Source organism: Ascaphus truei, chromosome 3 (assembly GCF_040206685.1).
Source record: "Ascaphus truei isolate aAscTru1 chromosome 3, aAscTru1.hap1, whole genome shotgun sequence".
NCBI lineage: Eukaryota > Metazoa > Chordata > Amphibia > Anura > Ascaphidae > Ascaphus > Ascaphus truei.
In genome coordinates this window covers 243,247,740-243,536,097 of record NC_134485.1, presented here as the reverse complement: position 1 = coordinate 243,536,097, position 288,358 = coordinate 243,247,740, and the positions used below count along the sequence as shown (strand labels likewise).

The 288,358-nt window shown below is 42.7% G+C and overlaps 4 protein-coding genes across 9 annotated transcripts in view; 1 reads left to right on the top strand and 3 right to left on the bottom strand.

Moving 5' to 3' along the window:
* Positions 1–28,044: 28,044 nt before the first annotated feature.
* On the bottom strand, positions 28,045–42,066 carry TXNDC9 (thioredoxin domain containing 9). Of its 3 annotated transcripts, none has more exons than XM_075590481.1 (5): positions 42,005–42,066; positions 37,953–38,147; positions 37,195–37,313; positions 30,526–30,780; positions 28,045–29,111 (listed from the first exon to the last, which is right to left on the bottom strand). In XM_075590481.1, exons 2-5 carry the CDS (start codon positions 38,127–38,129, stop codon positions 28,994–28,996), a joined length of 669 nt encoding a protein of 222 aa, XP_075446596.1. In that variant the 5' UTR covers positions 38,130–38,147; positions 42,005–42,066; the 3' UTR covers positions 28,045–28,993. The 3 variants fall into 3 exon arrangements, with proteins under 3 accessions (XP_075446596.1, XP_075446595.1, XP_075446597.1); XM_075590480.1 differs by having other exon boundaries at positions 41,909–42,065; XM_075590482.1 differs by lacking the exon at positions 42,005–42,066 and adding an exon at positions 41,746–41,767.
* A 795-nt stretch (positions 42,067–42,861) lies between these two features.
* EIF5B (eukaryotic translation initiation factor 5B) lies at positions 42,862–78,739 on the top strand. 2 transcript variants are annotated; one of them, XM_075590478.1, is made up of 25 exons: positions 42,862–43,050; positions 59,132–59,248; positions 59,326–59,407; positions 59,935–60,592; positions 61,513–61,721; positions 62,375–62,525; positions 63,224–63,319; positions 63,488–63,577; positions 64,581–64,616; positions 65,397–65,456; positions 66,099–66,379; positions 67,329–67,436; positions 68,573–68,683; positions 68,810–68,877; positions 69,108–69,249; positions 69,463–69,594; positions 71,681–71,863; positions 71,982–72,143; positions 72,478–72,609; positions 72,714–72,845; positions 73,295–73,371; positions 73,480–73,644; positions 76,338–76,476; positions 76,888–77,049; positions 77,953–78,739. In XM_075590478.1, exons 1-25 carry the CDS (start codon positions 43,016–43,018, stop codon positions 78,058–78,060), a joined length of 3,636 nt encoding a protein of 1,211 aa, XP_075446593.1. In that variant the 5' UTR covers positions 42,862–43,015; the 3' UTR covers positions 78,061–78,739. The 2 variants fall into 2 exon arrangements, with proteins under 2 accessions (XP_075446593.1, XP_075446594.1); XM_075590479.1 differs by lacking the exon at positions 64,581–64,616 and having other exon boundaries at positions 42,863–43,050.
* An 11,316-nt stretch (positions 78,740–90,055) lies between these two features.
* Positions 90,056–220,524, bottom strand: REV1 (REV1 DNA directed polymerase). The gene is made up of 23 exons (XM_075590477.1): positions 219,850–220,524; positions 180,611–180,677; positions 174,961–175,093; positions 156,626–156,794; positions 155,634–155,786; positions 153,277–153,971; positions 151,355–151,462; positions 144,255–144,371; positions 142,014–142,137; positions 141,445–141,573; positions 129,789–129,943; positions 114,206–114,325; positions 111,460–111,680; positions 109,330–109,502; positions 108,837–108,939; positions 106,704–106,866; positions 105,562–105,764; positions 104,540–104,761; positions 103,582–103,696; positions 100,191–100,408; positions 97,016–97,163; positions 96,233–96,335; positions 90,056–90,466 (listed from the first exon to the last, which is right to left on the bottom strand). The coding sequence occupies exons 2-23, from the start codon at positions 180,665–180,667 to the stop codon at positions 90,355–90,357; spliced, it is 3,741 nt and encodes a 1,246-aa protein (XP_075446592.1). The 5' UTR covers positions 180,668–180,677; positions 219,850–220,524; the 3' UTR covers positions 90,056–90,354.
* Positions 220,525–248,939: 28,415 nt separating this feature from the next.
* The window catches only part of AFF3 (ALF transcription elongation factor 3), a 508,712-nt gene continuing 469,293 nt past the window's right edge, over positions 248,940–288,358 (bottom strand). Inside the window, exons 9-18 of one of the 3 annotated variants that reach the window (XM_075590473.1) lie at positions 286,819–286,940; positions 284,530–284,635; positions 282,982–283,109; positions 277,326–277,389; positions 260,890–261,026; positions 259,426–259,497; positions 256,778–256,871; positions 255,798–255,847; positions 254,147–254,370; positions 248,940–253,112 (exon numbers count right to left, since the gene is read on the bottom strand). In XM_075590473.1, the coding sequence (XP_075446588.1) occupies positions 252,991–253,112; positions 254,147–254,370; positions 255,798–255,847; positions 256,778–256,871; positions 259,426–259,497; positions 260,890–261,026; positions 277,326–277,389; positions 282,982–283,109; positions 284,530–284,635; positions 286,819–286,940 (1,119 nt within the window). In that variant the 3' untranslated portion in view covers positions 248,940–252,990. The remainder of the gene's footprint in view (positions 253,113–254,146; positions 254,371–255,797; positions 255,848–256,777; positions 256,872–259,425; positions 259,498–260,889; positions 261,027–277,325; positions 277,390–282,981; positions 283,110–284,529; positions 284,636–286,818; positions 286,941–288,358) is intronic. The other 2 variants (XM_075590476.1, XM_075590475.1) reach the window with 2 other exon arrangements.

Here is a 288,358-nt window from a genome sequence, read left to right as displayed (position 1 = left end):
TACTGAACTCAGGCAGAAAACCAAATTCTGTTGCTGAAGCGGGGAGGTTGCACCCTGCAAGAAAATGGTGTAAAGCAAATAGACTTTTTTACCTAGCAACTGCACAACTTGTATACCTGAGAAAAGAAAATGCATGCATAGTACTGCTGATATTGAAAAAAATTATCCAAGAAAGAAAAGTCTACAGAGATGCCTGTGAGAGCTACGACCTCTACAAGCAAAATATGCCCATCTGTAGGACTACCACAATTGGGGGTTCTAGCAAATACAGTGGCAACAGCTGCAATAGCGCCTCCTGAGGTCAGGAAGAAAATTACACCTGATAGCCTAAAAATGGAGGACAAAATGCAGCGTTCCTGTAATGAACCCTACCCCACGGAAGAGTGGCCCTTCCAGTCCAATAAAGAGGAAGACATCTCTTACGGGGAACCCGAACCGAGTCACACCCACAAAACACCCCAAGAATGGTGGGGGTGCCTGAACTCGGCACGAACAGAAAAGACCGCTCCCTTTGATGACGAATATGATCAACAGGAGACAGAGCGGGAGCAGCAGATCACCCAATATTTCTGTCAGCTAAAGCAACTGCAAGAAAAGCCTGGCGTATATAATGAAGCTGCTAAAATTTCAAATGAAGATGGAGACCCCAATATCCCTGAAGGGACGGTGCCATCCAAATCAAAAAGGCGGAAAAAGAAAAAGAAAAGCAGTTCTTCACTTACCGTGGAAGGAACAGACACGTCCGCAGATCCTGTGGAGGGAAAGGGGGACCGAGTTGCCCTGCAGCCTAGAGAAAATGGAGAATTCGTCCCACGTTTAACCGAATATCCAGAGGGCACAAGGCAGAAGTCGTGTACCCCAAAGAAGTGTCTGTCCGGTGCCAACAGTGAGGAACCTTCAACTAGTCATCCCAGGGAAGCGGAGCCGGAACCAGTGAGTGACGATCCCTTGACCAGCCCTGGAGACGCCCTGAAAATTGTCAGGCATGACTGTGATATGCTCTGTGAAGAATTAGGAAGAGAGAGAAAAAATAATGCTGAGCTACAGAAGACTGTGCTCGCAATTTACTCTGCGGCCAAGACCGAATTGGAGGATCTCAAGACTGAGCTAGATACTGCAAAGGCCACTATCTCTGCCATGGATGAAAAGCAGAGCCAATCTGATAAAATGGTGGCTACGCTAAAGCGGAAGTATGAGGAGGCACTGAAGCAGATGACAGTCTTCCAGCAAGAGGTTCACACTCTTTGTATAGAGCTTGATGCCTCACATCATGAGACCAACAGCTGCGGCACAGACCTGGAAGTTTCCAGAAAGGAACTACACTGTCTCACTGAGGAGCTGGACATTGCTAAAGAAACTATTGGTAATCTTGGTACAGTTCTCAAAGTCTCTCAGAAGGAGCTTCAGACCCTCAACCTAGAGAAGGAAGTCTCACGCCAGGAGATTGTCATTCTCAAAGCAGATGTGCGTAAATGGAAGGAGGACTGCAAAGAAGCCCTGAAGAATACAGAGACTGAAAAAGGAGAAAGTTCAAGATTAAAAAGAGAAAACTTAAAACTGAAAGAAGAAAATTTTCAGTTGACAGAAGAAGTCAAGGAAAAGTTTCACGCAGAGCACCGATTGCAGAACCAACTGCAAGGTCTGCGTACACACCTCCAGTATGCTGAGGAGAAGCAGAAAACGCTACAGGAAGAAAAACTGCAGGCTGCTAAAGAGGTACAAGCGCTGCAGGAATGTCTGAATACCCAGTACGTCCCCACAGAGCAGTATGAGGAGCTAAAGGCCACGCTGCATGTCTTCAGAGCATCGTTGGAAGCGGAGCTTCGATACCAGGTGACTCTGTATGAGAGGGAGCGTGAGAAGGCTCAGAAACTGGAGCAAGAGCTGGAAAGACAGAGAGACTGTTCCATTCCCTTGAGTCAGTACACCAAGGAGAAAACAGACGCAGCGGCAACCTTGACGACAAAAATTACAGAGCTCCAGAATATGAAGGAGACTCTGATACAGATTCCTCCAATACGGAAAAAGGTATTGGCTCTGCCCAAGCACCAGTATCCCACAGTAACTAATGCCCGTAAGGACCAGGGTACAGTGAGAGTTGGGGACTCCACGCAACTTCAAAACAAAATTACAAAGTTTGAGCCACCAAAGAAAGCACTAGCCAAACCTACAGCTGCCCAACAGGCAACAAACAGAGGTAGGAGTGCAGAATCAAAGCCAGAAGAATCCTTAGCTGAAGAAGCTGAACTGGCGACTCCGTGGTGTGGAGAAGCTGCAGAAAGACCACTTCAAGAGCAGAAAACTCTAAGGGCTAGCCCTAACTGCTCTACAACTGTTGCCATACACTTTGTCTACAAAAAGAGGAGTGCCCGACGCAACAGAAATCTCAAGACCGCGCACACGATAAAAAGACTTTACGTGGAAAAAGTCCTCCTCGAGCGACTGAGGAGTGCTGATCTCAAGCATCTTTGGGAGGAGACAAAAATAAACTGGAGCAAGGGCTGCAATCCCAGCGGGACAGAGGGTTCTCTTCCTCCATCCACTCTCATTCAAGTCACAGAGATATCTAGAATGAGAGTGGAAGGATTGACTTTGGCCGTGGTAAGCCCGAGCTTCCCACAAACAGGGGAGGTATGTAACAGGGGACTTATCCCTGTTCAGTAATGTTCCTTTAATCTAGCAGTATGGTAGTTAATTACTAAACACCACCTGCCTGATTAGATTGTTTACAAAAAGCCTGCCTTTGAGACAGGAAGTGACTGACTTCTTAGCTCTGACTGAGAACTGACCTTTGGAGACACCACAATGTCTCGAGCTCTGCCAGCCACACAGCAGAGCTGATTGCAAGACACCCAATAAGACTTCTAAACCTGGATGCTGATATTTTTCTGTGCATGCACGGGTGCGGTTCCAGGAGAGCAGAGAAGCTTACTCTACAGCTGATAAACAAATAAGACTTTCATTATTAAGAGACTGCTTATATCTGTTTATTTTCATGCTATGTGTTTGGGATGGGAGAAATGCTTAACTAATGGAGATGTGAACTAATTGCAAGGATTTCACTATAAATACTCCCAAGTGAATGGAAGCTTTGTTCCCCCCTGTGTTTGGATAATTTCCTGATGAAAAGGAAAAGGCACAATAAAGCCTATTATAATTTCACATTATAACGACTCCAATTGTGTACCTCTGTGAACGTCCGTCTACAGGCACCTTTTTCTATATATTGTGGCAACGTCCAGTAATTAAAGAACTGTGGTCTGAGGGCTTCAAGCTCCTCAACAACACACTAGGTAAATTTCTGATACCCATTCAATGGGAGGCACATCTACATAAAAAGGCCATAAGACTAGTGGCAGGCAGAGGAAATTGATCAACTATATTTTTTCAGCAACAATGTGCGGCATCACAAAGGCATGGAAAGGCCCGTCCTCCAATTTCCATGTAGTTATTACAAAGTGTGGTATATAATGAGTCTTGAGAAACTTACAGCTTGGCTCAATGACCCTTCTCATACATTTATGAGAACTTGGGATCTTTGGGTAATGAAATGGGAACACTCGTCTTTTGACAGGTCCACCATGGCATTGTAATGTGTGATGAAGCTACGACAGCAACAACCTAGCTGACAGTGTTTGTGTTCGTTGGTCTCAAGACATACAATATATAATCAAAAAAGTGCCCACATTTACCTGTGGGTAGAAAAGAGAAAGTAAAAAGGAGAGGAGGGAGAGGGGAGAAAACAAGAAAAAGAGAAAAAAAATAGTTTCTTTTATACAATACAGATGTAGTAGGCATTATTGCACCTGCTGGTGTGGGCCAGCGGGTGCAATAGTGTGTCAGCCCCGCCCCCTTTTCACACGTGTCTAATGAATATACAATGGCGGCTGCTACCACTGGCATGTTGTGTGTGTTTCGCACTCACATGCCAGTGAGAGCAATAATAGCTGCTACATCTGTACAAAACTGAACACACCTGAGATACCTGGGATATATGTTAATATGATATGCAGAGTTTCGTTAAATTAGTATATATCCCAGGTATCTCAGGTGTGTTCAGTTTTGGAGAGGTATATAACTCACTTGGGACTCTAGCAAAAATAGGCGTCCTCTCTCTTTTTTTTTAATCAGGTTATTTAAAGATAACGTTAGGTAGTGCTAAATTAACCCTATGCTAATGATATATACAACGGACGTTGTTTTTGCATATAATTAGCTTTGTGGACATGTGTTAAAATCTCAGAAAATAACCTCCGTTACTAATTTACGTAACTTTATGTTATTTGCCCTGATTTAATAGGCTATGTGGCATTGCACCTTTAAGCACCCAGACCCGGAAATAAGATAGAAGAACTTACATACCAGGCACACCCCTCATTAACGTACACAATGGGTCCAGAGCATGTATGTAAAGCGAAAATGTACTTAAAGAGAAGCACTCCCTTTTCCCACTTATGGATGTATGTACTGTACTGCAATCGTCATATACGTGCATAACTGATGTAAATAACGCATTTGTAACAGGCTCTATAGTCTCCCCGCTTGTGCACAGCTTCGGTACATGTAGGGTGCCGGTATTGCTGTTCAGGACGTGATGACAGGCGCATGCGTGAGCTGCTGTTTGCCTATTGGGCGGTATGTCCTTACTCGCGAGTGTACTTAAAGTGAGTGTCCTCAAACCGGGGTATGCCTGTACCACCCCAAACACTCCTTTATACAACACATGGAGAAATACCTGTGAACAAAACACACCTGAAATACCTGGGATATACTGTATGGTAGTTTCCATAATTTGCATAAAGTTTATCCAAATTAGCATATTTCGAAGGTATCTCAGGTGTATTCCTTTTTGTGCACAGGTATTTCTACACATATTGTACACTATATATATTGTATTCTACACATATCTAGCTTGAGGCTAGAGGAGGTATATAAGTCCCTTGGCACTTTCCAAGAAAGGATCTTTCTCGCTCTCTTTGTAGATATGCATTGTTAGGGGGAAACTCCTCTTTTGCATCTTAGGCTGCGCTTATAGTGCCGCCGACAGCGACGCGACATCGCCGTCGTGTGCAGCAAAACAAATGCATTGTCGTCTGCGCTTATACTGCACGCGACGGCGACAAAGCGACGGAGCGACAGTGCTACCAGAAATCAGGTAGTCACTGATATTTGATTTTGTTCGGCGACGGTCTCCCCTTGCGGCCAATCGGAAGCTTCTCCGTGCCTCTGCCCTCCCCTTTTATGTCGTCATCTGGCGATGTCGTGTAAACTTCAAATACAACTCGTCGCAATGGTGACGGGTGACATCATCGGTCGCGTCACCGGTGACGGCTGTATAAGCGCAGCCGTATTAGCACTAAGATTCGTTATGCTTCCAGTTTTGACAGTACAGTTTATGTGTTAAATTCATAATGTAAGGACCTACAGGGTATTGACACATCAGATAAGACTAGTGTCACATTCGCTTGGTTTCACTGTGGGGTCTATTTACTAAGGTTTTCCGGCTGCAGAAGTAGCGCAAAAAAAACAGAGCCATATTAATCAAAGAAAAGGAATCCCATTAAAAGCAATGGGAGCGTATGGTCAGATAAATCTGGAGCAATTCTTTTGCACAGACTTGGACCCCCTTATTGCAGCTTGGAGACTTTAGTAAATAAATGTGTGTTACAGTAAAATAATAACAACAAATATGCATGTTCATTACCAAGGCCTAATCTGTCACATCTCATTAAGTTTTCCTGTTTGAGCTTGCCGTGTTAGGCCTCGGGCATGGTCAGCGCGTAACTGAGGCGCGCTTGTACTTACCTGTGAGCCCCTACAGCCGCAATGAGAGCGGCTTTAGTAGGGGCTCGCCTACGCTTCCGCAAGCGCGCGGAAGCGTAGGTCTTAGCAGAATTGAACATTTCAGCGCTCGCCGGAGCTCAGGGCCGGTCACGTGAGCAGTTCGCCCAATGAGGGCGAACCAGCTCCGTGACGTCACTGGCCCGCCCGCCGACACGCCCCCGGACGGCGAGCTGTCTAAGACCAGAGAAAGCACCCGCTTTCCCTCAGCCTCAGCGCGCCTCAGCACGCCAGCAGGAACCCTGGCCGAGGCCTTAGTTTCATAGGCAACGTTGTGATTACTGCATATGTATTCCCTATATTTATTCAGTCTAACCTCTATTTTCTTTTCTAAAGTATACAGTACCTTCATTGTACTAGACAACAATACTATCAGCTTCAAGAAATAAAATACATATTTGGATTCATTTCAATCGAGAAGCCAAAATAAAAATGATGAAGTATATCTTTCCTTTGAAATTTCTTGTCATAATGGATTAAGTGAAATAACATAGATATTAAAACTTACAGGTCCTGTCAATAATGTAATCATCATTTTAATCTGTAAGTTAACAAAAAGTTGAAATGATAAGAAACACAATCATTCTGCTACAAATAACCTCAAACATTTGCCAGGTTTTCATTTATACATAAAGAAAGATTTGTTGCTAAAACGATTTAATATATGTTGTATTTGCTGGCCTAAGTGTCCCAGGTTTGTCAAAGACTTGAAATATTACTTCCTAGCATTGTCTATCTCTGGTTTTAGTTATGTCAGACCTCAAACAATATAGATATCATGTGTAAGTGTTTGCCAAAGAAGCTAAAAAAAAATGGTGTTTTTCCTCTGTCACTTGAATCATGCATATCTACACTGTACATTTCAGATGTAAATTGCGCATTCATCTTTTAAAAATGCCAGAGTCTAAAATACAAGATGCAAAAGGCAATGTAACACGGTACCTTTTCTGTTCAAGTAGTTTTGCAGGAAAACCTGTGTACAGAGCTTGAGCCCAGCACTGAGCAGGTTAATTCAGAGGAGACTGTCCCAATTAACCTGCTCAGTTGGCTTGTTAGCTCCTTTAAAAAGCCTGCAGCATTCCCTGCAGGGAGAATCTCTGGCACTAAAGAGTCTGTGCTGCAAGAGAGATCCCAGGGGAAGAGAGACACTGTTCCAGGCAGCATTGGCGTTCCCTGGAACCTGCAATAAGGATCCCCCTAGACACCACCACAGACCCTGGACTGACGTGGAGAGCACCCTGCTTACTGGTACCTCTCTTTGGGACTGTATCAAAGGTTGGTAAGATACCTAGTCTTCCATACCTCAGATAGGGACTGTTGAATGTTAGTCAGTTCCCTACATGCGGTTAGGTCTGTTTATTGTTTTCTGTGCTAATTTGTTTGCTGATATGAAGCTTTTCTGTTTAAAGCTGCTGGCTGATAAAACCTATGTTTATTTTCCCCTATAAAGGACTCCTGTGTTTTACGTTACAGGGACACAGTGCACTATTATAAAATAAACACCTGCTGTTGAACCTGAAACTCCTGAACTTGACCATAAGAGGATTCTGGGAAATAAGAGAGACTGTTTGGTTGAGACTTGTCCACTGTGAATCAGCAAGGAATGGTTTAATGTTCGAAGGATACAAGAGGCAGGATGGGGAAGACCCAGATACAGCTGCAAACATTATCTGTGCAAACAACCTTGCCAGAGACTGACCTGAAACTCTAAACTCTGGACAAATATTATCCCACACACATACTAGGTCCAGGAACATGAGAAAAATTATACTTGAGAAGCAAAGAAGAAAGGTTGCAGGACTATCAAAGAAGATAAGAAGGTACGGAGGGAGTTGAGCATGCTCAAGAATGTGAGAATGGGGAACGAGTATTGCACCCTGAATGCAATTTTCTTTGTCTTTACCAGGGAAGAATACTCTTGATTGTTTTGTTCTACGCACAAAAGATAAAACTGACTTTTTGTTCATATTGATGCTGTGTTCATAATAAATCATTTCTACTCTGCGAACACACCTCTGTGTCATCCTCACCTTTTTGCATTGGTGACCCCGATGTGATTTTGGAAAGGAGGCAACTTCCAAGAACACCTGAGGCACCCGAGGCGTGAAGGAGCGAGACTTTGAGGTTAGAGGTTAGAATGATCCCCTACATCATGGGATCATGGATTGCTGATGAAGCTGATTGTTCCACAGCAGACGGAACTACACGATTATCATGGGAGCCAGACACCCCAGTGAACAGATGTGTAAAACCTGTTGGTGAGGATTCAATAGGGTAAAAGCAATATAGGATTTGGGTGTATGACTGGTCCTACATGGTATTTACATTCTTGGGAAATGATCACTCCCATGTATCAAATATAACATAGAACATTTTGATAAATATGTTCAAAAGTACAGTACAGGTCAATTCCCAGTGGATTTTGCATTCCCTGTGATTGATTCATTTTTATTCTTGCAAGACCAATGTAAAGAGTATAATACAAATAAAAAGGATGATAAGGTAAAATTAAGAATGTCAATGTTTTCTATTATATGTTTATAGACGAAGAAGCTAGTCAAAAGTGGGCCGAACAACAACCAGTCCTCCAAAAAGAACATGCGAAAGAAAGATTAGAATAAAATGTGCTCACAAAAAGTAATTGCATAGCTGAAGAGGAAAGTCAAATATTGGCTAAAGAGGACCTAGCTGTACAAAAGAAGATTGCTGAAGAAAAATGTAAGTAAATGTCCTTACAGAGAATTAACACAATCATATGGAACAAACACAGAATTCTAACTCTAAGTGAAGAGATGCAGTGTGAACAAATTGAGACATTGCATGTGGAAAAACAGGAGCTGCTGCAAGCTTTGGACACTTGGCAGGCTGCATGATTTAAGGGAGCAGCAAATGGTTTCTACCTTACTTATTTTATTTATTTATTTATAAAATGTTTTACCAGGAAGTATGCAAAAATTGAAGGTACAGGGCACTGCGGATTTTCAAAGAATTTATAATCTAATAACACAACGTTTCAACCAACAAAAGTGGTCTTTCTCACTTGAGAAAGACCACTTTTGTTGGTTGAAACGTTGTGCTATTAGATAATAAATTCTTTGAAAATCCGCAGTGCCCTGTACCTTCAATTTTTGCTTACTTTGGAGTTTTTTCATTGACAGAGACTCCCCTGTACCAGGAGCACCGGTAACAGCAAGTATCTGTCATTTAGCTTGTGGTGTGCAGCATTATAGTATATATTGTATTTTACCAGGAAGTAATACATTGAGAGTTGCCTCTCGTTGTATTCTATTGTATGTCTTGAGCATAGAGTTATGATGACAAATACATGGTTACAAATACATAGTTACATTAAGTGAACAGGGTATACAGAATATACAAGACGTTCCATGCACAGTTAAAGATAATATATGTTATAGGCGTATGTAAAAGTTACAGAACAGATTAAAATGTGGGACAGCTTTAGTTTTGAAAGAACTTAGACTGGTGGTGGTTGTGAGTGTCTCTGGCAGATTGTTCCAGTTGTGGGGTACACGGTAAGAAAAGGAGGAGCAGCCGGATACTTTGTTGAACCTTGGGACCATGAACAGTCTTTTGGAGCCAGATCTCAGGTAATAAGTGCTGCATGTGGTAGCTTGTTCAGATAGATGGGTAGCTTGCCCAGAAAGTATTTGAAGGTAAGACAGGAAAGGTGAACTTTGCGCCTACGCTCAAGTGACGACCAATCTAGTTCTTTGAGCATTTCGCAGTGATGTGCGTTGTAGTTGCATTGGAGGACAAAGCAGCATATTGAATTGTAGAGGGTATCAAGTTTGCTAAGGTGGGTTTCGGGTGCCGAGCCGTATACTATGTCTCCATAATCGATAACTGGCATAAGCATCTGCTGTGCGATACGCTTTCTGACCTGCAGATTTAGGGAGGATTTGTTCCTATAAAGTACACCTAGCTTAGCATAGCTTTTGGATGTCAGGGTTTCAATATGCATCCCGAATGTTAAATGGGAGTCAAACCATATGCCCAGGTATTTAAATCTGGTAACAGGGAATATAGGATGGTATTAGAGTTGGGGAAAAAGTGATGTTTAGAGGGTGCAAAACAGGACTGGACTGTCGGTGTATTGAACACAAAAATTTGAATGGCATATACAGGAACAGAGGAAGAGAGCCACCCTAACACGTTTCACGCTGCCAAGTAGCGCTTTGTCAAAGAGTATGGGCTTCTGACACACAGCAGCGGTTTAAATACCCAGATTACTCCTTAACCGGGCATGTCGCAATCCGTAGAGAATATAGAAAACCTGTTGCAATTCCAATGAAAGGAGCAATACTAGCCCAATGGCAGTTAAAGCTCATGGAACAGGTGTGATCTGCGCAGCTGAACATATAATGTTAAAAGATAACCCAATGACACCTTATCTATATATATAAAAATGAAAATTGTTTGATTGTTAGTAGATGTGGGGATTCTCATTGGTCCGTCGATCCGCCCGCCCATGGCCCGCCTCCATCACCCTTCTCATTGGCCAAGAGGTACGCTGACATCACGGACACACCTACTCCACTGTGACACACCCAGACACACACACACATATTGCCACAGACTCTCACCCCTGCAGACTCACCATACCCCCTGAGACTGTCACCTCTCTGGGATCACCCCTGCGGAGTCACCCACCGACCTTGGTAAGTCTAACCCACTTTCCAACCCCCTCACCCACAGCTCACCTCCCCGCAAACTCCCCCCCACCATCACTCACCCTCACCCACAGCTCACCTCCCCGCTACCTTCCCCCTCGGCGCGCCTGCCCCCCTCCCGGCGCCCTTAACCCTGCTTGGCTGCGTGCTGGGGGGGAGCACGGCGCGGCGTGGCTGACTGTCCCCTGGGGCTGCTGGTGGGGGACACACGGGGAGCCTCCAGCCTTCCCCCGCGTGCCTCCAGCCTTCCCACAAGCGACAGCAATGCAGTAGCTGCCGCCAGCTCCCCCACCCACCACCCCCCCTCACCCGCAGCTTACCTTCCCCCTTGGCACGCCTTCCCCCCTCAACACAACCCCCCCTCACCCTCCGCTGCTCCGCCATCAACTCCCGCCACGCGCAGCGGGACATGCCAGCGGGAGGGGGGGGGAGCAGGGCAGTGGTGGCCGCGTCTGACATGCCCTTCCCTCCAGTCACCTTGCCCACGGAGCTCCCTTGGTTGCCCGCGCGGGGTGGGAGATGGGCGCGGGGGGCGGGAGCAGCCTGTTCGGATCAGCGGCCGTTCCACTCTCCCTCCCCCCCTCCTCCTGTCCACTGTGTGTGCGTGTATATGGGAGAGAGAGACTGTATGGGAGAGAGAGACTGTGTGTGTGTGTGTGTGTGAGTGTGAGTATGTGTGACACTGAAGGGGGGGTCAGGAGCTGCTCATGGAGGGTGGACCGGAGCTGCACAGGGGGGGGGACAGAGAAAGAAAGGGGGATCATGAAATAGGGGGGAGCGAATAAACAGACAGAGGGAGGGGAGAGAGACTGTGTGTATGTAACACTGTGTGTGACACTGTGAACCAATGAAATGGCCGGAAACCTGCGCTGCCGCCACCCTGCAAAATATAACTTTTACCGGTGGCGACGGCGATGGGTGACATCACCCGTCATGTCGCCATCAACAGCACTAGAGGCACGGCCTTACAATCTGTAGGTAGATCATTGATGAAGACTGAGAAGAGTACAGTGGCGGCCGATCTGAGTCTAAATCGGCTAGATCCGCGGCTCTCAGATTATCCCGGTTAGGTGCGTTTATTTGTCGTTTTCGCCCGGAGTAAACTGCGTTATTTTCGCACTCGTGATATTAGCATTTTATTCTCACTGTCTGCAATACTGCAATGCCGTGTAAAAACTCAGGGGGCGTTTGCGAGCTGTTGTCTTGGAAGTCTAATACCTTTGCAGTTCAACCTACGTCAGTACACAGTCTGTGTGTGCGCACGCAGTAATTGTAAATTTGCATATTTAAAGTATACATGCATTTGCAGTGCTGTGCTGCTGTACAGTATGTCTCATTGAAAATTGTTGAAACGTATAGGCGTGTACTGTACTGTAACAGTGTCACATTTTGGCATATACAGCGCTCTCCCCTCGCTCAGGATAATTAACTGCACTGCAGGGTATTTCAACTTCTTATCTTCTCTACAATGCAGTACATCTCTCCCACACCATTCCTTTGAACGTCTGTCTGGTTCCAATCACATTCCTGCTTGACAGCAGGAATTTACTGCACATGCGCCTGTAACATCACCCACCACTGCTTGCTTGCCTGAGCGAGTGACCAAAAAAATTTTTTAATTTTTTTTCTCCACAAGCCTGCAAAAACCATCTTACTGTATTACGATATTCAATCTGTGCTGTAGCTTTTGACAATCAACCATGTGCGTTTGACTGCACATGGTTGATTTGTGTGCTTTTTACATACTGTATTTGGGGGTGTATTATTATGATGAACTGCCTTTTGAAATTAAAGTATGTCTTTAGCTTTGAACTTCATGCAGCTGTACCCTGTAGCCCCCTCCCCCACGAACGCTAGCTCAAGGATTTGAAATTCCACAGAGTCGTTAATTTACTGAATCTTGCCATTGTGTTCTGAATCCGTCCATAGCCGAGCTACAAAGCCTCACTGCGCCTGCGTGTAATTCTCTTTGAGATGGGAATTTTGAGGCTTTGTTTACGGCAACGCTTTGGAAAATCCCTTCTCGAATTTGATTTGCACAGCCTCACCTCTCTATGCGCCTGTGTGTAATCCTCTTTCGGATGGGAGCTAGTTTATTCCTGCTCATGCGCCTGTAACTTCACCCACCACTGCTTGCTTGAGTGCCCCCCCCAAAAAAATGTAATTATGATTTTTTAACTGTTGTTTTATCCAAATAACTATTGCAAAAACAATCTTGATATTACGATATTAAATCTTTGCGTTTGCCTGCACTTGGTTGATTTGTGTGCTTTTTATGTACTGTATTTGGGGGGTGTAGGGATCAAATTACAGTATTATTATGAACTGCCTTTTGAAATTACTGTACTCTACAGTATGTTATTTCTTTGAACTGCTGCACAACTAATCCTTCATCCCTCCCACACGCACACACAAACTCTTATCGACAGACAACTCCACAGAGTCATTAATTTTGTGAAGTTAGTCATTGTGTTTTTAATCCATCCCTAGCCGAGCGTCAATCACCTCACTGCGCCTGCATGTACTCTAATCCTTTTAGAGATGGGAGCTTGCTGCTTACTGCGCATGAGTCACCCAACCTCCTCTCTCCACAGAGTCATTAATTTTCTGAATATTGACCATTGTGTTCTTAATCCGTCCATAGCCGAGCTACAAAGCCTCAGTGCGCCTGCGTGTAATCCTCTTTGAGATGGGAGCTAGCTGATTACTGCACATGACTCACCCCACCCCCCCCCCCAACCCTTTGAGGCTTTGTTTACGGTAACGCTTTGGAAAATCCCTTCTCGATTTTGAAATGTAAATCTGATTTGCACAGCACTGTGAGAATTGAGAGTTAAAAAAACCATTAACTGATTCATTTTGTTTTGTCATTCATTCTTATTCATTGGTGTACTGTAGGGATGGGGGGGGGGTTATGGTTGTTGTCAATGATTATGATTAGCAGGAATGTGAATAAATATTTATTTTATTTTATCAGGAACCAAAAAATACAAATATAAAAATAATCATGAATAATACATAATGCAGTCTTTATTAAGTTCTTCTGACAGATTGAAATTGGATAAACATTTAGAAAATATTTGTAAAACATGGGGAAACATGAATAATGCACATTTATAAGAATATTATTTAATAATATATACTGTAATGTATAATATATATATTGTGACAAACGGCTTACTCCGGGGCTCCGCCGTCAGTCCGGGACTGTTAGAACACGGTCTTTTAGGGTAGGTTAAATGACGAGGCATCACGTGCTGTTCCTTTAAACAGGCTATGCCTGGTTTATTCAGTCCCAGGCACTGAGACTGCCACGGTGCATACAATAGAAACACAGCAAAACAAAAAGCTGCTCACCTGAGTGATAACTTAACTTAAATATTCCCTGACTCAGGGTTGAAGTGGCTTTTCCACTTCCACCAACAAAATAAGTAGCTTCGCAGTATTAGACACAAAGAACAGAATGTTTTAACCTGTTTGGGGGGAGAGGCTTTTCCCCTCTCTACTTCCAGCAGCCTTCCTGTCTCCAGGCTCTTGGGAAGAGGGGAGAGGAAACAGGAAATAGGTCTTAAGTACCTGATTTCTAATTAGCATGACAGGTGACAGAAATCAGGTAGCAGACAAACTGTGGGATGGAGTGCATGTATTATGAGGCTGCACTGTTCAGCCTAAACAGGACAGAAACTGTTCAGTATCCTGGGAGCCCTATATATGGAATTTATTACCATCCCCTGGTTTCTGTCACATATCCTCCCCCCCAGCTCAGGCCAAGAGGGATGAGCGACCATGGATATTAGGGAGTGCATCCTTGACAACCCGTCGGCATTGCCATGTTTGTGCCCTGACCTGTGTTCCACAGAAAATTTAAAGTGTTGTAGGCTTAGGAACCACCTGGTCACTCTAGCATTCTTCTCTCTGTTTTGACACATCCCGGTAAGGGGTGCATGATCTGTGACCAACCGGAATTTTCTCCCCAACAGATAGTATTTGAGCGTCTCTACAGTCCACTTTATTGCGAGACACTCTTTCTCGACTATGGAGTAAGTTTTCTCCTGGGGATTTAGTTTCCTATTTAAATAAAGGATGGGGTGCTCCTCACCTTGAGACTCCTGGGAGAGTACATCCCACAGCCCTACATCAGATGCATCGGTTTGGACTACGAACTATTTTGCTATGTTTTTAGCAGAGGTGCTACGTAGGGGAACTGCCTCCGGATATCGGGTGGCATAATCTAATATTACCAATATATGCTGATGTCCCCTTGCAGACTTTATTAGGGGTCCTACTAGATCCATAGCAATCCGGTCAAATGGTATATCTATTATGGGAAGGGGTACCAATGGGCTGCGGTACGCGTTGAACGGGGCGGTAATCTGACATTCTGGGCATGAGGAGCAATAATTTGTAATTTCTGCCACAACCCCAGGCCAATAGAAGCTTCGGAGAACCTTTTCTTTTGTCTTTTCCACCCCTAGGTGTCCCCCCAATGGGTGACTATGTGCGAGGTGTAATACTACATTACGGAATGTCCGTGGTACCAACAATTGTTTCGTTGTAATTGATTTCCTTTTATCAACCCGATATACTAGGTCATTCTCTACCTCGAAGTAGGGGTAGGCAAATGACCTGTCCAGTTGGCCAGGAGTACTATTCTGGTCCCGTATATTCCCCCTTGCTACCGCTAATGTGGGGTCTTCCCACTGCGCCTTCTTAAAACTCCCAGGACTGACCTCTAGGTCAGCGAGGGTCTTATCCTGTTCTGGGGTGGTAAGTGCCTGTTCAACATCATGATTTGGGGTATTCCCTACCAAGGTAGCCATGGGGAAGGGAATTTTACAGCACTCCTCCTTTTTCCCCTTCTTATTTGGGCACTCGTCAACCTCTATTTCTGAAAAAGGGAAAGGATTTGTTTCTTCTGTTACTTCGTTATGGTCCGCTATCGAACTCTGGGCGCTATTCTGAGAGGAGGACCACATTTTTAGAAAATGGGGAAAGTCGGTCCCTATTAACACATCATGGGCCAGTTTGGGTACTATATCCACTTTGAAATCTAAAGAACCAAACTCTGTTTCAAAAAAAACATCAACAGTGGAATATCCGTGATTATCCCCATGTATACAACAAATTGCCACTCTTTGTGAACTGTTTACCTGTTTCTTCTTAATGGGCAACAGGTATTCGGACACTAGTGTGACCATGCTCCCAGAGTCAAGAAGTGCCCGAACCCTCTTACCATTAACCTTTAGAAATGCCCACAGATGGTTATTCAAGGGGTCCTCTGGGCTAGAGCCCATACATTGGGACTACAGCGAATAAGGTTCAACGCTGTTGCATTGCATGGGTTCAGCATTTAGTGGGCAGACCTTCGCGGTGTGGCCCCTCTCATAATAATTTACACATTTAGGTACATAGTCTGTGTCCCACTTAGAGCCTTTTTTCGGCTCCCCATGTTGGCTTTGTGTAGAAAAACCTCTTGTGGCGCTGAGGGTAAGTGGCTGGAACAAGAGTCTTGTGCTGAGATTTCTTCTTTAGGAATAGCTCAGAGAGGGAAACAAGAGAAATACAAAAACCACAATAGTGTATTACCCTTTAGACAATATAAGACATATTGATTGAAAAATGGAGCATTTAATGGTTAAAACAATTGTGACTACAATTGAAGTAAAACATGAACTGTAAAATAAACAGTGGATGATCTCCTGTTGGTTAAAGGAAATAGGGGCTTCCCAGCGCTTGTGCCAAATGAAGCCTTGCTGCTCCACCAAAGGTAAAACTGAAATCCTACTCACCGTCCTGGAGTAGGACATGTGCAGTGGTACGGGGTCTTTTGCCAGGGGTGGCCGTCTGCTGTGGGGTGCTGGACGTCTGCTTGATGCGTGCGGGGAGGTTTCCAGGAGTACTCGTGGTATAAACCCAGCCGAGTGAATTTCGAGCGTCTCCTCCGCTGACGTCACCGCCGGGTTGGCTCCGCTACGGTGTCCCTGGATGACCACAATACCTTCCTACGCGTTTCGAAACACTCGGTCACGTGTTTCTTCGTCAGGGAATGATTGCTACACGGGTTGAGCTTCATTTTATACCCCCAATGTTCTAATTGGCTGATGGGAACTCCCAGAATGGCGGACCAAAATGTAATGAGTCCTTAAACACTTGCCTTGATCACATCATTAGTACAAGGGAATGCAAAGACACTAAATAATAGCTGCAAGGGTAAATGCCCTGCAAGGGTGATATACAGCATAATTGACAATAGAATGACAGATACAAATGACTCACATGAATAACATTTGGTATTTGTGCTGGTGCTCACTGAGACCCAATTTGATTACTGGGACCCAATTGAGACCCAATTTAATTAATTAAATTAGTTTAACCCTAAAAAGGATAATAGTTAATTGGTGTGTGGATGTTAACCAGGGGGTCAGTGTGAATACAGCACATTAACCAGGGCTACACATGTGTGTAATACAATACAATCTATGAATGTTATAATGCAGGTATTTTAACAGTTGCAAATACAATAATACCAACAATTTATCTGCACTGTAAAATCTACAACAAAATGGATCAAATAAACACATTTCTATCTAAAATAGTTGCTATTCAGACAATTATATGGTTATACAGACAATTATACAGTTTGATCTAATAATTATAATTCTTTATTTGTTTCATAGTGGCCAGGAAAATGACGTATTTGATGTAGTTAACATCAGATATTGTCATTTATAAAACAGTACGTATGTATTGGACCAATTAAATGAAATGAATAAAGTCCTATTTGGAGAATGGTCAGGATAGAGAGACATATCTCACATGGACAGGAACAAATTCTTAGAATCAAGTGGAAAACGTGAAAAGATGAGTGTAATAAACTATTATTATGAGCGTTAATGTGCTTGTTATAATTAATAGTGCATCTATTTAATTCTCAGTTAATCCAATAAATAAGTGAATACAAAAAGAATTTTTTTTTTTTAAATATTATAAGTGTGATAACAAATGAATTGATTTGGTGTACTAACTTAGTTTGTTATTAATAGTGATATTCTTAGTGATTACGTGATCTTATGTGATGCTGGCTAGGCGCATCCACACTGGTTGGGGTGTCGGCGGACAAAAACTGGCAACCTTACCATATACTGTGGAAATGGTAATGTGGATATTTGTAATATATACATATGCGTGTATATATATGCATTACTATGGAATTATTTGAGAAATGATGTCAAGTCGAATTCCACATTTAGACCATGAGGGCTGAGAGTTTTCAATTCAATATATTCAAAATATCCACTAGGATTCTCTCCTAGAAATGATGTTAATTTTGTCTCCCCCTCTTTGGCTAAATGTGGGACATTCTATGGCATGACATTTTAGTCCCATTGGATTTTGTGCATGTTTAAGTTTGAAGTGGAGAGACACATTGTGGGCCTCAAAGCATCTCCTAATGTTATATATGTGTTCTCCTAGTCTTCTCTGCAGTGTTCTGCCCGTGCGGCCCACATATTGTAAGCCACACGGGCATTCTAGCAAATAAATGGCGAATTGACTATGACAATTTATAAGTGTTCTGATTGGGTATTCTTTAAGTGTAATATTGGAAACAAATTTTTGAATTTTAATGCTATATTGGCATGCTATGCATTTGGCACAAGGGAAATAACCTTTAATGGTATCTCTTATGTGTGGGACATCTCTGCTGAAAGGACAACTTGGGGATAATTTTGTTTTTAAATTATTTGCTTTTCTGAAATAAATTTCCGGCTTGTCTTTCAAAAAACCTTTCAAAATGTCATCTTGCCGTAAAAGGCCCCAGTGTTTCTCGAATATTTTGACTAACTGTGGTGCAAGTGAACTATATTTTGTAATAAAGGCCACTGTATTGACTGTTGTGGTTTTCTTGTCTTTTGGTTTATATTGTAACAAGTCTGACCTTGTCATAGCTGTAACAGTCTTTATGGCATTGTCCAACTGATGTTTGTTATACTCACGGTCAATGCATTTTTGTCTTAATTCTTGTGCTTGGGAATCGAAGACAGAGGGGTCAGTACAATTGCGTTTGATCTTGACCAGTTGTCCTTTGGGGATGTTTCTAATCTAATTTGGATTATGGTGACTACTGGCCAGTAAATAGTTATTCGCCTGTACCGGTTTGTAGTAGGTTTTGGTTTTTAAGATGTTATCTTCTGTGTATAACTGCAAATCTAGAAACTCGATACAGTTAGTGCTTTCTTTAAATTTAAAGACCAGGTTTCTGTCGTTGTTATTAAGATACACTTTAAATGATTCCAGTTCACAGACAGGACCCCCGCAAACAAAAATAACGTCGTCTATGTAGCGCCACCATAGGATGAGGTTCGCCCCCAGCTCTTCATTGGACCAGATGGTGTCGTCCTCCCACTTACCCATATATAGGTTCGCGTAACTGGGGGCGAACTTCGTACCCATGGCGGTGCCACATGTCTGAAGATAAAATTGATCTTTAAATGAAAAATAATTATGTCTGAGGATGTAATTTATTGACTCCATCAAGAATTTGACCAGTGGAATGGACATGGATTTGTCACTTTCTAATGCTGTTTTTACTGCTTCACATCCATTGGAGTGTGAAATTACGGTGTAAAGCGATGTTACATCGGCTGTGACAATGATGTAATTTGATTGCCAGGGAAGATCCCCCAAAATTTGCAGGATGTGTGTGGTGTCCCTTAAATGTGAGCGCAGATTAATTACATGTTTTTGCAAGTGATGGTCAATATACTCTGACAATGCAGAAGTGATTGATCCAATACCCGAAATTATCGGGCGACCAGGTGGTCTATTGATGTCCTTGTGGATTTTTGGTATCATATAAAAGATAGGGATTCTTGGATGTGAATTAAACAAGAATTCATATTCCCTATCGTTTATAACACCATCATTTACAGCTCCCTCCAATAGAGATTTTAATGTGTCCTGATATTTGGATGTTGGATTGTAATTTAAAGGAAGGTAAGTCTCTGTGTCCTCAAGTATGCGCCCAGACTCCTCAATGTAGTAGGCCGCATCCATGACAACAATGCCTCCCCCCTTGTCCGCCGATTTGATAACTATCTGTTTGTTGTTCTCCAGTTGTGTTATCGCCAGCCTTTCATCAAAACTAAGATTCTCTTTCTTCCTTCCCTCCATTGAAATATGTCTCTCTATATCCGCTGTGACCATCTCCGCGAATGATTCAACTAGATTACCCCTTGCGAATTTCGGGTAAAATGTTGAAGCTGATTTAAACTGGGTGAAATTGTCAGTTGCCCCATCCGTGGTCCCAGTAGTAGATGTTTTATTTTTATTTTTAGCAAAATGTCTTATATTGTCTAAAGGGTAATACACTATTGTGGTTTTTGTATTTCTCTTGTTTCCCTCTCTGAGCTATTCCTAAAGAAGAAATCTCAGCACAAGACTCTTGTTCCAGCCACTTACCCTCAGCGCCACAAGAGGGTTTTCTACACAAATCTTCCAAATCTGGTCGGAAGATCCCAGATTAACCCTCTACGGCAGCTCCAGGACTACCTACCCCCTAGGACTATATCCCAGGTTTTGTTCCTCCTGTTTTTTTTTTAACTATTATTGCACTAGCGCTTTTACACACTTATTTTACATCCCCATGTTGGCTGTTGCCCTTAGTGTGCGAGCCACTGTTACTGGTGCTGTGTGAAGGCGGTCATCGCTCTTCAGCCCCCCTTAACCCTGGTACCCTTTTACCGTCTCTGGAAGAGTCCTGGAACCTTGGGTAGTGGGGATGCTCCATGACTATGGGTTGCAAGTGCTCTTCTGCTGCATTGTACCTTTCTACGAGGGCCACGAGCTCGTCTGCATTATGGGGGTCACTCTGACTGACCCAACGGCGTAGGGCAGAGGGAAGTTTCCTCAAGAACTGGTTCATGACCAACCGTTCCACGATGTGGCTTGCTGAGTTGATTTCGGGTTGTAGCCACTTCCGAGCAAGGTGGATGAGGTCATACATCTGGCTTCGGGTGGCTTTATCCGACGTGAAGGACCATGCGTGGAATCTTTGGCACAAACAGCCGTGGTTACGCCGAGGCGGGCGAGGATCTCGATCTTCAATTTTGCATAGACGTTAGCTTCGGCTAGCTCTAGATCAAAGTAAGCCTTCTGGGATTCGCCGCTTAGGAAGGGTGTGATTAGACTGGCCCACTCAGCTTCTGGCCATCCCTCTCTCTGTGCTGTGCGTTCAAACGTGAGAAGATAGGTTTCCACATCATCCGAGGGCCCCATCTTCTGAAGGAAGTGGCTTGCCCTGGTCATTTTCGGGACTGGGGCTGCCTCTGCCCATGGAAGGTTACTGATAGTCCCCCTCAGGATCTCGAGTTCCTGCTGTAAGCCCTGGGCGAACCGTTGTTGCTCCTCTCTCAGCAAGCGGTTTGTCTCTTGCTGGTTTGCATTTGCGATTTGCAGAGCTGCAGTCGCCTCTTGCTGGGCTATTAACAGCCAGTGCTGGGTTGCATTCACCTCTTGCTGGGCTGCATTCATCTATTTCTGGTTTGCATTAGTCTGTTGCTGGTTTGCATTAGTCTCTTGCTGGGCTATTAACAGCTGGTGCTGGTTTGCATTAGTCTCTTGCTGGTTTGCATTAGTCTTTTGCTGGGCTATGAACAGCTGTTGCTGGGTTTCATTCGCGTCTTTCTGGACAGCGACATTGCGTACCAGCGCACTCACCACGTCTTCCATCTTGTTTAGAGAGGAGGGAAAAAAAACTTTTTTTTTTAAAGTTCGTTAACCCGCAGACCTTTTAGTGTTCTGCCCGCATTCTCCACCATATGTGACAAACGGCTTACTTCGGGGCTCCGCCGTAGAACACGGTCTTTTAGGGTAGGTTAAATGACGAGGCGTCACGTGCTGTTCCTTTAAACAGGCTATCCCTGGTTTATTCAGTCCCAGTCATGTCCAGTCTAATCTGTTTGTACAGTCAAATGTACAGCATATAAACAGCAGTAATGATGTACACAAAACCTCTCCTCTCTCAATGAACTACTGTACACAGAATGAAGCACCGACGTCGACATCACGGCGCCGTGACGTTGACGCTGCTCAGCGCTGATTGGATGTTTTCAGCCGACAGCGCTCTGAAAAACAGTTTGGCTGTCGGCTGAAAAATCCAGCGCCTCAGCATGCCTGCGGACGCTCGCGTGAGCCCCCTCTAAAGACATCCTCATGGAGGATGCAGGGGCTCAGCGCGGAGTGTCCGCACGGCTCAGCACGGACGTGCCTTCTATGGACTCAGCCTAAGAAGCAAATACTCAACAAAAGCCGCCACAGTGAAGGATATAAAGCTAGTGAGTATGTCTTAATGCGGTTTGTTCAATGCATATACTGTACAGTACTTAGCTTAGCTTCCTAGAGTTATGTATGGGTGTGGAATCTGACTGTGGTGACAGCAGCGTGCCTGCATTCCCGACGTACGCTTCGATTAGACCGTAGAAAGCTTTGTCAAAGGTATACCGCATTAAGTCATTGCCCTCTGACCCTGCATGTTTATATCACCTGCTGGTGGTATACACAGTGAAAGCGTTACTTTTTCACTTTGGCAGGAATCACTTCACTCAACCTAGTGATCTGGACAGCACTGGTTTAGCAGTCTCCGAAACACAGACAAATACGAGCTCGGGAAGCTAGGAGTCAGACAACAGTGCTGATTCCACACTTCAAAGTTTTATTCAGTTGTGCCCCGACATTTATACAGAAAACCAAGGGCATGTTAATACATAACATATCATGTTTAACAATGTGAGAAAGAACAAGTTTCTGTAGAGGTTATGAATCTGTGTCTTTGGACAAAGCATTAGTAAATCATTACTTCTTGCTTGTGTTTGGCCGGCAGTTTCTACTTCTACATTACAAAGAGAAATACAGGGAATGTTTATCAAGAGCATGCAGCTGTATTGTTTGGGACATTTTACAGCTCTTGCTATTGTATAAAAGACAAACTGAAAACAACAGAAGTAAATAAAGATTACAACTAGCATAGTGAGTTAATTCTCTCAGTACTGGAACAGCTAGTATAAGAAAGATAAAGTTGGCAGATTATATTAACCCTTTCAATCCCTGAGACTTGTAGAGCTGACATATAATTTTAACCCCTTCACACAGCGAATACTATGTTGCTGATCTCAATTGGGAGCCAATTTATTTGTAGTGTTCACAACAGTATATTTTGCCCCTTGCTACAGGACCCTTAATCCGCCATCCATTTAGGCTTACTCATCTGGGTTCTACACTCAGTACGCATAGCTGCCTAGGTTCAGTAACCATTGTTCACAGCCAGGCGCTGCATTCAGCCTGATCCTGACATAGCGGTTACAGGGGGAACCCAACACAGTATTCCAGATATCATGCTGGCGATTGCTTGACTTAAAAGTTTGGTGGATATGCTACATGACTTTATGTTCATTTGTGTCCCATTTATTTTAGTTTTGGCCCACGGACTCAATAAATTTGGATTTTAATGTTCACAATGCTACAGTTCCCCCCTTGTCAGGGACGTTCTCTATTCTAGTTAGTTGTAATATGGGTACTTAAGCCTTTAATTTTTAATTACATCTTTACATTGCTGGTAGCGAGTGCATGTTACAGGGGGCTTTGTTCCTTGTCCACTCTTTCCCTTTGAAGAGTTTAGGGCTTTGATATTATGGTCCATATAGCCTTCCCCTAGTGCACTATTCAGCCTGCCCTATACTATGAGGCTGAGCAGGTTCTCTCTATTTTGTTCTCTAAAAAGACGAAGAGCCCGGGCATGCGGTGATGCTTCAAACTGCATGTATGTTGTTAACAAATATATAAAATACATAGTCATTATTAAACCATTTCACATGGCAAATGTATTCTCGCACGTACATACCAAGCACCACCAAAATCTGCAGTGGGATATGTATTAAAATGACACATTTGCTCCTGGATGTTATGAAACTTTGCTGGCATCAAATATATGAAAGTTGTTGTCCACGCTTCTTGTATCTGAACCAGATTTATTAAGTACAATTGAAAGCCACCTTAGATCTGGAGGATTTAATTGATGTAAATAAAAAAAAACTACTTAATGCCCAATGCCACACTGTGATATGTAACCCATTTAAAGCAGCATTTTATTCAAAATCCAGGGTTTAAATAAAATAAAATCAGTTGTGTAGTGTTTGTATAATACTGCATTTTTAAAATTCTCTCTTTATGCCTTCTTAATATTTAATGAAGTTTCCTTGGGTTGATGTAGCAACTATTTAGGAAGATAAACTACTTCCTCTTTTGAAATACACAGCCATAATGCGTGCCCTGGGAAGCAGGGTCTTTGCCGATCGATCGGCAGCTTCGATCAATTGCATTTCTGTAAAAGGTAAAGAACTGCTGTGTTTATTATACTAAAAAATGGGCAAGATGATATGCTGCTTTAGTAATTAAACACATTTGTTAATAATTGCTAGCATGCAGCAACAAATACAATAGAAACATAAGAACATCTCATGGATAAAAGCAAATACAATGGACTTAAAAACATGCAGTACTTGGGATTTTGGTTACATCTCCCGCGGCCGGAGATATTAAACTTATGGCAGAGAAACGCATTGCAGGCACTTTTGGCCTTTACATATTTGGCACTAAGCTATACATTCTGTTTTTATCATCGGCCCTTTTGCTGCTTGAGTACCATGAACACTGTCCACTTCATTGAATGGAATGTTTTCTGACAATACTGCTCTAAATTTCGATTTTAAAGCATTATAAAAACCAATATCAGTGGCACACTGATGGTCTCTTACATTTATAGCTCTTTGACCAACATATTACTTGAACTAACCTATATATCGTGAGCACTATATTAACCATGACAGTACAACATGTTTCAATCGCTTGGCAAATCTGCCCCAATATCAATAAGTGGAGAAAAGTGGATTTATTTGAATGCCAACGCATAAAAAAACGCTGAGCATATTGTTTCATTTTAGTAAACAGATAATTGGGCACGATATAATTTACCGATTGTAATTGTAATTAACACATTATAATTGTAATTTACCGACTGGAATCCCCCCCCCAGACATCCTAAGTTTTAACTTATAGGCATCCCAAAAGCACAGTTTCTGAGGCTGAAACGTATATGTTCCAATATGGACAATTTTTTATATCAATCAAAAGAACTAGCCTCAAGATTTTGCCAAAAGGGATACAGGGAGACAGACCTACAGAGGGCCTTTGAACATGCATTTCATACCCCACGAAATTATCTTTTGAAAAATAAAAATAAAACTAGAGATGGTAATCAGAAGGCACCATTATGTTTTATTACACAGCACAGTCGACAGGCCAATGTAATTCGCACTATTGTTTCCAAACACTGGAATATTCTAAGCCTCGATACTAAACTAAAATCATCTATTGAAGATTTACCTAAATTTGTATTTAGAAACTTATCGAATTGTGTGTCACCAAGTTTATTTGTTACACCTCCAGCGAAAACCAAAGGTTTTGTACCACCTTTAGGCTTCTACAAATGCGGATTTTGCAAAATGTGTACCTATGCAAAACCGATAAAGACTATATATTCAAAGAAAAATAAGGACAAAATAAAATTGAAGCGTTTCATTACATGTAATACCCACTATGTCATTTATATGTTAACTTGTGGGTGTGGGAAGAACTATATCGGGAGAATTATACATCCATTAAAAATACGTATAATGGAACATATTAGATCCATTAAAAATAAAGATCTAAGATTCCCAGTCGCGACACATTTTGCTGAATGCTCAATGGGCAAATTAAACCTATTCACTTTTAGTGGAATTGAATATGTTCCTCCTCCAGTCAGTCTTCTGGATTTTTATAATGGATAGTCTAACACCCAAGGACATTAAAGCTGCAGTTCAGTCTTTTTATTTTTTTTTATTTTTTTACTTCAATAGTTTCATGTGGGCAATCTCTAATTACCTAAAGAACTGCATAGCTGCTGGTCAATTCGTTCTCCGGCTATTGATCAGCAAAGTTTGGCGACATCTTTAAATATGGGCAATGTAAATTGTTGCTATAGGAACAAGCATGCTTGTTAAAATAGAATACAAGAAAATTGGTCTTTCAAAGTTGTTTTTTTTAAAACAGAAAATGCTAAAAGTATTTTTTTTTACTACAGAACTGATTTATTAAAAAAAACACACATGCAGGATATTGCCTGAACTGCAGCTTTAATGTTGACTGGGAGATCAAACACTTTCTCTAGTACTCCCTGAAATAAGTTCTTCACTCCCCCCCCCCCAGTGATACAATTTTAGTACTGGTGGTTGTTGTTGCAATAGTCCTGACTAGAAATGTTGCTACACATGCCCCTGAATTAACAATTTTGAACACCATCTTGGACACTAATTCTTTGTTATTGGGTCTGTGGGTTACCCCGACCAGATAAACTTGGTTTTACCAATTTGAGCTATCTTTAGTCTCCCTAGAGTCGGAGTTCCCCATCATTAACTTAAGAATATTGTCACAAAAAAATTATTACAAAAAACTATTACATTACAATAGCTTTGTGATTCCTTGAGATGTCTAGTTATTGTTAAATAACATACTAATATAAACTATTAACATCTTTAAAAATATCATCATGTTCATCTTGTCCATATGATTGATCACTAACCTGATACCATGGATTGGCAAATAATTAATGATATTTTGTAAACTATAGCTATGAATTTCTTTGCCTGCATTATAGATTGGTAACATTGTTTTGCAGATTAATTATTAAGGAATTGAATACATTGTTTAGACTTATTGATTGGTTGTTTACATATGTCCATCTATTACCAGCTTTTGAAACTGCAATAATCATTGTCATAGCTCATTTGAGATGTACAATATATATACACTATATACTAATTACAATTTTCATCTCATACTATTCAAGCAAATAAGTTGTATCTCTTTGTACTTATTAATTTTTTCACATATTCTCTCTGACTTTACTTGATTTTATTATATTATTTTTGGATGTATCTTTCTTTCATACATCTACATTTTAATTACATAGAACTTCTTGGTTGAGGAGGAGTAAAAAATAGTAATCTTATGATTGATCCTTCCCCCCAATTAGTATGTATGTATATACTTTTGTATATTTTTCTTTATATTTTTTCTGTTTTTTGGCTTCACTTCATTTGTGTTATCATTGCGCATGTGTTTAGTAGTGTTGAACTGATCTATTCTGGGCGGGTATCTATCCACCAGCCGTGTAGGCTGCTCCAAATTCATTGCGGAGGGCGGTGTGATGTCACGTCCGGATCAGTTCATTACTTAAGGTACTGTATGTCGAGTAACGATACTCTTTGACAAAGCCCCACAGGGGTGAAACGCGTTAAGAGTTCACAGGGGGTCTATCCCCTCTTTCATTCATTTTGCTCATGGTTAAATAAAGGCATATTTTTTGATTGCACTGTCCAGCCTCCCATTTTGCTAGCAGTGCCCGCTGATTTTCTCCCTTCACTGAGATGTTTCGTGTCCCCTCCCAGTGTGTTGTGCTTCAGAACCAAAAAGTGGGACACGATTTTAGCATAACCACAATCACCAGAGATGTGGTTTAGAAGACATTAGTATTAGGTAACCAATAACATTTATGAGAATATTATTGAAAGAAAATAAAGTGTATTTTGAAGGCCTGATATTAGGCTGCGGTTAGTGTGCGCGACAGAGCTCAAGTAGGCGAGCACGCCTCTCGCTTGAGCATTCTGTCCTCTGTTGACGTGCACGACAGAGGGGTGGCCGTGACGTCACCAGACTGGTTTGCCGTTATTGGCTCAAACTGTTCACGTGATGCGTCTGCCGCGTGAAAATGGCTTGATCTCCTCTAAATCCTGCCGCACGCAGCATGGCCGGACTGGGGCACTTATATGAATTTGTTTGTGCTGCGCGTGGTCACATGCACTATGTCCGCAGCCCTACACACCAAAAATGGCATTGGGAGAGATATACAGGTATCAGATCAAGCCATCCAAGTATAACTATATTTTTTAATTAAAATAGTACACGGAAAGAACAGAGGCAGTGGAATTACTGTTAATATTCCTTATATCATGCTCACAATGTGTACAACATTTACATGATTACCCTGTTCAAGAACAGACACTTAAAACGACTACTTGGTTCTGTCTGAAAATAATTTGACAATAGATTTCTTACAGTATGTTCAACTCTTGAGCAAGTCAGAATGTACTTTATTCCTTTTTATCCCTTTGAGAGCCGAGGGGCCATGGCACCCTTTGTTAATCACATTACTGCGCCATCACTGACGACATCCCACTTCATTAAATCGCTTCCCTAGACAAACGAGCGTGCATTTTATGACGGCTACTACGTTTCGGGGCCCTAGGAGAACCAGACCCCATGATGTAGTAGCTACGTCTCAGGGCACCCAAAGGATTAAATGTCATAGGGGTGCATAATCCTGGTCAATACCAAAGCAAACAGAAAAACACGAAACATGTTTTGATGCTAGAATTTCATTTTATTTCAAGACTGATCAAAACAAAAAAAAAACAACAAAACAAACAATATTGTAATATGAAAATGGATATTGCTAAAAAAAAAAAAAGTATCAGTGATTTCAATAAGGCCCCGTGGTTTATAACAGCTTTGCTGCCAGAGGGGGCTGCACCACATTGCCAAGCGTTGTAGGCGCCTATGGCAGGGACCGGGGTTGATGCAGAATGAAACCATCGAGAACAAGCCCATTCATTACACTTTTTTTTTCTAATGCAGACAAGATGTACACGACAGCTTTTACACTGTACCTTTTTAAAAACATCTTGATGTATTTTTACAAACTATTAAGCAATGCAACAAAATGTAAAAAAAAAAGGGAGGTGCCTTCAACAGGCTGCAAACCCATTCAACAGGGGTAGATTTAACATTTGTGTAAGTGTTGCCAAAAAACACCATTTTAGGAATACACGAGAAAAAGAAAAAAAACCCACATCTGATGGAAAACCATTTAGAAAAATTACTGATTCTAAAAATATACCAATTCTACAGAGCACATGTATGATGCTTCTAATTTGATTTGACTTCAATCTGTTTGTCATACAGAGACATTTACGAGACAATATGTTGGTGAATATAAAACTTTTTAGAAAAGTCTTGCATGTAAAGTAGGATTCTAGACAAAGCGCGTTTATTGCTTGATTGTAGCCAAGTGTTTTTTTTCAGGCAATAAACCAAACCTTGGACTGCTTATCTTTGTATAAAATGGGCAAAGGCTTTTGTACAGCAGGGCACAAGAAAGTTTATTAATCTCCAAAGGGGATTGTGTACAATCTGAACAAAGCTCTCAGCCAGCCCATTTTAGAACAGGACAAAACAGGCTTTGTAAGGGAAAAAGTATCAAGTGTTCTCAAGCATAAATAAGAAGAGAGTATTTACAGATCGACAAACTTCTAATCGTCGTCAGAATCTGAATCATACTTCTTTCCCCGGATAGTTTTCTTATCCAGTTTTGTGAAATTAGCCCCATATTTCTTCTGGCTCTCGTAAGGTGGCTCCATTACATTTCCACTACAGAAACAGAGAGAGAAAGTGTTAATCCAACATCACAACCATTCACATATTTACTTAAACTGTTGAGAAGATTGAAAGGAAAAGACTAATCTAATAGGAATGCCAAATGTAATGATTTGCTCCTTTTAAAACCAATGCATTTCCCCCTAGGTGGGAAGCATGGAGTCACCGGAGCTGAACCATGTTAATTTCAGCTCCGGGACCCCCGGCGCCCTGAGATACATACTGTACCTACAAGGTGATGCCGGTAGAAGCCCCATCTGAGGGCACAATATAGTGGCTCAAATCTCCCACTGCATATTGGCCAGCATGGAGTAGGACCTTTAATATGGAGATACCAGCATCGCCTACAGGAGGTATGCACCTCGGGAAGCAGGGGTTCTCTGGAGCGGAAATTAACACAGTTCAGCTCCGGAGACCCCCTGCTTCTATAAAACAAAGCTTTTGGATGTCATGTTGCAGACAATAAGGTCCTCAGGATTAAGACAGATTACTTGATGTGAGCACAACAGGTTGCACAAACTGGTGGCTTGTGGCTGGATGCAGCCCCTCACCCGTTGTAAGAGGGTTTGATCGGTCCCTTAACCCGGTTGAGTTAAACTATGCAGAAGAGCGAATCAGCTGAAGCAATGGCCCATCTATTTTGATGGGACGCCACCTACTCCTTGCACAGAACCCGAACTCCTTGCACAGAAACCACAATCTTTCCAAAGCAAGGGGAAGATTGATTCACAATATATTAAAGGAGCAACTCCCGCTTAAAAAAAATAATTGTTTAGTATTTTTTTGTTTTTAAAACAGGATTGAAGCAGGGGGTCTACGTAGTTTAACTATGTCAATTTCAGCTCGAGGGACACACTGCTTCCAGAGATACTTACCTACGAAGGGGGTGCGGGTATCTGCAGTTTTCTGCAGCTTAAAGCTCCCACGACACACGGCCAATAGGAAGCTACATCCGGTTACATCACGGCTCCCTAATAGCTTGCAGGCGCTTTGAAAAGTCGCCATAATCTGAACCCTGGATGCGAGCCGGAGTAGCCAACAGCACACCCTACAGAGGTAAGTATCTATGGAAGCAGAGGGTCCCTGGAGATTAAATTAATGGCGTTCAGCTCCGCAGACCCCTGCTTCAAACCTGCAGATAAATCGTGCTGTTTTTGAAATTGCCCTCAAAGTGTACACCAGCAAAGACAAATGTGCCAGTAAAATCATGCTTTATCTGTATGTAAAAATAAAAAACTTTTAATAGGGGAATAACGCTCATTAAAAAAAGGTCAATAGGAAGATGAAAGCGTAATGAGGGGCTGGGGAGGGGGGAAAAAAAGGGATCCACGACATTAATGGAGCCATCATTTTTACATTTTTAATTGAAGATGTATTGAACACAGGAAAATGTATAATGTAATGTTACCTGTAGGTAATAATATCACCACAACCAAGTCTCCACTCCAATGTCTCTGTGGTGAAGTCATCGTTATTGCCCAGATCAGTAAAACCAACCACGTAATCTTTTGTCTTTCCGTCTTTCACCAATGCCAGAGTGGGGATTGCTTTTATGCGCAGTCTCTCGCATAAGAAAGGAGCTTTCTCGACATTTAATTTCAGGAACTTGGTCTCAATGTGCTTCTTGGACAGCACTGCCAAGTGCTTGTCCAGTATCTTACATCTGGTCAAAGATAAAACACAATGTGAGAAATAAATCCATCTCTATCAAGTCTGAGGGTGAAAACAAAACACTGGATGGCTCTCAAACACTTATCTCGTGAAGTAGTAAATAAATGTGATTGTGAATACAAAGTACAGTAAATATACTATAAAGGGTGAAAAAAACACAGTGAAATATAGGCAAAACAAATCTTGCTACTACCCTTAAGATACTATAAAGGAGATGAAACCGCTCATCCGTATTGAGAATCAAATATATAAACACAGTTTAGACAGGTGCTTAAAGGGGACAGAGAAATATTTATTAACAGTGATGATCCCAAGAGGATCAGATAGGTTGGCCTTTATTTTAGCACTCAATGGTCGGGAAGAGATAAAGTGGATAACAGTGATCCTTCCGAATAGTTTCTGTTGTAGGGCTGTTTAGCCTTTAGAGAACCGATAGACCAAAAAATAAAAAAGTTTTAATAGTTCAATTACTCATTAAAACACACAAAATTAATTCATACACTTAAAAAAAACCCTTGTAGAAGTGGCAAGGTGCAGTAAGTATAGCCAATAGAAAATGTCTATATATATATTAGACTATGCTGTCTAAGAACATCCATTATCAGTTTCAAGCATAGTGTTGAACTGGCACAGTAAAAACGCAATCCTAACTGGAGATGTATATATACTATGAGCTGATAAAATATCAGATTGCAATAGTTCAGGCTTGTAGCTGCTAAGTATCGATACTGGTGATCCCTGCAACAGTAGTGATACTATCTAGGTCAAATAGTTTGGATATTAATGCCACAAATAACAACCTTGATATCTGGGTATCTACCAGTACTAGTAGTGTAACGCCCCCAGGAGCGGGCAGAATCAATATCCCAAAATAGAAACAAAGCACAAAACGGCTTGATCACAGCGGATCAAAAACAAACTCTATTCACTTTGTGTGTAAGTTTGTAGCTGCTATGAAAGATAGTACGTGTCAGTATAGGTGATCCCTGCAACAATAGTAACACTATCTAGTCAAGTAGTCTGGATATTGGTGCCGCAAATAGCAACCTTAGTATCCGGGTATATACCCATGTGAATAGTGTAACGCCCCCAGGAGCGAGCAGGGAATTAATGTCCCAAGATACAAGCAGAACAAAGCAGTTTGATCGCGGCGGATCAAAATCCACGTTGAGACTTCATGATGAATACAAGCCTGTCTCTCTCGTGTTAGGATTACTGGATGTCGCCACTTCTAATGACGTCAGTTCATGACGATCGTTTCACGTGTAACCACTCTCCTTCAGGGGGGGAGGAGTCAACTCCTTGGTCTAATCGGTAGATATTTATATGGTTAGTGATAAGAAGGTCCCGCCTCTACTGACGTATGTGGGCGGGAACTATGTCCGTGATCCCACGGATGCATAGTAAAGGATGTCTCCTGTATGTAATACGAGGCATGATTACAGTTGCTGAAACGCCTATATAGATGGTCATGTATGTATCCCTATACCAGCGAAAGTAATGATAGAGATATGTCTTTTTTCTTTCTATTAAAGTCATTAAAATGATCTCATTGTGTACAATTCTTGACATCAATGCACATCACAACATTTTATGGTCCTATATCAGGCATGCACCAAGGAAAGTATACCCCCTGGAGGTATGGCTCTAAGATAATACAGTATTAAGAAATGGAAAGATAATATATATATATAGTGTATAGTGATATTGTAGGAGTGAGTGAAATAATAAAATCTGCCCGAAAAGGTCAATGCAGATTAGAGTAGTTCAACTTTTATAATCATCTGTGATTGTTAATAGGGTTAAATAATAATAGTGCAGTGTACTAGGGCAGGGGTGAGCAAACTTTTTATGCTGAGCCCCCCTTTTCATCCATGACATTTCTCGGGCCCCCCCTGCCTGATGTAATCAAAATCACATGACATCAGCGCACGTGAGCTGGTTCAGCCAATGAGGGCGAACCAGCTTTGTGACGCCTCCACCACGCGTCTACAAAAAAAGTATTTATAACACAAATACATCACTTAAAAATAAATATTATGATATTTGTCTAATAGTGTCCCCATTTATGCTGTATTATTAATCTCTCTCTTCCCGCCACATCAGGACCTCTCTGCCCTCTTCCACAGTGTCACACTCCTCTCCCAGTCTCTCCCTGTATTTCTCACTCCCCCTCCCTCCCCCCAGTGTCTCCACCTCCCTCCCCAGTGTCTCCACCTCCCTCCCCAGTGTCTCCACCTCCCTCCCCCCAGTGTCTCCACCTCCCTCCCCCCAGTGTCTCCACCTCTCTCCCCCCAGTGTCTCTCTCCCTCCCCCCAGTGTCTCTCTCCCTCCCCCCAGTGTCTCTCTCCCTCCCCCCAGTGTCTCTCTCCCTCCCCCCAGTGTCTCTCTCCCTCCCCCCAGTGTCTCTCTCCCTCCCCCCAGTGTCTCTCTCCCTCCCCCCAGTGTCTCTCTCCCTCCCCCCAGTGTCTCTCTCCCTCCCCCCAGTGTCTCTCTCCCTCCCCCCAGTGTCTCTCTCCCTCCCCCCAGTGTCTCTCTCCCTCCCCCCAGTGTCTCTCTCCCTCCCCCCAGTGTCTCTCTCCCTCCCCCCAGTGTCTCTCTCCCTCCCCCCAGTGTCTCTCTTCCTCCCCCCAGTGTCTCTCTCCCTCCCCCCAGTGTCTCTCTCCCTCCCCCAGTGTCTCTCTCCCTCCCTCCAGCCATTGTCTCTCCCTCCCCCCAGTGTCTCTCTCACACTCTCCCTCCAGCCATTGTGTGTCTGTCTCCCTCCCTTGTCTCTCCCCTTCCCTCCAGTGTCTCTCTCATCCCCTCCAGTGTCTCTCTCATCCCCTCCAGTGTCTCTCTCATCCCCTCCAGTGTCTCTCTCATCCCCTCCAGTGTCTCTCTCATCCCCTCCAGTGTCTCTCTCATCCCCTCCAGTCTCTCTCATCCCCTCCAGTGTCTCTCTCATCCCCTCCAGTGTCTCTCTCATCCCCTCCAGTGTCTCTCTCATCCCCTCCAGTGTCTCTCTCATCCCCTCCAGTGTCTCTCTCATCCCTGTCTCTCTTTCACCCCCTCTCCCCATGTCTCTTTCACCCCCTCTCCCCATGTAGCTCTTTCAACCCCCCTCCCCATGTAGTTCTTTCACCCCCCCTCCCCATGTAGCTCTTTCAGCCCCCCTCCCCATGTAGCTCTTTCAGCCCCCCTCCCCATGTAGCTCTTTCACCCCCCCTCCCCATGTAGCTCTTTCACCCCGCCTCCCCATGTAGCTCTTTCACCCCCCCTCCCCATGTAGCTCTTTCACCCCCCCTCCCCATGTAGCTCTTTCACCCCCCCTCCCCATGTAGCTCTTTCACCCCCCCTCCCCATGTAGCTCTTTCACCCCCCCTCCCCATGTTGCTCTTTCACCCCCCCTCCCCATGTAGCTCTTTCACCCCCCCTCCCCATGTAGCTCTTTCACCCCCCCTCCCCATGTAGCTCTTTCACCCCCCCTCCCCATGTAGCTCTTTCACCCCCCCTCCCCATGTAGCTCTTTCACCCCCCTCCCCATGTAGCTCTTTCACCCCCCCTCCCCATGTAGCTTTTTCACCCCCCCTCCCCATGTAGCTTTTTCATCCCCCCTCCCTATGTAGCTCTTTCACCCCCTTCCCCATGTAGCTCTTTCACCCCCTCTCCCCATGTAGCTCTTTCACCCCCCCTCCCCATGTAGCTCTTTCACCCCCCTCCCCATGTAGCTCTTTCACCCCCTCTCCCCATGTAGCTCTTTCACCCCCTCTCCCCATGTAGCTTTTTCACCCCCCCTCCCCATGTAGCTCTTTCACCCCCTCTCCCCATGTAGCTTTTTCACCCCCCCTCCCCATGTAGCTCTTTCACCCCTCCCCATGTAGCTCTTTCACCCCCCTCCCCATGTAGCTCTTTCACCCCCCCTCCCCATGTAGCTCTTTCACCCCCCCCTCCCCATATAGCTCTTTCACCCCCCCTCCCCATGTCACACTCTCATTCTCACACCCCCCTCCCCATCTCACACCCCCTCCCCATCTCACACCCCCTCCCCATCTCACACCCCCCTCCCCATCTCACACCCCCTCCCCATCTCACACCCCCCTCCCCATCTCACACCCCCTCATGTCACACTCACCCCCCACACTCTCACCCCCTCTCCATCTCACTCACCCCCTCCCCATCTCTCACCCCCTCATGTCACACTCACCGTCCCTCCCCATCTCACTCACCCCCCCACAATCTCAGTCTCACCCCCCACATGTCACACTCACCCTCACCCCTCCTCATGTCCCACTCACTCACACACACTCACTCCCTCCCCATGTCCCAGTCTCACACTCCCTCCCCATGTCCCAGTCTCACACTCCCTCCCCATGTCCCAGTCTCACACTCCCTCCCCATGTCCCAGTCTCACACTCCCTACCCATGTCCCAGTCTCACACTCCCTACCCATGTCCCAGTCTCACACACCCTCCCCATGTTCCAGTCTCACACACCCTCCCCATGTCCCAGTCTCACACACCCTCCCCATGTCCCAGTCTCACACACCCTCCCCATGTCCCAGTCTCACACACCCTCCCCATGTCCCAGTCTCACACACCCTCCCCATGTCCCAGTCTCACACACCCTCCCCATGTCCCAGTCTCACACACCCTCCCCATGTCCCAGTCTCACACACCCTCCCCATGTCCCAGTCTCACACACCCTCCCCATGTCCCAGTCTCACACACCCTCCCCATGTCCCAGTCTCACACACCCTCCCCATGTCCCAGTCTCACACACCCTCCCCATGTCCCAGTCTCACACACCCTCCCCATGTCCCAGTCTCACACACCCTCCCCATGTCCCAGTCTCACACACCCTCCCCATGTCCCAGTCTCACACACCCTCCCCATGTCCCAGTCTCACACACCCTCCCCATGTCCCAGTCTCACACACCCTCCCCATGTCTCAGTCTCACACACACTCACCACGCTGATGCAGGAAGCAATAATGCTGTGTAGCACAGCGCAGCACAGCGCCACCTAATGGGCAAAAGTGACATTGCAGCTACAGACGGCTTTTTTTCTCTGCTCCTGGCAAAATCGCCGCCCTGCCTGCGCCCCACCTAAACAATCTTGCGCCCCCCAGTTTGCGCACCGCTGTACTAGGCTATACTTACTGCACCTTGCCACTTCTACAAGGTTTTTTTTTTTAAGTGCATGAATGAATTTTGTGTGTTTTTAATGAGTAATTGAACTATTAAAACTTTTTTATTTTTTGGTCTATCGGTTCTCTAAAGGCTAAACAGCCCTACAACAGAAACTATTCGGAAGGATCACTGTTATCCACTTTATCTCTTCCCGACTTGAGTGCTAAAATAAAGGGGAACCTATCTGATCCTCTTGGGATCATCACTGTTAATAAATACTACCCTTAAGAAGCTTGTTTCCCAAGCTTAGCAGACAATTTTCTCAAACAGTAGGGGAGCCAGATGGGTGCCATGAAATAAAGAAAAATCACATAGTGCAATATGGCAATAAAATGTGATAACAATTTAGGTGATCTGTAAGTAATCTACTCACAAGTGGAGCAGAATAGTAAGCAAAATCCCACAAGTGGTATGTTCTTCCAGGGGTAATGCACAGGAAATTTAACACTATCAGTGTGCTGTCTATCGTCCCCTTTTACCCTTAGATTTGGTAGACTTGTTTAACACGCCTGCTACAAGTGATTGACTCACCAGTTACAAGTTATTTTTTTTCTTTTTACCTTCTCCATGGGACTGACCCTTTAACTTGCACCTCTACATCTAAATGCACATTTGCTTGTGCAAAGAAAATTGAAGTACATGGCAATAGTGTTAGTCAAAGTAATTGTAAGTGCTGGGCTCCCTATTTCAAGCTTAAAGCCAAAAGCAAGAGAGGCCATGGTCAAGCAATTTACAGCAATTACATACATGGTTACATTCGTTGGAATAAAAATAGTGATATCCACCCATTACATATCCCAATATTCATCAAAAACCAAGTAATCATGTAAAATAAAGCCTCTAGCAATTACCCACTTTCAAAAAGTTCGATTAAACCCTTCCGTGACCACCCTGAACCCATCACAGGAGAATGGTCCAGCTTGCATAGTAGATACATTTTCCCCATGAAGGTTCTTTTCAAGCTAACCTGCTGAAATCAACAATTGGGTGCAAGTAATAATGCAGCTTATGTTAAACCCATTAGCAAAGCTTTCTATTTCCATTATGCTGCGTGGACCAAAATGTTAAAGAGGTCCAAGTGTACAATAAGTTCTGGTCATTTTTATCGACAGAAAAAGAAGGAAACAATTAGGTCTAAACAAGCTTAATAATGTTTTTTATGCATTCATGAAACGTGGGCAAATTTTTGCTTAACTGAATCTAAAAACAAATTCAGCAGTTGTATCCATAGAATACCTGAAAGTAGAATCTTTGTAGAAATGACAGACAACGTTTTTACTCTCCTTCACTTCCTGGAAAAAATCTCTCTCGCTGGGTATTTCTCGATATTCACCGTGCCCTTTGGATAACCATTCCTGGGTTTAAACAAAAACAAGGAGATTAAATCCTCTCTCACATGTGTATATCGATTAGATTTATGCATCACAATCAAGTGGTTAATGGGCTACACTTGTGGGGATTTAAAGAACCAAAGTAACTTTATAAAAGGTAGTTCTGTGATTAAAAAAACAAGTCTACTGAAACAGTCTCAATGTTATCCTGGCTTAGAGGGCATAACCTCGCTTTAAAGCGCCTTTTAAATACAACGGATAAAAAAAAATAATATATATATATATATTTAAGAGGGCTTTTCTTTGAACTGACATTCCTAACAATGGAGACATTACAACAGGGCTCTTCAACTTGTTGCCCATGGGCCATGTCTGTCCCCCAAAAGGACCATAAAGTGGCCCTTGGATTGTCTGCCCGTTTATTTCATTGAAGTTGCTCAGGTTGCTAGAGCATTTTATTTTTTAAACCCTCGCTATAAAGCTAAGGTAATTAAAATGTAAGTTACATATGTTATAAACGCTAACAAAATGTTGACGTACGGCTGTTATTAAGTCTTTTTAGGTATATAGTAAATTATACTGTGGTACACATCTGGCCCTTCTACTCTCTAACCCAACCCGCTGGAAAGAATTACAGGGCAGTGAGTAACCAGCAAACATTACTTGTTTCTGCTGCTGTGCCTTCTTCAGCGCTTCAAGTCTCCTTTCCTTTAGACGATCCATATCATCCTCATCCATCTTGTCCAGCTTCTCCATCTCTGCATCCAGCTGTTCCTCCATTATTTTGGCTGTCTGTATTAATTGATTCTCCATGGCTTTCGAAAGCATGTCAGCTGCCATTTCTCAAAGTGCACAGACCTGAGAAGAGATAGTCCCCGTAAATACAAATATCACGTCCAACAGGTCTGCAACCCTACTTTTGATCATTATCTCCTAATGCTTCCATTGCAGCTAGGGATGCTGGAAAATGAGCACAGTGTAACCTTTTGCTTCACATCCATTTTAACATGGAGCCCTATAAGCTTAAACCTGCCGTATTACGGTTAACAAGATACAATATTTGTAGAACTAGATCTTAATGTCACTTCAAGTGCTCTTATCCATTATGTATTATACTCTTTGGCACTAAAACACATCAGGATTGTAGGTTTTACAGTAAATTAGACTAAAGGTTTAATCGCTTCAGAGACCGGCTGCCAACAATGCTTTCACGGACATTGAGGTCAATCACTTCGGCATTGATAATGTTAATTAGCAATGTATGACAGAACATCTGCCACAAGAAGAAACAAACATCTTCATTCTGATAATCTGTACTGGTTTTAATATGTAAATTATTAACTGCTCAGACTATTTGCAAAGTTTACATGAATATTTATTTGGGACTGCAAAGAGAAGGCTCCATTACTGCATTAACCCATAATAAACATATAGTTGCCAAGAACATTACATCTGGAAATATACAAATTTCATCCAATATTTGTAGATTAGAACAGGGTTGGCATACAATCCCGAACATTGAACAGTCACAGAGAGCAGGGCTGAATAATAAGGCAAGGACTCACTACACCCCCACCACTTGACTTGATCGGCAGGAAAGGCCAGGCTTATAGTGCTGGCGACAGCAACGTCACCCGCGAAAGTTATAATTAGGGTTTCCGCGACTGTCGCCTGTGACTTCACGAAAATGGGCGGACCACGGTCTGATTGGTTTAGAGGCAGTCACATGTGGCAACTGTCTCTAAAAAAATCAAATGGACATGCTTTAAATTTTTGTGCCGCGATGTTGCGCCGTCGTGCTTACTATAAGCGCTTGCGACGGAGTCAATGTATTTGATTTGGAGTGATGTCGCGTCGCAATGCACTATAAGCTGAGCCTAACACATCTCCCAAACCCTTCATCAGCATTTACTGAACATCCCCCAAAGACCCATCATACGAATTTCCAAGTGTTATTTTCAGGGTGTATGTGCGCCATTTTCCCAGCACCATGTATTTGTTTGGACGCGGTTTCCTCTGCTAGACCTGCATGATCATATCCCATAACAAGTAACCAGTGCACTCCCTCTCGCCTGCAGGGCCCTCGAGCGCACACTCCCCCCCCCCCGCAGGGACCTCCAGCGCACACTCCTCTCTCCCCCCCGCAGGGCCCTCCAGCGCACGCTCCTCCCTCCCCCCCCCGCAGGGCCCTCCAGCGCACACTCCTCTCCCCCTCAGGGCCCTCCAGCGCACGCTCCTCCCTCCCCCCCCCGCAGGGCCCTCCAGCGCACGCTCCTCCCTCCCCCCCCCGCAGGGCCCTCCAGTACACTCTCCTCTCCCCCCCCGCTGGGCCCTCCAGCGCACTCCTCCCCCCCTCCCCCCGCAGGGCCCTCCAACACACTCCTCCCCCCCCCCCGCAGGGCCCTCCAGCGCACACTCCTCTCCCCCTCCCCCGCAGGGCCCTCCAGCGCACACTCCTCTCCCCCCCCCGTAGGGGCCCTCCAGCGCACTCCTCTCTCCCCCCCCCCCCCCCCGCAGGGCCCTCCAGCGCACTCTCCTCTCCCCCCCCCCGCGCAGGGCCCTCCAGCGCACACTCCTCTCCCCCCCGCAGGGCCCTCCAGCGCACACTCCTCTCCCCCCCGCAGGGCCCTCCAGCGCACACTCCTCTCCCCCCCGCAGGGCCCTCCAGCGCACTCTCCTCTCCCCCCCCCGCAGGGCCCTCCAGCGCACTCTCCTCTCCCCCCCCCCCCCCGCAGGGCCCTCCAGCGCACTCTCCTCTCCCCCCCCCCTCCCCGCAGGGCCCTCCAGCGCACTCTACTCTCCCCCCCCCTCCCCGCAGGGCCCTCCAGCGCACTCTACTCTCCCCACCCCGCAGGGCCCTCCAGCACACTCTCCTCTCCCCACCCCGCAGGGCCCTCCAGCACACTCCTCTCCCCCCCCCCTGCAGGGCCCTGCAGCGCACTCCTCTCCCCCCGCAGGGCCCTCCAGCGCACTCCTCTCCCCCCCCCCCCCGCAGGGCCCTCCAGCGCACTCCTCTCCCCCCCCCCCCGCAGGGCCCTCCAGCGCACACTCCCCTCCCCCGCAGGGCCCTCCAGCGCACACTCCTCTCCCCCTCCCCCGCAGGGCCCTCCAGCGCACACTCCTCTCCCCCTCCCCGCAGGGCCCTCCAGCGCACACTCCTCTCCCCCCCCCCGCAGGGCCCTCCAGCGCACACTCCTCTCCCCCTCCCCCACAGGGCCCTCCAGCGCACTCTCCCCTCCCCCCCCACCCCGCAGGGCCCTCCAGCGCACACTCCTCTCCCCCCCCCCGCAGGGCCCTCCAGCGCACTCTCCTCTCCCCCCCCCCCCGCAGGGCCCTCCAGCGCATTCTCCTCTCTCCCCCCCCCCGCAGGGCCCTCCAGCGCACTCTCCTCTCCCCCCCCCCGCAGGGCCCTCCAGCGCACTCTCCTCTCCCCCCCCCCCGCAGGGCCCTCCAGCGCACTCTCCCCCCCCCCCGCAGGGCCCTCCAGCGCACACTCCTCTCCCCCCCCCCGCAGGGCCCTCCAGCGCACTCTCCCCTCCCCCCCCACCCCGCAGGGCCCTCCAGCGCACACTCCTCTCCCCCCCCCGCCCTCCAGCGCACTCTCCTCTCCCCCCCCCGCAGGGCCCTCCAGCGCACTCCTCTCCCCCCCCCCCCGCAGGGCCCTCCAGCGCACTCTCCTCTCCCCCCCCCCGCAGGGCCCTCCAGCGCACTCTCCCCCCCCCCACCCCGCAGGGCCCTCCAGCGCACTCTCCTCTCTCCCCCCCCCCGCAGGGCCCTCCAGCGCACTCTCCTCTCTCCCCCCCCCCGCAGGGCCCTCCAGCGCACTCTCCTCTCTCCCCCCCCCCCGCAAGGCCCTCCAGCGCACTCTCCTCTCTCCCCCCCCCCCTCAGGGCCCTCCAGCGCACTCTCCTCTCTCCCCCCCCCCCCGCAGGGCCCTCCAGCGCACTCTCCTCTCTCCCCCCCCCCCCCGCAGGGCCCTCCAGCGCACTCTCCTCTCTCCCCCCCCCCCCGCAGGGCCCTCCAGCGCACTCTCCTCTCTCCCCCCCCCCCGCAGGGCCCTCCAGCGCACTCTCCTCTCTCCCCCCCCGCAGGGCCCTCCAGCGCACTCTCCTCTCTCCCCCCCCCCGCAGGGCCCTCCAGCGCACTCTCCCCTCCCCCCCCGCCCCGCAGGGCCCTCCAGCGCATACTCCTCTCCCCCCCCCCCCGCAGGGCCCTCCAGCGCACTCTCCCCCCCCCCCCCCGCAAGGCCCTCCAGCGCACTCTCCTCTCTCCCCCCCGCAGGGCCCTCCAGCGCACTCTCCTCTCCCCCCCCCGCCGCCCCGCAGCACACACTCCTCTCCCCCCCCCCCCCCGCAGGGCCCTCCAGCACACACTCCTCTCCACCCCCCCCCCCCCCCCCCCGCAGGGCCCTCCAGCGCACACTCCTCTCCCCCCCCCCCCCGCAGGGCCCCACTACCGCAGCAGTAGAAGGGCCGGAGAGGGGCGTGGCATTCCAGGGCACCCGGACAGCGTTCCACTGTGTCCCGGGCGGCGCGCGCCACTACATAGCAACCAGACGTCCGGCAGCTAACCGCGGCAACCCAAGCACGCGCACTGTCGGTAACCAGCATCTTTGCTACCTCTTTCCTATCAACAAAGCTTTTTTCCACCGCTTGTTATTAAGCAGCAAACGTCCACACCACCGGCAGCAACTGTCAGGCAGGCAGCAAACGGACCACAGGTTCTCTTTGACAATACGCAGCAGGCTCTGATGAAACGTCACATCCGCAGGGTTCAGTCACGTGACCACGCCTATGATCGCGAGGGTATGCTTGAAGCGCTGCGCACCCATCTTTAAAACTGGCATAGCAATTGCTGCACATGATATGGTTGGTGACCTACTCCTCTGGTGTCTGCTACACATTTATCCCTAAAGAAATATCCGTATTCTTTATGGAAGCTGTTCGAAGACACATTTTTCAGTATCGCTGCAAGAGCGATTATTTGTACCCTCGTGGAGAGACCGGCAAAAGGGTTTAAAAAGTAATACTAAAGAGATCAGCCCACCACGTACTCCCCATTCGCGAGGTTTGGGGCCATAACATTACGTTTTAAGGAAATAATACAGATCTTGCTGTCACTGGGGGATTAATGTGTACATGATTCCTGCTGCTAAAAAATGAATGAGAGACTCGAAATCATTGAGACTCTGTGGCAGTGTGAAGGAAAGAATATGAATAATGTCCCAGCACGTGTCCTTAAGTTCGCTGAACCACACTGGCTGAGACACGCATGGGGCGTGTTCCACTTGCCCTCTTACTAAACACTTGCTGCCGGCCATCTTGGTACACCTCCCTCCACCATATGTTCTTGCATTTTCAAAACCACATCGCCTTTCCGTTCATAAAATGTAATTTCAAACTCCTTTATTCCATAGAGCCGTTATAAACCCGCCGCTCGCTCGAGCTATGAGCTCCTTTTTATGTCGCAGATGTGAACCCCGCTCCTTCCCACAAAGTCCTGCGTGCGTCAACTCGGCGGCCTTCATTGGCCCTGTCAACGAGCTGCTCATTACCTAATGACGCAGCGGGCGTAAGGTCACGCGCTTGCGCGGAAGCGGCGGATGTCAGAGAAGGCAGCTCTTTTTCACCATATGTACAGTAGCGAGGTGCGCGAGCCGGGGGTTTGTATACCCGGGAGATAGGCAGCGCGAGTCGCCCACAGAGAGCGCAGGACACACAGCGGTCATGGGGAAGAAGCAGAAGAACAAGTCCGAGGACAGGTAAATAACCTGCAACACAGAGACAGCTTACAGACAGGCATCTTATGTACAGGAGAAAGAGGCCCGGAGACAGACCTCATATAATGTACAGAGGGGAGAGAGGCCTGGAGAGAGGCATCATGTGATGTACAGAGGGGAGAGAGGCCTGGAGGGAGGCATCATATGATGTACAGAGGGGAGAGAGGCCTGGAGGGAGGCATCATATGATGTACAGAGGGGAGAGAGGCCTGGAGAGAGGCATCATATGATGTACAGAGGGGAGAGAGGCCTGGAGAGAGGCGTTATGTGATGTACAGAGGGGAGAGAGGCCTGGAGAGAGGCATCATGTGATGTACAGAGGGGAGAGAGGCCTGGAGGGAGGCATCATATGATGTACAGAGGGGAGAGAGGCCTGGAGAGAGGCATCATATGATGTACAGAGGGGAGAGAGGCCTGGAGAGAGGCGTTATGTGATGTACAGAGGGGAGAGAGGCATCATGTGATGTACAGAGGGGAGAGAGGCCTGGAGAGAGACATCATGTGATGTACAGAGGGGAGAGAGGCCTGGAGGGAGGCATCATATGATGTACAGAGTGGAGAGAGGCCTGGAGGGAGGCATCATATGATGTACTTTGGGATGAGAGGCATCATATGATGTACTTTGGGATGAGAGGCCTGGAGGGAGGCATCATATGATGTACAGAGTGGAGAGAGGCCTGGAGGGAGGCATCATATGATGTACTTTGGGATGAGAGGCATCATATGATGTACTTTGGGGTGAGAGGCCTGGAGGGAGGCATCATGATGTGGTCTGTGGTGAGAGGCCTGGAGGGAGGCATCATATGATGTGCTCAGGGGTGAGAGGCCTGGAGGGAGGCATCATAAGATGTGCTTTGGGGTGAGAGGCCTGGAGGGAGGCATCATACGATGTGCTTTGGGGTGAGAGGCCTGGAGGGAGACATCATATGATGTGTTTTGGGGTGAGAGGCCTGGAGGGAGGCATCGTATGATGTACTTTGGGGTGAGAGGCCTGGAGGGAGGCATCGTATGATGTACTTTGTGGTGAGAGGCCTGGAGGGAGGCATCGTATGATGTACTTTGGGGTGAGAGGCCTGGAGGGAGGCATCATGTGATGTACAGGGGGGAGAGAGGCCTGGATACCGACTAACTCGCTTTGTGTATATAATCCTATTCAACAATCTCACACAGAGAAACATATGTCCTAAAGAGTGGAAAAGCTAATATGCAGAAGAGGATATGAATTTAGAGAGACTCTTATCCATATAATTGGAGAGCATGCAAATAGGGAGATATACCTTAATGTATGTGTGTGTCTATCCATCCATCCATCCAAGGTGACTGGAGGGAACACGACTTTCCATACATACGCCACTAAGTGGGTATTATTTGTACTCTCATATTGCTGATTGTAGCACTATTGCGCGGAAACTCCCAATCAAGCCATTGCTGCTATCAATGTTCACCCTTGTAAGTATGCGATTTTTAAGTAGGATATATATAAATGTGGACATCTTATTATGCATTGGACGTATGCATCCATCCGTTTCTTAAAGTCATTTTGTCCACGAACAATAACCTCATTCATTGAGATGGACTTAAAGTGAGACTATTATATATAGGGAAGGATGCAGAGCAACAATTATATATGTGTTCCTATTTGTATAATTCTGGCTATGTATGCAGTTCCTTATATACATGGCTTATCATAGATATGAAACTATCATGAAACTGGTGGAAAAGTGCATAAAAATGAAGAAAATGTTGTGACCTCGGAGCTTTACCTTTAAAGAGTTTACAATGTAAGTGGTATTGTACAAAGGCAAAGAGATGTAATTGCACATATAAAAAGTGCTGATCACATCTGCAACAAGGGCATTGACTTTGACATTATTTTTCACATATTTCTGCAGCAGTGTTTCCCAAACCTCACCTAAGGGTCCTGAACAAACCAGAATTTGAATGCAACCAACCAATAGCCTATTCTGATGCAAATTAGGGTTGCTCACCTACCTACAAATGCATTGGTTATGCCTAAAACCTGATGTTGTCGGATGGTCAGTTCAAGGACCCCTGTACCAGAGGTTTGTTAAAACGACAAGGTGATGCATTTTGTTTAATGCATTTTGATCAAAGCTTGGGGTAAATTACCTCTCCCTCAATTGCATCCCTCATAATCTACTGTACATTTAAAGCAGAAATGAAGGCTGTTAAAACTTGTAGAGGCAGCTTACACCCTTCTCAGAGGTTGCCCATTATTGGTTTGTCATGTTTATGACTAGCGCTATCAGATGCTGCTGAACCTATTGTGTTCTAATTTCTTCAACTCCAAGAACAGCACAAGGAAGAAGATAGGTGATGGTTGCTCCCAGGGAAGCAGCAGCCAAACTGATTAGTTCTGAAAGTTATAGCCCTTCCACTGCTCGTTGTGCTCATTAACCTTGACAGTGTCCTAATGACGCAGCTGGTACGACATGGGCCCTGGCATGCCAGAGGCCCTTCTGACCATGGGTATTTGCTCGTTTTTTGGGGGTTGATCTGTTCTATGGAGCAGCCAGCCCAATCACAATGGAAGTGAATCTCCCCCCACCATTTCCAGCATGTGGGGCTTGGTCGATCGGGTGATCATTCCTGGTGCAATCATTCTGCACTTAAGTGCTGGACGTCTGGTGGCACTCTAAGAGTTAATACTTTGTTATAAATTATATTCTAAATCATAGATGTTATTAATTACAAAATAAATTAAGAGTTGTAATTATTTAGATTGAGATTTAAAGCCACAATCCCATCTCGTTACCTGAACGAGGTCCCTGGAGCTCATAGGGGCTCTCCTGATGACCTGATTGCCCCTTGGTTCTTGAGAGATTTGTATTTTTTGTACCGGTTTTTAACACACACACACCACACACCACACACCACACACACACTCTCTCTATAATAGCTGTCTAGAAAAGTCAGACATCATCTAATGACATGATGGACACCTGAGTGAGACCTGACTCCTGTGGCTATGTTGCTCGCCCAGTGGACTCTTGCACCACACCTAGGGATTAAAGCTTTAATATTGTATAGCCCTGCTGTACAATGTATGTGTGTATTTTAAATAATATTTAATAGTAAGAATTTAATAGTGCTTTTTCAGCTTTTAACCATATTTGTTAGTCTGTTAACGGATAAATATGACTCTGACTGATGGTTTCTTACAATGGGAATCTAGTTCCACGGAGAGCATCGCCATTAACATGAACGCACCCATAGGAATTTGCCTGGTTACACTGGCTAAGGGAGAACTTAATTTCTCTTTAAAATGACATTTCACCTGAGCTTGGGGTCTCCAGATTACAAACTGTAACAAAAAAATACATTAAAAAAAAATAGAGCCGATATTGCTTTGCTATTTTAAAAGGACAAAAAGTTATTTCACATTGCTACAGTATAAAATTGTGAACATGGCTTCCAGCAACAGCTGTATTTGCTTATACAGGATTGTGGTGCAGACGCGAACCCTGCACTGAGGTCCGGGGAGGCGTGGCCGTGACATTACGTGACCGTGACATTACGTGACCGGTTTGCCCTCATTGGCTGAACCGTTCATGTGATCCGGCCATTGCAAGACAAACACAAGATTGTTTGTCTTCTTGAATCGCGGTCGCGCACACTATGGGCGGTCTCATAGAGAAGAGGTCTGTTGTTTGCGCATATAATCGCGGCCTTACACGGTTTGTCGTGATATGGCTGCAGGACCAGCATTTAGAGATCAGTTGTGGCCCACTGTCAAGAACAGTGTCTACACCAGGCCGGGCTGTTCTGTATTCTGCGTGTCAGACTCGTAGGGAGTTCTCATTCAGCTTTGGTCCTGCTAAAGGATGACTTTGAATATGAACTGCAGCTGGTGATCTGGTTGCTTTAGAATAAAACATGGTGGTTTTAATTGCTGTTGATAGTGTCTCTTATCTAGAGCTGAAAATAAAGGCAACCTTTATCTCCCTGTTGCTGGGCCTCTTCTGCATGGGGTGTGGTGTGCGTTTTTTTTTTTAATGAATTTTTTTGCTGAGTCCATATATTGTTGACAGCTGAATTTGCTCAGCTAGTCTTTTCCTTCCATGCTTAAGCTGTTGTGCACGCACACATTATTGCATCACCAGTTCCTAGTGCATCGTGCACTTTTGCCCCAACTGAAGCTCTAGAAAGGCAGTAGATACACTATTAACGCTTTTTCTGAAAGAGAACATGTAATGAATCGCAGCACAATGCCCCAAGGCCTACCTGACAGCAAAGGGTTAACACAGCCTGAGAAATACTGTGGCCTCAACGGTTTTTAATTTTTTTAAAAAATATTATACAAGGTACTCATAATTATTGCTTTCTTGTAATTTTTAGTTTAATTAGCTGTCCTACTAACTATGGAGATGCATGCCTACACAGAAGATGAATAAGCTCATACACGTTCAAAGCTCGCCCAGTGATTTCCTAATGAGTAGGAAAACGTGTTTAAAAATATATTAAATTCCTCTTCTGCACACTGCGGGGCCTATACAGTAAAGTCCGATAGAAAAAATCGCCAGGGTTTTTAAATCGCCATTTTTGACAGCGTTGCTATCGCGGTATGCAGAAAGCCCCGAATACCAGTGATGGCAACATTTCAACAAATTGCGAGTAGCCAGCACAGAGATGATCTGCCCTCCGAAAAGGGCTCACCCGTGGAGTTGATTCTGCTGCAGAGAGAGAGACGCCTCTCTCTGCGCAAATCTCGCCAGAAATAAAAATATTTTAATTTACATTTTATTACTAGTGTAGATGAACAGGGGGTCTCCGGAGCAGAGCCGCATTAATTTCAGGTCACGTGACGCGGGACATTTACATGCATAGGAGATACCGGCACCCTATAAAGGGGCCTGTATTTCGGAAAGCAGGGTGTCCCCGAACCTCAAATCTGCTCCGGAGACTCCCTGCTACAATACACTACTAATAAAATTAAAATATGTAATAACCACCAATACACAACCCACCCCCTGTGCCCCCACATAAAACCATTATTTATTTTTTTACACACGGGATTAATACCACAGGCCGGCGGGGGACCCCACGGGTGTCCGTAGTCCCTTGGGTGGTCCCAGCTAGGCTCCGTGGGCCTCCAGGTGGTGTCCGTGGGCCCCAACGGGGTCCATGGGTTGTCCTTGCAGGCATCTGTGGTCCCCGGGTCGTCCCCACGGGTGTCTGGGGGCCCTTGAGTTGTTCCCACGGGTGTCCGGTGGGCCCTCGGGTCGTCCCTGCGGGGGTCCCCGTGTGGTCCCTGCAGGTGTCCGGGGGTCCTCGCGTGGTCCCCGTGGGTCCCCATTTGCCTGCGGTACCATTCCTGTATTTAAAAACACAAAAACCTGGCCTACATTTCAATAAATACACCTCCCCTTACTGCTCCCCCCCCCCCACCCCATACACATATAGTACAGTAATGTGCAAAATAACTATTATCCAGGTATGGATAATAGATTTGCCCATTATAAAACACACCATTAGCCAGCCAGCATGAATACAGTAAATAACAACCGTTCTACTTGCCCCTGCCAACATGAGGGGCGTCCTCATCAGCATTCTGCAGGGCCATGTCCTCCGATGCCAGCAACAATACATAAAAAAATACAATCTAATGGCCCCTAGCCCCTTAATCACCGTAGCGGTTAACAACCGCTATAGTAATAAAGGGGTTTACCCACCCTCCCCCACTACCCACCCGGGAGGCCTAACAACCCACCCTGGACCCATTATACCCACCCTATACCCATTGAGTGAGTGGTATAGTAGTACATCATACCCATATAATATGGGCATGATAAGCTACTATAGCAGTCAGTGGTCACACTAATACAAAAGCATGAATGTCAAAAATACACAATAATAAAACAGATACAACAAGCAACTAAACGCCCATCAATAAAAATTAACCACTACCTGTCCTGGATCTTCACGGTGGATGGCGTTTGATTGTGTTTCGTGATGTCACGATACGAGAACTTGCTGATTCCCCAGGATTTGGAGGGCCAACGCTTCTAAAGATAAGATAAATATTGAGTGTTTGTACTTTTTATTTTTACATGTTTTTTTTGATTGGATTTTTCTTTTTTTATGTTTTTCATTGCCCATTGACTGCTAATGTATTAATCTGTGCCTGTTTATGGTATAGATGAATACAGTGGGAGCCAATGCATTTTTTGGCAAATGCATTTCTTCTATGGACTGTTATTTTCTATTTCTGTTTATTGTTTAGATTAAATTGATTTGAATTGTGATGGCTTGTTTTTTTATGTTTACAGATTGGTTAGCGATTGTATTTAATGATGTATTTTGGTAGTTACTGGTTTTAATTAATGTGTTGCCAAGTGGTTTGTATGAATTGATTGTTTTGTTGGTTACTGCATTTAGGTATTAAATGTATTATTTGGCTAGTGGTATGATTTATGTAATTGATTACATAGGGATTTTAATTATTTTATTGAACGCCTAGTGGTTTTATTTCTTTAATTGATTGGCTAGTTTTATTTGGTTAATTGCTTGGTTGGCTAGTTGTTGTAATTTTTGTTTATGGGTGTTTAGGTGCTTGTTGTATTTGTTTTATTATTGTGTATTTTTGACATTCTTGCTTTTGTATTTGTGTGACCATTGACTGCTATAGTAGCGTATCATGCCCATATTATATGGGTATGATGTACTACTATGCCACTCGGTGGGTATAGTGGGTCCGGGGTGGGTGGTTAGGCCTCCCGGGTGGGTTGTGGGGCAGGGTGGGTTAACCCCTTAATTACTCTAGCGGTTATTAACTTCTAAGGTCATTAAGGGTTTAGGGGCCATTATATTGTATTTTTTTTATATCTTGTTGCTGGCATCGGAGGACATGGCCCTGCAGTATGCTGACGACGACGCCCTTCATGTTGGCAGGGTTAAGTAGAACGTTTTTTATTTAATTTATTTATGCTGGCTGGCTAATGTTGTGTTTAATAATGGGCAAATAATCTATTATCCATATCTGGATAATAGTTATTTTGCACATTACTGTACTGTATGTGTTTGGTGTGGGGGGGAGGTGTATTTATTGAAATGTAGGCCATGTTTTATTTTTTTAAATACAGGAATGGTACCGCAGGCCAGCGGGGACCACCCGTGGGAACCCCCTGGGGTGCCCTGTGGGGCCTGCGGACACCCGTGGGGACCACCCGGGGACCCCCGCTGGCCTGTTGTATTAATCCTGTGTGTAAAAAAATTAATGGTTTTATGTGAGGGCACAGGGCGTGTGTTGTCTATTGTTGTTTATTAAATATTGTAATGGTTTTTGGTGGCCTATGAGGTGGGTAGTAGGGCTGTTGTGTGTATTTTTGTTTATTGTGGATAGCGGTGGTGGGTGAAGGGGGTATTAGGCCTACCGGGTGGGTAGTGAGAGGGGTTAGCCCCTTCATTACCTTAACGGTATTAACCGCTAAGGTAATGAAGGGGTTCAGTCCACCCGCAGGACCTAAACACCCACCAAGGGCCAAATGCCACATTCACCCACCCCTGCTACCCACAATAAGCCTGGCACTGTTAGTTAACCCCTTGATTGCCTTCACGGTTAGCTGCTAAGGTAATGAAGTTGTCTGTAAATACATTTTTCATGCATCTGATTCATGCTGGGGCTCTCCGGTGCTGATATTAATGGGTATCAGCTCGGGAGCCTCCCGACATCAATCTGATCCAGGAAAAATGCCTTCTCGGCAGCTTCTCGCCACCTTCTTGCGAAGTTTTTGTGGCGGGACGGTTTGGAGTGAATCTACCTTCTAGAGCGGCGATCAGCCTCGATAAGCTGATCGGGTCTACTAGACTTGAGCGAGTTTGAGAAGCTGGCGATAAACGGCTTATCGCCGCGCATTTGGCAGTGTCTTTTTTTTTTTTCGTCAAAAAAACCCAGCGATTTTTTTTTTTTGCTCTTATCGGGGCTTATTGAATCGCTGTAGGCTTTTTTGGCGACAAGTGGCTTATCGCTGCTTATAGTATGAGGCCCTGAGTTGGAAAAGATGCAGGTACTGTTCTGTCCACAGTCTATATAGTGATCGCCTCGACTTTAACGTCTCATTCCAGTGCTAGATTAAGTCCCTTAAGGCTCTGCTGTGACCTGCCCCTTCCGATAGCTGGGTACAATCTTAACAAGGAAAAGAAGCATTTCTGGTTTTCAATGAAGGTGTTGTGTAGGTTTCAAATGGATTCTTGGGCAAAGCCTGTTGCCAGGCACAATGAAACAAGAAAAGGGGGTTAGGGGTGGGGAGGAATTAAAGGGGAAATAGAAGCAGGTGTGCTTATTTTTTAGTCTACTACTCCTCCCTGTTTCAGAAATGTATTTATTTTCCTTTCTGTGCCTCTATCGCAGCCAATAACAGCCGTAATATAACTCCTTCTTCTGGCTGGGGTAGGATACCACAGTTCCGACGCTGATAAAGGTGTTGCCTGTTCCATGGTCGGTTATTTTTGTCCTAACTAAGGATGTACATTATATCTCCTTCCCACATGTTTTTTTAACATTTTTTATTTCTAATGGCATTGTGGATTAGGTTTACCTGCTTTTCTCCCGAACTCGCCACTCTTAAGGTGCCTGCCAGGGACCCATTCATGGTGATCCTTAGCTGTGCAGAAGGATTAAGAGCCAGGCACAGGGCTGCTCCTATGGTGGTCTGGGATGCAAGTTTCCTATCCCGCAGCCTCCACCACGTGGTCCTTGCGTTCCAGAGAGGCTCTGTCCACTCAGTGGCCACTGATGCTACTTGATGGTCTGACCTTCCCAGCAGCTACATTGACCTCTGCTTCAGGGGCCTTGAAATATGAGCAGCTGCAGCTGGACTCTCTGGTTGCAAAGCCCAAGAAAGCAGCTGCAAAATGCAAATAATGTGCTACCTGCGATGCCAAGTTACTGGCCTCTCATCCCAAGAGGCTGTATACTGCTTGTATTGGAAAAATTACAGAAGACGCTCCTTCCCTTTTTTAAAATAACTGTATTGATTGACAGAAATCCTCTCTCATACAATCTTCTGCGAAATTAGGATCCCAGATTAATCTCAAACATTCCAGATCTCATGTGTCAGTAGACTAGGAAGACGAGTCTCTTTGGCTTTCCGGATCAGCCAGTCTTTTCTGAGCTGGATGGGAATCCTGCTCTAAAAATCTTGTGGTCCAGGAAGAGCTTTGAGCATTTATAGTTGGTTTCGTTGAAAGATGTCGGAGTCTTGGATCAAGCATTTCTGGGCCCCAGAAAGAAGGGCTTCCTGGTTCAAGACGCCCTTCAATGCACTATTGGCTTTGAAATTGGTGGAAAGATGTGGCAATGCAACAAGACGCTTTACGAAGATTCTCCATTCCATGAAGTCTGCAAAACATGGTCATCATCCTAAGATGGACCCGGTGATTGTGTGGATGTCGAAAGACGACCATCCCATTGGAAGATGGCTCTTCTAAAGAACCGATGGAGCAATGTATTGAGGTCTTGTTGCAAAAGCAATTCGCAGCTCTGGGAACAACTTTGAAACCAGCGACTGCCATGACCAGTATATCTAGAACAGTAAGAATCTGAAGACAGAATTGAAACAGACTTCCAGGCGCCATTGATTTTCTGTGTGGAGCATCCATGGACGTCATCCGATTACAGCGAGAACCTTTGTGTATGCAGTGGCTGCCATGAGGGCACTGTGATTGAAGCTTTGGACGGCAGACACATGTTCCAAGCTGTTGGTATCTCTGCCTTATAACAGTTCTTATCTTTTTGGGGAAGCTTTAGATAACATTCTTACCAGGCTCTCTAGGACCAAGTGTCAATTCCTGCCACAACTAAAAAAGGTCTAGAACATCCTTTGAGACCGCTAAGATGTAGTTTCCAGGAGGCCAAAGCCTACAGACCAAACCGGCCTTTAAACAGAAGTTGGGAGATACAGTCCCTGACATTTTCCAGGGCCCGACTCAGATCAAGCTTCAGTTTCTTGACTGTTGGATCCATACAAGAGGAGTCCTGGGTTCTCCATATCACAGAGGTTATGCCCCAAATTCTTGTCAAGTCCAGGCAGCCTCTTCAGTGGGTCTTGTCCACCAAGAGACCTGCACAAAGTGGTTGAATTAAGGCAGGCTATTAAAAATCTGTGCCATTTCAACTGATACCGCAAGGTCAACACGAACAGGGCTATTATTAAGTATTGTTTTTTTGGTTCCCACAGGGGGTAAGAAAATCTTCCCGCACTGGTTCAGTCTCTCGTAATCTTTATCCACATTTATTATTAATCAGGCAAAAAATAGACAAGGAAACTAACAGCACAACGTTTCAGGGTTCTTCCCTTCGTCTGATGCATACAATACTAAGTGACTTTAAACCTTATATACACTACCTCTGCTCAGACAAACACCCACCCTCCCTTTTGCTCTAATCTCTATTCAAACTCCCTGGGCTGACATGATCAGCAGTTTCTTCCCTTGTAACCAGATCTGCAGTTATTTAGTCTTTAGCTTATCTAAGCAGACATTTGCACTTCTCAGATCTCATTTAGGCGTATATTTTCTATTCTATGGCATCAATTATCTTTATATCTGGGTAAACAGACTGGTTACAACAGAGAGCTTTGGCATCACAGTTCTGCATATTTATGTATTGTATCAGATATGACTAATAGGTAGATTACAATATAGGTCCATATAAGCAGTGGTCGACAAATCACCAAAAAATCTACTCGCCGAACCAAAAAATCTACTCGCCGAACCAAAAAATCTACTCGCCACCTAGTACCAAACGTGTGCTGCTTGGGCCAATAGGTGCTCGCCACAATGTTAAATCCACTCGCCCGGGGCTTGCAAATGTATAGGTTTGTCGAACACTGCATATAAGCAACTATGTTTCTAATGCTTAAGTCGTGTGGTATGTATGTGTGGTATGTATGTATGTATATATGTGTGTGTTTATATAAAGCTACGGAGTCCTCGGCTTTATAGGAACTCCCTACATGTCTCATTAATTATAAACATTTCATTTTAGCAATATCGGGGGTACAGAGCACAAGATTATTTGTCGTTCGGTTTGGCGACGGCACCTAGAACATTCACCAAAGTGATTGTAGTAATCACAGCGAAACTTTGGCAAACTGGGATATTTGTCATGCCTGATCTAGACCAGGGGAGCGCAAACTTTTTGTGCTGCGCCCCCCTGTCACTCTGCCCCCGGCTCTTGCGCCCCCCTGCCTACTTTCATTCGCGTCAGATGACGCTGCGTGGGCGTGTGACGTCAGGTCACATGGTGCCGCGGCGTCTATTGACGCCGTGTTGCCATGGCGACGCAACACAGACGGCTGAATCCCGGTAAGTAAACAGTTGCAGGGGCCTCACGCGATCCCCCGGCATTTAATTTAAATGCCTGGGGGAAGAGCGCGGGGCCTCTGCAACTGCCCGCACCCCCCCAGCACAATCTCCCGCCCCCCACTTTGCGCACCGCTGATCTAGACTATTGGCTAATAAAGGCTCTCTCAGAACACCTAGCACAACTTGATTCCTGCTCAAATTATTCAATTTCTTTTGGGTCCTGTTCAATACGCAACAGAGTATATAGAATAAGGGGAATGAACCCCATGATGTCCGGTGCTCTACAGAGTATATAGCTGGCTAAGTATGGGTTAATGTATTGTAGGCAACCTCAAACGCATATTTTATTGGAGGTGCTTATGTTTTATAAAGAAGTATAACCCATACAATTGACCTTCCAGAAGGGAGATTTGATATACGTCCTATACGGGACGAAACGCGTCAGAGGATAGGAGTCTCTGTGATGTCCAGCACCATGTCTGAATAAAGCTGATTTTAATTTTCATCCTTGGCTGAGTTCCTATCTATGCAGTGACCGCCTACAAACTTACCTTTTACTCAACAGAGTATAGTATCGTTACTCCCATTAAAACTGACCAACATCATCCATGAATTTCACTTTTCCCTAAGGATCAAACATTCATCCCACCTACAGTTGATGCACCTCATTGGTCTCTTAAATTTATGGCCGTGGTTCCATGGGCCAGATTCCATCTCTGATGGTTACAGGTCAATTTTATTTGATGCGGGAGGATCACGTTTCCCACTCTTAAGACAAAATTCCTCCATTGGCAGCCACAAGTCTACATTGCATTCAACAGGGACTATGGCAACTTCTTGTCCTGTGCTTTCTCTGCCCATCTGTAAGACAGCAACATGGTCCTCATTACATACCGTCTGAAGCACTATAACCACTGTAGCCGATGCCTAGAGATCTTACCTAATGTGAGATTTAGGAGGAAGGTTTTACAAGCTGTAATTCCGTCGGCTACGAAATATGTACCCACCCAATCTATTTAACTGCATCTATGCAGTTGGTTGCCTGGAGCAGGAAATCTCCCAGTTTTATTCCTGGAAACCTCTGGATCGAATACAGGTGTTATATATATATATATATATATATATATATATATATATATATATCTATATATCTCTATCAGTGTTCGACAAACCTATACATTTGCTCGCCCCGGGCGAGTGGATTTAACATCGTGGCGAGCTCCTATTGGCCCAAGCAGCACACATGTGGTACTAGGTGGCGAGTAGATTTTTTTGTGATTTGTCGACCACTGTATGTATATGTATGTATATATATATATATATATATATATATATATCAACTGTAAATATTCCTGTATATTCATTTGCATGTCTTAGACAGGTCTGCAACCCTGTCTTTCACCATTATCGTCCAGCACACAGCACTTCCACTGCAGCAAGGGATTCTGGGAAATGACATGCAAATGAGCACACAGTGCAACCTTTTTATCTCAAGCTCATATTACATGATGCAAAGTCAGTTAACCCACTCACAGACATGTTTCAACCTTGATGGGTATCATCAGTGTGAGATTGGTTTCTGACATTTGCTCATTTGAGATTAAAGAGTAGGTAATCACCACATTTATTAAGGTTATGGTGGGTAAAAAAAAGGGACAAAAACCCTCCACAGTATAGCATATAGCAACTGTAAATATTCCTGTATATTCATTTGCATGTCTTAGACAGGTCTGCAACCCTGTCTTTCACCATTTGCTGCAGGTTTGTGTGTATATATATATATATATATATATATATATTTATATATATATATATATATACACACACACACACACACACACACACACACACACACACACTGTTCGACAAACCTATACATTTGCACGCCCCGGGCGAGTGGATTTAACATTGTGGCGAGCTCCTATTGGCCCAAGCAGCACATGTGTGGTACTAGGTGGCGAGTAGATTTTTTTTGTTCGGCGAGTAGATTTTTTGGTGATTTGTCGACCACTGTATGTGTATATATATATATATATATATAAACATTTTTTTATTTTTTCTATAATCTATATATTTTATAGGATTTTGTCCCCCACACTGATTAGATCCATTAAGGTCGAAACAACTGTCTGTGGGTGGGTTTGCTGGCTATGCATATTAACCCTGGCTGTGCTCAAAGCTGTGACCATGCAGTAAGCTTAAGCCTATAGGGAACCATGTTAATGGTTTTGAATCAAAGGTGGCACTGTGTGCTCATTTGCATGTCATTTCCCAGAATCCCTTGCTGCAGTGGAAGTGCTGTGTGCTGGGTGATAATGGTGTAAGGCGGGGTTGCAGACCTGTCTAAGACATGCAAATGAGCATACAGTAATATTTCCATTTGCTATATATATAGATATCTATCTCAATGGGTGATATTTTTGCTTTAAGTATATTGTAAGTCTTTGAATAGGTCATAGTAGACATATCATTTTCATTCATGTCCGTTAAACTTTTGATAAACTGTAGGATAAAGAAGGTCAAATAGGATATTACCACGTTTGCTATAGTGACAAAAGCTCTTATGCTCAGAAGCGGTCTTCCCCTGCTCATGACGACTTCAACTCATTTGACTGGAGCCTGAATTTTTCTTAGCAGGGTAGAGTCTTCCAGCGTATTGAATCAGGCCAAAACGAGTGTTTGTTGTTCTTTGTACCATTACATATGAAATCTGTAATAAAAAAATAAACTGCCGACAGCTACTTATACACTACTTATACAAAATGCTATATGGTGGGTTTTATCCTTCCCAACAGTAAACTGAGCGATTTATTAGAAAATACCCCATTATTTGAAAAGATTTGGTTCGGCCAAGGAATGAAACCTTTCTCTTGTCTATTGGAATTTTTAATCAGTGATCAAAATAAACAATGGGCGTATTTTTTTGTAAGTGGTTCACCGGATGATTCAGGAATCATGTTGTCATTTGGCTGCTTGGGTCATACATATTTGGCTTATTTCAGTATATTGCATCAGACAAAGGAAATTATTCAATTATAATAGGACTTCACCTAGTAGAATCGACAGAAACTGAAAAAGTTCCTATATAAACAGATTCAAACCAACAAAACGCTAAAATGTTTTTATTATTTTTATTTTTTGCATTGTCAAATAAAATGTAGCAGACCTCTTGTAGGAGCTGCTTTAGCCACTGGTCTATAGGTTGAGTAGCACTGGCTCTCTGACAGTGTGGGAAGTTCCCTGCTGCTGACTCAACAGCTTGCAACCTTCTAGATTGCTATATAAAAATATCAGAAATGTTTTTCCCTGGTCTTTGCTGAATAACAGAGGTAGGTACATTTAGCAGTGCATGCTTTTAAAATAATGTTACACTGTTTATAAGTTTATTTATAAAATGTTTTACCAGGAAGTAATACATTGTTTTCAAGTATGTCCTGGGCATAGAGTTATGATGATGAATAATACATGGTTACAAATACATAGTTACATAAGTGAACAGGGTATACATTATATACAATACATTGCATGCACAGTAAGAGATAATATATATTATGGGCGTATGTAACGGTTACAGACGAGGTTAAAATGTGAGGCAGCTTTAGTTTTGAAAGAACTTAGACTGGTGGTGGCTGTGAGTGTCTCCAGTAGATAGTTCCAGTTTTGGGGTGCAAGTTATTGTGGAGAGGGGGTCACTGTTTGTCAATAAAGCAGTGTAATTTAATCACTGTGCTGGTATAATTGAAAGTATTGTATTGTAACTTATTCATTATTAAATTAAATATACTATTCAATGGTTTTGTTTCAGGTCTCTCTTAATGATAACAAGTTTGTACTCTAAATGTAGAGCTTTGGGTCTCTGACACATACCCTGCCTCCCATTTTGTTTACATTAAACCACATATCAGAGCACTGGATACATTTGAGACTAATAGTTAATTTTATTTAATTTAATTCTCAGCTGTCTGGTTTTATTTCCTTTATTTATTGGGTGTCCATTTGCACCCATAACGATAGGTGCTGTCCCATTTTTGCACTACAGTTTAGTTAAGGTGACTGAATAGATTAATGAAAAAAGTCCTTGTAAATTATAAACGGGAAGCTTGTGTTCTCTGTCGTATTTCACAAGGTATTGTTAATACATTACTCTAAAGAGATTAATTTGAACAGACTAACTTATCTACAGAAAGTGTGTGTGTGTGTGTGTGTGTGTGTGTGTGTGTGTGTGTGTGTGTGTGTGTGTGTGTGTGTGTGTGTGTGTGTGTGTGTGTGTGTGTGTGTGTGTGTGTGTGTGTGTGTGTGTGTGTGTGTGTGTGTGTATATAATAACAAAAAAAAACAAAAATATATATATATATATTTTTTTTTTGTTATTGTAGCATTAGTGTCTCCTGCATTTAAGCATGCTGATGTTTGTTTGTAGAGACTTTGTCTTTCTTCTTTCTGTTTTTTTTTGGGGGGGGGGGGGGTTCTTTTTGGAAATGTATAACATTTAGGTTTGTCACACATTCTAGGAAGTAGTAGCATACATTCCTTTTAAAGTGGACTTCCAGGTCTGTAGGCAATGATAATGTATATTAATTACTGCAGCACTAGCTGATCTCATAATTTGACTGTTTGAGGATTAAAAGATTAAATAATTCATCACTAACTCATCAACAAACATGCATTGGTAGCTTTGTTTTACTTTTATATGGTATTAAAGCGTTTAATCTTAATTTAATTTCTTTCCATTTAAGTGCCAAGGACGATCTTGATCTTGATGCCCTGGCTGCGGAAATAGAGGGTGCTGGGGCAGCCAAAGAGCAAAAGGCTAAAGGGAAAAAGAAGAAAGACAAGAAGAAGCAAGATTTTGAGTAAATATCTGTTTCTTTAACATATTAAATCAAAAAAGGTCCTATGCTGTGTTCTAATTTCGTCTGTTTCTTTGTAGTGAAGATGATATCTTGAAGGAACTGGAAGAGTTATCCATAGAAACCCCAGGGGGAAATGGAGATAAAGAACAAACGGCCAAGGTAAGTCTGTTGTGATGGCTATCATAGCCATTTTGGGGATGGGGGGGGGGAGGGATTGTTTTACAACCTGTAACATCTGCACCATGTAATTAATGGCGGAAAAGGGCAGGCTAGAAAGCACAATTATTTGACGTCCAGGTTTCCTGCAAAATGCTCAATGATCCATTTTTCTTGATACTGTACAAGATTGCACACAAAATCACTCTCATAGTGAACTGTATCCTTTCTCTCCCAGCAAACAAATGCTGAAATACGTACCTGCAGTGAGAAGATTGTCATAGAGGCAAAACAAATACCCATGAGTTTATGCTGCTTCCTTTATATCAACAGTGCCGTTGTCAATTGTTCTCTTTGTACATTAAGAAATAACTGTGTCTGTAGTTCTAATCTCTACCAATAGCCCAATCTACCAGGTGTTTTATTAGTACAACAGATTAACTATAATCAAACCTATGGCTAGTCTTTGTTGGTAAATGTGCAAATGGAGTGTGTGATAAGTATACCTTTTCTATTTTATTTGCCAAAAGTTAGAAACGGAAGATTTTGAAAATCTCCTCTCCAAGCAAGAGAAGAAAAAGAAAAGACAAAAGGGCAAGAAAAACAACTTGGACGACGATGAAGACAATAGTGATGAAATGGAGAGCAAAGACCCCAAATCCAGAAAAGGAGAAAAATCCAAAACTGGCGACATGTCTGAGAGCGATGACGACGATAATTTTAATAAGACTTCTAAGAAAGCAAAGGGCAAAAACCAGAAGGCACCAAAAAAGCCAGAGATTGCCGAGGAAAGTAAAGATCAGGGCAAAGTGGTTAAAGAAAAGGAAAGACCCGAGTTCTCAGCAGACAGTGACGCAGAGTCAGATGAGGTCAGTCAAGGTAAGAAGGGGCAGAAGCAGAAGGCCAAACCGGCGGCTAAAGTGGAAAGTGGAGAGGAAGAAGAGGATTTCAAAATGAAGACGACTGCTCAAAAGAAGGCAGAGAAGAAAGAGCGAGAGAAGAAGAAACGGGAGGAGGAGAAGGCCAAACAATGGAAGCAGAAGGAAAAGGAAGAAGCGGAAGGTGGCAAAAAAGAGCAGGTCAAACCAAAGGAGGGGGAGGACATTGCTGCTCCCAACAAGGAGGGGAAGGCTGAGGAGGAGCCAGAAACCACCACAGCGGCTGCTTTGGCAGAGCTGGATGCAGAAGGTATGTATACGGATCAAAGGAAATGATGTAAAAAGGATCATGCTTGTGAGCCGGATAAAGTACCCCAGATAAGTACTTAATTGGTATTGGCGTTAAGTTTTTAGCACACTGCATTCATCTATTGTTAACAATCATGGATGGTAAATAGTGTGGTTGAACCAGCTTGAGTTACAAAATCATTTGTATTTCTTGACGAACCGGAAGTTTCTTTGAGATAAAGCGCAGCTATAAAAATATGCCGTGCAGACCAGGCGCACACTCTTAACTAATAACTGGAGGAATAAAACACCTGTTAAAAGGTTGCATCGAGTGCAGCTTGAGGCCTCGTTCAGGGTGCCAGCTGCAGGACTCTGAGGGAGGGCGGGTCGGAGTCTGTGCGGCAGTTTGCTGGGCGATCTGTGTTTATCCCACAGCAGACTTTTCAGCGTTGGGGAGGGGGCGGGGTTACACACAGCAGGGTAAGTATCGAGGTTGCAGTCATGAAATCATTCTGAAGAATGATTTCATTGGCTGCCTAGGTCCCAGTGACGCTGCTGCAGCTCCAAAAAAACGAAATTTTCGTATATTGAAACTGTAGTCAGCTTCAACTCCTGGCCTCGGAGACAGGGCGGTTGCTACCCTGACAACCAGAATTCAAATTGAATACTTTGTTTCTCACGGCAGCACGCACAGCAGCACGCCCTCCCTCCGAAGCCAGCACCCTGAACGAGGCCTGAGAATTGAGCAGAAGCGCCTGCTCCTTTAACCTCAACTGCTGGCGTTTTCTATTTTTTTATTTTTAAGCAATACAATATTGCTTCAATATTCCTGTATGGTGATCATTGTGTGAGTGTTAAGTCAGTGAAGTAATGGTATCTGTTCTGCACAGTTTGCTTTGAAATGTTGACATTTGACTTAAAAAAATTTTTTGTCAACTTCAGATGATGAGGGGGACAAAAAGAAAAAAGACAAGAAGAAGAAAAAGGGGGAAAAGGAAGAAAAGGAGAAGAAAAAGGGTCCCAGTAAAGCTACTGTTAAAGCCATGCAGGAAGCTTTGGCTAAAATGAAGGAGGAAGAGGAGAGACTAAAGAGAGAGGAGGAAGAGCAACTAAAACGATTGGAGGAGCTGGAAGCTAAGCGCCTAGAAGAGGTACTCCAAACGCAAATGTGACCGGTTTTTGCCATCATTTAGTCCTGGAGGTTACTGAAATATATTTCTGGTACCTTTTTAATGGAGCGACATGGCATCATTTAATACCAAGGTAGCATTTTCTCTTGCGCGAAGTGCTCTTTTCTTCACCCGTTGGTTTGTGTGCAGCAACCACAGCAGTGCTTTTCAAGGTTGAAATAAAGAAACATGTTGGCATTAGTAAAACACTTTTTAAGGGAGTGTTTAAGCCTTGAGCACATTCAGTAAGTTAACAGTTGTGCGTACCCTACCAGTTCTCATGTGTATGCTAATTTTGTTTACCTTTTCAAGTACTATCCTAAAACCTCTTCCCTGTACCACAGAGCATTACATGACTACATAAAGGTGTGAAATACGGCTATTAATTCGGGAAAAACAATGTTCTCACAACCTTGAAGAAAAGATAAATCTGTTTAATTCCTATATAGTTCGGAGGGAGTGCCATCTTTCTGCAGTTTTTGTATAGCTTTTGACAGTCACATAATGTTGTAGAGCTACTAAAGCAACATGCCACCCATCAAACCATAAAATACCATCTTTTAACAGCAAGTTCTTAATCAAGAAGTTGCTGGGAGAAGTACTTGTAAGCATTAGTCATGTGTTTTTTCTGTCAGGAACGACTGGAGCAAGAACGAAAAGAGAAGAAGAAACAGAAAGAGAAGGATAGAAAAGAACGCTTGAAGAAGGAAGGGAAGCTGCTGACCAAAACGCAGAGAGAGGCCAGAGCCCGAGCAGAAGCTACGCTTAAGGTCCTCCAAGCTCAGGGTATGTAATGCATGTCATGGCAAACTGATTGGCTAATGCCATTTAGCAAGCTATTCTCCTTTTTTTGCGGCAAAGCAAAAATAATAGATTTAGTGTGATCATTTTCCACATATGAGTGCTCTGTCTTGCCTTTGGCGGTTTGTTTAGGTGGCATCAACAATCTTGGTTAGCCACTGTTTTTTATCTTTCGTCTTAAAGGATTCATTTATGCAATATCCTACATGTGTATTTTTTTTATTTTTTATAAATCAGTTGTGTAGTATTAGATAATACTTACGATTTTTTTTTATTCAACTTAATGCCATTTTTAATGCGTGTTAATATACTGATCATTCGTTGATTTCAATAGCAGGTTTTAGCACACTTTCCCAGCAGTGGAACATTTTCCTGTTTGTGATAATTTGTTGCCAATATTCCCAGCAGTTTGAGCTGTAAACTGTAATAATAATGTTACCTTGGTAATAAAAGGAGGGATTGTAGCTGCTGAGTTACTGACTGAAGGATTGATTGAAACTGTAAGGCAGCCATTTAGTAAACCCTGGAAAGCAGGGTCTTTGCTGATTGATTACGGGAGAACAAATTGATCAGCATCTTAAGTAATTTGTGTTTAATAAAGATAACCAAAGGCTGCATATTTATTATTTAACCACCTACCTAGTGCAATTTTATGACCGTGATTGCATGTTTTACTTCTACAGGTATTGAGGTGCCATCCAAAGACTCTGTGCCAAAGAAAAAGCCAATTTATATAGACAAAAAGAAAAAAAAGCTGCAGCAACCCCAGATTAAAGAGGGTAAATCATGTTTTCTTTGCCTTTATTCTATTTATTCTATGTTCGGGTCACATTGCATTTTAATTGTTTTATTGCTTCAGTTGCTTGCAATGTATCAGTGTGAACAATGTCTTCCAGCAGAGCAAACCGTTTCTATACCGAATAGTAAGTCATTTGTAATACTTTCAGAGCCAATCGAGGTGACTTCTCCAGTAGAAGATATTCCAGAACCTCCCGTATCTGCAAAGGAAGAGGCCCTCGTCTCAGAGGAGCCACCAGGTCAGTAATATCACACGCATCCCGTAACTGTACCTTTCCATATTGGGGTACAAATTCATGTGTTAATACCCCTGCCTTTAAAATGAATATGTATAAAGCTTTGGTCAGGCAGCGGTTCCCAATGCCTAGACAGTGTTTTGTTCTATTTACAAAATGGAAATCAGAAACAATTTGCATACATTTAAAGCCACATAGGGTCTAAAGTTGCATTCCAGTATGTGTCCCTAAGGCGCTCTACCATATTATAGACATCAGCAGGAAGCCACTACTGTGAGGAACTCCTGTTGAAAAGTGCATGTTTGATGCCATCGGGTTGCTGGGCAATACAGGGTAATGCTAGTAATGTCAAGATGTGCAATTTTATAACTACAGCCAGTCTATGCATCCAAGATCCTTCACATAATTAAATTAAAATGTTCCCCACTGTTTCTCATTAGCTGATGCGAATAAATTATATTTTATTTGTGATGTCACTTGCGACACGGGATGTTACAATGTATTGTACATCATCACTAGTCCTTCCACGGCTCTGTTGTACTGTATATTGCGACTGAGGACCAGTGCAGGTACTAGAGAATCTCAGTATGTTGCAGTTTTTCTGATCCTTTCACTCTTACAAATGATGTCAGTAATCCAAGATTGCTTCCTTCTGTCCCATAGAGAGCAAAAAAAAAAAGCAACATTTTGGGATGCACGTTTTTAATATGTTTAGGCTACATTTTAAAAGGGGCTAAAGGCTTTCTAAAAACGTTCATCTCCATTAAGTATGAGAGGGGAAATTAAATGTAGACCAGTAAACCTTTTAACAATCGTGATGGGAGGGAATTCCCTTCTCCCCTTAAACATGAAGAGCCGCTTTGTACCATGTAAATAATTATGCTGGTGGGGACCAGTAATGTGGCCTAAATAGTAAATCGTCTTACGGTCTCAAGCAGAAAAGTATTTCTGATGTTCTAACAAACTGAGGGGCCTCTCACAAAGTTAACGAACATGCTTTTTCCAGAAGACCTTAATCAGGATAGTGAGACCGACAAAGAAGGTATTATGCTGCAGTTTGACGCATGGCTCTGTGGTTTCCTGGCAATGGGTTTTGGATTTTGTTTGTGTGGCGTGCTTAAAAGCTACATCTAGGCAGGAAGCTGTGACATCATGCTTGGCTTTTTCAGTAGATTCCAGTCTAATTAAAGCAGTACCCTTTTATTTGGACTAGCTCTATGCAATCAGAGAATAGAAATCTTAGCATTATCTTTTATATATGCATTGCTTAAATAGAAGTGGCATTGTGGTGTGCTTACATAGTGCTACACATATGCATACTTTTTTTTTATATATTTCCCTGTTATAAGTAACTGCTACTTTACCTCTACATATGCACATTCTATGTACCCTGTTTTGTTGGGCATTATTAACACTAACTTAAACACCTATTCAATATGCTATGAAGCATTGTCCCCTTTTTAGTCCCAATTAGTTTGAATGCAGCTTTTCTCTTCCAGCAGGGATAGATCTTTGTATCCAGTTTTACTCTTGCCGTGTTTTGTGCTTTGCTTGATTCACAAAGATGTGTGTGCTCTTACTTGAAGTTTAACCTAAATTAAGAAGTCGTAAACATTAGCTTGACATGATCATCCGGTTTAAACAAACAATTTTTTTTTTTTTAAATGTTATGGAATTGTTTCCCCCTACTCGGAATACATCCATATTTCTATTTGCACATATTGCAAAGTATGTCGTTTAATAACTTGAACAGATAAAGGTTGGACATGGCAACTGTTTTTCAATCATCTTTGCTAATATGACTGTACTGTCTCACTTCTAGTAACAGAAGAAGAGGCGGGTGTGGATGACTGGGAAGCTATTATCAGTGATGAAGAGAAAGGTATGCATCTAGAGCTTTATGTATTGATTTTGTTGACGCTTTCCTGTGCATTTTCGGCCTCTGGGCATCAAATGTTTTATATTATCTCTCTCCCCCCCTCCCCTCCTCCTCCTACTGAGCTATGATATACATAGTGGATGTGTCGGCAACCATTATTTGCAGTCAGAAGATGCTAGAACTAGCAATGAGATTTTTAGGAATGATGTTGCTAAGAGCGCTGCTTTCCTTCCTCATGCGTAGCCCAAGTTCCTGCTCTACTTTCTCTGCTTCCTATATTCGGGCTGGAAAAGAGCAGCTGGATCTCTGATCCTGTGTAAAGTAAGCAGTGGTGCCAGTAAACTAAAAGGAGCAAAAAAAATGCTCCCAGGTGCTGAATCTCCTTAATTCTTAATGCCAGCAGCAACCTTGGAGCATTTCACTTTTTAACTCGCAGGATGAAGGTTTATCATTGATTTGGTGCCAGAGGTGCCTATAAACGAAGTGATTTCCATTTGGTTACTAAGCATACCGTCTGTAATGGCGTTGCTTGGGAATGGTGAATGTTTTAGGAGGTGCATTAGCTGCCTCTCCATTGATGGCTTAGATTATACAAAATCATGCTCGGTTTTTGAATGCTTGATGCAATGTGATCTTTTTCATCAGAGGCAAAAACTGTCCACATCGAAGTTCAGGAAAAAAACGAAGAGGAGGATGAAGATGACGAGGATGAGGGTGAAAGTGACGACGACGACGACGAAGGAGAGAGTGAGGGCAGTGACGATGGGAAGTCTTCAGAGGAAAAGCTGCCAGATTCTCAGTCTGTCGGGTCAAAACCTGCAGAGAAAAAGCCCAGCAAAGAGCTGAGCTCCGAGTCGGAGTCTGACTCTGATGATGACCGCACCAAAGACGAGCGACTGTACGACAAAGCGAAGAAGCGAATAGAGGTGCTTGTTTGTCTTTTGCAGCACCAAATGGGATGTGAACACTTGTCAAGAAGCTGGATGCTTAAGGCCCTTTTGATGCTTTTTATACGAAAAGGCTGGTCTTGTAGGATATATTCAATTGAGTTTCATAGGTAGTTAACACTATTTCAAAGGTGTACAGGAAGCAGAAAATATAGTTTGCAATGATTACAAATATTTAACAGAATTCTCATTTAGGTGTCCTGGAAGTATTTCAGAAATGACCTTTAATACATATTTCCATGCATCAGTGTTAACCGCAAATAAAAAAAACTATTGTATTGGCTGATTTTGTTGGCCACTACAATTGTAACCAGATCTGTAAAATTCAGACCTGAATAAGCCCCTAACTATTTAAAAAAAAAGAAGTTAAAAATAAAAAAAAAAAGATTGGTGGGCAGACTTGGGAATATTTTCTTTTCATTGAAATATTTTAAATACTTGAAGCACGTATCTGGAGTGGTTTAGATTAATCTCTGGTTATTTCCTGTGATCAACACTCTTTTTAGCAGAGTCTGGGTGTTTGGTTATTTATGGGTATTTACATCCCCTAGAACAACTCTCTCTGTCCCTCAAACTGCTGAATGCCTTCCATGACACCGAAGGGGTGCTTAACAAAAATCAGATTGGTGTTTGGCAAGACTTCTGATATGGGCCTATTAATTTGTCAACTTTGTTTTGTCACCCCTGCTAGGTACCTAACTTTGCCTTGTATTGTGCTCTATACCCAACAGAATAAATGCATGGCGTTTGTCCTCAAGGGCCAAATAACTAGAACGAGTTCACTAAATTAAAATTGCTTGCGTCCATTCCATTTTTCCAAGAGGCATGAAAGATTGTATGATTTGGAAATCACATGTTGGCTTGTGGAAAATGTGTGAAATAAATCATCACAAATGATGATCCTTAATATTTTCTTCCTTTCTTTTAGAAACGGCGGACCGAAAACCAGAGAACTATAAATACGCAGGTACTTCGTGCACCAGTCATATGTGTACTTGGGCACGTAGACACAGGAAAGACAAAAATCTTGGACAAGGTAAGATTTTCACTGGGTCTCTGCAGTCTTATTTGTGAGAGCTTCGGATTTTGTTCAATAAACTTCCAGAGCTAAGTGGCAGAAAATGTTGTTTAAACTAGTTTTGCTGGGAGTCCCTTCTTTTATGGAGGTTTGATTGTGCTGATTAACTTTCCATATAACCAATTATTGTTCTGAAAGGAAAGTGGTAGTTTTCAAATCGTTGTCATCACAGCTGCACTGTTATTGAATATGAGACTTCCAAAACGGATCAGATCCACAGGTGAGGGCTATGTGTGTATATAGAACATTAAAGCCACTACACATGTGCATGTTAACAATTGATTGTCGGGAGCAGCCCAAATATGCCCCTGCGCATTTCGTGACCCCACATAGCCAGTGAGTTTTAAGCCTGTTGCTGTTGAAATGAGGCTGGGATAATATGTGTCTGTATGGTATGTAATGAATTTGTAATTCTGAGACTAACTTGGTATGACTGTTCACAGTACATCGCAAAATGTTAATTCTTCATTTAGCAACACATTTGTACCTTTCCATGCCCTCTCAAACTGCTGCTCTGCAAGATATTTAAGCTGGAATGATGTTTTGGATGTGTTCTAATCACGTTAATTCAGAACATCTACAGTGTAATTTGATATTACCTTGCCCTAAGCATGCTGACATATGACTTCACTTCGTAGTTTGAAAATCGCTGTAGTGCTCTGGCATTAAAACTTCAAATAGTTTCCATGTTACAGTGGTTGTCAAACAGGTATATGCTGCTGTGCAAGCTAAATCTAAAATGTATATGTTTATAGCTATACAGTATATATCTATCAGTGGTAAATAAAATGCTGGCTGCATAAAAAAACAACAACAATGAATGCAAGCTGTTGTGGTAAGAGACTTACTGTTTTTCTTTACCAGATTGTCCCTTAATAAAGTATTTGTTCTTTATGGCTGTACAATTTAATAGTGAAATAATGTCTTAATTGAAAAATGCTTGTTCTTCTAATCCCATCAAGAATACATGGTTAAAGTGCTTACGAATAAGATTTAAAGTCTCAGGTGGTTACTGTGTTTTTCTGCCAAAATGACATTTTCGATGAGGTCATTTTAAAAATGTAATTCTCTTCTCTTCCCCCTATGTTCTGTAGCTCCGCCATACACACGTACAAGACGGTGAAGCTGGGGGTATTACCCAGCAGATTGGAGCAACTAATGTCCCCCTGGATGCTATTAAAGAGCAGGCTAAGATGGTTAAAAATGTAAGGATAATTTCTCACTTTATTTTTTTTTTTTTAGAGCATATTACAGCAAACTGAATAATATAGATACTTTAGCACACCATTTTTAATCTGTTTCTCCTGTTTTAATTTCTGTCTCTAATTCAGTTTGATAAAGAAAACGTGAAGATTCCAGGAATGCTGATCATTGATACCCCCGGGCACGAGTCGTTCAGGTATTTAAACGTAAACACAATCTGTGTGCGTTCTTGCACATATTCAGTGATGAGCATCACCATCCAATGTAGTAAAAAGGTTTGCAGACTAGATGTTGAGCTTCTCATGGTTCTGATCAGTTAGGGACTGCTGTCATGTGTATTTATAGCCAAAGGAATAAACCCTATTTTATTGCATGGACGCTGCTTGATTGAGTGTTTCCTAAATTGTACCATTCTTCAATTGACAGCAACCTGCGGAACCGTGGAAGCTCACTCTGTGATATTGCCATTCTTGTGGTGGACATCATGCACGGTTTGGAGCCACAGACTATTGAGTCCTTAAACTTGTTGAAAACGAAGAAGTGCCCTTTTATTGTTGCTCTAAACAAAGTAAGTCACATTTTGTTGCAAATGGCTTTTTCCAGCCATCTAATATTTGAAGGTTATACATGAACAGGAAACAGTGCGAACTCGGCAATTGGTTTAGAATTGGCAGCTTTGCACAGCAAGATAATGGCAAAGTGTTTTTAGTGTCTTCAAGATCAAAAAGTATTCAGCTTACATAATACCACAACACTCGTCATTTAAGACTGCTTCTCTCAGGTTGACAGGTTGTATGACTGGAAGAAGAGTCCGGACACTGATGTAGCTGCAACGTTAAAGAAACAAAAGAAGAACACTAAAGATGAGTTTGAGGAGCGTACCAAGTCCATCATTGTTGAATTTGCACAGCAGGTAACTGACAGGAGAAAAGTCTGACCTTCTGGATAGTGGTCCTCAAGATTGCTTCTTAGGCCGCGGGCATGGTGCCTCGGGCCGCGCTGAGCCGCGCTCCTGCTCTGCCTCGCCTGCCCAAGCTGGTGCTTTTTTGCGTCCTGGCAGGCGAGGCAGTGAGCGCGTTTTGGGGGCGGGGCGGGGCGAAGGCGTGGCAGGGCTAAACCCTCGTTCCCATTGGATGGTTGCGGTCACACGACCGCTCCTCCGCTCCCCTCAGCGCCGAAATTTTAAATCTGGCTGTCCTGAAATTTGATGAGCGTCCACACGCATGCAGAAGCGTGCGGAAGGGGATACTAAAGCCACGCTGATTACAGATGAAGGGGGTAAGTTCATCTGCTCAGCGCGGCTCAGCGGGGTCTGGGCTACCAGGTCCCAGGCCTTAGGATGAGAGCACATTGCAAAATCACCTAAGCTTCTGAAGTCCAGTAATATCATAGAGAGAGGGCCTGTGCAGGCATTTTAATTTCAGGTTTGGGAATTTATTGTACTGAAGAATAACAAGACTCAGACACAGACACACTCAGACACACAGACACACTCAGACACACAGACAGACACTCAGACACACACACACACTCAGACACACACACACACTCAGACACACACACACACTCAGACACACACACTCAGACACACACACACTCAGACACACACATTCAGATACACACATTCAGACACATACATTCAGATACATACATACATACATACATACATACATACATACATACATACATACATACATACAGACACACACACACACACACACACACACACATACATTCAGACACACACACACACACACACACATACATTCAGACACACACACACACACACACATACATTCAGACACACACATACATACATACATACATACATTCAGACACACACACATACATACATACATACATTCAGACACACACACACATACATTCAGACACACACACACACATACATTCACACACACACACACACATACATTCACACACATACATTCACACACACACACACACACACACACACACACACACACACACACACACACACACACACACACACACACACACACACATACATTCAGACACACACACATACATTCAGACACACACACACACACACACACACACACACATTCACACACATACATTCACACACACACACACACACACATACATTCAGACACACACACACATACATTCAGACACACACACACACACACACATACATTCAGACACACACACACACACACACACACACACACATTCAGACGCACACATACACACGTACATTCAGACACATACATACATACATACATACATACATTCAGACACACACACACACACATTCAGACGCACACATACACACGTACATTCAGACACATACATACATACATACATACATACATTCAGACACACACACACACACACACACACACACACATACATTCAGACACACACACACACACACATACATTCAGACACACATACATGACTTTAAAGGATGTCTACAGTCGGACAGCAGTGTTAGAGACATTACAACACGTAGTATGACAGTCAAACAATTAATGTATTTTGAGTTATTAATATGTTTTATAACTCGCCATTCACTTTACATTGTCACTTTTTGACATTGATTTGTTGCTAGTTACATAGTTAAAATGTTGATCAACCATAAAAATAATCTACATTATAAGTACTTCTTAACGACTATCTAAATAAAGGTTTTTTGCACCACAATTTTTTTTCTCCTAAAGATCTAGATTGTTTGTTACTTGAAAGGTGGTTAAGGAAGAGTGGTCCCAATGAGACTAGTAGGACTATGTAAAAGTATGAACGTGTTGGTTATAAACGTGGAATCCTGTAGGAACTACAACTTGTGCCATCTCGTCCCTCCATGCGACTACGCTGCTGTAAAACATCACACTCCTTTCATAAACTCTTGGATTAAGCCATGGCTTAAATAAAGGCGTTCTACTGGAGCCGTGTCCTTGAGTGAAGCTTACAATGCATTTGTATGTTTTACAATTTCTTGTCATTCTGTTTTTAAGGGCTTGAATGCTGCTTTGTTCCACGAGAATAAGGACCCTCGCACATTTGTTTCTCTGGTTCCTACCTCTGCTCATACTGGAGATGGTATGGGGAATCTGATATCTCTTCTTGTTGACCTGACACAGACTTTGCTAAGTAAAAGGTTGGCCCATTCCGAAGAGTTGAGAGCCCAGGTGATGGAGGTAAGCTATGGCTGGCATTTACTTTTATTCAATTTTTTTTTTTTTTTTTAATCACTTTGTTCATTTCTTATGCTACAGAAGTAAGTTATTTTGATCCAAATTATGTTTATTTTCCTAGGTAAAGGCCCTTCCAGGCATGGGTACAACCATTGATGTCATTTTGATTAATGGACGTCTGAGGGAAAGTGATACAATTATAGTTGCTGGTGTGGAAGGTCCAATTGTAACACAGATTAGAGGGCTCTTGCTTCCTCCTCCGATGAAAGAATTAAGAGTAAAGGTAACAGACAGAGATGATGTACAAAGGCGATAAGCATCTGTAATGTTACTTATTGAGAGAATTAATAGCTAAAGGACAGAAATATTTGTTATAGCTACCGCCATTTGTATTGTGGTCATAAGCTTTGTTTAAACATGTGTACACTTATTCTTTTTATCCATCCCTTTTTCTTTACCAAGTTCTTAGTATCTTGGGGCAGGAAAATGCCACAAGTATAATGATATATTAATTAAAAAATGTATTTAATACTGGAAACTGTTTTATTTGGACGCCTTTTTTGGATGGTAATGCAAATTCGTATTAAATCCCAAATACGTTTCTGCCAATTTTATAGAATCCGTATGAGAAACACAAAGAGGTACTAGCAGCGCAAGGAGTGAAGATCCTGGGGAAGGACTTGGAGAAAGCACTGGCGGGTCTGCCCCTTTTGGTTGCTCACAAAGAGGATGAGATCCCTGTCCTTAGAGTGAGTAAAGTGGCCCTTGAATGCGATATGCTAATTGAGAAAGACTTGGAAGATCTAAGCACTTGCCTATACATCTACAGAAATAACTGTGTGTTTTTTGTAAGGATGAACTGATACACGAGTTGAAGCAAACCCTGAATGCCATCAAGTTAGAGGAAAAAGGTGTATATGTGCAAGCATCCACTCTGGGCTCTTTGGAAGCACTGCTTGAATACCTGAAAACATCAGAAGTGCCAGTAAGTTTAAGCCTATGTATTTAAATAGATGTGTCTTCCAGTTTATATCTGTTATCCCCCATACTTATCACAGTGAGAGGTGGAGTAAGGCAGAGCTAAAGCCGTAGTCCTGCCAATGTAATCCCCTTTGGGGGTTTGGATTTGAACCAATGCGATTTGTAGCTCTTGGGGCAGGGGGGGGAGGGGGCGCGCTGCCGCCGCCTTGTTCCTGAGATACTTACACATGAAATTACTCGCTGCTACTTCCTAGCTTCTCCCGAGGTTTTAAATGTCTCGCTTGAATGGTGGTTAACTTGTCATTAACTTTGTGTTGCCTTGCTTAACTTCAAAGTCCTTATTTGCTTATTTTTCAAGTAGATTGTCTTCTCAGTTAAGACCTTTTTTGTTTTGTGTAGAGTAGACAGCCCATTTGCCCATTTATTCAATGGTGTCCATTATTGCTTCAACAGTATGCTGGAATAAACATAGGCCCTGTCCATAGAAAGGACGTGATGAAAGCTTCTGTGATGTTGGAACATGATCCTCAGTGAGTAATTAATTACTTTTTGTATCCAAATTTATTCTGAATATGCAAATAAATTTAGCAACGCCTGGCTTATTCATTCATTGTTTTGCCTTTTGATTTCCTTCATAGGTATGCTGTGATTTTGGCATTTGATGTAAGAATTGAACGGGAGGCCCAAGAAATGGCCGATAGTTTAGGGGTTCGAGTTTTTAGTGCTGAAATCATCTACCACTTGTTTGATGCCTTTACCAAGTACAGACAAGATTACAAGAAACAGAAGCAAGAAGAGTTCAAGTAAGTTGCAATTTGTAGTTACTCAGGTGTAGTCTAATTCTATCCATAAAGACTACGCCCCTGCACAAATGGAATGCATAACACATATTTATTATGCCTCATCTTAAAAGCTGCCTACAACCTGTAAGGCAGTGTGAGAAGTCTTTGTGGACATCAATTTTTTTTTATTTTGTTGAAAGCTGTAAAAAAAAAAAAAAAAAAATTATAATAAATATTATTCCTTATGTGTATGCTGGTTAACATTGACCAACATTTTATCTAGGGAGTCTAGGGGATCTCTTTCTCCCTGTGTCTCCCAACTGCTTATGAAAGGAACTCTTGTTCCCAGCATGTACTGGAGAAAAAAAGAAATGCAGAGCGCACAGACCAATAAGGACCTGTATGGCGCCAAGGATGACAACCCAAGGTATACAGCACACAGATCTTCCGTGGGTCCGTCCCGGTCTGTTATATTGATGCGTGGCTCCAGAACGTTCTCACAGCACTCCAGATAACGCAATATTAGGGCCCTGTTTTTGTCTTTATTATCCACATACATGCTGGAGTGCTGTGAGAACATTCTGGAGCCACGCATATGGCACCATACAGGACTTTTTGGTTACTATGTCCATTCTGGTTGTGGAGACAATCCGCTAGACTCGTTAGGCAGCCTATTGGACTTCAAGGACTATTGGGAGTGTATCAATGTATGGTTCAGCAATTTTATATTATTAGCGCTTTTTTTCACTAATTTTCCACTGCACAGACCAATAAGAATTTTTTTTATAAAATAAACAAGTTTCATATAGCGGACTTCCACCTAAATAATAATAATGTCATATAGTTGCATAATAAACCGGTGAATCCAACGTTTTGGTCCAGGTGGGAATTCAACAGGGATCTAGTGGGTAGCGCTTCACTACTTGTGTGAACCCACATACTTTTGGAACACCACTATTTTTTGATTGGACTGGCCTCCCTTCGGCCCTCCCGTTCATGTGTTTTTATCCCTGATCCAAGGTCCAGCTGGACCGAAATGTTAGATGCACCTGTTTGGTTATGTAACTATATAGTTTACTTTTTGTAGTTACTGGTGTGTGCGCTCTGCATTTCTTTTTGCTTATGTGATGTATGGGTATGACCAGGGTTCGACAAATGCACTCGCTCACTCGTCTAGGGCGAGTGCATTTTACCCGCTGGCGAGACTTACCTGCGGCGTGGTGCAGTCTCCCAGCATTCTCCTGCGTCTCCCCCTTCATCTCCCGGCATTCTCCTGCGTCTCCCCCTTCATCTCCCGGCATTCTCCTGCGTCTCCCCCTTCATCTCCCGGCATTCTCCTGCGTCTCCCCCTTCATCTCCCGGCATTCTCCTGCGTCTCCCCCTTCATCTCCCGGCATTCTCCTGCGTCTCCCCCTTCATCTCCCGGCATTCTCCTGCGTCTCCCCCTTCATCTCCCGGCATTCTCCTGCGTCTCCCCCTTCATCTCCCGGCATTCTCCTGCGTCTCCCCCTTCATCTCCCGGCATTCTCCTGCGTCTCCCCCTTCATCTCCCGGCATTCTCCTGCGTCTCCCCCTTCATCTCCCGGCATTCTCCTGCGTCTCCCCCTTCATCTCCCGGCATTCTCCTGCGTCTCCCCCTTCATCTCCCGGCATTCTCCTGCGTCTCCCCCTTCATCTCCCGGCATTCTCCTGCGTCTCCCCCTTCATCTCCCGGCATTCTCCTGCGTCTCCCCCTTCATCTCCCGGCATTCTCCTGCGTCTCCCCCTTCATCTCCCGGCATTCTCCTGCGTCTCCCCCTTCATCTCCCGGCATTCTCCTGCGTCTCCCCCTTCATCTCCCGGCATTCTCCTGCGTCTCCCCCTTCATCTCCCGGCATTCTCCTGCGTCTCCCCCTTCATCTCCCGGCATTCTCCTGCGTCTCCCCCTTCATCTCCCGGCATTCTCCTGCGTCTCCCCCTTCATCTCCCGGCATTCTCCTGCGTCTCCCCCTTCATCTCCCGGCATTCTCCTGCGTCTCCCCCTTCATCTCCCGGCATTCTCCTGCGTCTCCCCCTTCATCTCCCGGCATTCTCCTGCAACTTCATGAAAATGGCCATGACAACGGGATGCTATGTGACGTAATGACGTCACGCAGCAACTGGACACTGCGTGACGTTGTCCCGTAGCGTCATGTTGTCATGGCAAAGCGGCGCAGCCATTTTGAATAAAGTTGCAGGAGAATGCCGGGAGCCGCTGCACCACGCTGCCGGTAAGTGTCGCCTGCGGGTAAAATGAGGGAGAGTTTGGGGGGGTGACTTTTTTGGGGGGGAAATGTAATATGTTTTGAAAATGTGTATCATTTTTCTTTTACCTGCTACTTGGGCTTCCTCTGTTTAAACGTCATGTCACTTTGCTGCAGATGTTGAATTGTATAACCTGTATATGAGCAGTTGAATTGTTAGCTGGGTTACATGCTGCAACACACACTATGTATTGTGTCCTCACAGTGATATAGAACAGAGTAAAATGTGGATCCTTTTGACAGAGCTATTGGTATAAAAGAGCAGATTCTGCCCTAAAGAAAACAAACATTTTATTTCCACCTGATGAATAACCTGATGAATAACATATTGTATTAGTCAAGTTTTGAGATTTTGTTTTCACTTTTTATTTTATTTCTTACTTGGAAATGTAGATTGTTGCTCCTGTTTTCCTTCTCTTTGTATTACTTTAGGCACATCGCAGTATTTCCCTGTAAAATAAGAATCCTCCCTCAATTTATTTTTAACTCTCGTGACCCTATTGTTATGGGAGTTGTTGTGGAAGCCGGTCAAGTCAAACAGGGTACACCAATATGTGTACCTACCAAAAGTGTAAGTAACTTCCCAACATCTCAATGCATTTTTTTTGTGTGTAAATATATTAAACAATAATCAAAATATTATATTATGCAATCCAGTTTGTGGATGAGATTTATTTCACTTTTATAGTTTATGTAGTTCCTTCATTTGTCCCAGTGAATTGATGGATCTTGGGGGAGGTGGGGGGTGTTTTATGTTCCGTTTGATCCATTTAGTTGTTTGCACGAGCTCTTCAAATGTTTTCCAGTATAACGTACAGTTGTTAGTTTGGTCACATGCACAATTTACTTTAAGGGTTGAACTTGAAACGGGTTATTTTGTATGGGCTTTAAAGTAACATTCAATAACCAGTTTCACAGGAATATTCTTAAATAAACAATCCACACGTTGAAAATGCTCAACACATTTTTTTTTCTCCTGCAGTTTGTAGACATTGGCATAGTGACCGGTCTTGAAATTAACCATAAGTCAGTGGATGTGGCAAAGAAAGGCCAGGAGGTGTGTATTAAAATAGAACCTATCCCCGGAGATTCTCCAAAGATGTTTGGAAGACACTTTGAAGCTACAGACTTCCTTGTTAGCAAGGTATGGATTTATGTTTGTCAACTGATGACCTTAATAATACTGCCTACGTATTGACATGTGCACCTGAAATATCTATTACTTTAGGGCAAGTAATGTTACTCTTGCCATCCAGGGAACCAAATAATAATTTATCGGACCAAATATGTACAGCGGCCTTTAAAGTACTTTTCATGCATGTTATATGGACGTCGGAGTAGATGTTCATGTGAAAGGGCGAGTTTACAACACTAGACCTTGCATGAGCATATGAAAGTGGAGTTACAGATCCAGCCTGATCTATTGTTCCCAGAACTGCAGGGAACACATTTCCTGTAGCTCTGGAAAAGCAAAAGCTGTGGGGCTGCCCTATGGCGGCCTTTCTACAGGTGCTGCAGTGATCATTTGCTGGTGGAAAGTTACTTGGGCTACATTTGTTTGCTTTTAAATTGTTCCTTTTCCCTACTTACTCTACAAACTACTGTTGGCAAAAAAATGCTTTCTTTTGTAGATGGAACAATGATTTTTTGCCAACAGCTTGACTGCCTGTATCAGCTGATCACTTCACTTGCAAATTTGGGGTTAATAAACACCCCCAATAAAAATGTCTCACCAGATTTTTATTTTTGTTTTTTTTGGTACCTTCCCTCAATCAAAACCCCACCTCAATGTACAGTAAAGGCATGATTTTGGTTATATGTTGTACAAGGAAAGTAGGAGCTTGGGGATGTAGGGAGGCCTTGCAAAAGGGGCCTGTGACATTCTGCCTTCATAATAGTTCTAGTTTCATACCAACTGCAGAGGTGATGGCATCCATCACTGTGCAATATGATGGTATTTGGCAAAGTTCTAACTCATTACATATCCCTCTTGAGCTGAAGTGTTTAAAGTGTTGTGTTGTTAAAACCTTGTTTGTTCCTGTTTCAGATCAATCGCCAATCAATTGATGCTTTGAAAAACTGGTTTAGAGATGATATGACGAAAACAGACTGGCAGCTTATAGTAGAACTCAAGAAAGTGTTTGAAATCATCTAAAGCATTTTCTGCGTACGCCACAGGCTGGAACTTGCAACGTACTCCTGTTCTTTGTAAAGAAAGAAGCATACCGAGGGAGGGAAGAAAAAGTGAGACTGAACCTGTCGTTGGGAAGGAAAAAAAAAGTAGTTTAAATTGTTTTCCATGAGAAACCAAGAAATTTACACTGGTTTGACAGTGCTCAATTTTACACGTCCCCACCGTTCCTATGTGCCTGCTCACCTCTTATGCGCACCACTCTTGTACTGGCTTCTGTTTTAAAAAATAAATAAATCGGCCCAATGTTTTAGTACGGAATTCTTTCAATTTTATACTTGTAAGATCAGCGCTGCAGGTTTTGGTACTCTGCAGACTATAAATCTTGGACCTTTTTGATGTAAAAAAAAAAAAATATATATATATTTCATTATTTATGCAGACTCTGCCCCGCCCCAAATGATTTTCCAACGTACCTCTGCTTTGTGCCTACAGAATTTTTTTTAAAGATCGAGAATGACGTAATTAGGCTCTCCCTGAATCTGCTTCTTGTGGCTCTCCCTTCACCTGCTTCTTGTGAAACCATGATGTAAAATGTATTTTGGGCAGCATTTTAATGCTTGTACAGTTCATGGCGCCAAGTTATACTGTAATCATTACAACTCAGAGCCAGAAATAAAGGAAATGGACAATGATTTTCAAATGCTGTTTGTTTTTTTGCAGTTCAATATCCATGACAGGCCGCCAAAAGCTTTTCTATTGCACAGACCCTATAGCAGTTATTGTTATAATAGACTTCGGAAGAATGGTATTTTCATAGTGAAGCATAAATCAAGAGGTTAGAAATAATGATTTCAATTGATTTGTATTCCGCCTGCTACAGGGATATTTTGTATTTTCTATTCACACTTCTTGGGAGTACTAGTTTGGGGAAGATTTTATTTTTTGCCGCTAGAAGACTCATGCGTGGAAGTATCTGGCAACGTATACGTATGCGCATACATGGACAGCGTACTATACACGGCCATAGAGGCGGCCTAAATGACCAGCGTATGCGCAGAAAACACTGCACGCTTGCGCAGATGTGCCCAGCACCATCAGCGCATGCGCAGAGCCCAGAAAAAAAACCGCACATTACCCCTCTGGTCTGTGTACACGCAAACAAATAAAAGGAACACTGTTATTAGAGGAATTACCAGTGAGTATAAATATACAAGTGCAAATAGCAAAAAATCTTACAAATCTATCATTTATCATTAAAAAAAAAAAAAAAAAAAAAAAAAAAAACAGGAGTAGAAAAGATATAGGGGCCTCATGCAGAGAGCAGCGAATTTTAAAATTGGCGAGTTTAATAAAAAGTAGCTTTTTTGGAGAGTTTTATTCTCCATATGCAGAAATGTGCGAATTCTGCTATGTTTAACATGAATGCGTGTGGCGAGTTTAAATTGGCGAGATGCGCGCTTCAGAAATGTGTAAAAAAAAATTCGCGCCTTTTTTTTCCCTTTGCAATGGCGCGAGCGGCAGGTTCTTGCCAATTTTTTCTGGCGAGGCAAAAAGGAGACAATCGCGCCATTTTATTGGCGCGAACAGCCGCTAGATGCCGTTCGCGTCTCTCTGCATTAGGATATTTTTAAAACTGGCGAGATGGAGGTTCTCGCCAGCCGCGAGGCGAGTTTTAGAAATAGAAAAGAAAAATTGGCGCGTTTTTCGGAACTCGCCATTTTCTGCTGTTTTCTGCGCGATTTTCTCCAAAAAATGGCGAATTTTGAAATAGCGCTGCTCTCTGCATAGGCCCCATAGATTAATATAGTAACTGTAATGATTATATATTTAAAAAAAAAAAACACATTTAAATGGGGGTGTGTGCCGAGCACGCACGTTCTAAGTCAAACTTCTTTGCGTTTTGTCACCGAAATTGTGTTTTTGATTTTTATCATTTACATTGAATTAAAGAATTTTGAGTAACGACATTTAGATACTTTACAACCCAAAATATATGCATCTTACTTGAGTTATCGTAAGTCAATTATATCATGTATACCAAGTGACAGTATGGAAATTTCAACACAAAAATAAATTATACTCTCAAATCTTTCATTTGTATTAAAAACATCACCATCGCAAATACAATTTCTGTGACAAAAAACAAAAGTTTCACTTAAAACTCTGTTTAATATATACTGCAATGTCACTGTCCTTTAAACACTTGTATACAAAAGTAACAGATTTTTTTTGTAACCCTGATCAACAATTTAACCTTTTCCTAACCTGTTGAAAACTTAGTTCAGGGTGCATAATGGCAGCATTGCCATCTCCCAATGGAAGGCCACTAATGGCAAGTTGCAACCCAAATTTTCTGCCCACCTCCCAGTTATGTCCGGTGAAAAACTGCTGCAGCAGGAACACAAGTCATATTTTCTCCAGCAGACGCACAGCGGTGAGCTGTCAATCGCCACCACGCTCTGCATTTGTTCCCACAAATATTTGCACGTGATTGAGGTTTCACCCTGTGGTGCGGAGGTAGTGTTGGTGTTACTGTGCAGAACAAATTAACTAAAAAGTTAATTTGTATTATTTTTTTTATTTTATTAAGGCTCTTGCAAATTCAACCTGAATTTGTCGTTATGGAATTCTTCCTGTCAATATATGAATTGCATTAGGACACCATATGCCATCTGCATTATTAACTTCACCAGCAATTGTTCACAATTTTCCAAGTTACGTTTGGTATGCACTGATCCAAAAGCATAAAAACACAAACAAAACCCTTTCTTTTTTTTCTTTTTTTCTTTACATCCTTACTATTGGTATAGGGTTTTTGTTCTGAGCTGCCAGCCTTTTTAGATCTGAGCTGTTAGGGCCTGTAGGTGCCAAAGACCCTGGATCATCATGTCCTCCATTTGTGTTTTGTTCAAATGACTTTTTCCCAGGAAAAAAACATCCTGCAGACACACAAGGAAACTTAAGAAAGGATCCCAAGCCCTAAAAAATTGTTGTACAGTTCTAGCTGTAACTATATAGATTTTATTAGGGATTCTGGCTTTTGGTGGGGGGTTTGCTGTAAAAATCAGTGTTTGTCATTTCTTATCTTTTTTTTTTTTTTAAATATTTTTCTTTTTGCATATGGAAAATATCTTTGTTTTAAAATAAATAACAAAACAGCATAATTCTGTTGGCTTCCTTCCATGTCCCCCACACCCCCCAAAAAAATAATTACCAGATCATTCTGCAGGCTCCATACACCCCCCCAAATAGGATGCCACATGGTAACCGTTAGTGGGAGGATCAAGTATGGGTTGCCTCACGCCCTCTGTTGGCTCCTTGCTACATTAGTACCTAGTATTAGTACCTAGTGCTGCTGCCTCTTACGTGGCCACTTGCATGATAACCGGAATTGTGATGTATGTGTGTGTATATATATATAAGAAGAAAAAGCGCCCGATACCAGTGAATAAAATTTAATATTTTTGGACAATAACGATTTAAAACTACAAACGGCCGTGAATTATAAGCGTTGTATGAGAGAACGCATGCCCCAACATGCTTTCGAGGATGAAATCAGACAAGTCTGAGACAGGCACGGTCACGTGTTGCAAATAGCTGTGTGTGAAGACTCAATCACGACGTCGGAGAAGGAGTCTGCGATCTGCCCATGAGTATTGGGAACTCTAAGATCAGAAACGCTCAGCAACTGCGGGTTGCTGGAGGATTTCCTAAGGAGCGACACCGACAGAGGAGATTCTGGGGGAGGATATCCCATGACAGATCGGGCGGAGCGGCGTCCTGGAAAGCATGTTGGGGCATGAGTTTTCTCATACAACGCTTATAATTCACGGCTATTTGTGAGTTTGAAATAGTTATTGACCAAAAATATTAAATGTTATCCACTGGTATCACACTAGGATCGGGTGCTTTTTCTTCTCTCTTTTTTTTTTTTTTCTATTAAGGTTACGTAGAGGGAGGTTGTTGTACCCAGGAAGAAGGCTGCCAGCGTCCAAAGGATCCATTAAGGTTGACCCACTGGGGTCACAGTGGTACTGGACGTTTTATATGGTTTTTGGACTATACTTTTTTTTTTTTAATAGAAAAGATGGAGTTTGCTCTCGATGCCAACCTCAAGGTTGTTAAAAAGCAGGGGTCTCGGTACCGATCCCTGAGGTACTCCACTCACGACCTTAGCCCAACCTGAAAAAGTTAAATTTATGACAACCCTCTGTTGTCTGTCCTTCAACCAGTTTTTAATCCAGGTGCATATATTTTTACTGAGTCCAATTTGCTTTATTTTGTACACCAACCTCTTGTGTGGAACCGTATCAAAAGCCTTTGCAAAATCTAAGTAGACCTCATCAACTGATACCCTTGTATAAATTCCTCCTTAAAGAAACAGTTTGGCATGATATATATATTATATTTTATTATTTTTTATATTTTATATTTTTATATTATATTTTTATATTATATTTTATATTTTTATATTAGATTTTATATTTTATATTAGATTTTATATTTTTATATTATATTATATTTTATATATTATATTATTATATTTTATATATTAGTATATTTTATATATTATATTTTATATATTATTATATATTATTTTTTATTAGTGAAAAAATGTTTGTCAGTTTGTGCCCCCTGTGATTGGCCGGCGGATGGCCACAGCTCATTGGCCTGCTGTGTGGCCTCAGGTTATGGCCACGCCTATGCAGGGCTTGACAGTCACACTACCCTCACACCGTATGCGCCTCTTGGTCTCACTGTCCATTTGGTGACTGGCAGGACCCCACAGTCACTGCTACAGTACTACACTCCGCAGCCTCCCTCACTGTCTCCCCCTTCCCCCTGCGCCGCTATCCTCCCGGTCACACCGCCGCATCTGCCTCGCGCTCTCCCCCTTCCACCTGCGCCGTCCTCCTGCTTACCTCACCGTGCCTGACTGCCCCCTGCCCTCCTGCCTCCGGTACGCGCGCCACCACCTCTGATGTCACACAGCAGGGAGGCATTGCACACGGCGCAAACGTGTCACTACCACCATCTTCACTACCAAGAATGTGCATACAATAAGGACTCGCCTCATCGCCCCACTGTCTCATACTCTCACCCCATCACCACACACACACACACACACACACACACACACACCTCCCTAATTACTACTGGTTACTGATTCACTGTGCTCACTTCATTCGGGGTGTATCACACAGCTGTGAGGCATTGCACACGGCGGAACGGGAGGGGGGCCACGCTGTGCACGGGGGGGCCCCGCATTAATGTGAAGGGGGGGGGAAACACCAGAGAAAAAAAGAGAGTGGGGGAGAGAGGGGAAGTGGGACAGACAGAGAGGGGGGAGCGGAGAAAGAGGGGGAAGCGGAGAAAGAGAGGGAGCGGAGAGAGGGGGGAGCGGGAAAATTAAATCCCGGGCAACACCGGGTAGATCAGCTAGTCCTTCATAAATCCATGCTGACTATTACTAATAATTTTGTTTTCCATTAGGTATTCCTGAATATTATCCTGTATTAAATCTTCAAGTAGTTTCTCCACTATTGAAGTCAGGCTTACAGGCCTGTAATTCCCCGGTTGTGATCTAGCTCCCTTTTTAAATATAGGCACCAAATCTGCTTGATGTCAATCTTGTGGTACTGAGCCTGTGGAAATGGAGCCCTTGAATATTAAATGTAATGGTTTGGCTATTACTGAACTTAACTCCTTGAGAACTCTTGGATGTATGGCATTGGGGCAAGTGATTGAGGGATGGTACATCTCCATCCCATATCAGCAATATATAATTTATATAGCGGCACCACAGTTTGAACTGTGGCGCTGCGATATTATGATTCCATATATTGTCGGATTCCCACAGCCCTAAAAATAAATTTGCTAGGCTAGGGGCAAAGGTAGTCCCCATCGCCATGACGCAAGTTTGGATAAAATAATCCCCTTCAAACAAAAGAAATTGTGCTCTAATATAAATAGTATACTATCTAAAATAAATGATTGTTGTGCTGAAAGTAGGATCGTGGTGGACAGATAATACATATCTATGTGAATTTCTACTCACTTCAGTCACTTATATTTTGCTGAGAAAAAGTTTCATATGAATCATCCTTATAAAAGGATATTGATATTCATGAACCAAAACAATATTTACTCCAATGTGTAGGTATTGGCTGCAGTTCATAAAGTAATATAAACTGATTGAAGGCGATATCCAAAGTGAATGCATTCAAAAACTAATTGTTTAATGACAACACATAATTAATCAGGTATTTAAGTAGATGTGAGGGATAGGGCCATCATCCCCTCATGAAGCAGTGTGTGCGAAACGCGTAGGGCTATGAGCGAGGCACCATGGTGTTAGTACGGAGTCAGACTAGTTTGTCCATTTTCTGTGTTTGGCTTACGCCAGACCCAAAGAAAATGAGCAGGTTCAGAGAACGGGAGCCTCACTTTCTGAAGACTTGATTCCAGACGAGAGGACGGAGGCAAAGACACACGAGAATGCAGGACGTCATTTGCGGGATTCAGTGCAGGATGCTGACACTGGAGGAACCATCTCACAGACCCCAGCTGAAGGACGTCTACGCTCCTTGTGCCCGTGCCACCACACGCCCGCCGGTGTTTTCTCACGTGAGTGAATGTTATTACCTTCTTTTACTATTGTAATACATTTTTCTTTCACAAGCTGTGCTTGTCTGTTTTTTTTTCATCTATTCATATACAAATTCTAGTGCATTTACATGTGTAACTAAAACCTCATGTGACCTGTTGGTCCTAGAGGAAATGTTTGAGTACCACTGGACTGAAGAATATATATATATGAATATATATATATCTCACAACAAGAAAGTATCCTTATATTGAAGCACACGGGCATACCAAACTATGATTAATGTAACAAATTTATTAGTATAAAGATAAAAACAGGGAGAACACAACTGGACTGAGGGGACTGTGAGGGGACTCACAACTGACAATACAAATATACCATGAGGACAAAGGCATATTAATTGGTCAAAAGGATCACCAGTAGATGAAAGGCACTAGTCTGTAAAGTAACACATTACTGCAGAGCTGTGTACTATAGATAGAGGTATGCCTATAATGTAACTCTAGGTTGCATATGAACAATATTGCCATGGGTATTATCAAAGGATCCAGTATAAAAGCATGTATCACACTGATGTTAAATTCTGATACATCCCCAAAGTCAGTGTGGTTGATATGACCAAAAAACGAATTGCAGAAGCCTCCTATAATGGAAAAAGTCAGGGGTCCCCCTCCACAGACTCCCACTCCAACACGTTTCGATAAACGGTCTTCTTCGGGGAGTGGAGTTGTGGAGAGTGAGCAAAGTATTTATAATGGAGTCAGGGAGTGTGGGATTCAAATTTCGTGCCAAAAATTAGGTAAGGAACAGCTGAAGGGCATAATAATATTGAGGAGGGAGATGATTGCAATAATGTATGGGCGTCATGACGTCAGTATCCTCCGATGTCTCAATCAAAAACATCAAAAGACTACAGCTAATGTAGTAGCTAGGTTGTTGCCCAGAAGATGACATTGATAAAAATAGGTAACTTGATTATCATTAATATAGCTCCATAGTTGGAAATAGAAGATTGGGGCACATCCAATAGATCGCGCGATAGCGTCACGACGTATGACGTCATGACGCAATGAGCGCGATATACATAGATAAATAATAATGCCCACAGCTAAACCCACAGATATCTGCTCCTGCTGAAATTTCAAAAATACCACAGAAAAGGGGCACGATAGGCCACTAATTGGCCAGAATACACAGAATATCATAGTAGCGTTGTAAGAATAAACGCATGTGATTAAAGGCACTTGAACCCCTCATTGTTAAATAAGGTACTACGTAATCAAAAAACATGGAGCACAATGTCCAGAATTACACCTAATGAGGTGTGTCAAAAAGAAACATTTCTTCCAATGTGTTATTTCTCTTCTTCATATCCTGGGTAGGGACAGGAATAGTATCCAATTGGGATGTTTCAGGGCAAGATTCCACATCAAGGATTGTGAACTCCAGGGTTGGTAAGCTGTATAGACATCCTTAAGTACGATCTTATAGGGTGATCTCATAGCCGAAGTCACATAACAGGTTACCCAGAAAAAGATGCTGGTCCAGGATATATATCACGGAAGAGAAACAGAAAGAAAAAAGAGAGCCATATATTAGAGCATCTTTAGTTGTAAAGTGAACTGGGGAACAAAACATTTAAAGGAACATGGCAAAGCCCAAATAATCATTGAGCCCCGTAGCATCATGGTACCCAACTGAACGATCCATCTACACTTCCTCCTCAACAGGGCTCTCTCCAAGTCACCACCACGGATACCCAGAGAGACCCTGTCGAACGCAAATGCAGTAAGAACCGCACAGTCGGACCCATGATGCTGCAAAAAAATGACGGGCCACCGTTGTAATCTTTTTAAAAGAATCCAGGTCACGTCTCGCATTTTTGATTTTACGTGTGTGCTCAAGCACACGAAAGCGTACCTCACTTGTGGTCATGCCCACATAGACAAGACCACAAGGGCAGGAGAGGTGATAAATCACTCCTTTGCTCTTGCAATTAAGAAACGATAACACTTTGTACGTACGTGACCTGGCTGTATCAGTAAATGTGGTGGTTTGCTGCATATACCTACAAGCTGAACAGGCCCCACACCTAAAGAATCCTGGCTTAATCTGTTTAGATAAAAAAGTGGTATTGACCTGAGGAGTATAATGACTGTGTACTAATTTATCCCGCAGGTTTGGTGACCTGCGGCTAGCAAGACTCACACGTTCTCCCAGTGAGTTTTTAAGATCTTGATCAGTCATTAAAATTTTCCAGTGTTTTTGTAGGATACTCCTCAGGTCAGACCACTGATGGTTAAAAGTGCTCACAAATCTTATTTTCTTTTGACCTTTGTATTTGGGTTTGGGTTGCAGCAAACTCTCACGAGTGACATTCAGACAGTTATAATATCCTTTGTCAATTTGTGATTTACTATAACCACGTCTAGAAAACCGATGTTTGAGTTCCCTGGCTCTATCCTCAAAGACGCCCCAAGATGAGCAATTTTGTTTGAGTAAGAAACTCACTGCGTGGAATGCCCATTACTTGATGTTTGGGATGAGAACTGGAGGCGTGAAGAACGGAATTAGTTGCTGTTTTACGAAAGATATCCGTTTGAATCATTCCAGTCTCATCCACACTGATTTTAAAATCCACAAAATCCACAGATTTAGAGCTACACATGAATGTTAATTTGATATTGAGTTTGTTGTGGTTGAGCGCATCGATGAAATCTGCAAATGCATCACTGGTGCCACGCCAAACTACCAGGATGTCATCGATGTATCTCAACCACAACAAACCCAAATCACGAAAGTGTCGGTTATTGTCCGAAAACAACAACAGTACGGTATAACCACACGCCCGTGGCGAGTGGATTTAGGCCGCTGTGACCCGTGCTGCGGCTCTATGAATTCCCCTGCTCGCGCCCCAATTTTTTTTAAAATAAACAAATAAATAATCCCCCTTCCTGATTGGGCTGACGCGAGGAAGAGGGCCGGCTGGCAGCTCTGGGTCAGCCCCCCCCCTGCACTTGATCCCTGCTTGCTGCCCGGGGCGGGATGTAGGCTGGGGGTGTCCCCGTGGCTGCTGCCCAGGGCTGGAGGACAAAGTAGGCGCTTCCCCTCCGTCCCACGCTCCTTTGGCACCTGCGCGGGCAGGGTAATAGGAGCGGGGAAGAAGGGAAGGCTGGCAGCTCTGACTCCTGTCCCCATGGCTGCAGCCTGGGCGGGAGGTAGATGGGGGAGGGGGAGCGTGCACACGCGTGGCGGGCAAAGTTCCCCGACCACGTTTCCCATCGGGGCGGTTGGTGTGGCCGTGCGCCTGTCCGGCTGCCCCCCCGCTGGCCCCCGATCCCCCCGCAACTCCTGCCCGACCTCCTGCAACTCCTGCCCGACCCCCCGCATGGCTTTGGTCAAAGGGTTTAAATAAATAACCAAGTAAATATTATTATTATTGAAGTGCGTCGGGAACGTAGGACGTCACGTCAGTGATGTCACTCGAAGTGACGACATCCATACTTCCTGGTTCACGAGCAGGCTTGTATTTGTAGCGGTTTCCATACCTTATTTCTGCCAACGCCTATTCCTACATAGGAGACAAGGTTGCAGCAATTGCTTATTTCAAGTGTAACGAGTATCTACAGTTTGACTGTGTTCTATGTCATACTTATGGTGTGGTTTTTGTAGGTGGTGTATGCAGGGATGATTTCGGCATGATGCTGAATGCTCCCATATAATATATAGGGAGAGAGATGTCTTTCATATACATTGGCCAACCTTAATACCTACACTACACCCTTAGAGGAATTCAATTTGTCCTATTGACATATACCACACAACACAGCGTGACCATGCTCCTCTAAAGATACTACTTACTGATGGTAATCTTAAATAAATGTTTATTGGGTATGTTACTGCTACTCCTTCCTGCTGCTGGGGATCTCCCCTAAGCCTGAAGCCAGACATACACACCTGATCTCACCTATGCCTCCCTGCCATCTCTTCCCCTTTAAATGGTGTTAACCTTTTCATTTAACACCCATCTACAGCACTTATTCCCTCACCTGCTGTCTCTGTAAGTTTCCCCCTCAAACCTCTTAGATTGTAAGCTCTTCGGGGCAGGGATTTCCTTTCCTAGTGTCTGATTTTTGCTGCACTTATTGTATTTTTAAAATTCCCTGTACTGTATTCTTTGTGAAGCGCCGAGTACACTTTTGGTGCTATATAAATAAAGACATACAATACAATACTGCTACACGAGTCTTACCTCTGATTATATATATATATGTCCATAAGGTGCATTAACTAGGACATTTAGTGAATCGTTGCCAGTTAGTTCATTTGAGATATATACTGGATGCACAATAGGAGTATATGCAGATAGTAGCCATTTAGACAAACTTACATTTTGACTATTTACTCCTTTTAGCCACATTAGCATGGGGATTTTTAATAATGTAACGGTGTTTTTAATTCTCTATATAGAAGTAATAAAGTTTTATTATTTTTGATTTCTCCGGTGATTCTGGGTCACTGACCTGAGTAGCAGCAATTTACTGCAGGGCTATTGTGTCCATTGATAGATTATAATTATGACATTGAGTGCTGATTATAAGGGGAAACCTTTCTGATCATTCTTTTGATCAACACTGACATTAATAACGTCGTGTTTATCTGTTGCCCATGAACTAGTTTGCTTTGATTATTAGTAACAGTATCTTTAATAAAAGGACCTGCACAATATTTATAAAAGGAGTTTCAGAACATCCCAGATCAGAGAAAGGGCAAATTCCAGAAAGTACAATTCCCTGGTCCTTCAAACACCTGCCCAAACTGACTTTTCTGTGACCGATACTGTAGTGATCATATAGCACCAATTGGATCCCTGAGACAAGGTGGCGTTCTCTCACCTAGAAACAAGCAAAATATCCATGAAGTTGGGGACACTTAATATGAAGTTGCCCCAATGTCATTGGATACTTGAACAGCTTTAATAATGTAGGGCAAAAGTTCCCCTTTGGCAAAGAAGAGAAGGTTTCGAAAGCTTGGTATACACTATATGAAATCTATGAAGAATCAAGTAGTTTAAAGGGATCACAACCTGTACCTACGCTAGCATTTCAATACCAATGGCCACTTGCGTCATGCTGGGGAATAAGGCGGATGCACAAATCCACACCTGGCTGTGTTATTTTTATATTATTTACTTAATCTAACACTAGCAATGATAAGCAAGAGCTGTGGTGAGATGAATGTTGCTGGGATGACTTTTTATGTTTTATATTCAAGTGCTGACTTGATTAGATTTTGCGTATACCTGAACAAAACACAAACAAGATGTGAAGTAAAGACTGGTTTATGAGAATGATTGACAAAAAAGTCAAGTACAAAATATACTTACAGTTCTTTATTAAACAACTGTGAACACTTCACTGTAAAAATCCATAAAACTTTTATAAACAAACATTTTGTAAATAGAGCCTATACTACAATAAAAGAATTCACACAATTATTTACATGCAATACTGACAAAATTTGGCACTTCCTGAAAAAGAAAAAAAAAAAAGAATATACTGTACAAAAATGATTTTTGTATTAAAGAAATTGAAAATGATCGTTGAAACTTTGAGCATTACTATCATGCACTTTCCAAATACTTCACAAGCACTTATGGCACAGCTAGCAGAGAGCACCAGGCTCGCTGCAGCCGCATTGCTACAAGTTTAAACAACTTTCAATGTGCTTCCATAAGTTTGTTGTAAAACAACTTGAACATTATCAAGAATGAAGTCAAATGCCATGTTCCACACCGATTCCACAGACTGCTGCATTAACCTGAAAGAAAAGATCATCTGGTAAGGTTTACACGTGTGTGTTACATATTCATGCTTTAAGAAACATATATTACACTGTGTGACTGTTGTTTTTTTTCCCTGTAAATCGCTAAACAGCTGTTTGCAAACGTAATTCAGGACAAGAGACACTAAAACAAATGAAACCGGCACTTCAGTGGACTTTGCAAAACGAACATTTTAGTGATAAAATACAGGGATTGACGTTTTGGTCCTAACATAGACTTTCTCAAAGGTTAGGGCCGAAACATCAATCGGCGTTATCTTATCACTAAATTGTTCTTTTTTTGCAAAGTCCACTAGAGTGCCGGTTTCATGTATTTATTTATAACATTTATATAGCGCCCTTATCCAGAGCGCTGTACATTATTTTTTTTACTAACTAAAGGTGTGGTTACATATAGATTAGAACAGCGGTGCGCAAACTGTGGGGCGCGCCCCCTTGGGGGGGCGCACGATTATGTAGGGGGGCGCGGGCTGCTTGCAGGGGAACCTGGGGGCGGGCAGAGCTGTGCACGGGCGGCCAGAATCTCCGTGCTGCTGCTTCTATGTGTCTGTGTCTTGCAGAGGGGGCGGGGCTTCTCTCTGCACACAGACAACCCTTCCTTCTCTTCCTGTCTGCTTCCCGCACCAGTTTTCAGCAGCATGGGGGGTTGGGGGATTGGAGCATGTCGCCCCCACAGGTGAAATTGTGTGACTGATTGTGTGTGTGTGTGTGTTGATTTGAGTGTGTGTGTGTGTGTGTGTGTTGATTTGAGTGTGTGTGTGTGTGTGTGTGTGGTGATTTGAGTGTGTGTGTGGTGATTTGTGTGTGTGTGTGGGGGGATTGAGTGTGTGTGTGTGTGGGGATTGAGTGTGTGTGTGTGGGGATTGAGTGTTGATTTGAGTGTGTGTGGGGATTTGAGTGTGTGTGGTGATTTGAGTGTGTGTGTGTGGGGATTGAGTGTGTGTGTGTGTGGGGATTGAGTGTGTGTGTGTGTGTTGGGATTGAGTGTGTGTGTGTGTGGGGATTGAGTGTGTGTGTGTGTGGGGATTGATTGAGAGAGAGAGTGTGTGTTGTAATGCAGTGGTGCGCAAACTGGGGGGGCAATGAGGCGCAAGATTAGGGGGGCGCAGGCAAAAACTGGGTGCGCGGGCTGGCAGACGCTGTGCGTGGGAGGACGAAAAAGCTGTGCGCGAGGGGCGGCCAAGAAGATGTGCGGGTGGCTGAACAGGATAGTGCAGGTGGTGGCCATGTGACTGTGTGTGTGAGCGCACGCGCAGGGGCTTCGGAGGTACGGGGAGGAGCATGCCCTTAGCATGGTGAAGTCAAACGCCTCTCCTTCGGTGTCTGCCCTGCAATAGCGCTGTGTTCCTGCTCTCCTCAGCTGGCAACCTGCTTCGCTGCGATCCTCTGCAAGTGAAAGGGTAGGCTGCCACTATATCAATCATACCATGAATGTACAGAAATAATGTAAAAAAAACTGAAAACACAACATTGAAAACAGAAAAAAATAAACAATAATGTAGGTAGGAGTGGGGATGAACTGGGGATAGCAAGACAAAAAGCAGGGAGGGGAAGGAAGAAATAAAAGGGAGGGGAGAGGGAAGGGAGGTAGCAAAGAGGTGGATGAATGCCCCCCCAAAGGATTGCCTTTGTGCACGTACGCTCTCCCAAGCTTGGCGCTTGGGGAGACAACAAAATTGACTTTGAAGTGCGCTCAGCAGCAGTCAATACACACAGACACACAGCCACACACAAATAGCCCCGATCCACGCTTGCACAATTATGCAGGACACCCTGTGCTCATGCTTGGAGAGTTGGTGATGTCACCGCTCTCAGCGGCAGCGTGGACGCAGCCTAATTTTGCAAGCGCAAGCTGTTGAAATATTTAAGTATTTAAACATATTTGGATTTACATTGTATACCGTTTAATAAAGGGTTTTTTTTTTTTTTCATGTGATTTTGATTACATCAGGCAGGGGGGGCCCCGAGAAATTTTATGGACGAAAAGGGGGGCTCGGCATAAAAAGTTTGCTCACCCCTGCATTAGAATATAGAGTAATTGTTAAGATGTCAGTCTGGTGGGTAGGGGTGGGAACATTATGGTCAGGCTATGGGTTAGGTGCATTGAGAGCTTGCTTGGTTGGGGTCAGGTCTCTGGATTTAGTCTTGGTGGCATGGTGATAGGTCTGATAGTGGGGGCAGTGGAGGCAATTGGATCAGTGAGGTGGGTGACGAAGGTTTTGGAGGGACGTTACGAAGGGGTGAGGGTAGGGGAGATCATGGAATGCGATGGAGAAGAGATGAGTTTTGAGTTGGCTTCTGAAGATAGTTAGGGAGGGGGCAGATTGGATATGGTGGGGGAGCTTGTTCCAGTGAAGGGAGCGAGTAAGGCAAATGATCAGAATTGAGAGGAGGCGCTGAGGGTTGAAGGAGGAGTGAGGGTTGCGGCAGTCAGGGAAAACGGGAAAGGGTGTAGCGAGAGATGAGTGCTGCAAGGTAAGGGAGGGCAAGAACATGGAGAGATTTGGAGACCAGGATGAGGAATTTGCCACAAGCAGGACGGTTTGCCTTTTGCTCTTATTGCCTTTAGCTTGGGACTCCTGTTACTGCTACACTTCTGGTTAAGTTCTTGGACTTGTATTGCGTGACAGGGCTGCATCTTGTACAGGGGAGAGGATATAGGGAAGTACCTCTAGGTCCCCTTTGATCAGAGGGAATGAGCTTGAGAAAGAGGTGAGAACCTCGAAACGATCGTTGCCCCCCTTACATACCCTCCTCCTTTTAGTTTTTTCCCCCCCTTTTGTGTTGTTCATTTTTGTGTTTTGTCACGTTGTTTCCCTGTGTCCCTTCTCCCATTCCCCTTCCCTGAGACCTCTGCTTTAAAGTGATGTACTACTCCAAGTGATTTGTTCTTGTGTTCACATTAAATTCAGTTTGGCATTTTTGGACATATTCCTTTATTGAGCTGTTTTCTTTACAGACCGTGAGTGCTGGGACACCTGTGTATTTTTGTATATGTATATAGGGGAATTGCACCCTGCATCACCCACGACTCTTCTTATTGAGTGCTGTCTATCACCTGTTCTATTGTTGTTGGATAATTAGTCAGTGGAGTTGACAGAGGAGAGGGGTGGTGTAGGCAGAGCGGGGGAGATTGAGAAGTGTACATGCTGCAGCGTTTGGGTTTGTTGTAGGGGTATGGAGGAGAAGAGTAGTATATATAAACATTTGTTCTAGGGTCTGCTGTATCTCCAAACTGGGGCTTCCAGAGTACCGGTGCCAGTTTTCCGCTGTAATTGTGAGTGCACCTATTTTTTTTCTTTGTTCAGGACAAAGGACACATCAGGTACCTTTACTGTAACAGAGGGAAAATATTTAAAATGTAAAGACAACTAGCAAGAAGGATACGGAAGGGAGGAAGATCTTACAAGACGCTACAAGGGAGAGAAGCCCTAGGAGAAGAGGTCTCAGGGACACCAAAGAGATGGGCAGGAGGGGAATGGAACATGTATACTTATGGAACATGTAATTTTATGATCACTATATATTGTAACAGCAGTTTGATTTGTATATATTCATGTGTGTTTACGTTTCTATATCATGCTTCCCCAAAAGAACGAGATATACATACGTTGGGTTTCTTTCACGCATTCTCTCACCATACTGTGTTCTCAGAAGATAGGGGAGTGCAGGTATCAATATAGAATATAGAAAAATAAAAACACAACATAGTGCAAATAAAGTTTTATATGAGGTTAAAATGTGAGGAGAAATTCTTTCAGATGAAGACTCGCGTGCTTTTAATAAAAGAAAGGCATCTCAGAGATCAGTGGCAAGTTTCTTGACTCTATAGATAAATGTAATTCCCCACTTGGGAGCATCTGATAATGATTGTGTAATACTATAGGTTGAAGGATTAGCCAATAGGATCGTGAGTTAGGGTATAAGTAATGACAGCCTTGTAGTTTCCATGACTCCTGAGGAAGCTACACAATTAGTGAAACGCGTAGAGTCGCTCCCGTGGTGTTTCCAGAGGACTCCTGACCGCCCCCAACGAAGCAGTATCTGCAGCAAAGACCCTCCTCCAAATCGGCTAAACATCCGGGATCCTGTGCACGTCACAGCGCGGAAGTGACGCATCGCGATCGAGAGGTCTGAGACGGAGGTAGCGGGGAGTAACCGAGCTGGTTATACACCATCTTTTATGTGTCCCATTCCGTATGACACTGTGTACGTTTTGAATTTTAATTGTCTTATAAAATTGTTATTTTTTTAATTGGATTACACTATAGTTGCCTATTTCTTCTACCCTTATGCTCACATCACTACTGATGACAACGACTGAGTGAGATTACGCCACACTAGAATCTTCCAAGTGGGGAATTACATTTATCTATAGAGTCAAGGAACTTGCCACTGATCTCCGAGATGCCTTTCTTTTATTAAAACCACGCGAGTCTTCATCTGAAAGAATTTCTCCTCACATATTTCAACCTCACACAAAACTTTATTTGCACTATGTTGTGTTTTTATTTTTTCTATATTATATATTGACACCTGCGCTCCCCTATCTTCTGAGAACACATTCATTTAAGTGGAGTCCACAGACCATCCATTTAAAGGGTTTTTGAGCAGCATTTTTTCTTGTGTTCACTATATACACATATTTGCCACATGATTATCTAATATTGTCACTATTTTTTGCACAATTATATTCACTAATGGCACTTTAGGATTAGTGTTTTTGGTTGCACTCTATTGGCACTAATTAGTGCTCTTAATTATCTTTAAGCGCCCACCCTTGCACTTTGTTTTCTCACTATACTGAATTGGAGATAGGGTCTCTAACCCTAATTAACCCTCACACTAGTTAATTAGACTTTGGCATTCACCCATCCAGATTCACTAGAATTCTCTTTGTCATTGAAGATAACCGTTTCTGATTCAGTGAGTATTATTATTATTATTGTTCAGGACAACTCTCAAAATATTTAAAAACACTTTGCTTTTCCATTTAAATAGTGGAGCACATTTTTCAAGATTGCAAACTTCACAAGCATTGTTATACCAAGATGTGATGAGTCTGTTACATCTTTTAAACATCAGTTTTGCATCTTTTATTTGCAATGTGAGGGAAATTCAACTTGATGAGCAGAGATCACTGGAAATATGTATTGCTATGAATGCTTCTCATTTGGCGAGGGGTTACCTCACAGACACACTCATTAGTCTAGCATACCATATGTGGATGCCAAATATGAGCCAAGATCTATATGAACCACTATGCCGAAATATTTAGCCTACACACCCTCTTTGTATGGCGATCATGATATCAACATATGGATCTTAAGCCTGGTTTAATTGAAAAAACAGATTAATACCACCCCTGTAAGACTTCCCGTCATGGGGGGCACAGACCACAATAGTAATTGCTATAACTCCAAAGGCATCCTGATCTGCTTATCAAACCTCCAGACCAGGTCTCTCAGGCAACAACCCAGCATTCTATTCCAATGCAAATTCAATGAATTCACCTGTGTACACGTGCATTGCTTACGCCTGAAACCTGGTGTGGCTAGTAGTCCCCAAAGAGAAGTTTAATCATCACTGGGGTAGATCATTAAATCCAACGTGTCTCTGCACACAGCAGACGGTATAACGTTCGAAAAGTGTTCGTTCACAGCTGGTAAGGACTTTACCACATGTGCATAATTAACTAGCATGCATACACTGCAAATATTTCAATGTAAAAGTAGCAAGTACCTTTTCATGTATTTTATGACCAAATCTAGTTTTTCCAAATCTTTTTCTTCTATTAAATCTGTGCAGTACTTCACCACCTGCAGTATATCTTCTTCCATGGGATCTAGTTGGAAACCAGAAGCAACACGAACTTTAGGACAAGTCTTGCGATTTCAGTATTTCTAGTAGGTATCATTTTAGTTTCAAGGACAGAATAGTACACATTTGTACATAAGAACCGATACTGAAGATGTAATTAAGTGAAAGCACTTTTTCACGTAATATCTTTTCTAATTTACGAAAGGATGTTTCATAATTGAGGCTATGTTTGATGACATATAAATGTAACTCTAAACTAGAAATGTGCTGGGACAGTAACATAATAGCTTCATACTGTAGCTAGATATGCTCTGGATATAAATGCAGCTAGATTTATAGGCTAGCAAATGAAATTATGATTTATCCTATTATTTGCCAACATAGTTTTGGGAAGAATTAAGACCTATTAAGTATAATTATATGTCTATTTTATTCTGCTTAAAAAAAATGGTAAAACTGTTAACCATTTATATATCTTCATTTAATTCACCTTGATCATTCAAAGCTATGCTCTTAGACAGTCAAGCACTAGTTCTTGTGCGAATATATAAAATGCATTATTATAACCTTATCATGAGTTAATTGATCCAAATGTATAGAATATCAAAATCATAGAAAAAAAAAAAAATGTTATTTATGGGTCTGTAAAAAATATCCAAATTATTTAGGCATTTAGACCAGAATCCAACCAGCATTCGTATTTACCAGAGATTGTGGTAATCCACTCCTTTAGCAAGGTCTTCACATCATTAAATTCAATAGCGCCAGCCAGATTAGGAGATTTTGGTTTAAATGAAGTATACTCTTGAGTCAGTGGTTCTGAGGCATTTGATGTAGAAGGACCCAACTCAAACTACAAAGAAAAACATGTATATTTTATTATCTCTTAAATAGTGCTCCAGTGAGTTCCTCAGTTTAGTGCAGTTTTATTAGTCATTTTTTTCTTTTCTTAAACCTTCCTCTTGGTCAATATTAGCACACAAGGCTTTTCATTTACCAACACATCCCAGCTGCAAAACCAGAGGGGAAAAATGCACTGAATAGATCAAAGCCAATAGCTTTAAATGGGATTTCTTGTCCCCGATATATCGGTTGATGTTTTTTTTTGCATTAGTATCTTCTCACGATAGAAAATAGATCACAGAAAGTTAAAATCAAAGGACATCTTTAGTCAAACCTATATTACGATGTTATTATCCTATTATAATATGTCTATAAATAACTGCTAAGGAAAAGTTAATCGTTACATAGTAGATGAGGTTGAAAAAATATATAGTCCATCAAGTTCAACCTCTGTTAAATTTAGACGACAGATACTTATTCTATATTTGTATTTACAGTATATTGATCCAGAGGAAGGCAAACAAAAAAAAAACAGTGAAATATCATCCAATTATATGTCATAAGGGGAAAAATAATTTAAATCAGATTACCCCCTAGATCAACATCCTTCCCAGGTTTACTTTTTTGGTATATATCCTGTATGCCTTTCCTTTCTAAAAAGATGCTCAACCCTTCTTTGAAGATATCTATTGTATCTGTTATCACAGTCTCCATGGGTAATGAATTCCACATTATAACTGCCCTTGCTATAAAGAACCCTTTCCTTTTTGCTGGTAAAAGCTCCTTTCCTCCAACCTTAAGGGATGAGTGGTGTCCAAAACTGTACTCCATATTCAAGGTATGGTCTTACTAATGATATGATATATAATATATACATATATAACTATGCTTACTTCCCTTCCATCCGTTTAATGCAAGATAAGATCTTGTTTGCCTTTGCAGCTTCTGCATGAATTTGGGCACTATTGCTAAGCTTCCTGTCTACAAGCACTCCTAAATCCTTCCCCATCATGAATTCTCCTAATTTATCCCCATTTAATTTGTAAGTTGCCTGTTTATTCCTGTTTCCCAAATGCATAACCTTACGTTTGTCTGTATTAAACCTCATCTGCCATTTACCTACCCAAATAAAAGGTATCAACAGTAAGACATTGCTATCTCAACACCCTTCATTGCAAAAATATTATCATTTCAAAAAGACATATAGTTTGTTTGCTTTACCAATTTTTAGTTGGTGCCTACATAATTTAACCTGATCATATATGAAAATTGAGTATTAGTCAAGACTGAAATGATATTAAGGTATCATTACAATGCTCAACGAGGACAGGTGTTCATTACTTCACAACACTCCCGTCACACTGTGAGCTCCTTCCAAGATTACGTACATACATCTATGACGTCTACATTTAAATGAACTGCGTAAATATGTTAATCTTCAAAACACTGAGTTCTGTCAAGGTTAGATTGGAAGGTCATACTCTGGTGAAAGTAGCACAGGGTATTGTGACCATGTTTCTCCAGAGCTGTGCTTCTTAGCAGCTATAACAGAGATTTTAACAAGAAAGGTAACAGCAGGCATCTTAAGAATTCCATAAATAATATGTTTGTGCATTGTCATCTACAAAAGAGTGATTTAAGAGACTATATACATTAAAAAACACACACGAGACCAAGGTGCAAAAGAAAAAGTAAACTGAGAAGATCGTAGGGTTGCCTTAATCCAAAAACAGGGAAGGGATAGGGGGTGATCAACTAAGAGCCACACTAATTTAATGAAAATTCGATAATTAACAGGTGGGTGCAAAACTGTGAACTGAAGTGAATCAGGAAAAATACAAGGCAGTGGCACAAATACAAATACAAGGCAATGCACTCAATAGAGAATTCACTTAAATGCACACCGCTTAAATATAAAATATAACCTTTATTGACATTACATAAAACATATGTTACCAATAATGTAAATGTAACCAAAATTTAAAAATAAGTTTGACGAACTGTCTGTCACCTGATCTAAATAGTAAACCGCTAAATAGCACGTTAAGCTAGTGATCTAGGAAATACAAGGCAGATACAGCAGTGGTATACGTAAACCACCTAGGACCAGAACTAAATTGCAAAAAGAAATGCCATATAATGATAGTATCAGGTTAGGTGCACAGTTACTACCATAAGTATAATGTGACCTCAGATAAAATCTAGTAGAGGTGTATATCAGGGACAGGGAACTCCCTTAATAATCAGGTTAAAGTGTGGACAATGCTGCTATCACAGAACAACTGGTCAGCTGTAAAATCGTCAAGCTAAAGTAAAAAGACTTCCAAGTAGGAGTCTTACAACATCACTACATGCCCTACTCACATTTCCCTCCAGCTATGGAGCTTCCTCAGGGACAGTTGTTACATTACCATAGGTAGATTTATATCTTGGGACTCACATACTGGCACTATCCTGTTGTGCCTGTGTTTATATATGTGTGGTGCTTAAGGTGATTACACCTGCATCTGTGTTTGTGTTACATTGGTGCAGGGTTGTTCTGTGATAGCAGGATTGTCCACACTTTAACCTGATTATTAAGGGAGTTCCCTGTCCCTGATATACACCTCTACTAGATTTTATCTGAGGTCACATTACACGTATGGTAGTAACTATGCACCTAACCTGGTACTATCATTATACTGTATGGCATTTCTTGGTGCAATTTAGTTCTGGTCCTAGGTGGTTTACGTATACCACTGCTGTATCTGCCTTGTATTTCCTAGATCACTAGTTTAACGTGCTATTTAGTGGTTTACTATTTAGATCAGGTGACAGACAGTTCGTCAAACTTATTTTTAAATTTTGGTTACACCTACATTATCGGTAATATATGTTTTATGTAATGTCAATAAAGGTTATATTTTATATTTAAGTGGTGTGCATTTAAGTGAATTCTCTATTTCCCCATGCCTTAATCCAGAAAGGTTTTAAAGAAAGAGGCAAATACATGTCATCTGTTCAGTGCTCAATGCATTAATGGAACATATCCAGTCACCTGAGCCTGCCCAGGAGGTATGGCTTCTTGTTTTAGGTGCCCATCTTTTAGTTTCTGTGGACTCCCAGAGGACACAAAGTTCTTAGCAGGGCTACTAAAGAGCTTGTTTTTCAAAGGGCTTTGGATCTTTTTGTTAGGACTGGCTTGGTTTTTCTTTCTGCTCCTTTTCTTTGCTTTCACAGCAGGCTTTTTCAGTTGTAGCAATGGATTTTTTGAAACTGCAAAACAAACCCCAAAGGTATAACAGAGGTTAGAGTATAAAGGAGCAGTCAAGGCCGGCTGGGATGTTTGCGGGGCTCGGTGCAGGGACATATGTGGGGCCTCGGCTCTCACCTCCTCCTCCGACGGCATCTCCTCAGCGTCCCGTCACCATGCCTGCGCGACGACGGGACATTATGGCCCAATGTGGCGTGATGTTGTCATGGCTTCACAGCACCATAGGGTGTCCCGCTATCTTAGTAACGTGCCGCCGCGCATCACGTGACGTCCCAAAGTCATGGCAATGCGACGCAATTTGACGTTGCAGAGCAATGATGACGGGACCCTGCACGAAATGCCGCCGGAGAAGGTCAAAGTTACAGAGGTGCCGCGCTCTCCCCGGCAGTCAGTTTAATTATTGTGGGGAAGAGAGCAGGGTCTTTGTAAGAGCGGGGTTTGTCGCGCCGGCAATGCCATCAAGCCGGTCCTGGGCACAACCCTCCCCCTTTTTTTGCTTTTATGCATAATGAGATGCACAGGGTCCCTGGAGCTGAAGCACCTTAATTTCAGGTCTGGGGAGCCCCTGATTTCCAAGATACGAACCTGGTACCACCCCGTCCAGGGTAAACAAAATGGTGGTTTAAATCTCTCCTGGGTTACATTGATCAATACAAATTTCTATATGCAGAAGTAGCGACGCTAGTTTTGCAGGCACGTATCTCGGGTATCAGGGAGTGTCCCCAAGACCTTAAATTAAGGTGGGTAAGCTCCAGGGAGCCCCCCGTTTCCCATCAGGGTAAATAAAAACAAAAAAGGGTAACCTGCATCTTTAAAGACAAAAACATACTGGCTCTCAGAACCATTATCGTGCCAAAAATATGATAAATTCTCATTAAATTGGCATGTTGTCTAACTCATACTTGCCAGAATATTTAACACTTTGGGTGTTCGATTGTCATAGACAATCCGGCACAGTTGGTTGTAACCCACTGTCTGAAGTCCTCCTCCGTGGTAATGGTGCCACGGCTCTCAGTGAGCCACAGCAGAAATTTCCTCTCGATACGAATTACAAAAGCAATGATGTTCACTGAACACCTAAAGGGTAAGGACAGGGCTTGGTCCTCGTGACGATCAGTGAACACCATTTTAACTTCTCGAAATGACAAGGCAATTGGTTCTCAGATAGTGCTCTCATTTCAGAGACAGGATACGTTACAAATTTAGTGAAGATTTATATATAGAGGACAAAATATACATGGAACACATGAAATATACATTGCCAGCACAGTATATAACAACACTCACTATGTAATCAAGATATTTATACAGTTCTTTTAGAAATATACAGAATAATTGCTGTGTGCAGTTTTAAAGTCATTACATTATATTTTCTTCTTAGCGAAGATTTTTAGTGGGAAAAAGACACAGAATCAGTGTGTCTAGTGCTCTCCCCTTTCTGTATTTCCTGTATAGAAAGCAACGTAATGCAAGACCCTTACACTACCAACCCTTTGACCATATAACCGATATGTGTCTTCATAGCATTGCAATGAATCCCCTATTATTGTTGTTGTTTTTTTTTTAAATTGCATCAGTGTGGGTCTCAGCAAGTGTGCCAGATTAAACATTAATAAGAAATTGGTAAGTAGCCTAACTTTATTTAAACAAATTAAAAAAGGATTTTTTTTTGCTCTTAGGCAGAAAAATTAATTAATAGAGTTGTAACATTTGTAAATCTTTAGACATGTGAAAGTGCTCATAAGTGGTATTTTTTATTTGCTGTCAATCTTTGGACAAATCATTTGGGATATCAGCTGTGTGTATATATATATATATATATATATATATATATATATATATATATATATATATATATATATATATATATATACATACATATATATATATATATATATATATATATATATATACATATATACACATATATATATATACATATACATATATATATACATATATATATATATACACATATTCAAAAACAAAAACACATCCAAAGAGGAATATACAGCTTAACCCCGTTATAGCACGGTCCTCGGGGGCCACCCGCGACCACCGCGTTATAAACGGGGTCGCGGGAAAAAAATGGCTGCCGAATTTTTTTTTTTTTTTTGTGGTGGTACTGTGTCCGCCAGAGGGGGAAATCTGAGAACTCTCCCAGCGTTCCCAGACCCGGTGGGGCAGTGGCAACAGCACACAGCACTTACCCGGCATCTGGCAGCTCTTCTCCCTGTCTCTGCTTCCTGCTTCTGCTTCCGTCTTGCGAGAGCAAGCTCTCTTAAAGAAACAGTGTGTCTCTGTGTGTGTGTGTGGGTGTGTATTTGACTGTGTGAGACTGTGTGTGTGTCAGTGTGCAGTGTGCTGTGAGTGTGTGCAGTGTGCTGTGAGTGTGTGCAGTGTGCTGTGTGTGTGTGCAGTGTGCTGTGAGTGTGTGCAGTGTATGTATGCAGTGTGCTGTGAGTGTATGCCGTGTGCTGTGAGTGTATGCCGTGTGCTGTGAGTGTATGCAGTGTGCTGTAAGTGTATGCAGTGTGCTGTGAGTGTATGCAGTGTGCTGTGAGTGTATGCAGTGTGCTGTGAGTGTATGCAGTGTGCTGTGAGTGTATGCAGTGTGCTGTGAGTGTATGCAGTGTGCTGTGAATGTATGCAGTGTGCTGTGAATGTATGCAGTGTGCTGTGAATGTATGCAGTGTGCTGTGAGTATGTGCAGTGTGCAGTATGCAGTGAGTGTGTACAGTGTGCTGTGAGTGTGTGCAGTGTGCTGTGAGTGTGTGCAGTGTGCTGTGAATGTATGCAGTGTGCTGTGAGTGTCTGCAAAAAAAAAAAACTTTAAAAAAAAATGTTTTTTTTTTTGAATTCGGGGTCCACGCTCAAACCGCGTTATAAGCGATCTGTGTTATAGCGGATCGCACTATAACGGGGTTGAGCTGTATATATATATATATATATATATATATATATATATATATATATATATATATATATATATATATATACACACACACCTCTTTGGATGTGTTTTTGTTAAGAAACTACTAAAACCAAACTATGTATATTGTAGACCAGCAGATGGCAGAAGTAATCGGCACATGCAGCGCCCCCTTCCATCTGATAAGGGAAAACACCAAGCACATTCTCACCAGCCCGTCTCTATATCGGCTCTTGCTCTTACCAAAGGTTGGATTTAGATTGACGCTGTTCTCTGATTGTCTATGCCTTTGGCCATATGCAGCTCTAAGCTCCTCCTGGAGATCTACAGGCAGGGCAGCAAATACTTCTGGATCCACCTGAGGAACCCCAAAAAAGCAACAAAACACTTTATTATATTTACCTAAATGGAAAAGTTCAAGGACATCAAATTGAATATACACCCTTCCACAATCCCAGGACAATGTTCACATTTCTTTGTCTTCAATAATAATAAGGATAGAGGTTAAAGGAGCAATTTCTGTTTTTTTTTTTTTAAATACAGGATTGAAGCAGGGGGTCTTTAGGGCTGAACTCCTTTAATTTCAGCTCGGAGGACCCCCGGCTTCCAAATATATTTACCTCCGAAGGGGGGTGCCAGTATCGCCTGTAGTTTAATGCTCCTGCGCCCCAGGGGCCAATAGGAAGTCGCCTTGGGTGATGTCACAGCCTCCTATTGGCCCGCATGAGCTTTGAAAATCGGCCATGATGTGAACCCTGGAACGCCTACTGGCCCCCACTACGGAGGTAAGTACCTCCAGAAGCAGGGTGTCACCGGAGCTGAAATTAACGGGGATCAGCTCCGAAGAACCCCTGCTTCAACCCAGTATTATAAAGGCGAAGAAAAAAATGAAGGGGAAAAAAACGGCTAGGACTACCTCTTTAAAAATTATCTTTCTTTTTAGCTAGCTCACACGCCAGAATTATGATTACCGAAGCAATACAGCTATGGGAGAAAAATGATCCCCCGCTCCCCCAAAAAGTATCATGCTGATTAGTTTAACAAAAATACTGATTGTTAGAAGGATACATGATCAGCTGATTTCAACATTACTATATAATGATTAAACTATGATTACATACACATAACACAAGCTCCAATATTGCTCATGTAATAGCTGAATAATGGGCGTTTGCAAAATAATGTGCATATTTACCCTCACCTGTGAAAAGGCTGGGAGAGCTATGACATTAATGCCTGCGCCCTCCCCTTGTTCTGTCAGCTCTGGTATCTGTAAAAGGACGGTTGCCACTGGCTGCTGTTGTAACCCATTTAAAGGCTCCTTTTTCCTTCCGGTGGGTGCTTCCCGCTGTTGGATTGCAAATGTTTGCTCCACCTGTTCTCTGATATCAGGAGGTAGTGCTTCTAGGACAGATGGATCAACCTGCAAATCAGCAAGATTTAAGCACAATAAAAAAAAAACTAATGTCCACAGTGTACAAATAATAACTTCATTTCATATCACTTTTCTCCCAATGGGACTTAACGCGCTTCACAAATACAACATTGTGCGTGGTACGCAGCACTGTACATAGAATTTTACACACTATATTTTTATAAAAATATAAAAAAATATTTGCACGTTTTTGATACAACCATTTTTATGAGTGTTGGCATTTTCTAGTCGGTGCAAAATGGAAGTTCCGAACAGAACTCCAGAATAGTCTGGTGCTGAAAAGCAGGGGTATACTGTATATTCCAATAAAGAGTTTTCTTCAGTATTGTTCCGCAACGTACAGTACTTCTTGTATAGCTAGTAATGTGTCAAATTTGTCAATAGAAAAAGAAAAAACACCTTTACTTGTCATTTATATGTTTCCGTTCAAGGAACGTCTGTTTACTGTATGTTTAAAATGTATATAAAAGTGAGTGATGCTGTTATTCCTTATAAATTGGTAAACAGTACACATTTACACTACTAAGACATGATAAATGGTATGTTCAATCCCTCTCAGTAACTTTGAATGTAATCTTTTTGATTAAAATTGTTAAAAACGAAGAAAAGTATTAAAATCATTCATGTTAATCTGCTGACATACGATGTAATATTGCCTAAATGCAGTTTGTCCTCCACTAGTTTTACATTATTAGACTAAAAACTTGGTTCATGCTAGTAATGCCTTAGCTGCGGTAGATTTTTCACCTTTTGCGATATTCACTTGGAGCAAAAAAGGCGTAATTTACCTGTGAAGGGGAGGGCACCTCAATGGTAAAATTGAGCCTTGATTTCACACGGATTGGGGAGTGTAGGCCATTTTTCTTGAGAGCGGACTCTGCTTTGCTAGTACTCGGGCTTTGACTGGATGTAACATGCTTATTATAAGATGGAATAAAAGAACATGTCCCGGATGCTGATGATATTTCACGATCCATGGCAGCAACAATAACTGATGGCAGAAAGCAAAACACTGATATCAGCTTATTGTTATTTCAAAACAATCAGATAAATATACTGAAGTTATAACTTTGCATTTGACCAAATTTAGATAAAGGCATTAAATAGCAAAAGTCTTGCAGGGAGCCGAAAGTTTCAACACATACAAGCAGTTCAATTCAAACAAACCGGAGCATGCAAATGCCATAACAAAGCTGACAAAGTAAACACTGATTTATTATGACTGATATTTATCCGTCACTTATATTTACTTATTGAAACACATTTTGAATATAATCTTATTATATCTTTTTTTTATTTTTTAATTGTGAGTTTTAACTTAGTGCAATCTGAATCATAATACAAACTCCCTCATCTTAGTTAGTAGATTGTCGGTGATGCGTACTCATTTTAGTAAAGAATAGTTAGGTATGTATCATACACATTTTAAGTTATGGTGGGTGAAAAAGGCAACAAGAAACCTCCACCGTATAGCATATAGCAAATAGCAAATAAAGAATATCACTTGTGAGCACATTCACATGTCTTACACAGGTCTGCGACCCTGCCTTTCACCATTATCCCCAGCATACAGTGCTTCCATTGCAGCAAGGGATTCTGGGGAAATGACATGCAAATGAGCACACCGTGTCACTTTTTGCCTGAAATCAATTCCCAATCCATTATTGAGATATATATATATATACATACATATACACACACGTTTGATGCATTACCACCATGCCCTACAATGCAACATTTTTATGAAGTCTGAGATATGTAATCAACTCCATTAGTAGCCTGCGGTGCCCTGTATCACATTGATCTGCTAGTTTCACCAGGACTAAAGCAGGTAATAATTATTTGGAAAACTGCAACTGTTATTGAGAGGGTTTTTCATTTTAAACATGATTCAAGTTACTCAGAAGCACATCTGTAACTTATACTTTACCCCTTTTCTTGTCTTCTTCTTCTGCAGGGGTCTTTGTTCCTTTCACTTGAAACATATCTATCAGTGAGCGTGACCCTCCAGGAAGGAGACCAGATTTCATTGACGAGGAACCAAAGGCCGATGATCGTTGGACTGGAACCAAGTGGTGTATTTGAATTCCAACCTGACCAAGTGAAATGATAAATAGGTGTTTCATTAGCACTCCACCATGACATGGAGGCTTGTCTTCCAAAAAAACACCACATTTTAACATATCTTGTGGTAACGAGCAGCAATTAAAAAAAAGTCCTAAAGATTACGGTTTCTGCAAAATCAAAAAAATCACAACACATGTAGCTGGAAATTGTTAACAAGAACGAGGGGAAAAAAGGTTGCACTAGTGAGTGACACTCACAGCTGCAAAAGGGGGTGCGCTGATGTTTACACAAGCTATTGAGTGTCCATAAATTCTGGGATGTATGATCTATGGAGAGGGAGGGGGGGGGGAGTTTCCCCGTGGTGTCTGATTGGTAAATGGTTAACCTATTAAAACAACTATGGATAGTAACCTAAAATAATGAACTGATTGCTAAACACAAAATGTGAAAATAAAAGTAACAAACCACCGATACTTAGATGCAATCCCTTGAAACAGCTCAGCAGAGTTCTACTCACAAATTGAATGCAATGTTTATATTACCAGTATTAATGTCCATTGATTATAGTCCAAAAATGGATTGATCCTCACAGTATGGTGAATAAAGGATTCTTGTGGTTGTTGACTATTGCATGCCCACACAAGAGGATACCACTCCACTTATTTACCTCAAACAGGAAAGAAAAAGAAATGAAGTGGAGGCGCAATGGAAAAATAGAATCAACTTTATATTCACCTTCAAAGTGAGTGGTCAATAGTAATTAAAATATACATATATGGTGCACTGCTAATGCAAAAACATGCATTAAATACATAAACAATTGTTAAAAGTGACCGTCCTACCACAGAGCTGGATCAGGCGCTCACACTGCTGCAATACAGCAACGCTGGAGGGGAAAATTGGAAGACGCCCAGGACGGTCCCATCTGACGGCGCACACCAAGGTGACCCACGGCCCCCGCCTACTCACGGAGGTAGTGAGTCCCAGCAGTGTGAGCGCCCGATCCAGCTGTGTGGCAGGGCGGTCCGGGCGTTAACCCCAGAGAGGAAGGAGCATGCAGGAGCTGACAGCCAGCAGCATTTAAGGCTACCACCTTACTCACAGGCAACTCTGACCTTTACACACTTTTACCAGTTCACATATATGATATTTAGCAATATCACTTTTGACAATTGTTTATGTATTTAATGCATGTTTTTGCATTAGCAGTGCACCATATATGTATATTTTAATTACTATTGACCACTCACTTTGAAGGTGAATATAAAGTTGATTCTATTTTTCCATTGCGCCTCCACTTCATTTCTTTTTCTTTCCTGTTAACAAGAACAACCTGATTACTTAAAGCAGCTCTCCAGGCTGGATTTCTTGTTTGTTTATTTTTAGTTATAGGACATAAGATGGGGGTCTTCAGAGCTTTACTATGTTAATTTAAGCTCCGGGGACCCCTTGCTTCCCGAGATTCAGACCTCTGTAGGGGGAGCCGGTATCTCTTCAGGTAGCAGCTCCGACGGAGCTCGTTGGGGCTAACATAATGGCGGCCTTAAATGTCCCACCTCTTGTAGGCCAATAGGAAGCCGTGAAATCATCCCTTGCAGCGTCTTATTGGCCCGCATGACGAGGGACATTTAAACCTGTAGAGAGATACCGGCACCCCCTACGGAGGTAAGTATCTCCCTGGAGCTGAAATTAACAGTCCGCTTCGGAGCCCCCCATCTCCAACCCCATAACTAAAATATATAAATAAAGTAAGAAATGCAACCTGGAGTGCTGCTTTAATAATTTAGCATATAAGAATATAGAATATTGAATTAGTTGTGGTCCACTTTATATACTAGAAGGATAAATGAATGCAAATATCATCTTAATGGCTTAAAGGGCACAGGTAAACCCATCATCTATTACAATCACCTCCAGTAATCATAGTACTGTATCAGCAAAATTTCATTTGAAAAAATGCAGCTGCATGTGATAAGTCATGTTACTCAGTACTTACTCCTCTCATATCCGATATGTTCAGCTTCATTGTATGGAACATATTCAGAGCTTCCTTTCCAATCACTTTGGCGCTGTCCGTTGCCTGGTCAAGAGTTACAGTCCTAAACCAAGATATTCTCAGTGAAACACAGGAATGTTAGAAACGCCACCTTACTACAAAACGCCATTCTGCAAGTATGTGGCTTTCCCAGTCACCCTGCGGCCTTGCCCCTATCCCCACCAAGATGTTTCATTAATATGCAGATCAAAAAACCCTCCTATACAAAACTGCCACGGTACAGAAAACTGTGCATCATTTAAAAACAACAATAATTCACTGACTCAAAGAATATATTTGCAAAGAGCTGCTAGCGGGATTTAAACCAGGTTTCTTTCATTTTAAACAGGGTAGGGGGATGTATATAAAAATCCTGGAAAGTCTGTTCGATACATACTCCATTACATTTCCAGTCCCCATGGCTGTCAAATGTGATAAACCTAAGCTAACTCACCTGGCAACATTGTCACAGATGCCATGGCCGCCATATTTTGCTGGTTCTAAGGGCGCACCTGCTTTTCTGACCATAATTTTCAGTGTCAGTTTCTTGCCTCTCATGCCCGCTGCTTCAAGCCTTCTCTGGATCTCTTCTGCAAGGTTCATGAGGAAAGCTTCTGCTTCTTTGGCCTAAGAGCAAGATATTGGGTTCCATTAATGTAACCAGTACTAATGTGAACAGAATAAGTGTGTGTACAGTTGTAAACCGCATAGAAATGTGTATATATATATATATATATATATATATATATATATATATATATACACATTTCTATGCGGTTTACAACTGTACACACACTTATTCTGTTCACATTAGTCTAATGTCTATAGTCTATAGACATTAGTCTATATATATATATATAGCAACTGTAAATATTACTGTATGTTCATTTGCATGTCTTAGACAGGTCTGCAACCCTGTCTTTCCCCATTGTCACACAATGGGGAAAGACAGGGTTGCAGACCTGTCTAAGACATGCAAATGAGCATACAGTAATATTTACAGTTGCTTTATGCTTTACTGTGGAGGGTTTCTGTCACTTTTTTTACCCACCATAACCTTATATATATATATATATATATATATATATATTTTAACATGGATTGACTGCATAGGTTCATTTTCAACAGGCAGCAGAGGGCAGATCATTCTGGTGACATTTTATTTTGTGATTATCTGACCAATAGGTGCATGGTACAGTATAACACTGCCGGTGATATAGGGAGGTTACAAAGAATGCTGAAGTATCATGGACTGTTAGGAAGAACTGTACAGAAAATATGTTCCTTTATTTACAGGCTATTTTACAGCAGAAAAGTCTGTAAATATCACAAAAATATTTCACAATGACATCCACAATTTAGTAATAACTGCTTATAACCCAATGTTTTTGTTTAAAAAAAAAAAATGTTGTGTGTGGTGAGCACGCGCATTGTAAGAAAAACTTTGTGTTTTGTCACAGAAATTGTATTTGCGATGGTGATGTTTTTAATTCAATGAAAGATTTGAGAGTACAATTTATTTTTGTTTTGAAATTTCTATACTGTCACTTGGTATACATGATATAATTGACCTATGATAACTAAAGTCAGATACAAATATTTTGGATTGTAAAGTATCTAAATGTGGTTACTCTCAAAAGTCTTTAATTCAATGTAAATCATAAAAATTAAAAACACAATTTCAGTGACAAAACCCAAAGACGTTTGACTTAGAACACGCGTGCTCAGCACACACACTCTTTTAAAAAAAATAATGATTACAGTCACTATATTATATTAATTTATATACAATTCATGTATTATATGTGTACACACCTTGCATGTTTTCCACTTCTGCCTTTTTTTTATTCTAAATGGTACATTTCTAAAAAAATTGTTATTTGCACTTCTATATTTATACTCACTTGGAATTCCTCTAGTAACAGTGGTGTGTGTGTGTGTGTGTGTGTGTGTGTGTGGGGGGGGGGGTGCCCTCCCTTCAACGCATGTGCAGAGTTATGCGTGGAGCCCGGTGGCCCCTTCTGCACATGTACGGAGTCCAGGGGCCCCTTCTGCACGGAGTCCAATGGCCCTTCTGCGCTTGCGCGAAGTCCGGTGGTCGCTTCTTCGCATGCGCGACCATCACCAGGCCATGACGTAACTTCTGTTACGCATTTGTGTTACAAGCAACAACGTTGTTCCTATCAAAAATCTGTAGGTGCCGCCAAAGAAGTTTCACTTCAATAATGTTCCTATTTGATATGAAAAGCCAAACAATCTTTGTATCTATTTTAAATTCTACCTTTTTTTTTTGCTAGTACAATTACGTGGACATCATACTTTTCTCTACAGTCTTGTGAACAAGCAAGATGGATGCCAAATGCTTAAATGTAACCTGCATGTTAAAGGCATCTGCATTTACTGGCAGCCTGAGGGCAGATAGGACGGCTGCAAGCGAAGTGCAGAATAAAAACTCTGCCCGAGTCCCAGAAAATATCTATATCTGAGCACCGAGATAAATATAGACGTAAATACATTACAACTCACGGCCTTGCTTACAAGGTAATACAATGTTTAGTAGCAGCCCAGACATTATCAGTTGTACCTGAGAAAACCGGATACCATAGTTGATCTCAGCAGACACAGATTTCCTCTCTTTTTCTTTTCGAATAGGCCTATCATCTAAACCACGACAGAATCTGCATAACATCTGCCCTGTTTTCGGCCCAAACTCCTTCTGGAGTTTAGATATTGTGATATTTTGGAGATCGCCACAGGTTTTAACGCCCATTGATGCCAATTTATACTCCATTGACCTGCCAACTCCTAAACGTAACACAGGAGAAACTATTTCAGACCAAGACTGTGACGGATAACAAGATGCAAACATATTTACAGCAGGGTGAAAATGTATCAAACAAGACCCGTTTGATAATTTTATAGGAGCACAAATGTGTAACCTTTACCTACATACAGTACAAGTGAGGAATGCATGTTATGCCCATAGCTTGAAAATGTACATATATAGCAGGCGTTGCAACAGGACACACACACACAACGCGCCAGTGGGAACAGACGTCATTTAAAAGGATTAGCCACACGCAAAAAAAAGGGCAAGACTGCCGCACTAGCGTATGTGCTGGCACCTACCAACAGGAGCAATAACGTGTACTACATCTGTAGCAGCAGCAGCAGCAGCAGCAGCAGCAGCAGCAGCAGCAGCAATGCCCTTGCACTACTATTACTATACATTAGCAGAACTGATGGGTCTCTCCTGGAGCAAAGATGCCAGCTCTTTCTTTTAGATTAACCCTAATCTTGAACAATTTACATTACCAATAAATACGGACTACAGATGCAGCGGCCGTTAGTCGAACAAATCACGGCGCCATTTTCGTGTGCGCTGCTGTACTCCACGCGGCATTAACACGGCCAATCACCCCAGGCACACGTGTTTATCGCGGTTGCTTTGTTTGAATTTCATGGATTGTGTGCAATTAAATGAAACAAATGAATTGTAATGTGTACAGTACTGTGCTACTGTGTCAATTTCAGGTGTTTAAAACCAGAACACTAAAATGCCATTTTCTGCTCTCGCGTCTTAAGGCGGTACGGTTGGAAGAAATCCCGCGCCATGACATGGGTATTCCGAGGTATACACCGCGTGAAGTGTTCGAATAACGGCCGCTGCAGCTGTATGTCAGGGTAAAGCACCCAGACATTGGGACGCAAATCTGTTTCACTAGTGCGTCTTCATTATGTTGATTGGCCAGCTATCAAAAAGTTAACAGTTGCCTTTTGAGGTCACCATAATGTCCAAAACTAAAAGAAACATTGGGGTTTGGGAGACAGACCTTTGTGCTAATATTCTGGGAAATCTCCTTGCTCAGGTGATGTAATTTTATTTTTAATTAGATAGGTTGCTTTAAGATCATATGCCTGTGCATTCAGTTTGTGAGAAACCTGCAAATACGTGCATACAAATGTCACTCCGACACCGAAGGCAAGAAGAGCGAATTAAAAATCTTAAATACATTTTTTTTTAATGAATATGTGTGGAGCAGTTTATAGAAGATATTGTAACCCACCCAATATGTAAGCTTATTACGCACACAAAGGTAATATTCTTACAATTCTGTTAAAACATTAACCATTACATACAGTTCATCAGGCAGACATTGCCAATGTCGTTTTGCTGTGAACGTCTGGAATAGTTTACCAAAGTGTATTATTTTCTCCCCCATGATTCAGTAGCTTGAGCTTGGTAAACACAGGGTAAACAGTCAATATTAAAAGAACTTATTATGCATCCTTATTTGCAAAAAACCCGACAGCAAATATCTCAGTCATGTGATAATATCCCCAATCCTCAAAAAGTTGCTCTCATGACAAACCTTACGTGGGTTCAGCGAGGGGGTGTTAATAAACATTATGGGGCTTATTCAGTAAAGCACAATAGTGCCCATTCCACGCCGCCACACACGGACACACAATCAAGTCCCTGGGACTTTCCGTGTGGTACTGTAGCATCGAATCGATACTATCGCACTATATTGAATAAACTCCTAAGAGAGGTTATCAAAATAATTAAGTAAAATGATAAATAAATGAAAACTGCAGACATATTTATTAGGATTTTTGAGCGTACGTATTGCTTTATTCCCATACATAATGTAGACTTATGCATCAAGCTTCCTAAAAGTGTTTACTTGCATATTCTGAATCAGATACCTGAAAATTGTTAATCAAATGATTGCAATTAATGCAGATTTATACCTGCTTAGATGTGGCAAAGTTTTATGACATTAATAAAGAAATAACATGAAAATGACCCACCTAGACACAAAATTGTACACTTTGCAATAAAACATGCATCATGTAACTCTTTCGGTAATAACTCCAAGTAACAGGTTTATGCACAGGATACTAAAGCAGTTAAAACCAAAACAAAGAGCCCTGATACATTGAAGCATATTTATAAGGGCTTATTTAATAATAAAAACCTTGCGTTTCGATTGAATCTATTGCACCATACTGATGCTAACATAACTAAGGCTGCGGCCATAGTGCGTGCGATGCTGCGCTCAGCACAAACAAAATACACTTACTATCAGGCCGGCCATAATGCGTGCGAGGAAACAGCAGAATTTTGAAGAGACAAATAATTTTGTTTTTTCGCCCGACAGCCGCGTCACGTGAGTGGTTCAGACAATGAGGGCGAACCAGCCTGGTAAAGTAAAGGCCATGTCTCCCCATCAGTTCACAGATCGCTCGGGCGACAGGCGCGCGCCACTCCTTGCGCTCTGTCGTGCGCGCCTGCATTATAAACGCAGCCTAAGAGTTAAGGTTACCTGGAAGATTACGAACTAGTTGGTCTCTGATAAAGTCATCCACTTCCTCTGGTTTTAAATGATACTGCCCATCTGGTTTTGCTTGACGGGTTGCCATTCTAGCCAGCAGAATATTGGAACCTGGAACAGTAACAAAAGAGACCATTTAATGTCTGACAGATCCTAACGTCCTGTAACATGGATCTAGGCTACCTTTTCAGTTTGCAGGGAGTGGTATTTTTCACTTTCTATTGTACAGTAATCCATGCCACTATGAGAACAGTGTATAGTAGATACTAAATGATATAGAATACATTTAATCTTTTTAAGAATAGCTGGGTTTGTAAGTAAAATTCAGACATCCCAGGTGACATTTACAGACTGTAGGAAAAATAAAGAAATGGAAGAACAGTCACTTTTCCCCTTGAATTCAGTTCTACAATGTAAGCACTTAAATATGAAAAATACATTTAGATGATAATTCCTTTCAATCATTCTTGCTAAGGCTGCGCTTATAGTGCCGGTGACATCGCGTCAAAACAAATGCATTGCTGCCGTCACGTGAGCTTATAGTAAGCGCAACGCGACGGAGCAACGGCTTGGTCGCGATTGCTGGAAGTGATCTCCAATTTGATTTTTCCAGCGACTGCAGCCTGACGTCACCGGCACTATAAGTGTAGACTAATAGTGAAGCTCCACATTTCAATCTTAGGCCACGCTTATAGTGCTGGCGACGTGACCGATGACGTCACCCGTCGCCACCAGCGAAAGTTATAATTTCATTTGAAGCGACGTCGCTGGCGACAAGGCCAGTGATGTCACTAAAAGGGGCGGGCCGCGTAATTTGATTGGTTTAGAGACAGACATGTGGCGACTGGGTATAAAAGATCAAATTTGCCCAGCTTCAAAATTTTTGCTCGCGACGTTGCTCCGTCGCCCCGTCGCCATCGTGCTTACTATAAGCGCTCGCGACGGAGTCAATGTATTTGTTTCGGAGCGACGTCGCGTCGCCGTGCACTATAAGCGCAGCCTTATACAAAACAGCAACAGAAAGAAACACCTCATCTGTTACAATTTTGCTAATGAAAATGTTCAAACGACATTTTCTTTGACTATATAACACACACACACACACACACACACACACACACACACACACACACACACACACACACACACACACACACACACACACACACACACACACACACACACACACACACACACACACACACACACACCAATGTTAAAAGCAAATAGTGTATACATTAAGATAACTAAGATCAATTAATGTTTAACAAAACATTTTTATTTCAGTGATGGGTGTAATAACTGTGCATATGATCATGTTGAGAAAATGCAGCAGTGCAGCTCGGCAAGACATTATCGCCTCTGCTATTGTAGCATCCTGCATTTGGGCTACTGCAACTACAGCACACACTGAATGCTTACGAAAGATATGTTACAAGAGTTGAATGGAAGAAACTGCTTATGATTCAGGTGCTGAATACAAGGATTATTTATCAAAACAGAATTCATAATACGTGTATAATGGAATCAACAGAGAAATGAGTTACAGTAAAACCTACACCGAAAAAGAATAAGCCATATCCCTTTTAAATTTTATTCCATTCAACATTTTTGTCCATTGTATGAGCTGGTTGGGGTCAAAAAAGTACATTTTGATGTAATTTGTGAGGATTTGGTATCAGCTGAATTCTTTTTGTTGTTATTCCTTTTACTGCAGGTAATTGGCATTATTAACCCAGACAGCTTCATCTTCTGACTCCATTACAAATCTTTATTCAGATTTTCTCCTCATAACAATTAATAGGATGTTTGAGTTGTGTGTATATATATATATACACAAGAAAAAGAAGCCCAAGGAGTAGCACTCAGGTTTACCATATGGCAATATCAAAATGTATTTATTGAATGTCACAAAAGGATAAAAAGAAGTAAGTAAAATTCTAAAAACACGGCATAGGTCCACCGTAGAGATATATATATATATATACACACGTAGTGAATCTACACTAGATCATACACAATTTGTATGACATTTGGAAACTTGCACTTGTCAAGATTCACTTTGATTAAAGTTTTTTTTTTTTTTTTTACTCATGGTGGAAATCATTGACAAAAGAAAATTCATTGTTAAAACCTAAATAAACATACAAACCTTACCTTGCATTTACAGTACTACTGAGTTACCTACATATACAGCGTCTGAGATGTCAGACACATTTCAGGGAAATGTTATTGGCAAATATATGTTATCTGAGTACAAGTCTTCTTCTTATTATTATTAATAATAATAATAATAATATGTATTGCATGCTTTATTTTCCCCTCATATACTTGATATAAACACACAGCCATGTAAAAGCACTCCGCATAACACAAACTGGAAACATATAAAAGTAATATCTGCTTACAGTCTATACAATCTATGGAAAAATGTAAGAAGTTGTGGAGTCCTTGGTTGATCTTTGCACAAGACCTAGCTTTGAATAATTCAGTTGCCTCGTGGTTTGTGCTGATTCTGTTGCCTCGTGGTTTGTGGTGATGTCGGTAAGGTTTGCTATGATTTCTGTGATTGTAGTTTTGTGTTAAATGTGACAATTTAAATACTTTAAAAGCAGCAATCCATGCAATAACATAAATGTGCGATTTAAAAAAAAAAAAAAAAAAAATCAGTTCTGTAGTATTAGATAATGCCTAGTATATTTTTAGTACATTTTTTTAAATTCAACTCTTAATGCCATTTTTAATGAGTTATAGTATTTAGCATCCTTTGATTTCTATAGTAAGTTTTATCCCACCTCCCCAGCTGTGCAATATCTTAGTAACACTTTCCTGTTTGTGATAATTTGTTGCCAATATTCCCAGCAGTTTGAGATGCAAACTGCAACAATAATGTTATCTTGGTAATATAAGAATACATTGTAGCTGCTGTGTTACACTGACTGAAGGATTGCTTGAAACTGAAAGGCAGCCATTTAGTGAACCCTGAGAAACAGGATTTTGCTGATCGATTACAGGAGAACCAATCGTTCAGCAGCTTAGATAATTATAACTGAATTGAAAAACCTAGACATCACCCCCTTCATGACAACATAATAGTTTTTTTAATTAATATACAGTATATTATGCCTTTCCATGGATGTATGGACTGGACTGGTATGGAAGAATAATATTTTCACATTATTTATATGTATAGCTATAACCAGGCTTTTGGTTAACCATAGCTATAAGAGTCGTGCTTTGTGTTTCATTGCGTTATGTGTAGTGTGTGTAGTGTGTGTAGTGTGTGTATAGTGTGTATAGTGTGTATAGTGTGTATAGTGTGTATAGTGTGTGTGTGTGTGTGTGTGTGTATAGTGTGTGTGTGTGTATAGTGTGTGTATAGTGTGTGTGTGTATGTGTGTGTGTGTATAGTGTGTGTGTGTATGTGTGTGTGTGTGTGTGTGTGTGTGTGTGTGTGTGTGTGTGTGTGTGTGTGTGTGTGTGTGTGTGTGTGTGTGTGTGTGTGTGTGTGTGTGTGTGTGTGTGTGTGTGTAATACGTTTTTTCCCTTCAAACTGTCCTTAATGCTGAAACTAATTTCTTTGTTTAGCTGGGCCCCTCACCTAAACTATTAACTGGAATTGCGACGTTTCGACTGATGCAACAGCCTTTCTCAAGTGTAAGTGGCATAATACATACAGCCCATAGTGTCTCTTATATATAGTCCCTACATCCAAAAGGTGCCCCGTGTTGGTGATTATCCGCCGGTGTCCTGCATTCACATCAGTCTGCACCGTTTGTTTGATCTTCAAACAAACGGTGCAGACTGATGGGAATGCAGGACACCGGCGGATAATCACCAACACGGGGCACCTTTTGGATGTAGGGACTATATATAAGAGACACTATGGGCTGTATGTATTATGCCACTTACACTTGAGAAAGGCTGTTGCATCAGTCGAAACGTCGCAATTTTGGCTCAATAAATGAAATTAGTTTGAAGCAAATCCGTAGTGCCCGGATTCATCTTTTTTTCTGCAAATTTATTACCTGCGCATCAATTGTTTAACCAGTTATTAGACTTCAATAAATTAGTATTTTCTGGAAGGGAGTCAAAAAGACAAAAAAAAAGTATATGTTAAATACCAAGAAATCTTTGTTATTAAGAATATAGTGCAACAAAGCAGTGCACCGGAATATAACCTAAATGAATATGAAACAGAAACAGGGGAGACCTAGTTATTCCCGTGTCGTAGTTTAAAATAAATATTTTAGAACTAGTGTGGCATGTACTTCCTAATCGTTAGCATAGCCCCAACCACCCTGCCTAAACATTACCTCTTCATCAGGGAAGGGTTTGTCACTTACTGTAAGTCCGATAGTGTTTGTTTGGCAAAAGTCCTGTTGAAGAGGTATGAGCTCAAAAGTGACATACCTGGATTGCTTATTTGCATTGTCATGGCCAGAATCAGGCGTTATGCCACTTTTTATTTTGGAAAGAATGTATGAGTAGTATTGGTAGCACACAAATGTTTTGTTCCTTCAGTGTGCCTTAAAGCAGCATCTCATGCGGTTCGTTATTTTTTATTCTCTTTTACGCAATCAATAGTGAGAGATGTTTACATTTTGAAACTCCCATACAAGAATTCTTATCCGGTGCTGTTTTGGACACTTATGAGAGACTTTGTAAGACTTTTCAAACTTCCCTATTGAATCCACCACTGCTGTGGAGACAGTGACGTCACTACACAGCGTCCCGCGACGGAGCGGCATCGCGGCACGCTGAGGGCACCCCAGCAAGCTGCGTTTTAACCTCTGTGCAGAGGATATACCTGCCGAGGTACAGGAGCAGCTTCATATCGGCCAGGAAGCCGGAGCGATTTCACCGAGCCCCAATACCAGCTGCTGAACCTGGCTGCATGAAGGGAAATCCCCTTGGGAGTGAAAGACTGACGTCCTGCCCCAGAATCAACCGAGCTGCATCAGCAGAGGGAAACAAGCACCTGAATCTACAGCCAACAGCTGCCGAGTGGTAAACAGTGTGATACACACTACATGCCTTTTACCAATCTCTTTCATGTACGCAGATATATTACCCCCTTCTCATTGGGAGACCTGATAGCAATCATTGTTTTTCCTTGCAAGCACTGGCAAAAGTAAGCAAAAATCTCAGCAATCAGGACCTGCTTTTGAGTGCCGTCTTTCAGAAAAAAATATATGTATGTTTTGGGGGATTGCCACTTTAACAGTTCTGTTCTTCATAAACTGTATGATATTTTCAACCTGCATGAGAATTGTGAATACTTTTTTGCAGTGTAGACCCAAGCAGGAAAACGTGTAGTAAGGCCTTGAACCTCTATGGCAAAAACATAAGCAGTTACAGAAACCATTGTATTGCACCTGTATTAACATTATAAATGTCACCACGTATACAATAATGCCAGTGCTGAGCCACAGGCCCAGATCCACAAATCTCAGTTAAAGAGGCAATCTAAGGCGACAGATCTTTTTGGGCGTATATATAAGGAGATATGGTATGTGTGGTGCTCAGAATCAGACCGGTAACTTCTGTAACATAATTGTAATTGAGACCATAGGCTTGGTGGTCTGGCGACGACGGAGTGCCCTTCAATAAAGTAATAATGCGTAATAACTGTAGGGGAAGTGACAAGTGGAGTCAGTTGGGACAGCCACTGTGATGTACACAATAATCACCCTAACAGTATATAAAGGAAGGAACTATGTCCATTGAATAGCAGGGTTTAGATAAGGCACATTGGCACTTTACCTGCGCATCCGGGAGGGCACTCTCAGAATCAGTAGCGTGCAATCCATCAGATAGGAAGTCCAGGAGGGTAGTTGGTGTAGATAGAGCACAGCTGCAGACGCCCTGCAATGTGAAGCAGGGAAAACAAAACCAGGCCACTCCGCAGTAGTATTATCAAAAAGTGTATTAAGCCAGCAAACACATACAGGGAACAAAAATAGAACAGATAGAACGCACCTACGCGTTTCGTACAATAGTACTTTATCAGTACTATTGTACGAAACGCGTAGGTGCGTTCTATCTGTTCTATTTTTGTTCCCTGTATGTGTTTGCTGGCTTAATACACTTTTTGATAATACTACTGCGGAGTGGCCTGGTTTTGTTTTCCCTGCTTCACATTGCAGGGCGTCTGCAGCTGTGCTCTATCTACACCAACTACCCTCCTGGGCGTATATATATACAGTAATATATATATACTGAACACCATTCATTTCAGCTCCCGGGACCCCATGCTTCCGGAGATATTTACATGTGAATTAGGTGCCAAAAGCCACTCTCCTTGGCTGCCAGGGTTCACACAATATGTCCGCTGTTCATATATTTCCTGGCCTGCGGGCCAATAGGAAGCTGTGACATCATCGGTGCGGCTTCCTATTGGCCCATGTGGCACGGGAGCTTCAAACTTGCTCAGCCGGAGCAGCAACCGGCACCTACTTCGCAGGAAAGTATGTCTGTAATCTGGGGGTCCCTGGAGCTGAAATTAATGGGGTTCAGCTTCGGAGACCCCCTGCTTCAAATCTATTAAAAAAAATGTTGACATCTTAGATTGCTCCTTTAAGGGACTTAATAAATATGTTATGCCTTAACCTGTATGTTAAAAGGGCAATAACATAACGTGAAATCTTGTTTTACCCCCAAAACAGCATTTTGTCAACTACTTATAACGGCCGTAAGTGCTAATAATATGCAAGCAAAACATGTACCTCAACATTGCATATCTGCTAAAAGGCTGTACGGGTTAACGCAGGGACTTCATCTTCCATTAATCATACCTAAAGGTGGCGGTATTCCCACCCGGACCATGAAATATGGGGTTTGGGGGAGAGGAAGAGGGAGTCCAATTGTAGTAAAATATATCCCCAAAACACTCCATTATACAACACGAGGAGAGATACCTGTGAACTCACCTGAGATACGTATAAAGGAGTCTTTTGAGAGGTATATAAGTTTACTCAACGAAAATAGGACTCCCACTTTCTCTCCCCCCCCCCTATTATTAGCAGATAATGCAATATTTTGTTACAATAACAATGTTAAGCCTATGCTAATTAGATTTCAGCCATTGTTTTTGCATACAATTCGCTTTGTGGATATGCGTTGACCTCAGGGAAAAGAGCTTCCATCACAGTGTTCGGTAATGTCACAATATGAGCCCTGAATTAACAGAATGCTGTGGATCTTGGCCACAACACTCATCCCTACGGATCCTTATCCATTCACAGCAATGTTTTATGTAGCCATTAAATGTATTAAACTCTATATAATCAGCATCTAATTGAACTAAAAAGACCAGTTTCCTACAGAACTATCCCAATACTGAAAACCGAGACAGCAGAGTTTGTTAGATAGCATCTCCAAAGCAAACATGGTCTGCAGACAATTTCAGCTCCAAAAGACCTAGCAATACACTCCTCAATTTCATCACGGGAATATGATGACGAGACAGGAGGATAGTCATGGACACAATTCCAGAGCATAGCATCAAGCTCTCATGCCTGCATCAATAGTAAGAAACCTGTTAATCAACTGTCTTCCAGCTACCGCAAACTATTCTTCAGTACCGTTTAGGTCACATCAAAACTTCAAAGGAGTCTTTTGACACTAAAGGGAGGTGCACATAGAAGTTTGTTTTGACGCTTTGCTCCATTTTCTGATTGCGTTTGAGTCAAATGTAACAAAGCTGTTCTTACATTTACCGCAAATTGTTGGCCAGAAACGTTTACGCCACCTCAGACCTAGCAGATATTTTTTACGCAAATACAAGATACAAAAGTGATGTACAAAGACGCACTATAACCAATGGGTTAACCAACTCCTCCATAACTTCTCCTATTGTCACTCCCCAAATCACAATGTGACTCAAATAGTGCAAAACGTAGTCCAAACACCTTGATACATTGACGCAAGGTGAAAATGATGCAATTTGCCTCAATTTTGCACCAAATTTCCCTCAATCTCCCACCACGAGTATAATTCCATAAACTCTGACACTTTGGAGTGTATAAAATCAACCCCTAAGAGAAATATACAGTAGAATTGGATCAATCTGATTGTGTAATGTGTGCCAGATAATTCTTCCACAACTCTTCCTATACCCAAGCCTCAAATTGCCACCTGAAGCACACTGCAAAATAGACGCAACGTACCTAGCTACCATTTTGACATTTGCCATTCCAACAATTACCTGCTTCCTGTTTAAAAAAAATATATATATATATATACATAGTGCAAATTGACACTAATACTATACAATTAGCAGACAACAGAACAATAAAAAAAATGACAAACAACACAGATGATCACATTTGTTTTTCATATTGGAAGCTCATAATTTACAAGTTTGACACCCATCTATGGCCCTGCCAGTTGAGTCTTCTGAGAGTACGGATGGAGAAGCTGATTCACTCTGTACATATTTCCCCTTTCTGCCCATCACAACATGGCTGCTTGGTAAATGAGTTGGAATCAGACTCATGGGATGCACACTAGATCTGTTCAGTAGTGCAAATGAGGCTATAGGCATCTCTGAGAGGTAATAGGTACCTCAGAGGAAGCTGAATATCGAGTACGCAGGTAAGGAAGAACGGAATGGGAGCAAATATCAGCATGTCCGACAGAAGTGTGCAGAGCCCAATTTATTCGCAATGAAGTCTGTAAAATGACATACACAAGCATAAAGCTTTGTCCAATATGATTTAGAGTGCACTTTTAAATCATAATTTCCTGCGTTGTATTTTACCATTGAACATTATTTTATATTCTGGAAAAAATGTTCGAGCTTTCTAAATCAATAATCATTTAAGATTATAACAAGCATAATTGTTATTTGTATTTGTTAAATTCTCTGGTCTTGGTAGCTATCAGTGTATGCATACTCATTAATAATCCTACTTAATCACTCAAAGCTTATATTTATTTGAACAATGTCACGGCACCCAGCCGTGCGACTTTTGTACGGTAGCTGGTAAATCTACTTAACGCTGTCATCACCGTTTGCTGAGATATGTCCGAAGGTTGTTATGCATGTTTCAAATGTTTCAACACATTTTAAGTGTATATGCTGAACAATTTGTCAAGATGTGTATCATTTTGTACAGAGCACTTGTGTCTGCAGGTTCTGGGAGCGAGTTAGTGGACATACTGTACAGTATGTGCTAGTCCAATAAATAGATGTGCCCTATTTCAAGCCATTCCATTAAGATGACGCACAAGCCCAATTAGCAAAGACGTATCCCAACACTTGACCAAATATTTTTAATGTATAAAAACGTCTGTACATAGACATGTAGGAGGCCACAAAACATATGCCATGAATGCGTCAAAATCTTGTAAAGTCTGAATCTACCAACCAATTAGTGCAATTCTATTACTACTGTAAATTACAAATTATTGATGGATTTGTGACATAAATAAGATTAATTATGTGACATCATTGTTTTAATCTTGCTAACAAGACTAACCTTTTCTATACAACACAATACCCTGTGAAACAGCCATCTCCATACAATACTTACCTGTGTATTTTCCAGTAGCTGTGGCTTACTAGATTTATCCACTTAAGCATGTACTACAGCACTAAAGTCATCCCTGAGGAGCTGCAGACAATCTAGCAAGAAGGACAAAATAAACTGTATAGGGAAGCAGAAAAAAAAGGAAGAGTCATGTTGGGGTGCAAAAATGTTCCAGAAAGACTTTAGACAAATTTTACATAATTTTAGGGCACTTTTTTACATTGCTGCACATATAATATATACAAAACCTTGTGACAGAGGGTTTTTGGAAGCACAGATTTCTGGGTCTTGGCAAACAGCTTAAGAGTAAACCTTATTAACTTTAATGCTGCAGGCATCCAGTTTAAATAGGATGACAAACTAGGGTCTGGGTGTTATTCATTTGAAGAAGGCCATTTCATTAAAAAAAAAAAAAAAAGTCGATTTTAATTGCCTATTATTATTTCAGAGTTATCATGGGGTCCTCAGATTTTGCACAGTCGAAGTCTGGAAAGGCTACGGCAAAAAGTAAAACAGTCAAATTAATTGCAAGTTGTGGAGAGTCGCGTGCTCAACTTATTTAATAAGATCTGCATTTCATGAAGTCATTCAAATATGCAGTACAGTCCTACTGTTTGAGATGAACTTTTATTCAACTATATATTGTATGTAGAAAACAAGGCCATTTGAGCAACAATGTGGTACATTAAAAGTGTAATCCATGTGGCTGGACAGAAAACAATCCTTTTGTTAAGAAGTGACGTCTAACAGGCTTCCCTAAACAAACTGAACCATGCTAATAACAAAAATGTCTCTACTTTAATTTTTTCCCCATTAATCACAAATTTTTTAGGGACCCCTATTTTGGAAAATGTTTCCCAAGTGCATTTTTTTGGTGATCCTTGGCCCACCATTTAGATATTTAAACATGTCCCTGGCATTGGTTTACTTTGGACCTAAGAGGGATCCCCCTTTAAATAGCTGAAATGCAGCATAATAAATGGTGTGCACTGCAGTTCAATCCCCATAAAAGCTCGCGGAAGAGAAAGAAACTGAAGATTAACACTTTTCTTATTTTTTTTTTACAGAGCTGCGTATTATAGGATTTCTCTCTTCTTCAAAAAGAAGAACGATGGAAAAAATAAATTCACTAGATACGTATCAATTGTATCATATTAAACAAGCTAATGTAAATGTGTCATTTTTAAACAGCATAGTTTTTTTTCTGCGTGACATTTTGCCGTAGTTTAAGAAAAGAGTTGTGTCATTAGTTGTATTGTATTCAGAGCAAGTCCTCTCTGACGAAGTAAAGATCTTAACAAAGTTCTAGATCTTTTAAAGAAACCTATTTTAAACACCTAGCCGTTCGTTACTGTACAGTTGTCTATGTCCATGAATTGCCTGGCTATAAAGTCAACTAATAAACGTGAATGAATAATCATTTTAAAATAGATGTATTTCTATTTATTTCATTTTACCCATTTCCAAGTTTCAGACATTTTTGCAATAAGTATAACTTTTACGGCCGCGTATTCTCTATATTTTCTGTTTGGATTGTTTCCCGTGCTCGCACTTCTCAATACTTTCTATTCCAGTTTGGTGTGCCTTACATCAAAAACTGTATACAAATGTGAAAAAAGGTATGTGCAATATATATCACACGCACACCCACACACTAATTGTTGCTTAAAGAAAAATGTCCCTAAAGTTTAATTTGCAAGGTTATAGATGACGGAGAAAATATTTTAGGTCTATTTAGAAAACACTCAAAATCTATTGAGCCCTTGTTTGATTCTTACTTAAACTGGTAACAGTTAGAACATATATGTAAAAAGCTGAAATAAACAGGCAGTAGCTATAAATGATTAAATACACACTTAACCAGGTAGAACAGGTCTCATGCTCGAGTCTTATTATATAATTTTCTATATCAAGTATGAGAAATCAAGCACCATTTTGCAGTCTTATTCATCCTAAAGCAGCAGTCTGCATATTTTTTAAATATCCAATATTATTTTTTAAATCCGCTTCGTTCAGGAGATATGAGAAGTTGAAATATTAAGTGTCCCAGAGGTCAAAATAGATGTCTCCCCGGAACCAAGTGCAGCCTGAAGTTACCATAGTAACCTCAGACACTAGAGATTAAGAAAAGAATGATTTTTAACAGTAAAAACCCATGGGGGAAAAAAGAGGGCAGTACTGTACATGCTCAAGAGGCAAGATACGAACATTATAGGAGTTAAACTCGTATAGGCTCCAGGGGGCGATGACTGCTTTAAATGAAAGCAGCAACGATAAACACTATTTAGTAAAAATCCTTCCTATTTCTTCAAGATCCTTGGTGTCCACATAGTTGGTGTATGCTACTGTAAATTCACTTGCTTGTCTCTACAGAAAACCGTGCAGGGTCTGATTGAATAGAACAAGTACTTTTAATGTCCAATAGTCCTCTGGTAACAGATTCGCTTGAATGTTTCCTCTGTTAGAATTGCTTGCACTTACATGTAATGTGAAGAACAATTTAAAAACAAGACTTATTTATACTGTATATATTATTTCATTTCCTAGTACAATATTTTAGAAACAAAACTGGGAATGCAGAACTCGAAGGTGTATTTTAAGTTTCTATTTGATCAGTGTCCCCACTCCACCCTGTTCAGTGGTGTCATGGTGGATGTAAAGATGTCTATCGATCTCAATGTCTTGTATAGCACATACACAGAGTGAACCCTGCTCCTATACACTTTTTACAAACACCTAAAAGGTGGAGCGAAGAATCAATCGGGGTTCGGAAAGGTGATTTCAAAGAGTAAAGTCTTGAGCCGTTTTCTGAAAGTGAGATGTCTTTGCTGTTTCTGATGCATATGGAGATGGCATTCCATTCCCCGGCTCCCTCTACCGAAGGGACACGCCCAGTTAAGCTAATGCGTATGCATCGGGGAACTTTTATAAATTGAAGGTTTTGGGATCGTAGATTCAAGGTGGGTCTGTGTAACGAAAAATGTGTTTGAATGTAGAGGGGTCCTGTGTCATAGAGCGTCTGGTGTACGATAGGGAGGAGTTTAAATGTTGCTCTTTGCTTGGTAGTCAACCAGTGAAGTTTTCTCAATTGAAGGGCGATATGGTCAAACTTCCTGGTGCCACTGATAAGTCTGGCTGTGGAGTTCTGGATTGCCTGGAGAGTAGAAAAAAAATTGGTCGGCATTCCTATGTAGAGAGTTATTACTGTCCAGTCGAGAAAGGACCAGGCGTAGTGATGTCATGTCGGTGACACTCGCGAGCGAGACGACAGTCGGGAATCCTGTAGACATGGTCGTATTTGGGCTTAATTCTTTGGTTTTCTTTGTGGCCAATCTGGCGTCTATTACTCTTAGTACTGCATATACTTTCACCATATATCTACTGCATGTACAGTACTAATAAGTGTGCCTATTCACCTTGGGATGTACCCCTATGGATTTATTACATCACAGATGCTATAGATGCACTAATGGCACTATTATAGACAGCAAAAGGGATATCCCTGGATTTCAGCCACACACTGTCAAGACCCTGTCCATGGCTGTTGATCTCCCTGCATCTGCATACAGCTTTTTTTTTCCTCCTTTTTTTAGCTACTGTACTAGTATGATTCTCAGGGGTATTTACATTTAGGCCCTCCGGCTTATACCCTGTAATTTTTCCGATCGCCGTTCTCTGCTCTAGGGATTTTAATTTCATTTTTCACACTGTATATTATGATCACGTTTTTCATCGTTCTTGATTATTATTAAAAGTGTATTCTTTTTTGTTTTTATACGTCTAGAACGTGCTCCTCTGCTTACCCCTCCATTTGTATATGTACTAGGCAGTATGCTCAGCCGTTTCTCTGGGGATGTTTGCATCCTAGGTTGCATCCTGAGTGCATCTAAAAAAGGGACTGCTGTGTCACTCTTGCTGTGTTTGTATCAGTCGAGAAAGGACCAGGGCGACTGTGACAGTGGTGAGGTTTTTTTTGTCGGTTTATGGGCAATCCTCTTTATCATTCTCAAAGCATTGACTGAAGGTTAAGGTGTGGCGTTGACTTGGGATGTGAAGGTGGCTTAGTCATTCAGGATAACTCCTATATTTCTTACTTGTTTTTTTGTACTGAAACGGTTGTTACCTATCGAAGGGCGGAGTTCTTGAACTCCTGCAATTTGTTCATTGGTAGGGTGGTCCTTTGCGTGTAGAATCATTATTTCAGTCTTATCAGAGTTAAGTTGAAGTAGGTTAGAAGTTATCCATTCTTGGATGTCATTAAGACATTTAGTGAATCGGCTTGTTCCCTATGATTATTGGATGCTCCAATGTATATCCGAGTGCCATAGGCATAAAGATGGAATCTATGTCCTCTTGTTTTAATGAGGTATGTCAAAGGTTTATTGCAGTTGTTGAAAAGGAGGGGAGTAAGGGGTGAGCCTTGTGGTACTCCAAATGTAACCGTGGTATAAGGTGTCATATGCTGTCCTATGTGGGTGGATAGCGTGCTGTCTTTCAAGAATGAGATGATTCATTCAAGCGCAGTGTCTTCGAGGCCAGCCACTTCCTTCATTCTAGTGGTGATCATGTTATGAGTAGGTGTAGTATATTGTCCCATATAGTGAGGATGGCCAATTCAATTTCATGTTGAGGTCTGAATCCTAACTAGTTAGTGTCCAGTATATTATCAGTTTCAAGTCACAAAATAGAAAAATTTAGGCCACTTATTTGCAAAAATTATGTTTATCTTTGATCACTTCAAAGGTTTCTTGTACACAGAGTATTTAGTGAAATCTCATCTCAAAGAAAAACAATTAGTAGTTGGACACTGTGTCCAGTTGATGGAGATGCTCTGTCAAAAACACCCCAATATTGTTTTTTCCCCCAACATTTCTCATACACCCAAGAAAGTTCAGTCAATGTTCTAAATAAAGAACCCACCTTAGAAACAAAAAATAGTTTTAAGGATCGTCATTGTACTCTTAACTATATAACCTGGAGATGAATTAACACATACTTGGGATAAAGGAGTGGCTCAGTCAGTAAAGGCACGGATTCTGAAAACAATGACACGGACTCTGAAGCAGGGGAGCCAGGTTCAAATCCCTGTATCAGCTCCTTGTGGCCTGGGTAAGTCACTTCATTACCCTCTGCCTCAGGCATTGAAACAGATTGTAAGCTCACCTGGGCAGGGACCATGTCTGTAAAATGCCTATGTATAACGCTGCGTACCGCGCACTATACTGCAATTGTGTGATGTGAAGCACTTTGAGTCCCATTGGGTGAAATGTAACCGGCTAGTTTAAGGCAAGCTTTAGAATACTCGTGGTCTCGTCTGTATATGAACTTAAGTTGTGTTGCTATCAAAGTAATAATAATAACACGTTTAGAAGACCATACAAAAACAAAAAAAAGGATCAGTCTTAAAAGAATAAAACAGCATATTGCCCTGATGTTACAAAACAGTCACACCCAATCCCTCCCCCCCAACCCTTCAGCCAACATGCTACATAAAGAATGATGATTTGTAGGTGGCTGAAATTCGGAACAAAAATTTACTCAGAAACCGCTTCAATCCATATTCTAAAATTGCATTCCATTTTTAAAACACAATTAAAAAGGCGCTCATAAATTCATAGTACAAATTAAGATTTCTTTATTTAAAGCCTTAAAGCGAGTGGCTCATTCTGTAGTTATGAGCATGTTATTCAATGTATAGTGTGCTTTGTATTTTAAGTGAATGTAATGAATTACAGTTTCTATGTCACCCAAATGATAAATACTTATGTATATGTTTTGGCATCTGGCTGTCCTGCCATAGTCCAGCTGTTTATTTTAATTACTAACTGCAAAACTGGTTAACAATAAAAAAAACAAGGCTAACAATTACAGGGCAATTACCAGGATAAACATAAATTCAAATATGGATGTTAACCCAATTTTGATGAAACATGCAATGCTACTTTAAGTAAGAGGATTGAAGATGCTAATAGTTATTAGTGGCCCTTGGAGACTCGTGTCAGAAAAATGTGTGGTATAAAAAGGGAGACTGTACTAACCCATCCCAATGGAGGCAGCACACCCGGTTCTCTCTTTAATCTCAACGCGAACAGCATTAGCAACTTCATCAGAAGAAAGTCTGGTCTCTGCAAGGATATCCGTGATATCGGCTAGGGCTTCATCACAGCTGACAGCCTCAATGTCATGAGTATAACTGGTGGATGAAAGCACAGAGAGGCCGACAGATGAAACAGTTGGAATAATAAATATGGAGAGGTTATTACTTTCCTCGGTGAAAAATGTGCGCGCTTCCAAGTGCTGAAGCTATACATAAAATGTTTTGCAGACAGGCTAGACGTGACACAGCACCTCTCAACATCATCACTATGGTACCGACTTCACTGTGCTTACAACCTAACCACAGCAAAAGGCTTCTATCAGAAGACTTCACCTTGCACCACCTTCAATTTAGCAAGCAATGCACATATAGAAAGGACAATGGCTAGACCGGATCAAAAGGAAAGTAAGGAACATTTAGAAACAATAAATGAGCTTCTAATGAAAAGCTCTTACGAAATGTAAACCCCTCCCAATGTATATACAAACAAATGAATATTGCAGTTACTGAGTTCTCATTATGCCTCATAAAACACTACTAATTACGTGCTTGAAAAAAAATACAAAAAAGGCCAAATATTGTTTGCTTAAGCATGTACTTTTTAATGCAATATCTCAAATACAAGCAGATATATCTGGAAGATTACAGCATAAAAACACAGACTAAGGCTTATTACTAAGCTCATTAAAATCATGTCAATATGTACATTAAAAAATATTTTTTTTGGAACAAGAAATGCAAATAGTTCATTTTTAGTGTTGAAATCAGTTGTGCTTTATTTGGCTTCAAAGAAACAGTTCTTAACCACAAAAGGTTGTGTAACTTGTTTAAAAAAAAAAAATTAAATCTGAAAAAGTTAAGAAAAATTAATTATTTTGGAAAATGTGACATCAGAATACTACAGGAATACTCCTGGAGTAATTAAACCGAGTGTCTGCTGAAAACATATTTAAACCAATAAAGGAGAGTCTGTAGTACACAGAGACAGCATCTCCCACTACGGTGCTCCACTATCCTTGTTGAGTCTTCCCAAAAAAAGCAATTGCTAAATCCCAGACTGCAATATCTAGTCTACCTAACTAGAGATTTTTTTTTAATTAGCGAATTCGTTTCTTAGCGAGAAAAAAAATGTGGTTTCGTAAGGAACAAAAAGGACAGAGACCAAGAGAAAGACGAGCAATATGGATAAAAGACGGAACAAAAAGATGGAATGGAAGTTTTAGATTACTAAATGTCCATGAAGGTGAATGCTAACTTGCCATTTTTTTTATTTTCATGATAAATAAAATGTATTCCCCCTCCCTCCTAAAAGGTTACTAGCAGTGTTCGTGTTTGTGAGGGCCCACCCTGGGTTGCTATGGGGATCCATATGTCACGCAGGGGTATTTAAGGAGGACTATTCTAGAAAGTTAGGTTCCAAGCAGACAAGAGTAGAGAAGCCTCAGGGAAAATAGACACCCATGTTCTTAAAGTAATACTATAGATCAGGCCCCCTTAATTTATTGTTCTAGACAGGGATGGCAACCTTGCTATGTTAAGATCTCTAGAGAAGACTAAGGAAGTCCAATATAGTTGCGAAGTGAAATAGCACGTGATAGAGGGCCTCAGTAACGAGGTTTCCTGGATGCCGGTGGATCGGCTCTAACCGAGGATCTATATTGACATTCCTCCCCAACTGAAGAGGTAGTTACTATAAAGGCCAAGGTATTGGGTTACGTATACAGGGCTGTGACGGTGAAGAGGTAACCAAGCTCACTAATAAAGGTTAAGCCCACTTGGTTGCCCCTGATCCGTGTTTTGGGGTCCTAGAGAGTGTCAGCTCTTGGACCTGACTGTCGTATGTATGCATTACTATGACTGTGTGTAAAATTATGCGACAATAAAGAATTTCTGTGTTTTTACCTTTCCAGGGGTGCTGGGACCAGGAGATTGCTAGGATATGAGTTTCAGAGTGGGTTTGATGGAGAAAGTCTTTGCAGATTGTGGCTATGTAGAGGGGTTCCTGAGTTACAGGATACCCCAAAGATGTACCCGGGAATCAGGTAAGATTCTCGGATACATTGAAGCACACTGCTCTGATCAAACCCTTACTCTGAAAACGATCTTGCGACTCACCACTAGGATTCCTGCTGCAGCAGTCCCGCAAGGTAAATGGGGAATAATGGGTTAATGTATCCCTGCAACATACCAGGGGTCCCTAGTATAAGGGGGGATGCCCAGTTCATGCCCAGACCACCCTATCCCTGGTATAGGGGTTGCTCCAGTCATGTATAAGACGGTGAGGCTTTTCTATTAAAATAAAAAGAAATCTAAGTTTGCAGAGTATAAGGGATATGGCTAGTGGGGATGAAACAGTTCACATTTTCACTCTATCCCTCACACCAAAAGACTTGGGACATTTTAATAAGAAAATGTATAAAGTATATTTTATTAAACTGATAGGTTTTAAAATATAGTATGCTGGTCCAGTGAAACCTAAGCTGGGTCTTTCACTGTTTGGACTCTGAGGGGGGCTTATGGGCTACCCGTGTGGTGCCATTAAGTCTGCCCTAGGCCCATCCATGAAAGTCAGACTTGTGGCCAGAAGTGTGAACACCACCTGGACAGGATGGTTGAGTGAAGTACCCACGTCCTGGGTTGAATACAGGCCGGTCCAGCTAGTAGTCGCCTCCCTAGACGTGGAGGCACCAAGCCTGCAAAGGGTGGGGGGGGGGGAGGGAGTTCTGCATGGCAAATAGGCAAGATGGCGGTTTTCGCACATGCCCATGTGCCGGTTCAAGCTCTAGGTGCCCGGCTTCACAAGACTGGCAAACAGCTGAGTGGCTAGGAGTAAAGTTCCCACGCTGCGGGTTGGCGGTAAAGCTGCGGGGCTGCTTTGGAAAGGATATACAAAAGTTAGTAGCCAGCCCAGAGAGTGTTCCAAGTAAGTTCTAAGTAAGTCATCTAAGATTCTCAGATGCTAAGTGTCCAGTTTCAGTCTGCAGCAAGAAAAAAAAGGGGCTTCAGGAGAAAGCTGCCTGGATATTTTCTGTCCTGTTTTGCAACTGTGATCAGGGTGAGGATTCCCTGCGCTTAGGAGAGTCTGTTTTTTTTTATCCCAGGTCCAAGTAAGTGTGTTTTCTTCCTGCTATTTGTAATCCATTGTGTGTATGTCCGTTTCCACGAAATAAGTCACAATTTGTTTTACTCGTTGGTTTTGCTCAATGAAATGATCCTGGTTATAAAGGTGTAATGTCCTGGTCTCCCGTGACAAGGGCCCACTAGGATCGCCAATGGGTCTATTATTACCGAGACAATAAGGAGAGATGTCCTGAAACAATGAGGGGGGCCCGTGTCTCAGCACAGTGAAAAACAGATATGTACCTCCATTCGAGTGTTAAAGTGGGCATTAATGGAAGACCAGTATTCATGTATGTCTGATGTAAAATACAGTGCAACGTCACAATATGAATGAGCGGTCCCTGTGATTGGGACATGAATAAATTGTACTATAAAAGTTCCTGGCGCCCATTTCTATAAAACCTTGCTACCTCATCGCCCAGTCGCCTCAATTCCTGCACCCCGTGCCAAGGTTACCCATGTGGAGTAGTCACAGACATATCACACCGATATAACCTCCCTAGGAAGCAGGGCGGGGATGGTTACAAAAATAGAGGTAGAATGAGTAGGTAGCGCGAAACGTTTTAGACCAACAGATATTTGATTCATTACAAGCTTTCAAACCTCTCAGGGTTCATCCGGTAGATAAACAAGAACATGTCTGATTTTGATCCTTACCATAAGTTTTCACAAGCAACAATCCCTGATCTGTAAGCCGATACGCTGAGGGGAACACCATCAGAAGGACAAAAACAAACATAAAAAATGGAGAAAGATAATAGTGCGTATTAACCACTTCACTGCAATGTTACAGACATCTGTGACAGCAAAGGGGAGAAACAGTATCATATATATTTAAAAAAAATGCATGCTGAGAGTGCACTGTTCAGATGGTAGAGAAGTAAACCCCCAATGTTTGAAATCCACATTGGCCAGGAGGGATTCTGCCGGTCCGCACCGGTTGAGGAGAACCGGTGCCTAAAATGGTCCTAGTTCGCAGAGCCGGCTACCTTCCCCCCTCTTAAGAACTCCACTCTGTGTCCTGCTGCTGCTTAAATCCCATGCGGAGAAGCAGTCAGCCGCCGCTCTGCCTCTAACACCTCCTTCACGGCGCCGACTCGGGTAGGGGTTTGGAGGGGGGTTCAGAGTATGCCCAGTTGCACAAGCTGTGGAACTCTTGCGTCACTCCAGCAAGAGCTTGAAGGAGAGAACCTGCTGCTCCACTGAGAACAACTTTCCGACTACCAGGTAAGTGCTGCAGCCGCTCTGTTGAACCAACGACACAACCCCCCCCCCATAAGCACGCTGTTCCAGCTGACAGAAAAAAAACATTAAATGTTTCACATTGGTACTTGCACTGCTTGCACTTTTGGACATTGCATTGCACTGGGTCCCCCTGGTCTCTTTCTCCCACTCCCCATGTCTCTCTCCCCACTTCGGCCTCTTTCTCCCCCCCGCCCCTGGACTCTCTACCCCCCCACCCCCGGTCTCTTTTCTTCCCCCATTGTCTCTCTCCCCTCCCCCCCCAAACGCAGTCCTGTTCACCTGAATAAAGCATTTATGAAATCAGTGTGTGCAAAAATGTATTGAATTGTATTGGTTCCCCCTGGTCTCTCCCCCACCCCCAGTCTCTCTTCTCTCCCCCCCACTCCCCCCAACTGAATAAAGCATTTTTTTGTTACAAGTATCCATGAAATCAGTGTGTGCAAAAATGTATTGAATAGTATTGGTTCCCTCTGGTCTCTCTCTTCCCCCTTATCTCTCTCTCTCTCCACCCCCCCCCGGTCTCTTTCACCCCCCCAGTCTCTCTGCTCCCCCCTAGTCTCTTCACCCCCCTTGTCTCTCTTCCCCCCCCCCCCCCCGCTTGTCTCTCTTCCGCCACGCGCGCAGTCCTATTCAACTGAATAAATCCATTAAATCAATGTGTGCAAAAATGTATTGAATTGTATTGGTTCCCTCTGGTCTCTCTCTCCCCTCGGTCTCTTTCTTCCCCACCCCAGTCTCTCTGCTCCCCCCTCCCCTGGTCTCTCTTCTCCCCCCTCCCCTGGTCTCTCTTCTCCCCCCTCCCCTGGTCTCTCTTCTCCCCCCTCCCCTGGTCTCTCTTCTCCCTCCTCCCCTGGTCTCTCTTCTCCCCCCTCCCCTGGTCTCTCTTCTCCCCCCTCCCCTGGTCTCTCTTCTCCCCCCACACGCAGTCCTGTTCAACTGAATAAAGCAATTTTTTTGTTACAAGTATCCATGAAATCAGTGTGTGCAAAAATGAATTGAATTATATTGGTTCCCTCTGGTCTCTCTCTCCCCTCGGTCTCTTTCTCCCCCCCCCCCAGTCTCTCTTCTCCCCCCCTGGTCTCTCTTCTCCCCCCCTGGTCTCTCTTCTCCCCCCCTGGTCTCTCTTCTCCCCCCTCCCCTGGTCTCTCTTCTCCCCCCTCCCCTGGTCTCTCTTCTCCCCCCTCCCCTGGTCTCTCTTCTCCCCCCTCCCCGGGTATCTCTTCTCCCCCCTCCCCTGATCTCTCTTCTCCCCCCTCCCCTGGTCTCTCTTCTCCCCCCTCCCCTGGTCTCTCTTCTCCCCCCCACGCGCAGTCTTGTTCAACTGAATAAAGCAATTTTTTGTTACAAGTATCCATGAAATCAGTGTGTGCAAAAATGTATTGAATTATATTGGTTCCCACTGGTCTCTCTCCCCCCCCCCTTGTCTCTCTCTAGTATTGCATTTAAGTGATACTTTGATACTTGCATTGGTTTTGCATTGAGGTGAACTGTATTTGGTGTTGCATTGAAGTAAACTGGTTCCCTCTGGTCTCTACTTTGATACTTGCATTGGTATTGCATTTGTTGTATTTTTTTTTGGTTTATTTGTTGTTCTTCTTAACAGACAGAAATAATTAGGCTGAATTTCTGGGGGTTCAAACTGTGATTTCTTCTGTCTATTGGAAAAGGCTATTCTGGTTTCAAAATGGTAGCCAGTTAAAGCTGCAGTGGTGTCTGCAAACGGTTAGCAGAGGCCGGTCCTGCCACTAAGCATGGGGCTTCATTTGGGGGGGTGGGGAGGGTCTTCACACTTTGCTGCTGGATAAAAGGTGTCCATATAACCAGTGTGAGCAGCAGGCATGGGCAGGGGTTAGTGTAAACAGTATAGATTGTTAGGTACTTAGGTGGAGATAACGTGGTTCCCATAGGAACTTCTCCAGTGTGTGTGTGTGTCTCCTAGATTTTTCCTGGGCTAACAGGAGAGACCGGGGGGGGGGGGGGGGGTGACCTGAGTATATCTGTCACCAACTGATAAAGTAAATAGAGAGAGCAAATGGTGATCACTCTGTTACCAACAAATATTGGGGAACACGTAGTCAGATTAAAGGGTATCTAAGGAACCTTTAATCATACATATTTCCTTATATATTAGTGCTTGTGGTGTTAAAACGAATATTCTACATGATTTTTCACCAAATCAAACAAAAATCAAATGGCACTTTTCGAAATTTCTGAAGAATTTGGACTAGAAATTACGATGATTGATAGAGTTTTGGGACCAAGATGGGCTTCTTGCGGCTGAAGGTCAACACTTGCTGTATGGTGTGCTTAACCAGCTTTATACAAATATTTTTATCCACATAAACAATATTCAGGAATGGCTTCACGTCTTCGCAACAGATTCTTCATAGACGATTTAGTATTAATGATAGATATATTGCAAACCATGTCCTTACTTTCTAATGCCCTTCAAAACAGAAATTTAAATTTAGTAAGAGCTGAACATTTTATAAAAAGATCCATTAGGGTAGTTGAAATGCTCAAAGAAAGATGTGGAAACCTTGAAAAAAAAGTTGATCCTACCATAAATGCCGCCGAAGAAAAACGGTGTGAATTCAACAAACTCATGAAATTAACATCAATGATTTCCGTGACTATGTAGAAAATATTCTAAAAAAATCGACACAACCATGGGATTCCAAGTACTGTACAAAGGGCAAAAAAATATTATCAATACCGTTGCTACAGAAAAACAGAAGGAGAGAGCGCAAAACTCATAGTGTACCCTGTAATTTTAATAGCACAATGCAAACGGTTAAAAACACTTACAGACATCCGCCATAATGTCTGTAAGTGTTTTTAACCGTTTGCATTGTGCTATTAAAATTACAGGGTACACTATGTGCTTTGCGCTCTCTCCTTCTTCTGTTTTTCTGTAGTTTTGTTCGGGACCCAAGGGTTGGATCCAGTGAAGAGAGCAGCAACACTTACCTGAGATTTCTAATTGACATTGGACTGTTTTTTTTTAATATTTTTATATATTGGACTTTTCACATAAGGACTCCTTTTGATGCAATATACAATATATTTATTGCTACCAATAGTTATTTGAGCGCTAGCTATTCACCATATTTGTATAGGATTATTTATTCTTATGCTGGTTTTCCATTTGGTGTTTTAAAGCCATTTTGTTTAGATCAATAGCGTTGCTGTTAGTTCTGCGGAGGCATGAAGAGGGTTTTCTACAATGAATAATACATATTGAGATAAAAGAAGCCGCCTCAGTTCAGAATGTCGCAAATTTGATGACAATTATTATGATTGGCCTCCCATTGGACTCCTGGGACCCCACTCCTTCAGTTCAAACGTGGCTGAGAATTAACCACACAACCGATGACAATAGGGTGAAACGTGGACGAAAGAAACAGTATAATGACAATCAAGTAGCGATATGGAATTATTTTAAGGAAGGCAAATAAATAATGTATTTCAATAAAATATTGTTGGTTTTTATTTTTCACTATAAAAAGGGCGGTGCGTTGAGAGAGAACCTGTTGCTAAAATTTCTGAATCCCACCACTGGCCAGGGTGTAACATTTACAATAAATATTGGTTCTATTCTTGCTTTCACAAGCTTGTTCCGTGGTAAATTTACACTGGAAAAAAGGTTTACCTCCGTGCCATCTGTTCTAAAACGCTTCGAAGCTCGAACTGAAAAAAACACACCCAGCAAGCGTATAAAAAGGGAGATCCTCTCCATCCTGCCGTCTCAAAGTTCTTATCACAGCCACAATGCAATCAGGAAATATGTGCTGCCATGGCGGGAATTAAGAAAATAAACTTAATGGCGACAAAAATTCTTCCACTTTCCTTTTTTTCTCCATGACACTAACACTTTGGAAGTACCCAAGCAATTATCCGGAGATGGGCATACCACTCTTGTGCTCTCTATCGCAAGATTCTCCTTCTAAATCTTGCAACCACTAAAAGCGTGATCATCTACATAAATGTGCACCGTAAATGTATGAAAAGAGGTTGAGCCTCCAATATTTCGTAGCTCTTCAGATTTTGCCCATGAAGTCTTGCACTCAGACTTGGTAGAGTTTCTTTAGTTTTGCAAGCATGCTCTGTGCAACTGGCTATTCTACTTGCCCGGAAAGCTCTTTCTTCTACCTTTTGGTAATAAAAACAAATGACATTTCTTGGTTCTACATATACGTATATTTGTATCATTCATACAAGATCCAAATTGTGCAGTCTTTCTTCCATGAATTTGGAAAGATTTGGACAGAACAGCATATCTCCTGATTTACATAAAAAGGTTGACAACTTTGGGAAGAAAGTGAAGGTAATTTTCTGAACAATTGTGGGTAAACACATACAAATTAAAAAAAAAAAAAGAGGATCTTTACGGGAAAATAGCTGATTCTCTTCTACTCTTCTTGCCAATTGTATAGCAATTACAAAACTGGTAATGTGGATGTGAAAGTATGCATACTTTAGAAATAGAAGTTCACATTTTTATATGAACTCATTCGACCTGGTTCCAGTTATTTTCAATATAAGAAACATCTGAGAATATATTCGCTTTCTCTTCAATTTGATGGGACTCTCGTAATTGCCTTTGCTTACTGTAGCTCTGTTGAACTTATGTTTTAGGCTTGACGCTGCTTTCGAATCTGGGTGCTGGGGAATCTCTGTAATGATGTTGAGTTGGAAATTTGGTGAAATCCAAAGAGTAACACAGTTGTGCATCTGACATTGTACTTCCATGGACCCAGGAAATTCATCCTCCACACTGAGTTTTAATCTTCCCAGTGGCGTTGTCTTATATGTCTATCCCTTCTGAGGGTTTTTCACATAAGAGAAGATATGTTGGGACCAAAAAGAAGAAAAAATTAAATAAGAAATAAAACAAAAGTGATGTCAGGATGGGCACTGCCAACAAACATGTCCAAAGTCCTCAGTCACACTAATGCCCACAAAATGGCATCATTTAATAGTATTGGGTGAAAGACACTAACCAAACTGCGTAATTATCTGATGCCTACTGTACCGCAATAAAAAAAAAATATTTGACTATGGCTTGAACAATGTTTCACTGGCTAACCTATGAAAGAGAAGCATAGACTCACATATGACTTCCAGTCGGCTTTCCTTCATTGTCTTTTTAAAAGCAGCATGGCTGATTAAAAAAAAAAATCCTATGACCAACATTTATGTTAGAGCAGGGGCTCTCACCTCCAGTCCTCATGCCCCCCAACAGGTCAGGTTTGCAGGATATCCCAGCTTCAGCACAGGTGGCTCAATCAGATTGAGTCACCTGTGCTGAAGCCGGGACTGATTGAGCCACCTGTACTGACACAGGGATATCCTGAAAACCTGACCTGTTTGGAGGGGGGGGGGGGGGGCGCCTGTGTTAGAAGACTGATAAACATCACAGAGTTTGGGGCGCTACCTTTTATATCATTCTTGGGGCTAATTTGTTCTTGCCCCAGCTAAAGGGGAGAACCTAGCCTGCACCTAGGTACTGCCTTTCCAGGAAAAGGAAATCAGGTTACATAAGTTTAATCATAGGCAACAGCCATGTAAAAAAAAAAGATTGGTGAAATATTTTTTAAGACACTAAGCCAGTGTTTTTCAACCAGGGTTCCTTTGGGTTCCCTGGGCATCCCTAAATGGTTCTTTGCAATTTTCCGGTCATTTGAAAATTGTATCAAATAGAGAAGAATTTACAATGCATCTGATCACAGACACACTATTAGAGATGGTTGGGGGGTCCCTCAGAATTTCACTTGAGGTTCCTCAACAAACAAAAAAAAGGTTGGAAACCACTGTACTAAGCAATGACAAAACACACACACACACACACACACACACACACACACACACACACACACACACACACACACACACACACACACACACACACACACACACACACACACACACACACACAGTACTGTCTTTTAAAAGCAGTTTATGTTAAAGGAAAGAAAAATGATACTGCACTGCATAAATGAAATAAATATATGTACTGGTTCCAGGCAGCGTTATGCCATTCTTACTGTCATTTTAAAGATCACAATACCCTACAGAACAGTGCTCCCAACCAGTAGGGCATTTTATTGGTGTTTTGATGGGATTAGAATACATTTAAAGGGGGAATGCTATAACTGCTGAAAGATAGTAATGTTCCAGGTAGCATATTCTGTTAGAATAAGATGAATATGTATTGTATGTCTTTATTTATATAGCGCCAAAAGTGTACTCACCACTTCACAAAGAATACAGTACAGGGAATTATAATTATACAATAAGTGCAGCAAAATCAGACAATAGGAAAGGAAATCCCTGCCCCGAAGAGCTTACAATCTAAGAGGTTTAATGGGAAACTTACAGAGACAGCAGGTGAGGGAGTAAGTGCTGTAGATGGCAGTGCTTGGTCACAATGGGTGGTAGGAGTGACTGAGTGTGGGACATTAGCCATGAGGGCAGGCTATTGGGATGCTTGATTTGTGGGGTAAAATTTAAGGAAGGTCAGTGTTAAATGAAAAGGTTAACACCATTTACAGGGGAAGAGGTGTCAGGGAGGCATGAGTGAGATCAGGTGTGTATGTCTGGCTCCAGGCTTAGGGAAGATCCCCAGCAGCAGGAAGGAGTAGATAGAGGGTGTGAATAGAGGATTTGTGTGGGTGTTTTTTATTGAGGGGTAAAGAAGTTGTTCGGAGAGAGGTGTATAAATAATGGTGCAGTGGGGACGTTGGGAGAGAGGTGTATAAATAATGGTGCAGTGGGGAGTGGGGATGTTGTAGAGAACAGAAATGCTCACAAAGGAGTGAGGAAACAGTAAACAGAAAAAGATGTTAGATGTCAGTAGTGACACACAAACTGCTAGAAACATAGCTGTTCATAGAGTGAGAAGCCGATGTTGCCAGTAACATCTAATAGGCAGAAGCAAGATGGATTCTCTGAAAAATGCCTTAGTTATACCTTCAACCTCAAAGACTTGTCACGTTAGAGATCCTCCAGAAAAAAAGTAGCATGTATTTGAAGGAGGTATTTGAAAATCAAACACTGTAAAGTATAGGTTACCAGTGCTGCCTAATCATCTTCAATCCTTTCAGAGCTTTCAAAGCAAGGAACATCTATAGGTAAGATCTGATTTTTTTAAAATGTATGTTGTAAAGTGCAAGAACACAACCTCTGGATATTATAACTACACCGGAACGAAGAAAATTACTATACTTTACCTTGCTAATGTTTCATACATGGTCGTCGCAACCTCTTTGTAGGCTTCAAAATCATAGGGCACAGCTTCGAGATCAGGACAGAGCTGTTTAGCTTTACCAAAAAACATCCCATTTTTTACACCAGCTTGCCTGATGGGTGGCAAAGGAAACAAGGTAACAAAAAAAAAAGAGAAAAGTCGGATTCAAATTTTAAAATTAAATTAAATTGTTACTCAACACACACACACACACACACACACACACACACACACACACACACACACACACACACACACACACACACACACACTTGTTTATATACAACTATGTAATATGTATAAGTGCACCGTAAACCATGTAAATCTCGATCCAAAAGCACAGCAGTGTCTGCTCGGGTACAATACTAAAATACAACATGTCCATTAACATACAGAAATCTATTTGCATTTCCCTTCTGTATAAAATCAGGCAACGTGGCAAAATAAGGAGATAAATATCTTTTTAGTTAATTGCCGATTTTGTTTTCAGCCATATCAGGTGAGCCTTTCATTTAGGACGTGCATATAACATATTATTACTTCTATGTGTACCTGGCTTCATAACTGCAAGATGCAATTTCTGCTAACGACAAATGTGAGATATCCAGATCCATCCCATTCCTTTGTACAGGATCTGGATTGTCCCAACCAGACTGATCTTGTTTATCGGGAATTTCTGCAAGAAACAGAAAATTACCTGTTATAATGAAACAAAACCGAGTGAATGTCATATGAAACGAATACCGAAGAGTTAATAAATACTACACGTGTCAAATCATATATAAAGAAATCATGATATAGATGACAAATTCTTACTACAATGTGTTTTAGGTGATCTGACATAGTCAGAGTTAGGACAGAAAGGGCATCCTATCAAAGAAAGAGACAGTGAAAAAGTCTTACGGCCCATTCATTCCTGAATGATATATAAACCTGAACAATAAAAACAAAAAATCGGCGCCTCCAAAATATGCAACAAGTGATATCTGACCAAATGGAGAGTCCAATCTGGGATAGCAAGCAGTCCTGAGGGGGATCTTCAATGAAGTCTCACGAGAATGACAAACAAACATAAACAAAAAAAGAGACAAAAAAGAAAAATCATAGTGTAACTCTAAAAAACCAAACATATGAGAAGAATAACTAAAAGATTATTACAAATTTAATAAAATATAATTAATGAATGAATAACAACAAACAAATGTCCGTTGGGCTAAGGACACAGGTGAAACAGTACCATCCAGTAGGAGTAAAACTGAAATCCTACTTACAGCAAGGCTGAAAATAATAGACCCATAGAGTAGATGTCCTTCCTCTCCAGACCAGAAAATCTCTGCAGAGGATGTAGTTATGAGTCCTCCGGAGCTTCACGCTAACAGGACAGTCACCGCCGCCACACTCACAGACCTGCAGGGGATGTCACACGGGTAATCCGGAGCTCCACGCTGCTGTGACAGACAGCACCGCCGCGCACACAGACCTGCTGGTCGCGCGGAGTGCTGATGAAGGCACACTGCAGCGCGGGGAAGTCCTGAAAGTCTGTAAAGCTATTGGGAACAAAGTCTGGGCTGGTCACAGCTCTAAGGGGGGGAGGGGGGCTGACACAGGTCCTGAAGCCAATAGAACCACCCTAAGCGTTTCGTGACCGAAGTCACTTCGTCAGGGGCATGATGGGAGTAGAAGCATGCTGACATATATATACTCTCAGCACTAATTAAAACCAAAATTAGGATAATAGCATAATGTCAAAAATGGAAAAACTCAATACACGTTATTCTTATCAGTGAATGAAAATAAACAATGGACAAAAGAGAAAATAAATATAAAACGCATAACAATCAATAAACAGACATAATAAACAATGTAACAGACTCATAGAACCCATCAGGGCTTGAAGGCCCATCTTAAAGGAACAATGTCCCAAAAGGATCAAAGAAATTTTTTAATCAGTGAAATTAGTGCTGAGAGTATATATATGTCAGCATGCGTAGGGTGGTTCTATTGGCTTCAGGACCTGTGTCAGCCTCCCTCCCCCCCTTAGAGCTGTGACCAGCCCAGACTTTGTTCCCAATAGCTTTACAGACTTTCAGGACTTCCCCGCGCACCAGCGCTGCAGTGTGCCGTCATCAGCACTCCGCGCGACCAGCGGGTCTGTGTGCGCGGCGGTGCTGTCTGTCACAGCAGCGTGGAGCTCCGGATTACCCGTGTGACATCCCCTGCAGGTCTGTGAGTGTGGCGGCGGTGACTGTCCTGTTAGCGTGAAGCTCCGGAGGACTCATAACTACATCCTCTGCAGAGATTTTCTGGTCTGGAGAGGAAGGACATCTACTCTATGGGTCTATTATTTTCAGCCTTGCTGTAAGTAGGATTTCAGTTTTACTCCTACTGGATGGTACTGTTTCACCTGTGTCCTTAGCCCAACGGACATTTGTTTGTTGTTATTCATTCATTAATTATATTTTATTAAATTTGTAATAATCTTTTAGTTATTCTTCTCATATGTTTGGTTTTTTAGAGTTACACTATGATTTTTCTTTTTTGTCTCTTTTTTTGTTTATGTTTGTTTGTCATTCTCGTGAGACTTCATTGAAGATCCCCCTCAGGACTGCTTGCTATCCCAGATTGGACTCTCCATTTTGTAGATTTGTGTTGATCACTTTTTGCCTAGGCAGCCTCACTTTCCAAGTTAAGTCTCTTTAGTAATCACTGTAATAAAAATATTATTACTAATTTTATTATTAGCATTAGCGCTGACAACACTTTTTTTTCATATAAACCTGAACACCCTCATACCAGCTTTGCCTTTGAGGATCCTATTCTGGTAATATTCAAACTCTAGCTGAGGATTAGCTCCTTCACGTGATGATGTTGTCCCAGCACCTCTATTGCTGGTTACAGCCACTGGTCTTCCTGTAGAGGAAAAAATAAATGGTGTTATATTGTTATACACTATATACAGTACACACCACTTGTCAATGGGTCTGCTACACTGTGAATTGACATGAAACACACAGATGGAGACACGGAAAATGTCCCAGTCTTATAGCGATGGCAATACAGGAGCAGCATATATCTCATCGACATGTTGGGGTCTGATTAAATTGTATGCATGTTAAACTTTAGCTTGGAAAGATTTCTTTCCCATCTTGTTTTACGGGTATCGCAATGTGCCCCAGCAAAGAGGCTCTTATATTGTGTCATACGGTGAAGCGAACATTTTAGCTCCAGTACACGAGTGTCACTCAATTTTCCAATGCACGGATTCACCTTGTGGGGTAAAACTAATGCAAAGAGTACTCTCCATATGTTTCCGTAGTTACATATTTGCTCTGACGTCCCTTCGTCCCAAACTACACTTTTCTTTCTACCATCCTCACTCTTCCTCTAACTCCATTCATATATCTTCATCTTTCCTCCATTCTCCACTTCTCCGTTCACATGAACTCCTTTCCTATCTGCGCCATTTGACTCCACTATGCAATACACCTTGCACTAAAACATACCCCTACAAATCCTCCTCACACATCCACTTTCCATGCTTCTCCTCTTGCTTCTGGGGATATTTCTCTCAATCTTGGCCCCTGTCTTATTTCCAACTGGTAGTCCTCATGGTGTAAAGCGCCCTAACTTCATACCCACCCCATCAACCTCCTTTTCTCCTGTGCCCTTTAAAATGCCCGCTCTCTTTCTAACAAGTCCTGTCTGTACATTACTTATTTTTCTCTGATGCTGCTCCTCTTTGCGATAACGGAGATTTGGCTCACTCAGTCTGACTCTGCACTAGAAGCTGCCATCTCCTATGGTGGCCTTTCTTTCTTCCACACTCCGCGCCCCTATGGCAGGGGTGGAGGCGTGGGACTCCTCTCCTCAATCTGCCGTTTCCGAACCATTCCTATTACTACTCTTTTTTTCCTCCTTCATTTAATGCTACCTCTTTCCAGCTTTATTCTTCTCCCCTTCTCCATGTAGCGATCATCAATCACCCACCTACTCATCCCCATTCTGTCTCCTGTCTCTGACTTTTAATTCTCTCTCTCTCAATCTCTCAACCACCCACAAGGATGACCACCATCTGGATTCAGATTTCTCCATGTCACCCTTTCCTCTCTCTGCCCATAACCTCATTACATCTCATTTACGCTTCGTTCTCCCCTACTTCACCTCCATCTACCCAACTTTTTTCCATTAATCTACTGGCTCTTGAATCCACTCTCTTCTCTTTGCTCCGCTACAATCTGGTCATGAACTACAACTCTGCCCTATCCTCCTCTCTTGATCTACATGTCCCTCCTTTTCTCTGCCGTTCTCATCCTTCTAACCCCAGACCCTGGCTAAACTGCCACACACGCATGCTCCGTTCCTCTGAACTCCTCTGGAGGAAATCTCATACACTCGCAGACTTTCATCCCAACAGATGTATCCCATCCTGTTTCAATGCAGGCTCAACAAACCTACTTTTCTTCACTTCTGTAATTAACATTCACAAATCTAACCCACGCCAGCTCTTCTCTGTCTTTGACTCTTTACTTAGACCACCATCTGTTACCTGTTTTTCTTCCTCAATTACACCTAAGGACTTTGTGGACTATTTTAAGACAAGGGGGGATTCCATTCAGCAAGACATCCTCTCGGTATCCTCCTCATATTCTACACCTCTTCCTAACTCTACTCCTGCTTTCCTCTATCACAGAGGAGGATGTGTTGCTGCTGATCTCCTCCTCGCTCTCTACCACTTGCCCTTTGGACCCCATTCCCTCCCATCTCCTAACACCTCTTGCTCCCACTCTAATCCCTATACTCGCATATTTTCCAACTCCTCCCTTTGATCTTTCCCACCTCCAACAAACACGTAACATGTATACCCTTACTCAAGAACAGAAATATTAACCCTACCTGTCTCTAACTATCGCCCTGTCTTCCTCCTGCGTTTGCCTCTAAACTCCTTGAACGCCTTGTATTCTCTCTCCGCTCCATTTTCTTACCTCCTATTCTCACCTAGACCCTCTACAATCTGGCTTCCGCACTGCTCAGTGCAATGAAATAGCCCTCACCAAAATAACTAATGTTCTCCATGCTGCAAAAGACCACGGTCATTACACCATGCTTATATTGCTCGACCTTTCTGTAGCCTTTGATACTGTGGACCACCCTTTCTACTTCACATTCTTCATACTTTTGATATGCGTAACAGAGCTCTATTCTGGATCTCCTCTTATCTCACCCATTGTACTTTCAGTGTCTCATTTGCCAACACCTCCTCCTCCACCATCAATCTCTCTGTGGGCTTACCTCAAGGGTTTTATGCATTTATATATGTATATATTTATACAGCGCCATCAAGGTACATAGCGCTTTACAACAGCAATACTTGTGACATAATATTATAACACATAATGGGAATAAGCTTGTCAAACATAAAACAATAGGAAAAGGAGTTCCTGGCCTGAAGAGCTAACAATCGAAGTGGTACGTGGGGAGAACTTCCACAGACAGTAGGAGGGCGTTCTGGTAAGTGCATCTGCAAGGGGCTAAGGTCAGTGCATATGAGATGTATAGTACCAGCCAGTGGAGCTACTCACATGCTTCTTTAAAGAGGTGTTTTTTTTTTAAGAAAGTGGAAAGAAGACGGGGACCAGGATTAGGAGCGATGGCAAGAAAGCAGATGTGCGAGGAGGATTTGAAGGAGTGTGTTTTAGTGCAAGGAGTAATGCTGCGGAGGAGTGTCAAAGGGCACAGGTAGGAAAAGGAGTTCGTGTGAATGGAGAAGTGGAGAAGGAAGGAGAGATAGAGATATATAAATGGAGTAAGAAACACAATGAGGATGGCAGAAAGCAAAGTGTAGTTTTACAAGAAGTGGGGTTAGAGCAAATATAAATAGATGGGGAGGCATGGCAGTGATAATAATGCAAGTTCAGTGGTGAGTGTTGGGAACTGAAATTAGGGTTAGGATTAGGACAAAGTGCAAGATGTGCTAAATCCAATATAATGGTTGTGCTCTACAGTGAAGAGTGCTGTGTATCTTCTTGAGTCTTTGATAGAAAATGTCCTCCTTTCCAGCACAGTTTAACTCCAGAATCCAGGGCCAGAAGGTGTGCAGTTGTCCACTTCTTGTTTCACTTTTGTTTCACTTCCTGTTAAACTTCACAGTGTATCCCACTTAAAAATGGTCCACTTCCAAGATGGGACCCCGCTTGTCCGCTATAGATGCTGCTTCCCCAGTCTCACTCTAAATATATAGGCCTAAGAAGTCACCTGATCCCAATGTAGTTCTGCCCAGACACAGCTCAATTAACATATCAGAGGCACAGAAGACAAATGTTATTTGTAATCAGACATTTCTCATACCTAGAGTAGCAGAGTCTGACCTGGGACCTCTTCTCTTTTCACACTCTGTCTAGGTTACCTTATCACATATCTTGGGTTCAAATATCCCCCCTATGTTGATGACACACAAATTTACACAAATGTACCTTTCAACCCCTGACCTCTGCTGTACAGACCAAAGTCTCCGAATGGCTCTCCACTATATCAACCTGGATGGCCCTCCATCAATGCAAAGTTAACATGTCAAAGACACAGAGCTCCTCATACTTCCTCCCAGGCCTATCCATACTGCCCCCTTCTCCATTACTGCTGGCTGCACTATCATACACCAAGTACCACAAGCACGTTGCCAGGGCGTCCCCTGACTCCTCCCCACATTAACAATGTAGTTAAAACCTGTCAATTCTTCATCCGTAACGTGGCAAAGATACGTCCTTGCCTCTGTCACTCCACTGCTAAAACTCTCCCTTCTCTCCCGTATCAAATATTGCAACCTTCTCCTCTCTGGCCTTACTGTCTCCCCTAGAATATATCCTAATCTTTGCTGCTAGAATCCCTTTATTCTCTCCTAAATATAAAACAAGGATGGGTGTGAGAACCAGGGAAACTCACTGCTGATAAACCAAGGGGGGTCCAGACCCAATCTACTTACATAGAGATGGCAGTCAGTCACATGAAGCTGCCCCTGTAGATTTTGTTCCGGCTGAGGTTGTGTCGGAGAACGCGGGTCTCCCTGCTGACTGCCATCTCTATGTAAGTAGATTGGGTCCGGACCCCCCTTAGTTTATCAGCAGTGAGTTTCCCTGGTTCTCACACCCATCCTTGTTTTATATTTTAGCGTTTTTTTGTAGTCATTGTGTGCCTATTGTATTGGACTCACCTCTTGGGATTATTAAATGATACTTTGTGCTTCTCAGTGCGCCATTCTGCCTGTTTGTTTTCTCTCGTCTGTGAGCGCCCTTCCAGGAGCTCAGGTTTCTAGGGGTCGGGGAGTCCCCATAGGCAGACGGCAGCAAGAGAGCCTCGATTCTTCCCCCCTTTCCTTGCATCTCTCCTGACAGCACCAGCGCGGAGTGACTATTCTGCCTTCTCTCCTAAATATGTCTTATCTTCTCTCCTGCTGAAATCCATCTCCTGGTTTCCTATTAAATCCTGTATTACTTACAAAATTCTTCTCTTTTAAGGCTATACACTCTTCTGCCCCGCCTTACATCCCAGCCCTAATTTCTCGCTATACAAATGCCCCACTTTTGCGTTCTGCTCAAGGATGTCTTCTGTCTACCCCATTTGTATCTAAAGCCCTTTCCTGCCTAAAACCTTTCACTGACTGCCCCACACCTCTGGATTGCCCTTCCCCCTCAATATTCTCTGATTTGGCTGATACTATACATCTCATATGCATTGACCACGGCCCCTTGCAGACGCACTTACGAGAACACCATCCTACTGTCTCTGTTCTCCCTACACATCACTAAGATTGTAAGCTCTTTGGGGCAGTGTCCTTTTCCTAATGAGAGTTTTATGTCTGAAGCGCTTATTCCCACTATGTGTTATATTATTATGTCACGTGTATTACTGCTGTGAAGCTCTATGTACCTGGATGGCGCTATATAAATAATGATATACATACACCATTAAAAGCAGTCATTTTCAAGCCTAATCCTAAAAAAAAAAAACATACAATATGAATTACTTAAAATATACTGAGCCATAAGGCCCCTTATGATCAATTCATTCTTCAAACCGATTCTGCCTGGGGTTCCAAAGAAGATCGAATCAATACTATTAACACAGAACAATGCAAATAGAAAAAAGTTATCCTGCAGTCCAAAAAATTAAACACCTGAGTCTCAGCAATGGTTTCTAAGCACAATAGTATTCTTCTCATTGAACATACAAGTCAAATTAAATTAAATCTGCAACTTGGCTCATTAATGGGTTTTTTTACTCACTGATAAAGGCGTTGAATATTATGGCTCATATTTACCAAGCAGTTCCCTACCATAAGACACCTTGCAGCTCATTCTCAAGTCAATGAGCTTTTCAATGTGGGCTTGTGTTTTAAACACCTTCATATTTTTTAGGGAAATGGAAAAGTAGTATGAGCAGCAGCAAAAAAACAAAAAACAAAACATTCATAAAGATGACCATGTCTGGAATCTGGGAAACAAGATCAAGGAGAGGCAAAAAAAAAACCAGGGGCCATTTATTAAAACATTTATGCCTGGCCCTTGGAACACTGTTCTCTATAAATGATTGCAAACGCATAACATGGAGATATATCCGCACTTGTGACTGTATGGTCATCCAAGCAACATTTTGCCCAAAGAGATTCTACAGCAACGTCATCTTTGTCCGTCAGATTCTTTAAATAGCTATGCATTATAATAAACGTTGTGAGTGGACAGCAAAGTAGTACCTTATGATACAAATCAGAGAAAGTAGAATATAGTGGTGGTTGCAGCTGAAGCATTGATGCCTCTTCAAATTCTGACTGTCAATTTCAAATGCTGCAGAAAGAGGTTGTAGGAGCTTGGGAGGTTCCCAGAGTGCCAACCCCTCGTCATTCAAGCTGCCACAACTCAAAGGCATAACGGAAGGATTATCAACTATAGCTCAACTATACCTCAAGTGGACATGTACACTGGCGACACACTTTATCGCAGTGCGGCCAGATCCGCAAGCCGGGAGATTTCCCGGCTTGCTAGTGGCCGCCCCTCGGCGTGCCGCGCGTCATAGACGCGCGGTCACGCGTCTTCGGGAGCCTGCGCCCCCTGCACGCGCGTCCAGGGCTCCCCGAGGGAGCCCTGGTGTCCCGCGATCGCGGGACAGCGGCAGGGGGTTCCGGGGGACCCGGCGGACCCGGCAGCGGTAGGGAGAGCGCCCCGATCGGAGGGCGCTCTTCCGCTGCTTCGGCGCGCGCCCGTCACACTCGGGCGCGCGCCAGGCTACTGCTGCGGCACAGAACGGGCAAATGCTCGAATAAACTGTGCCGCAGCAGTATGTGATACTCTTGTTTAACAAAAGCACGAAAAGCAAAACTAATTAATACTGACAAAGACATAAGTCTATTAAGTTCTAACTTCGAAAATGTGGTGAGCTATTTATATTATATCTTTATTTGCATTTATCCAGAGGAAAGAAAACAAACAACCCATGTGCAACATATTCCAACGATATTCTACAAGGAAATAAAAGACACTCTTGTAAATAATACGATTACTTCTCTGGATCAATAGATCTGTTTGACTTATCCATGTATACCTACCCTTCTGGAGAGGATATTCAATCTTTTGTTAAACACACCTGATGTATCTGTTATTTCAGTCTCCAAGGGTATTAAGTTCCACATATATTGCTGGTCATATCTAATTTTCTCATTATCTCAGAAATACATTCTAGGTGGGAAATGTGTAATCATCAGAACCAGCCATCTTGTTTAACAAGATCCCATGGCAAAGCACAAAAAAAAATAAAGCTCAACAACAACATTTGAGAAATAATGGGAAAAATGAATGGTTTCCAGAAACATACAAAGTAAAATTCATGGTACTTGTATGGCAAGTTACCTTTGAGTTCTTGTCTGTTGCGGATACCCACAGATACAAAGAAGCAGTCCATATCCACGTGTATAATGCAGTTCTGGCACTTGGGTACGTTTGAAACAGACATGTTGCCTAATTAAAAAAACAATATAAAATAAGGGAAAACAGCACAGACTGATTTGGTAACAACGGCCATTAATTCTTTTTGCTGCAATACTGAAAGATAACTCTGCCATGTGGGTTAATATAAAAAGCTTCACAGCTCATAGAAAATTACATAGTGAGTCAAATGATAAATTCCCAGCCAGCAACCCCTGGCTTTTAGTTTGAGTGCTTTCTAATTCAATGTTGTCTTTGTCCTAAAAGTACCAGATGGAGCCTCTCTCTATAGCAACAATGGCAGAAAGAGGCTTTCCAAAAATGTGACGATAAAGTGTAATAAAGAGGCATACAAGTTGTTAAAGCTGCAGTTCAGTCTTTTTTTTTTTTTTTTTTTTTTAATTAATTGTTTTACTTCAATAGTTTCATGTGTGCAATCTCTAATTACCTAAAGAACTGTATAGCTGCAAGTCAATTCGTTCTCCATGTATTGATAGGCGAAATTTGGTGACATAATTAGAGCTGGCATATGTTTTTATTTGCTTCTGTCAGTCAGTGGAAGCTCATGAATATTCATGAGCACTCCTGCACTGACATGTGCTAGAGGGAGGGCAGGGCTGACAAAGGGGTGTGCCAGAGCTTGTGACAGGACATGAAGGGGCAGTGCCTTAGCAAATGGCTGTTAAAATAGAATAAAAGAAAATTGGTCTTTCAAAGTTGTTTTTTAAAAAACAGAAAATGCTAAAAGTTTTTTTTCTTACTACAGAACTGATTTATTAAAAAAAAAACATACATGCAGGATATTGACTGAACTGCAGCTTTAAGCTACTGTGAACAATTTCACTGCTGCACAATTAGGCAGGCTGCTATTGTAATCAGCAGCACATGGCTCTTATGTTTACCATTTTCTGTTTCAGTGGTACGTCAAGTTCAAAAGGCACGTTTCTGGTGGGATTTAAACATGACCAGTGTGTTTTCAAGCTATTTATTTTTTATCTCAAGTATATTACATGGTTCCTTAAAATAATAAAAACTAATTAATCTAGTTAAATGTAAAAAAAATTTTTTTTTTAAGCATTGCACGTTGAGAAGGATGATATTTTAACACTTGCTGAAAGGCACACAAGCATAAAACAACTATATATTGGGACGGTTTGGGAAAGTTAAGTCTATCCTGAGAATCTCTCTTTCCACACCCACTCTATTTAATGTATTCAACCCCAATGGCTTAAAAGTCAAAGAAATACTCATCAGAAGCATGATCCACAACAACAGTCACTTTTCTGTTTGAACTTTTCTGCTCACAAACTACAGTACAGGAATATTGAGCGGTTTAAAAAAAATTATAATAAAATAAGTGTAGCTAAGACACTACCACAATGAACTGATAATTTAAAAAGCATCTCTAATTATCCCTCAAAAAGAAAACGAACAGATCACAACACTATAAAAAACAAAAATACACTTTCAACACTTTCTCTTCTTTTTCAGAAGAGCTATCCAACATGTTTAGCTCTAGCACTTACTATCTTCTTGCCACTGATGCTGAACTAATAGTTCATTACAGCACAAGTGACTTGTAAAAAAATAAGCTGGGTACCCCTGCTGTTGGTAGCTCGATGTATACATGTGTTTTGTTGACAAACAGCCATTGACGAAACAATTAATTAAACACGTGAGTTTGAGTAACATTGCGAGTGATGAAGTTAAAATAAATCATTTATTCAATGGCCAACACGCATCTCATCAGTTTATGTGTTTGTGTGGATATGTATACACATCTGTATTACACACAAAAATAAATCCAGAATATAAACCGGTCGCCCACTATTAGGCTGCACACATACCTGACTTCAGTTTTTTTAACCGCTCCCTGCCTGGGAAGCTGCCATTACTCAGAGTCTGCAGGTTACGAACAAACTCCGTGAACTCACACTTCCACGTTGATATGTGATGAAGTCTGGAGTGCGCATAAAAGTCAGAAATAAAATTAGGGTCAGCTGTTTTAGGCAGCTGTGGGGAGGTTGCCCTGGTGGGCAAAAGTACCATGGTGCTTTTTGTGCTTGAAGGCCCCTGGAGCAAGTGGTGAGCACCGTTGATTTTACTGTTATTGTGCAAATATGAGGATGAGGGTGAGCTCGGCATAGTCCTGTGAGGTTTATATGAAACTTCTGTGTGCCTGTTTGTTGGCAACTGCTCGAAAGTGCAGTGTGCAATGTCAATGCTGACTGGGTTAGTCTTTTCCTGCTGCAGCAATGAAGGAAGTCTGCTTGCAAAAGAGTTGATTGAATGCACGGAACTATCCAGTGTCCTTAAGGCACCATTAGAGCTGCAGATGTGTCCATTATAAATGGCTGTATTGCCTTTGTGGTTCTGTATTCCATTGGGCTTGTGATCAGAAAACACTTGTTCCAAATCCCACAATTCAAAATCGTCATCTTTGTGCTCCTCCTCCTCTTCCTCCTCCTCCTCCTCCCACCCGTCCATCCCATTTGCTTGCATGGTGCTTCTACTCTCTGAGAAATCTGTCATTGAATGGTTTCTAGATAGTGGGTATATGAAATAAATATATAAAAGTGAGAAAAACATTTAGTACATGTATCTGCTGCTGCTGCTGTCATGCAGTACTTTCCACACACCTTTAGTCAATATTCAATTAGATGTTTAATTATATTGGGTAGATATATAATCTTATAGAGATTAGGGGTACATATTTAATCTTACATAGAATCTTATTAACTAAACTACACTTCTTAAACTTAATGTTAATTTTGAGTCAATACTCATCATTAACATCGTGACTGAAATTCCCATCCAGCACTTAGAAGTTAATATTGAACCTGTATTCAGTAGACTCTGTCAGTGTTCTAGAAATCGCCGTAGGAAATGTGTGAGATAAATGATCACATTTTTATGTCAAATGAAACGTATGACTTTTTCTTAACATGAATAATCAAGATTTAAAGAAAAAAAAAGGTTTGCGAAAAATTAAATTTTAAATGTGATAGCAAAACGTACAGCTGTAGTAGTACAGATTCACAAAATTACGCCATAACAGAAGAAAAAAAAATAGGAAATCTATATAATTTGCAATAAATTCTAGCAGCACTGCAAAGGTGTTGTACAACTGCCCTGACAATTTTTTCCCCCCAATTAACATTAATAGCCATTTTAACAATTAATGTTTAATGTAGAGAGCCAAGAACCCCCAAATAATTGGGACACCGCTACAATTATTGCTGCTAAACCTACTGCCGGCCCCAACGCTAGCTAAACTTGAAATGCTGATTGGACATGATCGCTATTTTAGGAGATCGGCAGATGACAGCCAATGTTGCACTGTATTAATGTTGCCTCTGTAAACAGCAGAGATTTTTAGTGTACAGAAGGCTCCAATACTACAGATTTAATTGGGTTTTGTTTTACTCAAACACACTTAACTAGTCCCCAAGAAATCAATTTAAAATGTTAGGGAGAAAAACAAACTGTTAACAATAATTAGGCACAATAAAAAAAAATGCTTTATGGTGCTTTTACCTCCAGTTATGCACAATATTATATGCAAGAAAACAGAGACTCCAAACTCTGCTATCACAGGAAGACTAATTTTGTATCATGTGTAGAAGATTTACAATTACATTAATCACACCACTTTATTTAAGGCACCCACTGGTTTTATCCCCATGATGCTCCACAATGCCAAAACAGACTGCATGAATAGAACAAAGTTGTGGGGGAAAAGCATGAGTAATTGAGCACCAATACAACAATGGAAAAGGCAAAAGGAGTTATTCATAAAACTGTGATAGTGCCGATCGGGACACTATGGCAGGAAACTGCAGAAGCCCATAGACGTTTCTGTGCGACAGTAACCTGACCAGCACTACTGCAGTTTAATGAATTTCTGCCTAAAAAGCTAAACATTTTTCTTTGATCAGTGGAGCTGCTTTAAAACGATAAATTCAATTCCCATTGATTTCTTGTCGGCACCCTGGGCCGATGTGAATTAATGTAGCCTCTGTCACAGCACATGTCTTTTCTAAGAAATATGCAGGCTGCCACTGCTACAAATTATTGGAAAGGTGATCTTTCACACTCATTGTGCACAGGTGCACTGCACAACACTAACAATGCACTGTACTACTGGCAAACAATGCACTATATCTTGCTGGTACACACACATCCTGGGGCTGGTAACACTTACACTCTGTTGTTGAGATCTATAGCCACACTACTAGGCCCTGGCAAAGGATCTTCCGATTTGCACACGGAGGTAAAGTTGAGGCCTTTCTGAACACTGGACTGCTTCGTGTAGAGCTGATAGGGGACGTAGGAAAGGAGACGGCCAGCTTTTACGCTAGTTAAAAAAAAAAAAAGGAATGAAAGAAAAATGACCCGGGGTTGTGTCGTTTGAAGCCATTTATTTACTATACTGAACATGTATTTATACTGCTCCTCTCTATGCCAGAGGCATTAAAGTTTATTTTATCCTTATGTCAAACCAAGATTTTAATAAGGATATTTCTGTTGGTAAAGAATGAACATGCATTAAACCAGGGTGAATTTAAATTAGAGACATTGTATGAGCCATACACACTCTTGTAATAATATTGTTGCTATTTATAAACAAAACGTGGTTTCCTAGTGAAATGAGGATAAAGTTAGGTAAATATATATCATGGTTTGCAAGTTCTTTTTAAAGATCTAATGTATCATACATCTTGTATATTTCATACCATTCTCTGCACTTTGGCATATATTTACTAAGCGGTACTGTGTCATAAGACACACTGGCACCATACAACCCATCATTAATTGGACTATAAGGGGTCTTCTGGTGCTGATAAGGCAAAAAAAACAAAAAAAAAAACAGCTGGGCAAAAATAAACAGCTCAGCAACAAATCAAAAATAAGCATTGAAGCCTGCGGAAAGGCAATTATCCCATTTCACAATTTTAGTTTCTGTGGACTTATTTATTTTATTACTATGCTTCCTCCTCGAGCCAAAACTCTCCTATTCCTCTCCCTGCAAACATCTGCAGAATTGCATTCTTCTGAAAAGCAGCAGAGGGAGCTCCGCTATCCTCCAACCAGTGTCACAGTGACCTGATACAGAGAGGAACAAGCCTGCAATAACCCCTTCAGTGTCAGGCACAAGCAGTTGCTCAACTGTAAAAAAAGAACACTTTATAATACCTTTCTGTAATCCATTCAGGACGCACAACTTTCTCATTTTTTAGCTCCTTAATCTTGCTGTTTGGGAGATTTGTGGCAATGATGTGTGTGGTGTTAGAGCGGGAATAGTAAACATGGTATTGGCCTCCGTGCAACATCATTAGATGTCTCAGCTGATCGGCTGTGGGATCTGATATAGCAAAAAAAAAAACAGAAAACAACATGTTATTCACACAATACAATAACATAGCTATGAGAACCTTACATGTTATCAATTTCTCTAGGAAATAAAGCCCATATCAAATACCAGCACAGTGCCATGCATAGTTATACTTTAGGAAGCAACTCCACAGTCATGAACTTATAAGTAAGCATTGGTCTTTGCAGTATTCTAACAATAAACAGAGCAAACCTCCTTTTGAGCATCACCAGAGAAATGCTTGTTTGGAAAAATGGGAAAGTGCTCTTGACACGAGTTAAGAGAGACCTTGTAAAATAGTGTGGAGTATCAACAGCTCCACACATGACAAATACACATGCATCTTGAGGCTCAGCTGCAAAAGACATAGCAGCTTTATAAATGAACAAAGCAGGCGAGTCAAATGTCTGAAATTGTGCTGTCACACAAAGCAAAAAATATATACATACTTCTCATTCTTTCCAAAAAAAATCTCAGCATGCACATGCCATTTGGAATGCTAATTTAAGTATGGCTCTGACCCAGAAGCAGCACATGGAATATAAAGGTTAGTTGTCACTGCAGCGAGACATAAACAAGGAAGCAAACACTGGAAGCACCAGAGAGGAGTCGCACAGGATGCTCCGCTGTGAGTGTTGCTAGGCAACAGTGTGTGTTTGGTGCGTGCCTGCAAAATATATGCAAAGGGGGAGGCATGAAAACTCCGCCACTGTCAGTGGTGATGGAAGAATAAACAGCAGCTCTCAATTGGGCAAAACAAACACGGATTCATACCCTTTCAGGGTCTGTCATTCATTGTTTTAATCTTTTAAGGTTTCGCTCAATATATTATCTGGGTTTTCAATGTCGTAGTACAGAACTGTGCAGCATTTTCAGCATGGGATCAGGTTGCACTTTCTCAGAGTTTCAGTAAAAAAAGGCAAAGGTTATTCCCATCTGATAAAATGTCTAGGGTAATGTTCTCTACCCTGGGAATGGAAGAAATACTACAGTAAATACTTCATCCCGGAAATTGTTTTGGTGATTAGAAATACAATGATCAGAAGATATCGTTTGTGAAAATTATTATTTAGTAATGATGTTGGTTTTCCGTTAACAATCAAAGCTTTTTGTCATCAATTAATGACAAACAAAACAGCTTCAAAGCATCAGTAGATCACTGCAAACTGTTCTGGGTCCAAAATGTTTATTGCCCCTGGAGAACTTTCTGAAACATCAGGCTCCATTAATGAATTTCACATGCGTCTTAAACGTGAAAATTGCAAAATACTGTAAGAATAAGAAAACATCTGTCTCTTGGCTTATATACCAGATGTGAATATTTATTTTTAGTATATACGTATGTATTGCCTGTTTCTTATCTCCCAACAAACATTACTGTACTGTTTGCCCTGGTCCAATTAATTTTATTTACAAATTCAGAACACCAGACTGCCTGTGCTGCCATTTAACAACATTATGCATGTTACTGTGACCCAGGCAAAGCTGCAAGAGAAGATCTGGATAGGTGAACACATAGACCAGAGTGTTTCTACATGCATGGACCATCACTTAAAGAAAACACCACATACTGTACAAGCTTAACACACTCCGAGCTAAGTTTTGCATTGTGTTTATATTTCCTTGATAACCAAATTTTTTTTAATGTTTGCATACACTATATAATTTTAAGGAAGGAGCGGGCTTGGTGCGTGGCTCCAGTGCTTGTTCCTGGACCCAGCGTGGTCAGAACACTTGAAATATAGCGATTTTTGTGAGTGTATCACCGCCGTTTTTTTGTGTGTTATCTTTAGTAAATGCATATCTGTACTATCGTCTGTTCTCTCTCATTTTTCTGAGTGGAAAACCTGCTGTTTGGCTTCGGACCTGCTGTGTGCCTGAAAGGTTTTTTTTTAATAACAATTTTTTTTATTGGACACGTTCACATATAAAAGTACATACAGAAATGTCATGAGCCTGCAACATTTCAACTCAATACAATCAGGTGGTGACCAATAAAATTTTCCCGTTTTCCATAGGGGGAAAAGAGAGAGAGGGGGGGAAAGAAGAGGGGAGGGAGGGAAGGAAACAAACAAGTGGGGGGGTGGGGAATGGGTGAATGGGTGGGGGGGTGGGGGGTGAAGGTACGTCCATAGGTTTCCTTGATTCTCTCTCCTGCTGTCTGGAAGGGACTAAAGGTCCAGGTGGTTGGCCTTTTTGGGCTTTATCTCTCTAACCAGGAGTCCCATGTGTTCCAAAACTGAGGCATCTTCTTTTGGAGCATAGCTGTCAGCTTCTCCATAGTCATGACCTCATTGATTCTTCTGACTACTGTAGTTCTCGAGGGGGGCTTAACCTGTTTCCAGGCAGCCGCTATGGAGCATCTGGCCGCTGTCAGCATTGCTGTGATCAGCCTTGACATCGGCGGAGGAAGGTCATCGATGGGTTTGCTCAGCACCAGGGTCAGAGGCTCCAGGGGAAAGGGGAGTCCGGTGGTCGCGTAAATGAGCGTCTGGATCATGGTCCAGTACCTCTGAATCTCCGGACATGACCACCAAATGTGGGCCATGTCCCCCTTTTGACCACATCCCCTCCAGCACAGATCCAGTGTGCCGGGGAAGACCTGGCTCAGCCTAGCCGGGGTCAGGTACCACTGAAATATAATTTGATAGATGCTTTCTTTTATTGTTGTGCAAATTGATGTTTTAACGGCTTGCTCCCAAATTTCCTCCCAGTCTTCCGGGTCTATTTGGAGGCCCAGATCCTCCGATCATTTTTGCATGTATCGGTGATTCTGTGGGCTGGATCTCGACTCTATTCCCTTATATATCTCGGAGATCAGGCCCCTTTGGTAGGTATTTTTAATGCATATGGATTCAAATCTGGTCAGCCGGGGAACTTGGAGGTTGGGGATAATGATAGTAGGAAGTGACGGACTTGTAAATACTTAAACAGGTGAAGGCCCTGGATCAGGAATTTATCCTTCAGCGCCTGATAAGTTAATATCTCCTCCTTCTGCAGCAGATCGGCAACCATCCTAATATTATGACTCTGGAATTGGCCAAATTGTCTTGGGGAACACCCTAGCGGGAAATTGGGGTTCCCAAAGATTGGAGTGAGCTGGGAGGGGGAAGCTAGCAGACCATACTTCCTTTTGCCCTTAAGCCATGCGTCCCACGTACATCTCATTGCTCCTAGGTCGAACCTCTGTGGTCCAGTCCCGCCACCACCTGTGGTCCATAAAGCCACTTGGAGGGAGTAGGGACGCGTGTAATGAGACTCTATTGAAAGCCAACAGGCTGAGGCCGGGTCGCAATTCCAAACTATGGCCTGCTTCAGTTGTGCTGCGAGATAATACCTGACGATATCGGGGACCCCCATATCTCCTCTAGCTCTTGATGAGAGCATCACTGATCTTGGGACTCGTGGCCTTTTATCGTTCCAAATTAATTGGAGCAGTAGTGATTGGATGTTCTTCAGGGCCGCTTGTGGCACCGTAATTGGGAGAGTTTGGAAATTATACAATAACCTTGGGAGAACATTCATTTTTACGGAAACTATTCTCCCAAACCAGGAAATTTTATGTTTTTTCCAAGTTTCCAGGTCTTTTTTAATCTGATCGAATAGGGGGGGGTTAATTATATTGGAAGAGGGTATTGTAGGAATTTGAGATTTTAACTCCAAGATATTTAATATAGGTGGAACTCCACTTGTATTTATAGTTAGCTTGAATGAGTTTCCACGTCTGGGCTGGGAGGGATATATTTAGGGCTTCTGACTTGTCCATGTTAACTTTATAGTCAGAGACTGACCAAAATTGGGTCAGTAGCCTTTGTAGGTTGGGGAGGGAGGTATGGGGGTCCGCGAGGGTCAGGATAACATCGTCAGCGAATAGAGAAATTTTGTATTCTCTTTCCGCAATTTGGATCCCCTTAATACTTTTTTCTTCTCTGATTTTGGCCGCTAAGGGCTCAATGGTTAGGGCGAATAGCAAGGGGGAAAGCGGGCAACCTCGTCTGGTCCCGTTCCTAATTTTTATTGGGTCAGAAAAGCCGCCTGATAATTTAACATACACTGTTGGGTTTTGGTAGAGGGCTCTCACCCCCTCCAAAAAAGGGCCACAGAAGCCAAACCTCAGCATTGTTTGGTCTAAAAAAGTCCACTTGATTCTGTCGAACGCCTTTTCAGCGTCAAGGCTCAGAATCATTGCTTTGAAACCGGTGAGATGCACGTGGCCAATTATATCCACAATTTTGCGGTTATTGTCGGAGGCCTGTCTTCCAGACACAAAGCCTACTTGATCTACATGTATGAGTCTAGGGAGAATTGCGTTTAGCCTGTTTGCCAGGATCTTACTGTAGATTTTGAGATCGGTATTTAATAGGGAGAAGGGCCTGTAGTTGCCGCATAGTAGCGGTCTCTACCCTCCTTGTGAATTATAGCTAGATTTGCTGCTGTGATTGTGGCGGGAATCGGCTCTCCTTGAAGGAAAGAATTGTAAATATCTAATAGGTATGGGGAGAGGGTCGGCATGAACATCTTGTAGTAGGAGTTTGAAAAAACGTCTGGGCCCGGAGTTTTGGCTAACTTGAGTGAGCTGATAGCCTGAGATAGTTCCTCTTGGGAGATGTTGTTGTTCAGACTCTCTACCTCCTCGGGGGATAGAGATGGGAGGTTACATTGCTCTAGATATTGTGTAATTGTGTTGCGGCTGACCGGGTCTTGGTCTGGGGGGTGGAGGTTGTATAAGTCAGAGTAAAAATCTGCGAATTCCTGGGCTCTCTCTTTTTCTATGTATGAGATCTGCCCTTTTTGTGTCTAAATGAGGGCTATCTGAGATTTAACTCTGGCGCCCCTGAGCTTTGAGGCCAAGAGCCTATCTGCTTTATTGCCTTTGTCAAAATATTTTTGTTTTGACCACCTCAGTGCTTTCTCCACCTCTTCGAGTTGGGTCTGTTTCAGGGCAGATCTAGCTAGATTTAATTGTTTTAGTGTTTTTTTAGACGCCGTGATTTTATTTTGCTGTTCCAGTTGAGTGATCTTATCTGTGAGATCCTTTTGTAGCTTAAGTTTCGTTTTCTTTTTATAGGAGGCGATTGAGATCAGGTCTCCTCTGATAGAGGCTTTATGAGCCTCCCAGAGCATAGCTGGGGCTGAGACGGAGCCTGCATTTATTTGAAAAAACATTGCTAGTTTTTGGCGTATTATTATTTCCGTGTCGGGACAGTTCAGCATAGAATCGTTTAACTTCCATTTATACTGGGTGTATTTCACAAAGGGTAGGGATAGGGTGAGGTCGATTGGTGCGTGGTCGGACCAGGTGATTGAACCTATGCTTGACTGGGAGGACGCTTGGTAGACATTACTCGTACCCAGAAAATAATCGATCCTCGAGTAGGACTGATGAGGGGAGGAGAAAAAGGTATAATCCCTTTGACCCCAGTGCTGAGCCCTCCAGATGTCCACTAGTGAGTATTCCTCAATGATGTCTCTGAAGTTCTTAGCTTTCTTGTGGGACTGGGTGGCGTATGGAGAGGGAGTAGATGGTAGGAGGGTGGGGGCGGGGTTTGATTTGTCTTGTGCGTGAGAGGCCACCATATTAAAGTCTCCACCAATGATCAGGGATGAGAGGGATTGCTGCTCCAGTGATTAGAGGAGATTTCTTAGGGAGGTGAGTTGGTTATCATTGGGGGCGTAAACATTAACAAGTGTAATTGGCGTACCCGATAGAGTGCCCTGGATTACCAAAAAACGGCCTTCTGGGTCTGGGAGTGACTTGGTTAGAACAAAGGGGACCCCGGTTCTGACGAGGATGGCTACTCTTCTTTTTTTGCTTGGTGAGGATGCGAAATATGCCTGGGGGAATACGCTTTTGAATGTATTGGGGGGCGTCAGGGAATTAAAGTGGGTCTCTTGAATGAGGACAATGTCACCCTTAGCTTTTTTTAGATCCAGCAGGACTAGCTTCCTCTTTTTTACTGAATTGAGGCCTTTGACATTAATCGAGATTAATTTGATGGAAGACATTATGTTACGAAAGACATTCGCAGAGCTCAAGGCTCTGATGCTCTTATGTTCCCATGTCAAGAGCTCCGTTTTGGGATATAGGACGTAGGTCCAGAGATGGTTGGGAGGAGAGCGAAGTGGATGCCTTAGGGCGGGGGGAGGGAAGGGGGGTGGGGTGGACACAGTAGGGAAGGAGAAAACAGACGGACTCTTGCGGGGCCCAAGAAAAATAACCTTAGACACGAGAGTGAGCAAGGTAGCAGGGTCAAACACCCCTGGAGAACCTTCAAGCACAGAAATCCTGGTGTGGGGCAGGGTACAGGGCCAGAGATCCTCCCTGCAATAGAACTTAAACCACTTGTAACAGCTTGGAGGTTGGGGAACTTTCCCTGATCTTAACTGTGTTGTGGGGCTTGCACTTGCTTTGTTCGAGTACTTTGAGGGTGGGGGGAGATTCACATCTTTGTGTTCTTATCCTTTTAACACTTTTAGGACATAATCGGATTTGGCATATGCGTATTAACATCTGTATGACATTTTCACATTGGGCTTAGTGCACCTAATCATGGGTTCCAACCTTTATAATGTTTTGTGGGGGTGGAGGGGGAGAAGCGGGGGAGGGAGGGGAGAAGGGGGGGGAGAAGGAGGGGTAGGGAAGGGGGGGGAGAAGGAGGGGTAGGGAAGGGGGGAGGAAAGGAGGGGGGAGGGGAGGAAGGAGGAGGGGGGGAGGAAGGGGGGAGGGGGGGAGAAGGGGGAGGGGGGAGAAGGGGGAGGGAGTGGGAGGGACGGTGGGGGAGGGGGAGGGACAGCGGGGGAGGGATGGCGGGGGAGGGAGAGGGACGGCAGGGGCCGGGGGCCTGTTTTCATGCAGGTGGGCAGTACCAGGGAGAGGGTGGGGGGAGATTCATACCTTTGTGACATTTTCCTTTTAATACTTTTTGAGCATGCTCAGTTTTGGGATATGCATATTAACAGTTTTTCAACATTATAACATAGGGCTATGTGCACCTTATCGCGAGTTCCAACTTTGACAATGTTTCATCGGGGTAGAGGGGGTGGGGGAGGGAGGGAGGGGAAGGGGTAGGCGGGAGGAGGAACGGGAAGGGGGGAGTAGGGTGAGGAGGAGGGGGGGGAGTGGGGTGAGGAGGAGGGGGGGGAGTGGGGTGAGGAGGAGGGGGGGTGTGGGGAGAGGAGGAGGGGGGGAGTGGGGAGAGGAGGATGGGGGGGGAGTGGGGTGAGGGGGGTGAACGGGAATGGGGGGAGGATGGGGGATGAGGGGAGGGCTTACATCTATGTTTAATTTTCATAATTACATTCGTATTACATATTCACCATTGACGTTTGCGTAATGACACCTTTATATCTTATTCCCATTGGACTTTGTGCGTGCAGACATAGATTCTAGCTTCTGACTCCTAGTCTCTATAGTGGTTTGCCGGGACCAGGGTAGAGGGGGGGGAGAAGGGGGAGAGGGGAGGGGGAAAGGGGGGGGGAGAAGGGGGAAGGGGGGGAGAAGGGGGAAGGGGGGGAGAAGGGGGTGGGGCAGGGGGCCTGATTATGAAAAACATCCTAGAACTGGGTCTCTGGGGACTTTTAAGCACATCAGCCGTGTTAACTTTTTACAAGCATAAAGTGCTAGACCATACTCGAGAACTTGATATTGCACCCACCGTCAAAGCCAGGACCCCAGCAAAAGCTCCCATCCAGATCCTAACATTGGTTGTCTATGTAGGGAGTCCTGTTCTCCTCTAACACATAAACTTCATATCCCAGGCGGCACATCTCTTCTTCCGTAGCTGTTTGAGAGAGGGACACCTCCTCTAACTTTGTTTCCACTTTGTCTGTGCGCCCTGCTAGGTCTTTTATTTCCTTTTTGACCCCTGTGATAGCTGTTTGCAGATCTTCTTGGAAATTGTGCCTCATCTTTATTGAGAACTGGTCAAATAGGTTCTCAAGATAGGTTTTTGTAGCTTCCACTGAGTCTCCCCTGTCCCACAGTCCCTCCCCGGCACCGCGTGTGCTTGCCTCAGTCCCCTGAGAGCTCTCATCGGCGCCATCTCGAGGAGTCGGGGTTTCAGCTCCTCTGCTTGCCTGTTTTTGAATTGACTCACAGAACTTAGCAATGTCCTGGTTCCCTGTTTTTTTTTTTGTTTGTTTGCCATCCTGAGGCTTTTACCTAGTCTGGGCCCCCGAAAAGGTGTTTGTTTTGGTGGTTTTTATTGCTGATTTTAGATGCTTTTAAGCAGGGAGTCTCGGGAGCTCTTCCCTCAAGCTACCATGCTGGCTGACATCACCGGAAGTCCCCGCCTGAAAGGTTTTTAACCTCTTAAATACTTGCATATTTACAGCAGACTGCGACTATTCTAACACAAACCAGTGGCAATCGCCAAAAAGACCCAGGTACATGCTGGATACATGTCTTAAACATGCCTTAAACTAGCCCCAGCATTTCTGCATTGATTAATGGCCCATCAGATTAACAGCGGGGGTCCCTGGCAGTCCCATTCAAACTGAATTGGACTGCCAGGGACCCCTGCTGTGTTAATCCTATGGGTCGTTAGTCAATGCAGAAATGCCTTTAGAATAGTCGTGGTCTCGTCTGTACATCATTGGATATACTGCCGTTTGATCTTGGAATCACCTATGGTCTGAACCAGGAGTTTTTAACCTCAAACTGCTTACACATATTCTACACCATGTGAGTGGATTTATTTTAATTTCCTTCCCTTGTTAGTACCTATCATTGGCAGTGTTGCACTATATTCCCTTTTTTTCTTTTGCACACACCGGGGAGTATTTGCGCTCCGTATCCTGTGCTTCTACTATACCAAAGACGATTGGGAAAAGTATTTTTCAGCGGCGCTGCACTAACCCCTACGGTCATATTGTTTGTGACTTATTCCACTATATTTGTCACTATTACACTTGTCAGTTAGGTTGGTAATCACCATTTTATGCAAAGTATTATTTGCCCTTTTTCACCACAGTTGACTAGATCATTTTAGTGTGATTTTGTATATTCTGTAATTACAGGATATTTGTATTTGTTTAAATGGAAAGGGGCCATTTGAATATCATAAAGCAGGGGTGGGGAACGTCCGGCCTGCGGGCCGTATAAGGCCCGCGAAATCATTTGGTCCAGCCCCCGGGAAGCAAGCCTGCAAGAATGTTTTTTTTTTTTTTTTTTTAAACTCCCCCTCTCCTGCTTGGCTGACTGGGGTGTCACTCTGCCAAGATTTTTTTTTTGGCCCGCCTCTTCCTACATGGAGCAAGTGTAGGGTGCAAGTCGGGCCTCCCCTTCCCTCAGCACTGCCCCCCTCCCTACTCTCCCCCAGAAATGCCGGGCTGCTTGGGCTCCGCCCCTCTGTCCCTCTCTTTAGGCTCTACGGGCCTGCCAGTCTCTCAGCTGCACTGGCTACCTATGCTGCTCCAGTAGCCCATCCACGGGCCCCAGGTAACCCACATGCCCCCTTATACCTCCTCCCAGGCACCTTACCCACCCCAAGGGGGGAGAGGTCTTATTTTTGTGTGTGTTTGCAGAGGTGGGTTTATTGTGTCTGTGTCACTGTGTGTCTGTGTCACTGTGTGTCTGTGTCACTGTGTGTCTGTGTCACTGTGTGTCTGTGTCACTGTGTGTCTGTGTCACTGTGTGTCTGTGTCACTGTGTGTCTGTGTCACTGTGTGTCTGTGTCACTGTGTGTCTGTGTCACTGTGTGTCTGTGTCACTGTGTGTCTGTGTCACTGTGTGTCTGTGTCACTGTGTCTGTGTCACTGTGTCTGTGTCACTGTGTCTGTGTGTGTCACTGTGTCTGTGTGTGTCTGTGTCACTGTGTCTGTGTGTGTCTGTGTCACTGTGTCTGTGTCACTGTGTCTGTGTGTCTGTGTCACTGTGTCTGTGTCACTGTGTCTGTGTGTGTCTGTGTCACTGTGTCTGTGTCACTGTGTCTGTGTGTGTCTGTGTCACTGTGTCTGTGTCACTGTGTCTGTGTGTGTCTGTGTCACTGTGTCTGTGTCACTGTGTCTGTGTCACTGTGTCTGTGTGACTGTGTCTGTGTGACTGTGTCTGTGTCACTGTGTCTGTGTCACTGTGTCTGTGTCACTGTGTCTGTGTCACTGTGTCTGTGTCACTGTGTCTGTGTCACTGTGTCTGTGTCACTGTGTCTGTGTCACTGTGTCTGTGTCACTGTGTCTGTGTCACTGTGTCTGTGTCACTGTGTCTGTGTCACTGTGTCTGTGTCACTGTGTCTGTGTCACTGTGTCTGTGTGTGTCTGTGTCACTGTGTCTGTGTGTGTCTGTGTCACTGTGTCTGTGTCAAGGTGTCTGTGTCACTGTGTCTGTGTGTGTCTGTGTCAAGGTGTCTGTGTCACTGTGTCTGTGTGTGTCTGTGTCAAGGTGTCTGTGTCACTGTGTCTGTGTGTGTCTGTGTCACTGTGTCTGTGTCACTGTGTCTGTGTCACTGTGTCTGTGTGTGTCTGTGTCACTGTGTCTGTGTCACTGTGTCTGTGTCACTGTGTCTGTGTCACTGTGTCTGTGTCACTGTGTCTGTGTCACTGTGTCTGTGTGTGTCTGTGTCACTGTGTCTGTGTCACTGTGTCTGTGTGTGTCACTGTGTCTGTGTCACTGTGTCTGTGTGTGTCTGTGTCACTGTGTCTGTGTGTGTCTGTGTCACTGTGTCTGTGTGTGTCTGTGTCACTGTGTCTGTGTGTGTCTGTGTCACTGTGTCTGTGTGTGTCTGTGTCACTGTGTCTGTGTCACTGTGTCTGTGTCACTGTGTCACTGTGTCTGTGTCACTGTGTCTGTGTCACTGTGTCTGTGTCACTGTGTCTGTGTCACTGTGTCTGTGTCACTGTGTCTGTGTCACTGTGTCTGTGTCACTGTGTGTCTGTGTCACTGTGTGTCTGTGTCACTGTGTGTCTGTGTCACTGTGTGTCTGTGTCACTGTGTGTCTGTGTCACTGTGTCTGTGTGTGTCTGTGTCACTGTGTCTGTGTGTGTCACTGTGTCTGTGTGTGTCTGTGTCACTGTGTCTGTGTCACTGTGTCTGTGTCACTGTGTCTGTGTCACTGTGTCTGTGTCACTGTGTCTGTGTCACTGTGTCTGTGTGTGTCACTGTGTCTGTGTGTCACTGTGTCTGTGTGTGTCTGTGTCACTGTGTCTGTGTGTGTCTGTGTCACTGTGTCTGTGTGTGTCTGTGTCACTGTGTCTGTGTGTGTCTGTGTCACTGTGTCTGTGTGTGTCTGTGTCACTGTGTCTGTGTGTGTCACTGTGTCTGTGTGTGTCTGTGTCACTGTGTCTGTGTGTGTCTGTGTGTGTCTGTGTCACTGTGTCTGTGTCACTGTGTCTGTGTGTGTCACTGTGTCTGTGTGTGTCTGTGTCACTGTGTCTGTGTGTGTCACTGTGTCTGTGTGTGTCTGTGTCACTGTGTCTGTGTGTGTCACTGTGTCTGTGTGTGTCTGTGTCACTGTGTCTGTGTGTGTCACTGTGTCTGTGTGTGTCTGTGTCACTGTGTGTCTGTGTCACTGTGTCTGTCTGTGTCACTGTGTCTGTCTGTGTCACTGTGTCTGTGTGTGTCTGTGTCACTGTGTCTGTGTGTGTCTGTGTCACTGTGTCTGTGTGTGTCTGTGTCACTGTGTCTGTGTGTGTCACTGTGTCTGTGTGTGTCACTGTGTCTGTGTGTGTCACTGTGTCTGTGTGTGTCTGTGTCACTGTGTCTGTGTCACTGTGTCTGTGTCACTGTGTCTGTGTCACTGTGTCTGTGTCAGTGTGTCTGTGTCAGTGTCAGTGTGTCTGTGTCAGTGTGTCTGTGTCAGTGTCAGTGTGTCTGTGTCAGTGTGTCTGTGTCAGTGTCACTGTGTCTGTGTCACTGTGTCTGTGTCACTGTGTCTGTGTCACTGTGTCTGTGTGTGTCACTGTGTCTGTGTGTGTCACTGTGTCTGTGTGTGTCTGTGTGTGTCTGTGTCACTGTGTCTGTGTGTGTCTGTGTCACTGTGTCTGTGTGTGTCTGTGTCACTGTGTCTGTGTGTGTCTGTGTCACTGTGTCTGTGTGTGTCACTGTGTCTGTGTGTGTCTGTGTCACTGTGTCTGTGTGTGTCTGTGTCACTGTGTCTGTGTGTGTCACTGTGTCTGTGTGTGTCTGTGTCACTGTGTCTGTGTGTGTCTGTGTCACTGTGTCTGTGTGTGTCACTGTGTCTGTGTGTGTCACTGTGTCTGTGTGTGTCTGTGTCACTGTGTCTGTGTGTGTCTGTGTCACTGTGTCTGTGTGTGTCACTGTGTCTGTGTGTGTCACTGTGTCTGTGTGTGTCACTGTGTCTGTGTGTGTCTGTGTCACTGTGTCTGTGTCACTGTGTCTGTGTCACTGTGTCTGTGTCAGTGTGTCTGTGTCTGTGTCACTGTGTCTGTGTCACTGTGTCTGTGTCACTGTGTCTGTGTGTGTCACTGTGTCTGTGTGTGTCACTGTGTCTGTGTGTGTCTGTGTGTGTCTGTGTCACTGTGTCTGTGTGTGTCTGTGTCACTGTGTCTGTGTGTGTCTGTGTCACTGTGTCTGTGTGTGTCTGTGTCACTGTGTCTGTGTGTGTCACTGTGTCTGTGTGTGTCTGTGTCACTGTGTCTGTGTGTGTCTGTGTCACTGTGTCTGTGTGTGTCTGTGTCACTGTGTCTGTGTGTGTCAGTGTCAGTGTGTCAGTGTCAGTGTGTCAGTGTCAGTGTGTCAGTGTCAGTGTCAGTGTGTCAGTGTCAGTGTGTCAGTGTCAGTGTGTCAGTGTCAGTGTGTCAGTGTCAGTGTCAGTGTGTCAGTGTCAGTGTGTCAGTGTCAGTGTGTCAGTGTGTCAGTGTCAGTGTGTCTGTGTCAGTGTGTCTGTGTCTGTGTCAGTGTGTCTGTGTCTGTGTCAGTGTGTCTGTGTCAGTGTGTCTGTGTCACTGTGTCTGTGTCACTGTGTCTGTGTCACTGTGTCTGTGTCACTGTGTCTGTGTCACTGTGTCTGTGTCACTGTGTCTGTGTCACTGTGTGTGTGTCACTGTGTGTGTGTCACTGTGTGTGTGTCACTGTGTGTGTGTCACTGTGTGTGTGTCACTGTGTGTGTGTCACTGTGTGTGTGTCACTGTGTGTGTGTCTCTCTGCCTCTGTGTGTGTGTCTCTCTGCCTCTGTGTGTGTGTCTCTCTGCCTCTGTGTGTGTGTCTCTCTGCCTCTGTGTGTGTGTCTCTCTGCCTCTGTGTGTGTGTCTCTCTGCCTCTGTGTGTGTGTCTCTCTGCCTCTGTGTGTGTGTCTCTCTGCCTCTGTGTGTGTGTCTCTCTGCCTCTGTGTGTGTGTCTCTCTGCCTCTGTGTGTGTGTCTCTCTGCCTCTGTGTGTGTGTCTCTCTGCCTCTGTGTGTGTGTCTCTCTGCCTCTGTGTGTGTGTCTCTCTGCCTCTGTGTGTGTGTCTCTCTGCCTCTGTGTGTGTGTCTCTCTGCCTCTGTGTGTGTGTCTCTCTGCCTCTGTGTGTGTGTCTCTCTGCCTCTGTGTGTGTGTCTCTCTGCCTCTGTGTGTGTGTCTCTCTGCCTCTGTGTGTGTGTCTCTATGCCTCTGTGTGTGTGTCTCTCTGCCTCTGTGTGTGTGTGCCTCTCTGCCTCTGTGTGTGTGTGCCTCTCTGCCTCTGTGTGTGTGTGCCTCTCTGCCTCTGTGTGGGTGTCTCTCTGCCTCTGTGTGGGTGTCTCTCTGCCTCTGTGTGGGTGTCTCTCTGCCTCTGTGTGGGTGTCTCTCTGCCTCTGTGTGGGTGTCTCTCTGCCTCTGTGTGGGTGTCTCTCTGCCTCTGTGTGGGTGTCTCTCTGCCTCTGTGTGGGTGTCTCTCTGCCTCTGTGTGGGTGTCTCTCTGCCTCTGTGTGGGTGTCTCTCTGCCTCTGTGTGGGTGTCTCTCTGCCTCTGTGTGGGTGTCTCTCTGCCTCTGTGTGGGTGTCTCTCTGCCTCTGTGTGGGTGTCTCTCTGCCTCTGTGTGGGTGTCTCTCTGCCTCTGTGTGGGTGTCTCTCTGCCTCTGTGTGGGTGTCTCTCTGCCTCTGTGTGGGTGTCTCTCTGCCTCTGTGTGGGTGTCTCTCTGCCTCTGTGTGGGTGTCTCTCTGCCTCTGTGTGGGTGTCTCTCTGCCTCTGTGTGGGTGTCTCTCTGCCTCTGTGTGGGTGTCTCTCTGCCTCTGTGTGGGTGTCTCTCTGCCTCTGTGTGGGTGTCTCTCTGCCTCTGTGTGGGTGTCTCTCTGCCTCTGTGTGGGTGTCTCTCTGCCTCTGTGTGGGTGTCTCTCTGCCTCTGTGTGGGTGTCTCTCTGCCTCTGTGTGGGTGTCTCTCTGCCTCTGTGTGGGTGTCTCTCTGCCTCTGTGTGGGTGTCTCTCTGCCTCTGTGTGGGTGTCTCTCTGCCTCTGTGTGGGTGTCTCTCTGCCTCTGTGTGGGTGTCTCTCTGCCTCTGTGTGGGTGTCTCTCTGCCTCTGTGTGGGTGTCTCTCTGCCTCTGTGTGGGTGTCTCTCTGCCTCTGTGTGGGTGTCTCTCTGCCTCTGTGTGGGTGTCTCTCTGCCTCTGTGTGGGTGTCTCTCTGCCTCTGTGTGGGTGTCTCTCTGCCTCTGTGTGGGTGTCTCTCTGCCTCTGTGTGGGTGTCTCTCTGCCTCTGTGTGGGTGTCTCTCTGCCTCTGTGTGGGTGTCTCTCTGCCTCTGTGTGGGTGTCTCTCTGCCTCTGTGTGGGTGTCTCTCTGCCTCTGTGTGGGTGTCTCTCTGCCTCTGTGTGGGTGTCTCTCTGCCTCTGTGTGGGTGTCTCTCTGCCTCTGTGTGGGTGTCTCTCTGCCTCTGTGTGGGTGTCTCTCTGCCTCTGTGTGGGTGTCTCTCTGCCTCTGTGTGGGTGTCTCTCTGCCTCTGTGTGGGTGTCTCTCTGCCTCTGTGTGGGTGTCTCTCTGCCTCTGTGTGGGTGTCTCTCTGCCTCTGTGTGGGTGTCTCTCTGCCTCTGTGTGGGTGTCTCTCTGCCTCTGTGTGGGTGTCTCTCTGCCTCTGTGTGGGTGTCTCTCTGCCTCTGTGTGGGTGTCTCTCTGCCTCTGTGTGGGTGTCTCTCTGCCTCTGTGTGGGTGTCTCTCTGCCTCTGTGTGGGTGTCTCTCTGCCTCTGTGTGGGTGTCTCTCTGCCTCTGTGTGGGTGTCTCTCTGCCTCTGTGTGGGTGTCTCTCTGCCTCTGTGTGGGTGTCTCTCTGCCTCTGTGTGGGTGTCTCTCTGCCTCTGTGTGGGTGTCTCTCTGCCTCTGTGTGGGTGTCTCTCTGCCTCTGTGTGGGTGTCTCTCTGCCTCTGTGGGTGTCTCTCTGCCTCTGTGGGTGTCTCTCTGCCTCTGTGGGTGTCTCTCTGCCTCTGTGCGTGTCTCTCTGCCTCTGTGCGTGTCTCTCTGCCTCTGTGCGTGTCTCTCTGCCTCTGTGCGTGTCTCTCTGCCTCTGTGCGTGTCTCTCTGCCTCTGTGCGTGTCTCTCTGCCTCTGTGCGTGTCTCTCTGCCTCTGTGCGCGTCTCTCTGCCTCTGTGCGCGTCTCTCTGCCTCTGTGCGCGTCTCTCTGCCTCTGTGCGCGTCTCTCTGCCTCTGTGCGCGTCTCTCTGCCTCTGTGCGCGTCTCTCTGCCTCTGTGCGTCTCTCTGCCTCTGTGCGTCTCTCTGCCTCTGTGCGTCTCTCTGCCTCTGTGCGTCTCTCTGCCTCTGTGCGTCTCTCTGCCTCTGTGCGTCTCTCTGTGTGTGTGTCTCACTGTCTCTCTGTGTGTCTCACTGTCTCTCTGTGTGTGTGTCTCACTGTCTCTCTGTGTGTGTGTGTCTCACTGTCTCTCTGTGTGTGTGTCTCACTGTCTCTCTGCGTGTGTCTCACTGTCTCTCTGCGTGTGTCTCACTGTCTCTCTGCGTGTGTCTCACTGTCTCTGCGTGTGTCTCACTGTCTCTCTGCGTGTGTCTCACTGTCTCTCTGCGTGTGTCTCACTGTCTCTCTGCGTGTGTCTCACTGTCTCTCTGCGTGTGTCTCACTGTCTCTGTGTGTGTGTGTCTCACTGTCTCTGTGTGTGTGTGTCTCACTGTCTCTGTGTGTGTGTGTGTCTCACTGTCTCTGTGTGTGTGTCTCACTGTCTGTGTGTATGTCTCACTGTCTCTGTGTGTGTGTGTGTCTCACTGTCTCTGTGTGTGTGTGTCTCACTGTCACTGTGTGTGTGTCTCACTGTCACTGTGTGTGTGTCTCACTGTCACTGTGTGTGTGTCTCACTGTCACTGTGTGTGTGTCTCACTGTCACTGTGTGTGTGTCTCACTGTCACTGTGTGTGTGTCTCACTGTCACTGTGTGTGTGTCTCACTGTCACTGTGTGTGTGTCTCACTATCACTGTGTGTGTCTCACTGTCACTGTGTGGTGTGTGTCTCTGTGTGTGTGTGTGTCTCTGTGTGTGTGTGTGTCTCTGTGTGTGTGTGTGTGTGTCTCTCTGTGTGTGTGTGTGTGTGTGTGTGTGTGTGTCTCTGTGTGTGTGTCTCTGTGTGTGGGTGTGTCACTGTCTGTGTCACGGTCACTGTGTTTGTGTGTCAATGTCTGTGTGTGGCAGCAGCCGCCTGAGGTGATGAAGGACCTGAGTATCACCAGGGCGGCGCAGGTAAGCAGTGCTCCGGGGGGGAGAGGGTATAAGAGGAGTGGGGCTTGGGGGATGGGGACGACGACGCAGTATAAGAGGCTTGAGGGATAGACGAACGGGTCTGCGGAGGGAGAGACACGTCACTACCGTCTCTCCTCCTCCCCACACCGGGCAGCAGCTGCGGAGGAGGGCACCTGCTCCGCAGTGCCGCAGTGTAAGGTGAGAGGGAGCTATGCAGGGCCCTGACAGGCGAAGGGCAGGAGGGCCCTCGGACACCACCAGGCCTGACGCCTAATCCCAGCATCATTGGTCTCCTTGACTTCAATACATGTTGTATGATTAACTTTTGCAGACACCCCCCCCCCCCCCCCAATGATCTGTGCCCCATAAAATGACTCAGTGTGATCTAAGCTGTCAGACCGTCCCTCATGCATCTCAAATTGCCACTTCTTGCAGCTGATTGTCATTCTTGTTTAGAGAGTGTCTGAAAGTGAGTGAGAGAGTGAGTGTATGAGTGAGAGGGTCTGAGAGTGTGTGATTTCCCCCCCCCCCCGCTCCGATGTGTGTGTGTTTGTGTGTGTGAGAGAATACAGACACCAACCCTCAGTCAGTCATAGTCATCCACCACCCAAGTGTCAGTCAATCAGTCAGTCAGTCACCCACCCAAGTCAGTCAGTCAGTCACCCAAGTGTCAGTCAGTCAGTCACCCAAGTGTCAGTCAGTCACCCAAGTGTCAGTCAGTAAGTCACCCAAGTGTCAGTCAGTCACACAAGTGTCAGTCAGTCAGTCACACAAGTGTCAGTCAGTCAGTCACCCAGGTGTCAGTAAGTCACCCAAGTGTCAGTCAGTCAGTCACCCAAGTGTCAGTCAGTCACACAAGTGTCAGTCAGTCACCCAAGTGTTAGTCAGTCACACAAGTGTCAGTCAGTCACCCAAGTGTTAGTCAATCAGTCACACAAGTGTCAGTCAGTCACACAAGTGTCAGTCAGTCACCCAAGTGTTAGTCAGTCACACAAGTGTCAGTCAGTCACCCAAGTGTTAGTCAGTCACACAAGTGTCAGTCAGTCACACAAGTGTCAGTCAGTCACCCAAGTGTTAGTCAATCAGTCACACAAGTGTTAGTCAGTCACCCACCCAAACCTGGAAAACCAGTTGCGAGTAGCAACATCATCAATACCAGCTAACATCACACGCCTCACCAAAGAGAAGCAGTTCTAGCCATCACATTAGGGGTGAGTTAATTAAATGTTTGACCAAATATAGCAGGCTAATTTTTAAGTTGATAATTTTGTATGGCCCGCAAATGATGTTATAAATATCCAAATGGCTCTTGGCAGAAAAAAAGGTTCCCCACCCCTGTCATAAAGAGTGAGTTTAAAATCGCATAAACGAATGGAGATGCAAATTTCAACTGTAGCTGCACATCAATGGCTCCGGATTGCATCCAATCATTATTCAAAACAATGACCATGTTACAACTGTTACAGGACAGCATCCACACTTTCAAATGTCATAATGTCGTTATGTTTTGCAAAAGTAAGCAAATATGCATCCTTTCAAAGACCTGCAACCCCTTAATCACCAACATACACATACCTGTATAGCCATTCACATAAATTGAAACACCATTAAATATAGCAGAAGAGGTTCCATCTTTATTCTGCTGCACTGGAGCGTCCGACCGAAACTGTTCTTCTAATTTCTGAACTTTAGCCACCTTGTATCCACCCTAAAATTAAAAAACAAGTGTGCAGAGGTTTGTTACTGTATGCTAGTATAGTGTCAAGAGTCTTGACTTTAGAGTCAAGAAGAATATCTTTTCTTACCCTTGTAGAAGCCTTAGTGTTATCATAATATCTCACAGTTCAAGGGTGAGCACAAAGTGAGCTCCTTGAATGCTTGTATCTTGCTTCCTATACCGAGAAAATATGTTGGGAATAGACATCCTCAGCAGTGTACAGCTGCACAAACTCTCTGGAGTTGTTGCGAGGATACCGGGTCCTACTACCCTGGTGGTTTTGTAGTTGCCTGGTGCTGTGGATACTGCTCGCTTCTCTTACACAACTCTGCACTGAATACTGAAAATACAATGCATCGCATTGAGTTGCATGTGTTATGTAAAGAACCCTGCAAATAGTGATATAAGCCCAGTGCAGGCATAAGCTGAAGAATGTAGAGCACTGTCTCAAACCTTTTTCTCAGGGCCCTGAATGAGATCTGGTTTTGGGGGAATGCAATCAATAACCAGTTATGTGCAAGCTATGTGCATTCACCTGTGTGCCAATAACAGAATGGTCATTTCTAAAACCTGGTCCCCAAAAAGAGGATTTAAAACCACTGGCATAAACAAATGTCAACATTTTGTCGAGACACTCGAGGCAAATGGATTTTAAATGTTAAATACACCACATACCCTCTGAGCAATCACTGAACTTTATACGCCACCAGTAAATTGCATAACAAAAATGAGTCATCACCGTGCAAATGAATTGGGATAACGCAAATACAGGTTGGATGTATAAAACTTCCAAACCACATTAATTTTTAACAAAGAAACCAAACATGTTAACATTAGAATCCTCTAAGCAATAAACACATCAAAAATATCCCATCTATACAAACGTCTATGGGACACTGAGGAAATATGAAAGCTCACAATTAATGTAAACAATCTATATAAATTAGACAGTTCTACTAAGGTATGTTTTTATTTCTACCTTTTAGGTTTACTGAATAAAAAAAAAGTGAACTAAGAAAACACGATCAATACCAGAATTAGTAGCCTTGGCAATTAGTCAAATATGGCGATATGATGGCGTGGAAGTGACCCTTCTCCTGCCTTTTTGTTGAAAGTTTGAGATTTTGTCGCTTAGCACTTGGCAGATAGGTTTCGAGGTTGCTGTGTAGGGTTTTGTTGTGGCTTGCCTGATTGTTTGGTCAGTGTAGGCTGGACAGATATGTGGAGCCTGTGGATTTGCCCTCTCTTGAAACTTGTCCAAGGGAATTTTGGAAGGTACATAAAGAAAATCTGAGGGCGTTTCATCACCTGATTTACACTGCTAGTGTTTTGCATCCCTGTATCAGGCTTAAAGATACGATATTAAAAAAATTACATTCCTATTAACCACTTCAGAGGTTGATCTTGAACAAATGCTGCAATCAGTTACAAATGAAGCCCTACAATGCTGGTGGCTGTGAATGGCATTGGGTATGCTTAGCCGCTGCCCCATCCGCATTGTGTGCCTCAGCTGTAAGCACGGCTCGCATCTCCCTACCTGAAGTTCCCCACCTTTCTGTAAATGCCACAGATGCATGAGAGTAGCTGGAGTCGATTTGAAACAGAAGTATGGACCAGGCCATGGAGAAAGAGGAAGAAGAGATCCGCATTCTGCGCAGTAACAGAATGCTGGACAGCGTGATCACACGAGAGCTAGGAGGAATTCTACCGGTCGGCTTCCAGCACATCAGCAAACCCTGGGAGGCGCAGTCTTTCTTGATCGCACCAGCACAGCATCAAAAGATAAAAGGAGGTGATCTTTAGCACAGGTGGCATTAGCAGCCTGCTGGGTCCTCTGCATTCTAAGGCCTGCAGGACCTCTCTGGTGGAAGGCAGGAGTCACCAAGTCCAGGGCCCAGGGGAGCAGGCGAGACACCTTTTATTCCATGTGTGTTCACCTTTATGTTCCTTTATCTCAGTGCAGACTGAGGTAACCATGCAGAGCTCTGCTGCCTCTATGATTTCTAAATCTATATCTAGAAAGGACATGGATTCCAGATAATGATTGGCTTCTCAGGATTCACAGACACCGTGTGAGCAGCAACAACCTTTGCCCCCTTCATCTGCATCAGCATGAATGATGGTTGTTTTCAAGAAGCAGTGGGCTGCGAGGCCAATCCATTAGGCTTGCACTTATCTGTATCTGTTAAGGAGAGAATTTGGAAGGGGCATGATATTGATGTATTAAAATAGAATTTTTGATTAAAGGTGATAATAAATGCAAGAATAAGTCGCAGGATGAGGCATAGACCTGTACCACTGTCATTTACCAACTGGCTTCAAGCATTTTGTATTAATGCCAGGGGGGGGGACCCTCAGAAATGTTTACATCATTCTTGAGGGATATAAAATGTATGAGGGAATCTCTTGGTTTAATTATAATGCCAGAATGTGCAGTTTATCCGTCACTGAAGTGGGTGTCGTGAAAGATGTTGATCTTTGGCTTTTGTAATGACCCCACAGCGTTCTGCCCTGTTTCTGGCAGCTGTCAAGCTCACCTACGTTGTTCCGGCCAGAAGCTCTCAGGAAGTGACTGTTGAGCATACAGTGGGTCTCTCTGCAGGTGGCAAAACTTGTGCAGATTTCAGCATAAGTGCTCAGTGCGTGGAGGGGTTCACTCTGCACTGCGGTGTTTCAGGAGGAGTGGTACCTCTGGTGCAAACAACATGGTTAGTCATCCATTTGGAAAGAGCGTAAACCCAGAAGAGTGAAGGACAGTTGGTACCGTGGCCAAGTTTCTACCATATTCAGGGTTTGGAATCAGAATTTTACATACCTACAGGTGGTTGCTAAATAAATGTTTGGGTTGGTAATTTAAAAAATAAAATAAAAAATCAGTCAGGGAACACCAATTGTCAGTGTTGTTAAAGCAAGGTTGGAAAAAGAATTGGCCTTGGGTAGAATAACTGGTCCATTCTCCTGCCAACCACTTCAGTTCTTTGCATCTCCCTGCATGGCATGGTCCTTAAAACGGAGCCAGGCTCCCTTAGGCTGATCCACCATTTGTCAACTAAAGCAGATATCAAATAGATTTTTTTGTTTATTACCTATACATCCGGATTGTTTTAATTTGTTTCGTTTTCAATTTGAAGGTTAATTTTATTTTAATAGATGCCAGTCTATGGGTTGTGTATGGTCATATTTCTATTTTGAAATGTTTGCGCCCTTCCTTGACTGGATGGTCAGTGACCAGCTGCTACGTACTGTTTAATGGTTGGCAAATACATTTGGTATCCCATTAGCATAAAAAAAAAAAAAACAGTTTGTCCAGTTACAGTGTTACGTTTTGTTTTGGCATAGAAATTGATACTGTAGCTATGGAATTTAATTTGCCTATAGAGAAGCTGGCAGGGCTACAGTTAATGATATCTGAGGCAAGGGCTTGTAAAAATGTTACTTTAAAACAGCTTCAATCCTTGTTAGGCCATTTGGCCTTTGTGTCACGCATCATGCCTATTGGAATGGTTCTTTCAAGCATGCTGGCAGCTGCCTCTTATGGGATTAAGAATCCTTAATGGCACATTGGGCTGACTAGAGACCTCAAAACAATTTGCTTGGAATTTTTGCAATCATACAATGGCCATTCATTCTGGAAGGACCAACTTGTTTCCAACATGGCTTAGAATTATTTACTGATGGAGCAACTATGGCTTTGGTGCTTTTCTAGGTGGTCACTTGTTTACGGCGAATGGCCTTAATTATGTGTAAATGTAGTGGATGAAAGGCTGACTACTGTTGGAGCACCCTTCAGACACCAGTATATATACAGTGTGAGATATATATATATATTGTCAGTTAAAATGAGCAGAGTAAGCGTTGAATTTTTGACAAAAATCACGAGCCCTAGGAAAAATGTAGAAAGAATCTGAATAGAGTAGTTTCGCGGTTGCTTTCATTGGTGGTACTTCAGTAAAGCATTTTGGCCTAGAAGGTGTTGGTGAAGACTTTTACAGGCCTCTATTTAGTTCATCTTTTTCGTATATATCTCAATATTTTTAACATGGGGTTTCAGGATAGAATAGAGTAGGCTGTTCTGTTGGGCAGTGCCAGGGTCAATTTAAGGCATCAAATGGTCGTGGCAGTGTGATGTCTCTATGGAAGTTATATTATTTGTTACAATATATTTTTTAATGGATTTACTTGGAGTAACGGCTCTCTTGGCCCGGAAGGCAAGAGAACGGATTAAGGCAATTAAGTTATTAAGATCGGCTAATGCTTTGTTTTTCAGTCAAAATTATATATTCATTATAATATATATATATATATATATATTAAACTTCAATAAAATTGTTCTGTGGCCTTCACCAACAATTAACGTGTTTTATGTGGTGCTCAGGAGTTTGGGGGAGGAGTTAATTTGCATACAGTACATAAAAATCCATCCATGTAGCTACTTTACATAAGGTACTTTTCCTGCCTGAAATCTTTAAATAGGTAATGTTTTTTATTATGCAAAATGTTTCATTTTTAGTTATAAACATCACTGCTTTGAAGCACTAACACGATCAGGGTAAGGATATTATAGTAAAAGGAAAAAGATCGATGCAACAGCCACTCCTTGTGTACACTGAGACTCACCAGCAAAAAGTGAAGTAAAAACCTTTTATTGGACTACATAAAACAGTTAGTCCCGAAAAAAATAGGAAACCTCCTCCCACGCGTTTCGAGCAAGACTGCTCTTTCTCAAGGTTTCCTATTTTTGTTCATGACAGTATCTGTTTTATGTAGTCCAATAAAAGGTTTTTACTTCACTTTTTGCTGGTGAGTCTCAGTGTACACCAGGAGCGGCTGTTGCATCGATCTTTTTCCTTCTACTGTGACGCTTTGATCGAGACCACGCCATGGAGAGACGCTGATCACCTATCCAGGTGCCCCGCGAGGCCAGGAGACAAGGGGGACGGTACTAATTGTGAGTAACACGCATACTCCACACCGGCAAAAGGACACTGTTTATTTGCAACCGTAAACCTTTACATTTGGATGCGGGTCTGCACTCAGTTATCCCCACACCTTCTCCACCTCGGCTTAACTCCGTCTATGCTCCGCAAATATACAATTAACCTCTAGGCAATTCATTGCCATATATCTGTGTGGTGCCCTATGAGCTCAACAGACGGTTTCTTCTGTTTCTAAAACTATTATACATTAAATGTCATATCCTGTTCAGAAATTCCAAAGTGGTGCTTTCAGGACCACTATTTATTTGAAGAGGCAAAAGAACTAAACTTGGCGTAGGTGAAGTCAATAAAAATAACCTACAAGGCGAGACAACATCTTGTCAATGAGAAAGCACACAGATGATAATATAGTGGAGACTATTTCAAGAGGGGGACTTTTGTCCACATGAACTAGGACGACTTGCCTTTTTCACTTTTTCCAAAGAATGGATGCCCACAAACATGGTGCACAAGGAAATAAAACTTTCTAGGAAACAGCATTCTGAAAATAGCATGGACATTGATGACATACCCAGGCACCCCAACCATCTTTCTCGCTGGCTCGATTCCTCCATCCTCCTCGACGCATTGTGCAGCTTCTGGTAAAAAAAAAAGAAATAAAATCAACGGTAAACAGTATGTGTGTGACAAAAGGAATTGTTAAAAAAAAATAATACATTAAAGACAAGTTTTTAATGGAAGAAAAGGTTAAATAAAATTGCTTTATATCATTGCAACCTAAAAGAAACTTAAAACAAATGACATGCACAAATCATTTGCCAAATTAACAGTGGTCAAAGTCAGATGAGACTTGATTATGAAGTACACGCTTCTAAAAATGTTCATATCCAGAGTGCCAAACTTACATTTCCATTTTGTTTATAAAGAAAAAGGGGTTTATTTTAGGGAGACTTCCTTTCCTATTTTTTTTACTCCATACATTTTGCTTAAATCTTTCTAAAATAACAGTTGTCACATATTCGCTTCAATGTACATGTAGATCTTTAGAACGTTACGCGTTGTGTTCGGACGTCACCGTGCTGCCGGACAACGTCTGACGAACGGAAGGCAGAGCCAAAATATGGGAGTTGGGTACAAGCCTACAACTGACCTCTTACCGTGCACCATAAGATGCTTCAACAATGGATCCTCAGTGGCTATATTACTGTGTTTAAAAGCATCTTATATTGTGAGGGAATATATTGCATTTGACTGTTTTTTTAGGATTAAAAGGAACGTATTACGCTATGGAAGCATGTGCGTCTTTCTGTTCATGATTTTAGATACTTTATAGAATTTGGCCAATCCAGAGAAGCTGCAAGCATACCACATGGAATCCAAATGAAACCTTGGATTGACTTAATTACATTTTCAAACTTTGCCAAAAGTCCAGAAAATATCTCGATTCTAAGCACCTTTTTTGATGAACTGAGATCCATTTTCTATGTATGCCTTCTCTTATTATACCAATTATGTTTACACAGACTTGTAATAGTTCTGTCATTTTCACACGAGGTATTGTTTCGATTCACTAGTTGACACGATACTTGCTGCTATTTATTTACGATAATCATATCAATATACATTTCCTAATCCCTATATGTGATATATATATTTCTGATTTTCAATACACTCGCAGTTTTCAAATTAGATTCCTCGAAATGTTGTAATATGTTTTTTATACAGAATCTACTTCAAGATTTTGCAGAAAGTGACGATTATATATAGATTCTGATTATATATGTAGATTCTAATTATATATAGATTCTGATTATATACACAGTAGATAGTGCTGATTATATATAGATTCTCTCTTTAGAATATTACCAAGACTTTTTTCAGCCACTGAGACCATTGAATACAAACAAAAACTTAGCAGTTATACACAAAGACCATGTTATCCAGAGGAATTAAGGAATAAGTGTATGGGCCCCCTAAATTAACCCTTTCGTTGATAGGGGGATGCAATGCATTAATTCCATTTCTGCTCCTTCTGGCAGTACAGGACTTGAAAAATACAATTGCATCTAAAACTGAAGATGACAAGTTTTAAGTCAAGTATTTTTATCCCGATTCCAAAAGAAACCTATATTTGTCTCAGGTGAATTTAAATTACAGAACATGTACAACAGTCTAGTAGCTGCCTATAAAAGCAATGAGCAAAGTTAAATGAATTCCTTTTGTTAAACTGATGCTAAGTAGCTTTTTGAGAGAGCATTGCTTAATGTCTATTCACTCAAAAAAATGCAGAAAAGGTTCCCCTTTGAAATTGTCCATTCATTTTAATGTGCGATGTATTACATTATGATATAGTCCAGGGGTACGCAAACTGGGGGGGGGGGGTGGGGTGAGATTTCCTGGGGGGGGAGGAGGGGGTGGGCGCAGCACTTACAGATGCTCCACACTCTTCCCCGCAACATTTAAATTAAATGCCGGGGGAGTGAGCAAGGCCTCTGTAATTCTCTCTGGCGATGAGTCGCCATAACACGGCGTCACATGCCGCTGCGTTGCCATGGCAACCCGTCACATGCTGTTCTGCCGTCATAGGACGCCGCCCATGACAGAGAGCAGGAAAGAGGGAGGGGGAGGAGAGGATGGAGCGTAAGCATGCGGGCGCAAACAGAAGTTTGCACACCCCTGGTTTAGTCAATAAAGCCACACATAATGTTACAAATCTCTGCAACATTATTATGAAGAGAACCAAATAACCAAAATGTTTATTTAAAAAATAAATTAATTAAAAAAGATCGTTAGCTTTTGTTAGAGTTCAGGCAGACGTTTGCTTTGTTTTAGTAGCAAATCTACATCAATACTTCCAAGGGAAAAAAAATTAAACTAGATGTCTAAAATATCACAAAAAGAATAGCTAAATATACCTTGATTGTAGTTTCCTGATGAGGTAGTTATGTATAGGCTTGCCATTCAGCTAAACAATATATTTTGATAACCAGTGATATTTTTACATTTGCTTCCCAATTCTTTATTTCAAATCAATCCTTTCCCTGATAAGTGCTCGCAGTAAAATGTCTGATCACATGTAATCAGAGCACTTGTCAGGAGAATTAGGTGTATTGCTAAATATATATGTAGCCAGGGCTGGTTCTTGGCTACCAGTCTGCCCTCCCTTGCAGTAAGTCCTGCCAGTACCCAACATGGGGTTTCCCCACTCCCAGCAGTACTCTTATGTGGCAGGGGAGGAGGTGGAACCAGGCCTGGGTTCTACCCAATCCTGGGTCAGACCTTGTGCCCTCCTCCTGGCTGTGTGTGAGTGTAACAGTGTGTGTGTGTGTGTGTGTGTGTGTGTGTGTGTGTGTGTGTGTGTGTGTGTGTGTGTGTGTGTGTGTGTGTGTGTGTGTGAGTGTAACAGTGTGTGTGTGTGTGTGTGTGTGAGTGTAACAGTGTGTGTGTAACAGTGTGTGTGTAACAGTGTGTGTGTGAGTGTAACAGTGTGTGTGTGAGTGTAACAGTGTGTGTGTGAGTGTAACAGTGTGTGTGTGAGTGTAGCAGTGAGAGAGTGCGTGCGTGCGAGTGAGAGAGTGCGTGCGTGCCCGAGTGAGAGAGTGCGTGCGTGCCCGAGTGAGAGAGTGCGTGCGTGCCCGAGTGAGAGAGTGCGTGCGTGCCCGAGTGAGAGAGTGCGTGCGTGCCCGAGTGAGAGAGTGCGTGCGTGCCCGAGTGAGAGAGTGCGTGCGTGCCCGAGTGAGAGAGTGCGTGCGTGCCCGAGTGAGAGAGTGCGTGCGTGCCCGAGTGAGAGAGTGCGTGCGTGCCCGAGTGAGAGAGTGCGTGCGTGCCCGAGTGAGAGAGTGCGTGCGTGCCCGAGTGAGAGAGTGCGTGCGTGCCCGAGTGAGAGAGTGCGTGCGTGCCCGAGTGAGAGAGTGCGTGCGTGCCCGAGTGAGAGAGTGCGTGCGTGCCCGAGTGAGAGAGTGCGTGCGTGCCCGAGTGAGAGAGTGCGTGCGTGCCCGAGTGAGAGAGTGCGTGCGTGACCGAGTGAGAGAGTGCGTGCGTGACCGAGTGAGAGAGTGCGTGCGTGACCGAGTGAGAGAGTGCGTGCGTGACCGAGTGAGAGAGTGCGTGCGTGACCGAGTGAGAGAGTGCGTGCGTGACCGAGTGAGAGAGTGCGTGACCGAGTGAGAGAGTGCGTGACCGAGTGAGAGAGTGCGTGACCGAGTGAGAGAGTGCGTGACCGAGTGAGAGAGTGCGTGACCGAGTGAGAGAGTGCGTGACCGAGTGAGAGAGTGCGTGACCGAGTGAGAGAGTGCGTGACCGAGTGAGAGAGTGCGTGAGAAGAGAGAGGGGGGAGAGGAAGGAGGGAGAGGGGAGAGAGAGAGGAGGGGGAGATGAGTGAGGAGAGAGAGAGGGGGAAGGAAGGAGGGAGAGGGCAGAGAGAGGGGAGGAGAGAGAGAGGAGAGGGAGAGGAGTGAGAAGGAGAGAGAGGGGGGTAGAGGGATAGGGGAGGAGGAGAGAGATCTATCCGTGGCAGGTGATGTGAGGGGGGTGGGGTGTGATGTGAGATGCAGGGGGGGGGGTGATGTGAGATGCAGGGGGGGGGGTGATGTGAGATGCAGGGGAGGGGTGATGCAGGGGGAGTGTGATGTGAGATGCAGGGGGGGTGATGTGAGATGCAGGGGGAGTGTGATGTGAGATGCAGGGGGGGGGGTGATGTGAGATGCAGGGGGGGGGGTGATGTGAGATGCAGGGGAGGGGTGATGCAGGGGGAGTGTGATGTGAGATGCAGGGGGGGTGATGTGAGATGCAGGGGGAGTGTGATGTGAGATGCAGGGGGGTGGGTGATGTGAGATGCAGGGGGGAGGTGTGATGCAGGGGGGAGGTGTGATGCAGGGGGGTGTGATGTGAGATGCAGGGGGGTGATGTGAGATGCAGGGGGGTGTGATGTGAAATGCAGGGGGTTGTGATGTGAAATGCAGGGGGGTTGTGATGTGAAATGAAGGGGGGTTGTGATGTGAGATGCAGGGGGGGTGTGATGTGAGATGTAGGGGGGGAGGGTGATGTGAGATGCAGAGGGGGGAAGGGTGTGATGTGAGATGCAGGGGGAGGGGTGAGATGTTTAAACCAAAATCATTACAAAATATATACACATTGTTTATTCAAAAGTATGAGTTAATTATTATTTATTACCCCTACTGCTTTAAGCGTCTATTTTGTGATTTACCCGTCGACCATATGTCATCCAGATAGGGGTTCCCTGAAATTTTACGAAATACTTAAAGGGTTCCTCCAAACAAAAAAGGTTGGGAATCACTGATCTATCCTGTTGCCAAAGCATGTTGACTAGGCGGGACATTTGACTCTTCTTTTTCCTTCTCCACTCACTAGATGGCTAAAATTTGTCGCTTCTTTATTCTTTCTTCTATCAATCTACTGCTAAAACTCTAATGTATGCCCTTATCCTCTCCCGTGTGGATTATTGTAACATTACTAACAGGCTTCCCTGCCTCACAACTTTCTCCTTTGTAATCTATCCAAAATGCTGCCGACAGAATCATTTCACTTTCTCCCAAAAAAGTCTCTGGTCATCTCCTCCTTAGAGCGTGCTTATAGTGCCGGCGACGGCGACGCGAATTTGCCCGAAAACAACGCCGCGTGCGCTTATACTGCACGCGACAAGCGACGGCGCGAAAAACCCACCGCCGGCAAAATTTGATTTTTCAAGGGCCGTTGCGTCACGTGACGGCCCTTGAACAAATCAAATTGCGGGAATCCCGCGATGCGGCCGACCGGTGACGTCACCCATCGTATCGTATTTGCTTTTATTTCCAATTGGTTTTAAACTCATGTAAAGTTGCACTATAGGCAAAGCCTTAAATCCCTCTCCAGGCTTACCATGAAATTTCAAGTCACCTACAAAGTTCTCCTCCTTATCTTTGAAGCTCCCCATTCATCTTGTTCCTTCCTACATATCAGGTTTGATCTCTCGTTATGCTCTATCCGTAACTGGAAAAACGAAGAGAAAGGCAGTTCTTCCTGCTAACAACTACAAGCGGATGCACACTAAGGACCCTAGGACAAGTGGATTTTGACCTCCAGATGGTGCACCTATATGTGAGTCTATCATTACTTATTCATTGATGTATTTACTTTTCGGTACACCAAAGTGTGTTGAATCCTTACCGCGGTGCTTTGTGGGATTTTTGCCAGTTAGTACTCTAGTGCATGTATATCCGGTTACTGGAAGGGTACAGCATTGAAGATTTTACTTATTCTCAAGCAATTTCAGCATGATCTACCATGTGTTTTTGAGCATCACACAAGCGTTTTATTTCTATTTTCTTTTTTTTTCTTCTTCTATTCTCTCTATCCATAACTGTCCACTTTCCACCCCTACTGCTCTTTCGCCTTAAAACCTTTTTCCCTCACTGTCCCTTACATGTGGAAATCTAACATCCAGTATACGCCAAGCAGCTTCTCATCAAACCTTAAAACTCACCTCTTAAATTAAGCATTAAGCACCTCTTAAATTAAGCATTTCAAGAGCACAGAGTCATGGCTACTGTGTCACACACATTCACACATACACACACAGTCACTCTAACTAACAATTGTGGCCAAGGAGCCATCTACTTTACTTATTCACTCATCTCCTGTCTGTAAATCTCCCAACATACCACTTAGACTGTAAGCTCTGCAGGGGCAGGGATTTCCTTTCCAATTATCTTATTTTGTTTGGTTGTAGATAAATATAATACAATACGTGCAAACACCTAATAGTGACCACTACAGAAATATATAACACAATAAAGTGAAATACTTAGTGTAAAAAAGGTCTTTATTGTTCAGTGTAAACCATTCACCAAGAATATAAGGGGGGGGAGACAAATTGTGCAATAGGTTTTAAAACAACTTTATGGTGATATCAAGTGGATTAAGCTCACTCAGATGGTTTCCAAAAATATCAGGTGTTGTGAGTATAATCAGATTTCTCAATTTTTGCACGGGATAAAGGTTCCTCTGCTTGTTCTTCTCCCAAATGAAGAAAGAAATGGATAATGGCGTAATAACGTCTTATAACACAGTTAAAAAGGTAAGCATATGGATTGCACACGTTTACAAGGTAAAATTGTATTGTGACCCCTCTGGGTCTGTACAAAAATTGCTGCAGTTCTCCACCTCTCACGGACCCCAGTCTCTATTCCCTGCAATGCACGTCAGATGAAAACACTTCCGGAAAAAAATGACGTCGCGTACGATGTAGGGGAGTTTCCGATCCAGCGTCTGGTGATGTGTCCTCACTGTATACCAGCAACAACTATATCAGATATACAGGGATACAAGACAATTTAAAAAGTACTTCATAAAGATCCTCGTATGAAAAACTGAATTTCATCATTGATAATATCAAGTTTAATTTAGAACATAACTGTTTCTTATTCGATGGTAGATTTTTCCTACAAACTTGTGGGACAGCTGTGGGTACCTGGTTCGCACCAAGTTATGCAAACTTGTTCATGGGGTTATGGGAAGAGTTCATATACAATAAAAATAGGTTCGTTTTTTTAAAGTGGACAGTAACAATTACGTACTTAAATCAAGCTGTCACCAGCAAAATTTGACCTCGGGCATTCTACAGCGCCAATTTAGGAGGATCAGACGTAACTGTACCTCAAAAGCAATATATAAAGAACAAGCAGTGATTCTGTTGCAACACTTCTGCAATAGAGATTATGATCCAGAGGAGATTAAAATTGCCAAAAAGTAGAAGATATGGAGAGAGGCAATATGTCAATACCACGACACAAAGTTCCCAAAACATCTTTTTGCCCCATTCATAATAATAATAATTAATACTAATTGTTTGTTTTTGTATAGTGCTGCTAGTTTTTACGTAGCGCTTTACAGAGACATTTTCTGAACAATCAAAATCCTGAAAATGTGTTCACTAGGGCGCCTAATTTAAAAATGAAGTTGGCGCCCAGGGAGTTAAGGTGTACTAGTGAGACCAAGGGTTGGCTAACCCAGCGGTGCGCAAACTGTGGGGCGCGACCCCCAGGGGGGGCGCGACACTGCCGACGGGGGGCGCGGGGTTTACAGAGGCCCCGCGCGCTTCCCGAAGGCACTTAAATTAAGTGCCGGGGGAGCTGCAGGACCTCTGTAAACCTAACTTACCGTGGCTCCGGCGGCTTCCTCCCTGCGGCGCCATGGCAACGCGGCATCAAAATGACGCTGCGAGGTCATGTGACGTCACGTTGCTATGGCAACGTGACGTCATTACGCCGGAGCGCGGGTAAGTTGGTGTTGGGGGGTGGGGGGGCGCGGGAGTGAGGGGACAGCCGTCAGGGGGGCGCAGGGAAAAAAGTTTGCGCCCCCCTGGGCTAACCACTAAACCAAAATGATTTTTTTTAAATGCACGAACTGTAAGGCTTGTAAATTTGGAACTAAGTGGATACAATTTAAATCCAACCAAACTATCGAGGTATTTGATATCTCGCATTTTATTAACTGTAGATTGGAATATGTTGTGCCTGTGCTCCGGTGTCCTTTTAATCATCAGTATTTGGGTCGTACCATTTGACCACTGAGGACGAGGATACTGGCGCACATTCTCAGCATTAGTATAGGGTCGGAATCCCACAATGGGTCGAGACATTTGAAGCAAAAAACATGATTCAGACCCTAAGGGGTTAATCTATATGGGCATTGACTCTATTAAGGCAAATAAAAGAAGAGGTGGTAGAATTAGAACACTCCCAGAGACAGACTTATTTAACGATAAATATTCTCTTATCATTTGTGAGACTTGGATATATTGAGCTCGATATGGTGTTTATTACTTTTTCTATATTTATGGATCCACATCTAATGTCCTTATGACATTAATATTATGGATATCTCCTCATTTAATGATGCCATAGATACACTTAATGATGCCATAGATACACTGTATCTATTCTTTTCCACTCTATTTCTGATATTGTAAGAGAGGGAAACATTTGTATTTAAAAATGTGAGATGCACCAGTTTGTCTTCTTTTTCTTCCTTTCTTATCCCTATCGTCATTGGGGTTTGTTTCTGTGATTCGTGGGCGTGACACTTCCAGTGGGTAGCACACTTTGGTGTGCCCACCTGGGAGGTCTATGCCCTGACTTAATATTTTAACATGGCATTGTTTAATGTTATACATTTTTATATTGTGTTTTTATTGTGAAATTCAGATTGTAAAATGTTTTTAGTATGTAATTCTATTGTGGAGTATTCTGTATTTGAATGTATATTGTGTTATTTCTCTGTTCATGGATGCACTCACTTTTGATCACTTGTGCATGGTTTGGTTGTGGGTAATACTTGGAGACATCTGGGAAGTCTTTGAGGAGCTGCACAGTTTTAAGATTTTTTCACTGAGAGTTTAAATCCTTATTCAGTGAAGTCATTTGCGCTGTTTTTTTGTTTTTTTCCATTATAATTTCCTGTACTGTATTTTCTCTTTCGTAAAGCACTGAGTACATTGTGAGCTATAAAGATATACATATATACAGTACATGCATGACAATATTTTGACTACAATTTAAAAGGTAAGGGTTGTTAGGCTATCATTCACTCCTCTGCAGTCTGCTTAAAACGCATTTTAGTTTACAGACAAGATTTGACATCTGGAAATATTTATGGGAGTGGATTACAGATCATACGATTTTGAAAAAAATTAGTTTTGGTAAAATAGTTAATGTAAAGAAATAACTATGAAAAAAAATATTATAAATATTCTCTAAAGAGGGAACAATCAATTTGATATAGTGCTGAAAATACCAAGACATTTCATATTTATCATTCCAGACAACTGCAGAACGATGTACAGACAAAACCCAAGGTTGCTATGCTGTGAAGTACATGGTATATCATGTATACCATCTTCACAGCATTACAAGGGATCCTCACGGGATGACAATTTCAGACACATATCAAGTCGAACTGAAGAATACTAGAGAATGAAGCAGCACGTTCAGTAATCGGAGCTCTCTGCCCAACAACTGCCACACACTTCAGCAACCTTGCAGCAAAGCATTTTATTACCCTGACTTATTTGTGCTCCCAGAATAACACACATACAACGTGGATACCAGCAGCTGCGTTCTGGCTGAAACCAAAAAGTGGCTTCCTGAGCTCCGAGCACGTAAATGTGGCATTACTAACCAATAAAACTCAAACAGAGAATAACACGCACATGCGCATTGTGGAACTGCAGAACTAACTGGAGGATGTGATAGGATTATAATATTATCACAAACATTCGATTGTTCTTACAGCACCGTGAAAACAGTTCACTTGAAAGATTTCAATAGCTGACATTCTCTCAGATTCTGTAGTGACTCGTGAGCCAATGTCTGCAGGTGCTTAATTAAAATGCACAATTGATCTGCTATACTACATTGGAAGAGCACATTTTTATTCCAGACTGTAATGGGAGACCAGGACTAGACACATTTATATTTTTCTGGGATCATTCACTAGGCAAAACAAGGTAGTGGAATAAAATGAGGGCTATTCTGGTAAACCCGCGTACACACAATGAAATACAAAATACAGACAGAATACACACTTGCTGGGGATCTGGGGTTGAAAACTAGACTCAACTACGTGCAGGGCGCCTGCTTCAGCAAAGGCTTACCCTGTCCACCCCACGTCACTGGAAGCCTGGAACAAGTAACATTATTCCTCAGAACTTGTCCTCAGCTAGTCTAGGCTTCCCTGGCACCTCAATGCCTAGCGCTTTGCTATTGCGAGCAAGACACCTGGGAAAACCTGCCGGCACGTCACTGGACCCAGTCCCAAGGTTACCTGTAAGTCTGGAAGACAGAGAGAGCTCTGATTGCGCAGTCCCTTACATAGACTTCGGTGTTCTATGTCTAACATGAAACAGGGACTGCCCACCAATCAGAGCATGGGAACTTGTCCCACCAGCCAATCAGAACGGGGGCTCGTCTGGCTGCTGATGTCAGAGGAGGGGGCGTGCCAAGCCGGGTTGAAAAAGGGCGGGAAATATGAATTAGCCAATGGAAAACACGCCCACAAGCAGCAACATCCCCCAGCTAATTCATATCCCACCCGCTGGGCCGGATCCATCAGGTCTGGCAGTTAAAAAAGGGGCCCCTGTAGTGTGCCCCCTGATCTCTGGACCTCCTTCCTCCTTTGAACTTCAAATGTCTATGCAGACATCCTGGCACCTATGTAAATGCCCAGGCTGACTGCATAGACTTTTATATCACCTTAATTTACATCACACTCACGCTGTAACATAACTCAGTTGACTTTGTGGTGTTCAAAGGGATAACCCTTTTACGGGTAGAAATGTTCCATGCCCTTGTCTAATCCCTGCTTTATATCTTACATTTCAGAAAGCTGTGACACGCCTTCAATTACGAACCAGATCTTCCAAAAATCTTAGGCCGTGCTTATAGTGCGTGCGGCGGCGGCGCGACGGATGACGTCACCCGTCGCTGTCGCCACTACCAAAGTTGTATTTCGCTTTCCGGGGACGTCGCGGGCGACCAGGTCTTTGATTGGTTCAGAGGCTGTCACATGTGGCGACAGCCTCTGAAAAATCAAATTTGACTGTCATCAAAAATACGCACCGCCAGCGTCGCACTTACTATAAGTGCACGGCGGCAATACATTTGTTTTGCCGCGACGTCGCGTTGCCGGCACTATAACCGCAGCCTAAGATGTATGACATAGGTGGGTGCTTTAACTTCATTGCAACCTCAAATATACCCAGCTAATAGCTTTGACACAGAAAAGGGGCAAACTGACTGCTATACAATGAAGTCATGCACAGGGTTAGAGTGCGCATGAGGATAATTCAATAAACAAGAAACACTAGAAGCTCATTCAGAAAGGTACAGAGCCACCAGATAATTATGTTAGCAGCAGCCCAGTGTTGCACTGAGGGAATATCTAGCAATGCCAAAGCTTCCTAAAAGCATAGCACTATTTAGCACATTCTTTAGGGCTCTCTGCACAGCACTGTAACTAAACCAAGAGAAAAAAAATACCTACTCGTAAGCAGAACCTGTTCTAAACTGTAAATTGGCCACTTCGAATTGCTCTTAAAATAACCTCCACTCCATTAATGGCTTACCTCAATACTGTATGTTCTAGATACACATGCTGACCCTAAATAGGATTATATGAAAAAATCAAGATAAGGATATTAAAAAAAAACTCCCTTGGGCTGCTTCAATTCCCTTGTGTTTGCCAATACCTAGAGCCATTGTTAGTGCTAAAAGTTAAAAAAAAAAAAAAAAAAACACGCTCATGCAATCTTTCTGTTCTTACACATTAGTATTTTGAAGTGTGTAACTTTCCAAAAGGTTAAGAAGAAGCATACAGTAAAAGATGCTGTACGGGAACCATTCCTCTTCTTGTGTTCTCTTAACTCTATTTAACAATTGTGTGTGTCCATAACGGAGCAAAGGAAAAATATCAGAGAGCAAGTCGTCAGAAACGCACAGACCCTACTTAGTAGGCCGCGTTCACAAAGGAGGCATCGCGACGCTGCGTTAGACCTCCGTCTGCTGGGCGCAGAGCAAATGGATGGTGTTTTTTTTTTCCCCTCAGCATTGTGCTGGAGTTCCCTTTAGCACGGGAGGATAAAAGCAGCAATCCGGCTCCATCCGAGGCTGCACTGGACCCCCCCCATCCCCCTCCCGTCCCCCGTCCTTCACTGCCGAGTCTCAATTTCAGCAGCCAATCAATGTAAACGTCTGGATATTGATTCGCTGCAGCAGCCGTAGATAACAGTTTGAAATGACACCCGCGACTGCAGCAGCGTCGACGCCGTACTTTGCAGCCAGTGGTAGTTCGTGGGCAGAACCAAACGTAATTTAAAAATACGCATTATGGAGCACCTACGCAACATTTCCAATATCCCTAAATTAGAAGCAACCTCCAAACCCCTTATTCACTTACTAGCTCATTTTAAAGATGTGCACAATTGTAGTACAGTGGGTGTACAATATATGGGGATAGAGAGGATTATGGGTGACGTGAGGGCAGGAGATAGGGACCTACAAATTGCCAAAAGAGAGCAGTTTTGGATTTTTACACTACAGTCGAAATATCCAGGGGGTCTTAATGATTATGTGGAACTGACACCTTTTTTAAGATAATTGGAATTTTGGTTGCGTCATTCTCTGTATTATGTCCTTTATGTTTTTCCCCTCCACCAATAAAGGTTTTCCTCCCCTTCTCCCCCCCCCCCCACCTTCCCTTCCTTATCCCCTTTTCTCTATTCCCCCCCCCCTCTTCCTTCTCCTTTCTGCGTCATTTTTTCTCCTCCACTCCCCCTCCCCCCCCTTTTTTCTTTCCTTCCCCTCCCCTCTTTCCACCTCCCCCTTTCTCTATATTTCTTTCCCTCCCCCTAACCCCCCCCCTCACCTTTCCCACCTTTTCTTCCACCCCCCCTCTCAGTCCAACCCCTCCTTATTTTCCTTTCCTTCCCCCCCCTTTTCCCCTCCTCCCCTCCCCTTCCCCCCCCCTTCACTTGTTCTTTAACCCCCTACACATTCTTTTAATCTTTTATATTTTTTTGTTAATTATGGTATTAATTGTGGCTTAGTGATACTATTTATGTATGATTAAGCATGTATGCAACACCTACAGGGACAGCCTTTAGCAGTATGGGATTTAAACACTCCTCTCAATTGATCTTTATATGGGACCTTTGTGTTGTAGATATCTACAAACACTAGTAACTATTTCACCTCCTTAAGTAAATGTTCACATACACTTTTAGCTTGGTAGATACTCAGAGCATATATATTATATCCTACGCTTACATTTAGTTATTTAAATAATTAATTGGGTAATTGGATCTGAGTGTCTGCATAAAAGGCCCCCCCCATAGGTGTCTATACTGCCTGATGAAGCACTGAATAGTGTGAAACGCGTTGCGGAGAATATACAGTACTTGTTGGTGCCCAGACGTGTGGTTGTACAAGTCCCAGCTTCTTACGAAGCTTTGAGCTGGTTTTACCTGCTCGAGTGGGACGTGAAGTAAACAGGCGATCGGAGGGCAGCTCCATACGGGTCCTGCGACAGCCGCAACCCGGAAGTAAGAACTGAGCCTTGCCGGGCAAACCAGCCCCAGCGCGCGGGACTGAACTGCTAACATCAGGCAATACCTCCTGCGCCTACCCATCCCCCTGGCTCCACCATTCTTGTACTGGCCGCTACTGGACATTTTTAATATGATGTGTAAGTTTTTACATTTTATTATACCAATTGTCTAATACATTTCCTTAACCCTTGGTGCGCTTCTGTGTTTCTTTCAGTAGTTTCAAAACTAAACACTACCATTGGCCACCAGCCATCTGTGACGACCGCGTACGCACATGTTGTGTAGTGTGCTGTGTGAGCGGGGACTTATGGCTTCTGTCAGAGACATGGAGAAGCGGCTTCACATGGGTCTTTGAGTTTTTTTCTTTAAGTGGTTTCAGTAATTCAACTGCTAAAACGAACAGTCAGGTACTAAGTACACTGGGGGATTTACCTTCTGGTTATACCAATAAATGCACAGACATACTTTGTGTGTATGTAATATAAAACAACACGGATATAATCTGGACTTCCATATTCACGGTGATCATTGAAAATAAATAAGAAAAAAAAATTCAAAGTACAACAACACTTCCAAGGATTAACGTAAATCTACATAGGACCTCTACAAAGGAATAACCAAATTAGCATAATATTGGTCGTTATTCTGCAACTCCAAAGAGATGTCTGTTTAAATTGATTTTCCTCCCAAATATACAAATTAAAAAAGTATCTCAGGCAACTCCCTTGAGGGCAAGTCAATAATTATCAATGACATTGGTTGAAAAACATGTCAATGTTTAGAACACACATAAATTCCATTAAAGTGCACTGCTGCTTGAAGTCCCACTATAAACAAAAGGTTGAAATGTTTGGCATTGTGAAGTTGTATAACAAAAAACAAAGCTCTCTTTTACCAATGTGTTTAATGAGATGCTAGATATAGTTTCCCATATTTCCACTCATTCCTGTATTTTTAGCTGCTTGCCAATATCTTCCTCCCACTGCCTGATATGGCAGTGCTCGCAGTCACCCGTGCTGGGGAGAATGTTTCTAGAAGGGTAGTTTTTAACAAATATATCCTACCTATCCCCGATATCGAATAGCGAGACCAAAGAACATTTTTATTAAGGGATTTATATATATACCGAAGTTGGCTTGGTAGAGAGTAGAATATGAATTGGTTAGTTTGATACCCAGGTAGTTGGTAGTGTTCTTTAACCATTTGAAGTTGAAATTTAGCAATGTCATCCTAATTGACTCAGGGGTAAGTGCTTCCAATATACTCGTATTTCACTTGAAAGCTGAGGGTTTTTTAAAACCATCCATACTTTAAAAAAGGTGGGGAGGGATGTGTGTGTAAGAGTCAACACAATATCATGTGCGAACAGACTTAATTTGTAATTTCGGTTTTCAATCTTAATTTCTGAGATATCTGGATTGCTATAGGTGTTTAATTATGAGGGCAAAAAGAAATGGTAACAGGAGACAACCCTGCCTAGTTTCATTTGGAATGGAAAACTGTTCAGATATCTGTCCCGTGTTTCTAATGACTGCTTTTGGGGATCTATATAGTTGTTTTATCCATTTAACAAAGTTTCCCTTAAGGCCAAAAACCTTTAGTATCGTGAAAATATATCTCCAGTCAACCCTGTCAAATGCCTGCTAGAGAGAAGCATTGTAGGGCACTTATACATTTTTGCTGTATGAATTAGGTCTATAATTGTCCAGATATTATCTGGGAACTCACTCTCTAGAAAGAATCCCACTTGATCGGGATGCACTAGGCTTGGAAGTAGATCGTTACGCCTCGACAATATTTTTGAGAGAATTTTAATATCTACATTTATTAGTGATCTGGGATGATCATTTTTGCAGTCATTAGGATCTTTCCCAGTTTTGTGAATCACTGAAATGGCTTTTAGGAGCATCTCACTTGGGATTTCCGGAGTTTGCAGGAAATTGTTGAACAAGTTGGTCAGATTGGAAATAAGTATGTCGCTAAACTTCTTATAGTATGATCCAGAAAACCCTCTGGGCCCGACACCTTTGAACCTTTCAGGGTTTTAATGGCCAACTCCACCTCATCATATGTAATTGGAAGGTTGAGTTTGTCATTCTTATGTCGAGATACTTGTGGGAGTCTACTCGCCTTAAGGAAATTAGTCAGATCTTATATCTGTCGAGAGACCTATTTTCTGGCCATCAGAGTTTGCTACAGACATTTTTTAGTTCCCCAAGTATTTCCCCATGGTTGTTATTCAGAAGGCCGATTCTAATTTTAGAGAGGCGATATGATTTGACATATATTCTGATTTGAGTTTTCTAGCCAGCATAGTGTCTGGTTTATTGCTCTTCTCATAAAACCTCTGGGCAGTCAACCTCACTGATTTCTCTGCCAGCAGATTTAGAGTCTTCCTTATATTATTAATTAACTCGCTGAGGGGCCGAATGTGAGACATTTTATTCTGGAGTGAAAGTTTCGAATTAAGGATCTGTATCTTTCGATATTTACACTTCTTCCTCTGTAAAGCTTTTAGAATAAAAAGGACTCTTATACAAGCCTTATGTGTTACCCAGGTACAGCCTAGCAAAACATAAAGGGTTGTGTTGGATCTAAAAACATTGTTCTAACTCATTGGATACTTAAAAAACAATGTCCATATTAGTTAGGAGCATATTGTTTAGTCTCCATGAGTGTAATGGTAGTGATCCCTGCCACCCTTTTAAACATATTTCGACTGGACCACGACCCGATCATGTTATGAGGTGTATTTTAGCCGAGAGGACCATTGGGAAGGCATGACGTTAGATAAGTAATCAATATGGGAATAGGAGCCATGAATATTAAAATAGAACGAGTAGTCCCTCATGTACACAACTCCACGCATTAACTAATACGTGTTGTTTGAGAAGGGAGTTAAGTGCTACTGCTGGGGTATGAGTGAGTTAGAGCATTTTCCTTACCTAGCTAGAAGTTAGTTTAATCCTATATTAAAATCTCCTCCTATAACTAATGTTCCTTTGTGTAATTTTTCTAGGTCATAGAAAAACGAGGCAAATAACTCCTTATTCGGGCGTGTAGGCATAAAGGCTCACCAAAGTCACAGGCAGACCACGCATCGTACCTACAGGAGTGATAAACTGGCCATTTTTAACACACGTCTTCTGCTCAAGTATAACAGGAGTTTGAAAGTTATATAGCATGGTGTTGCAGAGTACATGCAACTATACACACGGGTTCTTTGGATAAGGCTTATTTATTTTAGTCTTAAAACATACAGCACACCAAAAACAATATAGCTTCTCATCAGCAAACAAAAGAAAAATAGCTTTTTCTTCAGCAGACAAAACAAAAATAAGTTTCTCTGTAGCAGACAGAGCAAAAATAAGGCAGCTACTCTTTTGTATGCAGGAGCCAGACAGTTCAACACATATGTACTTTGCAACACAGACCTTACAGCAGTAATCTCTCCAGCACTTTCAGTCCTGTCTCCTCACCAGCTAGCCTGCATGTGTGCACATCCTGGGGTTTTTAACACATTTTGATTAGGCAGCTGGGATTCAACTAATTGCCATGAGCTTCACAGCTAAAGTTAACCTCATCACTGCTGCACTGCAGACTAAACATATGTCTGCCAGGCATATAGCTAGTGGCTCTTATTTACCCTGTCACATTCCTCCCCTGTTAGTGTGTGGCTGGGGCTGCGCACGGCTGAAGCCCAACCATCCACCCCTTCTCTAGAAAAGAAATTAGCATTTGCGTTCTCTTTTCCCGGCCTGTGCTGAATCTCAAATGAGAAGGGTTGGAGGGCCATATACCACCTAGGTAACCTAGCATTGGAATCTTTCATACTATTTAACCACTTCAGTGGAGCATGGTTTGTCACCAGAGTAAAATGGACTCCTGCCAGGTAATGCCTTAAAGCCTCGATTGCCCACTTTACTGCGAGGCACTCCTTCTCAATCACTGAGTAATTTTTTCCCTATGGAACAATTTCCTACTCAGGAAAAGGATAGGGTGTTAACTCCCTCAAACTGTTGTGACAACACTGCCCCTAGCCCTATCTCTGATGCATCCGTTTGCACTACAAAAGGCCTGTTGAAGTCTGGGCTTCTAAGGACGGGACCCTCTGATAGACACCTTTTTATGTCCTCAAAGGCTCTCTGACACTCCCTTGACCATACCACTTGTGTAGGGGCACACTTTTTTGTGAGGTCCGTTAAAGGGGCTGCCACTTCCAAGTACTTGGGGATGAACCGCCGTTAGTATCCTGCTAAACCCAGCAGAGAGCGTACCTGCGTTTTTGTTTGGGGGGTCGGAACTTATTATTACAGGGCAACTACCTTGTCGGCTAGTGGCCTTACTTTTCCACCTCCCACTGTATACCCTAAGTATTTGGTTTCCGCCTTACCCAAGGCACATTTCTTAGGGTTGGGTGTGAGCCCTGCCTCTCAGAGATTTGAGGACCGCTTTCAGCCTATTTAGATGGGCCTGCCAGTGTTTACTATAAATGACAATGTCATTTAGGTAGGATGCGACATAAGCCCTATGGGGTCTCAGCACTTTATCCATGAGTCTCTGAAATGTGGCTGGGGCTCCATGGAGTCCAAATGGCATTGTCACAAACTGGTATAAACCCATGGGAGTGGCAAAGGCTGTTTTGCACTTGGACTTTTCCTCTAAGGATATTTGCCAGTATCCTTTTGTTAAGTCCAGCATGGATATATATTCCGCGTTACCAAGGGCGTCAATTAATTCGTCCACCCTTGGCATCGGAGATGCGTCAAACTTGGATACCGCATTGACCTTTCGGAGGTCCACACAAAATCTTACCTTCCCATCGGGTTTAGGGACCATAACTACTGGACTACACTACTCACTGCATGATTCCTCAATCACTCCTAAGTGTAACATTTCTTGTACCTCCTTCTCTATCAGGGCCCTACGACTTTCAGGCAACCTATAAGGACAGGAACGTACTTTTACCCCAGGTGCTGTCTCGATCGCATGTGAAATTAAGTTAGTTTGCCCTGGTAAATCAGAAAAAACATCATGGAATTGTGTAATTATTGCTAACAAGTCCCCTTTTTGTTCAGAGGACAACTGTTTACCCATTGGGATTTTATCGTCACTCACGATGTTCTCCCGTGGAGGCTGAGGACCCAAGTCCGTTTCCTCCGCCACCGGGTGGATGAATAGAGCCTGCTGCATCTTCCAGGGTTTCAGCAAGTTCACATGGTAAATTTGTTTACCCTTCCTGGACCCTGGTTGAGCGATCTCGTAATCCACATCACCCGTGCGGCGGAGTACTTCGAATGGGCCCTGCCATTTGGCCAGGAGTTTACTTTCGCAACTGGGTAATAATAACATCACCTGGTCTCCCGGGTGAAACACTCTCATGCGAGCATTCTGATTGTAATGTCTCTCCTGACTGTCCTGAACTGATCTAAGATTCTCCCTAGCAAAATGGCAGACCACATCTTGGTGCTTCCTAAGGTCTAGTACATATTGCAGGATATTCTTAGAAGGGGACCGCTGTCCCTCCCAGGACTCCTTTAGGTGGTCTAGGATACCCCGGGGTTGGCGGCCATACAGCAGTTCAAATGGAGAGAATCCCGTGGAGGCCTGGGGAACTTCCCGCACTGCGAACAACAGAAAAGGGAGAAGTTCATCCCAGACTCTCTTTTGTGAATCTACAAATTTCCTCAGCATCCCTTTTAGAGTTCGGTTAAATCTTTCCACCAATCCGTCAGTCTGTGGATGGTAGACCGATGTCCGAACAGACTTGACCTCTATTAATTTTAAGATATCCTGCATCAGTTTAGCCATAAAAATTTGTACCTTGGTCTGTCAACATAACCTGGGGAATTCCAACCCGTGAGAACAGTTCCAACAACTTGTTGGCTACTTGCTTCACCGTTGCTGTTTTCAGGGGGAACGCCTCAGGATATCTTGTTGCATAATCAACTATTACAAGAATAAACCTGTGTCCTTTCGCAGAAGGTTCTAGAGGTCCTACCAAGTCTACTCCAATCCTCTCAAAGGGAACTGACACCAAGGGTAGGGGAACCAAAGGGGCTGTTTTTTGTCCCTTTGGACTAGTTAGCTGGCACTCTGGACATGCAGCACATAACTTAGCAATATCACTATGCATCCCTGGCCAATAGAATCGGGATGAAATACGGTCCAATGTTTTATCCCTGCCCAGGTGACCACCCCAAGGGACAGTATGGGCTAGAGTGAACACAGATTTAACAAACGCCTTGGGAACCAATATCTGTCTGGTGACCTCCCCTGTTTGTGTCTGCCTATTCACCCTATACAGGATATCACTTGATAACTCAAAATGGGGGAATACTATCACCCCCTGTGCATTCAAAATTTGCTCATCAATTTTTACCACCTTATCATACTGTCTAGCAAGGACTGGGTCTTCCCTTTGCCTCTGGCGAAAATCAGGGAGGTAAAGGTCTGGTAAATCTCCAGGGCCCATATCCCCCTCCCTCTGGCCATCCCCAGTCATCACTTGTGACTTCTGGCTATTAGAATGGTCACCTTGAGACCCAGATTTCTGCAACCAGTCCTGTTTGTCTGAGCGTCTTTGCTTCCGAGTCTTTGGAACCCGGTGTCTACTGGGAAAAAGGTCTGCCAAGAAGGGGAACAGTTTGCCAGGGTTCTCCTGAGCCATAGAATAAGGTTCCTCATGAGAGACTGGAGCCATTAGGTCCGAAAAGAAAGGCCAGTCCCGGTCGAGCACAAAGGGGGCAGGGAGCCAATGAGCGACTCCTACTTCGAGGTAGGCCTCCTGGCCTTTTACCTGTAGCCGGATTTTAGCTGTCGGATACCGCTTTACATCGCCGTGTATACATTCTATACTCCATGGGGAGTCAAAAGAACACACGTTAGGCGGTAACAGTTCCTGGAAGACCAGAGTTTTCCCAGAGCCGAAATCTACAAGGGCCTGGACGTTTTTTTCCCCACCCTGGGCTGGAAGTAGCCAGGGCTTGTAACTTTCTCCAGTGAAGGCCGAGGCAACGGTCCTGCTGAAGGAACAATCCATCTGTGGACAGTCCACGTGCCGGTGGCCTTGTTCTCCGCAGGCGGAACATGGAGAGGGTTCCCTCGCAGGAGGGTGCCGCGGATAGCGCTCCGCTGGACCGGATACTGGAGACCAGGCATCTGGTGGGTCCTGTGGGCGACGTCCTAGGAAGTTCCTCTCATTTGGCGACCAGCCGACATCATGGAGATGAGGGTCTCGGCGGGGACCAGCATTTGGACTCCGTCCTTGCTGGAACGACTGCTCCTTCCGTTGGACTTGGCGGTTGCGTATGAACGGGCCGTAGGTTCCCCGTTGATCCGACCTCCCTCTTTGGGCGCCCGCAAGTGACGGTAGAGTCGGATCCATCGGGTCCAGGACACTCGCCTGCTCCTCAGCCCCAAGGAAGTTCTCCACGAGTCGGACCGCCAAAGCTAGGGTTTCAGCAGCGTGGCGTTTTACCCACGAGCGTGCGGAAGGGGGTATTATCAGTAGGAATTGTTCCAACACCACCTGCTCAAGAATTGCCTCCTTAGTGCACTCCTCGGGTTGTATGCAGCGTGTACACAAGTCCAATAACCGCTGAGCGAGGACCCGGGGTCTCATCTTAGCAGTGTACTTCATGTTCCGGAACTGCTGCCGGTAGGTCTCTGGGGTCAGACCTAAGCGATCCAGTATGGCGGCTTTTACTTGTCGGTAGTCCATTGCCGGTTCTGCAGGGAGGCCCTGATATGAGGCCTGGGCTTCTCCTATGAGGAGCGGGGCCAAAGCAGTGGCCCAGCGATCTGCAGTCCAGTCCTGAGCTTCGGCAACCCTTTCAAATGTCAGTAAAAAAGCCTCTGGATCCTCGTTCAGAGCCATTTTCCTCAGGAGAACCGGGGGTTTGTTTGCAGGTTCTGGATTGGCAGACCCCTGGAATTATGTCAGAAGCCTGGCCATCCGCTCATCCTGTGCTGCCTGTAGTCTTTCATCTCTCTCTGCTTGTAGCCTGGCCTACTCCTGCATTAACTGTCCCTGCTGTCTGGTCTGCTCGCACAGAAACTCTCCCAAAAATTCTTCCATTTTTCTCATTCGTGTGTGTGTGTGTGTGTGTGTGGCCCTTTAACTGCAGGGGCCTTTTGACACCATATGTTGCAGAGTACATGCAACTACACACGCGGGTTCTTTGGATAAGGCTTATTTATTTTAGCCTTAAAACATTAAGCACACCAAAAACAATATAGCTTCTCATCAGCAAACAAAAGAAAATAGCTTTTTCTTCAGCAGACAAAACAAAAATAAGTTTCTCTGTAGCAGACAGAGCAAAAATAAGGCAGCTACTCTTTTGTATGCAGGAGCCAGACAGTTCAACACACATGTACTTTGCAACACAGACCTTACAGCAGTAATCTCTCCAGCACTTTCAGTCCTGTCTCCTCACCAGCTAGCCTGCATGTGTGCACATCCTGGGGTTTTTAACACACCTTGATTAGGCAGCTGGGATTCAACTAATTGCCATGAGCTTCCCAGCTAAAGTTAACCTCATCACTGCTGCACTGCAGACTAAACATATGTCTGCCAGGCATATAGCTGGTGGCTTTTATTTACCCTGTCACACATGGCAACCCTGTTTTTCTTCTCTGTGGAGGAGGCAAGGTGTTTGTATACTGAAATGTGTTTTCTAGAGTAATAAAATGTTTCCTGTAATCGGTGAACACTACCTTTCTTTTCTTAGAGCAATTAAGCCCTCTCATGTTATGTGAGATAATGGTGACTCCTGTATTAAACATCCTGTAACATGGTCATGGCGACTGAACATGGCGAAGCCTGGGCATCCCATAGTTTATTGATGGCTACATACGCATGTCTATATGACCATACTAACAGATATTGAAGTATGGTAACTTTAGAGGGTGGTGTGTGGAGATTACATTAGGGATCCAAACTTTAGGGGGGTAGGGGAAAAAAAGAAAAAAGGGAGAGGGAATGGTCTGGATGATACGGCATCCAGGCCCAAAGCCCAGGGGGAAGGAGCCATAAAAAGGCCAATGGTGAGCTTGTGCAGGGGGATCCACACTACACAGCACAACAACACAAGCACCACGGAGAACCATGTTCACCACGAACCAGGCACATTCTGAACTAAGTTATAGAGATGGGCTCCAGTTTCATCGGACATACAAGCACATAACACACACACACACAAGGAAAAGAAGGGCCCTTTGTACGTGTCTCCAAGACCACCTCACGTACAATGATATTGGACCCTTGGGGTTACTGGATCTGCAGCATAAATGAAAAAAATATTTATCAATTTACACAAGTACCTTATTGGCTAACTATCCTTAATAACGGTAATTTTAACAGGCATGTAACTGAGAGTTATGCCTAATTTACATTTATAATTAAATCTATGTAATATTTGAAAGGAATCAAATACGACATATTTCCTAACACCAAAAGGGATATTCTCTTTTCAGTCCTCTTCTAGAACGCTAGTTAGACTTCTAAGCCGAGAGTGCCCAGATATCCCTTTCCGAATGTATGTACAGAAAATAAAGTGTGAGGGGTACAGGAAAGCAGTACCGACACTTCACAGGCGCCTCACATTTAGATACAACCATACAGTTAATACAAAACTTTGTTGCATATGAGAACTTGTTACTTGTTCAAATTTTAGTGTCAAATCATTCATGACTATCTATGGATCCATGGAAACTTTGTAATATTTGTTTCCATCAACATAATATCATTCATTCTGCTGATCACTTGTCTCCAAGGAGGAGCCATTGTTTTTCCCCCCATGCAGCAGCTATTGAGCACCTTGCAGCTGTTAATATATGGTATATGAGCTGCGATGGTGTGTGTTACCCACTTCTGCCGGTTTAGATAGAATCAGGACCAACAGATCTAGAGGCACATTACATCCAATAGCCTCTTCTATTAAACCGTGTATTCCCTTACAGAATCTAATTATTTTAGGACATGCCCACCATATACTGTACGGTATAGACTAGATCTCCTATTCCAACACTTTCCCTTCAACATCTGTCTGTGTACAGGGAAGATTTTACTCCATCTCTTAAATCTGTTAAATACCAGCCAACGAGAACTTTGTAAATGGTCTCTTCGGTCAATGTGCTGAGCAACGATTTGGATGCATTTTCCTATTTGTCAGACCATTTGTTAGCATTTTCCCATTTGTCTTCTGCTGTAATTTCTATTTGAAGGTGTTTTTGCCACCTAACCATATAGTTGTGTGGCTGTGAATGACCTGTCGGGATTGTGGGGTCCAACTCTTGGTATATGGTCGAGATTACTGTAAGCCTCTTTGGTAAGACCTTAGCCTGCAAAGGTTTTCGAATGTGATACATCTCGGAAATTATCCTGTTGGATCTAGGCATTGGGCATAATGTTTAACCTATAAAAAGCTAAAAGGTTTCTGTATGCTCTAATTTGTACCTATCTAAGAAGGGTCCTAATTCTGGAATCATTCCTTTATATAGAAAGTCCCCTACATCCTACCGCGGGCGGTGGAGGGAGAGAAGGACGGCAACCTGCAGAGGACAGCAGCCTGTGGTGGAGGGAGAAGAGGACATCAGCCTGCAGAGGACTGCAGCCAGCGGCGGAGGGAGAGAAGGACAGCAGCCGGTGGCGGTGGGAGAAGACCATGTGTGTGGAGCAGGTGTGGCACAGGACAGCCAGGGAGGAGCGGGCCCCAGCGGTCTGACCCAGAAGTCTTCTCTGACTTCCGGTGTCTGCCGCTGCTACAGCGCGCTACTCCCCAGCTGTCCTCCTGTGCCACTCACATGGTCCTCTTCTCCCACTGCCACCGGCTGCTGTCCTCTCCCACCACCGCCGCTGCTGTCCTCTACAGGCTGCCATCATCTTCTCCCACCACCGCCAACTGCTGTCCTCTGCAGGCTGCCGTCCATCTTTCCCTCCACTGCCCGTGGTCGTCCTCTACCGGCTGACGTACTTCTCTCCTTCCGCCGCCAGCTGCTGTCCTCTTCTGTTGAAGTACCCGGCACCGGGTTCCAGCGCCCTGAGCCGGGTAAATTCTGGGTACGTAAAATATGGCCGGGTATGCCATGTAATTACCGGGTACCCGGTACATAACTAGTAATAACTAGTAATAACTTCCCTCTCTCCCCCTGGCAGTTTAAAGGAGGCTGTGGGGACTGATATAATGCCCAAATTCCCTGGAGAATTGGACCCTCAAATCCATATGCTCCTTGCGTCTCGTTGAGGAACTGCCAGCTAAGCTGGTCAAATGCCTTCTGGGAATCTAAACTCGGAACCATTGCTTTTATTTTACGTTTATGTATTTGTTCTATGATGTTCATCACTTTCCTTGTTGTCCTGGAACAGGATTTCATATTTCTCTGCCTCCCTTTGCAGCTCATAGGATTCATGTCTCCCTAAATGTAGCTGCCTGTTATTTTCCCTGTCCCAGCAGCTAGCTGCATGTGAAAAGGCAATATTATTGTTACATGTTGTTTACACAGCCTTAAATCAGTGGATTGCTATAGCAACCTCTGAGATTCTTCTCAGAATGGGCTATTCTGCCCTCCCCCGTCTTTGCTGACAGTTTGTCCCATCTCACTTCTAGTGTGACCCTTGCTGCTCACTTCCTTTTCTACCCACGACACAGCGAGTACAGCACCCCTCTCTGTTACACTTCTTCCGGCAAAGCCTAAGGCTTCGTCCATGGTTTTTGCTGGCGTGCAGAGGCTGAGGGAAAGCGGGTGCTTTCCCTGGCCTTAGACAGCGCGCCGTCCGGGGGAGTGTCGGCGGGTGGGCCAGTGACGTCACGGAGCTGGTTCGCCCTCATTGGTCGAACCGCTCATGTGACCGGCCCTGTGCTCCGGCAAGCGGGAAAATTAAAAAATTTCCTAAGACCTATGCTTCCGCAAGCGCGCGTAAGTGTAGGCGAGCCCCTAATAAAGCCGCTCTCATTGCGGCTGTAGGGGCTCAGTGCCGAGCGGAAGCGCGCCTCCGCCCGCAAGAACTAAACATGGACGCAGCCTTATCCTTTTCACCTGCCCTTAACTACAAGGCATCCACAGAGAAGCACTCTCACAACTCCATTACATCCACAAGTACCTGTATATACTGCTCCTTTCCTAATAAAGTGAAGGAAATATAACAGGACTTGTTGTGCTTTGGAAAGGGGGCTGAGTTGAAGCTATCTGGGTCCATTCATACCCTAGACATGACCCTAGGTCCAGAATACTTGTATTACCTGATGCTCGTCTTTCGTTGATGAACCCGACTTGGTCTAGGTTTATTAGTTTTGGTAGAAGTTTTTGCAGTCTATTTGGTATTATTTTGCTATATATTTTGATGTCTGGGTTCAGCAACGAAATTAGTCTATAGCTCTGGCGTTTGACATTTCGGCTGGTATTTGGTTTCCATTTAGAGAGGAGTTAAACATCAGAAGCATTGTTGGGGCTAGAATACCTATATATTTTTTGTAATATCAATTTGTGAAGCCGCCTGGGCCCGGTTCTTTTGACAGATAGGGATTTAACCACCTCTAATAGTCTGATGACTGCAATTTCTGTTTATATGGTTTTTATGTCCTCTTGACCTAGTTTTGAAAGGTTACATTGTCTTAAGTATTCTTTTATTTTTAGATTAAGATTGGGATTCTGCTGTTTGCTGGAACTTAAATTGTAGAATTTGTCCTAGAATTTACTGAACTTTTCGGTTATTGTCCTCTGGCCATATGATATTTCCCCATTCTTGATTGATATCACTTATGTTAGTTCTATTTCCTTTTCATTTGTTAGCTAGGAGTCTACCCGCCTTATTTCCCTTTTCATAGAACAGCCGCGTGGTCCATTTCCGGGCCACTTCTACATCTTCTAATTGTATGGATCGGTAACGGTTATGCTCACCACAAACCTGGACCGGACCGCGGGGCTGAGGTGGGGATAGGTATACACCGACCTTAGACCACGAAGCCGGATCCGGGTTGTGAATTCCGTGGTCAGATGTAGCCAGGTCAGGACTGGAGAAGGTAGCGTAATCGGTAGACAAGCCAGGGTCAGGGCAGGCGGCACAGGAGCAAAGGTAGTGGTCACGAGCTGAGGTGATCATCAGGAAAACAAGGTAGAAAACGCTTCAGCGTGGAGTGCAGGAACTGGAGCGTAGAGAGCCGGAAACTGGAACTATCGCTTCAGCGTAGAAAGCAGGAACTTAAACTACCGCTTCAGCATAGAGAGCCGGACACTGGAACTGCGCCGCTTCAGCGCGGAGAGCAGGAAACAGGAACTTGGAATCCAGTGCTTCAGAACAGCACCCCCTAGCCGGGTACAGCGGAGAGTGGTGAAGGCCACTGGAAGCAGTAAGATTGCAGAAGGGAAAGCACAGGGGATCTAGTGCTTCAGCACGGAACAGCTTTCCCTAGCCGGGTGCAGCTGAGAGTGGTGAAGACCACTGGAAGGTCACTGGGAACTGGAACTGCAGACAGAACAAGAAACACTGAGGGCTTCAGTGTACCCACTTCAGCGCGGCGGAGTCTGACAAAACTAGGAGCTATGGCAAGAAGGCCAAGGCAGGCCAAACAGAGAGGGTGTGGCAAGCACAGTTACTTGAGAAAGTCTATGTTCAGCATCAGGGAAAGGGCGAGCCCAGTCAAAGAATGTTCAGTCCGCGCTCTTGATTCCTATGGATGCAGAAAAGTAATTTCTCCCCTTTCCTCTTGCAGCTCCTGTGATTCGAAGTGTCTCCTCCCACTCCAAAGATGGATCCCAGCGGAAGACTCCGTCGACAGAACCAGGCAACCAAGAAAAAAAGGCACAGGTGCGTACCAAGGTAAGGGTATAATAATATATAATGTAACAACAATAATATAGAAACTTACATATAATTAAAACTTAGTTCATCTCCAGGTCTAGGCGATATCTTCAACTGTTAAGCTCCACCGTAGATCAGGTAAGGGGGCAATATCCAATTCCTTACAGATGACGAGTTTCTAGCTCTTGGGGATTTGAACTACAACTGGTTCGACCCTAAAAACCACAAAATCCAGACAACTCAAGTCACTTAACCTAACGCAACTCATTTCCCAACGCACACAGACAAACCTGAAAACTCACAACCATTCCTTGCTAGACTGAATTCTCTCCTCAAATCCCAGCAGAATCCAATCCTCTGGCATCCTTCCTGACATTTTCAGTGACCATGCAATAGTGTACTGTGTAAGGAAAATTAAACCGCCCCAATTAAGCCCCAAAGTTCTCCTCACTAGAAAATTTAGAAACTTTAACCCACAACAGTTTCTGACTGACCTTACCAACTGCCCTTGGTATAGAATTGACTTAATTCCCGACCCTGATTCTGCGTCGACTATTTCCTATCCGAGTTCTTAAAACCGAGATACCCATGCTCCACTACGCAGAATAAGAATATGGGGGCCCACCTTCCTTGGGTTACAACTGACCTTATAGCGCTCTACCAGTTCAGGGATGCCTTGTGGAAAAGCTACAAAGTAACTGGCACTACCAAGGATCTTAATCACTACAGATGCCAGCGGAATGTGCACAAGGCAAACAAGGCACGCAAAAGCACAATATTACTCTGACAATCTTCACCAAAATACATCAAACCCAGCTAAGTTCTGGAAGGTTATCAACAATATATTCCAGCCTTCTAGCCATCAACAACCAAGTAATATCACTAAGGAGGATATTACTATGACAAATCCCACTGACGTTGCAAATGCATTCAATGATTACTTTGTAGGGTGTGCTACTAACTTATTAGCAAAACGCAACCCAAACCACAAACATGAATCTCATTCTGAGAGTACCTCTCTAGCCCCACCCTCTCCAAACACTGCACACAATTTTCAATTTGTCCCAGTATCCGAAGAGGAGATTACACAAGCGCTCCTCAAACTAAAACTAAGCAGCCAATGTGGACCTGATTTACTGCAATCTAAGTTCCTAAGACGTGGTGCCCCAGTCATTGCCAAACCAATTGCTTCCATAGTCAACTCTATTCTGTCTGCAGGCCCTAAAACCTGAAAAACCGCTAGAGATGTCCCAATCTTCAAAAGTGGGGACAAAAACAAACACTGTCTCAAACTACAGGCTAATCTCTCTTCTCCCAATTCTATCCAAAGTCATAGAAAAACCGTGTTCACTCCCAATTAAAGAATTACTATACCAAGACAAATTTCCCTAGCCAATTCCAATCTGGCTTTCGCCCCAAACACTCCACGGTAACTTCCCTGGTAAAAGTTTGCAATTAAATCCACTGTGGAATGGAATGGGGACAACTCACTGGTGCAATATTCCTAGATTTTGCAAAGGCCTTTGATACTGTTGATCATGTTATCTTGCTTAAACTCCAGTGCTCTGGAATAGGGAAGCATGCTTTAAACTGGTTTCATTCTTACCCATCAGGTAGATCCCAACATGTGTCCTTCTCAGGCTCTAACTCCAACCCCTTGGATATCACATGTGGTGTCCGGCAAGGCTCTGTTCTGGGGCCCCTACTCTTCTCAGTGTTCATCAATAATCTTCCTACAGCTTGAAAGGGAGTCTCAATACACATGTATGCAGATGACAATTTATATGCACAAAGCCCTAGCCTCTCCGACCTTGAACACATACTTCAATCTGACTTTTTGAGACTTGAAAATTGGATTTCCCAAAACAAACTGTTTTTAAACACTGACAAGACTGTAACAATGGTATTTGGGACCAGGGCAAAATTTGTAAAGCTTCCAGTGACTGAGCTCCAGATCAGAACCAACGCTAAAACCACCCTAACTCCTGTTACTAGTTTTAAATACCTGGGCATATGGTTTGACTCCCACTTAACATTCGGAACGCACATTGATACCCCGACATCCAAAACCTATGCCAAACTAGGTGTAATTTATAGGAACAAATCCTCCCTAAGCCTGCGCTTATTGTGCTGGCGACGACGACGTCACGCTACGGTCGCTGGAAAAATCAAATCGAGATGACTTTCAGCGATCGCCACCAAGCCATCGCGCCTAATATAATAGCGCGCGACAGCGGCAATGCATATGTTTTGACTCGGCACTATAAGCGCAGCCTTAGGCTAAGGCCCCGCTCCCTCCATCAGCGCTCCCGCACTGCAGACAGGCGGGGCGCTGACATACACAGACCGCGATATGCGGTCTGTAGGGAGCCGGAGCGGGAGGTGGGCGGGAGTGGGAGGGAGTGGGAAGCTTGAGCGGGAGGGGGGGGCGTGGCTTGAGCGGAGGGACCCGCTACTCTCCCCCCCCTCCCTCCCTCCACGGGCTCGGGCTGGAGCTGCTGATTGAAGTAATCACAAGCAACACACACTCATACACACACGCAGGCACTCATACACACACACAGGCACTCACACACACACACACACACACACAGAGACAGAGGCAGGCACTCCACACTCCTCCCCGCTCCCCGAAGCCTCTCCTCCTCCCGAAGCCTCCCCTCCTCATTGGCTCACAGCCACACCACGTGACGCGTCGCCGCTTGGGATTACAATTCTCTTGTATCCCCTGGCGGCTGACGCATCACAGCGTGTAGTGAGCTCTGCAGCTAGGGGGGACCGGGACCTGCTGGTGGGGAAAGCCCGTGCAGCCGCCCGCGCCGCGAGTCCCAGCCCTTGGTCTGCTACTCAGAAAGCGTATCGCACAGCAGATGCTAATGCCAATTATCGATTATGGGGACATAGTATACGGATCGGCACCCCAAACCCACCTTAGCAAACGTGACACCCTCTACAATTCAATATGCTGTTTTGTTCTCCAATGCAACTACAACACACATCACTGTTAAATGCTCAAAGAACTAGATTAGTCATCACTTGAGTCTTGGCGCAAAGTTCATCTTTCCTGTCTTGCCTCCAAATACTTTCTGGGCAAGCCTACCTGAACAAGCTCCTCACCCCTACCACATGCAGCACTCATCATCTGAGATCTGACTTCAAAAGACTGTTCATGGTCCCAAGGTTCAGCAAAGTATCCGGCCGCTCCTCCTTCTCTTACCGTGCACCCCAAAACTGGAAAACCTACCGGAGACTCTCACATCCACCACCAGTTTAAGTTCTTTCAAAACCATGGCTGTCTCACATTTTAATCTGGGCTGTAACTGTTAAAGATAATATATATTATAGGCGTTTTAACTGTGCATGCAATGTCTTGTATATAATGTATATACCCTGTTCACTTATGTAACTATGTATTTGTAACCATGTATTATTTGTCATCTTAACTCTATGGCCAGGACACGCTTGAAAACGAGAGCTAACTCTCAATGTATTACCTCTTGGTAAAACATTTTTTAAATAAATAAGAGGACTTAGCGGGTATATAGGACATAGTGGAGGTACCAGACCACAGAGGCTACATCAGACCTTACCCATTGGGTTACAGCGGTATAGACACCGCAGCGGAGGGACAAGACTACAGAGGATGCATCAGACCTTAACCTGACAATTTTGATGGTATACGCACCGTAGATGGGTGACCAGATCGTCAGAAGCCCCTCCCCCTGTACTAGCTGCAGGGATCCAGCAAGTTTACAATATCTTTCGGTTTCTCCCTGTCTGGGAGAAAAGTCTACAAATCGTAGCTAGGAAAAACATGACTGGGGATCTCAGATGGGAGGGGCCTTTTAAAATGCTTTAGCAACAGAGGTCCTACTACACAGGAGGAGAGGCATAAACCCAATCATGTGTACTGTCATGGGGGACGAGATAGATATATATATATCTATCTATATACCTAATAGCCGCACAAGAAAACACCTATACCTATATTAAAAATTACTATTTATTAATAAATGATTAAAATATATTTATTGCAGCAAAAAACTAACGTGAACCAAAGTGATTAAAATAAATTAAAAAACGGAGGAGGTAACTGTATGCCTAGTTCAAACTAACAGTGTATGCTAGGAATAACTATTTTAAATCAGAATGTCCCACTGCTATATGATTATACTAACAGTGGTAGTTATACCAATACAGTTCTATGTAGTTTGAGGACTACACCTAAATGGAGAGTATAGCTTAATATAGTGTGTGTGCTCAAAATAACATGGTATATTTGTTGAGCCAGCTAATGCTAGTATACGGATATATACACACACATATGTACCAGACCAACAGGTTCAAAGGTAAATGAACCTAGAGGTCTGTTATGTTTAGCAAAACAGCTATTTCAAGATCACAAAGTATGTGTCTTGTACTCGGAACCATGACAAATAGGAGAGTAGTCAGAGTGTTGTGCTTCCTTTAGAAGGCTCCGAAACACTCTAACTGAGAAAAGGCAACAGACCTCTCCGATATAGCCAGCGCACTAGGTGGTGACGCTTAGCCTGCCCAACATATGTTTCACCGTTGTGGCTTCATCGGGGGCAATTACAGAGTGATTCTCTCAGATCTTTATACACTTAATTCTTACCCCATTGGTTAACTAATGTCAGACTGTGATAGGGCTTCTGCGCATATATCCCTCCCACACTTCAAATTGGGTTACATAATGGTAGGAGTCCCTAATTGGCTGTGACTTATCGCATGGCTAATGATACATCCCATTGGTGGGTGGTGGTCATGTGATCTTGGCCCCAGATTATCCTGCCCCTTTATTTAATTACGGGGGAGGAGGGGAGTAGGGGAGTAGGGGAGGGGAAGTGCATGAAATCCCATATGGTTTATGGCCGGGAGTAGCGTCGCGTCATCAGAATGCGACCTCCCTCATTGGCAGCAGACAGCATAATGCCAATAACCTCAGTACAGAGCCAGCCGCGCATCCGATTGGTTATTCACAGTCACGTGACCGTTCGGCATCTTAGCCCTGCCTTTTTTGTTTTGGTTTGCAGAGGATGGTTGCCATAGCTACCGAGAATGCCATGCGCTGAATGGCCTGAAGTTGCGTCGCGTCATCAGTGCGCGACATACCTATTGACAGCATGAGGGAGATCACTGCGAGCAATGTTCCCAGTGTAACTGAAGAAAAATGTTTTAAACACTCGTTAATGGCTACCATATAGAATGCTGACAATATAAAGACATTATTCATTGTGATTGCTTGCTATTTCTGGATGCTTATGGTTCTTCTTAGTCCTGACTAGGTAAGTCTAATTAAAGGACATATTCGTAATTGCTTGATGTTTGTATTTGCCTGTGTTTGTAAATAAACATTCTTAATCAGCTGTGTGCTTCTTATTGACCATTTCCAGAGTCTGACATTGAATTTCAAAGGTAACTAGATTATTCATCAAAATTAGTCATTATATTGTCATGGAGTGTAGGAGTGAATACCCCAGAAGGAGAATTACAATTTGTTCAGAGGAACAGGATTGGAGAGTGATGCACCTATTTAAAATGAGTATCACATGCAACCAAAAAGTTTACCAGAAAGATTTTTGCAAGAAGGGGGTATTTTACAGGAAGGGGGTGAAGAGGACCCCCTCATTGAGACCTAATGGTGATAGGGTGGATAATTGATATATCCAACGGGACTCTTGCTGTAAAAGAATTTTGTCCCCGTCCCCCCCTCTTGTATTGGCTTTGAGGCAAAAAATGCCTTGAAAGCGTAGGGAATTGATGTCTCCCCCATGATGTCCCCTAACATGGCATGACACAGGTGTGTCTAGCTCATTTCTGATAGAACCAATGTGTTCCAATATGCGTCTGCGGAACTGGCGGCCCGTCTTCCCTACATACTGTATCCCGCATTTACACGTAATCAGCCCCTCTCACCGCCGCCTCACATACACCGCCACCGGCCCCCCGCATCACCAGTCCCTCACACCACCACTCCAAGCAGTCGCATCTCCGCCCGCTATCACGCCTGACCGTCGCCTCTCTCCCTGCCGCCTGTCTCCCGCCCGCACGCCCCATACACTTCCGGCCGTCGCCTCTCTCCCTGCCGCTCACCTCTCCCGCACGCCGCACACTCCAGGCCGTCGCCTCTCACCTGCTGCCGCCTCTAGCACGCACGCCCGCTCCTGCCTTTCACCCCCCCCGCTCCTGCCTTTCACCCCCCCCCCCTGCCTTTCAACCCCCCCGCTCCTGCCTTTCACCCCCCCCGCTCCTGCCATTCACCCCCCCCGCTCCTGCCATTCACCCCCCCCGCTCCTGCCATTCACCCCCCCCGTTCTTGCCTTTCACCCCCCGCTCCTGCCTTCCAGTCACTCAGTCACCCACCCGCGCACCCACTCAGTCACCCACCCGCGCACCCACTCAGTTACCTGTCTTGTGGAAAATATAAAAAGAAACAGGTTGCATTGTAATCTTTTTTTCGGTATGACAGTAAGAAAACAGTTACGTTCAAGTTGTGTGCTAAAAAATATTTTACCCTGGTAGGTGCGCTATGGGAGGGGGGTGCCCTGCTCCTTTCATTTGTCCTGGGCCCCATGCTTTCTGTTGACGACCCTGCTCCCGCCCGCCACCTCAGCGGACACCCCGCCCCACAGTAAGTCCGCTGCCGCCACCACCCCGTCACACCCCCTGAAGCGCTCTGTACATTAATAGCGCTATATAAATAAAGACATACAATACACACCGCACCCAAAGTCAGCCGCCGCAGAGATACCCGCAGGGTGCCGCCGCACCCTGTCACTAATCCACCTGCAGTGAGCCGCACAACCCTCCCGCCTGCGACTGGGGGGGGGGGGGGGGAGGGAGAATCAACCCTCCCGCCCCCCCCCCCCCCAGTGACCCACTGCTGCCGAGCTCTGAAGGGGGGGGGAGGGGGAGAAAATCACTAACCAAAGGTGAGCCACCGCCGCTAACCTCTGAAAGGGGGGGATTCCAACCCGCCCATCCAGGGAGACGCCGCCTAGCTGTGAAGGGGGGGAATCCCAACCCTCACGGCCACCCCCACTCCCCCAGTGACCAGCCGCCGCCGAGCTATAAAGGCGGGGGGGGGGGAAAGAATTGGAGATGTGAAGGGGGGGAAATCGGAACTGTGAAGGGGGGGAAATCGGAACTGTGAAGGGGGGGGGGGAAATCGGAGCTGTGAGGGGGGAATGGAGATGTGAAAGGAGGGGGGTGAGCGTAGAGTGAGGGGGAGCGGGAAAATTTTATCCGGGGCAACGCCGGGTATATCAGCGAGCTAGCGTGTGTGTGTGTGTGTGTATATACATATATACACATACATACATACATACACACACGCAGGGCTAGAAAAATGTCACCTACCTAGCGCGAGAAGCCACTCGTCCACGAAGCGAGGCTGGAAATACCGCAAATGCTGCAACCCATCTTTGGAAGCAGAGCTGTCAATCACGCTCTGCTCCCTGAAGTCATGACCTACAATGCCTTGCGTAGATCTACGCAAGTGTTTATGAGGTACAACTTCGGGAAGCATTGCAGTGATTGACAGCCATGCTTCTGAAGACGTTCTGCGGTCCACACCCTAATTTTCCATTAGCCCTTGACAAGTAGATTTTTTCAACCCTGTACTGTATATTGACACATATACATATATACTCTTCGAATGCAGAACGTACATACCCCATTTCAGCGGTGCACAAACTGGAGGGCGCGCCCCACCCCAGGGGGGACGGGAGAATTTGCAGGGGGGCGCGGGCCCCGCGCTCTTCCCCCAGGCATTTAATTTAATGCCAGGGGAGGCATGAGGCCTCTGTAACCTCACTTACCTACTGGCAGCTGGGTCATGTGACATCACGTGTCGCCATGGCAACATGCGTCAAATGACGCGGTGGGATGACGCGACCCGCAACGTCATTTGAAGCCGTGCCTTCGGGGGAAGGGGGGCGCAAACGCTGCGGCTCCCAGGAAGGGGGCCGCAGCTGAAAAAGTTTGCGCAGCGCTGCCCCATTTGACACTATTCACATTTGCCCCGAATCTTTACATGGGCTCATGGATGCAGTTTAAATTGTTTTGTATGTAAAATCCTGCAAGTTCAAAGTCAAGTGTTTTTAATGTAGCAATTTATTTCTACCTAAAGTGCTGGAAGGGAATATAGTTAGTACTTCAATGATTTCATTTTGGGAGTTAGAGAGACTGACATAGACTTCATCCTCCAAATCCAAAACATATGGTTAGATAAACTATACATTTCACAGATAAACTTATCACTTGGAACACAAATCTAACCCAGACCCCTTAGTAAATCAGATTGTAGATACTAAAGAAAGAAAGGGAGAAAATCTACAGAAAGCAGAAATAAAAAAGGCACATCATTACATGACAAATCGCTGCTATTAATTTCCTGATTAATACAACAGGAATTGAAAATCTATGTCCCCATACAGCTCTATTGCAGTCCAAGTAAGCACAGACGGTTAGAAAATCAGGGCAGTTTGGATTAACTCTCTGAGAGCTTGGATTCCATGTAAATGTATAATACGCCTGTCCTTGTTGTATTCCTGTGTGAGTTGCTGAGCAGTGTTGTGTCTGGTGGAGTCTCCCATGTGATGTGAGAGGATGGGAGGGAGAGGGAGTCAGACCTGAACAGGCCTGTAATACAGAATTCAGACAAGACACAAGAGGCAAGCAGAGCCTGGGAGAGACAGCCAGGAAGAGAGAGATAGAGAGACAGCCAGGAAGAGAGAGACGGAGAGAGAGAGACAGGGAGAGACGGAGAGAGAGACGGAGAGAGAGAGGGAGAGACGGAGAGAGAGAGAGAGAGGGAGAGACGGAGAGAGAGAGGGAGAGAGAGCGCCATGGAACACGAGTCAATGAGAGAGCCTAACAATGAGGCAACGAGTAAGATAACCAGGGAGTCAGAAATAAATAACAGAGAACAAAAGAGACGTCAGTAAAAAAAAGTCAACAAATAAGAGGAATTGAGACAGTGCAAGACCGTGAGATACATAGGATGAATGTGTCATGGAACAAGAGGAAAAGATACAGCCTAAGAGCCAGAGAGAAAGATTAACAGACAACAAGGGAACAGGCAAAATTAGACAACCTGGGAACATGAAATAGATTAAGAAACAAATAAACAAGAGTAAAAGAGACAAGCGTAAAATGGTGAGACAGTCAGATGGAAAAAACCCAACATGCATTACAAATATATGATGCACTATTACGCAATATTTAATGTAGTATTATATTAATTGATGCAAATATGTATATGTATATATATATATATATATATATACACACACTGGCATACCCCGCATTAACGTACGCAATGGGACCGGAGCATGTATGTAAAGCGAAAATGTACTTAAAGTGAAGCACTACCTTTTTCCCACTTATCGATGCATGTACTGTACTGCAATCGTCATATACGTGCATAATTGATGTAAATAAGGCATTTGTAACAGGCTCTATAGTCTCCCCGCTTGCGCACAGCTTTGGTACAGGTAGGGAGCCGGTATTGCTGTTCAGGACGTGCTTACTGGCGCATGCGTGAGCTGCCGTTTGCCTATTGAGCGAGATGTACTTACTCGCGAGTGTACTTAAAGTGAGTGTACTTAAACCGGGGTATGCCTGTATATATACACACACAGTGGTCGACAAATCACCAAAAAATCTACTCGCCACCTAGTACCTCACGTGTGCTGCTTGGGCAAATAGGAGCTCGCCACGATGTTAAATCCACTCGCCCGGGGCGTGCAAATGTATAGGTTTGTCGAACACTGTATATATATATATATATATATATATATATATATATATATATATATACAGGAAGGGATGGTCCAGGGGATCCAATGGCGGAGCACTCCAAGTGAGCAATGGGGGCTGCAGCCAGTGATAATAAAAGCAATTTATTGAGTGGTCAAAAGATAGTACATGGTAACTTCGACGCGTTTCGGGACCTAAGTCCCTTTGTCAAGAAGTAAATGTGCAAATGTATGTATAGGTTTGTCGAACACTGTATATATATATATATATATATACATGTAGAGGTATCAGTACCGTGTTAGCCGAGCTTCAATAATCAAAAAATAAATAGATGATACCGTTCTGTGGCTAACGAAATGCTTTTATTTGTGCGAGCTTTGTGTGAACTGGAAAGTGACTTTCTGTCCACCTGTCACTTGAAACCCCTTACATACCTTCGCTACATCGATGACATACTCCTGATTTGGACCTCTGGCGAACAGGACCTCCTACAGTTCTATGACAACTTCAATACTTTCCACCCGACCATCAACCTCAAACTCACCCATTCCCCGGATGAAGTACATTTTCTAGACACCACCATTACTATGATCAGTGTATCTCGAAAGCTCGCACAAATAAAAGCATTTCGTTAGCCACAGAACGGTATCATCTATTTATTTTTTGATTATATATATATATATATATATATATATATATATATATATATATATATATATATATATATATATATATATATATATATATATACACACACACACACACACACACACACTATTTATGTTATGCTGGGTGAAAAAGGCGACAAAAAACATCCACCGTTAGGATGTAGTCAATCACTTGTGAGCACATTCACATGTCTTAAGACAGGTCTACAACCCTGCCTTTCACCATTATCACCTAGCATACAGTGGTTCCGCTGCGTTAATTGCAAGGCCAGTCAAACTACTCACAGACAGCTGTTTCGACCTTTTGGGTCCCATCAGTGTGAGGTTGGTTGTACTGGCTTTGCAATTATATATTTATAAGCAGAGGCCATTTACTCATGAGCCAGGTAAATAGTGCACTTGTTCAGCCTAACCCTTACCCTAATATGCCAAATTAACTGTTACCCTATCCCTAACATGCCATACTTAAACTTACCCTAACCAACCTTCTTGAGTCCTAAAAATCTGGGAGAAAATCATTGCAGGCTAAATAAGGGAGAGGGTGGAGGTCATAAAGCCAGGTGCCGCATAGAAACGTTCATATTTATATTCATTAACACAATAATACATTAAAGAATGGAGTATACTGCAATATGCTTAGCGATTGCGTCATTTTCTGGATTCAGAAACAATTCAATTGTGTGCTAATCAATACTCTCACGATTCGGCAATGACAGCAAAAAAAAAATCAATCCGGGTTCATTAAAAGTGTCAAGTTTCTGTGCAACCTAATTTGTGTAATTATCTGAAAACGTGGGTTAAAATGAATAGTGCCTGTAAACCCATAATGGTGTGTGTGGCGCTTGCAGTTTCAATACACACACGTAGATATGAGGAATGCTGATCTGAGGCCTCCTATATACAAAGAGTCTGACTATTCACCATGATTGGTATTATTGTAATGGTAAAAAAAAAAAAAAAAAAAAACCTGCAGCATAAATAGGAGGAGCTGTGAGTCTGGGCTGTCTCATGTCTGGGTCTGCTCATCTATCCTCAGGAACATAAGTCCCTCCTCACATACACACACAGGGTCATCCCTGGCCACCTCCTGCTGCTCACATCCGCTGGGGAAGCAGCAAGACGTGCTATCTATACACCAACATGTATGGGAATAGATCTAAGCATGTATATGAGCTACAGAAATATACAAACATTCGTACACATAGTGATACAAGTGACAAATATATTATATATATACACACACATTTCTATGTACATCTTTACACACAAAGTATACTCTTACATACATACACATGACAGACACACTTTATATATCTGAAAACAATACATATACACTGTATGTACATTGTGTGTATGGATGATTATATATATATATATATATATATATATATATATATATATATATATATCATCCATACACACTGCATAAATACCAGTCCTCTGGTTTCTGATCTTACCTTTCTCCCAGTCTAAGACCACCATTCCCGGTGTGACAGCCCCTCTCCTCCTCTCTGCCGGTGTGACAGCCACTCTCCTCCTCTCTGCCGGTGTGACAGCCCCTCTCCTCCTCTCTGCCGGTGTGACAGCCCCTCTCCTCCTCTCTGCCGGTGTGACAGCCCCTCTCCTCCTCTCTGCCGGTGTGACAGCCCCTCTCCTCCTCTCTGCCGGTGTGACAGCCCCTCTCCTCCTCTCTGCCGGTGTGACAGCCCCTCTCCTCCTCTCTGCCGGTGTGACAGCCCCTCTCCTCCTCTCTGCCGGTGTGACAGCCCCTCTCCTCCTCTCTGCCGGTGCCTGTATTTGCTTGCAGTGAGTGATCTCTCCGCCGGTCTCTCCCTGCCCCCTGTCCTATTGCTCTCCTCACAGTACCTCTCTGTATACAGTCTCCAGGTGCCCAGTCCCGTGGGGTCTCTCTCCCTCCTTCGGTGTCTCCTCTCCCTCTCCCCTGTGGTCTCGGTCTCTCCCTCTCCCCTGTGGTCTCGGTCTCTCCCTCTCCCCTGTGGTCTCGGTCTCTCCCTCTCCCCTGTGGTCTCGGTCTCTCCCTCTCCCCTGTGGTCTCGGTCTCTCTCTCTCCCCCCTGTGGTCTCGGTCACTCTCCCCTGTGGTCTCGTTCTCTCTCTCTCCCCTGTGGTCTCGGTCTCTCCCTCTCCCCCCCTGTGGTCTCGGTCTCTCCCTCTCCCCCCTGTGGTCTCGGTCCCTCTCCCCCCTGTGGTCTCGGTCCCTCTCCCCCCTGTGGTCTCGGTCTCTCTCCCGGTCTCCCTCTCTCCCCCCTGTGGTCTCGGTCTCTCTCCCGCCGTCTGTCCTCCCCTCCCCACCTCCTCTTCCTTTTTTTTTTTTTTTTTTTTTTTTTTTTTTTTTTAAACAATGCTTTATTGAGAAGAAAGTAAATGAACAGGAACAAGCCAGGCTCCACATAATTTTCACTACATCATTTCTCACCCCCTTTTGGGGGCTTGTAACTTTTCACCCCTGGGGTCAGCATAATATATTTGTATCCGGGTTGTCGTTTTTGTCTCCTGCTCGTCTTTCTATGGGGGAGAGATGTTGCTCTACAACAATATCTCATCGTTTTCATAGTCTGTTCTTTGTTTTCTCTTAAAGATTGCAGTCATATATACTGTATTAGTCAAATTAATGATGCATAAGCAGAGTTTATTTATCTAATATGCTAGAGGATGCTGCTCGAGTACTTGAAATATGTAATTTAAACACAAAGTTGCATATTAATGCACCACACAAACAGTCCTTTAATATACATTGGTTCTCCACACCTTTGCCAACTACAATACAATCCTGCCATCTATTTTAGGACCAATACGCTCTGATGCGGCCAATTGTATCGCAATCGCCCCACAAAACTGCCTGTCGTGGTTCAATCAGCCGCTTCAGCATTTACTGAATAACCCCCTTCATCCAATAAATGTGAAACACGTCAATAATTCGTCAAAAATTGGTACATTTTTCTACATATGTGCATATTTAACACTATTGTTCTATTGTTTGTGGGCCTTTTAAAAAAAGTTAAATAGAAGTTTACATTTTTTTTACTAGTTCAATACAGGTGGTCCTTATTATCCGACGGTCCGTTTTCCGTTGAACGCCTTATCCGACACCGCATAATGCAGCCCGCTGGACCATTATCCAACGTCAGAACCGCTTATCCGACGGTCACCGCCGCAGATTAACACGGACCCGCAATCCGACAATCCGTTATCTGACGGTGGTTTGCGGGACGCATTCTGTCAGATAAGCGAGGACCGGCTGTACATTTCTTTTAGGGCCTGTTATTTTTGTGCACATTTTGGTAGTGTCCTAGTGACATAAGGGGAACATTACAAAAGTGAGTTATCTGATGACACATTAATTGCTTCCATTGTATTTTGTTGGAAACATCAAAACCTACTTGACCTTGAACTTTTTATTCTCGTGTCTACCCATGAATGAATGTGTGGATTCTTTTAATGGATTGGCTTCTATCGCTTCTGCCGTGATTTTGCTTCTGATACTTTTTTTTCTGTCTCCTGCCTCTCTACCTTAAAAATGACCACTTGTTTTTGTGTTTCCATTACACAGTAAATGTATCCTACTTATACTCTTTAGGTATTCTCAAAGTTTGTATCGTATTCCCTTAGGCTAAGGCCCCGGTATCGCCACTGTAACGCGCGCCCGCGCTTTTGGCGGCGCGTTCAGCCGATTCCCCGGTCTGCAGCTCACTGCAGGATGAGAGACCGGGGGGGCGTGGCCATGACGTCACCCGACAGGTTCGCCCTCATTGGCTGAACCGCCGGGGGGCGTGCCTAATCGCTCGACGCGAGTCCTTCTCTCAATTCTATTGAGAGCAGGAGTAGCTCTCGAGCGAGCGCTGAGGCCCCCCCTCGCAGCGGGCCCGACGCCATTGCGGGGAGGGCTCGTGCGCACAGCGGATGCTGTAGTAGGCAGCGGTGGCAAGGCCTTACTCTTTTTTTTCAAAGCCAAGTTGGGTTTTCCATGCAAATAATGTGACATTGTCAGCAAGGTACTTTGCCCTTGCCTTATAAATATCCTTCTTTAATTTGATCCAAGGCTTTGTAAGGCCACAGACCGTACAGTGTATAAGGCAGAGATTATACTACCCGCGTGCCTGCGTGCCACGGACACGCTAGCACAATCGCGCTGACTATAAGCTCAGCCTAAATTGGAGCCTGTTCTTCAAAATATTAAATTTAACCATTAAAGTGAATGCATGGAACAGCTTATGTCAGTGAAACCTCTGTCAAGCCTGTTTGGTCGCTTACATTGTACAGAGAATTAATAAACACACAATCCTTTCAAGCTCTAACTCCAGAACCCACCACATCATATATATATATTTGTGCCAAAATGAGTGCTACTGGGCGTGGCCAAATGTATACAGCAAAAGAGAAAGATGCCCAACGCTACACCCAATGTGACAAAATACATAGTTAAATACTTCAATGTTAGTTTTCTCATGAATAAGGGTCATTTATTTAAACCCTTTGGCCAAAGCGTTATACGCCTTAGTGGGCCCCCTTCCAGGGTTTAAGCTCACCCCATCCCACTTTTTAAGTAGCAGGTTTTTCCATGTTCCTGTGCAGGACAGATACACTGAGGCCATTCTCCCTCCCCTGCAGAGGTTAATGAGACTTTTCACAGGCAGTGTTAGGACCTGCATACTGGTCATGCTGTGACGTGGCTGCAGGCTTATAACGCTTTGGCCAAAGGGTTTAACTAAATGACCCTTCTAAGAATATTAACATTTAAGTATTTAACTATGTATTTTGTCACATTGGATGTAGCATTGGGCATCTTTGTCTTTTATTGTAAAGAGAACCGATGGCTGCAAAACCAGAGCTGTGTGATCCTGTACCTAATAATCAGTCCTACAATAGGAGTTGCCATGGTAATTTTAATATGAGTGATTTGAGGCCTGTGCAGTAGATGTAATACATAAAAGATGAAAGCGCCAGTCCTGGTCACAATGTGTATTACTATTGCAACACAGTAACAGTACTCATGCATGTATATATTTTCTATACATGTAACATTTAATTCATAATGTATCAGATATTTATTAGCTTCAAAAATATATTCAAGAACGCATAACTCTGACCAGTACAACCACTGACACACATTATAGAAAATGCCTAACTTAGCAAACACTACTTCTACAGTGATCAAGCCTGAGAAGGTGCATACAATACTGCAGAGGCTCTTCACCCTGGCAGTACCACAGAGGGCTGCAACCCATTGTTCTCCAATTTGTTGGTGGCCTATCAGGCACTGAAGGTTAATTGGCCCTAAAAACGACACTCTACAATGCAGAACAAATCAGGGTCCCATAATGAAGTATATGAAAAAGGTGTTACTAGAAAAGTAAAGACACTTCCTTTTCTAGGAAGAGTGGGTTTAAATGTCTGCTGTGTTTATTCTATATTTTTTATGTCATCTTACAAGCACCACATTTAATTCTAACTATTTTAAATTAACATTTTTTTTATTAACTCTTTATAAATACTAAGCTACCTTTTAAGTTTTTATGTTGAAAGAGTTTTCTATAATCTTTCCAGCTCATATCTTTTGCACATGCACTTGCCCTCTTCACGGTGCCATGTGAAAAGTGCACAAGCATGTACCCTTTCTGTCTCTGTCTGCCTACCAACATACCAGTTACACTAAGATCTGTGGGGCAGGAACTCTCATCCCTGCATCACTCTAAGGCTGGGGCCATGGTATCGCAGACCGTGCGGAGGCGTCCGCACGCTGAGCAATCAGACTGCCTTAAGGCAGTGTCGCGTCCATGCGGCGTGCGGGAGCAGGAGGGGGCGCACGTTGCATGAGAAATCAGTTAAACTGATTTCTCAACGCGACAGACAGGTCACATGAGCGGTTCGTCCAATGAGGGCGAACCAGCTCCGTGATGCCCCTAGGAACGCCCCTCACGGCCCGTCCACCATGGCCAGGGAAAGCATCCGCTTTCCCACAGCCTCCGCGCGCCTCAGCGCAGGCACCAGGGCCCCAGCCTAATAACACTCCCATTAGTCAGTGCTTATGTGACTTGAGACACATGTTAATTTAACGGGCTATTAAGCCGAAATTCACATACAGTGTCCCACTGATTTTCTCCAATATGGAGGATATCTTCTATGTACTCTACTTTTAACTTAGTGATTTATGTTTTAATTAGGTTTCTAATAAATGTTACATTTTAGAATAGTGGAGTGCATATAAGTGATTTACTTTTGGGGGACTTCTCTCAGCCCTCCACCCTTTCTCTGTCACTAGATGAATACAAATATAATATAAGGTCGGCAACATATAGTAGGAAATGCTACAAGCCTGTTAGCACCTCTTGGTCCTGTCCTTCCTGTCGTGGCAGAAGTTGCAAAAACAATGATATTTTTTGTGTATAGGGGTCACAGCCATGCAGCAGTACATACAGCGCCATAAAATAGAAGGGTACAAATTCAAACAATAGAAACAAAACAAGTAAGGAATTGCACCCCTACAGGTTATTAAAAAAAAACAACAACAAAAAACAAATGCATCTTTGCCAAAGACAGTTTACATTGACTATGACCAATTGTTATTAAAAGGCAGCCTGCCTCCTCTCTTGCAGACAGTATTGTATTGCAGGGCTGGGTCGTAAATGCAGCTCCTATCATCAGTGATTACTGCACCAATTTGTAAACGGCAGCACGGTTATATTGTTACGACTTGTCATTTTATTCTGCCTCCTAGCACTCTGCTAGACATGACTATGTGTCTCACTACCATCACAGGGTGAGACTGAGCAGCCTGTGCCAGACTAATGATAAGCCAGTTGGGCACGCATCCAACATGCTGATGTCTTATCTGTGCAATGCTAGAACAGCAATACACTGACATCTAGTGGCGAGGAAACTACATTAAACAAATACAGTTTTGGCATTAAAAGTGCAATCATATATACACCAATCATAGTGTAACTGTCCTTTATGTCAATCTCTGATACCAAACAAAGGAGCGTTATCAGGCACCATTAACATTATATATATATATATCTTTTTTTTTAAGTTATGGTAGGTGAAAAAGGCAACAACAAACCGCTATATATATAATGGAAATATTACTGTATGCTCATTTGCTTGTCTTAGACAGGTCTGCAACCCTGCCTTTCACCATTATCACCCAGCACACAGTGCTTCCACTGCAGCAAGGGATTCTGGGAAATGACATCCAAATGAGCACTTAGTGCCACCTTTTGCTTCAAAACCATATAACATGGTCCCCTATAAGCTTATGCTTTCTGCATTTCACAGCTTTGAGCACAGCCTGGGTTAAGATGCATAGCCAGTAAACCCACCCACAGGCATCCGTTTCAACCTTAATGGGTCTCATCATTGTGGGGTTGGTTATACTGGCTTTGCAAAATGAAGCTTGGGGTAGGTTTCACCACACTTAGTTAAGTTATGGTGGGTAAAAAAAGTGACAAAAATCCTCCACAGTAAGGCACTTAGCAAATGGAAATATTACTGTATGCTCATTTGCATGTCGACCCTGCCTTTCACCATTATCACCCAGCACACAGCACTTCCACTGCAGCAAGGGATTCTGGGAAATTATATATATATATATATATATATATATATATATATATATATATATATATATATATATATATATATATATATATATATAATCACACTACGCAATAAGTGAATGTCACTAGCTTATGTGAGGCTAAAAAGTTTTTAGTAATCATATTTAACTGAAATCTTTGTCATTAGAGCAAGTACCCATACACATGTCTCAATATCTTTTTTTCTAACTTGTGATTAATGAATGGAACATTTATTCTAGGCTGCTAACATTGACATATTCTGTACTGTGAGCATTCTGTCATATTTGATCATATAAAAGCATTGATTTTGTTTGTCTAGCATTTAAAACACTTTTGTTTTAAAGTTTTATGAAGCATTAAACAATGCTTATTAAAGAAGCCTTGTCCGTACTCTTTGTGTTGCCTTTGTCTTCTGACTTTGGCCGGCCTGCTACAAGACGTGGAACTCAATAGGAAGCAATGCTTCATTGAAGTTTTTCATCGCTTTCAAAGAGGCAATTCAATACTGCAATTTTTTAATATATAGGATTGAAGCAAGGAGTCTCCAGAGCTGAACATCGTTAATTTTAGTTCCGGGGACCCCCTGCTTTCAGAGATACCTCCATGGAGTGTGATGGGAACTGCTCTCAGCTACCAGGGTTCACCATATGACCACTGTTCAGAGATCGCAGGCACTGTGGACCAATAGGAAGCTGTGACATCATCGGTGTGGCTTCCTATTGGCCCATGTGATGCGGGAGCTTTAAAGTTTAAAGCCATGCTTGATCAGCCAGAGCAGCTTCCGGCACCTACATCAGAGGCAAGTATCTCCGGAAGCAGAGGGTCCCCAGAGCTGAAATTAACGGGGTTCAGTTCCGGAGACCCACTGCTTCAATGCGTTATAAAAAAATATTGCAAAAAAAATTGACGTCTTGGACTGCTCCTTCAATTAAAAGTGCTAGATGATCAATCGGTAGTGTTTTTTGGTTAAACCTGAAAACAGAATCCCTAATAATATTGTTCTGACACATGTATGTATTTGTTAATGTTTTTTTAAATTTTTTTTTTTTTTAAAGTTTCATAATCATAGTAAACTAAAACCTGGGATGTTGATAAGTGATGTGGTTAAAATAGCCAGGGCCGCCGACAGGGGACAGGGCCCGGAAGCTGGGGAGGGCCCGGCTGGCTGGCCAGCGCTGGAGTTGGGTAAGGACCAAGAAGTAGAAACTGTAGTCCTGGACCTCAGGAAAGCTGTCTGTGGCCCTGGAAATAGCCCACGGGCACAGACCCTCTCCTGTTTTGCCATTGTGATCTGTTGTGGTGGAAGCCTCTCTGCGAATGGGAGAGTTTGATGCAGATACAACCAGTAATTAGCTCATTTGAGTTTATGCTGCAAATACATCTACACGCTGAAGAAGAAGAATTTAGCTCCATTACAACAAATAGGACTAGCCCCTTTTTGCACCACGAGAAAGACATTCACAGTATATTGAATGTGAGAATAATGTGACCAGCAGAAAGCACGGAAGGGCAGAATAAATATGCAGCAGTACGTACAGTATTAAAGGGCTCTGATATTGCAGTACGTACAGTATTAAAGGGCTCTGATATTGCAGTACGTACAGTATTAAAGGGCTCTGATATTGCAGTACGTACAGTATTAAAGGGCTCAGATATTGCAGTACGTACACTATTAAAGGGCTCAGATATTGCAGAACGTACAGTATTAAAGTACTCAGATATTGCAGTACGTACAGTATTAAAGGGCTCAGATATTGCAGTACGTACAGTATTAAAGGGCTCAGATATTGCAGTACATACAGTATTAAAGGGCTCTGATATTGCAGTACGTACAGTATTAAAGGGCTCTGATATTGCAGTACGTACACTATTAAAGGGCTCAGATATTGCAGTACATACAGTATTAAAGGGCTCTGATATTGCAGTACGTACACGTTTAAAGGGCTCTGATATTGCAGTACATACAGTATTAAAGGGCTCTGATATTGCAGTACATACACTATTAAAGGGCTCTGATATTGCAGTACGTACAGTATTAAAGGGCTCAGATATTGCAGTACGTACACTATTAAAGGGCTCAGATATTGCAGAACGTACAGTATTAAAGGACTCAGATATTGCAGTACATACAGTATTAAAGGGCTCTGATATTGCAGTACGTACACTATTAAAGGGCTCAGATATTGCAGTACATACAGTATTAAAGGACGCAGATATTGCAGTACGTACAGTATTAAAGGGCTCTGATATTGCAGTACGTACACTATTAAAGGGCTCAGATATTGCAGTACATACAGTATTAAAGGGCTCTGATATTGCAGTACGTACACTATTAAAGGGCTCTGATATTGCAGTACATACAGTATTAAAGGACTCAGATATTGCAGTACGTACAGTATTAAAGGACTCAGATATTGCAGTACATACAGTATTAAAGGGCTCTGATATTGCAGTACATACAGTATTAAAGGGCTCTGATATTGCAGAACGTACAGTATTAAAGGACTTAGATATTGCAGTACGTACAGTATTAAAGGGCTCAGATATTGCAGTACGTACACTAATAAAGGGCTCTGATATTGCAGTACGTACAGTATTAAAGGGCTCAGATATTGCAGAACGTACAGTATTAAAGGACTTAGATATTGCAGTACGTACAGTATTAAAGGGCTCAGATATTGCAGTACGTACAGTATTAAAGGGCTCTGATATTGCAGTACGTACAGTATTAAAGGGCTCAGATATTGCAGTACGTACAGTATTAAAGGGCTCTGATATTGCAGTACGTACAGTATTAAAGGGCTCAGATATTGCAGAACGTACAGTATTAAAGGACTTAGATATTGCAGTACGTACAGTATTAAAGGGCTCTGATATTGCAGTACATACAGTATTAAAGGACTCAGATATTGCAGTACATACAGTATTAAAGGGCTCTGATATTGCAGTACGTACACTAATAAAGGGCTCTGATATTGCAGTACGTACAGTATTAAAGGGCTCAGATATTGCAGAACGTACAGTATTAAAGGACTTAGATATTGCAGTACGTACAGTATTAAAGGGCTCAGATATTGCAGTACGTACAGTATTAAAGGGCTCTGATATTGCAGTACGTACAGTATTAAAGGGCTCAGATATTGCAGTACGTACAGTATTAAAGGGCTCTGATATTGCAGTACGTACAGTATTAAAGGGCTCAGATATTGCAGAACGTACAGTATTAAAGGACTTAGATATTGCAGTACGTACAGTATTAAAGGGCTCAGATATTGCAGTACGTACAGTATTAAAGGGCTCTGATATTGCAGTACGTACAGTATTAAAGGGCTCTGATGTTGCAGTACGTACAGTATTAAAGGGCTCTGATATTGCAGTACGTACAGTATTAAAGGGCTCTGATATTGCAGTACGTACAGTATTAAAGGGCTCTGATATTGCAGTACGTACAGTATTAAAGGGCTCAGATATTGCAGTACACACAGTATTAAAGGGCTCAGATATTGCAGAACGTACAGTATTAAAGGACTTAGATATTGCAGTACGTACAGTATTAAAGGGCTCAGATATTGCAGTACGTACAGTATTAAAGGGCTCTGATATTGCAGTACGTACAGTATTAAAGGGCTCAGATATTGCAGTACGTACAGTATTAAAGGGCTCTGATATTGCAGTACGTACAGTATTAAAGGGCTCTGATATTGCAGTACGTACAGTATTAAAGGGCTCAGATATTGCAGTACGTACAGTATTAAAGGGCTCTGATATTGCAGTACGTACAGTATTAAAGGGCTCTGATATTGCAGTACGTACAGTATTAAAGGGCTCTGATATTGCAGTACGTACAGTATTAAAGGGCTCAGATATTGCAGTACACACAGTATTAAAGGGCTCAGATATTGCAGTACGTACAGTATTAAAGGGCTCAGATATTGCAGTACATACAGTATTAAAGGGCTCAGATATTGCAGTACGTACAGTATTAAAGGACTCAGATATTGCAGTACGTACAGTATTAAAGGGCTCTGATATTGCAGTACATACAGTATTAAAGGGCTCAGATATTGCAGTACGTACAGTATTAAAGGGCTCAGATATTGCAGTATGTACAGTATTAAAGGACTTAGATATTGCATTACGTACAGTATTAAAGGACTCAGATATTGCAGTACGTACAGTATTAAAGGGCTCAGATATTGCAGTACGTACAGTATTAAAGGACTCTGATATTGCAGTACGTACAGTATTAAAGGACTCAGATATTGCAGTACGTACAGTATTAAAGGGCTCAGATATTGCAGTATGTACAGTATTAAAGGGCTCAGATATTGCAGTACGTACAGTATTAAAGGGCATAGATATTGCAGTACGTACAGTATTAAAGGGCTCAGATATTGCAGTACGTACAGTATTAAATGACTCAGATGTTGCAGTACGTACAGTATTAAAGGACTCAGATATTGCAGTACGTACAGTATTAAAGGGTTCAGATATTGCCGTACGTACAGTATTAAAGGGCTCTGATATTGCAGTACGTACAGTATTAAAGGACTCAGATATTGCATTACGTACAGTATTAAAGGGCTCAGATATTGCAGTATGTACAGTATTAAAGGACTTAGATATTGCAGTACGTACAGTATTAAAGGGCTCTGATATTGCAGTACGTACAGTATTAAAGGGCTCTGATATTGCAGTACGTACACTATTAAAGGGCTCTGATATTGCAGTACGTACAGTATTAAAGGACTCAGATATTGCAGTACGTACAGTATTAAAGGGCTCAGATATTGCAGTATGTACAGTATTAAAGGGCTCAGATATTGCAGTATGTACAGTATTAAAGGGCTCAGATATTGCAGTACGTACAGTATTAAAGGGCTCAGATATTGCAGTACGTACAGTATTAAATGACTCAGATGTTGCAGTACGTACAGTATTAAAGGACTCAGATATTGCAGTACGTACAGTATTAAAGTGTTCAGATATTGCCGTACGTACAGTATTAAAGGACTCAGATATTGCAGTACGTACAGTATTAAAGGACTCAGATATTGCAGTACGTACAGTATTAAAGGACTTAGATATTGCAGTACGTACAGTATTAAAGGGCTCTGATATTGCAGTACGTACAGTATTAAAGGACTCAGATATTGCAGTACGTACAGTATTAAAGGACTTAGATATTGCAGTACGTACAGTATTAAAGGGCTCAGATATTGCAGTATGTACAGTATTAAAGGACTTAGATATTGCAGTACGTACAGTATTAAAGGGCTCTGATATTGCAGTACGTACAGTATTAAAGGACTCAGATATTGCAGTACGTACAGTATTAAAGGACTCAGATATTGCAGTACGTACAGTATTAAAAGACTTAGATATTGCAGTACGTACAGTATTAAAGGGCTCAGATATTGCAGTATGTACAGTATTAAAGGACTTAGATATTGCAGTACGTACAGTATTAAAGGGCTCTGATATTGCAGTACGTACAGTATTAAAGGGCTCTGATATTGCAGTACGTACACTATTAAAGGGCTCTGATATTGCAGTACGTACAGTATTAAAGGACTCAGATATTGCAGTACGTACAGTATTAAAGGGCTCAGATATTGCAGTATGTACAGTATTAAAGGGCTCAGATATTGCAGTACGTACAGTATTAAAGGGCTCAGATATTGCAGTACGTACAGTATTAAATGACTCAGATGTTGCAGTACGTACAGTATTAAAGGACTCAGATATTGCAGTACGTACAGTATTAAATGACTCAGATATTGCCGTACGTACAGTATTAAAGGACTCAGATATTGCAGTACGTACAGTATTAAAGGACTCAGATATTGCAGTACGTACAGTATTAAAGGACTTAGATATTGCAGTACGTACAGTATTAAAGGGCTCAGATATTGCAGTACGTACAGTATTAAAGGACTCAGATATTGCAGTATGTACAGTATTAAAGGACTCAGATATTGCATTACGTACAGTATTAAAGGGCTCAGATATTGCAGTACGTACAGTATTAAAGGGCTCAGAAATTGCAGTACATACAGTATTAAAGGGCTCAGATATTGCAGTACGTACAGTATTAAAGGGCTCAGATATTGCAGTACGTACAGTATTAAAGGGCTCTGATATTGCAGTACGTACAGTATTAAAAGGCTCTGATATTGCAGTACGTACACTATTAAAGGGCTCTGATATTGCAGTACGTTCAGTATTAAAGGACTCAGATATTGCAGTACGTACAGTATTAAAGGGCTCAGATATTGCAGTACGTACAGTATTAAAGGGCTCAGATATTGCAGTACGTACAGTATTAAAGGGCTCAGATATTGCAGTACGTACAGTATTAAAGGGCTCAGATATTGCAGTACGTACAGTATTAAATGACTCAAATGTTGCAGTACGTACAGTATTAAAGGACTCAGATATTGCAGTATGTACAGTATTAAAGGGCTCAGATATTGCAGTACGTACAGTATTAAAGGACTCAGATATTGCAGTATGTACAGTATTAAAGGGCTCAGATATTGCAGTACGTACAGTATTAAAGGACTCAGATATTGCAGTACGTACAGTATTAAAGGGCTCAGATATTGCAGTACGTACAGTATTAAAGGACTCAGATATTGCAGTACGTACAGTATTAAAGGACTCAGATATTGCAGAACGTACAGTATTAAATGACTCAGATATTGCAGAACGTACAGTATTAAAGGACTCAGATATTGCAGTACGTACAGTATTAAAGGGCTCAGATATTGCAGTACGTACAGTATTAAAGGGCTCAGATATTGCAGTACGTACAGTATTAAAGGACTCAGATATTGCAGTACGTACAGTATTAAAGGACTCAGATATTGCAGTACGTACAGTATTAAAGGACTCAGATATTGCAGTACGTACAGTATTAAAGGACTCAGATATTGCAGTACGTACAGTATTAAAGGGCTCAGATATTGCAGTACGTACAGTATTAAAGGGCTCAGATATTGCAGTACGTACAGTATTAAAGGGCTCAGATATTGCAGTACATACAGTATTAAAGGGCTCAGATATTGCAGTACGTACAGTATTAAAGGGCTCAGATATTGCAGTACGTACAGTATTAAAGGGCTCTGATATTGCAGTACATACAGTATTAAAGGGCTCTGATATTGCAGTACGTACAGTATTAAAGGGCTCTGATATTGCAGTACGTACAGTATTAAAGGGCTCAAATATTGCAGTACGTACAGTATTAAAGGGCTCAGATATTGCAGTACGTACAGTATTAAAGGGCTCAGATATTGCAGTACGTACAGTATTAAATGACTCAGATGTTGCAGTACGTACAGTATTAAAGGACTCAGATATTGCAGTACGTACAGTATTAAAGGACTCAGATATTGCAGTACGTACAGTATTAAAGGACTTAGATATTGCAGAACGTACAGTATTAAAGGACTTAGATATTGCAGTACGTACAGTATTAAAGGGCTCAGATATTGCAGTACGTACAGTATTAAAGGGCTCTGATATTGCAGTACATACAGTATTAAAGGGCTCTGATATTGCAGTACATACAGTATTAAAGGGCTCTGATATTGCAGTACATACAGTATTAAAGGACTCTGATATTGCAGTACGTACAGTATTAAAGGGCTCTGATATTGCAGTACGTACAGTATTAAAGGACTCAGATATTGCAGTATGTACAGTATTAAAGGACTCAGATATTGCAGTACGTACAGTATTAAAGGACTCAGATATTGCAGTATGTACAGTATTAAAGGGCTCAGATATTGCAGTACGTACAGTATTAAAGGACTCAGATATTGCAGTACGTACAGTATTAAAGGGCTCAGATATTGCAGTACGTACAGTATTAAAGGACTCAGATATTGCAGTACGTACAGTATTAAAGGACTCAGATATTGCAGTACGTACAGTTTTAAAGGACTCAGATATTGCAGAACGTACAGTATTAAATGACTCAGATATTGCAGAACGTACAGTATTAAAGGACTCAGATATTGCAGTATGTACAGTATTAAAGGGCTCAGATATTGCAGTACGTACAGTATTAAAGGGCTCAGATATTGCAGTACGTACAGTATTAAAGGACTCAGATATTGCAGTACGTACAGTATTAAAGGACTCAGATATTGCAGTACGTACAGTATTAAAGGGCTCTGATATTGCAGTACATACAGTATTAAAGGGCTCAGATATTGAAGTACGTACAATATTAGAGGGTTCAGATATTGTAATATGTACAGTATTAAAACTCAGATATTGCAGTATGTACATTATTAAAGGGCTCAGATATTGCAGTACGTACAGTATTAAAGGGCTCAGATATTGCAGTACGTACAGTATTAAAGGACTCAGATATTGCAGTACGTACAGTATTAAAGGGCTCAAATATTGCAGTACGTACAGTATTAAAGGGCTCAGATATTGCAGTACGTACAGTATTAAAGGGCTCAGATATTGCAGTACGTACAGTATTAAATGACTCAGATGTTGCAGTACGTACAGTATTAAAGGACTCAGATATTGCAGTACGTACAGTATTAAAGGACTCAGATATTGCAGTACGTACAGTATTAAAGGACTTAGATATTGCAGAACGTACAGTATTAAAGGACTTAGATATTGCAGTACGTACAGTATTAAAGGGCTCAGATATTGCAGTACGTACAGTATTAAAGGGCTCTGATATTGCAGTACATACAGTATTAAAGGGCTCTGATATTGCAGTACATACAGTATTAAAGGGCTCTGATATTGCAGTACATACAGTATTAAAGGACTCTGATATTGCAGTACATACAGTATTAAAGGGCTCTGATATTGCAGTACGTACAGTATTAAAGGACTCAGATATTGCAGTATGTACAGTATTAAAGGACTCAGATATTGCAGTACGTACAGTATTAAAGGACTCAGATATTGCAGTATGTACAGTATTAAAGGGCTCAGATATTGCAGTACGTACAGTATTAAAGGACTCAGATATTGCAGTACGTACAGTATTAAAGGGCTCAGATATTGCAGTACGTACAGTATTAAAGGACTCAGATATTGCAGTACGTACAGTATTAAAGGACTCAGATATTGCAGTACGTACAGTATTAAAGGACTCAGATATTGCAGAACGTACAGTATTAAATGACTCAGATATTGCAGAACGTACAGTATTAAAGGACTCAGATATTGCAGTACGTACAGTATTAAAGGGCTCAGATATTGCAGTACGTACAGTATTAAAGGGCTCAGATATTGCAGTACGTACAGTATTAAAGGACTCAGATATTGCAGTACGTACAGTATTAAAGGACTCAGATATTGCAGTACGTACAGTATTAAAGGGCTCTGATATTGCAGTACATACAGTATTAAAGGGCTCAGATATTGAAGTACGTACAGTATTAGAGGGTTCAGATATTGTAATATGTACAGTATTAAAACTCAGATATTGCAGTATGTACATTATTAAAGGGCTCAGATATTGCAGTACGTACAGTATTAAAGGGCTCAGATATTGCAGTACGTACAGTATTAAAGGACTCAGATATTGCAGTACGTACAGTATTAAAGGGCTCAAATATTGCAGTACGTACAGTATTAAAGGGCTCAGATATTGCAGTACGTACAGTATTAAAGGGCTCAGATATTGCAGTACGTACAGTATTAAATGACTCAGATGTTGCAGTACGTACAGTATTAAAGGACTCAGATATTGCAGTACGTACAGTATTAAAGGACTCAGATATTGCAGTACGTACAGTATTAAAGGACTTAGATATTGCAGAACGTACAGTATTAAAGGACTTAGATATTGCAGTACGTACAGTATTAAAGGGCTCAGATATTGCAGTACGTACAGTATTAAAGGGCTCTGATATTGCAGTACGTACAGTATTAAAGGGCTCTGATATTGCAGTACATACAGTATTAAAGGGCTCTGATATTGCAGTACATACAGTATTAAAGGACTCTGATATTGCAGTACATACAGTATTAAAGGGCTCTGATATTGCAGTACGTACAGTATTGAAGGACTCAGATATTGCAGTATGTACAGTATTAAAGGACTCAGATATTGCAGTACGTACAGTATTAAAGGACTCAGATATTGCAGTATGTACAGTATTAAAGGGCTCAGATATTGCAGTACGTACAGTATTAAAGGACTCAGATATTGCAGTACGTACAGTATTAAAGGACTCAGATATTGCAGTACGTACAGTATTAAAGGACTCAGATATTGCAGTACGTACAGTATTAAAGGACTCAGATATTGCAGTACGTACAGTATTAAAGGACTCAGATATTGCAGAACGTACAGTATTAAATGACTCAGATATTGCAGAACGTACAGTATTAAAGGACTCAGATATTGCAGTACGTACAGTATTAAAGGGCTCAGATATTGCAGTACGTACAGTATTAAAGGGCTCAGATATTGCAGTACGTACAGTATTAAAGGACTCAGATATTGCAGTACGTACAGTATTAAAGGACTCAGATATTGCAGTACGTACAGTATTAAAGGGCTCTGATATTGCAGTACATACAGTATTAAAGGGCTCAGATATTGAAGTACGTACAGTATTAGAGGGTTCAGATATTGTAATATGTACAGTATTAAAACTCAGATATTGCAGTATGTACATTATTAAAGGGCTCAGATATTGCAGTACGTACAGTATTAAAGGGCTCAGATATTGCAGTACGTACAGTATTAAATGACTCAGATGTTGCAGTACGTACAGTATTAAAGGACTCAGATATTGCAGTACGTACAGTATTAAAGTGTTCAGATATTGCCGTACGTACAGTATTAAAGGACTCAGATATTGCAGTACGTACAGTATTAAAGGACTCAGATATTGCAGTACGTACAGTATTAAAGGACTTAGATATTGCAGTACGTACAGTATTAAAGGGCTCTGATATTGCAGTACGTACAGTATTAAAGGACTCAGATATTGCAGTACGTACAGTATTAAAGTACTTAGATATTGCAGTACGTACAGTATTAAAGGGCTCAGATATTGCAGTATGTACAGTATTAAAGGACTTAGATATTGCAGTACGTACAGTATTAAAGGGCTCTGATATTGCAGTAAGTACAGTATTAAAGGACTCAGATATTGCAGTACGTACAGTATTAAAGGACTCAGATATTGCAGTACGTACAGTATTAAAGGACTTAGATATTGCAGTACGTACAGTATTAAAGGGCTCAGATATTGCAGTATGTACAGTATTAAAGGACTTAGATATTGCAGTACGTACAGTATTAAAGGGCTCTGATATTGCAGTACGTACAGTATTAAAGGGCTCTGATATTGCAGTACGTACACTATTAAAGGGCTCTGATATTGCAGTACGTACAGTATTAAAGGACTCAGATATTGCAGTACGTACAGTATTAAAGGGCTCAGATATTGCAGTATGTACAGTATTAAAGGGCTCAGATATTGCAGTATGTACAGTATTAAAGGGCTCAGATATTGCAGTACGTACAGTATTAAAGGGCTCAGATATTGCAGTACGACAGTATTAAATGACTCAGATATTGCAGTATGTACAGTATTAAAGGACTCAGATATTGCATTACGTACAGTATTAAAGGGCTCAGATATTGCAGTACGTACAGTATTAAAGGGCTCAGATATTGCAGTACATACAGTATTAAAGGGCTCAGATATTGCAGTACGTACAGTATTAAAGGGCTCAGATATTGCAGTACGTACAGTATTAAAGGGCTCTGATATTGCAGTACGTACAGTATTAAAGGGCTCTGATATTGCAGTACGTACACTATTAAAGGGCTCTGATATTGCAGTACGTACAGTATTAAAGGACTCAGATATTGCAGTACGTACAGTATTAAAGGGCTCAGATATTGCAGTACGTACAGTATTAAAGGGCTCAGATATTGCAGTACGTACAGTATTAAAGGGCTCAGATATTGCAGTACGTACAGTATTAAAGGGCTCAGATATTGCAGTACGTACAGTATTAAATGACTCAAATGTTGCAGTACGTACAGTATTAAAGGACTCAGATATTGCAGTACGTACAGTATTAAAGTGTTCAGATATTGCCGTACGTACAGTATTAAAGGACTCAGATATTGCAGTACGTACAGTATTAAAGGACTCAGATATTGCAGTACGTACAGTATTAAAGGACTTAGATATTGCAGTACGTACAGTATTAAAGGGCTCAGATATTGCAGTACGTACAGTATTAAAGGACTCAGATATTGCAGTATGTACAGTATTAAAGGACTCAGATATTGCATTCCGTACAGTATTAAAGGGCTCAGATATTGCAGTACGTACAGTATTAAAGGGCTCAGATATTGCAGTACGTACAGTATTAAAGGGCTCAGATATTGCAGTACGTACAGTATTAAAGGGCTCAGATATTGCAGTACGTACAGTATTAAAGGGCTCTGATATTGCAGTACGTACAGTATTAAAGGGCTCTGATATTGCAGTACGTACAGTATTAAACGGCTCTGATATTGCAGTACGTACAGTATTAAAGGACTCAGATATTGCAGTACGTACAGTATTAAACGGCTCTAATATTGCAGTACGTACAGTATTAAATGACTCTGATATTGCAGTACATACAGTATTAAATGACTAAGATATTGCAGTACGTACAGTATTAAAGGGCTCTGATATTGCAGTACGTACAGTATTAAAGGGCTCTGATATTGCAGTACGTACAGTATTAAGGACTCAGATATTGCAGTACATACAGTATTAAAGGGCTCAAATATTGAAGTTCGTACAGTATTAGAGGGCTCAGATATTGCAATATGTACAGTATTAAAGGACTCAGATATTGCAGTACATACAGTATTAAAGGGCTCTGATATTGCAGTACATACAGTATTAAAGGGCTCAGATATTGCAGTATGTACAGTATTAAAGGACTCAGATATTGCAGTACATACAGTATTAAAGGACTCAGATATTGCAGTACATACAGTATTAAAGGACTCAGATATTGCAGTACGTACAGTATCAAAGGACTCAGATATTGCAGTACGTACAGTATTAAACGGCTCTGATATTGCAGTACGTACAGTATTAAAGGACTCTGATATTGCAGTACATACAGTATTAAATGACTAAGATATTGCAGTACGTACATTATTAAAGGGCTCTGATATTGCAGTACGTACAGTATTAAAGGACTCAGATATTGCAGTATGTACAGTATTAAAGGGCTCAGATATTGCAGTATGTACAGTATTAAAGGGCTCAGATATTGCAGTACGTACAGTATTAAAGGGCTCTGATATTGCAGTACGTACAGTATTAGAGGGCTCAGATATTGCAATATGTACAGTATTAAAACTCAGATATTGCAGTACATACAGTATTAAAGGGCTCAAATATTGAAGTTCGTACAGTATTAGAGGGCTCAGATATTGCAATATGTACAGTATTAAAGGACTCAGATATTGCAGTACATACAGTATTAAAGGGCTCTGATATTGCAGTACATACAGTATTAAAGGGCTCAGATATTGCAGTATGTACAGTATTAAAGGACTCAGATATTGCAGTACATACAGTATTAAAGGACTCAGATATTGCAGTACATACAGTATTAAAGGACTCAGATATTGCAGTAAGTACAGTATTAAAGGACTCAGATATTGCAGTACGTACAGTATTAAACGGCTCTGATATTGCAGTACGTACAGTATTAAAGGACTCTGATATTGCAGTACGTACAGTATTAAATGACTAAGATATTGCAGTATGTACAGTATTAAAGGGCTCTGATATTGCAGTACGTACAGTATTAAAGGACTCAGATATTGCAGTATGTACAGTATTAAAGGGCTCAGATATTGCAGTATGTACAGTATTAAAGGGCTCTGATATTGCAGTATGTACAGTATTAAAGGGCTCAGATATTGCATTATGTACAGTATTAAAGGGCTCAGATATTGCAGTACGTACAGTATTAAAGGGCTCTGATATTGCAGTACATAAAAGTATTAAAGGGCTCAGATATTGCAGTACGTACAGTATTAAAGGACTCAGATTTTGCAGTACATACAGTATTAAAGGGCTCTGATATTGCAGTACATACAATATTAAAGGGCTCTGATATTGCAGCACATACAGTATTAAAGGGCTCAGATATTGCAGTATGTACAGTATTAAAGGGCTCTGATATTGCAGTATGTACAGTATTAAAGATCTCAGATATTGCAGTATGTACAGTATTAAAGGGCTCAGATATTGCAGTACATAAAAGTATTAAAGGGCTCAGATATTGCAGTACATACAGTATTAAAGGACTCAGATATTGCAGTACATACAGTATTAAAGGACTCAGATATTGCAGTACATACAGTATTAAAGGACTCAGATATTGCAGTACATACAGTATTAAAGGACTCAGATATTGCAGTACGTACAGTATTAAAGAACTCAGATATTGCAGTACGTACAGTATTTAACGGCTCTGATATTGCAGTACGTACAGTATTAAAGGACTCTGATATTGCAGTACATACAGTATTAAATGACTAAGATATTGCAGTACGTAAAGTATTAAAGGGCTCTGATATTGCAGTACGTACAGTATTAAAGGACTCAGATATTGCAGTATGTACAGTATTAAAGGGCTCAGATATTGCAGTACGTACAGTATTAAACGGCTCTGATATTGCAGTACGTACAGTATTAAAGGACTCTGATATTGCAGTACATACAGTATTAAATGACTAAGATATTGCAGTACGTACAGTATTAAAGGGCTCTGATATTGCAGTACGTACAGTATTAAAGGACTCAGATATTGCAGTATGTACAGTATTAAAGGGCTCAGATATTGCAGTATGTACAGTATTAAAGGGCTCAGATATTGCAGTACGTACAGTATTAAAGGGCTCAGATATTGCAGTACGTACAGTATTAAAGGGCTCTGATATTGCAGTACGTACAGTATTAGATGGCTCAGATATTGCAATATGTACAGTATTAAAACTCAGATATTGCAGTACATACAGTATTAAAGGGCTCAAATATTGAAGTTCGTACAGTATTAGAGGGCTCAGATATTGCAATATGTACAGTATTAAAGGACTCAGATATTGCAGTACATACAGTATTAAAGGGCTTTGATATTGCAGTACATACAGTATTAAAGGGCTCTAATATTGCAGTACATACAGTATTAAAGGGCTCTAATATTGCAGCACATACAGTATTAAAGGGCTCAGATATTGCACTACGTACAGTATTAAAGGGCTCTGATATTGCAGTACATACAGTATTAAGGACTCAGATATTGCAGTACATACAGTATTAAAGGACTCAGATATTGCAGTACATACAGTATTAAAGGACTCAGATATTGCAGTACATACAGTATTAAAGGACTCAGATATTGCAGTACGTACAGTATTAAAGGACTCAGATATTGCAGTACGTACAGTATTAAACGGCTCTGATATTGCAGTACGTACAGTATTAAAGGACTCTGATATTGCAGTACGTACAGTATTAAATGACTAAGATATTGCAGTACGTACAGTATTAAAGGACTCAGATATTGCAGTACGTACAGTATTAAAGGGCTCTGATATTGCAGTACGTACAGTATTAAAGGACTCAGATTTTGCAGTACATACAGTATTAAAGGGCTCTGATATTGCAGTACATACAATATTAAAGGGCTCTGATATTGCAGCACATACAGTATTAAAGGGCTCAGATATTGCAGTATGTACAGTATTAAAGGGCTCTGATATTGCAGTATGTACAGTATTAAAGATCTCAGATATTGCAGTATGTACAGTATTAAAGGGCTCAGATATTGCAGTACATAAAAGTATTAAAGGGCTCAGATATTGCAGTACATACAGTATTAAAGGACTCAGATATTGCAGTACATACAGTATTAAAGGACTCAGATATTGCAGTACATACAGTATTAAAGGACTCAGATATTGCAGTACATACAGTATTAAAGGACTCAGATATTGCAGTACGTACAGTATTAAAGAACTCAGATATTGCAGTACGTACAGTATTTAACGGCTCTGATATTGCAGTACGTACAGTATTAAAGGACTCTGATATTGCAGTACATACAGTATTAAATGACTAAGATATTGCAGTACGTAAAGTATTAAAGGGCTCTGATATTGCAGTACGTACAGTATTAAAGGACTCAGATATTGCAGTATGTACAGTATTAAAGGGCTCAGATATGCAGTATGTACAGTATTAAAGGGCTCAGATATTGCAGTACGTACTGTATTAAAGGGCTCTGATATTGCAGTACATAAAAGTATAAAAGGGCTCAGATATTGAAGTACGTACAGTATTAGAGGGCTCAGATATTGCAATATGTACAGTATTAAAACTCAGATATTGCAGTACATACAGTATTAAAGGGCTCACATATTGAAGTTCGTACAGTATTAGAGGGCTCAGATATTGCAATATGTACAGTATTAAAGGACTCAGATATTGCAGTACATACAGTATTAAAGGGCTCTGATATTGCAGTACATACAGTATTAAAGGGCTCTAATATTGCAGTACGTACAGTATTAAAGGGCTCAGATATTGCACTACGTACAGTATTAAAGGGCTCTGATATTGCAGTACATACAGTATTAAGGACTCAGATATTGCAGTACATACAGTATTAAAGGACTCAGATATTGCAGTACATACAGTATTAAAGGACTCAGATATTGCAGTACATACAGTATTAAAGGACTCAGATATTGCAGTACGTACAGTATTAAACGGCTCTGATATTGCAGTACGTACAGTATTAAAGGACTCTGATATTGCAGTACGTACAGTATTAAATGACTAAGATATTGCAGTACGTACAGTATTAAAGGACTCTGATATTGCAGTACGTACAGTATTAAATGACTAAGATATTGCAGTACGTACAGTATTAAAGGACTCAGATATTGCAGTACGTACAGTATTAAAGGGCTCTGATATTGCAGTACGTACAGTATTAAAGGACTCAGATATTGCAGTACATACAGTATTAAAGGGCTCAGATATTGCAGTATGTACAGTATTAAAGGGCTCTGATATTGCAGTATGTACAGTATTAAAGGGCTCAGATATTGCAGTATGTACAGTATTAAAGGGCTCTGATATTGCAGTACATAAAAGTATTAAAGGGCTCAGATATTGCAGTACATACAGTATTAAAGGACTCAGATATTGCAGTACATACAGTATTAAAGGACTCAGATATTGCAGTACATACAGTATTAAAGGACTCAGATATTGCAGTACGTACAGTATTAAAGGACTCAGATATTGCAGTACGTACAGTATTAAACGGCTCTGATATTGCAGTACATACAGTATTAAAGGACTCTGATATTGCAGTACATAGAGTATTAAAGGACTCAGATATTGCAGTACATACAGTATTAAAGGGCTCAGATATTGAAGTACGTACAGTATTAGAGGGCTCAGATATTGCAATATGTACAGTATTAAAACTCAGATATTGCAGTACATACAGTATTAAAGGGCTCAAATATTGAAGTTCGTACAGTATTAGAGGGCTCAGATATTGCAATATGTACAGTATTAAAGGACTCAGATATTGCAGTACATACAGTATTAAAGGGCTCTGATATTGCAGTACATACAGTATTAAAGGGCTCTAATATTGCAGCACATACAGTATTAAAGGGCTCAGATATTGCACTACGTACAGTATTAAAGGGCTCTGATATTGCAGTACATACAGTATTAAGGACTCAGATATTGCAGTACATACAGTATTAAAGGACTCAGATATTGCAGTACATACAGTATTAAAGGACTCAGATATTGCAGTACATACAGTATTAAAGGACTCAGATATTGCAGTACGTACAGTATTAAAGGACTCAGATATTGCAGTACGTACAGTATTAAACGGCTCTGATATTGCAGTACGTACAGTATTAAAGGACTCTGATATTGCAGTACATACAGTATTAAATGACTAAGATATTGCAGTACGTACAGTATTAAAGGACTCAGATATTGCAGTACATACAGTATTAAAGGGCTCTGATATTGCAGTACATACAGTATTAAAGGGCTCTGATATTGCAGCACATACAGTATTAAAGGGCTCAGATATTGCACTACGTACAGTATTAAAGGGCTCTGATATTGCAGTACGTACAGTATTAAAGGACTCAGATATTGCAGTACGTACAGTATTAAAGGGCTCAGATATTGCAGTACATACAGTATTAAAGGACTCAGATATTGCAGTACGTACAGTATTAAAGGACTCAGATATTGCAGTACGTACAGTATTAAAGGGCTCTGATATTGCAGTACGTACAGTATTAAAGGACTCTGATATTGCAGTACATACAGTATTAAATGACTAAGATATTGCAGTACGTACAGTATTAAAGGGCTCTGATATTGCAGTACGTACAGTATTAAAGGACTCAGATATTGCAGTATGTACAGTATTAAAGGGCTCTGATTTTGCAGTACGTACAGTATTAAAGGGCTCAGATATTGCAGTACATACAGTATTAAAGGGCTCTGAAATTGCAGTACGTACAGTATTAAAGGACTCAGATATTGCAGTACATACAGTATTAAAGGGCTCTGATATTGCAGTACATACAGTATTAAAGGACTCAGATATTGCACTACGTACAGTATTAAAGGGCTCAGATATTGCAGTACGTACAGTATTAAAGGGCTCTGATATTGCAGTACATACAGTATTAAAGGGCTCTGATATTGCAGCACATACAGTATTAAAGGGCTCTGATATTGCAGTACATACAGTATTAAAGGGCTCTGATATTGCAGTACATACAGTATTAAAGGGCTCTGATATTGCAATATGTACAGTATTAAAGGACTCAGATATTGCAGTACGTACAGTATTAAAGGGCTCTGATATTGCAGTACATACAGTATTAAAGGGCTCTGATATTGCAGTACATACAGTATTAAAGGGCTCTGATATTGCAATACGTACAGTATTAAAGAACTCAGATATTGCAGAACGTACAGTATTAAAGGACTCAGATATTGCAGTACATACAGTATTAAAGGGCTCTGATATTGCAGTACGTACAGTATTAAAGGACTCAGATATTGCAGTACGTACAGTATTAAAGGACTCAGATATTGCAGTACGTACAGTATTAAAGGTCTCTGATATTGCAGTACATACAGTATTAAAGGACTCAGATATTGCAGTACGTACAGTATTAAAGGGCTCTGATATTGCAGTACGTACAGTATTAAAGGACTCTGATATTGCAGTACATACAGTATTAAATGACTAAGATATTGCAGTACGTACAGTATTAAAGGGCTCTGATATTGCAGTACGTACAGTATTAAAGGACTCAGATATTGCAGTATGTACAGTATTAAAGGGCTCTGATTTTGCAGTACGTACAGTATTAAAGGGCTCAGATATTGCAGTACATACAGTATTAAAGGGCTCTGAAATTGCAGTACGTACAGTATTAAAGGGCTCAGATATTGCAGTACGTACAGTATTAAAGGACTCAGATATTGCAGTACATACAGTATTAAAGGGCTCTGATATTGCAGTACATACAGTATTAAAGGACTCAGATATTGCACTACGTACAGTATTAAAGGGCTCAGATATTGCAGTACGTACAGTATTAAAGGGCTCTGATATTGCAGTACATACAGTATTAAAGGGCTCTGATATTGCAGCACATACAGTATTAAAGGGCTCTGATATTGCAGTACATACAGTATTAAAGGGCTCTGATATTGCAGTACATACAGTATTAAAGGGCTCTGATATTGCAATACGTACAGTATTAAAGGACTCAGATATTGCAGTACGTACAGTATTAAAGGGCTCTGATATTGCAGTACATACAGTATTAAAGGGCTCTGATATTGCAGTACATACAGTATTAAAGGGCTCTGATATTGCAATACGTACAGTATTAAAGAACTCAGATATTGCAGAACGTACAGTATTAAAGGTCTCAGATATTGCAGTACATACAGTATTAAAGGGCTCTGATATTGCAGTACGTACAGTATTAAAGGACTCAGATATTGCAGTACGTACAGTATTAAAGGACTCAGATATTGCAGTACGTACAGTATTAAAGGTCTCTGATATTGCAGTACGTACAGTATTAAAGGACTCTGATATTGCAGTACGTACAATATTAAAGGACTCAGATATTGCAGTACGTACAGTATTAAAGGACTCAGATATTGCAGTACGTACAGTATTAAAGGACTCAGATATTGCAGTACGTACAGTATTAAAGGGCTCAGATATTGCAGTACATACAGTATTAAAGGACTCAGATATTGCAGTACGTACAGTATTAAAGGGCTCTGATGTTGCAGTACGTACAGTATTAAAGGGCTCTGATGTTGCAGTACATACAGTATTAAAGGGCTCTGATATTGCTGTACGTACAGTATTAAAGGGCTCTGATGTCGCAGTACATACAGTATTAAAGGGCTCTGATATTGCTGTACGTACAGTATTAAAGGGCTCTGATGTTGCAGTACGTACAGTATTAAAGGGCTCAGATATTGCAGTACATACAGTATTAAAGGACTCTGATATTGCAGTACGTACAGTATTAAAGGACTCTGATATTGCAGTACGTACAGTATTAAAGGGCTCTGATATTGCAGTACGTACAGTATTAAAGGGCTCAGATATTGCAGTACATACAGTATTAAAGGGCTCAGATATTGCAGTACATACAGTATTAAAGGACTCAGATATTGCAGTACATACAGTATTAAAGGACTCTGATATTGCAGTACATACAGTATTAAAGGGCTCAGATATTGCAGTACATACAGTATTAAAGGGCTCAGATATTGCAGTACATACAGTATTAAAGGACTCTGATATTGCAGTACATACAGTATTAAAGGACTCAGATATTGCAGTACATACAGTATTAAAGGGCTCAGATATTGCAGTACGTACAGTATTAAAGGGCTCTGATATTGCAGTACGTACAGTATTAAAGGACTCAGATATTGCAGTACGTACAGTATTAAAGGGCTCAGATATTGCAGTACAGTATGTACAGTATTAAAGGGCTCAGATATTGCAGTACATACAGTATTAAAGGGCTCAGATATTGCAGTAAGTACAGTATTAAAGGGCTCAGATATTGCAGTACGCACAGTATTAAAGGACTCAGATATTGCAGTACGTACAGTATTAAAGGGCTCTGATGTTGCAGTACATACAGTATTAAAGGGCTCTGATATTGCAGTACATACAGTATTAAAGGGCTCTGATGTTGCTGTACATACAGTATTAAAGGGCTCAGATATTGCAGTACATACAGTATTAAAGGACTCTGATATTGCAGTACATACAGTATTAAAGGGCTCTGATATTGCAGTACGTACAGTATTAAAGGACTCAGATATTGCAGTACGTACAGTATTAAAGGGCTCTGATATTGCAGTACGTACAGTATTAAAGGGCTCAGATATTGCAGTACGTACAGTATTAAAGGGCTCTGATATTGCAGTACATACAGTATTAAAGGACTCAGATATTGCAGTACATACAGTATTAAAGGGCTCAGATATTGCAGTACGTACAGTATTAAAGGGCTCTGATATTGCAGTACGTACAGTATTAAAGGACTCAGATATTGCAGTACGTACAGTATTAAAGGGCTCAGATATTGCAGTATGTACAGTATTAAAGGGCTCAGATATTGCAGTATGTACAGTATTAAAGGGCTCAGATATTGCAGTACGCACAGTATTAAAGGGCTCAGATATTGCAATACGTACAGTATTAAAGGGCTCTGATGTTGCAGTACATACAGTATTAAAGGGCTCTCATATTGCAGTACATACAGTATTAAAGGGCTCTGATGTTGCTGTACATACAGTATTAAAGGGCTCAGATATTGCAGTACGTACAGTATTAAAGGGCTCTGATGTTGCAGTACATACAGTATTAAAGGGCTCTGATGTTGCAGTACATACAGTGTTAAAGGGCTCTGATATTGCAGCACATACAGTATTAAAGGGCTCTGATGTTGCAGTACATACAGTATTAAAGGGCTCAGATATTGCAGTACATACAGTATTAAACGGCTCTGATATTGCAGTACATACAGTATTAAACGGCTCAGATATTGCAGTACATACAGTATTAAGGGCTCTGATATTGCAGCACATACAGTATTAAAGGGCTCTGATATTGCAGTACATACAGTATTAAAGGGCTCTGATATTGCTTCCCTTTGGTTCTGTTCTCTGAATGGAAGAAGTGTTGGCAGCTTGTAGTCTCAGTAGTTACAAGTTATGCTGCAGGCAGGGGCATAGCTATAGCCCGGGGGCCCGCACTCATTGGGGGCCTGCTCTCCCCCTGGTATGCTGCGGCCGACGAGGGGACAGACCGGGACCCAGTGGTTGCTGGCGGGCCTCCGGCCGCACAAAGCAGTTGCCGCTGGGCCCAGCTCTCCCCTGCTACAGGTTTCTCTTCCTCACTCTCTGTCCCACACTGGCGCACGCCGGAACACACTGACGTCAGAAGCTCTGCGTGGGACAGAGTGCGTAGGAGAGAAGCCTGCAGCAAGCTAAGTCGGGGTATTTATTATGTATTGGGAGGGGGGTATATGTTTTATTATGTGTTGGGAGGGGGGTGCTTTTTTTTATTATTATTATGTGTTGGTAGGAGGGGGAGAGATGATGAGGGACGGGGAGAGATGAGAGAGGGGATCAGGGAGAGGATGGGGAGGGAGAAAAAAATTGCAGTCAGTACTAATATTAAGGGAGCCCTGAATTTTTTTTTGCGTGGGTCCACAAATTTCTAGCTACGCCACTGCCTGCAGGAATTCCCATATCCAGTCATATAACAGATGTATATCAGGGGCAAAATAAGGAAACCAAATGAAAGAAATAGCCAAGATGGGAATGTGATAACAGGATATTCATTTTATTGTTTATTATCACATTTTTTTTAAAAAAAGTGTTTTTACAGATGAACCAACATTTACTTTTAAATATAAAAGTGCTTTTTGTTACAATAATTAAGGCCCACTCTTTTAATTTTACATTTCAGAAACAGTGCTGCATGGTTTTACCATGGACTGCAAAGATACTGGGATCACAGACCTGGACAGCAATCTCTCCATCTTTTCAACAGCATTGAACATTGTGTATAACATGTAGGACCAGGTTTAATGAATGATGCTAGGCCTTAGCAAACCATTCTGTCAATTTATTTTAACGACAGTGCCCTTCCCTGATAATGTTGTTTGTGGTATGGTTTTCCCAACGTGATCCTGGTCTTTGCTCTGCGGTTGAAGTGGTATTGAAAAGTAGTGCAGTAATTGTGTGGTTCTGTGCTTGACAGCAGGGTGTGCAAACGTTTTGGCTCCTACGCTGCCAGAGGGGCCTGCAACGCATTACTATATGCTGCTGCTGCCGCCCTTCTGGTGGCAAATGCGGTTAATTATTGGGCTCTCTTTAGACTCCATTTTAAAAGGTTTACGCTGCTGTATATTACGTGAGAGGAAAAAAAAAATTAGAGACCATTAAAAATGAACTGGAAGTTTGGATTCATTAAAACAAAAATAGTGATAATAAGTACCACTGATTCCCATCCCACTTGGGCCACAGATTATAGTTCAGACGTTGTCATGTAATTAATACAGCAGCACATACATTAGATAACAATGAAAGGGTAAATAATAAGTAAGCAGAAAAACAGGGAACGCATTTTTTTAAGAAAAATGACAGAATGACAAGGTGACAAACCAGTAACAGCAGTAAAGTCAAAGAGAAAAAGGCCATTGCTACTTGCATCTTACGGGTTCAAGAATATTCATATATGGATTTCCACATAGCATTCATCGCTGTCATGGCAACGGCTGAAGTAAAACATGAATGACGGAATTATGGAACAACATAATGAAAAATCTACAGTTCAGGGATGAGAAGAAGAATCAATCTTTATCATAGATTTGATTTAGAAGTGAGTTGAGGGTATGTTCTTGGACTGCGCTGGGGCAGAGATGCAATTGCAAGATGGTTTTTCCTCATCCTTACTCCTTTTACTGGGATTCAATTTAGTTTTGTATAGAATATCGTCTATTTACACTTTCACTGCCAGAAAGGACTGCAACACATTGTAATTTCCCTGCATCCGGGAATTACCTGTACTAAACGGTTTGCCTGACTCAGGGGTGGACTACTCCAGTCCTCAAGAGCCACTAACAGGTCAAGTTTTCAGGATATCCCTGCTTCAGAACAGGTGGCTCAGTCATTGACATTGAGCGACCTGTGCTGAAGCAGGGATATCCTGAAAATCTGACCTGTTGGTGGCCCTGGAGGAATGGAGTTGGCCACCCCTGGCCTAACTTAAGAACAGCAGCAGTCTCATGACATGTAGCCCTCCTTTTAGGGAGCATGAGAGCCAAATGATCAGAACAGAGGTCATAGTGCACGTAAAAGCAAGTACTGTTAATGGGATTGAATTGAGGAGACTACAGTCGTTCTGAACGTAGTGGCAAAGCAATCTAAATACCATTTATTAAAGGTTAATAGTATTATACTATTACTGGATAAAAAAAAGTTGTAAAGTGGGTGCTAACTCATCATCAGGGTAATGTATGTTATGAAGTGCAAGAAGCAATGCATACTTGGAGCTTTATACAGGAATTTAAACTTTGGAAAAGGTCTGCTGTCACTGGACTGAAGTCACAGTTAAATACAATTATTTCAAATATGCATCTCTAGGACTACAACCCATTTGTTACTGCAGCTTGATGCCAGATAGCCAATCCGCAATTGTGATGTTGTTTCTAGACATTACATCTATTGTATCTCTGGTGAGAAGCCTGCAACAAGTTACTTTTTGTTGCTCTAATTTGATTTCTTGTTTCATTTTTTAAATCCATAATGCTGTGCATCCAAATCTTACATATCTCCACAGGAAACCAGTGGAATGGAAAATCATGTAGTATAATGTATTAACATCAAGTGGGTTGTATGGAGGTATTGTAGAACAAACCTGCCATTATTTCTATAAAACCACTGTTCAAAATATAATTAATCAGTGCTTGTTGTGTCCTGCCTGGAGCTCTAATCTATGTTGTCATAACATCATTGGCGGGATTAAACCAGATGTGAGGATATTCCATTCACTACTAGACTAGTCTGCTTAAAAAAAAGTCAGGAAAGCTGGTGACAAAGTGTCAGCTATCTGAAATAAAAAAAAAATTCCATGAGATAAGAATAATGAGCACAATAAGTCAAGTCATAATTAAATAAATGAAAAGTCCCTGACTTTAATTACATTTGAATCACTGCAGCCCGAAATCTAACACACAATGTAGAGTAGACACGTTTTTATGTGTGGGAAGGAAGCACTCATGTAACTTTAAATATTTTTTATAATAATCACATTTTCTGAAATAGGAGATCTTTTGGAACCTTAATTAAACGCATGAGTCTCACTGGAAAAATAACACAGCGAAAAAAAGAATATTAAAAAATATTCTGTAATGGGGAGATCCCAATTTACTCAATGCAGTAATACAATAGGAGACCACCAGGTTCTGAATATATTTTACAAATTAAAAAGCAAGGGGGGGTTTGCTGTTTTAATAGTGAATACAGTATGTAAGGCCTTTTGGGAAAAGGTAGCGTAATAATAAGGGGGGAGTTTGTTTCATCTAGAAATCTGTAAACCCATTGTCTGCTTTTCAGACAATTTTAGGTAATGGCTCGACGTGCTATAATCAGAGGAAAAACAGACTGCTGTCAGATCAAAAGATACGAAAATGTATGGGATATTTATTATCCAACGGTAAAATGTGTGTGTATTCATTCCAGACTAAGGCTCAGATCCATAAGAGGGTGCTAAACTTTAACACACTTTTGTGGATCTGGACCTAAAAGGGATTTACTGGGTTGATAAATCTGCAGTTCCCACCTTATCATTAAAACACTTGCTCCTCATACTCTATTTTAGAAAACAAACCTGTTTATTATACGTATTGTTTATTTGGGAAATCCCAGAATTTATATTGGCTGCGTTCAAAGGTTTGTGAAATGGTACTCTAAAATGTAAGTAACTGGGAGGATTCAAGGGTGATCTACCCACTCATCAAAAGTTATCCGGGAGGTTAATAGTAGTTGCTGTTTGGATAGATTTTCGTAACAGTGAAAACAGCCCCAATAAACTGCACAAGTGTGGCATATCTTATCTTTCAAATGTTTTGGTAATCTTTTTTATTTTGCTTCTTATTTGAAGAAACTGGTGCTTTACCCAATCTCCTTGGTTTTAAAGCACCAGTTCTTTGAAATAATTGGGTTATTCATTAAACTGTGATCGTGCCGATTGGGGCACTATCGCATGGAATCTCCCATTGACTTCAATGCCATTGGTGCAGTCATATGCTAATCAGTAGAATCTGTCACCTGTTTTTGTAATGGGGTATTATTATTCCTAAATGGGAAGTAAATAGGACACCCATATTGTGCAGAATGATCAGGGCACAGGTTCCCCCACTACACAGCTCTTCATTGTTGCATTGCACTTCATCCAGGTGCGCATACCAAATGGGGCAATGGTAGGCTATTAAAACTGATGAATGCTTTGTGGAGCACATAATTTGACTTTACTACATGTCTAGTGAAACCTACAAATGATTTTTTGGGTTGCTTTTTCTAACAAATGCGGTACTGGGGGAGTTTTGGTTGACATAACCAGTTCATATGATACAACCTGGTGTCAACACTTCAATATAAAACAATACATGAGCCTATGATGTCAAGGAAACCAGGGCACTGTCCAAAGCTGAAGAGAGATTCGCCATCCTTTAGATACTTGCTGGAACAGAGCACTTGTGTAGCACAGTATTCGGAAACATGTAATAGTCCAAGGGAAAATGATGCAATAGTTCTGCAACGTTTAGGAGTCACTAAAGTGCGTGAGCACCATGCCGTACCCAGTGGAGTCCTTGTCGTGTGTACTGTACCAAGTGCTCCATCGAACTGTGCAAGGTGATCGGTCCCATTAATGCATCCAGCTCGTTAAAGAATTCTGTGGAGTAAAATGATACACAATGATTCATCTAATTTACAGTAGCAGTTACAAATGCACAAATGGTCCTACTTTGTGTCCTAGTGCATGCACCTGGCCTCAGCATAGGGAGTGTCATCACTGTGTTACAAAACACACAAGGAGAGATGTGCGCTAGATTATGCCACTGTGTTACTTTGTTTTTTATGTGAATTATTTATTTTTTAGGAAATGTTATTTAGGGAAAATCCTGGAATTAGAGTGATATATATATATATATGCACTGTATATGCACTGTATATGCACTGTATATGCACAGGAGGAGGCTTCACCCACAGATAACATTCCAAGCTGCCTTGTTTTAAGTAATTTTTTTGACTTAATCCATTGTAACATCTCCCGAAGAAGAGATCAGTGTATCTCAAATGCTTGCACAAATAAAAGCGGTTTGTTAGCCACACAACGGTATCGACTATTTGTTTTTGATTATTAAGCTCGGCTAACACGGTACAGATCTATCTATCTATCTATCTATCTATCTATCTATCTATCTATCTATCTATCTATCTATCTATCTATCTATCAATCTATCAGGGCTTTAAGCCCTGTCCCACTCCTGAGACCTAACATTGTGGATCTGAATAGTGGATACAATCAGGACTTCTTACAGTCCGGGTTGCAGATTCAGTTGTTGTTTCAGCCACTAAGACGATATGTTATTGAACAGGTGTAACGATCAAGGATAATGGTCCGCGTAATGGCATTCAGCAAGAAAATAACTGGTTATTTCCCAACTCTTAGTATGCAATGACTGCTTCGCACAATGCAACCCTACTGTCATTTTCCATTTTTCCAAATATGGAATAGCTATTGAAATATTATACATGTTATGTTAAAAACAAGTTACATAATGCATTTTCCACAAAACACAAGATGTATATGAACAAAAAAAATCACTCTACACTTGAAGAAATATGAACTGTAAATGCTTTGCAGGCGGCCTGTAAGGATAAAAAGGTTTGGGACTGTGAAAATAAGCAAGCATACATACTGACCTGTGTTGTCTTTGGTGAGATTGTCAGCAATCTCCCAGTAGTCGTAGCTGTGCAGAATGCTGTTGGTGATACTGACGTGGTTGGCTGCCATCTGGTGGATGCGCTGTGGGATGCTGATAATGGAAGCACTGGAGGGGGTGCCTGTACTGGAGATGCTTCCTTGGGATCCAACGGAGCTTACTGGGGAAGGACTGGGAGACATGGGGGATGGAGTTCCTGTGGTCCTAAATACATGGGCAACAAGGCAGAAATATTTTTAGATAAAGAAAGACCTGCAATAGAATGCAGTTTATTGCAGGTGTCTGCACGTCAACAAGGACAGAATATAGATAACATCTAGTTAAGCAAAATATTTTGCTCCCCCCCCTCTTCTGGCTACAATTGAAAAGAAAGCATGGAGCCCTTGGCAAAGTGAAGCATGATCGCAGAGGCCCAGGCTCACTCCACCCCCACCTTTTCCTCCAGCCTCCTCCTTCCCCACTTGGTCACCGGTGACACTCCGGAGGAGGTAGGCTGGAGGAGTTAAAGGCAGACAGTGAGGGACAGGAGATCATGCTACACCCCTCACTGTGTTTTCTCAGTGTCTCTCAGTGCAGGATCTCTCTTATCAGCTCCAGGCTGAGGCCTGTTCCAGGGATGGAGGCGGGCTGCAGCAGCAGCTGTCCTGCATTTTGATCGGAGAGGGTGGTGGAATCAATGCGAGGCTCCGTCGTTGCCCTGGTTGGCGAGTGGACAGGGCTCATTGTGCTTTGAGTATCTGGGGTCCATTTCGCGGCTGACGTGGTGTCAGCTGAGTGACTAGGAATTTGGACGGTCTCAGCTAACGGGCCATGATTTAGGCATCATTGGCCTTACCTGTGGGTGGAGCACCCTGGCAGGGTTAGCACCTACCCTCTTGCTGTATTTGAATAAAAGCCACGGCCTCTGTACCTCCAGACATTTGTGTGTGTGCTTTATTTGCGGGATGTTGTGGGGGAGTTGGTTGAGTAGCATCGCAGGCTCTGAGATCATGTGAATCCATATGCTAAGGAAGCGGTGTCCATTTCATGCAGTGCCATCAATGCGTGCCTTACATCCATGCAGGAAAGTATAGCAGTTGAGAAGAGCAAATGTGATACTATAAGGATTACAGATCCCACGCTGCCTTTAGGTCTGTTGTGTGTACTGGGATCAGTCAGATTTTCTTCTTCTGTACTTGAGCAATGCATCGCAGGTCTCCTCTGCAGTGAATGAGTGAGAGGTGCAGTGCAAAAACAGATGCTCCCTGCTCAATTTGGAGAAGTTTTTTGTGTCCGTAGCACAGAAGTGCAGTTCAGGAGAAATGAGGTGACTGTTGGGTATCTCTATTAGCTTAATTTAGCTTATGGACAAATGTGTGTTCTCTAACGCCCTTGAGTAACTGTCACATCGTACCAAATTTTGGAGTTCCACTTAACATTAGTACATAAGGAACAGATCATTTGTTAATTTGTAGCTTTATGTACACTGCCATTAAGATGTTTGCTTTTCCAAGTATAAAACTATGACCTGACTTAACAGCAAGGCCTCAATAAGTAAGTTAGCTCATTTAGTAAGTTAGTTCACAGAAGAACACCTCCCCACAGATGGCCTCACACACATGTTTTCATTGACACAGATTTTTGCAACTTACTTTCCATTGGCACTCCAGGGTGAGGGTGTTTGTGGGACTTTAGATGAACTCTGCGAAAAAGCAAATTAAAAATGACCAGATTGTAGAGGATTAAAAAAAAAAGTTACATTTTAAACAAAGCTTATTTTTACAAATTAAATTATTATCTTGCACAAGTTAGGAGTATGTTGCAGGTTAAACTCTTTTACTGTATTGCAACACTACCAACTGTACAAACATGTTTCAGCCACACAAACACCATAGCAATGTTAATCTATGCAAAGAGAGGAACCAGGTCCAATTCAGAGTCAATTATGTATTGAATACATATGGTCTATTAAGAAGAATGTCTTTTGTAACGATGTGGTGACCCACATCCTTAACATCAATTAGATGCATAGCAATGGACAAGAACAACTTTACAACTTCTCTTTGTGCCCCCTCAATGTGAAATATTTACTTGTACTGCTACGAGGAAAGAGATGGGTCAAAGTGACCCAAAAACACACCGGACCATAGTTACTAAGAAGGGTTGCTCCATAAGACACCTACAGTGCTAGAAACACCATACACTTGAATAGACCGTAAGGATTTTATTTATGAGGCTATATTTACTAAACTGTGCTGGAAGGTGTCCTATGGTATAACACTGCTTAGTAAATATGGTCCACAGTCTATCATAACGCTTTATTGCTCGGACACTATAATTGTGATATTAACATTTAAAGGTTATTTTAACACTCAGAAATATTTACTATCTGTTAATTAAAGACAGTGGCAAGTATTCACTACTATGGTGGTACCGGCTAATTTAGAAAGGATCATGAAATACCATTTTGTACACATTCTATTTCTATAGCTCCAAGAATGTATGACGCGCTTTATACAAATTGACAGTAGAATTCAGATGATGGCTTTAAAATAAGTGCATTCAATGCAATATGCACACAAAGGAATAACAGGAATGATTCCACTGCAAAGGTATTATTTCACATTCCTACCTTGAAATAATCAATAAGAGCTTTAGAATACTTCACAGCATGGTCCCTTTTGAGCCTGAACATCCGCCAGTAAAGAAGAGCCAAACAGCGATAACTACAAAAAGAGATACATAAAAGTAAACACCCCAAAACACATCAAATGTATCATTCCAATACGGCTATAATTGCTAACAAATAACTATAATGCAGGCAGACAAATATAAAACATAGCATAAACGAACCAGTGGCGCATGGCCTTAAAAAAAACGCCTTTTATTTAAAAAATGCAGCCTTTTAACAAACGGCTTTTTACTGTCTTGGAACCCTTACAGAAATGCTCGCTGGGCAGTGACATTGCATCTGATGGCATACAGCATGAGACAAACACATTCGGTGCACGAAGGGCAATATTTACTAAGCACTGCTCTGCTATAAGACCCCTCGCAGTGCCGGAAGATATCTTACAGCCTATTTAGCTGACGCCTCAAGGTTTTTTATGGTGGAACACTGTTTAGGAAACATGGGCCATAATGCTTTCATGTTTCCGACCACACTGAAGGCATAGTAACCCATATTTAAGAGAGAAAAATCCCGGTACATGCACTCAATGCTGTATGGTACGATGAGCAGTTATTTAAATATAAAATAATTTTAATGGAAATAATTTAAAATGTATAAATGATTGGTAAAGTCCAGTATGGCCAATCAGCAGGCAACGGCAAATAACAAACACATGCAATTGATAAAATTGTCTCAGGTAAGCAACTCCACTTAGCTGAAGTACCGATGGGTATGTATGGGTTAATCAGCCCAGTGGTATCAAACTAGGATCAGGGTATAGCAACAACCATATATGGGTTTAACTGGAATGGATGGTGGTACCATATACAGTAGTTAATTTGCCATAGACGTTTGGCTTAGCGAGGCTGACAGATACAACTGTATTGAGCTGACTGAACCAGAAGAGGTTTGTGTAAATGCCAATCTAAGTCCACAGTTTTGTGAAACAATCTGAATGCCTGATACAGAGTTATGTTACTATCAACACAATGTGTCTAACCTTCAAGGTATCATATTGGCACATGGAGTTGTAACTAGGTCGAATGTATTTCACACAGAGTCAATGGTGTATAAAATATACCAGCTGTCTGTGTGGATAGCTTCCTGATCGACAAATGTGGGCTTTAAAAAGCTGCTCTATACGTAGATCCATAAGGGGTAGGGTTACAAGGACAACTGGTGTGTCATGGGTATGCTATTAGGCACAATGATTATTACCCCTTGTGCAAACGTGGCACTGAGTGGTACCCCAGAGTGATCCGTTGATATCTGTTTATAAAGTGTCAATCTTACATGTATTTAGTATGGTCACTTTGTAAGTGTACCAATCTGTGAGCAAGCTTAGACCGTCAGTATAAATGAAAAGTGGTCACGGCAGAGACGTAATGTTAGGAAATAAACTGGGGAGCCCCTGAAGAAGTGTCATCTGACACGAAACGCGTAGGTGACGTCATACGCAGCGACGTTACGTCTGTAACGACGGACTTCCGTGCTGCAGCCCAGAGACACCCCGAGGACGCCATTAGGAGGATTTTGAGCACTAAAGTCTGTTTTATACCATCCTGGCAGTTTAGCACTCTTTTCTTTTTTACCAACTACTGTAGGAAGCACTCCCTATGTGAGTTTGGGTGTGAGTGCCTGATCCTTGGTGTGTGTGTCACGGGTGCTTTTTGATCTATGTGGTCTAAATCTTAATGTAGTGTCATGTGGCCTTCATTTTGATACAATTTTGTTGTGGTATTTCATGCTTTATTTTATAAAGATTTATGTACTAATTTCGGTTTTTCTGGTTTTCTTTCCATGCGCTCATATTTTTGTGTTTTATGTGCTGAATATGCCCCGCTGATCACGGGAGATTAGGAGCTGCAGGGGAGACTTGAAAGTCGAGGGAGAGCATTTGGAGGGACAGCGCGCACAAATCCTTTTTTCAACATATCAGGAAATAAACTGCCCAGTGATAATGAGTTAGCAGAGTACATAGAACATAGTCACTGCCCCGAAACTGAGGGGAGTAGGCAAAAAATTGTAGCCCCCCTTCCCAGTTATTAGCACCGTACCGAGAATCGGATGGTGAGTACACTCAGTATCACTGGGTTTAAAGAACGCGAGGCACGGCGTCTCAGGGGATCTTCCCTAGTGCACCATACTTCAATCACTGTTACTAGGCTGACTCCAGATCTGTCCTCCCCTCTCCCCCCATGCACTATAACCCATATTTACTAAGCAGTGCTCTGACGTAAGACACCTTTAGTTGCCCCGAATATATCTTAAGGCACATTCACTTCCAGAGCTGGAAGGTGTTATCTGGCATAGGAGCACATACTAAATATGGTCCAAAGTCTGCAAAGGCGTTATGCTTTTATATTGTCCCAAACTTAAGTAAACAGCCTCAATTACTAATATAAAAGTGCAAATGCTAGGAAACCAAAACTCCTGATGATGCAGTGGTTGGTATCTACCAATAATAAGTAAAAAAGTTATTAGCTGCCCATTTCTAATGACAAAAGACAGACCCGGGACACGTGCGAGATACAGTGGCAAGTCTTTTTAGGGTGCGCCAATGACTTGCTTTTTAAGAAAAGAATACAGATAGACACTAATCCACAAACCATAATGCTGTGATTTTCTTGTCTTGGGATGTTGCATTGGGGCCCAAATGGGTTTTTAACCTCAGGGCATACCTTTTAAAAGAAAAAAGGGAAAATGTTAGCATCTGTACAGTTACATATGTTGAATTTTCTTTACTAAGCTCCATTTTTTGTTTTGTTTTGTGGAAATCTATCTAGTGGAAAGTGTACAAGTCTTCCTTATGAACCATGTGTAGACGGTTAATACCAACATTATCAAATTCTCCTTCCCTTTATTTCCAAGAGGTCACTGAAAGTGTTTGGGACCTGGGATGCTGTAATAGTAGCAGATATTATACTTGGTAATCAAGGGATAACAAGGCAGATAATCAATCAGCAGACAGAGCCTTTTAGAAGAACTCTCAGTGTGGATTCTTATTACCACCTTCAAACTTCTTCCTTTATATGGAATTTGAAATGAGCCACTAGGTACTGAATACTGAGCCATCTCATGATTACACTATTACTACAAAGTTTAGCTGAATCCCAGGTCTCATCAGTACCTATAATGTATGTTAGGTTAGACAAACCTCACCACCGAAAACCATACAGGAGTTATTATACTGCAACCTGCATCTTCATGTCTGTGCTATTGGGACTAAGTCAAAAGACAATACCTTCACATAAGGTAACGTGCTTTAGCACATTAAATGTGTTTTCTCTGAAATAGTATAGCAGCATGCCACTCTAAAATATGAGCTGCTATGCTAAAAATGTAAACTGGGGACAAAAAAGAGCACCAATTGGAAAATGAAATCCACTAAGAGTGGGATTCTTTGCTTCCATAAATGTGGGGCAATACGCTTTCACTAGTTCTGCAGGTGACTTTGACAAACAGATGTCACAGTTTTAATTAGCAGGACTCCTGCATTGAGGTGACTCTATGTTCCTTCGCCATAATACAATTTCAGCTTCCATCTGTCTGCTAATACAGTTACAGCCAGCCTTATTGTTCCTGGCAATAACCAGACATATCTCGTAATAATCCAGAATATTACAGAGTTTCCATAGGATTCAATGAGTGTGAGGCTGCAGAATATCACAACATTAAAGATTCACTGGGGTTTTTTTTGTTTGCCTTCCTCTGGATCAATATACTGTAAATACAAATATAGGATAAGTATGTGTCGACTACATTTAACATAGTTTGAACTCGATGGTCATATGTCTGTTTCCAACCTCATCTACTATCTGTCCATGAAATGTCTGTGAATTGACTGTATAACCCTGTTCTTTTAATGTAACCATGTATTTTTATGTCTCTGTGCCCAGGACATACACCTGAAAACGAGAGGTAACTCTCAATGTCTTACTTCCGCCAGAGGGATCAATAAAGCTGGCAACATTCACCTCCTAACGCATTGGAAGTTTGCCCAATTGGGAAGGGGGAACTGCCTGAATGATAATACTGTACATGTTGGGTGCATTTAGCACACTTTGTGTTACCTTATCAGCTCCACTGTTTCTGAATACATAGCGTATGGGGATTTGGATTCCATGGGTCCGTGCTCCATTGCATTCCCACACTCAATGAACGATAACGCTGCTTCAGTATAGTACAGAACCTTGTCAAATTTGTCCATCTTGTAAAGAAAACCAGTGCAAAGATCATCACACAAATAAACATTAGAAGATTGCAGTTTATTAGCTTTGAAGTATATTTGTAATTAACATATTGCAAACTGACCAGACGTGAGGAATGATTAGAATTGAACATTTATCAGTGGCACTCACCCTTGTATGGACCCTGTATTGTATGGCTTAGTCTATTGTATTTCTTTCTGTAGAACATGTTCAGCACAACAGAATAGAGAAAATAAAACAACCCAAATATGACACCCATAACTTTCTAAGTTTAGATGGCTGCTTAATCCTTTTTAATGTTTTCCAGGCAAATAAATAAACAAAGCAACAGACAATGAATAACCAAGAAAGGTAATATATACACAGCCCTATATCTCGCTAATTGCCTCAAACGGCTTCAATAAGTTTGAAAAATAAATTCATTTCTTTAAATGTAATTAATAGCTGGTAAAGGGGAAGCCTCAGTAACCTTCTCCCCTGACACGGTTTCATGATGCATCACCTTCTCCGAGGGGCCAAGATAGATAGCACCAACACATGCTCATCTATATGTAATAATCATTATTCCCAAATGCGAATGGTGAATTAATAGTAAACCCCAAAATAAGGTACTTGTAATTGTTCTCTCTTCCTTAAAAGTTGTGTATCTAGTGAAATAGACCAGTGACATAATGACATTTCTATTTTGTAATACCCCTTCACACTTCACAGTACACAAACAAATACTATCACCATAGTGTTTGACATACAATGGTTTCCCACTAAACGTGACCATGGCAGATTTAATTCTAGTTCCCTGGAAATGCCAGAAACAGGAAATAGTATGGCACTGTACCAAAGGCAGTAAAAACACATAAACCGGCGCCTCAAAGAAATAATTGTCTGACCGAATATAGTCCAAGTCAAAAAGCTGGGATGAGTTCCAAGGAAGTATCTTCAATGTAGTCTCAAACAAACAAACATAAAAGATGACAACATAGAAGAAAAAAAGAGAAAAAGATCATAGTGCAACTAAAAACAAAAAATCACTGATAAGGTATGCAAAATAAGATGGCAGTTTAATACAATGAATAAAAATAAATATAAAAACAACAAACACTTGATTGTTGGGCAAGAAACACTTATAAAGCAATGGCATCCAGTGGGGCTAAAATTAAAACCCTACTTACAGCAAGGCTGATATATGTAAGCCTGTAGCACAATATCACTTGGCACTCCGAAGCCTGGGAGGGAGATGGCACAGCTCTACCTCTGGAAGCTCCACACCGCTGGGAAGCACCGCTCTTGAGGCTCCACACCGCCGAAAACTACAACTGTCCACACACCCACGAGTCAGCACATAAGCAGGAAGCAAAACAGGCAACAGCCTGAGCTCAGTGCTGCCGGGGGACTCACTGAAGCAAACCACGCGGACCAGAGGTCTCGCGATGTCAGTGACATCACCACTATAGGCAGGGACAGGGGAAGAAAACACATGAGTGCCGGGGAGCTCTCAGAGCCAAGGCTATGGAGGGAAAGTATAAAGGATCATATAAATGAAGGATCATGCCCCTGACGAAGTGACTGACGTCACGAAACGCGTAGGGTGGACCTTCTTTTGGCAGAGACATTTGGCTTCCTTCCCAGTTAGCCTTTATACTTTCCCTCCATAGCCTTGGCTCTGAGAGCTCCCCGGCACTCGTGTGTTTTCTTCCCCTGTCCCTGCCTATAGTGGTGATGTCACTGACATCGCGAGACCTCTGGTCCGCGTGGTTTGCTTCAGTGAGTCCCCCGGCAGCACTGAGCTCAGGCTGTTGCCTGTTTTGCTTCCTGCTCATGTGCTGACTCGTGGGTGTGTGGACAGTTGTGGTTTTCGGCGGTGTGGAGCCTCAAGAGCGGTGCTTCCCAGCGGTGTGGAGCTTCCAGAGGTAGAGCTGTGCCATCTCTCTCCCAGGCTTCGGAGTGCCAAGTGATATTGTGCTACAGGCTTACATATATCAGCCTTGCTGTAAGTAGGGTTTTAATTTTAGCCCCACTGGATGCCATTGTTTTATAAGTGTTTCTTGCCCAACAATCAAGTGTTTGTTGTTTTTATATTTATTTTTATTCATTGTATTAAACTGCCATCTTATTTTGCATACCTTATCAGTGATTTTTTGTTTTTAGTTGCACTATGATCTTTTTCTCTTTTTTTCTTCTATGTTGTCGTCTTTTATGTTTGTTTGTTTGAGACTACATTGAAGATACTTCCTTGGAACTCATCCCAGCTTTTTGACTTGGACTATATTCGGTCAGACAATTATTTCTGGAGGCGCCGGTTTATGTGTTTTTACTGTGTATATTGGTTTGTGTGACCTATTTTTTTCCTGGCTGCCTCCACTTCAACATTTGAGGGTTTATTGTATATGTTAGTTGCTTAATTGTCACTATTTTTTTTTATATTAATTGCCTTAGCGCTGTTCCCACTGCCCTTCCCCTTTATCTAACTGTACCAAAGGCAGCTTATTTGAATTTATGCATTATGTCGATGCCTTGAACCCCTTGTGCTGAAGAATGCGACACATTCCCTAGAAATTAGTTGAGGGTCCCACTGGCACTCAAGGGATTAAATATATTGACCTTGGGGTAGACACATGCCAATACAATAATAATAAATCAATAGTACATTAAACAAGCGGATCTAAACAAAATAACATTGCAATAGATAATCCCAGCAAGTAGTGAAGGTCAATAATTGTTGATTAAAATCTCTATTTTTGGGGAAAAGGTCTAGCTTTTCAAAACATTATCAAGTTTTAGCACAAGTGGAGTTCTCTTTTTTATCTGACCCCCAGCCAGCAAGCTCGTTTTGATGATCTTTTGTGATTAACATCTTCAGTGCTATTGGGTTGTATGTCACAGTGCTTTAATGTTTCATTATTCCTGTGACTCACCTGAGGCTGCCACACGTCCCAAATTTACTGAGTTTTGGCAAACCTGTCTCGGTGTCCTAAAGGTCTGGATACATTTGTCAAAGTGTTCTGGTTTAAACGGCACAGGACGGCTGCCTCTTCTACTTCTTCCATAGAAGAATGGCAATGGTGCAACCAGGAAAAGGGGAGGAGGGGGAGTGGGTACAAGAGATCTGTCAGCGGGCTGTGTTGTTAATCACCCGCTGACCTTGGCACATTCGCCTCATAATACTTTGACAGTGGTTTACATTACAAAGTATTGTGGGACTCAAAGGTGCCAAGATCAGCTGGCATTCACAAAATCCCACCGCATCCCCACCCCTCTACCTGCTCAACTACCTGAGAGACCTGGTGTAGACTTACCTCCTGGGCCCCCAGGAATGCTGGTGGCAGTCCTGGCAAAAAGATTTACAATGTCTGTCTAACAAAGCATGGAACAAGTAACATACCTGCCAACTAACTCCAGGCTCACGGTGTGATAAGGATCCCATCCAGACATTCTTCAGCTTTTACTTCATTATACTAACGTTGTGGACCCGGATGCAAATGGGACCCCAAACAAAGGACTGGTTTCTAATTACAATGTGATCATGGAGTCAGTTGTGAGGGATGAAGTAGCATATTAGTTACAGCTTCAGCTCTAGATTAGGGTAATGTTGGATGTATACATGTTTGGTGCTTTTTTATTTAGGGATTTGTTAGGCAGTGGTAAACAAAGTACTCAGCATAGTAGAGTTGTATGCAGCTGGTTTTAGCTTTGTTTTACTTTGAATTTATTATATATTTTGTTTTCATTCTTTTTTTCTTTAAATTCATATTATCTTTAATGCATGCCACAACTACTAATATGACAAAGTTTTTTTTTTTTTTTAAATTATTCACTTTTATAATTATGGTTCAACCAATGATTAAAAAGAGTTTTGATGTATTGTATTGTATTGTATTGTATGTCTTTATTTATATAGCGCCATTAATGTACATAGCGCTTCACAGTACTAATACATGTGGTAATCGAATAAATAACAGATAATATAAATAACAGATCATGGGAATAAGTGCTTTAGACAAACATAACATTAAGGAAGAGGAGTCCCTGCCCCGAGGAGCTTACAATCTAATTGGTAGGTAGGGAGAACGTACAGAGACAGGAGGAGGGAGTTCTGGTAAGTGCGTCTTCAGGGGGCCAAGCTTTATGTATCATGTGTTCAGAATGTTCACAGTGCTATTCATACTGCTGCGGCCGAGTTTATTCGAGCATTTGCCCGTTCTCGGCCGCAGCAGTAACCTGGCGCGCGCCGGAGGGTGCCGGGCGTGCGCCGAAGCAGCGGAAGAGCGCCCTCCGATCGGGGCGCTCTCCCTCCCGCTGCCGGGTCCGCCGGGTCCCCCGGAACCCCCTGCCGCCGTCCCCCACATCGCGGGACACCAGGGCTCCCTCGGGGAGCCCTGGACGCGCGTGCAGGGGGCGCAGGCACTCGATGACGCGTGACCGCGCATCGGTGATGCGCGGCACGCTGAGGGAGTGTGGCTAGCACGCCGGGGCATCCCCCGGCTTGCGGTGCTAGCCGTGCTCGGATAAAACGTGTCGGTAGTGTATGCTTCTTTAAGCAAGTGTGTCTTAAGGTGGGTCTTAAGGTGGATAGGGAGGGTGCTAGTCGGGTACTGAGGGGAAGGGCATTCCAGAGGTGTGGGGCAGTCAGTGAAAAAGGTTTAAGGCGGGAGAGGGCTTTAGATAAAAAGGGGGTAGAAAGAAGACATCCTTGAGCAGAACGCAAGAGTCGGGGTGGTGCATAGCGAGAAATTAGGGCTGAGATGTAAGGAGGGGCAGAAGAGTGTAAAGCTTTAAAAGTGAGGAGAAGAATGGAGTGTGAGATGCGGGATTTGATTGGAAGCCAGGAGAGGGATTTCAGGAGGGGAGATGCTGAGACAGATCTAGGAAAGAGTAGAGTGATTCTGGCAGCAGCGTTTAGGATAGATTGTAGGAGAGACAGGTGAGAGGCAGGAAGGCCGGACAGCAGGAGGTTACAGTAATCAAGACGGGAGAGAATGAGGGCCTGAGTCAGAGTTTTAGCAGTCGAGCAACAGAGGAAAGGGCGTATCTTTGTTATATTGCGGAGGAAAAAGCGACAAGTTTTAGAAATGTTTTGAATGTGAGGGGCGAATGTGAGAGAGGAGTCGAGTGTGACCCCTAGGCAGCGTGCTTGGGCTACTGGGTGGATGATCGTAGTTCCAACAGTAATGTGGAAGGAGGTAGTAGGGCCAGGATTGGAAGGAAGTATGAGGAGCTCTGTTTTAGCCATGTTGAGTTTAAGGCGACGGAGGGCCATCCAGGGTGATATAGCAGAGAGACATTCAGAAACTTTGGTCTGTATAGCAGGTGTAAGGTCAGGTGTTGAAAAGTATATTTGTGTGTCGTCAGCATAGAGGTGATATTTAAACCCAAAAGATGTTATTAGGTCACCTAGGGAGAGTGTGTACAGAGAAAAGAGAAGAGGTCCCAGGACAGAGCCCTGGGGTACCCCCACAGAGAGATCAATAGAGGAGGAGGAGGTGTTAGCAGAAGAGACACTGAAAGTACGATGGGAGAGGTAGGATGAGATCCAGGATAGAGCTTTGTTCTGAATACCAAGAGTATGGAGAATGTGACGGAGAAGAGGGTGGTCCATGGTGTCAAATGCTGCAGAGAGGTCGAGTAATATGAGCAGAGTGTAATGACCTCTGTCTTTGGCAGCATGGAGGTCGTCAGTTATTTTAGTGAGGGCTGTTTCCGTGGAGTGAGCAGTGCGGAAGCCAGATTGTCTAGGAGAGAATAGGTGTTGAGAAAATGGAGCAAGCGAGAGAATACAAGACGTTCAAGGAGTTTAGAGGCAAAAGGCAGGAGGGAGACAGGTCGATAGTTAGAAAGACAGGTAGGGTCAAGCTTGCTGTTTTTGAGTAATGGTATGACTGTTGCACGTTTGAAGGAGGATGGAAAGGTTCCAGAGCAGAGTGAGGAGTTAAAAATGTGTGTGAGCGTAGGGATTATAGTAGGAGCAAGAGGTTTTAGGAGATGGGAGGGAATGGGGTCAAGAGGGCAAGTGGTAGAGGGAGAAGTGACGATCAACAGCGACACATCCTCCTCTGAGAAAGTGGAACAAGAGTCAAGGAAGGCAGGAGGAGAGTTAGGAAGAGGTGTAGGATGGGAAGAAGAAACAGAGGGGATGTTCTGACGTATGGATACCACCTTTTCCTTAAAATAGTCAGCAAAGTCCTGAGCGGAGATGGAGGAAGGAGAGGCAGCTGAGGGTGGTTTGAGTAGAGTATCAAAGACAGAGAACAGTCGGTGTGGGTTAGACTTGTGCATGTTGATTAGTGCAGAAAAGTGGGCTTGTTTAGCTTGCGAGAGGGCAGAGTTGAAACAGGATAGCATAAATTTGTAGTGAATGAAGTCTGCGAGAGTGTGAGACTTCCTCCAGAGGCGTTCAGAGGAACGAGTGGAGGAACGCAGCATGCGTGTGTGGGAATTTAGCCAGGGTCTAGGGTTAGAAGGGCGAGTGCGGCAGAGAAAAAGTGGGGCATGTAGATCAAGAGAGGAGGACAAGACAGAGTTGTAGTTCCTGACCAGGTTGTCGGGGTCTGTAGCAGAGCTATGAGAGGAGAGGGAGGAGCGTAAAGTGGACTCAAAGTCAGGTAAGTGAATAGAGCGCAGGTTTCTGCAGAACCGGAGTGTAGATGGAGGTGGAGAAGGGGAGAAGCGAGATAGAGAGAATGAGATGAGATGATGGTCAGAGAGAGGAAAAGGGGAAATGGAGAAATCGGAGAGAGAGAAGTTCTTAGTGAAAACCAGGTCTAAGTAGTGGCCATCCTTGTGGGCGCTGGCTGCAGTGCACTGTTGAAGGCCAAAAGAAGAGGTTAGAGAAAGAAAGTGAGAAGCCCAAGGGAGAGAGGGGTCATCAATGTGGCAATTGAAGTCCCCAAGGAGAAGAACAGGGGAGTCTGAGGAGAGGAAGAAAGAGAGCCATGATTCAAAGTGAGAGAGAAAGGCAGAAGGGGGATGAGTAGAGGTAGGTGGGCGATAGATGACCGCCACATGAACAGGGAGAGGAGAGAAAATCTGGACAGTGTGAGCCTCAAAGGAGGGAAAAGCAAGAGAGGGAGGAATAGGAAGGGTTCGGTAACGACAGAGAGAGGAGAGCAGGAGCCCCACGCCTCCACCCCTGCCATCAGTGCTCGGAGTGTGGGAGAAGGAAAGGCCACCGTAGGAGAGGGCAGCTTCCAGAGCAGAGTCAGACTGAGTGAGCCAGGTCTCAGTTATAGCAAAGAGAAGCAGGGAGTGAGAGAGAAAGAAGTCATGCACAGAGAGGAACTTGTTAGAGAGGGAGTGAGCATTCCAAAGGGCACAGGAGAAAGGGAGAGAGGAGGGAGGGTGGCAGGGGATGGGTATGAGGTTGGAGGGGTTGACACCAGAAGGAGTAGAGGTTGCAGTTGGCAGGCGAGGACGAGCGCATGTAGGAATAAGACAGGGACCAGGATTGGGAGAGATATCCTCAGAAGCAAGGAGAAGAAACATGGATAGAAAGAGGATGTGTGAGGATGATTTGTAGGGGTGTTTTTTAGTGCAGGGGATATAGCTGTGTGGTGTCAGAGGACGCAGGTAAGAAAGGAGTTCATGTGAACAGAGAAGTGGTGAAGGAAGGAGAGATGGAGATATATGAATAGAGTTGGAGATATACTGAGGCTGGTAAAAAGAAGTGCATAATTGAAATGTGTGAAACATTGGCTGCAAATTGTGGTTCAATGTTTGTTGTGAAACCTTTCAGTGGACCAACAGTAGAATTTAAGTTATAGAGTACAGAGCTTTCAGAACCTCATAGGTTTCTTCTTCTAGTGTCCTGTGGCACACAATAGAATGAAACATATATATTCTGCATTGAGTAGGACTGGAGATAAACTCTGTAGCGAGTCTCTAAGTGGAGACTGATTGTCTATGGCAGGGGTGCGCAAAGTTACTGAGGTGCGCCCCCCCGTGTGCGAGCGCTCGCGCCCCCCTCTCTCCTGTGACCCGGTGTCAAATGATGCCACGGGTCATGTGATGTCACGTGACCAGCAGCATAATTTGAATCATGTTGCCATGGCAATGCGCACGTCACATTACCCAGCAGCGTCATTTGATGCCGCGCACGGGTGTAGCTATAGCCCGGGCAAAGCCTGGAGGCCCGAGCTCTTGGGGGCTCCGCTCTCCCCCTCTATGTCGGCGGCCCATCTGTCTCTTTTGAGACAGAGACAGGCTTGGGTGGGTAGGAGGAGAGTGGAGGCTGCCGGCTGCGGAGTTCAGAGCTGATCATAGAACAGCTAGAGTCAGTAGGAGGGAGGAGGAGAGTATGGCTGTCTGTCTGCTTAACTCCTTCAGCAGGTGGCGCTGAAGAGCTCTCCATAGCTGCTCCTCTCTACATGCCCCGGTTCCGTCAGAAAGAGGATGGTTGAGAGAGGAGGAGGGAGAGGGAAAAGAGAGGAGAGGGGAGAGGGAAGAGAGAGGAGTGGGAAAGGGAAGAGGGAAGAGAGAGGAGGGGGAGAGGGAAGAGGGAAGAGAGAGGAGGGAGGATGGGGGGAGAGGATTGGGCGAAGAGAGAGGATAGAGGATGGAGGGAGAGAGAGGATGGAGGGGTGTGAGTGAATATGGGGGTGTGTGACTGAGGATGGGGGGGAGGGGAGAAGATGGGGGAGAGGACAGACAGGGAGAGAGGATGGGGGAGGGAGAGAGGATGGGGGGAGGGAGAGAGGATGGGGGAGGGAGAGAGGATGGGGGGAGGGAGAGAGGATGGGGGGAGGGAGAGAGGATGGGGGAGGGAGAGAGGATGGGGGGAGGGAGAGAGGATGGGGGAGGGAGAGAGGATGGGGGAGGGAGAGAGGATGGGGGGGAGGGAGAGAGGATGGGGGGGAGGGAGAGAGGATGGGGGGAGGGAGAGAGGATGGGGGAAGGGAGAGAGGATGGGGGGAGGGAGAGAGAATGGGGGGAGGGAGAGAGAATGGGGGGAGGGAGAGAGGATGGGGGGAGGGAGAGAGGATGGGGGGAGGGAGAGAGGATGGGGGGAGGGAGAGAGGATGGGGGGAGGGAGAGAGGATGGGGGGAGGGAGAGAGGATGGGGGGAGGGAGAGAGGATGGGGGGAGGGAGAGAGGATGGGGGGAGGGAGAGAGGATGGGGGGAGGGAGAGCGGATGGGGGAGGGAGAGCGGATGGGGGAGGGAGATCAGATGGGGGGAGGGAGAGAGGATGGGGGGATGGGGGGAGTGAGAGAGGATGGGGAGAGGGAGGAAAGCAACAAAAGGGGGGAGGGGGCACATGTGTTCCGTTTTTTTACATTTTAAAATTTGGTCACCCTAAGGAGGTGGAGATCCGATGATGAGGGGGAGATATGATGATGATGATGATGATGATGATGATGATGATGATGAGCGGGAGACAGCTGATGATGAGGAGGGGGAGAGATGATGATGATGAGGAGTTGAGAGGAGATGAGGAGGAAAGATTATGAGGAGGGATAGAGATGATGAGGGGGAGAGATGATGATGATGAGGGATGATGATGATGAGGAGGGATGATGAGATTGAGGATCAGGGAGAGGATGGGGGAGGGAGAAAAAATTGCAGCCAGTATTACTATTAATGGGACCCTGAAAGTTTTTTGCCCAGGGGCCCGCGAATGTCTAGCTATGCCACTGACGCGTCCAGAAGTGTACTGAATCCCGGTAAATTTCGGTTGCAGAGGCCTCGTGCGGTCCCCCGACATTTAAATTAACTGCCTCTGGGAAGAGCGCGGGGCCTCTGTAACCGCCGTCCACCTTTGCACACACCATGTCTATGGCACCGGGGCAAGCACCGGTCGCATATCCACAGCTTCGCTGGCGCCGGAGTATTAATGCTGTGCGGGTGGTCTGATATGGAATCATGGACCCCCGCCCCCGCAGCTCGGCTGCGGCAGACACTGTAAGCAGAGCTGCAGCTTTTTGCCTTTCCAGCTGCAGCTTCCAAGAAAGTGAGTCTTGCTACTGTACATCTGTAGGTGTCAGAGGAATAGTAGAGGTGTGAAGAGGTGTTATGCTCACACCTCTAAAATGTGGGAAAGGAAGTGAATTAAAAATGACCATGACCATCTGGTCATGAAACCAGAATCTTCATTTAAGTTGGATATATTTTAATTCCCTTGTCCTTCTCTCCTGTGTATTTTTTCAATTCCTTTTGAGAATACTGGTAAATCTGACAGTGGGTGTCCTGCTTGGGAAAGTGCTGTCTCGCAGGAGTTCATGTACTGATGTCTGATTTTATGAATCTATGGTGATTCATGTTGGTTTGAAGGGTTTGTTTGGTTTCTTCAACATAGTTCATATACTGTAGATGCATTTTCTACATTTTATAAGATACACAACATTGCTGGATTTGTAGGCAATCTTGATCTTGTCTATTAATCTTATTGTTCTGAACCATGATGATGGTGGTCTCTCTCTCTCTCTCTCTCTCTCTCTCTCTCTCTCTCTCTCTCTCTCTCTCTCTCTCTCTCTCTCTCTCTCTCTCTCTCTCCCTCTCTCTCTCTCTCTCTCTCTCTATATATATATATATATGTTTACATATTTTGCATTTCTTTTGATTGCACAGCAGTATTAGTTGTCAGTCTGTTTCTGATTAGCTTGTTTGAGAGTTTGGGAGTCTGTTTGTAGACTATGATGGGTGATTCTGTGGAAATAGATTTTCGTCATTAAGCCCCATAGGTTGTAGATCTTTGATGATGCCTTTGAGTTATCTGAGAATGGGGTTGTAAACTGTGACTGTTCTGCTTTCCATTTTAACTTGTACTATAGTAGCCATCTCTTGGGAGCCATTTGTATGGCTCGTTATATTTCTTTGTCTTTTTGGCTGGTACAGTGGCCTTGTTCCATGAAGGGATTGCGAAGGAATTTGAAGTTTGTCCCTTGTGCTGCTGTTAAAAGCAGATTCAGTGCTATCTGATGATCAGGCTGAAAATGATAGATTTTGTTTGGTGTGGCTGTTATGGAAACTGGTTTTATGTAAAAATCTACATTGATCTGTGTTTTTTCTGTAGATTGTAACCGTATTATCTTATGGTGGTAGGGTGGAATATTCCAATGTTTTATACAGGTGTAGAATATTCTATGATCAGTTTTATAGAGTGGTGGAAGCTGTTGAAGTTCTTATGATCAGTTTTATGAGTGATTGTTCAACTTTTGTCAAGATAAATATTTAATCTATGTATCTGAGGTACAAAAGGGTTTTATGCTGTGGTTCTTTCAGAAAGTCCTCTCAAAGACTGTCCATAAAGAGGTTGGTATGTAGTGGTTCAATGTGTGTTCCCATATTGGTGCTCATTATATTTTGGAAGGGATGGTCTGTGTGTGACAACTGATTTGTAGGAATCTCTGGAAGGTGGGCAATACCACCTTTGTGATGGATATCACAGATTAGTATACAGTATAGCAAGCTGACATTGATGGTGGGTAGGATAGTATTGGGGTAGGGGGAAGTTACTTGACAGCCTGCAGTTTCCTCAATAAGTCTTTAGTGTCTTGGATAAAGATTTTGGTTGCAATCATCAGATGTTTTAGAATTAGTCATGAAATGTTTTCTGTCAGTGTTGATGCCAGGAGAGACGAACGTGGCAATTAAAATACATCCAACTTCTGGACTCCAGAAGCAGTGGCTTAAATCAAGATTCAGGGTTTATGACACATTATGGCAAAATGTAATCCACCTCCTGCACCACATTTTATTGTTCCTTCCAACTGTGCTACCACAGTACACGTAAAGAAGAAACCTAATGTATGGATCATTTTATTTATATAGCGCCAACAATAGCCACAGTGCTTCAAAAAATTACAACACAAGGTAAATAAATTGCAAACAATAAGGATAAATTCAATAGGTAAATGACAACATAAGGCAAACCTGTGGTTTCAAAAGCTCTGTGCACTATAACTCATAGGTGGGCAACAGGTGGCCTGGGGCTTCACCTCCGACCCTCAACCGCTTACCAGTCCACCAGTCTGCTTTCCCTCTCTCCCCAGTACAGAGGTAGTGGAGATGTTGCTGGTGTGAACCGTATCTTCTTCCCAGTCCCTTTGCTGCCAAATTACCGTGTAAATCATCAATTCCCAGTGTAAGGAATGGGATAGTATTCATCAGTGTGACAGTAATAAGAAGCTGACTAGAGGGGAGAAGCTCCCAGTCATGGCTGCAACATCCCTCCAGACTGTGCAGTATATGTATATCTATCTATCTATCTATCTATCTATCTATCTATCTATCTATCTATCTATCTATCTATCTCTCTATCTCTCTATCTCTCTATCTCTCTATCTATGGGGCCAATTCACAAAGCACTGATAAGTGGTTTAAAGGGTGATAAATGGCTTTATAGCGTGATACTGCCTACTCTGCTTTTCACAAAGCAGTGATAACAGTGCAGTATCGCGCTATAAGGGCTTTTAATCATCCACAAACAGTCAGAGAAAAAAAAAGTGATAACTTTATCGTATTATAAAAAGTCGCCATCTTTTTTGACCAGCTAAAGGCTGGCGCAAAAGAGATTGAGACATGCATAAAAGCATAATTTTTTTTCAGCATAGCATTGATACCAGAGACCGGCGGAGGCCTCCGGGTGGTCCTCACGGATGTCATGGGGCCACATGTGTATCCAGGGGTCCTCGGGTGGTCCACACGGGTGTCTGGGGGTCCTTGAATGGTTCCTGCGGGTGTCCGGGGCTTCCAGGTGCTCCCCCCAGGTGTCCGCCAGCCCCACGGGGGTCCTCGGGTGGTCCCTGCGGATGGCTGGGGGTCCTCAGATGGTCCCCATGGGTGTCCAGGGGCCTCCAGGTGCTCCTCCCGGATGTCCGGCGTTCCTCGGGTGCATCCTGCAGGTGTCTGGGGCCCCACGGGGGCCCATGGGTGTTCCCCGCGGGTGTCTGGGGATCCGCGCTGGCCTGCAGTACCAATCCTGTGCCGAAAATATAAAAAGTACAATACACAGCTATAACCCCCTCCCTCCCCCCAACACATACAGTACAGTAATGGGCAAAATTACTATTATCCAGATATAAACCAGCAGCATAAATTAAATAAAATTTGCACTTACCCCTGCCAGCCTGCCAGGATGAAGGCCGTCCTCATCCTCATCACCGTTCTTGTCTTCCGTTGCCAGAAACAATGCAATAAAAAAATACAATCTAATGGCCCCTAACCCCTTAATCACCTTAGCGGTTAGTAACCGCTATAGTAATTAAGGAGTTAACCCACCCTCATCGGGGACACTAACCCCACCTTCCACCCCTGCTACCCATTGATTGGCACAGTGGTAAAGTATGCCCATATAATATTCCCCCTGCGGGTCGTGTGTCTGGGGGTCCTCGGATGGTCCTCGCGGGTTTCCGGGTGTCACCGCTGGCCTGCGGTACCAATCCTGTGCATAAAAATAAAATGCAATACATTCAAAGAAATACAACCCCTTCCCCCATATATATTGTACAGTAAAGGGCAAAATTACTATTATCCAGATATAGATAATAGTGCATTTGCCCATTTAAAATAAAACATAAATAAGCAGCATAAAGTAAATAAAACTTGCACTTACCCCTGCCACGATGAAGGTCGTCATCATCATCCTTATCCTCCATGGGCACCAACAATACAATAAAAAATACAAACTAATGGCCCCTAACCTCTTAATCACCTTAGCAGTTAATAACCACTATAGTAATTATACAAATGGGTAAATCAATGGATTAACCCTCCAGGCGCTCAGAATAAAGCATAGTCCTGCTGGTGAGCAATAATACAATAAATCACATAGACCCCGGCTGTATTCAATCGTATAGCAGTGTAGAAAATGTATCCTTCCCTCCAACCGGCTCACCAAGAGCACTATAAGGCTGGAACACGGGAAACTCACGTATAATACTTGATGTCCGGTCTTTCAAATTGCTGTGCTGTATGCTCCCGCTCCTCCTGGATAGGCTGGGGTCTCTCCGTCGCAGGATCTCGTTGCTTCACCGCCAACCCGCTGCCCGCCGATGCGGAGGGTGGTCACCTGACCGGCGGCATGGATGGTGCTTCTGAGTGACGTCACGGCAGACCCGACAGCAAGGAACACCCAGCAGTGACTCGGCGTGCAGGCGCGCAGTGAATCAGCATGGATAATCTCTTAGAAAAAGAGTAAATGCGCCGCACAGCACCAAAAAAGAAAGTGAAGGCTGATATGGGAAAAGTAAAAAAGCTTTATTTGCACAAGGTGCAAGCGAAACCTCTTGACGCGTTTCGGCCTGGGAGGCCTTTGTCAATTAAGTGGTTAACCCAACCTCCCCCGCTACCCAAGCACCCTACCCGGGGACACCACCCTCACCCTCCACCCATTGATTGGCATAATGTTACAGCATGCGGGCATGCACCACTATAGCACCACTATAGCAATCAATGGAGAAGCTAAAAAAAAAACAGTCCCCAAAATCAAACACATTACATGGAAAAAGCAACACATTAGAAATGCCAATAAACCAACTGATTGGCAAAGTGGTACACCATGCCCATTTAATATGGGCATGATTTAACACTATGACAGTCAATGGTCAACCTAAAAAATAAATAACCACCAACAATATCCAATTCAATCAAAACAATCACCAAATAAACAAGTAAACACAACAAAATTACAATCAATAAAGCAACTAGCAAATAAACACCAGAATTACAAATTTAAACACCCGAAAAACATCAATAAATAAAAGAAAACTCCAAATAAACACCATTATTAAAAATCAAAAGACCAACAATAAACCACAATTACAGTAAAAAGCAAACACCAAAAAAACCCAGAAACAAACAATTGAAACCACAACAAAAAATACCAAAATTCAAAATCAAAACACAAAATATATAGCATAAATATTTCTTTTTAAAAGAAGCAAAATACATTTAAAAGAAATAGAAGCCAGCATTTTCCAAAAAAAAGCATTGCTTGTCACTGTATGTACAGCCTGGGGCATACATAAATACATTGGCAATCAGTGGGCAATTACATTTTTTTAAAGAAAGAAAAAAACAATGAAAAAACCTGCAAAAAAATAAATAACATACATTCAACGTTTTTTCTTACCTTTTTAAATGTCTTCACCCTCCGATTCCAGGGGTTTCAGGAAGCTCTCGAACAAATCTAGGATCCACAACAGCCACGGCCCTCAGGCAAAGTCCAAAGTCCTTTTCTTCTTTGTTCATCTATTAATTGTAATCCAATTGTGGGTCTTCTTTCTTCTTCTCTGTCTTCATCCATCTTCATCTTAATCTGTACTGGCATCACACGTCGATTGGGGGGAGGTGCTTTGACTTCTGCCTCAATGACCCCCTGCTTCCCGAGTTACAGGCCTTGGTATGGGGTATCGGGCATCTCTGCTCATGTACACTATTATCAAAATCAATATTTGTACTGCACGATCGCCTATAAGAGCCGGGCATGGAGACGGAGCGTCCCCATGCAGCTCTTACAGGCTGCAGTTTTTCTATCAGCTACCGTGCTATATAATTTATAGCGTGATAGCACTGATACAAAAAACAGTTCGGACAATAGTGCACTTATTTTATAGGCCTTAAAAAATGGCCTTCACTTCTTAGTGAATCCCGCTTTTGGCCTTATGTCTTGCAGCGTGATAAATAAATGCATTGTCGGACGCAAATGCACTGACGCCTCCTGATGATGTAGGCGCGTGAACACGTCGTGCCACGCTGACGTCAGAAGAGGCGGGCTCCAGGCAGACATGGGAGCACCGAACAAAGCGTGCAATGTTTGCCGGTAGCCATGGGAAACCTGCTGTCAGAGCTGGGAGGATTGTACTGCCCAAACTTCGGTTTCTTTGGCACATTAAATTCTTTCCGGCTTAAGTCCGTGTGCCTGCCTCCTTTCTCCATACTGGCTCTTTGGGGACCCTTGGAACTCCCTGGACACAGCGCGCCGGCATCTAAGTACCCCCCTCTAACCTTCTACTTGAGTGCATACACTGCCTCCCATTAATGAGTGATTTAACACCACCAGACTCGGTGGCTACAACGGTTATGCAAGGTTTGCATGATGCCCTTTTCCCAGCAGGTCTGCTTAAAGCAATATCAATCTACATTTAAATAAACCTCTCACATACAAATGACTTAATTACTTATTTTTAAAGTCATAGTTTGACAAAAACACTCAATGAAACAAGCATTTCTTAATTTAACAAAGTCAGCCATGCTTGTAATAGGTTTTATAATTATGTTTGCCGGGTTGTACTGGTGATAACTTCATCAAATAAAATACTAGGACAAAATTAATTTAGCATAATGTATCCAGGAAGAAAATGTTCTCACCATTGCATCTGCTTTATGCTTCATCCGCTTAGCTTCCTGCATAAAGTAATCGGCATTGCGAGGCCTACATGAGGAGAATATGAACACATTTGTCAGCTATGCCCAGGCATAAAACACATTCAATGGGTGCATTCCTGAGTCACAGACATATCACAAAATACGGAAAAAACAGTACAGCCTGAGTGGAAAAAAAATACATGCAGTGCACTGAATCCTAACAAACAATATATTGATATAAAACCTGTTTACAATAGAATAATAAGTACAGTAATATGTAGTTAACACAATTGGCTAACAAGAAAGACCTAAAAGAGCAACTGGCCTGTTGTTGCCCATCTCATTGGTTGCCATATTTAAGGCGCGGCTGTCCATTGTAGAAGCTAAAAGGTGACACATTTAATGTGATTCTTTACATTATCGAAGATCTGAATACAGTATGTGCCTGTATTTTATAGAGAGGAACAGGCTGGGGGACCTGTGTGGCTATGTTCTTGTATGTCTAAACCAACACATGGAAGAAAACCACAGTAGGGCTATGGTTGCCTGAGTTGTTGGAGATGATTATGTGATGGTGGATGTTGGATCAACAGTGAGTTTTTTTTTTTTTAAATAAATGAATGTTTATTAACACTCAGCTAGCACAAAATGCTTTTTTTTTTAAAATTTACTAGCCTTTTCTCCGAAAAACAGATCTCACTTCGAGATCTCCATAAAACACTGCATAACACCAGTGAAATTAGTCGACCTATTCCTGCGATTTAGATTGTTGATAACCGTTTACTGAACATTCTATCTCAAGTGTCATATGAACAGTTCAAGATTGAATTGACATAGGCAAGTAAATAGACACCAAAGCAAATTTCTGATTAACACGCTAATCTTAGAAATGTAGGGCGTTTCTGGTAAATATTGCCTATATTTAATTTCCGAGGGGTATATCCACAAAGTTCAATAATAAATTAACGCACTATGCATGCCTTCAAGGTAACTAAGGGGTTAAAAGAAACACCCTATCTACCTTTATTACCCATTATATAGCATAGAGGTACAACCAATCAGATTGCTTGCTGTACTATGTGATTGCCTCCTATCAGGTATAACGTAAGAGATTTGGCCAGCTCAGGAAGCTTGGTTGGCCACATCGGTCATAACTAATAGGAGGCAATCACATGGTACAGCAAGCAGTCTGAGCAATCAGTGAGAACGAAGGAAAGCGTTCTGACTCTTCATAAATACTACAGAGCTTGTCTACAAAGAAGGAAATAGAAAGCTATGTACTGTACGTAAGTGCTCCGCAACCGTCGTCACACAAGCTGCCTACAATGGGATGAAAGCTTGTCAGCGTTATCGACAGAATATAGCATCCTGCGTTCTTCAGTCAGTATGGAGAATGCAACAGCAAAGAAAGAAGTATGAACATTTGAAGCAAGGTATAATGGTGGTCCGTGATGAGAGATGTGCAAGACCTATGACCAGCGCTAAACTGGACAACTGACCCCACGCTGGAAGGCACCAATGCAGGGGGACCAAAGCAGAGACTTAGGGGGCTATGCACTAAGCAGTGATAACTGCTTTTAAGTGAGATGAATGGCTTTTAAAGACCGATACCACCTGCTGCACGATTCACAAAGCAGTGATAACAGTGCAGTATCGCTCTTAAAAGGCTTTTTTTCACCCCAAAAAAATCTGTGAAAAAAAGTCGTCCGATCAGGCCAAAAATGGCAAACCCACCGTTTTTTTCCAGTCAGTGCGATTCACAAAGCAGTGATAAGTGAATCGGACTGTAAAAACTCAGAATTTCTTTTCACCAGCTAAAGGCTGGCGTAAAAGAGATGAAGCCATGAATAAAAGCATTGTTTATGTTTTTTTCAGCACAGGATTAATACTAGAGGCCGGCAGGTGTCCCCGGGTGGGTCCCGCTGGCTTGCGGTACCAATCCTATGCCCAAAAAAACACAACAGCCAATACTTTTAAATAAATACACCGCCCTCCCCCCTGCCCCCTAAGATATAGTAAAGTAATGTGCGAAATGTCAATTATCCAGAAATGTATAATAGTGCATTTGCCCATTTAAAATGCACATTAAGCAGCAGAAATAAAGTAAATAAAACTTGCACTTACCCCTGCCAGGCTGCCACGATAAAGGCCGTCCTCATCCTCATCACCATCCATGTCCTCCATTGCCATAAACAATGCAATCAAAAATAGAATCTAATGTCCCCTAACCCCTTAATGGTTAGTAACTGCTATAGTAATTAAGGGGTTAACTCACCCTCTCCCACTACCCACCCAGGAGGCCTAACCACCCTCCCCAGGCAACTACCCCCACCCTCCACCCATTCATTGGTACAGTGGGTACATCACGCCCATATAATATGTACCTGATTTACCACAATAGCAATAAATGGTGAAGTAAACAAAAAACAGGCCCAAAATAAAACACATAACAAATGCCAAGAAAACAATTGGTTGACACAGTGGGTACATCATGCCCACATAATATGGGCATGATTTAACACTATACCTAAAAATAAACAATCACAAACAATATTTAATGCATTCAAAATAATCACAAAATAAACAACAATAAGCAAGCAAACACAACAACATTACCACCATTCAATTAAGCAAATACCAATTAAACACCAGAATTAACAATTAAAACACAAAAACAAAACCATCAATAAATAAAAGAAAACTCCAAATAAACACCATTAGTCAAATTCAAAATACAAAAAATAATCCACTATTAAAAAGCAAACACCAAACCCCCCCTGAAATAATCCATTAAAAACACCACCAAAAATGCCAGCATACAAAATCAAAACACAAAATAAATAGCCTCAAAAAATAAAAAGTACCAAATACATTTAAAATACATCAAAGTAAGCATTTGTCCAAAACGCCATTGATTGTCACTGTATGTATGTATGTATAGCCCTAAAGGGTCATACATAAATATTTGCAATGAATGTGGCCAAAAAAATAATACCAATAAAAAAACAATGAAAAAACCTGTAAAAGAAAAATAACATACATTCAATTTTTTTCCTTGCCTTTTAGATGTCTTCACCCTCCGATTCCTGGGGTATTAGCAAGCTCTCGAACCAATCCACGATCCCAAAGAGTGACGGGCCACAGGTAAAGTCCAAAGTCCTTTTCTTCTTTCTTTATCTGTTAATTGTAATCCATTTTGGGGTCTTCTATCTTCTTCTTCATCTGTATCTTCTTCTTCATCCATCTTCATCTGTAACGCATTGTAATCCTATTGGTGGAGGAGGTCCTCCCTCCTCGGCTTCTTGCCGTCAAATGAGGCTGCACAGGCTTTTATAGGCCAGTGATGTCACATTTGAGTGCAAATGATTCACACGCCTCTGATTGGCTGTGAAAACCATGTGCCTTTTTTTTTTTAATGGGACGTCATGTAAAGGGAATGAAGCAAGCCAATTAGAATGGCTGTGCTTCCTTTCCCTTTAACATAATGTCACAAAAAGTAACATGGCTACCGTCATATGGTACTTCAGCCTGATTCGATTTGAAGATGTATATCCCCAATCTGATTGGTTGTAGTAGACCATGTGACTCCCTTTGGATGATGTTACATCCTTTCCCAAAAATGACTCTGTCACATGGTCTACAACAACCAATCAGATTGGGGATATACATCTCCCAATCGGATTGACGCACCTCCGACGTCGTCGGTTGTGACGTCCTGCGCTGGACCAACAACAACCACCAAATTTCGCGGGAGCGGCTTCCCCTGATGACGTCACCATCATGGCGCCTGCTAGAGCTGAGGGAAGCTGCGCGGACTATCCCTTGCCGACATCACTAGGTACTTGACCCGACCTAGAGGAAGGGGTCGAAGTACTCCTGCAGCCACTGACTCTATTCCTGTGACCACACCAGTGGGCCATGGGAGGCCCAAACCACCGGGACTTGCCCAGGACACTGTTAGGTCCCGATCACGGACCTCTACCACCAGTGTCCCTTCTAAGGCTTCCCCTGTTCAGGACATTGCTCTTGTGCGCATCCCATCAGCCCGTGCTGCTGATGCTCGTTCTGCCCCTGCTGGTGTTAAACATGGCTTTTTAAGAAGTAAAAGCTATAGTGTATCACCTACTTTCTCTACTGACCTCAGAGACTGGGACTTTGGGGAGTTTCAGGGTTGGTCAGATGAAGACTCAAAGGGGGAGACATCGGCCTCTAGCAGGATACCTGTGGCTAAATCCTGTGGTTCATTCTCATCCTTTAGAGGGTCCTCTCTGCCAGTATGGTCCGGAACGTCTGGAGTGTCCTCTCAGATGGACACTAGGTCCAGTAGCCCAACCACTGCAGACTCCCTGGGGAAGGCCTGTAAGTGGTGGGATCCCATGTTCCTGGGGTATGCTCCTACCATGCAGCGAACCAGGTTCTTGTTAGTTGATGGGCCCACTGTAGATCATTGGTGGGAGGAAGGGGAATTCTCCCCAGAAGAGATGGCGGAAGCCCTACGTAAGGGCATAGTAGGACTAATGGCCAGTACTAGAGTGGGGATTAGGTTTGTTGGGGGTGGGGGTTGTTATGGGGGTAGGTGCACCTGGGAGGGAGGTTAGGCCACCCAGGGGGATTAAGGGAGGGGGTTATCCCCTTATATGTCATAGCGGTTCTACCTCTATGCCATACTGTGGGTAGTAAGGTAGTTAGGTTAAGGGTATTTTGTATTAACCCCTTAGCTACCATGAAGGCATGCCTTCGTGGCCACTATGGCTTCCAAGGGGTTAATATATTATTTTATTTTTTAAAGCAGATGCCAGGTATATATTGCATCTTGATTACAACACGGCTAATGCAGGCCAGTGTTTTATTCCGACGTTAGCTGCCTATTGCCACGTTAGCCATATGATAAAGAAGGACCTAACACATTGTTTTTGTACATATTGTATTTAGCTTTGTGGATCTCTGTTAAAGTCGGGGAAGCTAACATCCGTTACCTATCTACTGTAGGTAACGTTCTGAATTTGCCCTGATTTAACAGAGCTTTGTAGGTCTGCCACATATACCCTTATTCAATGTGCCGTGAAGAGGTCCTCTCAGTGCTGGAATATAGGTCAGCTCCTTCAAAGGAATAGGGCTAAAATATTCTCCAGCATGGGAAGGCTGTTTCACAACTCAGACTCACAACTCATACTGTATATTCACACATACACAATAGAGATAGGCAAACTTTGTAAAATGTGTGTGTTTTTTCCCCCTCGATCTTTGAACTTTTTAACACTGCTCAAAGTAAAAATCTCTACATCCTGAAATATGGGTTTTGCTAGAGAGTAAATAAGAGGAGAGAGCGAATCAGGGTGGATTCTCCTCTGGCGACACAACGCATTTTGCTTTGACGTGTCAATATCGCCCACACTTTTGAGGCTAAAAATTTCCAGCAAACTTTTTTGCGGAAAATAGGTGTCGCTAACTTTGGACAAGTTCGCACATCTCTAATATACACACACATTATATTTATTCATAATAAGGTAAAACATTGAAGCTACATACTATATCATGCGCATTTCAAACAAATTTAAGAAACATACTATGGAGGATTCACAAAATAACTTTTTTGAATAACGTCTCCTGAAATAATATAATTTTACAGAGCATATGAACTCACAAGCAGCATACTCACATATTATCAAGCAACAGTTTAGTTCTCCTGGAATCATTATGCCCATTGGATAGAGGTGACCAAAGATCTGACTGTAGATCTTCTGTATTATACACAGGGGTATTTTCTGAGGGAATAGGAAGTGATCTCTAAAAATAAACATATAATGGCTCTAATGTAATTTAGAAAGTAAGACTTATTTGGCATGTCTTCATTTAACTTTCTCCAAAGCAAAAGTTTAGTGACTAAATTAAAATACAGTTTTAACAAAAAACTCTGGGTTTAACATTTTTGGCCAAAATTGATCATTTTTTGTAAAATAAACAGTTTTAAAAAAGGGCTTCTGTCAAAACTCAGACTTTATGTCACACTGTCAACTTTGTAGAAAATATTTACAAAGAAGGGACATTTTAAAAGGCATATTAGTAACTTTAAATATCCTTAAGACAGAGAAAAAATGTTACATGTTTGCATATGCCAGGGCATGCTTTGGCTTGGGAACCAGCTTAGCTGGCCATGTACTTAGTGAGAGTGAAAGCTATGGTGTAGTTAGCTTTCCCTAAAGGGAATAGGAGTTATTTTTATGTGTTGTGTTGATTTAAAGGTGCGGTGGGCCTGGTATATGATTTGATCCCTGTAAATACAAACCTGTATAGAAAATACAGTGTTTCCGGCCTTAAATTGGGATAAAAGAGACTGCAATGTGGTGTGGGCATCACATATATATATATATATATATATATATATATATACTGTATATATACATATAGCAAATGCTTTAATACACAGGTTCTGTATCACAAGATTCCAAGCTAGAGTTTATGATATGATGTGTGACCAGTGTCAGATTTCCCATTAGGCCCAGGCCTAGCCGGCAACATTTTAGGGCTCATATGCTTTTGCTGCACTCTCAGGCCTTTCGGACCTAATAGGAAGGAACTTGCCTGTGTCAGCCTCCTCCTCATTTATGCCGCTCTCCTGCTCCTTTGGCATCCCAGCGTCAAATTACGCTGCAGGCGTCACGAACCTGGCGTCACAACATCAAATGACGTCATGACGTCGCGTTTTCATGGCAATGCGCCGCTGTGCGACGTCACGTCCGCAGCGTCATTTGACACTGGGATGCCAAAGGAGCAGGAGGGCGGCAGTAAGAAGGCGGCCACACAGGCAAGTGCCTAGGGGTGGCGGATATTGAAATCCGGTGCTGTGTATGACTTAATAATGAGGGGAGGGAAGAGGGGAAGCCTGATGAAGGTGTGATGATAGAATACTGAAACGTTGATGATTGAATAAAACTATATTTTAATCAAGCAAGACTGGTGCGCCATTCGCCTCAGATGCATTGAGTTAATAATAAACCACAAGTGGGCAGCTTTACATGTGAACAACCCACAAATGGACATCTTTGGGATATTTGAGGCTTACCCATGGCTGACATTCCATAGACTAAGTTTGTTTTACACTGATTGTTATTTTACATTGTGCACAGTTTGCAATGCATATAGCACATTATGGTATCATGGAACACCGGATGTTTGTTACATGGATATATTACATTAACTTACTTACCTGGTGAAGATGTGACTGACTTTCAACCCTACGGTTTCTGCTGGAAGATATGAAGGAAGGTAACAAATTGCCACCACTGGATTTGCTTGTAGAGTAGAACCCATCACTTGTCCATTTAAGATTTATGTTCACCAGGCAGGGGAGATAAGGGAGATAGCAGAAGTTTCTCATTTTTTGTTATTGGTAAATGCAAAAAAATACATGACACAATTGCTTACAGTATGTAAAAAATAAAACAAGTTGAGCGAGTAGCATGATAACTCTCCACATGAATGTTATAGATCATATATATATAATTTAGATCATAGAAGGCCCACCATGCCTTTGGAAAACTAGACGGCACCAGTGCAAGCTATTTTCATACCTGTTTGCCTAACTTTGAAAAACTAGCATCAAGAGCCAGAACCAAGATCTTTAGGTGGGCAGGAGGCGTGACTTACCAGTGAATAGCACAAATGCAGGGGGTATTAATTTTAGAACTATGGTTACAACCATAGTAAGTAAGGCCACACCTGCTTCTTTCCCACTGGCTGACTGGAAGTATCATGACACTAAAGGACTTAGGGCAAATCTTCTACTTTGCCTGGTGATATGGAGCCCAAAGGTGAATTGTACCTTTAGATGGTTAAGGTCTCACGAGCAGGGCCCTCATTACCCTTTTTTATGTAATTATCAAGTCTCTGTACCCCCATTGTACCACGCTGCAGAATACAGTATGCTGGTGCTTTACCAATAAACGACAATAATAATTGGACTAAGATGTACCAGAAAAATAACAAACCCTATGAGGACAGAAAATACCTTCTTAACCGGTGGAACAAAAAAACGAATGTGTGGAAGAAAGCAGTGAGCATTATAAGGCGTAATGCAGCCTTTTTCATGAGAAGTTTGTCTTACCCCCAACTAGTTGGAGTTTAATGCCTGATTTGTTTGTACTGGTGTAAGAAGGACATAGAGAGAAATAAATATTATAAGGAAATTGCTAAACATTACATTAATGCACAGACAGTCAGACACATGTATTAAAGTATAATGTGAACTAAAAACCAAATGTACACTGGTTAGTATTTAAGTTATATTGGTAAGTAACGAGTGAAAACTAATACTGTATAACGGGAAAGAATGCGTTTGGCAACTATATATTTGAGCAGAATTTGGCACTTGCATATGCCAAATTGTAATGTATTTTTTGGAGTACTTTGGGAAATAGACATAATGCTGCTTCAAGAATGTATACCGTGTAACAATGTAATATGTGCACTAACCTTATTGGATATTAACACTTTTATTTCTTGTGTGTGTGTGTGTGTTATTAAACATGAGAAAATGCGGGGGAAAAAACACAATCTAAAATACAAGAAAGGGGCGACACCAGACTCTATCAAAAAAGTATTTGTATTTTAGTGTTCATACACAGAAAAAGTGACAATTGCAATAAATTAAATAGACATTCTGTATACAAAAATGTAACAAACTGAAATAGCTGACACTCAAAGTTTCGGGCTATGGCCCTGTGTCAAGAGTCTTGTAAATTTAGATTGTGTTTCTCCCCCCTGCACCTTTTCATGTTTGTATTCTGGATTCTTTGAAGGAAGTTTCCATAGGGGGAGTTTACCAGTCCTCAGCGCGTGAAGTCTTGTGCATACATGCACCGTAGTATGCCTAAGCGTAGAATATCGGCAGGGGAGTGTGCTTATTTAATTACGTCCATGTGTTTAAAATAAGCACACCATCTTTATTCCTGTAAATCCTTGGTGTATTTTATGACTTGGAAATTGCGAAATACAACTTGCTTAAAATAAAATGTTCACTTCGGCCATCTTATGGTGTTAGAAGATGTATACATTGTAATATTGGTGACTCACTTAAATAAAGGTAAGGTCTTCTGGAGCAGGAAAGTTTCTTATAGCATCGCACCAATCGGTAAATATGGGCCTAACTCTCTGAGGTGGGCATACAGAGGAACATTGGTGCCAGGCGTGGAGGGGAATGCCAGGACTAAGCGTAGATGGGAAATCTCTAGGGGCAGGTGTGGGCAGGCAGAAGTCTGAATCAGGGCAGCATTACAATAGGTGTCACTGTCAAATAAGTGCTTATGTACAGATCAGACTTGGAAATGCAGGTTTGGTTTGTTTTGGCACGTTTCCCACCCAACAAATGCAGTCTTTAGCCTTAGTTTTCTTGTACCCATTGCTTTCCTTTGGACTATTTTGTATTTCCAACATCCTGCTTCTCAATCAGAGAAGAAAAATGTCTGGTGATAGCAGCAGGAAGAAAGAAACTATATACCTGTAGATGTTTGTGCTGTGTGTGTTAGACGTCTTAAAGTTGTCCACTGAATCAGTTAGTCGTGGACAATCATCCTTTTCGACATGGTTCTTCTTCATATCCTGAGCTCCTTCATTTTCAAACTACACAAAGTAAAAATGGATAAAAAGACATAGATTTACTAAACTTTAATATTGGAATTGCTGTATGTTAATGGTAAAGACAAAAGGAAAGTCATTTTTAATGCTATATTAACTAACAGTTTAACGCTTATAAGTGGGTTATATGCAGCAATATATCTTATTTGATCACAGCGACGTGCGAACTAAATGTAACACCAGGACAGCTAATTAGTGTGCAAATTAGTATGCAATGCCTAATTATATATGCAAGAGTCACATTTAATGACGGTATCGCAAATGAGCATGCAAATAAAAAAATGAGCGGCTGAATACCTATTCACTGAACTCCGATATCTGGCAATATTGGGCTATTGCACAAACAATATCACCAATTTTTGTTACCTACAGTACCCCATGCGGACGTTAGGCTGATCTTGCCTATGTACATAATGGCCACTATAGACATAGACAAGATCAAACTAGCCAACCTAGAATGAATGATAACAATTCATATATTAACAATGCTGAACGTTTTAGTATCCTACCCCCTTATAAGCCCAAGTGCCCCGCTACTCAATGTCAACCCCTGACTAGTTGGCCACTTGGGCTACTAATAGCTTGATTTTTGCACATACACTGTAGATGTTATGCTTTTGTGTTTTTATTTGTGGGCTGTTTATATTGTGTTAACCCCTTTGAACAAGCCCTTTGATGCCTGAAGGTATTCCTTGGCAATGCATTTGTAGCCTCAGGTATTAAAGTTGCTCAATGATTTTCTGCCATGGGGTTTTGTTCAAAGGATTATTTCATAACATGTAATATTTTGTTATTTTGTTCAAAGGATTATTACATTACTATGGTTGAAAAGTGTGATTTTTTTCAATCACCTCCCCTTCTCCCCCCCCCCCCCCACACACATTATTACATTACTAACACTGAATAACAAATATAGTTTTATGAGTTCACTTTTATTTGTATCGCTAGTGTATTTAACGCTGAATTACTGTTTTTTTCCCTTCAGTGCATGCAAATGAGACTGAATATCGCAACCCACTTATCAATATGTAATTCTTAGTAAATATCACTGCAATCCAGGGGTAGATTGCCTATCGGGCGATCATGGTTGCCCCGGTGGGCGGGTGCAGAGGCTCCCGAGCTCCCCACGCAGCAGCCCGGCGGTCACTGTAATATCGGCCCTACTCCTTTCGCCGCAGGGATCGAATTTACGCCCAACCAGAGGAGGGAGCTGCAGAGTCCCCTGACCGGTGCAGGACCGCACCTCACCCCAAGGTAAGATTGTTGAGGGGGGGGGGGTGTTTGTGTGTGTGTGTGTTGGAGTGAGTGAGAGGGGAGGAGAGAAAGGGGAGTGTCTCTTACCTTCTCTGGAGCGGCCCTCCGCCTGCAGCATCGCGTTGTCATGGCAACCTGATGCAAAATGA

Excerpts from the sequence above, each read along its gene's own strand:
- TXNDC9 (XM_075590481.1), bottom strand. The coding sequence starts at position 38,129 with ATGGCAGCTGACATGCTTTCGAAAGCCATGGAGAATCAATTAATACAG. Across the intron at positions 37,314-37,952 it reads AGGCACAGCAGCAGAAACAA|GAATGGTTATCCAAAGGGCA; the intron begins GTAATGTTTGCT and ends GTTTAAACCCAG. Across the intron at positions 30,781-37,194 it reads TACAAAGATTCTACTTTCAG|ATGTAAGATACTGGACAAGC; the intron begins GTATTCTATGGA and ends ATCTTTGACCAG.
- EIF5B (XM_075590478.1), top strand. The coding sequence starts at position 43,016 with ATGGGGAAGAAGCAGAAGAACAAGTCCGAGGACAG. Across the intron at positions 71,864-71,981 it reads TGAGAGCCCAGGTGATGGAG|GTAAAGGCCCTTCCAGGCAT; the intron begins GTAAGCTATGGC and ends TTATTTTCCTAG. Across the intron at positions 72,610-72,713 it reads ATGAGATCCCTGTCCTTAGA|GATGAACTGATACACGAGTT; the intron begins GTGAGTAAAGTG and ends GTTTTTTGTAAG.
- REV1 (XM_075590477.1), bottom strand. The coding sequence starts at position 180,667 with ATGCGTCGAGGAGGATGGAGGAATCGAGCCAGCGAGAAAGATGGTTGG. Across the intron at positions 114,326-129,788 it reads TGCTGCCTCCATTGGGATGG|GTTCCAATATTCTGCTGGCT; the intron begins GTTAGTACAGTC and ends TTACTGTTCCAG. Across the intron at positions 109,503-111,459 it reads ATGGTATCCGGTTTTCTCAG|GCCAAAGAAGCAGAAGCTTT; the intron begins GTACAACTGATA and ends TCTTGCTCTTAG.